This window comes from Talpa occidentalis, unplaced genomic scaffold, assembly GCF_014898055.3.
Source record: "Talpa occidentalis isolate TD23 unplaced genomic scaffold, MPIMG_talOcc4v2.1 talOcc4.12, whole genome shotgun sequence".
In the NCBI taxonomy this organism is placed as follows: Eukaryota; Metazoa; Chordata; class Mammalia; order Eulipotyphla; family Talpidae; genus Talpa; species Talpa occidentalis.
Genome location: NW_023601212.1, coordinates 6462947 through 6734941, shown reverse-complemented (window position 1 = coordinate 6734941; position 271995 = coordinate 6462947). Strand labels below are relative to the sequence as shown.

General features: G+C 57.6%; 15 protein-coding genes and 2 non-coding genes across 37 annotated transcripts; 8 read left to right on the top strand and 9 right to left on the bottom strand.

The window, feature by feature from the left end:
• Positions 1-28708: 28708 nt before the first annotated feature.
• TCF3 (transcription factor 3) lies at positions 28709-67101 on the top strand. Of its 10 annotated transcripts, none has more exons than XM_037504964.2 (19): positions 28709-28766; positions 30758-30889; positions 34207-34279; positions 49221-49294; positions 49510-49588; positions 52031-52098; positions 52917-53049; positions 53845-53894; positions 55612-55714; positions 55797-55960; positions 56042-56174; positions 56615-56673; positions 56778-56856; positions 57658-57731; positions 58150-58311; positions 58391-58514; positions 61867-61999; positions 62158-62393; positions 65025-67101. In XM_037504964.2, exons 2-19 carry the CDS (start codon positions 30818-30820, stop codon positions 65165-65167), a joined length of 1959 nt encoding a protein of 652 aa, XP_037360861.1. In that variant the 5' UTR covers positions 28709-28766; positions 30758-30817; the 3' UTR covers positions 65168-67101. The 10 variants fall into 10 exon arrangements, with proteins under 10 accessions (XP_037360861.1, XP_037360862.1, XP_037360867.1 ...); XM_037504965.2 differs by lacking the exon at positions 28709-28766 and adding an exon at positions 29460-30012; XM_037504970.2 differs by lacking the exon at positions 28709-28766 and having other exon boundaries at positions 29460-30889; positions 56042-56114.
• Positions 67102-68163: 1062 nt separating this feature from the next.
• LOC119240513 (cytochrome b-c1 complex subunit 10) lies at positions 68164-71906 on the top strand. The gene is made up of 3 exons (XM_037504963.2): positions 68164-68272; positions 70678-70826; positions 71708-71906. The coding sequence occupies exons 1-2, from the start codon at positions 68223-68225 to the stop codon at positions 70796-70798; spliced, it is 171 nt and encodes a 56-aa protein (XP_037360860.1). The 5' UTR covers positions 68164-68222; the 3' UTR covers positions 70799-70826; positions 71708-71906.
• A 6917-nt stretch (positions 71907-78823) lies between these two features.
• Positions 78824-91019, top strand: MBD3 (methyl-CpG binding domain protein 3). 4 transcript variants are annotated; one of them, XM_037504962.2, is made up of 6 exons: positions 78824-78901; positions 83652-83811; positions 84430-84567; positions 85363-85453; positions 85784-85961; positions 87501-91017. In XM_037504962.2, the coding sequence occupies exons 1-6, from the start codon at positions 78888-78890 to the stop codon at positions 87706-87708; spliced, it is 789 nt and encodes a 262-aa protein (XP_037360859.1). In that variant the 5' UTR covers positions 78824-78887; the 3' UTR covers positions 87709-91017. The 4 variants fall into 4 exon arrangements, with proteins under 4 accessions (XP_037360859.1, XP_037360858.1, XP_054549000.1 ...); XM_037504961.2 differs by having other exon boundaries at positions 78852-78997; positions 87501-91019; XM_054693025.1 differs by lacking the exon at positions 78824-78901 and adding an exon at positions 80634-82835.
• Positions 91020-97681: 6662 nt separating this feature from the next.
• Positions 97682-104740, top strand: MEX3D (mex-3 RNA binding family member D). Its single transcript, XM_054693023.1, is given in 4 exon segments — positions 97682-97739; positions 97742-98260; positions 102595-103194; positions 103197-104740. Coding segments are annotated over 4 exon segments (1941 nt in total). The 3' UTR covers positions 103961-104740.
• A 15224-nt stretch (positions 104741-119964) lies between these two features.
• Positions 119965-127728, bottom strand: PLK5 (polo like kinase 5 (inactive)). The gene is made up of 15 exons (XM_037504708.1): positions 127621-127728; positions 126875-126988; positions 126610-126726; positions 125887-126016; positions 125726-125813; positions 125524-125619; positions 124776-124974; positions 124553-124679; positions 124344-124420; positions 123781-123865; positions 123420-123497; positions 121868-122024; positions 121020-121149; positions 120836-120937; positions 119965-120150 (listed from the first exon to the last, which is right to left on the bottom strand). The coding sequence occupies exons 1-15, from the start codon at positions 127726-127728 to the stop codon at positions 119965-119967; spliced, it is 1794 nt and encodes a 597-aa protein (XP_037360605.1).
• Positions 127729-135020: 7292 nt separating this feature from the next.
• On the top strand, positions 135021-143185 carry ADAMTSL5 (ADAMTS like 5). The gene is made up of 15 exons (XM_054693022.1): positions 135021-135061; positions 135589-135645; positions 135837-135905; positions 136070-136125; positions 136426-136570; positions 136681-136772; positions 137011-137071; positions 137209-137317; positions 138485-138612; positions 139147-139258; positions 139565-139651; positions 139794-139957; positions 140153-140348; positions 140421-140492; positions 140814-143185. Exons 2-15 carry the CDS (start codon positions 135604-135606, stop codon positions 141113-141115), a joined length of 1635 nt encoding a protein of 544 aa, XP_054548997.1. The 5' UTR covers positions 135021-135061; positions 135589-135603; the 3' UTR covers positions 141116-143185.
• A 7182-nt stretch (positions 143186-150367) lies between these two features.
• REEP6 (receptor accessory protein 6) lies at positions 150368-154445 on the bottom strand. The gene is made up of 5 exons (XM_037504230.1): positions 154295-154445; positions 151599-151692; positions 151381-151519; positions 151065-151233; positions 150368-150440 (listed from the first exon to the last, which is right to left on the bottom strand). Exons 1-5 carry the CDS (start codon positions 154407-154409, stop codon positions 150403-150405), a joined length of 555 nt encoding a protein of 184 aa, XP_037360127.1. The 5' UTR covers positions 154410-154445; the 3' UTR covers positions 150368-150402.
• An 865-nt stretch (positions 154446-155310) lies between these two features.
• On the top strand, positions 155311-162129 carry PCSK4 (proprotein convertase subtilisin/kexin type 4). Of its 2 annotated transcripts, none has more exons than XM_037504957.2 (15): positions 155311-155566; positions 155851-155955; positions 157394-157486; positions 157558-157686; positions 157764-157840; positions 157930-158018; positions 158269-158441; positions 158516-158728; positions 159418-159518; positions 159592-159695; positions 159760-159877; positions 160175-160354; positions 160524-160648; positions 161060-161182; positions 161320-162129. In XM_037504957.2, exons 1-15 carry the CDS (start codon positions 155372-155374, stop codon positions 161682-161684), a joined length of 2190 nt encoding a protein of 729 aa, XP_037360854.1. In that variant the 5' UTR covers positions 155311-155371; the 3' UTR covers positions 161685-162129. The 2 variants fall into 2 exon arrangements, with proteins under 2 accessions (XP_037360854.1, XP_037360855.1); XM_037504958.2 differs by having other exon boundaries at positions 155357-155566; positions 161060-161133; positions 161320-161454.
• A 2522-nt stretch (positions 162130-164651) lies between these two features.
• Positions 164652-169778, top strand: CUNH19orf25 (chromosome unknown C19orf25 homolog). Its single transcript, XM_037504956.2, has 2 exons — positions 164652-164914; positions 165984-169778. The coding sequence occupies exons 1-2, from the start codon at positions 164785-164787 to the stop codon at positions 166205-166207; spliced, it is 354 nt and encodes a 117-aa protein (XP_037360853.1). The 5' UTR covers positions 164652-164784; the 3' UTR covers positions 166208-169778.
• APC2 (APC regulator of WNT signaling pathway 2) lies at positions 166917-189614 on the bottom strand. Of its 2 annotated transcripts, none has more exons than XM_037504954.2 (15): positions 189567-189614; positions 183518-183676; positions 183125-183215; positions 182856-183036; positions 181394-181502; positions 181198-181314; positions 180504-180581; positions 180209-180307; positions 179324-179714; positions 178695-178790; positions 177435-177574; positions 176910-176987; positions 176633-176749; positions 176125-176339; positions 166917-174787 (listed from the first exon to the last, which is right to left on the bottom strand). In XM_037504954.2, the coding sequence occupies exons 2-15, from the start codon at positions 183656-183658 to the stop codon at positions 169855-169857; spliced, it is 6786 nt and encodes a 2261-aa protein (XP_037360851.1). In that variant the 5' UTR covers positions 183659-183676; positions 189567-189614; the 3' UTR covers positions 166917-169854. The 2 variants fall into 2 exon arrangements, with proteins under 2 accessions (XP_037360851.1, XP_037360852.1); XM_037504955.2 differs by having other exon boundaries at positions 181198-181311.
• On the bottom strand, positions 175658-175764 carry LOC119242517 (U6 spliceosomal RNA). The gene has a single exon (XR_005124516.1). It is a non-coding gene; the product is annotated as a U6 spliceosomal RNA (small nuclear RNA).
• A 3294-nt stretch (positions 189615-192908) lies between the features above and the next one.
• On the bottom strand, positions 192909-194825 carry RPS15 (ribosomal protein S15). Its single transcript, XM_037504229.2, has 4 exons — positions 194769-194825; positions 194341-194426; positions 193141-193375; positions 192909-193049 (listed from the first exon to the last, which is right to left on the bottom strand). The coding sequence occupies exons 1-4, from the start codon at positions 194769-194771 to the stop codon at positions 192936-192938; spliced, it is 438 nt and encodes a 145-aa protein (XP_037360126.1). The 5' UTR covers positions 194772-194825; the 3' UTR covers positions 192909-192935.
• A 3431-nt stretch (positions 194826-198256) lies between these two features.
• DAZAP1 (DAZ associated protein 1) lies at positions 198257-225359 on the bottom strand. 5 transcript variants are annotated; one of them, XM_037504949.2, is made up of 12 exons: positions 225226-225359; positions 216763-216803; positions 215974-216140; positions 215630-215695; positions 213405-213515; positions 212140-212188; positions 208837-208919; positions 206065-206218; positions 204882-204911; positions 204621-204761; positions 201341-201517; positions 198257-199200 (listed from the first exon to the last, which is right to left on the bottom strand). In XM_037504949.2, exons 1-12 carry the CDS (start codon positions 225252-225254, stop codon positions 199025-199027), a joined length of 1224 nt encoding a protein of 407 aa, XP_037360846.1. In that variant the 5' UTR covers positions 225255-225359; the 3' UTR covers positions 198257-199024. The 5 variants fall into 5 exon arrangements, with proteins under 5 accessions (XP_037360846.1, XP_037360848.1, XP_037360849.1 ...); XM_037504951.2 differs by having other exon boundaries at positions 213405-213512; positions 225226-225350; XM_037504952.2 differs by having other exon boundaries at positions 198257-199197; positions 213405-213512; positions 225226-225350.
• Positions 225360-231361: 6002 nt separating this feature from the next.
• GAMT (guanidinoacetate N-methyltransferase) lies at positions 231362-234360 on the top strand. The gene is made up of 6 exons (XM_037504947.2): positions 231362-231609; positions 232559-232704; positions 232908-232971; positions 233284-233351; positions 233495-233605; positions 233967-234360. The coding sequence occupies exons 1-6, from the start codon at positions 231429-231431 to the stop codon at positions 234105-234107; spliced, it is 711 nt and encodes a 236-aa protein (XP_037360844.1). The 5' UTR covers positions 231362-231428; the 3' UTR covers positions 234108-234360.
• Positions 234361-234943: 583 nt separating this feature from the next.
• On the bottom strand, positions 234944-242549 carry NDUFS7 (NADH:ubiquinone oxidoreductase core subunit S7). Its single transcript, XM_037504948.2, has 8 exons — positions 242224-242549; positions 240104-240137; positions 239418-239486; positions 239025-239130; positions 238101-238280; positions 237967-238013; positions 237013-237101; positions 234944-235234 (listed from the first exon to the last, which is right to left on the bottom strand). Exons 1-8 carry the CDS (start codon positions 242237-242239, stop codon positions 235137-235139), a joined length of 639 nt encoding a protein of 212 aa, XP_037360845.1. The 5' UTR covers positions 242240-242549; the 3' UTR covers positions 234944-235136.
• On the bottom strand, positions 242495-242568 carry TRNAN-GUU (transfer RNA asparagine (anticodon GUU)). Its single transcript has one exon. It is a non-coding gene; the product is annotated as a tRNA-Asn (tRNA).
• A 2765-nt stretch (positions 242569-245333) lies between these two features.
• Positions 245334-265840, bottom strand: PWWP3A (PWWP domain containing 3A, DNA repair factor). Of its 3 annotated transcripts, none has more exons than XM_037504945.2 (14): positions 265801-265840; positions 264577-264705; positions 263933-264018; positions 262476-262546; positions 260065-260886; positions 258981-259082; positions 257268-257338; positions 255969-256045; positions 255234-255294; positions 253530-253605; positions 252706-252756; positions 251644-252080; positions 249272-249360; positions 245334-247260 (listed from the first exon to the last, which is right to left on the bottom strand). In XM_037504945.2, the coding sequence occupies exons 2-14, from the start codon at positions 264631-264633 to the stop codon at positions 247206-247208; spliced, it is 2055 nt and encodes a 684-aa protein (XP_037360842.1). In that variant the 5' UTR covers positions 264634-264705; positions 265801-265840; the 3' UTR covers positions 245334-247205. The 3 variants fall into 3 exon arrangements, with proteins under 3 accessions (XP_037360842.1, XP_037360841.1, XP_037360843.1); XM_037504944.2 differs by lacking the exon at positions 265801-265840 and adding an exon at positions 265705-265777; XM_037504946.2 differs by lacking the exon at positions 265801-265840 and adding an exon at positions 265558-265581.
• Positions 265841-271995: the final 6155 nt, after the last annotated feature.

Below are 271995 nucleotides of genomic sequence, written 5' to 3'. Positions count from 1 at the left end.
CATCCATCCTCCCACCCTCCAGTCTATCCACAAAGCCAGAGTTGCTCCTGTTTCTCCTTTCTGCGCTCTACCCCCGCTCTTTCTCTGCCTGTCTCTGTCTCTGTCTAGCTCTCAACCTTGTTTTTTTCCCCTCTCCATGTCTCTGTCTCTCTGCCCCCTGCCCCCCTTTCTCTGTCTCTCCGTGTGCCTCTGGACCCCACTCCCAAGTCTCTCTCACACTGGGTGTTTATTAAATGGCGTTGGAAGGGTGATGGTCAGGTCGCCCTGAGTCCCTGACGGGCTTGCCCCTTTCCTGTCCGGTGGAAAGTGGGGATGGACACCCCAAGACCACCAGGCTGGTGTCCACATGTGGGCATCACAGTTGGGGAGACTCAGCTGCTCTGCACCCTGGACCCCTTTGAACTGCACCCTGTGGGGCCTCCTGTCCTAGACCTCCCAGTTAATGATCCAGTTGGGTAATGGTCAGGCCACGGACTACAAAAGGGGAGGCCCCAGGATCCCCGAGGGTCAGCTGCAGGGACACATGCCCAGGCGTGCCGACACCTGACATGCACACACGTGCCCTCACACCTCAGCATAGGCCACACAGATGTCCACATGGGCACATGCTGACCAGAGGTCTCCACAGAACACAACCGCAGACACAGGTGCTGATGCCAGGCCTCTCACACACGTGTCCCTGCGCGGGACACCTGAAGACAGTCACATGGCATAGACACACGTGCACACCTGCATGGGCCACAGGCTGCACACCCCGGCCCACGCTCAGTCACCCACCACGTCCGCATTCCCTCCAGCCCCTCCTCTGCTCGCTTCGATCAGGCTGTGGCTCCTGCAAGCACAGCGGAGCCATCGATCCACAAGCTCCCGAGATTGGGGGAGGGATCCTGCGGCCTGCCGGGGCCGGTGTGGGGTTCTGTGACCTGGCAGCCGTCCTGCTGTCTGACCCCAGGCAGACTCCTGACCCTCCAAGGCCCTGACCCCATCCCCCACAACACCGGCATCCCCCAACCCCAGGCACACCCCAACTATCAGCCTACTTGTGGGAGTGTTAGTCCCACAGTAGGTACTTAGTCCTCTTCAGTGGAAGAGAAAGGATGTTTGGGGTGTCAGTCATAGCCTATGCGGTCACAGGGGTACCCACAGGCAGCAGGGGTGGGGGGAGCCTGCCTCTCCCTCCTGTTGCCAGCTAAAATCAGGCTAAGTTACATGCAAATTCAGCTAAGCAATATTTAGTATGAACGGGTCCCACCTCTGGGGGGCTCCTCCCATGGTGACAGTACCTGCAGGGGTCCAGGTTCCCATCCTGAGATGCCCCACCTGGCAGGAGGGGGAGCTAGAGGAGCCAAGGCCCTTGCTAGTCACCCTCCTGCGTAGAGAGCACAGACACGGTTGCACTAAGACAGGAGACACTCTTGTGCCGAGTCCTGCTGCTCATCTGGAATGCACATTTCACCTGCCTGTTGTGTTTCTTCTCTCCCTGGCCAAGGCACTGACTGAGAGCAACCCCTGTTCTGCTCTTCAGATGCTCTCCCTGAGCAGCAAGGTCCTTGAGAAACTCTTACATGTGGGGAAACTGAGGCTAGGGATTGTATTCCCCAGGTCACACCAGAGGCAAAGAGAAACAGAGCATATATGAATAGCATGTGGGCAATATGGGGGGACTTAGAGAACCCCAATCTAGAGAGCCAGGGTTGAATCTGTCCAGCCACATGCGGTCAGGGCCAGGGGGAGGGTTTGGATTTGATGAAGTTCAGGGGGTAGGAATCAAGAACGCTGCCTGGAGGAGGGGGCGTATTTATGGGAATGCAGAGAAGTTAGGGCTGACCAGAGATGGGTGGGTCCAAGGGCCTGATCAATCCAGCTGCAGAGCTTTGCTGCCCTTACCCAGGCTCCCCAGGACTCCTCCAGGAGGAAGGGACCACAGGGCACAGGTTGCTGACATCCTCCCTTGTCCCACCCCCAGATGTCACATGACCCAGGCAGAGCCAGTCAGAGCTGCTCCCCCCCAGGATGCAGATACTGGATGAAGAACAGCTATGTGTCCAAGCCGGTCTGGAGTGAACCTCAGGCCTTAAGCTGCTTAAAGGGACGTGTCTCCCTCCCTCTTTTCCTCTGTCTCAGTCTCTCTCTCCTGCTAGGCCTGAGTGGGGCGAGGCCAGGCTATGCTGCTGTCTTTGGACTTCCCAGCTATGTCCACTCCGTGCTTCCATTTTGGGCCAAGTTATTTTGTGTCACACACCCACGATCTTGTCTGCCGAGGGAGCCCCCACTCAGCCCAGGGAACTGAGTCTCTTCCTAAAATTCACCCCTGCTTTGTAGCTGAGAGCACTGAGGCTCCAGGGGTAGAGAACCAGTCGGTCCCACTCAGAGGAAGACTGGATCCCAAGGCGGGGCACAGCAGGGAGCCGCAGAGGATGCACCTCACAGATGGCCAGGGGGTCAAACAGACCATGCACAGGGAACCGGGCCTATGGTGGTAGGACTGGGGGCCTGGCACCCCATCAGAAACGTAGGCTGGGGAGGCTGTAGCAGCCCAGTGGCCAGAACTGGATTTTTGCACAGAAATCTCATGGCTTTGCAGAGCGGGGACTCCTTGCATCGGAACAAACACCGCACATGAGGGAAAGCTGGCCAGGCCGGGTGGGGGCCTGAGGTCAGGGGCAGGTGTCTCACTACCCCCACCTGGGCTGGGTGCTCCCCTCGGGGCTGCGCATGGGGCTCCTGGGCATGCGTTCTGGGAGAGATCTCAGTGCTTGTGTAGAGTCTGAAAGGGAGAAAGAAAGAGCCAGAGATGGAAACAGAGAGGCAGAAACGTACCCAGAGAAACAGGCCTATGGTGTAAGGTGAGCTAGAGAGGCGAAGACACAAAGAGAAACACAGGGACGTGGGGAGACCCCCAAACAAGAGGTGTCATAACGAGGTCAGACCCGACGTGGGGCCTGCAGATGTGCCTTGCTTTCTGCACATCTGGCCCAGGTCCAGCCTCTCCCCACCAGTGTTTGTTTCCCAATTAGAGGAGAGAAATCCTCTGTCAGGCTGCCTCGCCAGCTATTGATCTGCCTTTATGGCTGGGGCTGGGCGCAGCCAGCTCTGGGCAGCTGCCTGAACGCGGCCGCGCGCCTCCTTCCTGCGTCTGATTCATTTATATGGACCAGCCGCTGCGCGCCAGGACCCACCCCCAGGCCTGCGATGCCAGTGGGTGGGGGCCAGCGGGGTCCCGTGTCCTCTATCCCTTAGAAGAGGGGTGGGGGCCATGGTGGGCCTAGATCTGGGTCCCCCTGCCTGCACCCGCTGAGCTGCCTCCAGAGGTCATCTCAGCCCAAAAGGTGTGCATTGAGCCCCTCCTGTCCAGATTGCAGGACTGGGGGGTTAAGCCCCCGCAGGTGGCTTCTCTTTCTGGAATGAAAGGACTCATCCTGTGGGCCCCCAGGTGGCTCAGCAGCTCTGAGACCAGCAGTCAGATCCCAATCCTGGGTCACCACCTGGCCTGGGAGGGCCCCTTGTCCATGCCAGTGTGTGGGCAGCTCTCTGGCTGCACGGACGTAAGCCACCACCAGAACGGTGGAAGCTCCTGGAAGGCACCAGGGCCCAGGCCAGTTCCTGTGCCGGGGGCAGGTGCCCTGAGGAGGGTCCCGGGGCTGAGGGGAAGGCTACCATCAGCCCCTCTCAGTGCGCGAGGCTTCAGTCCCTGCCATCGGCCCCAAGCTGCCAGCTGCTTTCAAAACAGTGTGTGGTTTCGTCCTCTAGAGTACAGTGGGGGACGGGGGGGGGGGTGGGCAGTGAGCATGAGCAATCTGGTGACACATGAGCCTCTGAGGCTGGATCAGCATCCACGCTCCATGCCCTTCTTGTTTGTTCTCTGACCCCAAGACACTCAGCCCCCAGGCTCCAGGCCGCACAGGCTTAGGGGCCATTCACCACTGGGTTCTCTGGATTTTTCTTGTGCTTCTCAGCCTGTGACCCTTGGAGTGGCCGAGCTCCCGAGCTTGGGGGTGATCAGGCCCCCAGAGGCCTTTGGCATTTCCTGGCTATGGTGACAGTTCCACGCACCCCTCCACAGTGGCCCGATCCAGTGGAACTCGCCTTGGGTCCTGGCTCCTGGGAATTCTCCAACCACGACAGACACTTTGTATCCCTGGGCAGAGGGAGGTGCTGCATTAAAGCTTAAACCCGTGCCATGGAGGGACCGCGGGCACCAGCATGGGCAGGAAACGGGCCAGATCAGCCAGGAGGCAGCCAGACTATGCAGCCTGGGCCAACCCATGCGTGTGTGCGTATGTGTGTGTCCCATCAAGAGGATGGCCAACCAACCAGCCAGCCCAAGGAGCAGAGCAGGGCTGGGGCCTCCCTGGCAGAGGGGGAAGTGGGGTTCTCACCACCCAGTGTCTCCCGGGGTCACGGGACTCGGCTGCCAGCCACCCATAAAGGCTTCTTAAACAGTCTGTCTTGGCCAACTGTCATCCCCTTTAATGCGTAAAAATCATTAGGCGCTGGGCCGGAGACCTGGATCATAAACTCACAGGCCCCTGAGGCTTGCGCCCAGGCTGGTGAGTGACATCCATGGGAAGGCTCTCCTGGCAGCCCCCCAGCGCCCCCACCCCACCGGGGCCTCCACTCCTGGCCTCTTCCCCGATCGATTTTATGGAAGCAGCTAGAGGTTCGCCAATGTTTCCGCTGCCGCTTTATGCCCCTGTTTAAAAATTCTTAATTAAGCAGGTTTTTTCTGTTTACACTTGAACTAATTACACTTTTAAAACCAACAATAAAACATTAGACCCAGGCTATTAAAGGCTTTGGTGGAGGCCTGCGGTGCTGCCTATCGGAGCAATTCAGGAACTGGGCCCTTCCACGGCAGATAGCAGTGCCGCGTGGCGGCCTGGTGCCTGGCGTCCCTCAAGAGGGTCCCCGAGTCTTATCCACCTTCCACCAGGGTGGGGTGGGGGACAGCAGGCGGCCCGCCCCGACCTGGCTTCCGCCCACCGGGCAGTTGACGGAGCTATCGATCCGGCTGTCACGCCACAGCCCATCCTTCCGGGCATCCTCGGAACACCGGGTCTGTGCCGGGGAGGGCCCAGGGTGAGCTGGAGGGAGGCCCAAGGAAGCCCAGGCTCAGTGGGTGGCCGGTGCCCGGTCAGTGGGTGTCGTTGGAAAAAGTCCAGCAGGCCTGCCCTCGGGGTATTTTCAGGGCAGAGCGGGGCTGGATGGGGCATTTTGGGCAGGTCAAGAGTCCCCATAGTATAAAGAGCCATACCTCTAGGGTCCCCTGAAATTCTCCCCAAGGTGGACCCAAGTCTCGTGCCAGCCTGGCCCCCCATGCCCGCATACCCAATATGGGTCACAGACACTCCACGTACTCCCAGTGTGCAGTGAGCACACGGACACAGGATATCCCCCAGCACTGGATAAATGTGATAAATGAATAACCACAAATTCTGGCCTCCCAACCTCTCTCCCTACCACCTAATTTTTCTCCACAAGTCATCTTACCGTCTTGCATCTCTTATATTTGAAATATAAAGTTAGGCCTCTCTGGTAGAGCAAGGGGTTAAGTCTCAGCATTATGAAGCTGTCCGCAGCCACTGCAGCATGAGTTCGATCCCTGGCCAGGGAGCTGACCCACATGGCTCTCCTGGCTCCCTGCTGCTCCCCTCAGCAGTGTATTTCAGTAGATCCACGTGTTCTGCTCCCCACTCTGTCTCTGGTGAATCCTCTCACCCCCTGCACCTCTGGCCTACACCCCAACTCTTCATGCATAAACAAAATAAATATTTTAAAATATATATGTGTGTGTGTATATATATATATATTTATATATATATAAATATATATATATATGTTTATTTCTTGCCCGCCTCCCACACCAGACTGGCAGGTTCATGGAAGCAGAGATCTTTGTCTACCTGTTCTCAGCGTCTCCAGCCCCCAGATGACAGGATCTGCATAATTTGCAGAACTTGCTGCCAAATGAAAATGCTTGGGAAAGTGTTGTTCAAGGTATTAACATATAAATGTTTCCTTTCTTTTTTTTTTAAAGATTTATTTATTCATGCGTACAAGAACTGGGGTGCAGGCCAGATGTGCAGAAGGGTGAGAGGACTCACCAGAGACAGAGCGGGGAGCAGAACAGGCAGACTGATGAAATACACTGCTGAGGGGAGCAGCGGGCAAGTCAGGAGAGGTCTGCCGCGCCATGTGGGATTCTCACCAGCCGGCCGGGATTGAACCCGCGCTGCCAAGGCTGCAGACAGCTTCATAGCACGGCGCTCAACCGCCTGCACCACCAGGGAGGCCCAATGCTTCCTTTCTTTCACAGTGTCTCACTTTCCACCTACATGGTTTTCTCCCAATGCTAATCCATGTTATTCTAGTTTTTCCATGTTTTTCTAAACAAAGAAAAAAGAAAAATGTGAATGATCATTGTGAATGGTGCCAATTTTATGTTGTGCGGGGCCCATTTTAAGTGCAAATAAACAGAACAACACATCATTTGTGCGTGCGAGTGACCCAACGGTACTCTCACATTTTGTGGGGGGCACACATGTGTGCTTTGTTCTTACAGAACAACCGAGGCGCTACACAAAACTGACCTATTTTCATTTCATTCCCGACCTGCACATAGTCTGCTGGCACTGAGGAAGCTAAGGATGTGGATGAAACAGAATGGGCAGACGTGCCCCGTGAGTGCCCACTGGACTTCACTTAGGAGACACAAGTTCGAAGATCAATTTAGCAAGAATTTCAAGATGGCAATGGCTGAACCTCAGACCAAGCGTGGTACCCTGAACAACTAACTCCACAGTGGCATCTCACCTGGCTGGCCCTGACACAGATCTGGTACACAGCAGGTGCTCAATAAATGCTTGATGAGTATGTGAGGGATGGGAGCACACTGAAAATCATCTACTCCCCAATGCCAAGGGAGGGTGGCGCCCCCAAGGACTGCCCACCAAGTTGCCTGGGAAAGGGACCTGGGCTCAGCCCACTTCCTATGGAGGGGCCCAGAGATGTCGCTGCGTTCAGCAGGACCCTGGGCACTGGGGAGGACAGGCTGCAGGGCCCCTGTGTAGGGAGCCGGAGTCCAGGGAGCCAGCAGGCCAGAGCACCTCTCACACACTGACGCTGAGTAGGTGTGAACGGGGTGCCTGGGGCTGCCAATCCTAAGTGGTGCATTTTCCAGGGACCGGGAGATGGAGTGGAGGGCAGTGAGTGGGGGAGTCATTGGCTCTGGTGTAGAAGATGAGCCCACTTGAACATTGGGGAGCAGGGGGTGACAAGCCTTGGGCATGGAGGAGTGTGTGGGGACTAGGGGAGCAGGCAGGAGGCTGGAGACACTGGCCTGGGGTGGGGGCGGGGGAAGACAAGGTCAGGGGCAGGAGTCTGTGCTGGTCAGTTCCCTGCCAGCTGCCTCCAGCATGTCTTGCTCAGGCTTCTTACCTAGCCGTGGTGGGGAGTGTTTCTGAGCCGGGAAAGGAGTCCCTCAGGGTCTCAGAGTTTCTGAGAACTGTCTCCACCCCTTCTCAGAACTGCTTCCCCCAGACCCACCCCTGGGCCCCAGTCTGACAACATCAAACCTCTGCCCCCCCAGGCTCTGGGGAGGGGGTGTGCTCCCCATACCTGGGAGGGTGTGCAGCGAAAGGAGGTGAGTGGGGGAGACAGCTTCCTTGGAGGGTCTGTGCCAGGCCAGAAAGGGGTGTGCTTGGCGACAGTGGCAATTCAGGCTGGGGAAACTGAGGCGGAAGCCGGGAGACCTGGTGCCAGGCAACCTCTCGCCCCTGCACCCCTTCCTCCGGCTCCCTGTCCCAGCCAGATCCAGGGCCCAGCAGCCCACGCGGGAGGGGAGGTCTCACAGGAGGGCTGGGCAGCAGAAGGGGTGCTCATCTCCACGCTCACACCGCATCCGCTCATCCCAGCGCGCCACAGCTCAGCCTCATTTCACAAATCACCCCATTTTACAGGACGGAGGATGAGAGAGGAAGACTCCCGATTTCCCTCAACAGCAGCTTCTGGCCCCCACCCCCACCCCACGTGACCCCTCGGGCTGGGGAGTCTGTCAACCCCAGTCTGCACTGTCCCCACAACCGCCTGCTGGAAGCCCCCAGGGTTCCCCTGTGAGAAATCCAAATCCTCACCAGTGCACTCTCCCACCTGCTGCTTGAGACTCCCTCACGCCCCTTCCCTCTGCCTCCATCAAATAAGCCTCTTTGCTATTCCTGCCTCAGGGCCTTTGCACACGTGGCCTCCCTGTGTCTTCTGCTCACCTAGCCAGCTCCTTGTCTTTGGGGAACCCTCTCTGCTGCCCAGCAGAACCTCAAAAGCCCCTTAAGCTCTTTGTCTGGTCCACCCTCCTCAGGGAAAGCTGAGTCCCCACATACAGTCTATGTAAGTCACCTCCAAGTTCACACCCAGCTGAGCTCCAAGTGCCCCAGAGGAGGCTGTGCCATGTCCCATTTCCCTTCCTCCCCAATTCTGGAATGGGTCCAGGTTTGGGGCCTTTCTGAAGCCCTTCAGACCTGTCTCCCTCTCTGCCCCTTCGTGGTGGCATCCATTCACCCTCAGACCACCTCTCTTCCCCACCTGTACTCCTCCGGGGCTCCTCCAGGGCTCCCCCACTCCAGGAAGCCCCCCACCCCGTCCCCTCCATGTTTTCTCTCCTAGGTGGTCACAGCCCCATCCACAGCACCCAGAGGCGTTCACAATACCTTTGTGTGGACAAGTGGGTATGCGCAGTCTCAGCGTCCACTTGGAAGGCTGCTGGAAGCCCCTGTCTGACCCCCAACTCTTGGGAGGGCAGGAATCTGCCAGACTGGGCTTGTCCACAGGGGTGGCCTGCGAGGTACCCCTAACCCTTTGCCTCCTAGGAAGCCCCCAACCCTGTTCAAATGTACAGACTCATGGAGGCCTGGGGCACCCTCTTCCCTCAGCAGAGTTTGGGGAACAGGAATCTCAGCCCTCTCCAGGAACACCAGGACACAGGTCAGCAAGCAGAACCCCAGCTGGCGCCTCTGTGAAAGCATGGGAAGGACTGCAGGAGGCCTCGCAGGCCTGGGCGGGGGCGATTTAGGGGACTCGCATCTGACCCTCTGGGGTTTAGGGTTTTTTTAAATTATTATCATTATTATTATTACTATTATTATATTGTTATTATTATTATCTCCTCTTCCTCTCCAGGCTAAGCACCCACCTCACCTCATCTGAGCATTGCCCCATTTCACAGATGTGGCAACTGAGGCCCCCCCAAATGGGCCCACCCCCAGCCCACACCCCTGCGACCACTGGGCCTGTTGGGGAAGATAAAGCTGTGAGCCGCTATCAGCCGGGAGACATGACGGATGAAAGGGAGAATTCTTCTCTGTCTTCCAACTGCCCATCGATCGGGCATTCCAGCCTCCGTGGCCGGCCACGATTAATTTATGTGGAACTGGAGAACACTAATTAAGTCTGTTTAAGAGGAAGTTAACTTTAATGCCCTAGTATCTGCCTTCTATATGGTCAGAGCAGCGGAAAGATTCCCAGGTGCCAGGGAGACCCGGAAGTGGGGGCACTTCCCCATGGACTGCCTGGTGTCCGCTCTGGCCCACCTTGTACACCCGGTCAGCAAGCCCTGGCTCCGGGGTCCTTTGCACCTCGGTAATCTCCAGTCATGCAAAGAGTCCCTGGAGCCCCTCCCTTGCTGCCCCTGTGCCCACCATAGCAGGGTCCTGGGCTGGCCCGTGAGTGGGAGGCCGGCCATGCTGTGTGGGCAGGACCACCAAGAGCCACGGCCTCCCAGTTCTAGCCTCAGTGTGATGTCAGCTCTAAGGGGAAGACAAAGGCTGGCATACAGTAGGTGCTCAAGCAATGCTCGCAGCCGTCACAGATTTCCTGTCACAGGAACATCTTGCTCCCAGAGTGGAATTATAAATCCAGCAGACAAATAGGGGCTGGTCCCTCTTCTGCTTGAGACTCTCTGGCTCCCTCGCGCTCTCTCAAAAGAGTGCAGAGTCCTTAACAGACCCCAAGGTGTCAGGCTCAGTCCGATCCGGCCCAGCTCGCCTACAGAGCTGGGCAGAACTTCTAAGGATGCCTTTCCATGCCTCCGAGTCTTTGCACACACTGATCCCTCTGCTGGAAATTCCCTCCCCTCTTCCCTTAGAAGATACCCCCTTCCTCATCCTTGGAGGCCCTCCTCTCCACAGCCCCCCCCAGAATTAACCCTCAGTCCCTCTCTGATGCCCCTTCCTCACCTGGAATCTCTCTCTCTGACCCCAGGAGCCTGGGCATAGGTGTCTGTCTCTATCTCCACCCTGCCTGAAGGCCCAGCTGAAGCTCCAGGCCACCCAGTTGGCCCCAGGGCATAGAGAGGTGCCTGCACGTATAAGTCAACAAATGAACAGCTGACATAATTCTCATAAAGGCCCCATAGTGAGGTATTGCTGCAGTTGTTGCTGTCAGTGCCCACTGGGTCAGTCTGCTAACTTTACTGGGCCTCAGTTTCCCCACCTGTTAAATAGGCACTTTAGCTGGAAGCAGGCCCAAAGACAGGCTTGCAGCTGAGAGGCTCAAGAGAGCAGCTGACCAGCATCCTGTGCCCCTGGGACCTACCCACTGGGGCCCCTGGGACAGGCCCCAGATGAGGTTTTGCAAAGCCAAGACACCCAGTCCAGCATGGGAGAGGCTCATTCTTCGAAGAAGAAAGAGGTGAAGGGGTCTGTATCCCAGGACCCCACTGTGGTGGGCTCAGGAGGGTGTGGGATGACATGTGGGCTTGGCCCCGAGACACAACCCTAAGAGCAGTGGGGAGCCTTGGAAGGTTCTAGACCAGAAGAGAGCCATTGCTGGGTGAGTTAGAAATGGTCTGGTGGTGAGAGACAGAGACCAGGAACCCCAATTCCAGGCTGGAGCCCGTATCCTGGCTTTGACATGTGCTTACCAGGTGACCTCCCCAACAACTGTCTGAACCCCTCAGTGCCTCATTTCCCCTTCTGTAGAAAGGTGCGAATGGCGGTATTGATGACAGGCGGTGGCTGTGAGTACAAAGAGTGCGGTCACTTTGCACAGGTTCCTGAGGAGAAGTCCGCTGTGGTTACCATGAAGCCACACTCCTGGCATGCAGGTCGCTCTTGGCCAAGCAAGGTTCTGAGGAGGAGAGGAGGGCAGGACACCTACTCTGCCAGCAGGGAGCTGAAATTCCTCAGGGGAAAGGTGCCCGCCTCCCTCCACCATCCCTTTGATCTCTGCAGGACAATAAAGAAGCCAAATCCCCAAACCACAGAATCCTGGAATCCTGAGATCTAACCATCCCCCCACAAACCCCCCCATCCCAGAATTCTGAGATCCTGGAATTTCAGCCTTTGGGTGAGCAGCACCCACTAATGCCCAGGAGCTTGTACGCCCTTGCATGTGGCTCCTGCCTCACATCTGTGTCTGCCACCTTGGTACCGACTTCACCAGGCACCTTATTTTTCATTTCTTGTTATTAACGGCAAAATCTAGAGAAAAGATGTGGGACCCCCTCAAGATGTGCGTTTCCAGCACCTGGAGATGGGCCACTCCGATCTTGGTGGCTCAGTCTATGGGGGCCATCGCTGCCAAGGGTCAGCTCAGAGTGACCTCAGAAGCAGAGACTGGCTGTGGCTTTGAGCTCTCGGGGAGCAGCCAGCTACAGCTATGTCAGAATTACATACTCAGACCCCCAAGTGTCTGCTGGGGGGCGCGGTTTGCTGAGCGTCACCCATGCTCTGGGACATGGTCTCTCCCTCACCCAGGGGAGACAGACAGCAGCCAAACAAGTCACAAGACAAGGTCAGGAGTGGCAAGTCTTCAAGAAAGGAAAATCGGGGGCACTGGTAATGGAGATGCAACGAGGGCCCCTTGGATGGGGGGGGGGGGGGGCGCCAGGGAGGTCCATCAAGCCAGAGAATTTTGAATTTTTTCCCCAGGGGCTGGGAAGCCATGGGCAGGTCTGGAACAGAAGAGGGAGGGATGCCATCTGATTTCTGTACTTAAATGTTCCCCTGACAAACCCACCAGGCAGGCAGGGCAGCAGGAGGGGGCCAGGGAGTCCTGGCATCCAAAGGAGTCTCGGGCAGCCCCCCACTCCCACCCCATCAAGGTGGGCCTCCAGGCAGCTCGGCTCTGGCTCTGGCCTCTGTCTCCCCACCTGCCAAATGGATGTTGACATGACCCTGACCTGCTGGGACATTTCACCCAGACATTGGCTGCCATTGCCAGCGAGACCCCCAAGTCTGAACCCTCTCCCCACATTCCCGCCCACGCCACCCACCAGCCTTCCCTCTCAGGCAACATCTTCATTATGGAGCCGAGTTGTTTAAATAAATGAATTAATATTGACGAACCATCAGTGACCTAATAAATGATTAGTTAAGGCACACATACATCATGCCGCGGGGATGCCGGGAGCCCTTAATTACTGCTTCGGAGGGGCCAGTGGGGCCACAGCCATTGCCCTGAACCCCTTCGCAGACCCAGAACCCCCCTGGCTCTCAGGGGCTAGGCAGAAAGGCAAGGCTGGTCTGGTCTCTCCCTGTCTCTCCATCTCTGGCCTGGTTCAGTTCACCAGCTGCCCGCATGGCCTCCACTCCGCCGCACCCAGATTCCCAGCCTCCTCACCTGCCCCCAGTATCCCTCCCAGCAAGCAGAGTCTGGTTAAACACACGATTCCTTCCACACCTCCCCTCACTCTAAAACCTCCAGAGGCTCCCCAGTGCACTCTGGAAAAAGACCCAAGTCCTCACCAGGGACCACAAGACCCACAGGGGCCAGTATCAGAGGCTGTCCGGACAGTAGCCAGGCCGGCTCCTCCCTCCTCCACCACATTTGGCTTCCTGCTACAGGGCTTCTGCCCCTGCTGTGCCTTCTGCTGTGTCATGACCCTGTGTCCCCTAAGGACCCAGGCAAATCCTGCCTACCTCAGCCTGTTGCCGGATGTCCCCATCTCCAGGAAGCCCTCCCTGACTCCAAACCCTCCCTGACTCTGTCTTGTCTCGTTCCCTCTGGTTGTGTCTCGCTTTGTGATGTCCGTCGTGTTGCGTCTCTCTTTCAGCAAAAGCCAATGCAGACCTGGCAGTTCACTCCTGGTCCTCAGCACCTGTCTGTGAAGCCTGCACTTGGCTCTAGGTAACATCCCCTGCCTGTCCAGGTGGGCAGTGACCACGAGTGAACATGGCCCGCTCATCCTCTACACCCCCAGGATGGAGTGGGGGTAGGAATTGAAAGCTGGGCCCAAATACTCACGACCACACACTGGCTGGCCATACAGTCTGACCCCTCATTTCTACTTTTGTTTCTGGGTGCCCAGCCCAGTCTGCAGACTTAATGGGGCTGGGGTCTTGAGGGGGCACTTGAGGAGAGGCTGAGGGGAGACTTGTAGGGGGGGAAATGGGGAGGAGCCTGGGGGGAGCCAAGAGAGGAGAGACCTGAGGAGAGAGAACCTGGGGTAAAGCTTAAGAAGAAACCGGGGGGTCTGGGGTGATATATGGTCGGGATGCTCTAAGCCCAATCTCCTGCCCAAAGGCCTGAGGCGGGGTGGCACTTTCCGAGAGGGCAGGGACCCAGCCCAGGCCATGCAGCCTGGCAGCCATGGCTGCTGCTCCAGGAGGGGCTGGCGCGGGTGGGGGGCCGGGGGCTGTTCTCCCCCGGAGCTCTCTGGTCTCTGTGGCCCTGAGTGTGGGGCCAGCCTCTGGGTGAGGTGGATGGTGTTCTCTCCCCAGCGGGCTCCTCACACCTCGTGGACAAGGGCACCTGGGAGGCCCCTGGTAATGCTCCGGGAATTGGGGGGGGGGGCCTGAGCGGAGCTGGGCTGGGGGAGCTGTGGCAGAGCCAAGGACATGGGAGAAAAAGAGGATGTGGAGGGGAAAGACAGACACGGAGAGAGACAGAAACAGGAAGGCAGATGGGGGAAGACGGAGAGACACGGGGCAGATGGAGAGACCGAGACAGATGGAGCTGAGGAAGAGAGATGGACAGAGATGGAAACCAAGAGAAGGGAGAATGACAGTGTGGCATAAAGAAACGGAAGTGGAGAGACAGGTGGAAAGAGACAGAAGACAGGAGAGAGGCAAGGAGCTGTAGGAGGAGTCACACAGGTGAGACCCTTGGGGGCCCCCTTGGAGGTGCAGGGGAGATCTGGAGGAGGCAAAAGTGACCCCTGGTGAAGCAACTCAAGATCCCACTGTCTGGTGTGGCCTGAACTGGGCTGATCCCCACCTTCTGCCTGGAGCCACCTCCTAACTCCTGACTGCAGCTCTGTGAGACCACCAGGCTGCTCCACAGCTCCGTGACTCAGTTTCCCCACATTCAGAGCCTCAGAAATCCATGCCCAAGCTTCTCTGTCATGCCCAGATGGATGTGAGCTTAGAATCTTATCTCCTGGGCCCTGTCACCTCCCTCTCCCTGTACCTGTTTACACCTCTTGGACCAGTCATATTCCCTGCCTCAGAGGGCTGATGAGCAAATGAAGGGAGTAGCGAGGGCATACAGTTGGCACTGAATAATTGTTGGGAATGGTTGAATGATAGAGAATTATAAGGATGATAAGTCCAGGAGAGGAATCAAGAGCCAAAGTCCAGTCTAAGCAGTTCAGGTTTATTGCTATTAACACTATTGCTAGGGGCCTCCCCGGTGGCGCAGCGGTTGAGCGCTGGGTTGCGAAGCTGCCTGCAGCCTCTGCAGCGCCGGTTCGATCCCCGGCTGCTCCCCGGCCACTGAAGGAGGGTCCCACATGGCGCGCAGACCTCTCCTGCCGCCCGCTGCTCCCCTCAGCAGTGTATCTCGGTCCTTCTGCCTGCTCTGCTCCTCACTCTGGCTCTGGTGAATTCTCTCACCCTCCCGCGCTTCTGACTGTACCCAGTGCATGTATAAACAAAACAAAACAAACAAATAAATAAATGAAAAACATGCCTCTATTAAAAAAAAAAAAAAAAACAAAAAAACACTATTGCTAAGTCAATCAACAAACATTGCTGTAGGAGCATTTGGAACTAGGCTCTGAGGTCACATCAGTAGTGAGTGTGGTTGGCTGTGGTAATTGGCTATTGGGCACCCTGGATGGGTGCACTGGGAACGGAACACACAGTAGGTGCTCAAAGAATATTTCCTCTGGCAAGCCCCTCCCCCAGCAGTGCATCTGGGCAGAGTGGAAGGAGAGTTACTCCCGTTTGGTGCCTGCTGCCCCCCACCCAGGCTCTGGGTGAGCAGCTTCAGTCAGGAAGTGCCCCCCACCCCCATCCCATAAGTGTGTAAGATAGCACACCCTAAATCTCTTAAGTCAGGCGATGGGGGCAGAGCCAGGAGGAGGGTAAAGGACGAGCTCTGGCACGCTGGACACCTCCCCCTACTGCTCAGAGGCACATCTGCCCGCCTGTCCCCCAAGGCCAAGTGCACCCAGAGGCCTAAGTGGAACAGAAGGAGAGAGGGTTGGTGGAAGTGCTGAACCCCTCAAAGCAAGTCCTGTCCCTTCTCTCTTCAAGTGACCCCATTAGGGAGGGTCCCCCGGAATGAGATGGGAAGCCCGCATGCTCTTGCTCAGGCCCGGGGGATCACAGCCCTCCTGGCTTCGGGGCTTGGGGCCAGCAGGGGCCGTTCCCGCGCACGGGGACTATTTCTACGAAGGACAACAGCGACGTCCTACCGCGGGGCCACGACTCGCCCGCGCACCCGCGGCGCTCCCTGAAAGCAGCGGGGTAACTAGTCTTCCCGGCACGCCCGCCCGCGCCTCAGTTTCCAAGCCCACAAAATGGGGGCGCCAAATAGCCACCCCTAGTCCGGAGAGCACAGGCCCGCCTGCACCGGGGAAGGCTCCCAGGCACGAGCGCCCCGGGCCCCCGGCGCCCTTCGGGGAGTCGTTTACAAGAAGCGGCGCTCTTCCCCGCGGCCCCCGCCCGGCTGCGGTTCCCAGCCCGGATAATTTAATCGCGTTTCCAGGGCTGCGATCAATAAGCCCCAGGCGGAGCCAAAACGAGGCTCTTAAAGGGCCAGAGCCCCGCCCAGGACCCGCAGGAGGCGGAGGCCCGAAATCAGATTGCAGACTCCCCGCTCCCCGGCGCCTGCAGCAGGGGATGGCTGGTGGGGGGGTGGGTGACAGAGGTGGGGGGCAGCAAGCAGTGGCCAAAGTCGGACTTCCCAGCTCTCGGCTCTCCACCTCCAAGCTGTGTGGTCCTGGACCGGCAAGCTGACCTCTCTGAGCTGTGGGTGCTGGGTCTGGAAAACGAGGCACAGCAAACTCCCTCAGCATCCGCATCTCCCCCGTTGCCGGGGTCGGGAACTGAGGCTCACCCAGGGAAGAGTGCGGCTGAGCTAGCTTCTGTGCTGTGCTGCCCCCTCGCACACCCTCAGCATCCCCACTCGGCCTCAGCCCCACAAGACCCCCCAGGCTCCTGCCACCCTACCTCCCCTCCCGGGAGGCCCAGGCTACCTGTCCCAGGATCTATACAAACGCACTTAGTGATCGATGGACTAGAAGATCCCACTCATCGACCTGCGGGGGGAGGGTGCTGTGGGCCCCACCAGCCGCACTGCCCTACTGAGCTTTCCCCACAATGACTGAGAACAGGGCAGAAAAGTCGCTTACTCCTGGGGACATCCTCTCCCTGCTTCTTATTGGTCCTAATAGGAAAACACACAAAGGTCCCCAATGCTGCTTCCTGTCCTCCCTGAGCACTGGACTGGTGGACTCTTCCAGAAGCAGAAATGGTGGAACATTCTAGAAGCAGTAATGGTGGACTGCTCAGAGCTGGAATGGTGGAATCTTCCAGAAGTAGCAATGGTGGACTGCGCAGAATTGGAATGGGAGAATCTTTCAGAAGCAGCAATGGTGGACTTCTCAGTAGCAGTAATGGTGGAATCACCCAGAAGTTGTAATGAATCTTCCAGAAGCAATGTTGGCAGCTGCTCAGGAGCTGGAGTGTGGATTCGGTGCCTGGCATGAGGGTTTCCAGTGCCAGCCCTGACAAGTGCCTCTACACCCCACCCCACCCCACCTCACCCCACCCCACCCCACCCCGCCCCACCCCGCCCCACCAGCAAGTGCTCTGGAGAATGGGCCTGCATAGGGGCTTGTGCCTTGGGGAGAGGAGAAGCCCACAGAGGGTCACACTGTCAGTGTGTACAGAGGGCCTGCTTGACCTCTGACCCTGCTGACCGTACCCCTAGAGAGCTGCTTACCCATCCTGAGTCTTACCAACCATGTTCCAACTGAGGGGCACATGTCCTACCCCCTGAGGTGCCCCCCACCCCAGACTCCAGCACCAGGCCTAACTCTGCTTCCCCATCGCCAGGGTCAGGGCTGCAGGGGTGAGAGGAGATTGATTGAGCAGCTGACCTTGTGGCCACCGTTGCCAAGGAGATGGCCCATGGGGGCTGGGGGGGGGGCAAGGCCAGTGGGTGACAGGAACAGAGAGAGGGCAGAGGGAGGGAGGGAGGGAGGGAGGAAGACCACAGCAGAGGGGTAAAATCATATCAGAGCCCCCAACAGCTTGTCAACTATATTAGAGTCGCCAGGCATTCTCTGTTCACCGGGGCCACCTTTAAAGAACCACTTGCATAGGCTATTATCGGAAGGCTTGGTGGACTGGAGGCCCCCAAGGTCCCCCCGCAGGGCTGGGAGCTGTTGGCCCCTGGCCCATTCATGTGCAGGACACCAAGGAAGGCATCCTGGAAGAGGGGCCAACGACCCAGGGCCCCAAGGATGAATAATAGTGCAAGAGGGTGGAGAGGGAATGATGAGGAGAGAGGCAGCCCCTCACCTAGCCTTGGGTGTGAAAAGGAGGGGCAGGAGGGTGGATCCAGGGAGGGTGCCGGCTGTGGAACTTCCGCCCAGGGCTGACTGGGAGCCACGCGTGGATTTCCCATAATCATGGGGGCTGCTGCGCTTGTCCTTCAGCCAGTAGGGCCTCTGGACTGCTGATTGGATGCCCACAGGTGCTGGACATTGGGGTGCCTTCACAGAGCATAGCTCACTTTGGAGGGGCAGGCAGCAGCACCCCAGACCGTGATCAGGGCAACAAAGGAGAGAGACAGGGTGAGAGAGTGCTACCCAGGGGGATGCCGAACCAGGGCACGGACATGTGTAGACATGTGTGGACATGTATGAACATATGGAAATGGGTGTGTGCTGCGACATACATTGGTGGGTATGCAGGTCACACATGAAATCACACACGTAGTAAGCCCAGGGGCAGGGGAACAGGGCAAAGCACAAAAGAAAGGCAACCATGTGGGCATAAACTGGCCTCACAACGCAAACACAACGCTTGTGCATGTGCAGCCGCCAGGGCGTGTGCACGTGTGAGTGCACCTGAGCTCGGCTGCCTTGTGCACCCACAGGAACACGGGGAGCAACTGTGAATGTAAACACGTGTGCGCACGAACCTGCTGGAACACAGGGGAGCTTGCAGACGGCATGCACACGCCTGAGCACACGTTGGCAGACATGACCGGCCTGAGGGGCGCACCAGCCGCCTGGACACGCTGCGCCCGGCCGCGCCGCAGAGTTCGGCCCGCGCGCGGCGGCTTCCAGGTTTCTGGGCGCTTGGCGCCCTCTGGTGGACGCCGGGCGCGGCACGGGCCCCGCTGCGCCGGGAAGGGTCCCGGGGGCGGCCCCGAAGTCAGGGCCGGCGCCGCGTGGTCAGCTGAGGACGACAGCGGGTCAGAGGTAGGCGGGACTGGAGTTAGGACGGGGTCGGGACAGGGCGAGGGGGCGGTTCGGGGGGGCCCCCTTCATCACCGTTCAGCTCCCTCGTCCCTCCCGTCGGGCCCGCGCCCCGGCTCCGCGGAGCCGCGTCCGGCTTGTGTCTCCCCACCCTGGGGCTCCCCGGGCTCCCCAGGACACGCGTTAGCGAGCGCGCCGCCCCACACCTGCACCCCTGCGCGGGTGCTGAGCCCGAGCGCGGGCTGCGCTCCGTGGGGCGGCGGCTCCCACGCCCAGGGAGGACCCGCGGCCTCGCCCGGGCCCCACCAGGGGGCAGCACGCACCCAGGGGCGCCGCGGGGACCCCGGGACCTGGGACACAGTGGTGGGGAGGACTCGGTGGGACCCTGAGCCCGAGATGTCCTCGCTCTGAGTTTCATTTCCCCCAATTTGTTGATCGGGATGTGGAGGTGACAGGACTGGACAAAAGCAGGGTGCAGAGTGACCAGCTGCGCTCTGGAGAAGTGACGTGGAGGGGAACAAGGGCACTCGGAGCCGCAGGGGGGAGCCGAGTGTGCAAGGGCCCCGAGGTGGACGAGGGGGAGCTGAGTGAGTGCGTGGGGCCAGGCGGGGATGGGCGTTCGGGCTGCCGGCCGGGCTTTGAACCCAAACCAAGAGTGGGGGCAGCAGCTGGACCTGGTGGCAGAATCCAAAAGTTTTAGGAGTATCTGATCCTAATTTCTCAACTTTCCCACGCTGGGATGCTCAGAACGGAGCTACCCACAGAAAATCCCAGAGTCCCGGCTCCCCTGACTGAGACCAAGGTTGACGCCCCAATTTCAAGAGCAGACACCTTGACCCGGGGGAGGCAGGGGCCCCATGACCTGAAAGCCAGGGTGACACTGAGGGGCAGGGATCCTGCGGCGGGAGACTGGCCCTCACTGCTCCGCGGTTCCAAGGTTTCTGTGCCTTTAAAATAATGTGGCAAAATGACAGCTCTGCTCTCATTAATATGCAAAAATGCAAATCAGGTGATTAAGCTGAAGTCCCAGGAGGATAGTTCTGCCAGGTTGGGTTCTAATATTGCCAGGATGCTTGGTGGGGTTGAAGTGCTGGCAAGGGAAGGGGGATGTGGGTCTGAGAGGGTGGGGGGCTCTACGGGAAGGCTCCATCTTCCCGATCCCTCCAGCCTGTGTTCCCCAAGGCCTGGCTGCAGGGGCACTATTGAGAAGCAATGAGTGGGGTCAACTATGTTAAGGTGTCTGTGACCTGGGGTTAGGGACCCGGGGACTTGGCTGAGAATGGTTCTAGCCCCCGAGCTCTTGCTCTGCCTGTGCCCCAGCCTCCCGATGCCCTCCAGGGGGCCCTTTCTGACCACCCAGTTACAGCCCCCATAGCTTCAGTTGCTTGTAAAGCAGCTCCTTCAGGACAGTTTCCATCTTGGCTGGCTGCCAGCCCCGGGGGCGATGACCTCCAGTCTGTGGGCCCCACAAGTGGCCATGCTCAGCATGTCTACCATGTCCAGGCCCAGAGAGGGTGTCCAGGCCCAGAGAGGGTTTCCAGGCCCAGAGAGGGTGTCCATAAACCCTATGGATGCAAAACAGGCTTACTACAGCATTCTGGCTCAGGACCATCCAACTGGCGTGAGGTGGGTCCCAGGCCCCTATCTAGGTCAGAGAGAGACCTTAATGGGGGGCTTGGAGGCAAGGAGCGCCAGTTCATTCACTCACTCAAGGGGGTGAGTGGGGCTGGGGGTGGGTAAGGGGCCTGCATGTGGCAAGCATCCTCCGCCCCGAGATAGAGGAGGAAGCCCAAGGCAGAGAAGGAAGAGGGACAGGCAGACAGACAGAGACATAGAGACATGGAGACAGAGAGACAAAGAGAGAGACAGAGAGACAGAGAGGGGTGACCCTGGTCCTCCCGGCAGAGGCTCCTAGCTGGCCCTGGGCCAGCCGCCAGCTGCTGCCTCCCTCCCCTCACCTCCCTCCCACAGGGGAGCCCCAGCTGCCACTGCCACACATGCTTGACACCCCTTTGGCAGCCCCACCAGCTGCACCAGGACCCTGCAGCCCTGGGCCTGGAGGAAAATGCCTCCTTTCCCGGCCCTCCAGGTGCAGCTCTTTGGAAGTCAGGCCTCCCCTCGGGTCTGTCTCCTCCCCTGCGAGGCGGCCTCTCTTCCCACAAGTGCCTGCTGTGTGTCAGGCCAGGCTGGGCTCAGGACTGAAGCGCTGACCAGGTCAGTCTGGGGCAGCCCTCGCAGCGCTGGGAGTGGGGGCCCTGAGCTGGCAAACCAGACGGGGGTGGGGGTGGGGGGGAGTAACAAACAGCACGACAGCTGGAGGGGAAGGGAGAATTGGTGTCCTACTGGGAACCAAGGAGCCAGGGACCAGACAGCCCTCCCAAGTTCCAGCCCTTAGAATAAGCATCGAGGGGGAGCCAGTGTGGCTGGAGGGAGAGCAGGCCAAGGAGCACACAGTAGGTGCTTTGTGGTGCCTGGCCTGGCGGCTTGATCCTTTTTCCCTCTGGGCCTGCCTTGACCCCACATGGCTGGGCAGCATGTCTGTGCCCAGCTCTGTGTCCTCCCGGGCCCCTAATTGCCAAGTCAGGGGCAGGGAGGGAAGTGCAACCTGCTGGGTGAATTTCTTGTTCTTCATGCCTATCTGGGGGATGTTCTAAGTGAGGTACAGAGATATCACCGCAACTCTCAACTCAGAGTTCTGCCCTACACTCAGGCCAGCTGGGGGTAAGAGCAAACTGAGAAGCAGTGGGGGGGTCCAGACACCCCATCCAGACAACTAGGTGTTGGGGAGCCAGCCCAAGAAACCAAGAGCTGAAGGGGGTCAGAGGCAGGGCTTGGATGCCTCAGCAACCTGGATAGAAATGGGGAAAATGAGACCAGAGACCTTCTGAGGAGAATCCATGGGGTCACTTGACCCAGTTCCTCTCTGTCAGTGTGGGACTGTCCCGGCCCCCAGGAAGGGGCTGCCCCTCCTTGTTCCCCTGGCACCTGCCAGTGGATACTAGAGACCCAGCCTTGACCTCGGGGGGGGTGACACTGTTGTTGATTCCCTTCAACTGATGAGAACTTGGGAAGTGATCTCACTGGACTCTCTCTACAGTGCTCCTTTATTCTCATGATTGCCCTGGAAGGGGGCCTTCTCAGATCTTGGGAGTGGGACCCCCAGAGGACCCTGTGACAGCTGGAAGCCTGCCCCTTCCAGGCTCTCCCAGGGGGGATTCACCCCAGTCCTATGGCTCTGCAGGATCTGACAGCTTTAGCCAGGAGTTTAAATATTAAACTTTCTTTTAATTTAAAGAAATACCAAAGCATGCCACAGAGAAAATAAACCCCAACATCTCAGCTAATCCCACGTCTTAAATATAAATATAAAGAACTGAAAGTCCCCTCCACACCCAGAGTAACCGCTGAACCCGTGGGGCATTTCCTCCTGCACTTTTTCGATACACGATTTTTTTTCTTTTTCAAAAACTTTACTCCCCAAATGGTGCCATGAATCTCAAGCTTGCACTTTACTGCACAGGTCACCCCGGACATCTTTCTTGCTCAAAACACTGATCCAATGTATTCCTCACATGGCCGTGTTGGAATGTTCATACACATTCCCTTTTTGCTGGACATTTTTGTTTCCAAGTCCTCCAGTGATGCTCTGATGAACACCTTTGTCTGCACTATTATTTTAATTAGACTTATTAGAGTTTTGAGATGAGGATTGGAGGGGGAGGTAAAAGGGAGGTGGTCTCCTTATTGTAATAAACCCTTCCCAGTGACCCCTACATCTCCCTGCACCATCAGAGGATGTGACCTATCTTTCACTGTTTTGCCAACTACAAGGACAATTTGTTTGCATATTTGTTTGCATTTTTTTTTTATGAGTGACTCTAAGCTTTTTTTTTTTTTTTTCTCTCCAATTGCCCTTTGTATTTCCGCTTCTATGAACTAATAGCTCATTTCTTTGCCCCGTTTTCTATTTGGTTGTTTTCTATTGGTTTGTAGGAACTCTTTGTATATGAAGGACATGGAATCCTTCTGTTACGTTGTTGCAAATATTCCACCCTACATCCCACCCCCACTGTCACACCTCAGTTGTGGGTCTGTTACAATTCAGAAGGACTTCTTTTTTTCATGTAGTCAAGTTGGAAGATTTTTCTTCTTCTATATCTTTGTGCCTTTTCCAGTCCCAAAGAGGACAAGGAAGTGGGGGAGGGGTGAAAGCTGCTATCCTTTGTGGAGACTCTCCAATTCCCAGGGTACAGGGAGCTCAGCCAAGTTCAAGCACCTCCCACCCACTGATCCTGCCTCACACACCCTCCCTGCTGGTCAATTGAAAATTCCCAACGAACATGAGGACAAGTAGGGCGAAGTCTAGGCCCAGGTGCCTGCGACCCAGAGAGGGCCGGGCCCCGCCTCACCTCCAAGAGCAGGAATCAAGGCCTGCCTCCCTCCCTGTGCTGCCTGGACAACCTATTTGTGCAAATTATTTATTTTCTCTGCAAACATTCTAGCCAGGCCAACCAGCTCCAGCAAGGAGGGAGCAAATGTAGCTGATTCAGCCTCGCTGGGCCTCAGTTTCCCCATTGGCAAAAAAGGTGCCATAGGGTGCCTGCCTCACAGAAGCAGAGTGAGAGTTAGTGAGGTGTCGCACGCGGGGACAGCCCGAGGTAGGCCAGCTGGATTTTCAGAAGGAAAACCTGAAGCCCGAGAGGGGCAGTCCCCGCCTGGGGTCATACCACAAAAAACATGGTGAGCTGGGTTTGGACCTCGATCTGTTGGCCAACTGGGCCAAGAGGCTGGGAACAAGGCTCGCAACCTAGACACCCACCTCTCGGGTCTCAAGCCTGTCCCTCAGAACCAGGAGCCACCCCGCCTGTGACACCTTCCCTGCCACCCTGGCCCTCCCCTCCGGGCCCTATCAGGCATGCCCCTCAGAGTGCCTGGAAAGTGGCACCTGGGCTCCTGCCCTCAGGGCTCCTGAAGCTGGTTTGAGTGAGGGGATCACAAATAGTGAGAATTACAGAGGGCTGGTGGAGGGAGCCTGGCCTCTCTGGGGTTGGAGGGATCCCTGGGGGAGGCAGCATCTGAGCTGAGGGCTGAAGGATGAGGAGCATATAGCCAGGTACAAAGAGGGAGAGGGAGGGGGACCCCAGAGGTGGGCACAGCCAGGGGCAGGGGCTTAGAAACTCCCAGGAGGAACCCAAGGAGGGGCCATAAGGTAGGGGTTGGGTAGAGCTGGGGTCCAGGAGGACGCTGGGCAGGGTCCCAGCTCAGACAGGATGGCTAGAATTGGGCCAGTACCTCCAGTTGCTCAGTGTGTACCCACATAACACCCCCGCCCTGCGCCCCGGCTGTAGCCTCCGCCTGGCCAACCTGACCAGTCAAGACATCTCGGCATTTCAGGCTCAGTGCCTGGCCCCAGGGCCACCATGCCCTGCCCTGGCTTTCCCCAGTGCCCTGAGTAAGACCCACACTCCTTAGTGTGGCAAGTGATGCCGGCCTGGTGCTGCCCCCCACTTCTGGGGGCACGAGGGAACAGGTGAAGGAGCTCAGGTCTGGGAGCCCCGCTGGCCTCGGCACACCCCAAGTCTCAGCTTCCCGTTCTCAACAGTGGAGTGATTTGTGCTGCCTCCTGGGGAAGACTCAGAGGATGAGAGACCTCTGGAGAGAAGAGGGTGCCCCCAGAGTGACGGGGCGGACAGGGATGCCCCCCACCCCAGTGGGCAGAGGTCCAGCAGGGCTGCCCTGTGGGTGGATGCGTGGGTAGCAGGAATCCAGGAATCAGCCAGGCTTCCTGACCCCTGTCCTGCTCCCCAGGGGAACTGGGCCGACAATGCCTGTGGGGACTGTTGGGGAGGTGCCCTGTGTTTGCATAGGCCACCTCGGAATGTGGTGGGACAGGCCCTGGGGGCCCCTGAGTCAGGAGCTGTGGGGCTGTGGGCACTATGCCAGGAGGGGAAGGGCCGCCCTCAGCAGGTGGCATGGGTCTTGGGAGGGGGTGGGCACAGGGCGGGCGGAGAGGGGCGGGTGGGCCTAGGTGGAAAGAGAGGCTGGGCTCAGTCCAGGCCAGGGAGTCCAGCCTGTGTCCAGGGTTGGGTTCAAACCCAAGGGCTAGACTAGAATCGGGGCTCGGCTTGGGACCATGGCTTAGACCAGGCTTGGGGACTCAGGTGACATTCAGGCTTCAGCCTGCGTTAGGGGACTCGGTCCGGGTTCCAGATTTGGTCCAGTTCAGGGTTTTCAGCCTGTTTTTCTGGTTCAATCCAGGTTTGGTGCTCAGCCTAGGTCAAGGAGCGTTCATTCACTCACTTGCCCGGTGCCCCTGGCACGCAGCCACTCCTGGTCAGTCTGTGGCTCTGTCCAGTAGGGTTTGAGCATAACCATGGCCTTCCTGGGGCCCATTTATCCTGTCACTGGCCCAAGATGACCCTGCACGACCGCTAGTGCGCCTGGATACCCAGCCCCACACCTGCCACCCATGGGTGGCTGTCTCCTTATCCCCACACCACAGGGTTATCCTGCAAACCCATAGCAAATCCACCAGACACATCATATCCAGGGCCAGAACTATCTGAGTGCTCCCTGCTCCCCTCTAGAGACCACGCCTACATCACCCCACAGCAGACCACATCCTGGGCCTGTGTAGACCCTCACCGAGGCTCCCTAATGCCCTCACCCTTAAAGGCGGACTCCTCTCTCTACCCTTGGCTCCTCTCCCTTGTTCCTCTGGGCTCTGCCTCGACTGAATTCCTTAAATACATGCCCCACACTGTCCCACAGGCCAGCCTTTGCCAGGCAGGTCTCCCCAGCCTAGAGTATTCCCCACTCTGCCCAATTCACGCATCCTCTGGTCACCGTCCAAGTGTCACTGCCCTAGGGAACCCACAGGTCTGGGTCCCCCCTAAAACTTTCTCTGAGGCCCTTCATGCACCACAGCCAGGATCACCTCCCACTTCTTGGGGAGGGCAAAAAACCCCCATTCCATATCCCAGGAGACTTCAGCCCCAGACCACCTGTAGCAGGCCCCATAGAAAACTTCTTTGCAGGAAGAACAAATGAATGACCCCTGACCGCAGGCTTCCAAGAGGTAATGGTTGTGGTGATCCTGAACCTGTCGGGGTCAAAAGGCCCTTCCTGGGGGGTCTGCATGGATCAAGAAGCCCCCAGCTCAGAGTCACCTTTCATCAGAGTCAACTTTCAGGTTCTGGCTTGAGTGATAAGTGCTGCTTCCCTCCTGCCTGTGCTTCTGGAAAGCAAGGAGGAGCTGGATGTGGGGGGGGGGGGGGCGAGAATGGAGATCTGTTCTCACCCCAAGAGAAGGACCCACTTTGGAGGCAAATAAGAGCAGTAAAGAATGGCACTGGCCCCAAAGTTCCAAGTCCAACCACATTTCCTTTGCAAACAACAGGGTGTCTATTTTCCTGAAATTCCCATCATCCCCATATTCTGTACCCCATTCACGGTGAAACCTGTGCCTGGCATTTCTTTTCCAATCAGAAATGGGGTTATCTTTCTCACCATGGGGTCCCCGGCCTGGAGCCTGCTCAGCAGGTGTGGCCTGGGTGGCAGGAGGAAGCAAGTGGGGAGGCAGGTCCTTGGCTCCTGCTGCAGGGCCCCAGGCACCCAGAGGAGAACAAAGGCTGAAGTCAGCCAGGCAGGGGTGGGCAGGCTGTGGTCTGCCCTTGAGGGGCCCTAGCACCAGCGCTGGCTCCTGTCCCTATGCCAGTGCCCTGTAGGGCGTGCCTGGGCCCCAGGGCCGGGCAGAGGTGGTTGCATAGTGAGGGCCCCCACAGCCCTCTCCTCCCGATGACTCAGCCCCACAATGGACCTCCCCAGGGAAGACAATGGAGACTTGTGGGTGTCAGGAGAGCCTCCTAGCAGGTGTGAGCCCCGGGGTGGACTGGGCCCCAGAGAGGAACTCTCTGAGCCTCAGTTTCCTTGTCTGTATTATGGGCTCAGTCACTCAGGTATGAGGATTTTATGGCCAAACAGATGGCTGGAAAGAGCCTCGTTTCCATCCTAAACGGAGGTCTCTGATGTCCCATGGAGGCCAGGGACAGGACAGGTCATACCACCACCGTGTCCCAGTGCCCAACACCGTGCCTGGAAAACAGTCAGTGCTCAATAACCTGCCTATGGTGAACGGATCACTGCCCTCCTCTGTGGGTGTACTGAGGCCCACTGCGGGAATACGGGCCCAACTCTACAGTTTAAACCCTGAGCGTTGCCTGTGATGGTCCACGCCGAGTGAGGCTGGGACCCCTGAGAGGCCTTGGCCCTGGACTGATTCTGGAGAAACCTCCGGGCCAGGGGAAAGCCAGAGCAGCCCACCGACCTTTTGGGGTTGGGCCACCAGAAAACTTTAGGGGGTCCTCGCTGGAGCCCAGGCTCATCAGGGTGGAGATAAGGGCATTAGCTGTTGGTCCTGCTCCATGCCCATTGCTGTTTTCTTTTTCCTGATGGGTAAACTGAGGTCCAGAATTTGTCCAGGGTCAGTGTGGCCTGGAGGGATAAAGAAATGGAACCCACACCCTGAGACCCACACCCCTCCTCAGGTCTGTGGCATGTGGGGGCCCCTGGGCCAGAAGAGGTCAGAGGGAGCTCTGTCCAAGGAGGGTGTAGCAGGAGGTACTTAAGGATGTTTTAGGAGCCTGCTGAGCCCCTCTGCATCCCCCGGGGGGCCCCTACTCTTCCTCCTTCCTTCCAGCCCTGCTCCAGGGAGCACCACTGAATTGAGGTGACTGGGGGCTCCAGATGGGAGTAGAAGAAAATGTGACTGAGCGCATAGCAAGGGCAACAGCCCAGAGATGGGAATGAGCCTGGAAAGTTCCAGAACAATGAGGAAGCTCTGGTGGCTAGAGGCCAGTGGGCCGGAGGAACAGTGGCCCCTTTCCAGGTCTGAAAGGAGCGCAGCAGCCCCTCTGGGGACACAGGGAGCCACAAATGATTGTGTTATTTCCATTTAAAAGTATCACTACTCCGTGCTGTAGGGCCTGAGGTCTGCTGCAGCTGAGAAGCCCCTGGATGTGGGGGCGGCAAAGGGGCCTGAGGGCTAGACCTAAGCGAACACACAGACCCCTGAGAATTTCCTGGTTTGACCCTAGTCCTGTCCAAATTAAGGTCCAAATTCAATTTTACAAATGAGGAAACTCAGACTCAGGCAGGTCAAGGCAACCGGCCAGCAGAGCGCAGCCGGCTCCCGGCGCTCGCCGCCCCTGCCACACAGGGGCCTCGGTTGTTCCCGCCAGTAAAACGGGTCTGGCTCCCCGGGGGCTGGGAGGCCCGCTCGCAACACCTAGCACCGGGCCCGGCCCTGAGAACGCAGGTACAATCCGACCACTCGGGCGGTCATGCAAACCTGAGAATAAAACCCCAAGGCCCTCCCCTCCGCTTCTCGCGGCCTCTGGCTCGTGGAGTCCCGCCTCTTTCCTCGCTGGTCGCGCACAGGGGGCGGGGAGGGGGCGGGCCCTATCGCGAATGGCCGGCGGCCCCGCCAGTTAGATTTTTCACGCTACGCGATTGGCCGTGGCCTGTCGGTCTTATCTTTTCATCTCACGGCCTGTACCGCTTGCGTCACGGGGCCGAGTACAGCGAGCGTGCGCCTCCGCGATGGAATATAGTCCCCGCCTCGTGTGCCCGCGAACTCTCCGGGCCCCGCCGCCCCCACATCCCAGGCCCCGCGGGGCAGCGCCCGCCTCCTTCGGGCGCTCGGCGGGGCGAGGCGCGGGCAGCACGGGCGGCGGCGGAGGGATCCGCGGGGAGCCGGGCGGGGCGCAGAGCGGGGCGGAGCGGGGGCGGGCCCTCGAGGGGGCGGGCCCGAGCGCGGGGCGGGGGGCGGAACATGTCTCCCGCCGCAGGAAGATGAGGCAGCGGCGGCGGCCGCGGGCGTAGCGGGCCGGACCGAGCCGACCCGACGCGGGCGGCGGGAGCCGCGGACACTGCGCGCCGCCTCCGCCAGCTCTGCGGCCGCCCAGGACCCCGCGGGGCGGGCCACGCGGGAGGGGGCCGGGGCCACGCGCGCCGCCGCCCACGCACGACCCTCGGGGGCCCGGCGCGGCGCCCCTTTGTCCGGGGGGCCCGTTCATGCCGCCGCCCCCCGCGCTGCTGGCCGGGCCGCGCCGAGCAGGTAACGCGCCGCCACCCCCTGGGGCCGGGAGGCGGCGGGGGCCGCGCCCGCGCCCCCGCGGCTTTGTGCAAAGTTGACCCGCGTCCTCCCCGCGCCTCGGGGCCGGGGAAGTTGGGGCCGGGGCGTCGTCGGGGGCTGCACCCCCCGCCCCTTGCCGGGGGCCGGGCCGAGGGGCGGCGGCTCCCGGCCGGGAGTCATTGTTCTCCAACTTTGCGCGGCGATGGGGGGGCAGGCGACGTGGAGGGGCCGGCGCGCGCGAGGCCCGCGCCGCGCCCCCCCCCGCCGGGCCCGGCACTTCAGGAAACTTTGCGGAGCCCCGGGCGGGGTCTCGGGGGGCGCCGGAGGGGCCGCCCAACTTTGTGGCGGGCCCCCTGCCCGGCGCGGGGTCCTCGGGGCGCCCCGCGAGGACGCGGGTCCGGGCGCCGGAGTTCGGAGGGGAGCGAGGGAGGAGGGGGGAGAGCCCTTTTGTCTGCCGGCGAAGGTGCCGCCGCGCGGGCCGCGGGCTCGGGGTGAAGGGCCGGGCCGGGCTGGGACATCTGCTCCGCGTTACCGCGCGCGGCGGCCCCGGGCGAGAGCGGGCGGCGGGGCCCCGGCGGCGCCGCGGGCTTCAAAGGACTCCCGGGGCCGCGCGCCTGCACCGGCCGGGGCCGGGGGCAGGTTTCCCGGCCGCCTCCCGCCCCTCCCCCCGAGAGGGACGCTTCGTGCGCGAGCCCGTTTCGAGTCCCCCAGAAGTCCCGGTGCCATCCCAGAAGTCTCCCCACCCCCTATAAAAACCTGTTTCAGCCACCCCCCCCCCCCACGGCCTGTCTTAAAATCGGTTTCAACTACCCACAAAAAAGGAGCGGTTTCGTACTCCTCAAAAAAGTCAGTTTCACACGCTCTTCAAAAAAGAAAAACTTGGCGGGGGTGGGGTGGCAGCGCGCGGGGCATCCATTTCACACCTCGGCTCTGGTTGGCAAACAAAGGGGGGTTTCTCCGCTTCTGAAGTTGGGTCTTCCTCGACCTCGGAATCCCCCCGCTGCGGTTTCTCCTTGGTGGCCCCCGCCCCCACCCGGGGAACCCTGGGACTAGCTGGAGGGGCTTCGCCGTCCATCTGGGGGACGGAGACCTGCCTCTCCTGCTTCCTTTTCTTGGGGCGGGATGGGACCCGGCAGGTGGATCCCGCACCCCCATTTCAGAATGAAGCCCCTTGGGACGATGCGTGCGTGGAGGGGAAACCCTGATCTTTGGACCCTTCCCCCCAGGGGTAGGAGACAATGGGTGTTTTCAAAGTTGTTTTAAAATAATCGCCGGATACTTGGGAGTAGAACAACCTCGGGTTGCTTATTGGGGGAGGGGAGAAGTTAAAAGTGGAGGAGGCTTTGTGGGTATATCCCTGGGCGAGGTGCCGCCCCCCCCACCCCCCACCCCCGTCAGTCGTGAAGTGGGGGAGGGGTTTCGCCCTCTTGTGAATTTCCTTCGTTTTTAATTTGGGGGTAACTAGGCCTTCAACAGACTGTGACAACTGTTGGGGGGTGGCTTCACCAGTTTTTCCTAGGGGTGGGGCCTGGGTCGCCCCTCCCCCTCTCCGCGGGTGGGTGGGGGCAGTGAGGAAACCTGGGTGGTTAGAAATGGGAGGTCTGACTGGGAGACAGTGGGGGCTGCTGGCTCGAGGTGGAGGGACTGTTCCCACCCTTAATCCAGTTTATAATTTGCAACTTGAATCCTAGATCATCGCAGAGGATGTTTAGGGCATCTGTATTTGTGCAGCTCAACTCCACCCCCACCCCCAGTGTTCAAACTCCCCAAGGACTCTGGGGAGGGGTCTCCAGCCTCAAAACCCAGAATCCTGGCTGCCCCTCCCCCATACCCACAACTGCTGGAGGGGGGACTCAGGGCTGATGATGGGGCATTTTAAACAGCTCCTCCTCTCCCTGTCTGTCACTCAAACCTCTTTTCTTTCTCCCTGTCTGTGTGTTTCTGTTCTCCCTGCCTCCACTGGGCCACCACAGGTCTGTCTCTAGCCTGAGGTACCCCCTGCTCACTCTGGTGCCCACTGGTGCTGTGGGAGAATGAACCAGCCACAGAGGATGGCGCCCGTGGGCACAGACAAGGAGCTCAGCGACCTCCTGGACTTCAGTATGGTAAGCCAGGACTGCCTCTTCATGTTACCTCCACGCCCAGGGCTCCGGGGAAGCAGCATATGCAGCTATCACCTCCTCTGGCCTGGACTCCAGCTTGTTCAGTGGGCAGGGTGATATCCCCATGACAGTGTGCAGCATTGGGACTCACATCAGCTTCCAAAAGCATCTGCCACCCAGGTGTTTGCCCAGGCGGAGAATGGGTTCAGTCACGGATTTACAGTTGGAGAAACTGAGACCCAGGGGAGGAGGCTGCCAAGAGCCTGCAGCCCCTTCATGGGTCCGCTTGACCCTGGGCACACTATGACCAGAGCCTTCTTGTCTGTAAAGTGGGCTCGATCGGGGTTATTCACTCCCATGTAGATTCACATTAAAGAGAGGGTGCTGAGTGCCAAGAGGACCCTCACTAAATGATCAGAGGGCATAGAAAGTAGGAGTAATGCTCAACTGTGCAGTCCCACAGAGGCTGCTGGGTAGGTCTCCAGGAACCGGTGCATGGGTGTTAGGGAGAAGACTGGGAGGAGTCTTGGGAAGCCTGTGGGTAGCGCTGGCTTGGAGGAAGCGCTCAAATGTTGGGGGGAGGGTGGCATGTGAGAGTGGGTGCTTCCCTGAATTCATGGCAGATGGAGATTCAGGGAGGGTGCTGGCTTCTCCAGAGGTCACCCAGTTCACACAGGCCCAGTGAGGCCAACAATCTGGACTCCCATGGATGCCTGGAATAGGAGGGTACACAGAAAAACCAGGGCCTCCATTCCCCATCTGCAGTGGGCCGCCTGTCAGAGTGTCACGGGCTGTCGGTGTTTCCGGCAAACCCAGGGACGTAAGTGGATGATGGTTCTGTGAATCCTGCCCTGCCCTGCCCTCCCCCAGGATGCACCATTTGATTTCAAACAGGTTAGGGCAGCTCATACCGGGGCCTCGCGACTGAGTTCTGTTAAGTAACAGTCCCCAAACCAAGATGGTCTCAGCTACTGTGCGGAAAAACAGCCCACGGGACAGAGGGCCTCGGTTCCGGAAGGGCCATGCTGGTATTTTTAAGCCCCATTTTATTTTTGCCTCCCCGGATGAGTAACCAGGGCCGTAGCCCAAGCTTGTTTTTTTGTTAAACTGACAAGTCACAGACCATTAGACTGGAACCGACCAGCTTGGAGCTGGGGAGGGCGCGTGGACATAGGCTCTCGCCTGCTACCCCCACCTCAGCCATCCAGAGGGCCCTGAGCCACTTGCCACCTTTTTTGTCCACGGACCTTTCCTACCGTAGCTCAGAACGAGTGACCCATTTCGCAGACGGGGAAACTCGAGACTGAAAGGGGTGAGATACCTGGGTTCTTCCCTCAGAGAGACCCAGAGCTGCATTTTCACCTACCTCATTAGAACAAGGAGAGCGCTGGAGCCAGTCAAGGGGCACAGAGGGCCCCCTCTCCATTACAGGTCACACCCCTCCTTCCGGCCCTCCCACTCGCCCCCAGAGAAATTGAGTTCATTTGTTTCTTTTAAAACAGTTTGTTTTTAAACAGAGACAAAAGATTTTTAAAGGGAAGTAATTTAGGGTTTAAGTGAAGTGTGAGTGGAGACCACTGCTGGGCAGCCCGCAGAAGGCTCAGCCTGCTGGTCCTCCTGTCCCCCGGAGCCCGGGCCCAGAGGTGCCCTGCGGCCATGTAGGCTCCGAGCTGGGGTCCTCCCATGGGCCTGAGGCGGTCCTGGGCCTGCGCACCCGGCTTAGAGGCCAGGGGCAGGAGGAGTGTGACCTGCGGCCCAGCCAGACAACCAGTAGTGATGATGTCACACCCCTCCCAGCCACTCGCTGTGCCCAGGATGCCCGCGCACCTTGGGGTTCACAGTGTCCGGTGTGGTAGAGCCAGGGTCCATTTCGTATGCCAGAAAGCTGAGCCTCCGAGGGGCGCAGGGATTCTGGGCTGATTCTGGGGCCTCTGGAGGACATAGCTCAGTGTCCCCTGTGGTAAGTGACCCCTGGGGAGCAAAACAAAGGGAATGGAGCCCCTATCTCCTGTGAATTGGGATGTTGGCCCTCAGACCTGGGGTCAGGTTGGTTCCAGTCCTGGCTCAGGCTGGCCCCTCCACCACGCAGGCCTCGGTTTCCCCAGCGGGACAGCTGTCCATTGTGGCCACAGCGCTCCAGGAGCTGGGCCAGCTGAGTGAGAGTCACATCTCAGTGCGGTGGGGGGTAGTCCCTGAAAACCCGCCACCACCACCCTGAGCCCTGCAGGAGCACCTCTGCTTGTCACTCCTGGCAGGACCAGATGTGCGGTGACCTCAGTTTCCCTCATGTAGAAGGCAGGGGGGCAGGACCCACTTCCCTGGTCCCTGTTGGGGCTCATGGTGGCACCCCAGGAATCACTCCCATAAATATGCTGGAAGGCTTGGGCGTCTGTCCGCCTCGCTGCGACCAGCTGCATTTAGTCACTCAGGCCGCAAACAGGGTCGGTAAAACCCAACCCTTGGGGCAGGGCAGGGACGTGTTTTGTCTTTTCCCTGGCAAAAGGGTTTGTTGATGTTGGGTTTTCCGGTTAATGCTGCTAAGCTGTTAATCTTCAGGGATTTAACACCCTGGGTATGGGTGAGCCGGGAGGGAGGGACAGAGTGCCGGTCGCGCACCCCTGAGCCGGAAGAACCGCTAAATTGTGTTCGGTGCGAAGCTCGGCCTTTCTCTGGTCCCCCCAGCTTCCTGCCTCTGTCAGTCCCAGTGTCCCCTTTGAATGGGCACCTCACCTTCATCGGGTGCTGGGCGGCTGCTGAGCACAGAGGCTAGCGCGTGGGACACTGACCTGGGTCTCCTGTCCCCTGACCCTCCGGTCCTCCCCATGTTCCCGCCCCACGGGGCTGGGCACTCGCAGGAAGTGGGTGCACTTCCCAGGAAGGGTCATTACGCTGGGCCAGCAGTGGCCGGCAGAGCTTGAACTTCCGCCCCACTTGGTGTGCCCCCTTGAATGTGAATGGGGTTAGATTCTTGAAGTTGCAATTTAAAGGAAATTTCGTATCACTTTTAAGGACAGATAAATTGTATCAGGTGCTTACATTGGATTATCCATCCTACCCCCCCAACAAACAACCAGGTTCTGTTGTCAATCCTGGCTGTTGTCAATCCTGGCAGTTGTCAATCCCACACTGCACACCAGGGCCTGGAAGTCTTCTGGGCAGGTTGCCCCCAGGAGTGCCTATCTGGGGCACCGGGCCCCTTGTCTGCTTTTTTCCACTGGACCATGGGGACTCCGTGGTTGTCTGGAGTCCTCCCTGGGAGAGGGCCCACGGGCATAGCCGCGCCCCAGACTGTACCCCTCACCTGTTTCCCTTTCCTGCAGATGTTCCCGCTGCCGGTGGCCAATGGGAAGGGCCGACCCGCCTCCTTGGCCAGTGCCCAGTTTGGAAGCTCAGGTAGGATCCAGCTGTTGGGCTGTGCATCGGTGGTATCCAGTGACCTGGGACCATCCAGGATTGGGGCAGCGCCAGAACCTAAAGCGGGGGGCGGGGGTGATGGTGTCTGGATACAGGGTCCCAGAGGAGAGGGAGGTATGTTGAGGGTGGTGCCCAGGTGTGCTGGAAACAATGGGATGTTCCTGGGGTCTGGGTCTTCGAGTTCAAGCCTGGACATCTTGAGCAAAACAGATGGGTTGAGGAAGCTGTCCAGTCATGGGTACCAGTGACAAGGCAAGGGACAGCAGACAGGGGCCTGAAGGGACATTTGGTGTGGCCAGGCAGCAGAGCTCAGGAGGGAGCTACCGTGAGGCCAGGGCAGTGGGTCTCTGAGGAGGTTGTGTTTGAGCAGACATGTGAGGGAGGTGGAGAGAGCATTTCCAGCAGGGTCATAGCTTGCATAGAGGCTCTGGGCAGGACCAGCCTGGCGTTTTGGCGGAACAGTGAGGAGGCCTGTGTGGCTGGAGGAGAGCAAGGAAGGGTGAGTGGGGAGGAGGCACAGGCAGGAAGGGAATAGGGCAGGTCCTGCTGGACCTTGTTGACTGCCATGGGCAATCTTTGTTTCACAGGCAGACTGTGTGGACAGAGAAAGGTGCTATTTGTGGAGTCTGTTCTGTCCAGGAGATTTGGAGGGCTCCCCTCAGGGAAACTGGAGCAAAAGAGCCCCTCACCCTCTGGGCTTTAGTCTTTTCTTTTCCTGGGGTCTCAGGTCAGAGCCTAGTCCTTCAATATTGCTGGGATTCTGGATAGAAGGTTTTGTCCTGGAGTGGTCTCCAGATTCCTTTAAGGGATTCAGGGGCTCTGGCTGGAGTAGGAGTGGATTTTGAGGGGTGATTAGTGTTCATAACCCGCCCCCACAGAGAGGGGCACCATATTGCTGCCTCCACTACCCTGCGCTGTCTTCCCCTTGGCCTGAGGAAGTGGCTGCAGGGCTGGCCAGAGTCCTCCCAGGAGTGAGGAAATCCCCGTGGGCTACCCCCCACCCACTGAAAACAGCCCCCTAAAGCCTGGACTGCTGCCACTTCCCTGCCCTGGCTGGGGGTCAGTGCCCAGGGACTTCCTGGAGGAGGTGGCATAGACATGTTCTCATCTACATGTGGACCTCTCTTTTCAGTCTTCCCTTTATACAGTATCCACTTAAAAGACCGGCAATTCCAGTAGCCAAAGCCACGAACCTGTGCACCACTTGACCCCGCAGGGATGTACGACTTGGGACACTGAGCCGGAGCAGGACCCCTGTAAATGTTCTCAGACTGGTTTTGTTTTGTGGTTTCTGCAGTCCCTTCTGGCCCCTTTAAGCACTTTGAATAGGGGAGAGGGTCTTGCCTTGAGCCTACTCCCCCCACCCTCACATCAGGACTGAGTGTTCTTGCTCATGAGCGACATGATGTGATTGGTGTGGTGGGAACCCCCTATTCTGGAGTCACAGCTGGAGACCCCTCCCATTTGAGTTCAAGCAGTTTTTGCCAGCCTGAGCCCTGGGCATGGGGTGGGGGACAAGTCCGGTAGCCCTAAGACCTGAACTGAAGGACTCTCATTGCTGCCACTCACTCCCTCCAGGCACCAGGCAGGCTGAGCCTCAGTGTTCTTGTCTGTATGACTTGTCTGCCCATGGGCAGAGGAACAGGCAGGGCCACGGGAATGAGGGTGCTTGGTAAACTGAGATGTGGGGTTCATGGGGAAGGAGGGTCCTGGCCCAGACTCAAGAAGGGGGCAGTCTCCCAGCTCTGAGCTTCCCTCCACACCTCTTCCCCAGTGGAGCTGGAGACACCGGCTCTGAGGGGAGTTCGGTGGTCCGTCAAGGAGGTGACCCCGGGAACATCATTCTCTCCTAGAGCCTTGATGCTTTCATCAGTGTGGTGGCTGCTACCCACTCCCAGAGCTCAGTCTTGGGGGATACCACCACTGGCGAAGTTTCCAAATGCTAGAGGTACCACCAGCTACACGCTCCCCGTGTCTCCTCGTGTTCCTGATCCAGCACTTAGTGTTCCAGGCCCATCTCTGAGATACTGAGGGTTTTGATTCCAGAATACCACATAAGGAAATACCACAGTAAAGCAAGTAGCAAGGATTTGTTTGGTTCCCCAGTGCATCTGCAAGTTATGTGTACACGACACTGTAGTCTTTTAAGTGTGCAGTGTAGCGTTGTGCCTTCTTTTTTTTTTTTTTAAAGATTTATTTATTTTTATACAAGAACTGGGGTACAGGTCAGAGGCCCGGGAGGGTGAAAGGATTCACCAGAGACACAGCAGGGAGCAGAACAGGCAGACAGACGACTGCAGTACTTTGCTGAGGGGAGCAGCTGGTACAACAGGACAGGTCCACGGCACCATGTGGAATTCTCGCCAGCCTGCTGGGAACGAACCGGTGCTGCAGAGGCTGCGGACAGCTTCACAGCGCCGCACTCAACCTGCTGCGCCTACGCCTTAATTTTTATTTTTATTTTTATTTTTTTAAAGATTGATTTATTTATGCATACAAGAGCTGGGGCACAGGCCAGAGATGCCGCGCGCGTGTGCGTGCGTGTGTCCCCACCAGAGACAGAGTGGGGAAAAGAACAGGGAGATTGACTGAAATACACTGCTGAGGGGAGCTGCGGGAGAGCCAGGAGAGGTCTGCTGCACCATGTGGGGTGCTCCCTGGCCAGGGTCGAACTTGTGCTGCAGAGGCTGTGGATTGCTTCATAGTGTGGTGCGTTATAACCCCTTGTGCCACCAGGGAGACCCTGCCTTAGTTTTTAAATACATTATTGCCATCAAATGCTAGCCATCATCCAGTCTGTGGGAAAATGGCAACAGTAGGCTTGCTGGGCCCAGGACAGCCACAAACATGCAAATGGGGGGTGGGGAGTGGGCATGGTGTTTGCAAGGTATAGTAAAATGAGGTATGTCTGTATTTTGAAGTCGATGTGCTATCTTAAATTCAGTTTCTACCATAAAATCATCCAGGGCCAGAGAGAAAGGTGTTTCTGAGGGTAAATGAAATAGAAGCTGAGAGACAGGTCCGTTTACCTGGTCTGTGATTTACCTGGGCCATCTGTGTTTTTTGTAAAAGTGTCAGAGAGGTTTCCTGGGGTTATCTAAATTGGAAGATTTTTTTATTTTTAAAGATTTATTTATTTATGCATACAAGAGCTGGGGTGCAGGCCAGAGGTTATGGGGAGGTGAGAGGATTCACCAGAGATACAGTGGGGAACAGAACAGGTGGATCTACTGAAATACACTGTTGAGAGGAGCATCGCGTGAGAGAAAGGAGAGGTTTGCTGGCCATGTGGTTCGGCTCCCTGGCCTGTTGGGGATCAAACTCATGCTGCAGCTGCAGATAGCTTCACAGTGCTATGCTGCTGTGGATAGTTTCACAGTGCTATGCTTAACCCCTTGCGCCACCAGGGAGGCCCAGTTGGAAGATGTTTAAAAGATTGCTTTGCCATTCTCTCCCGCCCTCCCTGCTGGGAATGCCTCAGGCACACATCTCTAAGTGACAGTGTAGCCTCTGCCAGAAACACAGGGTCTGAGGTCAGAAAGCATCAGGATACACTGATGGACTGAGAGAAACAGCGCTCCTATTTTTAATTTCCCCACAGCTATTGGTTGAGTAATTGTGAAGTGCAGGCCTGGAGTGAAATCCTAACCCCTGGGCAGGACAGGGTCCACTTCCCGTCTTGCGTGGGACTCAGGGTTAGCGTGGACATCTGTTTCCTCAGGTAGGTTTCTGGAAGGCGACCTGCTGCCTGTTGTGGGCGGCATTCATGGGAAATGCCTCTCCATGTCCCTGCCCTTAGCCAGCACCCGTTGCATCTAAATCTCTTCCCTACCAGATTAGGTGGAAAGGACTTTGCCATTTCAGTGGGCACTGATTTGATTAATAACAGTTGATGGGTCATGAAGTTCTTGTTGATGAATTCCTATTACTATCTTGAGCTCCCTGCCCTGTTTTCCTGGAGTTGGATCATCTTTTAATTTTGGCCAACTTTAGGTTGAAAGCATTGTAGATTCATAGAAAGTTACAAAGGAATGTGGAGGGAGCCCCTCTATGCACCCCTCCCCTTGTGTGACATCCTCTGTGACTGTAGCAGAACAGCACATTGGTGTTGACTCTGGTGCAGTTTACCGTGAAGTCCCCAGTGTCCCAGGTTTCTACACCGTGTCGTCCATGCGTGGCATCCTGAAGCCCCCGCCACCACCTTTTTTTTTTTTTTTTTAAAGATTTATTTATTTATTTATTTATTTATACAAGCACTGGGTACAGTCAGAAGCGCGGGAGGGTGAGAGAATTCACCAGAGCCAGAGCAGGGAACAGAACAGGCAGAAGGACCGAAGTACACTGCTGAGGGAAGCAGCGGGCGGCAGGAGAGGTCTGCGCGCCATGTGGGACCCTCCTCCGGTGGCCGGGGAGCAGCCGGGGATCGAACAGGCGCTGCAGAGGCCGCAGGAAGCTTCGCAGCCCAGCGCTCAACCGCTGCGCCACCAGGGGAGGCCCCCCGCCACCACCTTGAGCTGCAGAGCTGTCCATGCCTGCACAACCTCCGTCCTGCTGCTGCCCCTTCATAATCACGCTCAGCCCTCACTTCTGACAACCACAAATCTAGTCTTCAACTCCACAGTATTGTTACTTGTATGGAGTCTTGCAGTATGTAATCTTCTGAGATTGGGGTTTTTTCCTCAGTATAATTCCTGGTGATCTAGCCACCTAATTAACTGTAACAGTGATTGTTACAGTTGCTACCTGGTATTTTTTTTTTTACAGCAACAATAATATGACTCACTAGCCACAATTTATGTTACCATTGTTGAGCACTTAAGTGCCAGGCACCAAACTCAGAAAATTTAGTAAGTTTATCATCTTCATAGGTTAATGAAATAGGTGGTGGTTAAACCTGTTTTACTTTGAGTTTAGTAATCATTCCAATTAACCACCTTTGCTCCTTTCTCGTAGTGGCCTATACCCCTACCCTATATTGGTCTTATTGAGTAACAAGAACTCTTTATGTAGGAAGGAAGGTAGTCTTTTGTCATTTGTATTGCAGGTTTTTTCCAAATTTTTCATTTACAAATTTTGTTACTTAAAGAGATTTATAGTTGTCTCAGTGATTTACAGGTTTAACTTTTTTTTAAAGATTTACTTATGCATACATGAACTGGGGTACAGGCCGGAGGTGTGGGGCGGGGAGGGGGGTGTGTGTTGAGAGGATTCACCAGAGATGGAATGGGGAACAGAACAGCCAGACTGACTGAAATATACTGCTGAGGGGAGCAGTGGGGAGACAGGAGAGGTCTGCTGTGCCATGTGGGTATCTCCCTGGCGGGGTTCGACCTCGTACCGCAGAGGCTGTGGCTAGCCTGCTCTCCTCAGAGATTTTGACACCAGGGAGGCCCTACAGGTTTAACTTTCATGTTGTCTTTTATTGTGACATAGTCTGTGTCATTTGTGGAAAATATTTAAGAATTAGATGACAGTTCATTCTGCAGCACAGATGTGACAATTGTGAGAGTCCCTGCTCCTTGTTGTGTCAGGTAGAGGGGTACAGAGAGATGCTGGAAGGGAGAAATGGGTGCTTTCCAGTCCTTGGCAGAGCAAAGAATGAACAGTAAGAGGGAGGTCAGAACCATAAAGTAAAGGGATTGAGCTACAGCCAATGAGGCCAGGTCCCAGCCAAAGGGTCACTTGTGGGGCTGTTCAGAACATACCTGCTAGAACCCTGGACCCAGAGGCACAAATGAAACTTGCAGCTGTTTGGAGGTACACCCCCAATTAGAGGCATTTATCTGTCAAATGTGTCCTTTAAAGGCCATGAAAGAAAAAGTATAAAACTTGCCCAAGGTCACAGGGAAGAACTTTTTTACTTCTAGAAAAGCAAAAATTTGTTCCTACTTTTAACATTACAAAAGTTTAAACCCCATGCCCTGTAAGTATTGACCATACTCCTTTCACAAAAATTAGTCACTTGTTTGTCACAAAGAAAATTTCTAACATTAAAACAAAGTATAAACATATTCTCTGCAAACAACATGGTAAAACTAGAAATAAAAGACCAGAAAGTAGAAACAAACAGAAAAAAACCTATCCACTTGGAAATATCAAAATTTCTTTTTAGCCACCTTTTGCATTGAAGAGGTAATTAAAACAATCAGATAGAAATCAGGCAGCCATGTCTATACATGGGGAAGAATTGTAGCCTTTGATGTTCTCTTCATTAGAACAGATAGAATGAAAAATGGATGAAGCATTTAAGTTAGGAGGTTATAGAACAACAGAATAAATTCAAGAAAACCTTTCTTGCTGGTTAAAAATGCCTCATAGCAATTCATAAATTGGCAGTTACTCATGAATTTCAACAGTATCATGTGAAGAACATTATAGACAGGGAGTCAAGCAGTATGTAATCTGATGGTAGACATGATTCTCTGGAGATTCATCCAAGTTACTAGCTAGCAGTGGTTACATTGGCTAGCTCAATACCATTCAGTTTTAGTTACTGTAGTTTTTTTTTTTTTTTTTAAAGATTTATTTTATTTATTTATGCATACAAGAGCTGGGATACAGGCCAGAGATATGGGAGGGTGAGAGGAGTCACCAGAGACAGAGCGGGGAACAGAACAGGCAGACTGACCAAAACACACTGCTGAGGGGAGCAGCGGGTGAGACAGGAGAGGTCTGCCACACCATGTGGGTTTCTCCCTGGCCGGCTGGGAATCGAACTCATGCTGCTGGGGCTGTGGACAGCCTCATAGTGCAGTGCTTAACCCCTGGCGCCACCAGGGAGGCCCTAGTTACTGTAGTTAGAGTGTTTTTATGGTCCTACCTCAGTTGTCCTTTCTTAGTGCCCCCAATATTTTCTTAGTGTCCTTTCTTAGTGCCCCCCCCCCCAATATTTTCAGACATACTGATTACTTCCCTGGGACTTTGGAGTAATTATATCCTGTCTCTCTACCCAGCTGTCCCCCCCCCCCCACAAACAAACAAACAGAAAACCCTATTGGGGTTTTTTTTTTTTTTTTTAAAGATTTGTTTATACAAGCACTGGGTACAGTCAGAAGTGCAGGAGGGTGAAAGAATTCACCAGAGCCAGAGGGGAGAGCAGAGCAGGCAGACTGATGAAGCACACTGCTGAGGGGAGAGCAGGCGGCAGGAGAGGTCTGTGTGCCATATGGGACCTTCACTCGGCGGCCGGGGATCAAACCTGCGCTGCAGAGGCTGCGGGCAGCTTCGCAACCCAGTGCTCAACCGCTGCGCCACCAGGGGAGGCCCCCTATTGGGATTTTGACATGGTATTCAATTCATTGATTAGTTTGGGGAGAACATTTGTCTTGTAAGAACCTGGCACCCTCCAATTGTTTTCATTTTTGGTCCTGTTAGTTTTGAAGTAAACTTGGAAAATTGAAGTATAAGACAGTCTTTTAGTAGGTTTTTTTTTAAGCCATGGACTTTCCGGTGAGGTGAATTTCTAGGTATTGTGGGATTTTCCATGCGTAATTCTGGATCTTTTCACCAGGCTTCCAACCCTGTTCCTCGTGACTCTTCATTGTTCTCACCTTTCTCTGAGTTGGTTTTTTTTTTTTTTTTTTTTTTTTTTTTTTAAAGATTTATTTATTTATTTATACATGCACTGGGTACAGTCAGAAGCGCGGGAGGGTGAGAGAATTCACCAGAGCCAGAGCGGGGAGCAGAGCAGGCAGAAGGACCGAAGTACACTGCTGAGGGGAGCAGCGGGCGGCAGGAGAGGTCTGCGCGCCATGTGGGACCCTCCTCCGGTGGCCGGGGATCGAACCGGCGCTGCAGAGGCTGCAGGCAGCTTCGCAACCCAGCGCTCAACCGCTGCGCCACCGGGGAGGCCCTCTCTGAGTTGGTTTTGCTGGTAAACCACCAAGCTGCCCTTGGACCTCTTGCCTCCCTCTCACATCAGTGATGTTTCCAGAACTACCCAGCACCTGCTCTTTGGCTTGTTGTCAGTAGGACCGACACTGGCTGTCCGTTCCAGAGGCTTAGCTTTCTCTGTGTGTGCGTCATGTGAACGTGTTTCCTTCCGGTCTGTGTGGGCTCCCCTCAGCATGTTGATTCCACCTCCAGGCTCCTTGAGTTTGGGGTATGATCCTGCATCCTTTAAAGACCAGTGTTTATATGTGATCCTGAGTCTTGTCAGTCTGCTGTTCCTTCTCTCTTCGCTGTGTTTCTGAATCATTTTCTCTGAAATCATCTTGAACGAGACGGACCCTGGTTCCCTGGCGCATGGAAACCATGGGGGTTTGCATCCTGACTTCTCTGGAGATTCCTGATTTCTTCTTGACCTGTTGAGATTTTGCCCGCTTGTCAATTCTAGCATTTTCTTAGGGAAAAAGGCATTCATTTCAGGTATATTTTTAAATTCCTAATGTTGTCAATAACCAAAGGCACCTCTCCCTCGTCCTGCTTGTCTTGTTGGGAGGTAGAGCTCACTTCTCCTCCTGAAATCTGTTTAGTTTCTCATTTTGTTCTTTTGCCCTTGGTTCTGCTGCCTCAGTCTTTTATCTGTGTTACTGGTTTTTCTTCTAAGAATTCTGGTTTATTGTTGAATCGATACTTACAGTTGACTGCTTTTTTCTACCTCTGAGTTCCTCCGTTTTCAAATTTGTTTTTTTAACGTTCAGCCAAAGTTCTATTCGTTTCTATTCTCTGTAGTAATCAAGGGTGTTGAGGATTATAAATTTTCCTCCAAGGACCACTGTTGCCATGTTCTGTTGATCTCAGTAACGTATATTTTTGTTAACCCTTTTACAGATATAATAATACATGTTGCATTTTTATACAAACATAGCGTTACATATATATTAGATGTAATAACTTAAAAAACTTTCCCCACTGAGTCAAGGTCTCACACAGATTTCTGATTTCCAGGTTGGGAGAGGAACATTTGTCCTTGAATGGCTTAATTTCTAGGTCACCAGTGTCTCCCTGAGATGTGGGCCTCTTTTGTCACTCCTCACGAGTGCTTGAGGGACAGTGGACATGGAGCTGTGAAGTCTTTGCCTCCCACCCACCACATTTAGGTTCTTCACCTGTTTTACAGTGAGGCCCCAGAGCCGTGCCGCGGCCCCCGCCGTCATGCGTCTTGGTCTTGCGTGACCTCGGGGCTGCTGTTTATCTGGCTGCCGGGCACGGGAAAACTCAGGTCAGTGGCCTAGTCTTCCCAAGACTTTTTGTTCCAGAAATGTTTCCTGTAGGTGCCGTGTTTTTGGAGTTCAAGAAATTAAGGCCACGTCTGCATTCTTCCATGCTAGGTTAAGGTTTTCCTATCTTGACGCTTCCTTCTTGAAAGCTGCGTCCATGTGGCAGCTGTTTCCCTGAATCGCGGCTGCACTGTAGCGGGCTCATGGTTTTAAACAAGAAACTTAAACCTCCCATTTCCTGCTCTCCCATCCCCAGAGGTGGAATCACATCTCCCTCTCCTCCAGGGAAATGGAGCAGTGAGCTCCTGTTCATCTCTTCCCCCACCCTGGTATGTGGTTTAAATAAATTGCCAATTTTAATTGTTAAAAATTTAATTGTAAATTTGCCGATTGTATGTTTGCATCCCTTGTGTAACACACATGTCATCTTTGTATCATCTGCTGCTTGTTAGGAAACATTTTGAGCAGGCATCTTGGGTTCCTCGTACCTCAGTTTCCCCATCTGTAAAATGGGAGCAATCGCAGCTCTGTTTCAGGATTTGGTAAACAGTAAGGCGCCTATGGGCGCCTGTCAGGACCCTGGCATCTCCGGCCCTCAGCCTCAGGCACCCACCACGTGCCTATTATAACTTCCCAATGTGTGCAGTTTGTTCTGATTCCTTTCCCAGGCCGGAGTGTTTTCTGCAGTGGTTGTCTTTCCAGTAAGGGCACATCAGCACCGTGAGGCTTGCACACTCCCGTCCCTGGGCATGACAGCCGGGGACTGAATTCCTGGGTCATCTCCTGTCCTTGCTCCGACTGTCCCCTGGTGCACCCTATCCATCCTCAGCATCCAGCCAATTCCCATACGTTTATCTTAACCTGCTCCGCCTTCTCATTCACATTTTCTGGACTGTCAGTGAGCTTTGTGGCTGGCTTATGGTGTCGTTCTCCCAAGGGGGAGTCCAGCTCTCCACCCTTGGGACTTCTATACTTCTCCGCATCCCATTTCTCAGATTCTGTCTCCTTCCTCCCAGCCTGGGGCATTTCCAGAACTCACCCTTCTAGATGATCATCCCTTCTGCATCTTCCATTCTGCTTCTGTGGCCTCTGACGCTGCTTTAAAACTTCCCATGATGTCGTCGTGTTAACTTCTTCCCTGTGTTTTCCCCACTTTCCCCCCCTTCTTATGAAATCTCATCTTCTGTCCCAAAGACCCCACATGTGCTGTAACTTCCTCAAGGGCTCTGCGTGCACATGCTCGTATCTGGAGCAGGCCCTGTGCTAGACCGTGGCCTTTGTCCTTGTTTCCTCAGGCCTGTTTCTTGCACATCCTAACGCGGCTTCTAAACTCCTATTTGAAGGCAGAAGGAGCAGCCAGCAGGGTGGGTCCCTACATTGGGGTAACACATGGGTCCCTGTGGAACCTGAAGGAGGAGGGAGCTTTCTGTTATAACTTTGGGGGTCTTTGTGTTACCACTTAGGTCACAGATCTGAAATTCTCCGGGGGGTGGGGGGCGCGGGCAGCTTCTGCAACGGGGTCCCCATTTCTCTGAGTTACTTAGGACCTTTCATCTGAAGACAGGCTCCAGCTACCAGGGAAGCCCCTGGGGCTGGGCTTGCTGCCCTGAGGCTTACAAGAGATGACTTGGAGTGAGCCAAATCTGAGGCCCTGCCCTTCACTTTTCTCTCTGCCCAGGGGTATGTCCTGCTGCTTTGGGGGCTTGGTGGTCCCATTAGGCTTAGAAAGGGTGGGGTGTGGCCTCTACTCATGTACTCCTTATCGGCAGATCCTCTGGCTCAGGGTCTTCTGGGTGCTCTTACATTCCCAGCCCCTCAATTTGGGGGCAGATACAAGGGCCCTGAGCCGCTCAGACCCTGCTGCTCATGCTGGGAGATCCATGCATCTGGTGTCCCCTGGGTGCCCTGAGCTGTCCCCTGTTGTGTCAGTGATGTGTGTCTGATTCTTTTCAGAACATGGTGGGGAGGCAGGCAGAGCCATTGACCACAGTGACCATGGAAAGCTTGATAAAATGTACAATTCCGCAGGTCAGAAAAAGGCACACAGGTCAGTAAATGTCCAGAGGGCAAATGAAAAATGGCAGCGCAGAAACTGCGAGTGTCTGGCATAGGGCATTCTCCTTGCAGCTGCTCTCTGAGTTTGAGATGATGGAAAGGTAAAAGGTTGCCCATAAAAAAGTCACAAGAAGAGAGGAACACCTCTCTCTGCCTCTCCCCTCCTTGAGGAAAGGCCACCCACTAAATTCAATCCTCCCCCCACCGTGAGACCAGAGGCAGGACTGCCCAGCGCTGGGCTATTGGGGATTAAAGTTGTAGCGAACGTTGAAGGGAGAAAGGGCAGCTTGCACGGCCCCCTGCTCTTGCTGGGCTGCAGGAGGACCACGCACAGCGCACCGGCCCAGTGGTTGCTCTTTTTTCAGACGTGACTGAGATTCTTAGTGGTTATTTTTATTGTTAATATTTCTTAGTCTTTCCCTTTTGGGGCCTCACTTTCCAATATAGCAGCCACTCGCCACAAACTGCTGTGTAAATTTACATTAATTAAAATCCCATAGAACTTGAAGGTCCTTAGGCAGGTGGCGCTGGCCACCTTGCAGGCGATTGGTCTCTGCATGGCTGCCGGTGAGGACAACCATGGACGGCAGGGTGGGTCCCCACATTGGGGTAACACATGGGTCCCTGTGGAGTCTGAAGGAGGAGGGAGCTTTCTGTTATAACTTTGGGGGTCTTTGTGTTACCACTTTGGTCACAGATCTGAAATTCTGGAGGGGGCAGCTTCTGCATGGGGGGTCCCCATTTCTCTGAGTTACTTAGGACCCCTCATCTGAGGACAGGCTCTAGCCACCAGGGAAGCTGTGATTGTCCTTTTGGAGACAGGTTAGGTGATTTGTGGTGCAACAAAGAAATAAAACACTTGTGGGGGCGCAACCCCATACCAGACAATACTGGGGACGTGGAGGGGGCTGGGTTGGGAAGGACAGGGGCGTTGAGGGTTGAGTCGGGGGAAGATCTAAGAAGAGATTGGTCTTTGTCCTGAGAGTGCTAGGGGGCTGTGGAGGGTGTTAGAGGAGAGCAGGGTTTGCTTCTACGAGCCCCATTAAGATTGCCGTGGTGGTGGGGTTTTGGCAAGGAAACACGGAAGTTGCTGCAGGGACTCCACCCAGGGCTGTCGCTGTGGGAACAGAGGGTCATGTCAGGTTGGCCTGAGGCCACTAGGAACAGGCTGTGGAGTGAAGGATCTAGTGTGTGCATGGGTAGGGGGTGCGTACAGAGCGGGACTTGAAGACGGATCCCCCAGCAGTCTGATGACCCCCCTGGTGTGGTGCCTCCTGGTTGAGGCTGGGACTCTGGACAGAGCTGTGCCCGGAGGCACGTGACCGTGTTGGCATTCACTGTCGTCCTCCACACCCCCAAACCGAAATCTGTTGATTGGGCCTCTTGGTACGGAGGAGCCAGCCCTGGACTCTTCATCTATACCCAGTGGCCGGCCAGTGTCTGTCATGCTGCTCTGCCTCTGCCAGTGAAGTCCGTGCCAGTATGACTCTATTTACAAAAGCAGGACTTGGGCCCCAGTTTGCTGACCCAGCATGGGATGTTGGCCACTCAGCCGCAGACAGTGTGACTGTGCCTGACAAAGCCCATTGCCCCGTTTCGGGGGGGCTTCAGGCAAGGGTACACCAAGGAGGTGACCCAGCAGGCCCCAGGCAGGAAGCCTCAGCATTTGTTGGATGCCAACTGTATCCCTAGACCTGCAACTTTCCTTGTCACCCCTGGCTGACGCAGACTGGGATGGCCGGTGCTCCAGGGCCTCTTGCAGCCAGGATTAAGCTGAATGGAGTCTGTCCCAGGCACCCACCCCACCAGCACTTCACCCCCAGCATTTAAAAAAATTATCCTGCAACAGCAGTGTCTTATCCTATTAGTACAATTTAACGTGAACAAGGAATGCATCATAAATATTCATGGAGGGCTATTAAAATGCATAATTAATTGGTGTGGGGATTTTAATAACTATTAGTGGTGTGTTGGGGGAGGGGTATTCCTGTTTTTGTAATTTCCACTGTAAGGAAGCCAGGGCTGGGTGAGGGGTTTTCCAGAAAGGGTGGAGCAAGACCCCGCTGTCTCTGCCAGGTGCTTGTGGTGCCCATATGAAGGCTCACCCCTGGGTGTGAGACCCCAGGAGTCCCTTCATCAATGCTGGACCTGGGGGGGGGATGCCCTGCTTGCTGAGCCAGGTGTCACTCAGAACACAGCGGACTTGGAAGGTGGCCTCACTGCTGTTTTGGGGGTGCTCAGTAGCTGCTCACTGAGGGGTGGGAGCTGTGGTTAGAGGGGGAGGGGACAACAGACAGGTGGACCTATAGGAAACAGGCTCAGAGCACTCACTGGTGCTTGGCCCAGGGTCATTCCCACCTTGCAGTTCACTCTAACTTGGAGCCCAGATGGGGTGCAGACACCCCAAGGTGGCAAATGCTGGCTGGATTCCCAGAGACCTTGGGACCCCCTTCCCCCTTGCATTGTAATCACAATGGAAATTTTTGATTAGAAAACAAAGTATAAATGAGATATATGAATATTCATTAGACCAGGAGCTTGGTATGCATAATCATGCAAATTACACAGCAATTAAACACCAATGGTGGGGGGGGGGTGATTAACACAAAGGCACCAAAATGGAAGGAGGTAGTTTGAAACAAGTTTCTGGTACAGATGGCCAAGAGGGTCGGAGGTGAGGGTAAAGGGTTTGGGCTGCAGTGCAAACAGCCCCTCCCCCCACTCTAGCCTGTGGGGGGAAGCTTATGTCCAGCACCCTCCTTCTACGCCTTTCTCCCAACCTAGCCTGACTTAGGGAGACTTCAGGTTCAGGATTGGATGTAGACATTCCCCGTCCTGCAAAGTAGGATCTGTTCAGAACTCCATTTACAGAAGAGGGAAACTGAGGCACGGGGAAGGACCGGGAGCGCCTCCCCTTCTACTTTTCCAGACTATGTGCTCTGTGACCCCATAGAAGGGGGGGTCAGAGCCTCCTGCCTCAGAAAGCTCCTAGTACCCACTGCCTGCAGAGTGGGGGAAATTCTGGAGCCCTGGGCGGGTGCCTGCCTTTCAAAGTGTTCTGAGAGATAAGCACCCCACACTGCCCCGCCCTGCCTCTCCAGACCAAGGTTCTGGTCCCCTGCTTTGTTAACCCCTGCCACACCTTGGGCCTCTGGCCTGTCAGTGAAATAGAGGCTCCTGTTTGTTTATGCTTCTATCTGAAGGAGTTTGGAGTGATGCCACCCAAGGGGCCACCAGGCACTGTAGGCAAAGGTAGCTCCTACGGTGATTTCAACAGAGGGATGGCCCTGCCTCCCAAACTGGCAGCGAGTGCCTTGCCTACTCCACAATGCCCTGGTGAGCTCTTTTCACATGGTCAGGAGAAGCTGATGCCTCAGCCTGGCATGGCCAGCCCTGGGGCTGTGGGGAGAGGAGGCTCCATGTGAGTAAAAGAGTCCTGCCTGAAGCGGGCATGGTGGCTGGGACTTTGACGGATGGGCAGATGGTGGTCAGCAGAGATAGCTGGTAGAAGTTTCTTGAGTGTGGACTTGTGTTGCACGGAGTGCAGGTGTCGGGAGGGTTTGCTGCTCCGCCGGGGTCAGTGTAGACACAGGGCTGGGCTGGCGAGACGCACAGCTGGCGAGGGGCGTGCCTCCCTGTGCGGCCCTGTGCTCTGTACGGGTGTCGGTGGGTTGTCACCCTGTCTCTCTCTTCCCACCCTGCAGGTCTGGAGGACCGGACCGGCTCGGGCTCCTGGGGCACTGGCGACCAAAACAGCTCCTCCTTTGATGCTAGCCGGGTGAGGAACTGCGGTGATGCCGAGACCCTTCGGTCTTCCTTCTCTGGGGTGGGGGTGTAGGAGGGAACTGAGGCTGTGCAACCTGGTCTCCAAGATGTGGTTCAGGTTCTGACTTGACTTAGGTGCTTGCAAGCATGCCTGCCCCCTAAACCTGTTCCCTAGCTATGAGATGGGGGTGTCCCCAGCAGTCCTTACCTCACCTCATTTCTTTGCAGACCTACAGCGAAGGCGCCCACTTTGGTGAGTCCCACCCCAGCCTTTCTTCGTCCACATTCCTGGGCCCCGTACTTGGAGGTGAGTGTCACACAGCGGGCCTGGAGTCGTGCTCGGGAGGCCGGTGCTTAGCCTGGGCCTGGGCTGCCCACTTGGTGCTGTGACTTGCACTCCCTCCCTGGGTGCTAGAGGCAGGAAGGCAGTTTTGGACTTGGGCTCCCCTGCTCCCGGGTGAGCAGTCAGGAGTCCTGCAGACTCGAGGAGTCAGAGCCTGCGGGACCCTTGAAGATGGCCTGGACAGTTGTGGTCTCTCCCACGGGGTGGTGGTCCCGGGCCCCATGCTCAGCCAGGCCCCTCTGCCTGTCTGAGGGGATGTTGGGAGTGACCACAAAGGTGGGAGCTCTGAGGAATCAGGGGTCTGCTGCTGTGGCTCAGCTCCCTCCTCGGAGCCGGGGCTGTGATTTGGGTGTTTTATTTATTTATTTATTTATTTATTTATTTATTTTAAATGCTCGCCATCTCTTTTTTTTTTTTTTCCTTTAATATTTATTTATTTATTTATACATGCACTGGGTACAGTCAGAAGCGCGGGAGGGTGAGAGAACTCACCAGAGCCAGAGCGGGGAGCAGAGCAGGCAGAAGGACCGAAGGACACTGCTGAGGGGAGCAGCGGGCCGCAGGAGAGGTCTGCGCGCCATGTGGGACCCTCCTCTGGTGGCCGGGGAGCAGCTGGGGATCGAACCGGCACTGCAGAGGCTGCGGGCAGCTTCGGAACCCAGCTCTCAACCGCTGCGCCACCGGGGAGGCCCTGATTTGGGTGTTTTAATTCCATCCCATGGTGATCCTGAGACGAGGCCATTCCAGTGACAAGCCCGTTCATGGGCGTCTCCGTCACCAGCAGTTTCCGAGCCCAGGGTGCATCATCGGGTCTGTGGCTGCTGTGGAGCCGGATGTGTGAATTATGGGTGGGGAAACTTGGGGGCCAGCCTTTGCCCTGGTCCCTGAGAGGAACGTGGGAAGGGGAAGGGGTGGCATCCCCTGCTGCAGTGGGTTTGTGCCCAACTCCCCACGAACGTGCAGAGCTCGGGTGGCCTCGGCACCTGCAGGGGTGCGGGTTCCCTCTGACTCCTCCCTCCTTCTGCTCTTCATCTGGGCAGTTCCCATGTCTGCGCCTGGCCACCTGATTCTGGAGCGCAGCTGTGTCCAGGCCCCCCACGCCCTCACTGTCTCAGAGACCAGGAGGGCAGTGTGACGTTCCGGCTGGTGGCTGGGGGCCAGCAGGGACACGGTGCAGTCTTGCTCCCTGGGCTTGTTTCTTCATCCGCTGAAGGAGACAGTGGGGCTGGTGGGGCGGCAGGGCCAAGCAGCCCAGGGCAGGGTCAAGATTTTGTGCACCTGTGACCCCCAGCCCAGGCTGGCTTCCCAGCAAGACCTTGGTAGTTTTGTTCCTTGCTTTTTGCCCTTGTCTTACTCTCTTGTGTGGGGCTAGTGCCTGCTGTATTCCTAAGGCACTCGTGGCGCCTACATGATCCCCTCCCAGAGCTCCGACTTCCTCTCCTCACTACTCATTCGTTCTGTTCAGGAGACCTTTGTTTGGCTCCTGCCACATGCAGAGCCTGGACCGTGGAAGCCCAAAGAAGTGATGCCCACATGTGCAGGGGCAGCCCCTTTCTTGGGCCAAGTGCAGCACTCTGACTAGACTTCAGCTTTGCTCCCCTTGCTCTGGGCAGAGGGAAGCAGTGTCACCCCCAGGCTGACCAGTGGCGGGGGTGAATCCCCTTTGGCCCTCAAGCCTGGATTTGTAGGGTCCTAAGTGGGCCTCATGTCCTCTGTACAGGAGGTCACTGGAGGTTGGACTGGCGGGTATGGCTCAGGGGGCACCCAGCTTGTCACTGACATTAAACAGTAAGACCCTTTTTTCCCACAAGCCCCAGCTTTTGTTCCAGAAGTTTCACTGAAATTGTCCTGCTTTCAAAATAAACTTGCAGTTTTCCCCCTACTTTGAGAATAGTTTAAGTCAGTCAAATATTGTAATTCCTCCATCGCAGCAAGCGGTCACTCCTCCCTGGTGTATCTAGGCTGGCGCTGGCCTAAGCCAGAAGCAGACTTTGTAGCTGAGGTATGAGTGATCCAGAGATGTTGCCTTCAGAGACCTGGATCCAGGCGTCTGTGGGGGGCTGGAGCTCGAGGACACTAGTACTCCTAGCTTGTCCTGGGCATCTAGCACCCTGGGGAGTCAGCACCTCAGGACCTTGAGTGGGGGAGTGCACTCTCCCTGGGGAGAGCAGGGAGGCACTGAACTTGGTGTTGAGTCACCTTGGGGCCAGGGGATCTGGAGGGGGCTCCTGGTGTGGCCAGGTGTCCGCTCACTCTTGTCACAAGGGCTGGTATCGGACCTCACCTCCGCGTGTCCAGGCGTTTGTGTCCCATCGTGCTTCTTTGCAATGTGCACTTAGTAGCGCCTGCTGTATGTAGGCGTGTTAGGTGCTGGGGTTGCCTCTGAGTCTTTCTCCTCCCCTCCAGGCAAGAGCAGTGAGCGGAGCACCTACACCACCTTTGCAAGAGACTCAGGTGTTGGTGGTTTGACTCAGGTGAGGACACGGCCCCATAGGCACCCAGAGGTAGGCAGGGTGGGTAGCACCCCACTTTCTAGACTGGAGGGGACAGCATATCTAGATGCGACCTTGTTGGGATGACCCCTCTCTCATGGGTTGTAACTTTAAGCAAATTAATCAGTTCGTCCCTTTGGTCTATAGGTAGATCCATGGCTGAACTGAGTTCTGGTCACTCTAGCAGCTAAGATAGGACCTTGCCCTGGGTCAGGCCAGGGGTAGAAAGGAGCAGAGGGGACCTAGGGAAGGTCTTGGCCCCCAATCCACGGCCCTTTCTCCCTGGGTACCCTGTGCACAGCCAGAGGGGCTGAGAGAAACACTCACCCACCCCCAGTGCCAGACAGGAAGCCCAAGCCTGGCTCCGCTCCTCCCTGGCTGACCCATGGTGCAGCCTCAGCACCTCTGCCCTGTGCCTTTCAGGGAACCCACCCTACGGGCCACCAAGTACGACAGAATTCTCACTCATGCCCACCTCAGCTACAGTGATCCCAGCATGGCCTCCAACCCTCGGGCCCTCTCCCATGTGCTTGTGGGCCTCATTTTTGTTCCCACTGTTGACTCTCCTGAACCGCAGTTATGAAGTAAATGGTGCCGCTGTTGGTCCCCAACACCTCAGGCCACAGAAACACAGCTCCCCATGGCCAGGGATGGTGCAGAGGGCACTTCTGAGGGTCACTGTCATCCCTCCTGATCCAAGTGGTGTGAGCCTTCACAGTTGTCCTCTCTCTTGACCAGAGTTGAGCTGGGGCCAGGCACCGGCATAGCTTCTACTGACATCTCCTTACGCCCTCCCCCAGGCTGGCTTCCTACCCAGCGAACTGACCCTCGGCAGCCCCGGGCCACTGTCCCCCTCAGGTGTCAAGGGTGGTTCCCAGTATTATTCCTCCTACCCTGGGCACCCTCGGCGGAGAGCTGCAGATGGCAACCTGGGTGAGTAGGGTGACCGGGAGGCTAGGAGGATAGCGGTGGGGGGGTGGGCACTCTCTGTGCTGTTGGGTGCTGGCTGGACGCTGGGAGGCACAGACAGCAAACCAGGAAAGAAGCAAACACGGCCGATTCTGTCACTCATAGAGGTCGTGTTCAGACCACAGGTTTCCCAAAACACCCGGTTAGCTCACAGAATGGGGGTTCGGGGTTGGGTGTCTGCCAGGACTCCGCCTGGTGCTGTGTTTCTGTCAGAAGACGCTCATCTAATACTCATGCATGGTGCCCTGTGCGCAGGACCTGCAGGTGGCTCTCCTGAGCTCTCCACGGGAGCACAGAAAATGGGACAGGCAGGACATTCAGTCGACCCCAAGAAGGACTCTCAGTCCAGTCTGGGTGGTTCCACCTCTACTGACACGAGCATGTCTTTCACGGCTCTGTGCAAATAACCACAGGCGTGCCGAGTCGCATGGCTCAGCAGTGGGTGGGTGAATTCGTGAATTTGAATCTGGCTCTGTGAAAGATAAGAATGGTCGGGGGGGGGGTGCGTGACGGCAGTAGTAGAGTCCTGGCCCCCACCCCAAATTCTCACATGTCTTTAGGCCTGTGCACGAGCCGAGGCTTGAAGTCGTTTTATGAAAAGGGATGCTCAGGAATCTCTTCTCTGAGGTGCAGAGTTGGGACTTTTCTCCTGACCCCCTCGCCAATGACCGTTGTCTTCCCGGGGGGCCACTCAGCCCCTCCTTTGCATCCCTACTGGATGGGGCCAGGTGAGGTGCTCACTCCTCTTATTCCTGATAGATGTGCAGCCCAAGAAGGTCCGGAAGGTTCCTCCAGGCCTCCCGTCCTCGGTGAGTCATGGACTGGGACAGGGACCCCCAAAGTCAGGTGCCTCTTGTACCTCTAAACTTGGGGCCTAGAGGCACAGAGGCACAAGGAAGGTCTGGGAACACCACTCCACTTAGGGTTCTGAGCTGAAATCCCACAGCTCTACTGAACTCGCTCAAGGTTTCCTCTTGGACCTTCAAGCGAGTTGGGAAGGTTCTGTCTTCTCTCTAGTCTCGATCCTTTTTTTTTTTTTAATTTTTTTTAATTATGGCTTTATTTTATTATTATTATTTTTAAGACTTACTTTATTTATTTATTTATACAAGCAGTGGGTACAGTCAGAAGTGCAGGAGGGTGAGAGAATTCACCAGAGCCAGAGCGGGGAGCAGCGCAGGCAGAAGGACTGAAGTACACTGCTGAGGGGAGCGCGGGCGGCAGGAGAGGTCTGCGCGCCATGTGGGACCCTCCTCCGGTGGCCGGGGAGCAGCCGGGGATCGAACGGGCGCTGCAGAGGCTTTGGGCAGCTTCGCAACCCAGCGCTCAACCGCTGCGCCACCGGGGAGGCCCCTCGATCCCTCTTGCTTTAGGAGAAGGTCACCTCCTGTGGCCCAGGTGCTATAGAAAGGTTATGAAGGGGGATCCTGGGAGCTGGATCAGGCTGGAGGCCCCTTAGGGACTGTTGGAGAGGGTCCTCCTCTCCCTTAGTGGCTGTTTCAGAGGGTCCCCCTCTCAGCCTTGCCTCGGGATCTTCCCGGAACCCCTGCCATCTCCCACCCCATCCACTGGGGTTCAAGCTGCCCAATGTCCCCTCTGCCTGGCTGTTGGCTGGGTGCCAGATCAGCAGATGGTGTCAGGCCGTCAGTGGCTTAGAGCACTGTGCTCCTGCAATTTAATTATGTTGGAAAGAAGTACAATTTGCTGGATTCCCCTACTTGGCTTCGCTCTCTCTGCCATGGCCTCCAGGAGCCACGGGCCCACCTGGCTCATACCAAGCTCCGTGCTCAGGGTTAACATCAGAGGTTGACGCCTAACTGAAGGTGTGCAGTTCAGATGGTTTCAGACTCAACTCACAATGTCATCAGTTCCATTTTCTCACCTGTTTCCTTGAACATCAGAGCTAAAGAGTCCCCTGGACCCACTTTGTCCTGCCCAGCATTTAAACCCCGCTTTCTACTCCATTGCTGGAGCAGACGTGACCAGTTGATTCAACACTTTGCTGCAGCCTCAGACTGCCAGACTGAATTCTGACTCGGCAGGATTGCTTCTGATTATAGAACTCCTTTGCTGTCTTACTGTTCTGGGGCAGTCAGGGTGGAACATTAATCCAGGGACCTGCCTCTGAGCCTCCCCCCACCCTGGGGTGGTGTTGATCAGACCTGAGGCCAAGGGAAGTTCCAGCACTGGGGGGCAGAGAAGAAGGAAGCTAGGCTTTGATGCATCAATAGGAGGGAAAAGACATTCTGGGCAGGGAGTCCTGCAAAGCCCTAAGTGTGAGAGGTGGGAACTGGGGCACAGGAGGTGGGGTGTGGAGGAAGAACAGCAGAAGTAGAATCTGGTACTGTCTAAGCTTCAAGTGAGGCATGGTTTCAGGGGAACGGTTAGGCCAGGGCAGAGAAACAGGTGGGCGGAGTCAATTGCTGTTAAGACAGGGCCAGGACTGGGGTCAGGGCCAGCTAGGGGTGAGGGAGCAACCAGTTCCCAACCCACCTCCTGCCTGACCACCCCCGCCACCCCCTGCAGGTGTATCCACCCAGCTCAGGTGATGACTATGGCAGGGACACGGCCACCTACCCATCCACCAAGACCCCCAGCAGTGCCTACCCTGCCCCCTTCTACATGCCAGGTATGTGGGGGCCTGCCTGGGAGGCCTGGGGCTGGGTCTGGAGTCACTCTGCTCACACACGTCACCATCCCCCTCTCCACAGACAGCAGCCTGCACCCCTCAGCTGAAATCTGGAGTTCTTCAGGCCAAGCTGGCTTCGGACCTATGCTGGGTGGGGGCTCCTCCCCCCTGTCCCTCCCGACTGGCGGCAGCAACTCTGTGGGAAGCAACAGTGGCAGCGGGTTTGGCAGCCTGCACGAGCGCATGGTAGGCCCTGCCAGGTGGAGTGGGTGTAGACGGTTGGCAGTCGCTCTCTCTGACCCCCTCTGACTCCATCCTTACCCACAGAGCTACCAGCTGCATGGAGCGGAGGCGAACGGCGGGCTCCCAGCTGTGTCCACCTTCTCCTCAGGTCCCGCAGGCGCGTACGGCAACGTCTCCGGCCACACAACCCCTGTCAGCGGGGCCGAGAGCCTCATGGGTACAGCCCCCACCCCATCGCCTCACCATCTCTGTGCTGTAAACCTGGGTGGGAGCGGAAGTGTTCTACTGGACCCCTCCCCGCTCCCAGAGCTGGGCCCTTGTTATAAAGGATGTCCCGTCTGTCCTGAGCCCACCCCTGGACTCCGGACGCCTGGACTCCTCGGTGGGGCCCTGCCAGAGTTTGCAGTTAGCTCTTTGAGGAATGGGTTTTCCATTTTATAGCTGGGGAAACAGGCTCACAAAGGGGAACTGCTCACCCAGGGCCCACTGGCCTCTGTGAGGACATGGAGATGTCAGACAAAAACTACACCAAGTTGGAGGCTGCTGAGTGCGGGACAGTTTACCAACAGAAACTCCCCATCACCTGGGGCGTCCAGGCTGGGGCACCATGTCCTGGCAAGCAGCCCTGGGGTTGAGCTTCATCTCTCTCCTCCACAGGCTCCCGTGGGACCACAGCTGGCAGCTCTGGGGATGCCCTTGGGAAGGCACTGGCCTCGGTGAGGCACAGGGTGTGGGGGTGGCAGGTGTGACCCAACTGGCAACCCCAAGAGCAGGCCCCTGACTGACCCCTGGTGGCCTGTGTCTCTCATCCCTGTCGCAGATCTACTCTCCGGATCACTCCAGCAATAACTTCTCCTCCAGCCCCTCAACCCCGGTGGGCTCCCCACAGGGCCTGGCAGGTCTGTACAAGGCTGTACAGGGAATGGGATGCTCCTGGTGCCCAAAGCCCTAGGTGGGTGGGTGGTGGGTGGAGAGTGGTCAGGGATGAGGGAGTGGACAGACCTCTCTGCCTTGTATCTAGCTCATGTTTTTGTGGGCATCCAAGAAGTCTTCCTGGTGAAGGTGACTTCTAAGCCAGTGCTCTTAGGTCAAAGCCTGGACAAAGACCAGGAGGCAAAACTTGTAGCTTTCACCGTGTGAGCACGGGGACCAGTGGAATCCAGCCAGGACTGAGAACAGGTCCAGCCCTAGCCTGGACTTGAAACATGCACATGTTGGTGTTTGGCCACCCACAGATAATAGTTAGGGACCAACTGTATGTGCTGTGCTTGGCTCCCCAAGGAGGCTAGGTCCTTCGTTTGTCCCCACAAGGACACGCCGGGGCAGTGTGAGAACCAGTGGTTTCTCGAGGGCGTGGATAGTTACGTTAAAAGACCTCACCTTGACCTGTCCTGCCCTATCCCTGCATCTGTAACCATTTCGCTGCTCTGGGAAGAGCCAGCTTCCAGAGCACCCACTGTGCCCCGCTAAGCCACCTTTCCTCTGGGGGGATAGAGGGTGGGCTGTGGGTTGTAAATGGTACAAATGGAACCCCAGTAACCCTGCCTGGCAATAGAACCCCCTTGAGCCCCTAAGAATGGCTGTGTAGGTGTGGGCGCCCCCATGTGGTCAGGACTCCACAGCACTTCTTTCTCTCCCTGGGCCCTTGGACACCTGTTTGCTTCATGTCCTCCGATTCATGGCTCCTCTCTCACTTCCAGGGACCTCTCAGTGGCCCCGAGCAGGAGCCCCTGGTGCCTTATCGCCCAACTACGATGGGGGTCTACACAACCTGGTGAGTGTCCTTCTGCAGCCTGGGGCAGGGGCCACAGGTAACTAGGGGAAGAGGGTAACTAGGGTGCCTGCATCCTTGTGTAAGGGTCCGGGGTGGAGGCGTGTGTGGGTGTGCTCAGGTCCTCTGTGGCCATGTCTCACGTGGTTGAAACCTGTCCGTAAGAAAGCTGTTTGATCTTGTGTGGCCGGCGGAATTATCAACAGGACAGATGCTCTCTAACGGAGACAAGTTTTTGAGTTAATTTGTTGGGAATAGTGGCTGAAACTATTGCTGCGGCCCGTAGCCAGTGAGGGTGCTTGTTCTGAGCTAGGCCCAATCTCAAGAAGACATAATTTTCAGCCACTTCTTGCCTGTGCCAAAGGGGTTCTGTGTGCTCTTGCTGGCCTAGGCTCTTGACCCCCTACCCCCCGCCCTGCAGCAGAACAAGATGGAGGACCACCTGGATGAAGCGATCCACGTGTTGCGCAGCCATGCTGTGGGTACAGCAGGCGATGTGCATGGGCTGCTGCCTGGCCATGGGGCACTGGCCTCAGGCTTTACCGGCCCTGTCATGTCATTGAGCGGGCGGCACGCCGGCCTGGTGAGTGCTGGGCTGTGCTGGGCAGATGGGTGGGCAGCGGGACCCTGGACAGTGTTGACGAACCTGCTGCCGTCTGCAGGTGGGAGGCAGCCACTCAGAGGATGGCCTTGCAGGCAGCAGCAACCTCATGCACAACCACGTGGCCCTTCCTAGCCAGCCCAGCGCTCTCCCTGACCTCCCTCGGCCACCTGACTCCTACAGCGGTAAGGAAGCCCTTTTTCAGATCTGCCACTGGACATCAATCCCCAGCCACATTCCTCTGGAAACAGGGATGCAGAGGGGCCTTACCACCCAGAGACCAGGCGCTACAGCGCTGGGCTGAAGGTGTTCTTTGCCAGGCACAGATCTGGGATGCCAATGGCACCTGCCAAAACCTTAAGCATCCCACAGACTTGGGACTGTCTGACACCCCCTCCCCAATTTCCATTTGAAGCACATGAGGCACAGTGGGAATGGGAGAGGGTGGGACTGGACAGGTGGGGTCACCATTGGAATTTGGCACCGTCACCCAGTTGCTCCTGTCGGAAGGCAGACAGGTCCAACAGACGCTGAGGTAGGGGGTGTGCAGGTGCTGCCCTGATCACAGCTCAGCTTTCCTGTTGACTCGTTTAGTGAGCTAAGGATTGTGCCCAGGCGGCGGCCATGCGCCTGCACTGCATAGCAGCAGTGGCACCCCCAGCACTCTTCCAGGCCCTGGGGAATCAACCCGGGAGTCCGGCAGAAAAAGCCCCTGGGCTAGGGGAGGGTATAATATACTCAGCGGTGGGGAGACTGACCATGAGCTAAAAACTAAAGACAGACACTGTGGAAAATATGTGGAGGGGCTGGCTTTGGTTGGGGGGCTGGGGGCAGGGGGGTGTGTGTGTGGTTCAAAGACGGTGGGAGCAGGGCCAGATTGTGATGTTTGAGCAGAGCTGGGGAGGAGCAGCGGCAGCAGACACTTGGGGGACGCTTATGCAAAGGCCCTGGGTCAGGACTATGTTGAAGGAACCATGAAGAGGCCATAGGGCCTGCAGGGCCCTGGGTGTAGGAGGACGTGGACTTTGACACCAAGGGACAGATGAGGGAGCCATGGAGGGCTGTGGGCAGAGCAGATGCACTAGACTCAGTGCTACAGGCCTCCCCTGGTGGCTTCCGACAGCATCGCAGGTGGTGCTAGGAGACCTGAGCAGAGGGAGTGGGGCTGCAGTGGTCCGGGCGGGATTAGGGGTAACTGGGGCACATGGTGGAGACAGGCCTGGCCATGGGCTGCAGAGGGCAAGCCAAAGACAGGTTCTGAAGGTGGAGCCCACAGGATTTGCAGGTGTGGAGAAGGCAGTGGGATTGGAGGCTGGCGTTCGACGCCAGGTCCTGGCAGCGTTGGCATGTCACAGAGTTAGAACCTGGGGCCTGAGTGGCGTCTCCAGAAGCGCATGGACTGAGCTGGGGTAGGCCATCGGGGCAGGTGAAGGAGGACAGACTGTGTCAGATGCCACAGGGACAGCCCAGGCTGGCCTGTGGGGCCTGGTCACAGGGTGGAGTTCGGGGGAGTCACCTGTCCAGAGCGGCCCACGCTCATGTCAGCAGCATTAAGTCTCTTTTCCTTGGATTCCCTTTTTCCTTCCTTCCTTCTGTGGTAGCCCAGGCCCTTCCCCATGGTCAGTACTACCAGTTAAATGTTAGTGTGGTTGAGACTTTGATGTAGCTGTGTATGCTTCAGTCATGTATTTTGTTTAAATGGCTGGACTTTGCCAGGTTGACGACCTGCCAGCACCATCTCCAGCCATGTTTGCTCCCTCACCCATTGGATGGGATGTTCTGACCCTGCCGTGGTGTTAGGGCGTCTCCACTCTGTGTTCATGCCAGGGGCTTTACAGATGTTCCCAGATAAATCTTCTGATGCATACATGCAAAGTCCTTGGGTGGGATTCCAAGTTATGAAATTTTGGGGTTCATGTGTCCCCTTTTCTCAGATGTTGCCAGTTGTTTTCGAAAGTGACCTTACTAATGCCTTCCCTTGAGCACTGTCAAGAATTTTCAGGCGTACCTATTTAGCTGGCAGAGGGGTACAAGCTTATTGTGGCTTGATTTGCATTTCCTGAACTTCCAGATGCAATGAAGTAAGTTTCTGTAAAACGCCTGTTCACGTGCTTTGCCTGTTTTCCTATTGAGCTATGTGTCCTTTGCTACTGATTTTTAGGCAGTGCCTATTTTGGAAACCAGTTCTTTTTTTTTTTCTTCACAGATTCATTTATTTATGCATACAAGAACTGGGGTACAGGCCAGAGGTATGGGGGGTGAGAGGACTCACCGGAGACAGAGTGGGGAACAGAACAGGTAGATCCACTGAAATATACCTCTGAGGGGAGCAGCGGGGAGACAGGAGAGGTCTGCTGCACCATGTGGGTCAGCTCCCTGGCTGGGGATGGAACTCGTGCTGCAGTGGCTGCCAACAGCTTCACAGCGCTCTGCTTAACCCCTTGTGCTACCAGGGAGGCCCTGGAAACCAGTTCTTTACTGGTTTACATTGGTTTTCTAGCTTGTGTTCTGTGTATTTATTTTGATGGTGTCTTCTCATGATTAGAAATGTATAATCTGAAATTTGACAAGTTGACTTTATTGACTTGTGTTTCTTTGGAGAACAGCTCCTGTAGTGTCTTTTTCTTTTTTTTTTTTTTTTTTAAATTTTCTAGAGGCATGTCTTATTTCTTTACTTATTTGTTTGTTTTGTTTTTGGTTTATACATGCACTGGGTACAGTCAGAAGCGCGGGAGGGTGAGAGAACTCACCAGAGCCAGAGCAGGGAGCAGAGCAGGCAGAGGGACTGAAGTACACTGCTGAGGGGAGCAGCGGGCGGCAGGAGAGGGCTGTGCACCATGTGGGACCCTCCTCCGGAGGCCGGGGAGCAGCCGGGAATCGAACCGGCGCCTCAGAGGTGGCGGGCAGCTTCGCAACCCAGCACTCAACCGCTGCGCCACTGGGGAGGCCCTCCTGTAGTGTCTTAAGAAATAGTTCCCTGGGCCTCCCTGGTGGTGCAAGGGCTTAAGACGCAACCTGTGAAGCTGTCTGCAGCCTCTCCAACATTAGTTCGATTCCCCGGCTGCCAGGGAGCAGTTGCCCACATGGCGCAGCAGACCTCTCCTGTCTTGCCCGCTGCTTCCCTCCGCAGTGTGCTTCGGTCAGTCTGCCTGTTCTGTTCCCCACTCTGTCTCTGGTGAATCCTCTCACCCCCCATACCTCTGGCCTAAACCCCAGCTCTTGTATGCATAAATAAATAAATCTTAAAAAAAAAAAAGGCAGTAGTTCCCTGCCCTTAACTCATGAAGGGGGTGTTCATGCACTTCCCACTGAAGGCTGTAAAGTTTGGCCTTCCCCATTTGGTCCTTAATCTTTTGGAATTGGTGTATGGCCTGGGTGTGGTGTGAGGTAGAGATTAGATTTTAGTTTGTTAGGGTTTTTTTAGTAAATGAAGGCCTGCATGTCCCAGGAGCGCTCAAGTTCGCCCTGGCGAGCCAAAAAGGATTTGTCAAGTAGCCCCAAAGTCTGCCCAGCAGCTGACTCCCAGGCCTGTTGCAGGACTCGGGTGCACGAGCACCTCAGGTGCTGGCGAGATCAAGCGGGAGGAGAAGGAGGATGAGGAGAACATGTCGGTGGCTGACAACTCTGAGGAGGAGAAGAAGGAGCTGAAACACCCCCGGACCCGGACCAGGTGCCAGCCCCTCCTTGGCCCCTCCCTGCCCTCCCCGTCAGGACTCACGCACACACGCACATGCACACAGTACCCACACTGCGAGGTTGTCGGCAGGCCCCTCGCCTGTCCCCCTGCCTCACTGTCTCCCTCTGGCCCCCTGGCCCCCTCCCCCGTAGCCCGGACGAGGACGAGGACGACCTTCTCCCCCCAGAGCACAAGGCTGAGCGGGAGAAGGAACGCCGGGTGGCCAATAACGCCCGGGAGCGGCTGCGGGTCCGAGACATCAATGAGGCTTTTAAGGAGCTGGGGCGCATGTGCCAGCTGCACCTCAACAGTGAGAAGCCCCAGACCAAACTGCTCATCCTGCACCAGGCCGTGTCGGTCATCCTGAACCTGGAGCAGCAGGTGCGAGGTCAGTGGGGGCGCTGCTCCCTCCCCTGCCGCTGCCTTGCTCTCCCCCCAGCCAGCCTCAGCCTGTCCCTGCCTGGATCACCCCCTGCAGTGACTGCCACCCTGCCACGACTGCCCCCCACAGTGACCACCTCTCCCTCCAGGACTGTCCCTATTCGAGATGGCACCCCTGCAGGCTGTCCCCCACAGCACCACCCCTGCAGGGACTGTCCCCGCAGACTGTCTCCCACAGTGACTGTCCCCTGCAGCAGCTTCCTCATATACACGGCAACCATCTCCACCCCCCCCCCCCCCACCATACACACAAGCACTGACTGAGCCCTCACCTGGCCTGGCCCCATGTCCACTCTGAGATGGAAGAATGAGTCTCTCTGAACCCTCTGCCCCGCAGACTTGGGCCCTTTGCCTCAGAACTGCATCCTGGGAACAGAGTCCCTGCCACCCCAGCCCTCCCTTCTCAGAGGCCCAGAGCCCCGCCAGCAGGGGCCTTGGCCAGGGTCAGTGCTGGTGCTGAGCACACCCATATCAGGGCCATGTGAGCTGGTCAGCCTCACACTCCCTTGTGCACGGGGGTTCATCTACACACTTCCCAGCACTGGGCATGGACAGGGGATCCCTGTGACCTGGCTCTTTCCCTCCCTCCTTCCTGCTGGCCAGCTGCTTCCTTAACCCCTCCCCTCCTGCGTGGCCGTTAACCCTTTCTCTCCTGCAGCGCTGTCGCTTGGACCGGAGCTGGGGCCCTGGCCTGCCCCGCCCGCTGTCCCCTCAGCTCTGAGGTTTCCACGTCTCCACGGTGGTATGGGCGTCAGCTGTTGTCCCCGTGCCGCCTCTCTGCTCTCTGCTCTCTCCCTCTCCCTCTCTCTACCCGGCTTGTCCGTCTCCTCACTTCCCACAGCAGCCCCTCCTCACCTCGCACTTGCTGCCCGAGCACCAGAAGGCCAGGTGCCCCTCAGACCTTTCCTCCCACAAAGTCCCCCTCAAATCCCCCAGGGGGCTTGAGGGAAGAAAAGACATGAGGCCTATGCCAGCCTCCAGTCTGACTGTCAGTTTGGTCTGCGTGCTTGTCCTGGGCTCCAGGCTGCTGCCACTGAAGGAGTCCATTCAGGCCCAGAGGAGAAAGGGTGAGCCAGTGGGCGAGAGCAGGTCCCAACCCCTCAGAGGACAGGGCAGGCATGTGAGCCAGCACAGTTCCCTGGCTCCCCCTTCTTAGGGACAGACAGTGCCGCATGTCACCACCACCAGGGTGGAGCTGTCCTCGCTGTCATTAGCCTTGTCCTGCCGAGGAGTCCACGGCACAGGCAGTCAAGTGTCTTGGCCACAGCCACGTCGCTGACAGCAGAGCCCAGAGATCCAGGTGCAGTGCTGCCTGCCCAGAGGGAGCCGGGGAGGGCTTGTAGCAGCAGGTGCCCGGCCCGGCCCCGCTTCCCGGGCGGCCAGAGCCCACCATGGAAGCACAAATTCCTCAGGCCCTCCAGAGGTGCAGGGAGGTGCGCTGGTTGCTCCTGTGGGGGTCGGGTACCCTCAGCCCTAGAGCGCTCCCACATGTCCATTCTGGGGCCAGGCCTTTGCCTGCAGAGCCACCACCTCTCTGCTTCTCCCACTGGTGCCAGTCAGGCTAGATTCAGCTGCCGCCCCACCAGCAAGTCCTCTGACAGGGAAGGTTATAGTCCCCGGAGGGCCTCCCACTGGGGTCCCTGCCTTCCTGAGCATGTGGGATGAACCAGGGTGAGGGACAGGTGAGGACATTGAGGCAACCCCACAAAATGCCCTGTAGTCAGGCCTGAGGGCCCCCCTGGATATGCCCACACACCGCCTCACCTAGAGCTGGCACTGAAGCACACACACTGGGCAGCCACCGCACATGCAGCAGGCACACCGCGAGCATCTGCTCCAGGGACTACGTCTCGGGCAGGCACACCTGCTTCTGTGGAAGCGCGCACACAGCACACGCACCACTCGGCTGTGCCCACCGACACAACGCGCACCCTCGCTGTGGCACCTGCCCACGCTGCTGCGCCACCGACACCAACCCAGGCAGCGGAACCCTCACCACCCCAGCCCCACCCCCGCCCTGGCCCATGACTAATGGAGCCCCCGGTGCTGTGACCCAGCAGTACGGAGGAGGTGCTGTCCCTGGAGGAGAAAGACCTGAGGGACCGGGAGAGGCGTATGGCCAATAACGCGCGGGAGCGGGTGCGTGTGCGGGACATTAACGAGGCCTTCCGGGAGCTGGGGCGCATGTGCCAGATGCACCTCAAGTCGGACAAAGCACAGACCAAACTGCTCATCCTGCAGCAGGCCGTGCAGGTCATCCTGGGCCTGGAGCAGCAGGTGCGAGGTAGGCGCCCAATCCAGGTCCCCAAGCCCCCTCCCTGCCCATGTGCAGCTGTTGGGGACCCTGTCCACATCTCTGGTGGGCTCAGGCTCTGCAGTGTCCCCAGAACACCAGCTCTGTTATCTGCAAACCCCTAAGTTTCCAGTCTTGGGGCTAAGTCAAGAAATAGCTACATGTGCAGGACCCTTGTTTCCACCTTGTAACTCTTCTCTGATGCCCTCCTGATACCCTGCCCCGCACCTCATGTTCTCCCTTTCTGGAGACCCTCTCCCATAGTGCTCTCTCCCCCCCCCCCAGAGCGTAACCTGAACCCCAAAGCGGCCTGCTTGAAGCGACGAGAAGAGGAGAAGGTGTCTGGTGTGGTCGGAGATCCCCAGATGGTGCTTTCGGCTGCCCACCCTGGCCTGAATGAGGCCCACAACCCCTCTGGGCACATGTGAAGTGCCCCATGGGACAAGCCGCCTGGCCCTGGACCCGCTCCCGGGGCAGGTCTCCATCCTCCCTGAGGCAGGACGGGCCTGCCTCACCCATGCCTGTGCTCAGCGTGGCACCAACACTGACCTGAGGACACTACGCGTGATGGGGTGATGAAGGGAACCCCAGCCCTCGCACTCCACCCCGGGTCTCAGCCTCCTTGGCGCTCTGGGCCCTGCCCAGTGGACCCTGAAGCTGCACCTCAGCCCTGCAGCCCAGGCTTGGACTGGAAGGACTTTTTTTTTTAACCAGAAAGCAAATAAGAAAGACCCACTTTGTCAGAGAAGAAATGCCTTAAATAATAAAGCGTGCAAGAGATAAACACGTCACTCGCAGAGGGAGATGCTGTGCAAACTGGCTTGTTCTTCAGAAGCCACCAGCAATTGTGCCTAAGCCGAATATTTTTTTTAAGGAAAATTTAAAAAAAGTTACTCATGAGATTTTTTTTTTTTATTATTATGTAGAGAAAAACTAGGAGACTACGTTTGGGCTTTTTTTTTTTCTTTTTTTTTTTTTTTTTTTTTTTAGCTTTTTTTGCATATGTTTTGTAAGCAACAGAATTTTTTGTATAAAACTCATGTCTTGCTATTACTGCTGTTTCTAGAATTAAGTGCTGGATTTCATGATCAACCAGATTATTAAAAATTGTGTTAAAAAGAGCCAATGTAAACCGAGGTTCCACCCGCACCCCATGCGTGGAAGCTTTGGGACACAGAACCTGGGGTAGAGTGGGGAGGGGAGGAGAAGTGTGTGTCTCCTGTTCGGCTTTTCAGGGGGTGGTTTTCTTGGTTTTGCTGAGTATCAAGTGGTGGGTGGGCCCTTCTTTATTGGGGGTCCTCTGTCCCCATTAGGGGGACACCCCGGACCCCTCCTGGTGAAATTACCAAGGACCCCGAAAGCAGCTTAGGTCCCCCAGGCATCCCCTGATAGCTTCTGAGGACCAAGCAGCCTGTCCTCTCAAGCCACAGACCTCTGAAACAGGGTTTTGTTGGGACCAGTATTCCTTGGCAGGAACCATGTAACTGGACCACGGTGCTGGGAATCCCCGCAGACCTTTCCTGTGACGGGATGGGATGAGGTCACAGAGAGACTCTTGCCACCCATGTAGTGTGGTGCAAGGCTGGAGCCAGGGCTGGTGCAAGGGAGCCGCCATGTGTGCCATGACTCATCCAGCCTGCCTGAGTCCCTTTCTCTGGTCTTGTGTGACACCAGGAGCTTTAAAACCAAACCCAGTCTTCCTGGAATCCTGTGGTCCCAGGGAGATCACACAGTTGTCACCCTGTGTCACCCACATGGGGTGACAGCTATGGGGTCTCAGCTTCTTTCCCTTTACCACCTGCAAAGGGGCCTTATGCACCCCAATGCTGGTCAGCATCTCAGGCATCCCCCCCATACCCTTATGCTGCCCTGGACTCACCCTGGGACTGGAATCCCTGAGGCTGCATAAGTGGATGCCAACCAGGAGCTTAAGGAAACCCCAAGGCCAATGCCAGGCACGATGGCCTCCTCACCCCTACTTCGATGAGCCAGTCCTTTGTGGGGACGACTTAGTGACTCCACTTGGTCTGTGTGTGTCTAATGAGAAGCCCATCTCCATTTTCCTCTACTTAGCTTCTGGGCTTGCTGATAGGTACAGAGGGGAGGGGTTGGGACCTCAGAGATTATTCCAACATGGGGGCAGGTAGCACTGGGAGAGGGAGACCATGGTTGTGTCCTGGGTACCGTGAGAAACTTTTCAAAAGTTTTTTTTAAAGAGTTTATACAAGTGTCAACATAGCTGGCTGGATTATTTGAATTTTTTAATGATCCTCTTTGAAGGTCAATTTGAAAATCTCTCCTGTATGTAACAGCACTGTAGCAATAAATGTGACATCATGAAATGTTCCGATCTTTCAGCTGCTGTGTGCTTAGAAGTGACAATTGGGGGTCAGAAAAGGGATGCCTTCAACTAGTGGCCCCTTGTGTCCACATCACAAGGAAATAGCTTAAATGACTTGAGGTGTCCCACTGAAGATGGCACTGGGCGGGGGGGCCTCCCTGGTAGTATAGGGGTTGAGTCTCAGCGCAATCACGACTGAGGCGTGAGTTCGATCCCCGGCCAGGGAGCTGACCCACATGGCGTAGCGCACACCTCCTGTTTCGCTTGCTGCTCCCCTCAGCAGTGGGAGCAGTAGATCCTCCTGTTCTGCTCCCACTCTGGTGAGTCCTCTCACCCCCCGCTCCTCTGGCTTACACCCCAGGTCTTGTATGAGTACATAAATAAAAATAAGTATTAAAAAAAAATAAAGACAGGGGCCTCCCTGGTGGTGCGAGGGGTTAAGTCTCAGCACTATGAAGCTGTCCGCAGCCGCTGCAGCACGAGTTTGATCCGCCACCAAGGAGCTGACCCACATGGCGCGCAGACCTCTCCTGCCTCAGCGCTGCTCCCCTCAGCAGTGGATTTCAGTAGATCCACTTGTTCTGCTCCCCGCTCTGTGATGAACCCTCCCTCCCTCCCTCCCTCTCTCTCTCTCTCTCTCTCTCACACACACACACACACACACCCCCCGCACCTCTGACCCGTACCCCAGTTCTTGTATGCATAAATCTTAAAAAAGAAAGGCAAGAAAAATAGGTTCAAATCTCACCCTGGGCACGTCCCTTCCCGGTTAGGTCTGCTTTCTTAACTGTAAAAACCGTTTTGGAACACAGTAAAAGCACAAAGTTGCACTCAACTATTATGTGCCCACGTCGGGGCGGCCACTCGGTGGCGGGTCACTGACCACAGACGCCGGGAGACACCCGCGGCCCGCGCCGGACACGCGCCCACGAGCCCCGCCCGGGGCCTCCCCTCGCTCCGCAACCTTCGAGGTTTCCCCGCCCCTCCCGGAAGTTCCTGGAGGAGTAACTACTTTTCGGGGCTGCGCGCGCAGCACGTGTGGGCGGAGCCTCTCCTCCGCATGCGCACTTCGGCGGCCGCGCCTGCGCCCCGCGGGCTTGTTGGAAGGGCCGGGGTCACCCTGAGCTGCCGCCGCTGCCAGGATGCTGACCAGGTTCCTGGGCCCGCGCTACCGCCAGCTGGCCAAGAACTGGTGAGGACGCGGCGCCCGCCCCTCCGCCCGCCCCTCCTGCCCTTGCCCGTGCCGCCACTGCCGCGACCCTCGCGGGTGCTGTCCCGAGGCTCGCAGAGGCGGAGCGTCTGCCCCAGGCCCACGCACAGGGGGCGGGGGGCCCGGCCTCCGGGCCGCGCGCCTCTGAACCCGCTTCCCCGGCGCTGCCGAGGGCCGGGTCCGGTGCCCGACGGGCGGACACACCTCGGCTCTTCAGGCCTGCAAACGGGATCTGTACGCGCCTGGCCTTTTTTGTAACTTATGACACTGAACAGGAGCGTGAAAGGGATGGCGATGCTTGCCTCTGCCTCCACGTGGAGGCCGGGGTGGGGGTCGAGGGGACGCCTGGTGGGAGGCTCAGGATTGGGGCGACCTGAGCCCGGGGTGTCCGCTCGCGTCTACATCACGCGCCGAGGAACAGTGGCTTATACTTGGCAGTCGTGTCCCTGATCCCGGGCAGGGAGTGCCCTGTGGGGCTGTTTCTGCACAGTGGAGCTGGTTACACTATAGGAGGCCCTACAGTTACACACTGGCTGTGGCGCTTTACAGCTGCGTGAGGTCTGGGGCCATCCCAGGTGTCAGCGTGAGAATCACGGGCATCCATGCAGCCCCTCCAGCCGTCAGCTCAGGACTCCCCAGGCAGGGGGCTTGGTTCCCATCTGTGCTTGGGTAGAGCACGTCCCCAAGGCTCCCGGTCACTTACCAAGCGCTACTGTGTGCTCGCTACTATGTGCTGGTCTCTAGTGCCCAGGAAGGCTGCTGAGGAAAAGAAAACAAATGAGGTTTATGAGTTAAGGCTAAGCTAAAATAGAAAAGGGGAGGGGGCGTGCGGGGAACTGCTGGCGGGCTTGCAGCGGAGTCCCACAGCCTCCGGCTTCTGGGAGACAGGTTTGTGTCTGAGATTCAAGACTTTGAATCTAGCCCCATGCCCCAAAGCCCTGGTGTCCTCTGAGAAAGGGGAGAAGAGGTGGGTGAGGGTGTGACAAGGAAATGCCTTGAGGGATATCAGTGTTTTAGTCTCAGCATCCCTCCTCGGTACCTGTGGGAGTTCACGTTCACAGTTGCTTCCCTCCTTATGCATGTCCACAGGGTACCCCGGGGGGTGACCAGGAAGATGGCCAGGCAGAGGCGCCGCTGGCCATCAGTAGTCCTCAGCACTGTTGAGCTGTAGGCGGGTCCTTCTCTGTTGGACACTTGACACTGCCTGGTGTGATATCAGCAGTCATCCCCAACCCCACCGAGGCACACCGTTGAGTCACGTGGGCCATGTGCAGAGAGTGGTTTGGTAGGCACCTTGGGGCAAGGTGGGGAGCAGCTGGTCATTTCCCTGTGGAAACAGGCCCTTCTACTACGCGCCCCAAGGAGCAGCCTCTCTGATATACCAGACAAGGGGGTTGTGATGATCCAGCAAGGAGGGGACCTGGGTTCAAATTTCGGCCCTTCTCAGCCTGTGGTGGGATCTGTCATGTCATCTCTCACTGTGGAGCAAATGACCCCCAGAGTTAGCAGCTTGACAAGCAGTCATTATCTCACAGTTTCTGAGGGGTAGGAATTAGGGCAAAACTTAGCTGGTCCCCTGCTCAGTCTCAGGAAGCTGCAGTCCCCCCTTTCCATGCTCACACCTGTATTGGAGGCCAGGGCCAGCTCACGGCATGGTGGCAGGGTCCCCACAAGGGGAGTAGTGCCCGTGATGGGAGCTGCTGTCTGTAACCCCACCTGGGAATGGACTCCTGTTACCTCTCTTACTCATTGCAATGGGTCCTGCTCACACTCCAGGGGCCGGGCCAGATGGGTGCTGGTGTGACCACCGGGAGGTGGGACTGTCCCGGCCATCCTGGACTCAGTTCATGCCACGTTTACCTCCTGAAGTGGGCAGGCGCTGGTGGGTACTGGGAGCCCCACCCAGGCTCTTTGCTTGCTGCCCGCATTCGCAGTGACTCAACTGCCCTGTTCTGCTGTGTAGACAGAATCTTGATGGTCGAACCCCTGTGGGGTCTATCTAACCTGTCTGTCGCGGGGTAGGCAGTTGCTATAAGCCTCATCAGTGGCGCCTGCGTGCCAATATTACCTGTTGTTGTGATACTTACAGACTTTTGTGTTTAGCAGCAGAATGTCTAAATAAAACTGTAGGCAGGTCCCAGCATGAAAGCAGATGCGTGTGGAGTCGCATAGACATAGGCAAGGTGGGGACCCAAGATCATCCTGCCCCCCTGCCCAGGCCCTCTGCTTGAGCAACCTCAGAGCCCTCTGCCTCGGGGATCATCAGAGGGATGTGTGCACACTCTGCGCAGGGGCCAGACTTACGGTGGGTGCTGGGGTGGTGAGGGACCAGCTGTGTGGCTGGAAGATGAGTCCCGAGCAGGGCCTGACCCCTTGTCCCCTCACAGGATTCCCACGGCGGGTATGTGGGGTGCCGTGGGCGCCGTGGGGTTGGTGTGGGCCACTGACTGGAGGCTGATTCTGGACTGGGTGCCCTACATCAATGGCAAATTTAAGAAGGACAGTTAATTAAAGCAATCCTCCAAGGACCCCTCTGGTAAGTTTTGGCGCTGTCGGTGGGTGAACCCCAGGGAGTGGGCTTGTACAAGGCAGTTGTTTCTGGGGCTGGGGCCTTGGGGGGGCTCACCTAGGCTGTTCACCCTGGAGAATCCTGCCTGAGTGTGGAGCTCTGGGTTGGGGTCCCCAGACGCTGAGCTGCAGGTGACTAGCCTCTCACCTTTAGGGGTGGCCTGCCCCATAGTGCTCCATCCTATAGGCTGACCCGACCCCACACCGCGCTGCAGCCTCAGGAGGCCAAGCCCTGGCTGGGATGGAGGGGCACCCTGTTTCATAGGTGAGGGCAGGGGAGGCTGGCCCACAGCTGCCGGCGCTTGGAACATTAATGACCCTTTGGACTGGTCCGTTTGTCTCTGCTGTGCCAGCCGCGTTGCCCGTGTTGCTACGTCTCTGTCCATGTGACTGTGCGCCTGCCCCTTCATCACCGTCACAGGTCACAGAGGGGGGCCTCAGGCCCCCAGCCACCAAACTACTAAGCGGCCACTTTATTTATTTAAAGATTATTTATTTATGCATACAAGAACTGGGGTGCAGGCCAGAGGTGTTGGGGGGCGGTGAGACCATTCACAGAGACAGAGTGGAGAGCACAACAGGGGGATCCACTGAAGTACACTGCTGAGGGGAGCAGCGGGGAGCCAGGAGAGGTCTGCCGCGCCATGTGGGTAGCTCCCTGGCCGGGGATGGAACTCGTGCTGCGGTGGCTGCCAATAGCTTCGTAGTGCTGGGACTAAACCCCTTGCGCCACCAGGGAGGCCCTAAGTGGCAACTTCAGTAACACATCAGGGAACCCCGCTGCAGCACCTGCGTTCCTTCTTGCCGCTTGGCTGGGAGCCCCCGCTCACCCTGCCCTGTTCCCCCCAGGTGTCTGCTGATGCTGGTTTCTTCCATTTGCGTCTGAAACAGCCTGAGCCCTCAGCATGGACTTTGAGGACATTCACAGCTCCTGAGGACTCTGTTTTTGAAAATGGCTTTGATGTTCGAAGGCACACAGCATTAAACCTCGCTCTGAAACCTGCCCTGCCTGGATGTGGTTGTGCTGGGACTTGGTTACCTTAATGCAGCCCCGGTGGGTTGGGGGCATGGGAGGGGTTTCCTTTCAGTGCCAAAATTATGCCCATCGAAGAGTTTCTGGTGACTGACCGACAGGGTTTGAGATGCTCTGTGATGTCACATGACAACAAAATTGCCTAAAGATGCATTTCTCAGAAAGTATCCTTGTCGTAAAGCAACAGGTGTGTTGGGTAACCATGTGCACAGGCACCAGCAGGTAGGCAGGCAGAGAGGGGGCCCGGGAGGCTGGCAGCAGCCGAGCCTCCAGCCCCCACCATCTCTGCATCTTCTCTCTAGCTTCTTTCTGGCATTCTCTTTCACACTGCCACTCATGATCTCTCCCGGGTGTCCGTACTTACAGGTACACTCGCCCTCCCACAGCAACACATCACCCTGTGTGGGCAAGGAAACCTGGGCGGAAAGCAAAGGTGCAGGCGGTGGCCATAGAGGCTAGTGGCGGGAAGGCAAAGAAAAGCCGGAGTCCATTTTCCCTACAATGTGACTGTCTATTCCAGCCTTAAATGGTCCACAATCAAGTAACAAACAGTTTCTGTGGCTCAGGAAATTGGAAGGAACTTAGCAGCGTGAGCCTGGCTTGGGGTGTCTCATCACAGCCAGGGTGGCCTCATCCAGAGGCGCCACCTCTGGCAGAGCAACTGCTTCTGCATCAGCGCCCTCATGTGGCTGTCTCGGGGAAGCGCAGCTCCCCTTCTCCGAGCACTGCTTGAACGTCCACGTGGTGGCCATCTTCCCCCAGAGTGAGCGGCAGAGCCCACTACACCTTTTATAACCTCCTCTCCGAAGGAGTAGAAATAGGGTCTGTGTCTTTTATTTTAAAGATTTATTTATGCATAGAAGAACTTGGGTGCAGGCCAGAGATGCAGGGGATGAGAGGATTCACCAGAGACCTAGTGGGGAGCAGAACAGACAGATCTATTGAAATACACTGCTGAGGGAAGCAGCGGGCGAGTCAGGAGAGGTCTGCTGTGCAATGTGGGTAGCTCCCTGGCCGAGGATTGAACTCAGGCCTCAGCGATGAGACTTAACCCGTAGGCCACCAAGGAGGCCCGGATCTATATTTTAAAAGGAGGAACATCGGAACTGTGGACATGATAGACCATCATAAGGGATACACTGCATAATTAGTTCCTGTTTCCCCTGCCTAGTTCTTGCCAACTCTTGCCAAGTTCTTGAAATTTTCAGGAACATTCTAAGTATCTTTGTGAAATAGCTTGTTCTATTAGGTAGCTCCAGCTGCCATGGCTAAATACCACTGACTAGGCAACTTAAATAGCAGAAATGAATTATCTCAAGTTTTGGAAGCTCTGAGTCCAAGGTCAAGGTTCCAGAATGGTTGGTTTCTGGTAAGGTTTCTTGGCTTGCAATGATCATCTTCTCTATGTGTCCTTAACGTGGGCTTTGCTGAATGCCATGGAAGGAGAGGAAGCAGGTGTTCTGGTGTCTCTTAGAAGGTACTTTGCCACACCCCCTTGACCTCATTAAACCTTCACTGCATCTTTAGAAGCCTAGCTCCAAATGCTGCCATGTGGGGTGTGTGTGTGTGTCTGTGTGTGTGTGTGTGTGTGTGTGTGTGTGTGTGTGTTTTGGCAGGGGGTGTCAGGGCTTCCCTTTTTTTTTTGAAGATTGATTTATTTATACAAGAACTGGAGTACAGGTCAGAGGCACGGGAGGGTGAGAGGATTCACCAGAGACAGGGCGGGGAGCAGAACAGGCAGATAGAGCAAAGACACTGCTGAGGGGAGCAGCGGGCGAGGCAGGAGAGGTCTGCTGCACCATGTGGGTTTCTCCCTGGCCAGCCAGGAATCGAACCCATGGTGCAGAGGCTGCAGACAGCTTCACAGCACGGCGCTCAATCACTGCGCCACTGGGGAGGTCCAGGGCTTCACTTTGTGCATTCTCTTTTCATCAAAGCTTATTTTGGGGAGTGTGGGGGTTTGCCATTGCCATTTAAAAACATAGCAATTTGAATTTTTAAGGGCTACCTGGTACTATATCACATGCACCATTTATTAACTAGTCTATTGGGGCATTTGTCTGCCATCACTTGCTATTACAATAATGTCTGTGATATTATATCTGGATATATCTGTCATATAACACGAGGGGTGCAATATGTGATAAACAAGTTACACTTATAATTTTTAAGCAATTTCTAACTCAGAGTAGACTGTGCTAAGCTGTATCATAAGCAAAAGGAGATGTGTGTGCTTATCCATAAACTTTTTATAATGATTGTTTTAATGAAAATATAGCTGAGTTTGGTCCCATGAAAGCAAACAAATTGTCCCCAGTAAAATTCTGGATGTAAATATTTTAGCAAACTATTATGTTAAAAAATGTTCCCATATGTTAATACTTTCTCAACCACTTTAATTCTGGGGGGAATGTTAACCATTAAAAATACATACAGGAAAAAAAAATACAGGGCATCGGGTGGCACAAGGGGTTAAGTTTTAGCACTATGAAGCTATGGTCAGACACTGCAGCAGGAGTTCAATCCCCAGCCAGGGAACTGACCCCCATGGTGCAGCAGACCTCTCCTGACTCACCCACTGCTCCCCTCAGCCCTCTCACCCCCTGCACCTCTGGCCTACACCTGCCCAGCTCTTGTGTGCATAAATAAAGTAAATCTTAAAAAAAAAAATACATATAAAAGGGTCTGTCTTCTTTATTTTGTCTTGGACTCCACATGGCTCAGCACGGTGCTGCTTGGTCCCATCTTGAACATTTTTTTTTTTTTTTTTTTATAGAGGCATGCTTTATTTATTTGTTTGCTGGTTTGTTTGTTTGTTTTGTTTATACATGCACTGGGTACAGTCAGAAGCGCGGGAGGGCGAGAGAATTCACCAGAGCCAGAGCAGGGAGCAGAACAGACAGAAGGACCAAAGTACACTGCTGAGGGGAGCAGCGGGCGGCAGGAGAGGTCTGCGCACCATGTGGGACCCTCCTCTGGTGGCCGGGGAGCAGCTGGGGATCGAACCGGCGCCGCAGAGGCCGCGCGCAGCTTCGCAACCCAGCGCTCAACCGCTGCGCCACCGGGGAGGCCCACCCCATCTTGAACATTTTGATATTTTGTGCATCATAATTTTTTTGCATTTGTTTTGAATTGTTAAGTTTGCACTAAATACCATGCATCTTGATGGAGGTTTTCAGGGCCCCTTCATACTTTGTGCCCCAGGCAAGTGTCTCCCTCTCCACACCTGGGGCCTAGCCCTCTGCAGAATTCTAAAGCAAATCCTAACACTGTGTTACTGCTGGCTCAGTGCCCCAGCATGCATCTCCAAATAAGGATTTTTATTATGTTTTTAAAGATTTAAAATTTTTTTAAGATTTATTTATTTGTGCATACAAGAGCCGGGATACAGGCCAGAGGTGGCGGGGGGGGCGGGGTGAGAGGATTCACCAGAGACAGTGGGGAACAGAACAGACAGACTGACCAAAGTACACTGCTGAGGAGAGCAACAGGCAAGACAGGAGAGGTCTGCTGTGCCATGTGGGTAGCTCCCTGGCCGGCCAGGAGCTCAAACTTGTGCTGCAGAGGCTGTGGACAACTTCACAGATAGTGTCTTAACCCCTTGCAGCACCAGGGAGGCCCAATTTATGTATGCATATAAGAACTGACGTACAGGCCAGAGGTGCCGGAGTTAAAAAGATTCACCAGAGACAGTGGGGAGCAGAACTGGCAGACTGACTGAAATATATTGCTGAGGGGAGCAGTGAGCAAGACAGGAGAGGTCTGCTGCACCACGTGGGTAGCTCCCTGGCTGGCCGGGGATTGAACTCATGCTACAGTGGCTGACCATAGCTTGGTAGCGCTGTCTTTAAACTCTGGGATAGGGCCTCCCCAGTGGCGCAGCGATTGAGCGCTGGGTTGCGAAGCTGCCCGCGGCCTCTGCGGCGCCAGTTCGATCCCCGGCTGCTCCCCGGCCACCGGGGGAGGGTCCCACATGATGCACAGACCTCTCCTGCCGCCCGCTGCTCCCCTCAGCAGTGTACTTCGGTCCCTCTGCCTGCTCTGCTCCCTGCTCTGGCTCTGGTGAATTCTCTCACCCTCCCGCGCTTCTGACTGTACCCAGTGCTTGTATAAACAAAACAAATAAATAAATAAATAAAATATGCCTCTATAAAAATAAACAAACTCTGGGATACCAGGGAGGCCCCTGTAGCTATATATTTTTTTCTTTTCTAGTAAAAGTGAAAATGTTTTGTTTTTTTTTTAAAGATTTATTTTTATACAAGAACTGGGTACAGATCAGATGTGCAGGAAGGTAAGAGGATTCACTGGAGACAGAGCGGGAACAGAACAGGCAGACTGACGAAATACACTGCTGAGGGGAGCAGCGAGACAGGAGAGGTCTGCTGTGCCATGTGGGATTCTCGCCAGCTGGTGGGGATCAAACCCATGCTGCAGAGGCTGTGGACAGCTTCACAGTGCAGCGCTCAACCACCCGCGCCACCAGGGAGGCCCTTTTTTTTTAAAGATTTATTTTATGCATACAAGAGCTGGGGTATAGGCCAGAGGTACAGGGGCAGGGGGGAGAGAATTCATCAGAGAGAGTGGGGAGCAGAAGGGGTAGATGTACTAAAATACACTGCTGAGTGGAGCCGCAGGCGAGACAGGAGAGGTCTGTTGCGCCATGTGGGTCAGCTCCGGGGATTGAACTTGTGATGCAGAGGCTGCAGATAGCTTCACCGTGCTGATGCTTAACCCCTGTGCCACCAGGGAGGCCCAAAAGTAAAAATATTTTAATTGCCAAGACTTTGAGAAGCAAAATTAATGCATGTCAGAACATACATTAACAAATTGAAGTCATTCTGTTACATAAATTAACCCATTTATTATAAGTTGGCAATGTTTCAAATTGTGGCACTTCCACTGCTCTTCCAATTCCTCAGTCTTGGGTTTCGCTGTGACAGCCGAAGCTGTGGTGTGGGTCCAGGTGCCGCCAGCTACCATGCAGGAACCACAGGCCCAGATCCCTACCGCTCACCTCCTTATCTTGGTTTTGCCACAAAAGGAGCAAGTGTACTGGTGCGTTGGCTGACTTCACCATTTTGTGAAGGGTCCCCTATTTATTGAAGATCCCCACGTCCTTGCTGCTTTTGGCCATGTGATTGCAAACTAGGTCAGCACCCAGAGAGGGTATAATTTTTAAATTAAGAAATGAAGTCCTATGCCCAGGAAGAAGACACACCCAGTTGTTAAGAGTGTTGTCCCTCAGGAAGGCCAGGGTTCTCAAGTCGGTTCAGGTCTGAACTGGGCAGATGTGAATCTAACTGCTCAACCAGCACTGTAACATGGTGACCACCTCTCTGGGTGCCTGCCTGGCCACTTTGCCCTTTATCTGTGAGAGGCAGCCCTGCTCACTGGAGCCTGCTGCCGTCTTTACAGCGAGCTCCTTGGGAATCCAGGAAGGAAGGGGGCTAATTTCGAGAAGTTGCCTTTACCCAAAAACTTTATTTAAAAAAAATATATTTTATGGGCCTCCCCGGTGGCGCAGCGGTTGAGCGCTGGGTTGCGAAGCTGCCCGCGGCCTCTGCGGCGCCGGTTTGATCCCCGGCTGCTCCCTGGCCAACAGAGGAGGGTCCCACATGGCGCGCAGACCTCTCCTGCCGCCCGCTGCTCCCCTCAGCAGTGCACTTCGGTCCTTCTGCCTGCTCTGCTCCCCGCTCTGGCTCTGGTGAATTCTCTCACCCTCCCGCGCTTCTGACTGTACCCAGTGCATGTATAAACAAACAAACAAACAAATAATAAAACATGCCTCTATAAAAAAAAAAAATATTTTATTTATTTATACAAGAGCTGGGGTACAGGCCAGAGGCGCAAGGGGTGAAAGGATTCACTAGAGACAGGGCGGGGAACAGAACAGGCAGACTGACTGAAATACACTGCTGAGGGGAGCAGGGGCCAGGCAGGGGAGGTCTGCCGCCCCATGTGGGTTTCTCCCTGGCAGGCCAGGAATTGAACCTGCGCTGCAGAGGCTGCGGACGGCTTCACAGCGCTGCGCTCAACCCACTGCGCCACCGGGGAGGGAGATGCTCAACCCAAAAACTTTAAAGAAAGAAGTGACACCTGCCTGCCTGGCCTTGGGCTGCAGGTCCTGGACTTGCCTTCAATTACAGAGCCTACGGGCTGGGAGACACGTCCGGGGGGAGAGCCAGGCATGCAGACCACCCCTCTTTTCCCCTCTGGGCAGCTAGGGTCTCCGTCCCAGCATCCTCCCGGCTCAGCCAGGGCCTGGCCAGGGCCGGGCGCTAGGGCAGGCGGGTCGCGGAGCCCAGCCTCCCGGCCTCGGCCCTGGCTCTGCCCACAGCTCCGCGATCCTTTCCTGAGCACCCGTCCTGGGCCCGTCAGGCTCTGCCACGCAAGAGCAGTGTGGGCCGGGGTGGCGGAGTGTCTGTGGGGGCGGGCGGTGCCCGGGGCGCGCGGAGCCGCCCGGCCCGCGGCCGGCAAGGGCAAGGGGTGGACGCGCCCTGGGAAGGTCACGGGTGCGCGGGCGAGATGGCGGCGGTGAAGGCGCGGGCCGGGAGGGGGCCGGCTCCTGGGCCCAGGGCCTGGAGAGCGCGTCGGGCGGGAGTGGGGCCCGCGCGGGCACGGCCAGGACACCCGCGGAGGCGCCCGCGGGCCGGAGCCCCGAGCCGGGCGGGGCGGGGGCGCCCCGAGACTCGGCCGGGCGCGGCCCCGCCCAGGAGGGCCGGCGGGGGCGGGGCCTGCGCGGCGCCTGCGCAGCACGGGGCCCCGCGCGCGGGCGGGTGGGCGGAGCGGGCCCCCGAGCGGGGGCTGGCGAGCGCGGGGAGGGGGCCGAGAGGGCGGCAAAGCCGGCGCGCGCCCGGCTGGGGGCGGAGGGCGGGGGCCCGCGGGCCGGAACAGCCGCGGCTAGTGGCGGCGGCGGCGGCGGCGGCGGCGAGACGGCGGCGGCGAGCGGGGGTCCGGGCGGCGCGGCGGCGGCGGGCCGAGGAGCCGGGCGCGATGGAGCGGAAGAGGTGGGAGTGCCCGGCGCTCCCGCAGGGCTGGGAGAGGGAAGAAGTGCCCAGAAGGTCGGGGCTGTCGGCCGGCCACAGGGATGTCTTTTACTATAGGTGAATGAGCGTGCTGGCCGGGCAGGGCCCCAACGGGCGCCTCCCAGCGGCCTCTGCGGCGGCCTGGCGCCCCTCACGGGCTGCGGCCTGGGTGCTGCGCGTGCGTCGTGCGTGAGTGCGTGCGTGCGAGCGTGCCGGCGCGCGGCGGGCCCCGGCCCAGTGCGCGTGCGCGCCCGGCGGCCCCACCCCCGGGGCACAACGTGCGGGCGCCCGCGCGCCCAGGGCCCGGGCCGGCCGGGGCGGGCGGCGGCCTTTGTCCGGCCGCCGCGGCCCGCCTGCCGCTGGGCGAGGGGCGCCCGGCGCGGGTCAGACGCTGCTGGGAGGCCGGGGTGGGGGCTGGGCTGTCCCTCCGATCCTCGCGGGGCGCTCCCGGGGGCGGCTGTGGAGCCGGGGCTCGGGAGCGGAGTTCTCGGCGCCGGGAAGCGCGCGCGGCGGTGCGGGTCGCCGGGCCCTTCGCGGCTGCCGGGGGCTGCGCGCTTTCGGCGGCTCCCACGCGCCTGCCCCACGTGGCCGTGACCTCGCCCGGCGGGGAGCCCGCGCGGGACCCCCGGGGCGCCGCGCACCGTAGCCGCTGTGGGCGCGGGGCTGGGGTCTTGGGCCCTCGGATCTTCCCTCCTCCAAAGTGGGAGGAGGGACCGCCCCGGCCTGTGAGGGCTGGGGCGCAGCCCCCTCGGTGGAATAGAGGAGAAGTGGGCGGCTGGCCGCTCAGCCCAGACTGCGGGCCACCTGCTGGGCGCCTGCCCCCTCCTTTTCTTCTGACTGGCGGACGATGCTTTTGTTTCCCTGGGGTTTTGACGGCCCCCTCCCCTTTGCTTGGGACCCTCATGAAAGGAGAGCTTGTGGGCACCTGCCACGTGTTGAATGCCAGCAGGGTGCTAGCCGGCCAGTGTGTGGCCAGTCCGTGCACCGAGATGGGGTGGGTGAGGATGAGGGGGTGCAGGAGTAGTGAAGCGGTCACCCTGCACTTGGGTCGCCTGTGGACCCCTGCCGTCCCGGGCTGTGAGCCGGGAAAAGATGATAGCTCCGGACAGCCTCGGCTTCTGGGTTCCAGGCAGCCTTGGGCAGCGAGGGGCAGCCGGGCGGGGTGTGCCCCTGTGTGTACTAATGTTGACCGGGACCTGTACCTCCAGGGCGTGTAGCAGTGGAACTGCAAGTAACATGTCTCTGGGGACACGCGTTTGCTGCCGCCATCTGTGGCATCATTCCTTGCTGGCTCTTTAGAGAATCCAAAGCCTTGTGGTCTCTCCTGGGTGGACAAGGGCGTACTCGGACGCCTTTCATTCCCAGTGTGCTCTTAGGCTTCTTTTCAGAGCCAAGGGCTTGCCTCTCTATTCCTTTGTTAATTTAGCAAACACCCCCACAGCACCTGCTGAGTGTCTGGCACTGCAGGGGAGAAGGGTTGGGGGGGTGAAGGAGGCGGGGTTAGCCCCAGGCTTGCCTTCCCTCGTGATAGCACATGCACCAGCCCTTTGCCATTATAGGTGGTGATGTCAGCCCAGGGTGCCTTACTGAGCGGGGTGGTTCCCAGGGCCTCAGAGGATTGACATATCCCTGACAGAGAAGTAAGGAGAAGTGGTCTGGGTAGGTGATTGACCTGTGCAGACACGGGGGGGGGGGGGGGGGGGGGGGGCAGGAGTTACCCCTGGACTATCCTGTCCCACCTGTCTAGGAGCGTCTCAGCCTTAACCGTGTGGGAGTCCATTCAGGCCCCAGCCCTGAGCGTGGGAAAAGCTCTAAACCGGAGTGGAGATTATAGTTAAGGTTTCCTGCAGCTCTACCGAGATGGGACAAAAGGGGTTTTTAGGTACAGGCTGGCCAGAGAGGGTGTCTGGCCACTGCCAGGCTTCTAGCCTAGTGCTCCGCTGTGCAGGTGGGTGTCACCCTCCTTCCCAGTGCTGGGAGGCTGGGGGTTGTAACGTGGCCTCTGCTGACCGGGCAGCAGGGGTACGTTTCCCGTGTTCCTCTGATCTAGAGAGAAGACAGACCTGGGCTGGTGTCCCAGCCTCTCCTGAAGGGATGTGCTGTCTGGTTTCCTCATTCTAGAGGGACTGATGTAGAGTGACCCCACAAACCATCACTTGGGGGGCACTCACACAACCTTCCCACCTGACATAGCCCCGAGCTTCTCCAGGGTCTGTGTGAGAGGTGAGAGGCCATATGGGAGTGTCTTTGTGAAAAGTCTCACCTTAGGACATGATCCAGGCAGGAAGTTGAGACTTACAGGGAGTTAGTGTCCTGACCAGGGGTGCCGAGCACAGGATGTTTCCAGAAGGTGTAACGGGAAGAGCAAGAGGTACTTAGTGTCCCCTTTCTCTGAAGAGCAGGCCAGGGGTGCCTGGAACCAGCTGCGCCAGTCAGCTTGGCCTTGCTGCCTGGCGGGTCATGGCCTTACGGTGAGCGAGGAGACGCTGCCTGCTGACCCTGTATGCACAGCGGCCCTTTGTGCCCACGAAAGATGGTGCCAGGGGAGGGGCCTCTGCTCCTTACTCTGGGCACCCGTCTCCACCATAGCCAGCCTGGGAGCTTCTGCCATCCCTGTGGTGTGGTGGACCCCCCAGCCCCGCCCCACCCCACCCCACCCGCAGGTCCTGCTCCCAGGCTCCCGCTGTGGGCCTGTGCCAGAGCCGAGCACTCGAGTCTCCTCTGCGTGCTGTATGAGAAGGGCTCTCTGGCCTCCGGGTCTGCAAAACCTTTTTTAAAGTGGAGCTGTGATTCCCAGTCCATATAGTTCACTCTTAACAGAAGACAATGCAGCGGGTTTTAGTACATTCACAAAGTTGTACAACCATTACTCCTGTAGTTCCAGAACATTTTTATCACCCCCAAAACAAAGCCTTGTGCCTGTTAATAGTCCCTCCTCATTCCTCACCCCAGCCCTACAAACCCACTTTTTGTGCATTTTGTCTTAAACTGCTTTATAGACGTGATTCACACCACACAATTTTTAAAAGCATAACTGGTCTTTAGTACGTTCTGGTACAGTTATTACCTCAATTTTATTTTTTACATGTTTATTTTTCCTTAGAAGAACCGGGGTGTAGGCCAGAGGTGTGGGAGTGGGGGTAGGGGATCAGCAGTGTAGGCTGTACCATGGTCAATTTTAGAGCATTTTTATTGCGCGCACCCCCCCAACTCCAGCCTCTGCCTATCACTGCCCTCTCCCCTGTCCCTCACAACTAACTGCTCATCTTCCTTTTGTGTCTCCCTGCTTTCTTCAAGTGCCAGGCAAGGCAGGTGTGCATGGGGTGACCTGGCACAGAAGTGCTGGCGCATGTCTCAGGTTCTCTGCCTCCCTCTCTGTGGCTTTGTGTTTGAAGTCTGGTCGGGATGTGGGTTTCTTTTGCTGCTGCACAAGTGGACTCAGTGTTAACATTAGCCAGCACGGAGTGTAACAGAAAAGTGACTCCAGAAGGTTCCACAGTAACCTGAGGCCCTGGGACAGTCAGGACCCCTGTCCTGGTGAAAATAGCACAAGTTCCTCCGGTGGCTTCACCCAGCAGGCCAGGTGCTCGCATGGGCTGCTGTGCCCCCAGACACACATCCTGGAAGAAACGGTTTCCTTCTGGCTGAGGGGTTCCCTTTTTCTGCCCTATGTGGGACATCTGGAGGGGCAGGCACGCGATCGCTCAAATTAGGGGCTTGTTCCAGAGGCTGTCAGGAGGTCAAAAATCCAATCCCCGGCCACTGTCAGACTGAGGAGCTGTTTGCCAGAGGGGACTGTTGATTGGCTTGTAGCCCCAGAAGGCTTGGGGCCTGCTACCCACGACGCCAGCGCTCAGCGGGGCCGCAGTCCACACGCCACAGCGTCCACCTGCCTCTGCGTGCACGTTGGTGCTTTGTAGGTTGGGTTCCCCTCCGCCGCGAGCGTCACCACAGCCCCTGGCTTCACAGATGCACACTCTGTCACTGGCTGGGCCTGTCCTGGACGTTTCTCGTCAGGGACTCACACCACGTGGCCTCATGTGTCCGGCTTCTCTCCCTGAGCGTCCCTGCTGTGTCTGAGTGGCTGAGTGAGTGTCCAGGTGTGGCTGTGTGTGTCCATCATGTGATGGACACGTGGGCTGTTCATTCTTCGTTCCAAATTGTGCTGCTGTGCGTGTTTGGGTGAAGTGTTTGCAAGGACGTGTGTTCGTTTCTCCCAGGTAGACACCTGGTGTGGAATTGCTGTTTACGGCTTGAGGAGCAGCTGGGCTGTTTTCCAGAGTGACTGCTCCAGCGTCCATCCCCAGCCAGTGGTTCTGTCCAGAGCGTGCTGGCTGAGTGGGGTCGGCTCCGTGAATGGCACGGCAACCTGTAGACTGACGTCGTGTGTGTGTGTAGCAGTATTGCAGGGCCTCCCCGCTAGTTCGTGTCCACCAGCTGTTTGGGGTCCTGGCCCCGAGTCTTAACATAAAATTTTCCATATTGGCCCCTAGGACACCCCAGTTCCTGGTACTTTTACCATAAGGACACTTCTCGTAGGGGTTGTCCCTCAAATACCTGCTATCTTTGAGTTCTTTTCTCAAGCGGACAGCCCAGTTCTGTTTGTGGAATGTTCTGGAAGTGTTAGTCTGGCTTCTCATAGGGCATTCATCCCTACTCTCAACCCCAGCGTGGGGTTGCTGGCTGGGGATCCAGTACGCCCCACCCACTGCTAACCCCCATCTCTGTGCAGCCCAAGTGGGAAGAAGTTCCGGAGCAAGCCGCAGCTGGCACGGTACCTGGGGGGCTCCATGGACCTGAGCACCTTTGACTTCCGCACCGGCAAGATGCTGATGAGCAAGGTGAACAAGAGCCGGCAGCGGGTGCGCTACGACTCCTCCAACCAGCTGAAGGTGAGCCCTGCCCACCCCGGGGTCACTGGCCGCAGAAAGCCCACTCTTGGTGCAAAGAGCAGTTTTCCTAGCCAGGTTCTCTTGTCCTGATACTAAAGCCATGACTGCTTGTTGAGGGACCCTTGGAGCTGCAGGTGGGAGGAACAAGCACGAGGCCCCCTGAGAGCAGGTCCCTGCTGCCGCTGCTGGGCCTATGGTGCGGCCCCCCTCACATGGCGTTTGTGGGGGCTGGGAGGTGGCATGTCTTGACAGCGGATGGGCCACCCTTGGGTGTAGATTTGCTCGTGGTCTCCTGGTCCTGGCACCCAGTGACATGGTGTGATCTGTGATGGACACATGTTCAGGGGGACCCTGGCCCTGCCCCTGCTGTAAGGAGAACTGGCCTGGGCACCACCAGGACCTAGAGGTGAGGGTGCCGCAGGCAGCCGTGCATCCAGAGCCTTGGGCAGGACCTGGCAGGCACCCTGGGTCTGTGGGTACCATGGTGTGTTGGTGATTAGGGGCCTCAGTCAGTTCCCCAGGGCCCAGAAGGGCACTTTCCTGCACTGGCTGGGAAAGCGTGCTGAGGACACTGCTGGGCGCATTTGGGACCTGAGACCAGCCTGTGTGTCTCCGCAGGGCAAGCCCGACCTCAACACGGCCCTCCCTGTAAGGCAGACGGCGTCCATCTTCAAGCAGCCAGTGACCAAGATCACCAATCACCCCAGCAATAAGGTGAAGAGTGACCCCCAGAAGGCTGTGGAGCAGCCTCGGCAGGTGAGCTCCCAGGCCTACGTGGGCGCTGCACCACGGGAGGGGGCCCCGGCTAGTCGCAGAGGAGACTCCTATGCTTGGTCCACACTGCTGGGCGATAGCCAGGAGCAGCCGCCCCGGGTCACGGGTCCTGGGGGAACTGGCCTCGCCGCAGCAGCCTGCTGTGTTCTCGCTCTGGCCCTGCGGGTGTGGGTGCCGTTCAACAGGCGTGACCTTTGGCGTCTCTGCAGCCGCAGAGGGCCTTCCGTCAGCTCCCACTTACTCACAGACTCAAGTGGGGTGTGCAGGAGACGCTCGGGGTCCCCAAGGGCGAGCAGGGCTCTCCTGGGTTGTGGCCGCACTGTCACTGCTGCAGGCGGCATCAGTAGTCTGTGTCTGCCTGGCTCCCGCACTTGTGGTCGTGCCTTTTGGGGTGCAAACTTGTGTGGCTCTCGGGGGGTGATGGAGGTAGTTTCCCCTTGTCCCTCAGTGGGCCCTGTGACCTCACCCTCGGTTGAAGTTGGGCCTCGGAACCCCCAAATCCAGGGCAGAGGGGACCTTTCCCTTGGTGGGGCCCAGGAAGCCCTCGTGGCAGTGACAGTCTTTGGGGAGCCATGAGCCATCCACGCGCACAGTGAGGCTGCCCCAAGTGGGGAGCGGGTCTGGCTGTGAAATCCCCTCGTGCCCTCCGGACCAGCCCCCTCACTGCCCAAGCTTGGCAGCTGTGGGGTCAGAGGTCATGCAGAGGCTGTCATGAGTACTAGGTGGGCTTGGCTGTCTGTCAGCCTCACATTCGTCCGTCTGTCCGCCCGGTGACAGCTCTTCTGGGAGAAGAAGCTCAGCGGCCTGAATGCCTTTGACATCGCGGAGGAGCTGGTGAAGACCATGGACCTCCCCAAGGGCCTGCAAGGTAACGGGTGGCAGAGACAACCACAAGGGGCTGCTCCACAGCCCAGGAGGTGGAGTTGAGGCCACCTTGGGGGAGAGAGAAGGAGATGTCTGGCAGAGGTCACAGAGCAGTCCCCTGCTCCTTGTCAGCATTGGCATCCTAACTAGGCCATGGCACAGCTCGGGGGCGGGGGCACCCTCGGAGGCCTGAGATGTTTGGTTTTGCTCCTGCACCCTAAAACCCACCCTTACTGGAAAGGCAGAGTGAGTCTGTTTTACATAAGCGGCTGCGTGCTCACAACGGGAGGTCTGGCTGCCCCCCCCCCCACCTAATGGTGCTCCTCCCCCACAGGGGTGGGCCCCGGCTGCACAGACGAGACGCTGCTGTCCGCCATCGCCAGCGCCCTGCACACCAGCACCATGCCCATCACTGGGCAGCTGTCGGCGGCCGTGGAGAAGAACCCCGGGGTGTGGCTCAACACCACTCAGCCGCTCTGCAAGGCCTTCATGGTGACTGACGAGGACATCAGGTAGCCCCCCGACCCTGTCCCGGTCCTCTCTGGTCCATGGCCAGTGTCCGAGCGCATGTGAGTGTCCTCTGTCCTGGGACAGGCACGTGTGTTGTTGAAGCGTCAGCAAGGACGCTGCCTCTTCAGCGAGCAGTTGTCAGTGCAGGGCAGGTGTGGCGTGGCCTGCTGCGGGGGCACAAGGCCTTGCTCTAAGGAAACGTTTTTGAGATGAGAAGTGGGTTCTTGTCCTGCTCTGATGTGCTCGTGGTGTGTCCTGCCTTCCCTCAGGGGCGAGCGGTTCACCAGCCTGCCTGTTGGGGGGCCGCAGAGGGGTGAAAGTTCCAGAGGGTGGCAGGGAGTGTGGCATGCGACAGGAAGGGGTGTGGCTGGGGGGTGAAAGGTACAGTTGGGGGCCCCTGAGGCTGGGCCTGAGTGAGCAGATCCTTGGGTGATGAGTAGGTCGGTGGGGGGGCGGTCACTGCCATTATCCAGGTGCAGATAAACTCAGGGCATCTGTTTGCTGGAATGACCTAGTAAAGACGTCCTTGAACTGGCATTGGTACAGGAAATATCTAGAAATGCTGGAGGGATGAAACATTCTTTTAAACTGCAAAGCACGAGTACGGACTTGATGCTAGACTCCCCCGAGAGCCCGTGCAGGGAGGGGGCTAGGGACTGGCAGTGCCAGCTGTAGGGTGCAGACCCGTGGGGTTTTGTCTGGGGACCAGGGGTTTAAAAGCCATGTGGGTGGGGCAGGAGCGCCGTACCCTGCGCATGGCAAAGGCTTGACCTGAGGCTGCACCCCCCACTTCCTCCTTAAGATCCAGTCCTGAGGGAGAGGGTGGCAGGGAGTGTGGCATGCGACAGGAAGGGGTGTGGCTGGGGGGTGAAAGGTACAGTTGGGGGCCCCTGAGGCTGGGCCTGAGTGAGCAGATCCTTGGGTGATGAGTAGGTCGGTGGGGGGGCGGTCGCCCCTGAGGGAAGGCAGGACACACCACGAGCGCATCAGAGCAGGACAAGAACCCACTTCTCATCTCAACCTCATCTCAACCCTCCTTCTTCCTGAAGGAGGAAGACCCCTAGAACTTCTAGAACTGAAAGGGGTGTTCAGACCAAAATTGAATGGGTGGCGTGTGGACTTGATCCCACCTGGAACGCAGATGAGCGACTGACAGAGACTGGGGCGACTTGCCCGGGACATGGGGTGACCTCACCCGGCCTGTGGGACCCGGGGCGTGTCCACTCTCCATCGCAAGCACCGGTCACCGTGAGGTGCGGGACGCTTGGTTAGACTCGTGGACCCACACCACGGTCTCCTTGCCGCAGGGGTGGTGAAAGCACACGCGCGTGAGTGTGCACATGTGTGCGCTGGAGCAGAAAGGAGCAGGCGGGTGACGGGTCTGCAGACCTGACTGACGCTGGGGGGCTTTGCCCCCGAGGCCGGGCAGGCTCGGCACCAGGCGAGCGTGGCAGGAGGGCTGCCCCAGGTGGGGAAGGTGGCAGCAGGCGGGTTGACTCTCGGTCAGAGCCACTGACTGCCGCGCATCTGTGTGTCCCCAGGAAGCAGGAGGAGCTGGTGCAACAGGTCCGCAAACGACTGGAGGAGGCGCTGATGGCTGACATGCTGGCTCACGTGGAGGAGCTGGCTCGGGATGGCGAGGCGCCCCTGGACAAGGCAGGCGTGGAGGAGGAAGAGGAGGAAGAGGAGGAGGAGGAAGAGGAGGAGGAGGAGGAGCCAGACCAGGACCAGGAGATGGAGCATGTCTAGAGCAGGTGCCGCCACGGCTGGTGCCAGGTGCTGACCACCAGGTGTGACCTCAAGTCCTCGGCTCTGCTCCCTGGCGGCACCCCCTGAGGGCCTCCTGCCTCCCTGGATGGGCCTGGGGACAGCCACCCAGCACTAATTGTTCCCCCACTGTCTTTCCAGAGGCCCTGCCCCCCAGCGTGGCCTCTGTAGACTTGGCCCTTGCCTCGCTCAGGACCAGGTTCAGGGCTGGGCCAGCTGGGAGGAAGGATCCTCCTGGCCCTTCCCAGGTGTGCTCCCTCCTCGGCCCCGGAGCACGACTGGAGGACGGCCTCCACCCGGCGGGCCCCGTGCTTACTCTCCACTCAAGGGCTGGGTTTCTGAAGTGCCATGGTTCCTCGGCTGCGCCTGCAGGAAGCCCACCTCAGGCAGATGCGCCACGCTGGACTCGGGCCCCTGAGCTTGAGCCTCGCCTCGGCCTGTGGCCAACAGCTGCCTCCTGAACTCAGACAGGAGCGCCACCTGCCAGGCTCCCTGCCAGGCTGGAGACATAGGTTTGAAACAGTGTTGCCTCCTGGTCTGGGCAGCCTGAGAGAATCTTCTGGGGCCAGCACCTCAGCCCTCTAGAGGGGGCACAGCCCCTGTGCCAGCCTGGCTGGGCAGGCCGAGACAGCCTGAAGACAGCCCGAAGCGCTGAAAACCAGTGGCACAGCCCAGACTTTTCAAACTTCAATAAACCTGTGGTACAAACGGGGCTGGACGTTGGCATCACTGCGGAGCCCTTGTGTTTGATGCACGTGGATGTGAACTCTGGCCTTTGCTTCCAAACGCCTCAGCCCGAGGGTCAGACTCTGGGACAGAGGAGGAATGGCCACAGCCGAGGCGCAGGGTTCCAGACTCACCGGGTGCCTATCCACTGCCAGGCTGGGCTCCGAGGCAGCTCCAGCTGCAGCCAACCTCTGTGCCTCGGTTTCCCCATGTGACTGAGACATCGACGTTCAGCTCCCAGGCTGTGCATCTCTGGCTGAGCTCTCCCAGGAGCTGGAAGAGGGAGTCGGGGACATGTTGCCTAATCCTCCTGCAGCCCCGAGTGCCTTGGCCTAGAGGAGCTCCCACCGCCCTGTGGACAGGGGCCGCGCCCTCCCCCACCTCGGATGGCCTGTTTCTCCTGCTCACTCCTTAAGCCCCGTCAGCCTGGAGACACCACCATGGACCAGCAAAGCCCAGCGAGTGCCAGCCTCTCTGCCCTCACCAGCGGCCATGACTGAGGGAACGTTCTGAATCCTGGCCTGGGCTTTAGGTGGGGGTTCTGGGGCAGGGTTGATGGTGGGGAGCCCCAAGGAGCTGTGGGGGGCATCACCCACCCCCTCCAAGGACATTTGCCTGATGGCAGGCGGCCACTTCCTTCCCAAGTCAAATCGAAGCACAAATCTTCCAGAACACGGAGGCCGCCGCATGCAAGGGCCCTGGGGCTGGGGCTGGGGCTAGGGCTGAGTGGCCTCCCAGGCGAAGAGCCCCACTCTGTTCGCGCCAAGGTGCTGTGGAAACACAAGGGGCTGTGGGTGGCCCGCGCTGGCCTGAGGTCATGTTCTGGGAGTCCTGCAGCGGAGGGGTGTGGGCTCTGGAGTGAATAAAGCCATCTGGGTGGTGTGCTTGTCATCGCTGTGAAGGCCTGAGCTCCTGTATCGGTGCAGAAGCCCCACCATCCCCAGATTCAAGTGCCCTGGCCTCGTGTGCCAAGTTGTGCATCACCACGGAAAGGGAGGCGGTAGGATGGGCTGCACATGCCCCAGTGTGGCCCTGGGAAGGGGCAGGAAGCCGAGGTGCAGCCCAGCTGAGGGTGTCTGGAAGACTTGTGCTCCCAGGCATCGGCAGCACCTCAGCCCTGGGTCCTGCCCCCTGTCGAGCGGGCACCAGTAGACTTGATGTCAGATGTGCCCCCAGTCATCCCCAAGAGAAGTGAGCCAGCACACCCCAGTTCTCTGGTGCAGGGGCTGTGCCAGGAGCGGCCCTACTGGTGTCCTGGGCTCTTCGGGCCTGGCACACAGCTGGCCCTGCTGCCCCTGGGGGGCTCCTGAGGGCCCTGTCTCCTTCAGACCCTGTGCCACCAGGGCCATCACCCATGATGCCCCCTCTCCCACTGGCTATGCTGACCTTGGCAAGCTTCTCCCAACCTGGAGGCTGGGAGGTGCTTCACCTGCAGCTGCCTGTTCATGGCCTGCCCTGTGTGTGTGGGCTCCAGAGGATTTGCCCAAGGCCCCATCCCACAGCTGGTCGGGGCCCTTGCCTGGACCCCTCTACTACATGGTCTCTCCCTTTCTCTTTCTTGTTCTCTCATCCCTCGTGACGTTTTTCAAGGAGCCCTACCTGTGCAGAATTGGCCCCAGCCCGCAGAGGGGAAATTGAAGTGGAGTTATTGCCCAGCCCGCTACACCAACTGGAATGGGGTGGTCAGGCCTGGCTGACTCAGCTTGTGCAGCTGTCTTCCAGCCAGAGGCCCTGAGCAGCCATTGACCTCAAGTTTGGACTCCTGGGTTCTGGCCCCTCCACGGTCTGCCCTAAGGGTGAAGTGCCCCAACTCACCATCACCCTCTGCCCTCCCCGAAACCCATCTGACTGGGCTGGTGCCACTTACAGGGTGGAGGAGTTCTCCCAGCAAGACCCCGCTGGCAAAGACTGTGCCACTCAGTTGCGGGTGCAGGGAGTTCTGGGGTCTGCAGCCCGCCTGTAGGGGTAGGGTTTCTAAACTGTCGGCTCAGGGGCATCTACCATGTGTCCCCACTGAGTGTCTGGCTGCCCCCAGCCCGTGGCAGGCAAAAGAGCTTCCAGAATCACCTGCACCTCCTGGGGTGTCGGGGCTGCTGTGATAGGGTCACTACACTACTCAGACTGAAGTTCAGGTGTCCAATGTGGTCTCGGGGGCTAAACCTGGGTGGGGCAGGCTGCTCCTCCAAGGCTTTAGGGGGCCTGTTTTCTGCCTGTTGCAGCTTCTAGAGGCTCTACATCCCCCTCCCCAATCCTGGGCTCAGGCACTTCATTCTCACAGCCAGTGTGTTCTCCCTCCACCCCTCCAAGGACTCTCCTGATGACTCCCCGCTGCCCAGGAATCCAAGATTCTCTCCCTTCTTAGTCAATCCTACCTGCAAGGTCCTTTAGCACGTGGGGTGACAGGTCCAGGGATTAGGATTTAGGCCTCAAGGGGGGACATTAATCATCCAACCATGTTATGCTGGAGCTGGGAGTTGCCTCCTATTAAGATAGCTCCTTCCGGGCCTCCCCGGTGGCGCAGCGGTTGAGCGCTGGGTTGCGAAGCTGCCCGCGGCCTCTGTGGCGCCGGTTCAATTCCCCGGCTGCTCCCCGGCCACTGGAGGAGGGTCCCACATGGCGCGCAGACCTCTCCTGCCATCCGCTGCTCCCCTCAGCAGTGTACTTCGGTCCTTCTGCCTGCTCTGCTCCCCGCTCTGGCTCTGGTGAATTCTCTCACCCTCCCGCGCTTCTGACTGTACCCAGTGCATGTATAAATAAATAAATAAATAAAATCTTAAAAAAAAAAAATATTACTATAGTTTAAAAAAAAAAAAAAAAGATAGCTCCTTCCCCGCACGCCTGGCCCTGCAGCCTCAGTGCAACCATCTCAACCCCAAGTTTTGCCAGCCCCTGCCCTCTGTCGCCTCACGAGGTGCAGGGGGTGAGAGGATTCACCGAGACAGTGGGGAGCAGAACAGGCAGATCTACTGAAATCCACTGCTGAGGGGAGCAGCAGGGAGGCAGGAGAGGTCTGCTGCGCCATGTGGGTAGCTCCCTGGCCGGGGATTGATCTTGTGCTGCAGTGGCTGCGGATAGCTTCATAGTGCTGAGACTTAACCCCTTGATCCACCAGGGAGGCCCAACATACTACAATTCTTATGTAACTACAAAAGACCCAGAATTGCTAAAGCCATTTTGAGAAAAAAAGAAAAATGGAGGCTTCATGTTACCCAGTTTTAAATTATAAAGCAGCTCTGGTATTGAGGGCCTCCCTGGTGGCGCAAGGGGTTAAGCACAGCACTGTGAAGCTCTCCGTAGCCTCTGCAGCAGGAGTTCTAGCCCTGGCCAGGGAGTAAACCCACATGGCGCAGCAGCCCTCTCCTGACTCGCCCGCTGCTCCCTCAGCAGTGTCTTTCAGTCAGTCTGCCTGTTCTGCTCCCCACTCTGTCTCCAGTGAATCCTCTCACCCTCCCACCCCCACCCCAACACCTCTAGGCTGTGCCCCAGTTCTTGTGTGCATAAATAAATCTTTTTCAAAAAGACAAAAACAACCTAATTAATGTTTATCATCTCTCTTATTAAGGAAATACAAACCAAAACCACTATGAGATACAATCTCACACCTGTGAGCACGCCTTCCATCAGAAAGACTGTTAACATGTGTTGGTGAGGCTGTGGAGAAAGGGGAGCCCGAACGTGACTTGGCGCCGCCATTTTGGAAAGTGCTTTGGGAGCCCTCAGAGAAAAATAGACCTACCATGTGACCCAGCAATCCAGTTGATGTGAAATCATCCATGTGAGGAGTTATATGCACCACAGTGTTTACTGCAGCATCATTTACAATAGCTAAGCTGTGGGAGCAAATAGCTAAGAAGTAGAAAGTACCCACTGACAGATGAGTGAATAAAGATGTGCTCCAGCAATACAACGGAATACTATTCAGTCCTAAGGAAAGTGAAATTTTGCCATTTACAGCAAAATGGAAGGAACTTGAGATTATATGAAGCAAAATTAAAAAGATAAAGACATATTGAATGATTTTGCCACTGTGTGCAATAATAAGGACACTCAAGCAGATAAAGAGCCAAAAGAAAATAAAGTAGCGGAGACTAAAGACTGAAATGAGGTTAAAAGAAGTAAAGAGGGTGGGAGTAAGGATGGAGGGAGGTGAATGTTTTTTCTAACAACAAAAAGTCTTGCAAGGCCAAAAAATTTTCTTATAATTGACATACACTATTTTCGTTTGAGGTGTGCAACATTTGTATACTTTGAAAAAGCATCATCACAGTAAGTCTATTTGCCATCTTTTCTTAGCAACTTCCTGATTCACAATACCATATTGTTAATTCTAATCCCTGTTATTTATTGCGTCTCCTTGATTTATTTACTTTGCGACCAGAGTTTCTACATTGTGATCCCTTTCACCCATTTTAATCCCTACCCCAATCCTCTACTTCTGGTAACTACCAATCTATTTTCTGTCTCTATAATTTTAATCGTCTGTTTTCCTTTAGATTCCACATGTGAGATCATACAGTATTTGTCTTTCTCTGACTTATTTTGCTTAGTATTACACTCTCAAGTTTCATTCATATTGTTGCTTGCAAGAATGCCTTCTTTTTCATGGCTAAATAATATTCCACTGTGTGTACATACCACATTTTGTTTATTCACTCATCCATTTGTGGATATATAGGCTGTTTCTTTTGAAAATAACGCTGCAATGACTAGATATCTTTTTGAATTCATGTTTTCCTAGTCCTCAGATAAAAACCCAGAAGTGGAAATGTTGGATCATATATTAGTTCTATTTTTTAATTTTTTGAGGAAACTTCATACTATTTTCCATAGCAACTGCACAAATTTACATTCCCAACAGTGCACAAGGATTCCCTTTTTTCCACATCCTCACCAATGCTTTTGTCTTTTAAAAAACAAAGATTTTTATTTATGCATGCATGCATACAAGAACTGGGGTGTAGGCCAGAAGTGCAGGGGGTGAGAGGACTCACCAGAGACAGAGTGGGGAGCAGAACAGGCAGATCTACTGAAATACACTGCTGAGGGGAGCAGCAGGCGAAGCAGGAGAGGTCTGCTGTGCCATGTGGGTCAGCTCCCTGGCTGGGCATGTAACTCATACCATAGTGGCTTGCTCTAGCTTGATAGTGCTGAGACTTTAACCCTTGTGCCACCACAGAGGACCCCTCCCCCCCAAGAACATTTTTTAAAACTTAAAAAAAATCATGGAAATTTCTGAACACACGTCAGACAGACAGATGATATATCCATGTCCATGACCCAATCTGTCAACCTGAAAATATGGCCTTATTTGGAAATAGTCTTTGCAGGTATAAACCAGTTAAGTTGAGGTGGTACTGGAGCAGTGTGGCCTGCTGTCTTTTTAAGAGGAGAGAAATTTGGACACAGATACACAAGGAACTGACTGTGACAATGGAGACAGACTGGAGTGATGTGGCAACAGTCAGCCAAGGCGCAAGGATTGGTGACTACCATCAGAGCTGGAAAACGCAGGGAGGACCCCCAGAACCTCCAGAGAATGAGGTCCTCAGACTTCTTTTTTTAAAAAAAAATTTATTTATTTATGCATACCAGAGATGGGGTGCAGGGCAGAGGCACAGCGGGTCAGGGATGGGGAGGATTCACCAGAGACAGAGTGGGGAGCCAAACAGGCAGACTGACTGAAATACACTGCTGAGGGGAGCAGTGGGGAGACAGGAGAGGTCTGCTGCGCCATGCTGCCTGGTCAGAGATATAACTCCCACTATAGTAGCTGCGGATAGCTTCGTAGTACTGATGCTTACCCACTTGCGCCACCAGGGAGGCCCCTGAGGTCCTCAGACCTCTAGACTCCAGAACTGGCAGAGAATAAATTCACACTTTTTTAAGCCACTAGTTTGTGGTCTTTTGTCAAGACCACAGAAAACCAAGATGGGGTGGGATAGGATAGGTGACTCCTGGCATTGAGTGGGTGGAGCCATTCTAGGCTGCCCCCATTCCTGCCCCCAAAAAAGAATGAGCTGGCCCCGAATGAAAATAGTGCTGGGAGAAGGGAGAACCTCTGTTCTGAGGGCTGCCACTGACATTGACTCCTGGCTTCAGCCATGACTCTCCATGTCTCCACCTTCTGTCCATTCCTCCTTCCATCTTATTTCTGGTGCTCTCAAAGCACACTGCAGACATAGCCTTCTACCTTCGAAACACTTCACGCAGAGAGGTTAGTGGCTTGTCACTCTAAAGGGCTTTTAAAGGGCATCACCACAGGGCCGCTGTGGACAAACATGCACAAACACGCACCAGCTCTGCGCAGCTCTCCTGCCTGCCTGACTGTGCAGGTGCCTCGCTTTTTCTCCTTTTCCTAATAAATCTGTCCTTCTCAAATGTAAAAAACAAAAACATGTAAGAGCTCTGTGTTTCCACACTCTGACTAACGGGACATTAGGCCCCTTGAGTCCCCTCTACCCTTTCCTCTCTGTGCTCTTAACCCATTTGTTCGCAAACAGCTTCTGCTTAAAATCTGCATTTGTCTTTGCTCTTGATGGCTACTTATCCCCACACCCCTCAGGGCTCTTCACCACAGTCAAAATCCTTGGATGATCCCCAGTCCCACTTTCTGGAGCCCCTCCATGCTCTGCTTTGGCATCACCCTCACGTCCCCCTCCCCTTTCCTTTCCTTTCCTTTTCACAGTTGTTCATTTCTTCACTCCTTTGTTTTGCTGGAGCACACCCTGCAGTATACTGAGCTAATCTGTAAAGACTTTGCTGTCCAGGAACCATTTGATTCTTCCTCCCCACTGGATGTAGATCTCAGGGTCTTTCATCACTTGCCCCAGGTACTAAGCCTTCTCCTTCCTAATCCTTTGGAATGTGACCTGGAAGCATTTAGGGGTCCCAGGACTCCAGACACATACTCCCAGAAGCTCTGAGGTCCAGAGCCATAGTCTCTCCCTGTATTTTCCTGTTCTCTCTGGGATTCTTGGGTTGTTTTTCTATTTTCTGTTTCCTCTTCTGGTTTCCTTCTCTCCTCTTTGGACCTAATTCCTGGGGGAGTTCTCTGACTGGGCTCTTCCCACCCCCTGCTTAAGTTTTAGTTCTAGCTACTGTGTTATTAACTCCCAAATTCTCTTTCTTCTCTCTCATCCCTGAGTAATTAACAGAGTCTATTACTCTTGCCATTGGAAATACTCAGGGAGAGGGAGATGTAAGGGGGACCTGGAAACAGAAAGGCAGGCAGGAAGGTCATCCTAGGCGGGCAGCGCCTGAGTTTAGGACATAAGCCACCCAGCCCCCTGCCTGTCTGAAGACCTCTCCGTGGGGCCAGATGGAGACCATGTGTGTGTATGCAGGACCATGCAGAGGTACACCCCTGGCCTGTTCCAATGCCCAAATCCCTACCCATCTCATTCCTGCTTCCTCCTCCCATCCTGACTCCCTTTCTTAGAACTTAGGCCCCTGCACCTTTTGCTCCTTCTTCCTCCACAGGTCACAGGTCAGCCACAGGTCAGCAACCTGATTCCACCCTGGCTGGGGCCTAGGAAGGAGGACCAGCTTGTGTTCAGGACTGGCCTTGAGAAAGGGCAGCCATGATGCGTGCTCCCAAGGTGGGTATGGAGGACCTGGGGCTGGCTGGGTGGGCCTGGACATCAGTGAGTCAATAGATTACCAGTGGGGAGAAAGAGATGAACTCTGGCTGGAAGATGGAAGTGGGAGAGGAAGGAATGGCAGTGATCACACAGAGTGCTTCCTGGGATGGCAGATCTGGCAGGGGGCTACATATAAGTTGTTGGGGGATTAGGGGCATGGACCCCTTGCAGTTGAATATTCCTATACTACTTATAGTAGGTGCTCCTTGAGGATCCAGGGGTTCAGAAGCAGCAGATTCAGCTACCTGACTTCCCAAGGACCTACCCAGCTCAGCCGCTGTTGGTAACTGTCATGAACATTCCACGTATTCAACTGCAGGAAAGACCAAGTCTGGCACCTGGAGAAAGGCGCTTGATCTCCATGTGGCCTGGGGGTGAGGAAAGACATTTTAGGGTGGGGAGGGGTTCTAGGCACAGTGACCAAGAAAGGGAGCCGTGAGGCTTTAACGGTGTGAGGGGGCACCTTCCCCCAGTGTGGACAGAAGCGACTGGAGGTGAGGCGGGGCTAGCTGTGCACAGCTGTGACCGAGGGACTAGGGGTGTGGGGCGGCAAGACTGTGAGGCTGGAGGTGAACACAGGAGGACAGTGCGGGGCAAAGGGGCAAGCCACCCCCACTTCCACCTGGAGAGCCCACACGATCGGCTTGAGGTTCCGCGGTCGGCCAGGGCCCGCTCGGAGGCTCAGGAGGCTGACCTGGGTGGGGTCCAGCCCGCTCCCGGCTGAGCCGCCCTGAGAGTTCCCGTAAGGGAGAAACCCGAGGGCTCCTCCCCCCGGGGGAGAAAAGCAGCCCCGCGAGGTAACGCGAGGAGGGCCTCGGGGAGCAGGGCTCTGCAGGCGGGCGCGCCGCGCTGCCCCGAGTCTGCCGTCGGGGCGACGGGCCCCTCGTCCGAAGGGCGCCTCCCGAGCCCAGGGCTCCGGCGGGCGGAGCGGTCTCGGCCGGGAGGCAGCACCCACGTGGCGCGGGCTCGCCCGGGCTGGGGGTGTGGGCGCCGCGGCCCGCCGGGGGCCCTGGCAGGCCCGGCGCGCGCGGGCACGCGCGGAGGCCGCGCCCCGGGCCAGAGGCGCGGCGCGGGGCCGCGGGCGGGGCCGGGGGCGCCGCCGGCCCGCGGGCACCCACCTGCGCCCCGCCCGCCGCGCGCACGCTCCGGCCCGCCCGCCGCGCGGGGCCGCCCGTCACGTGACCGCGCCCCGCCCCGCGCGTGCGCCCTGCGCGGCGCCCCATTGTTGGCCGCGGGCGCGTCACGGGGGCGGGGCCGGGGCGGGGCCGGGGCGGGCCGGAGGGAGGCGGCGGCGGGAGGGAAGCCGCGTCCGCGCCGCCGAGCCCCGCCGCGCCCCGCCGCCGAGCCCCGCCGCGCCCCGCGCCCCGCGCCCGGGAGCAGCAGAGTCGCGCCGCCGCCGCCGCCGGCCGCGGCCCCGAGCACCCCGCGCCGCCCGCCCCGCCCGCCGCGCCGCCCCCGCCCCGCCGCTGGATGCCGGCGGCCGGCGGCCGAGCTCTCAGAGGCGGAGGGCGGCGGCGCGGGCGGCGGCGGCGGCGCGGGCGGCCGGCGGCCGAGAGGCAGCAGCGCGGGCCCGAGCGCTAGCGCCCGCCATGCCCGGCTCCGTGGGCCAGCCCGACGGCGACGGGGGCGGCCCGGGAGGGGGCGGCCCCGGGGGGCGGCCGCGGGGGACCCCAGCCCGGGGACCCCGCCGCCGCCCCCGCCCGAGGGCGCCGAGGAGGCCGCCCCGGCGCCCCGGCCGCCGCCGGAGCCCGACGACGCGGCCGCCGCGCTGCGCCTGGCGCTGGACCAGCTCTCCGTGCTGGGGCTGGGGGGCGCGGGCGGCGCGCGGGAGGCGGCGGCGGGCGGCGGGGACGGCGCGGCGGCGGGGGGCGCGGACGGCGGGGCGGCGGAGCCCGCGCCCCCCGACGGGCCCGAGGCGGGCGCCCCCGGGGCCGCGGCCGCGCTGTCGCTGCTGGAGCCCGCCGCGAGCCCCCCGCCCCCGCCGCCGCCCCGGCCGTCGCCGCCCGACGTGTTCGCGGGCTTCGCGCCCCACCCGGCGGCCCTGGGCCCCCCGACGCTGCTGGCCGAGCAGATGAGCGTGATCGGCAGCCGCAAGAAGAGCGTGAACATGACCGAGTGCGTGCCGGTGCCCAGCTCGGAGCACGTCGCCGAGATCGTGGGGCGCCAGGGTGAGTGGCTGCCCTGGGGTGCCGCCCCGGGGACCCCGCGCCGCGCGCCGCCGGGAAGGGCAGCCGCAGCCCGGCCCCGCGCGGGGCGCCGGCCCCCCGCCCGCCCGCCCGCCCGCCCCGCGTGGGCTCCGGCCCCGCGGCCGCCCGTGCGCCTTTGTCCTGCCGCGGGCCGCGCGGCCGCGGGAGAAAGTTGGGCGCAGCCCGCGCTCCTCCCCTCGCGCCCGGGCCTGCCGCTGCCTTTGTCTGAGCCGCCACCAGCCCGGAAAGGCCCCGGGCGCCGCCTCTGCTTAGGCCCCTGGCCACCCGCGTGGGCTCCGCGGCGAGGGCGCCGGCACCGGGGGACCGGGCGGCGGGCGCTCCACGCCCAGACCCAGCTTGGGGTGGGGCATGCCCGGGCTTGGGGGTGCCAGGGGGCACCCGGGCGGCCTCAGGAGATAAGTTTGGTGGCACAAAGAGGGTACGTCTCTTCTTGCCAGTCTGGGAGCGCTGGGGGCGCAGCGCTGAATGAGCGGATCCTTGTTTCCACTCTCAGTCCCGAGTCAGGGATTTTGGGTACTGTGGAAGGACCAGCTGTAAAAGCTGATTCTGGGGCTCAATCCCATGACTCCCTCCTGGCAGGCGGCAGCCCCAGGGTACAGGGGTCCCAGCAACAGCATTGTCGGAGTGTCCCTGTGGCCGCCCCATTGTTCTCTTTGTTAGAGAGCCAGGCTGAGATTTGCAGGGTGACATCAGGCTGGCCGCAGCTCATTGGCCCTGGAGCTGCGTGGCGGGCGGGTGGGCGGGCGGGCGGTGGGCAGTGCCTGGCCCAGCACACACCCACCCACCCTGCTAAGCCACCTGCCTGCCCACCTGGCCTCAACTTTCTCCTGCCTCCCTCCTGCCTGCTCCTCACTTCCAGCTCCCTGCTCCCTTCAGTCCACCAGTTTCTAGAACTTGGGGTGGGGTTTGGGTGGGGCTTGAGGGGTTGGGGGTCCCAGCTCTGAGTCCTCAGTGACTGGAGTGAGAAGGGCAGCTTGGGGGGCTTGAATTGCAAGGTCACTTGTCACTCTTGCTGTGGCCAGAGGACCACAGGGATGCCCTGATGCTGCCCCCTGTGAGTTCTGAGTGGGTGGGGTGACTTTGGTGCAGGTGCATTTGCTCCTGCATTTGTCTGCCCCTTGTGTCTGCAGGGAGAGTCCGGTGCGGTGTGGGTGGTGGGACCCCTGTTGGGAGGGGAGTCCGGCCGAGGGAGCCTTGTCTCTCTCAGCCCTGCAGCAGGCTCCCCAGCACGGGGACCCCTGAGGGGAGACTCTCCCCCCGCTCCATCCAGCAGTTACCTTGGCATTTCATTTCCCCTTCCCGGGCCCTGTCCCTCGTACCTTCCCCGGGATGTGGAACGCGTTGCTGTGTGCTGAGTGTGCAGATGCTTCTGGGGACATCTGTGTAAACCAAGACCGGGGGGCTGGTGCCCATCCCGCTGGGTGTCAGCCAGAGGGCACTGAGCCTGGGGCCTTGGCTAGGATAGTCTTGGGTTGTGGGAAGCGAGCCTGGGGCATCAGGCACAACCTGGCCCCTCTTCCCCAGGTGCCATCCAGGTTCTTACTGGTCAAGGCAGATTTGGGGGGTATGGTGGGCCCTGAGAACCTTGCCCTGCAGGCTGGGCGGCGCTGTGACCCAGGGCAAATGGGAGTTTCCTATGTGGGGTTGTAGCAGAATTTTCCAGCCAGATGTGTGTTCTAAGCCCAACTCCAGGCCGGTGCACACGGCCACCCTGTGAGTGGGGTACAGGGTCCTGGGGAGGGGGACTTGAATGCTCTGAGAGCTTTGGCAGCCTATGTATCTTCCCCACTCGAGTCCTCTGTGGCTCCCGCCTTCTCCCGCCTGATTCTCCCAGGAACAGGCCAATACCCTTTGCGTCCTGGCCCCACCCCCTCTCCCCAGCCTGGGGCCTTGGGACCCAAACGCTGTCTCCTCTTCCTACTTGGTTCTCCCAGTGCAGGGGGCACCGCCTGCCCCACAACTCCTCATCCTCTTCTGTCAAACCCAAGGCCCAGGGCTGCCTCCTTCAACAGAGGGCCAAATGGACCCACCTGCCGGGTTTCTGCCCTAGATACTCAGGCTGGGGGCAGCCCCTCCCCTGGCCCCTACTCACTGTTTTTGAGCCTGGGTTTTCACAGTCCTAGAATAGGTCCTTCTGGCATCGGGAGGTGTTTACAAACCCCTGAGACTGAGAGACCCAGAAAGTCCCCTAGATGGAGCTTTGACCTGCCCTGGGGTAGCCCCAGAAAGATCATGTCGCCTTTGGCTACACTCAGGGAAGGAGAAGTAGACAGGGCAGGGGACAAGCAGCTTAGGCCAGGAGAGAACACCCCTCCTCCAGACCCCTGTCACCACCCAAATTTGCCTTGTTGTGTCACCCACTGAGCAGGGGGTGCGACCGGGGTCACTCCTGCAGTCTGCTTTCCCCGACTGGGCAATCCCCGCCCTCCACAAGTTATGCTGCCTCTTGGGGTCTTGGTGTGGGGAGGTGGGGACCAATGTGTCTGCAGCTAAAATTCAGCTGGTGACTTGGGCTTCCTCTCTGCCCTGAGGGAGCTGCCCAAGGCCACCTTCTGGGCCTAGATGGGATGGGGGCAGGCGAGGGGGAGCTGCAGGGTCCCACCCTGACCTGCTCGCTCTCAGTTGAAATTCACGGTCTAGCCTCCCACATGGTCCCTTAGATGCTGCCCTTACCCAGACCCCACCCTGCTCCCTGCCGGCTCTGTATGTGACACCCTCTAAGCCCCCATCACACTGAGGAGCCAGACCGCCTGTCTGTGGGTAGGGGTCAGAGTGTCGAGGTCACAGGGTGGACCTGAGTGGGGAACAGCTGACCAGTCCCAGCCGGCTCCATGTGTTTCGGAACGAGGCCGCCTCCCTGCCTGCGCCGAGGGCCGGCGGGGCCTCCCTTCCCTGCACTGGGTCTCCTCGGCCAGCTTCTGCGGCCCCCGCCCTCTCTTCTGGGCCTTGTTAGGCTGCGCAAGGGCCCGCGGGAAGCAGACATTGCTGGGGCTGGGGTGGGGGTGCTCTTCCCACCAGCCCTTGTTGCCCGTGGGGCAGGGCACCTGCCTGGGGCCAGGTGAGGAGAACGGAACGCTTGAGAAGCGGGTGCTGGGGTCCTGGCCTGGGGAAGTCAGGGTGGGTGTCCCAGATGCGGGACGGGACGCGCTTGCCCTGCCGAGGAAGGGGAGGGAGAGGGGTAAATTTGAAAGTCCTTTGAGATTTGCTGAGTGGGAGGGGCTATGCCCACTTGACAACTTGGTGGGGGGGGCTTTGGGGGGTACCAGTGAGGAGCAGGCGGAGACGGGAAGAAAAGGCCCCTTGCCAGGGAGGCTTCTGGCTCAAGGTGACGCTGTCCCCAGGCACCCCCGCCACCACATGGCGCTCCCCCATCCTGAGCCTCCCTCCCCCAGCCCAGGTCAGGCACTATCTCTGCTTCCCGCATCAGAGTTTGTGTCTTTGCCAGTAGGCGAGTTAGCAACACTGTTATTCCTCTCAATGGCGCCCTCTGTGTATGGAAACTAGATCTCTGTGTCTCCCTAAGACTCCCGTCCCGGTGCGTGGGTGGGTGGGCTGGCGGGCCTGCGTGTCCGGAACTTGGGCAGGCACCCCCTCAAAGGCCCTGTGTGACTGGCCTCCTCCACAGACACTCCTGTCCCCTTCATGAGGGGCCCCCCAGCCAGCTGCCAGGGCGCCATGTCCCTGAGCACCCACCCCTGGAGGCTGCCGCCCGGGTGCTCTGGGAGGTGTTCTGAGTCAGGGCTAGGAGACACGTTGTCCAGCTGAGACCAGCTCCCCTTGGGGGGGCGTCACTCGGTCAGAGGAAATCGTGGCAGTTTCCAAAGTCTGAGGAGGAAGGGTGTCCTGGGACTGACAGGACAATGGGTAGCCGGAGTGGATAAAACTCACTGGCTCCCAGCTCTGCAGGGGGGGACTCTGGAGCCCAGGTGCCACAGGACCGAGCTGTCCCCACCCCAGGCTCCGGGGACGGGCCCTCCGGCAGCCAGGGCCCCCCCACCCCTCCAGATTCCCCTCATAAAGAATAGCACCGGGGGCCGCCCTACTCCCGTGTGAGAGCGTCCTAGCCGCTACACCTGCAAAACCCGATTTCCAAATAAAGCCTCATTCTGCCATTCCAGGCGGACATGAATTGCGGGGGGGACACCATTCACCCCGCAACAGGGTGCTCCTGGCCTTGATTTTTTGCCAACACCCTCCCCTGAGTCCCCCAGGGCCGGAGGGGTGGAGAGGGATGGGTCGGGCTGGATGGAGCGGCGGCGAGGCGGGCCCCGCCCTCACTGCGCCCTCCCCCGCAGGCTGCAAGATCAAGGCTCTGCGGGCCAAGACGAACACGTACATCAAGACGCCGGTGCGCGGGGAGGAGCCGGTCTTCATCGTGACGGGCCGCAAGGAGGACGTGGAGATGGCCAAGCGCGAGATCCTGTCGGCCGCCGAGCACTTCTCCGTGATCCGCGCCACGCGCAGCAAGGCCGGGGGCCTGCCCGGCTCGGCCCAGGGCCCGCCCAACCTGCCGGGCCAGACCACCATCCAGGTGCGCGTGCCCTACCGCGTGGTGGGGCTGGTGGTGGGGCCCAAGGGTGCTACTATCAAGCGCATCCAGCAGCGGACGCACACGTACATCGTGACCCCCGGGCGCGACAAGGAGCCGGTGTTCGCGGTCACCGGCATGCCCGAGAACGTGGACCGCGCCCGCGAGGAGATCGAGGCGCACATCACGCTGCGCACCGGCGCCTTCACCGACGCGGGCCCCGACAGCGACTTCCACGCCAACGGCACGGACGTGTGCCTGGACCTGCTGGGGGCGGCGGCCAGCCTCTGGGCCAAGGCCCCCAACCCGGGCCGGCGGCCCCCCGCCGCCGCGGCCGGCCTCCGAGGGGACAGCGCTCTGGGGGCCCCGGGGGCCCCGAGGCCTTCTACGCGGGCAGCCGCGCGGGACCGCCGGTGCCGGACGCGGGGCCGGCCAGCCCCTACGGCGGCGCGGGGAACGGGGGCTTCACCTTCAGCGGGGACGGCCCGGGCACGCCGGCGGGGCCGCCCGCCCCCGAGGACTGCGACTTCGGCTTCGACTTCCTGGCCCTGGACCTGACGGTGCCGGCCGCGGCCACCATCTGGGCGCCCTTCGAGCGCGCCGCGCCCCTGCCCGCCTTCAGCGGCTGCTCGGCCGTCAACGGCGCCCCCGCGCCCCCGGCGCCCGGAGCGCGGCGCAACAGCGGGGCCGGCACCCCGCGCCACTCGCCCACGCTGCCCGAGCCCGGCGCGCTGGGCCTGGAGCTCCCGCTGGCGCGCCGCGGCGCCCCGGACCTGGGGGGCGCCCTGCCCTGGCGCCCCGCGCAGGGCGCCCTGGCCGCCTTCTCCAGCGGCGCCGGCTTCTCCGCGGCCACCTCGCTGCCCAGCGGCTCCGCGGCCTCCCCGTGCTCGCCCCTGGACTCGAGCGCCCCCGACGGCGGCCGGAAGCCCGCGGCCCCCGCGGCCCCGGCCCCCGCCCCGGCCCTGGCGCGCGAGTGCGTGGTGTGCGCGGAGGGCGAGGTGATGGCCGCGCTGGTGCCCTGCGGGCACAACCTCTTCTGCATGGACTGCGCCGTGCGCATCTGCGGCAAGAGCGAGCCCGAGTGCCCGGCCTGCCGCACGCCCGCCACGCAGGCCATTCATATCTTTTCCTAGCGCGGCCGGGCGGGGGGCGGGGGGCCGGGGGCCGGGCCGCGGGTGTGGGGGGCCGGTGCTTACAGACGCTGAGCTTTAACTCCGTCCCAGGCGTGGAAACGGCGGCCCCGCGACCCAGCTGCGCCTCGGTCATTAACAAATAACAGTATTGAGCGACAGGTTAAAATAAACCAGAGAGAAAAGGTCTGCTTGCACTTTTTATTTAAGACACCCCTCCAGGGTGATCTTTTTAAGAAAAATAACACAATTTTTACAACTCTCTGTTGTCCTTTTTTTGTACGTAGCCGATTTCTGATTTGACAGTGTTTTCACGGTGGTTTCAGCCTCTAAAGAAACGTCCACGGAAGGATGGCGGCATTTTTACTCCCTTTTTGGGGCGAACCAGTTACCTTTTGTATGTCAGCCAGGCACAGGGAGGAGGGGCGGGCCCGGGGCGAGGGGCATCCCAACCAGAAATTTCTAACTTTTTTGGTTTAATTATTAATCCCCTTCTGCTGTGATTTTTGTTGTCAGTTTTTTAATTTTTTAATTGTTTTTTTAAACTTTTACTTTTTACCTCGTGTATATGTAGGGAATTTATAGGGAAATATGTACTTTATGGAATAAATTTTAAGAACTAAAATATATTTTATTTTAAATAAAGTAACGGACCTTTAATCTTACACAACTAAAGTACTGATTATATATTTGCTGAGTGACTTAGGGTTAAGAAAATTGTATCAAGAGTTTTATTTTTTGACTTCAAATCCTTCTTAATAAAGTCTTTTTACTACACGTGAGCCCTTGAAGTGGTGTGGGGCTGGGGGGTGCGGGGAGGGGGCGTTCAGGTCCCGCTCCTGCCCTCCACCCATATTCCAGGTAGAGGATTAGGGCTCAGGATATCCTGGGTCAGGCTCTTACTCAAGCCAGGCGCTCTTTTTCCAGATGGGGCATGGGGCCTGTGGGGGCAGGGTCCAGCAAGGCCCGGCTTTATTCAGACTCGGGCCCCCCACGCCCTGGGGCTTGGCCAAACCGGAAGGTTCTAGCTGCTGTGGCCAGTGTAGGGCTGTCCAGTCCCAGGCGCCTGCCCAGCTCTGTGGTGCAGGGCCCCTGTCCACACCATTGTGCAGATGGGGAGATGGGGAAGTGGAGGGAGGCCCCTATACTCCCCACCCTGGAGGACATCTGTGTGACGAGCTTCGTCTCCCACAACACCTAGATGGAGCGGGTATCGAGATCTGTTGACCCACGGCTCACCTGGCCCTCTTCAGCAGCTGGCAGGCGTCGCCAAAGTTCCAAAGGAGAGAAGGAAGTTCTGGCGAGCGTGCAGTGGGGCATGTGACAGGGAGGAGCCCAGCCCTGCTCTAGGGACAAACCTGGGGACCAAGCTGCCAGTTCTCGTGGGTAGCAAGAAAGAGTCTGGAGGCAAAGCCTGCCAAGAAAGCTAGGACGTCAAGATGGAAAAGCCTGGAGGGCTTCCAGGAGAAGGTGAGGGGCTTGGGATGATTGAAGCTCCTAAGTGTCAGATGCAAGAGCAGGCAGATGGCTGGGACACCTCATGAGCAGCTTCCCCAGGGAGAAGTCACATCAGACCCTCCAACCAAGAGTGGCAGTGCCCGGACAGCCAAACCCCACCCAGGCTTCAGGGTCAGTGTGTGTCCCAAGAAGAGCCACCGCATCTGGGGGTCCAGCCCAACCCTGCCTGGAATTTCCCCTTCCATAAACAGGGACACTCCTGGCTCTGGTGAGGCTCAGCAGGGTGGAGTGGGTTAAATCCAGGTGTACCCCAAACGTGTCCCCAGATCTTGTGAATGGGGCCTTACTTGGATAGAGGATCTTTGCAGATGTAATTACGGGCCTTGAGATGATCCTGAATTAGGGCAGCCCTAAATCTAATAAGTATCCTTATGGAGACACCCAGAGGGAGAATGAAAGCTCAGACACGTAGGGAGAGGTCGCGTGAGGATGAAGGCGGACAAGGCACACGGTCACAGCCTGGGGACGCTGGAGAACTGACTGGACGGTTCCTGGCACCCTAAGCTGCCCTCTGGTAATCTGTACAGTGGTCTCAGAAGGCCAGTGCTGGTGTGTGGGCGATGTTTCACCCAGGGCCTGGCCCACTGGCAGTAGGAGTGAACATGGCTGCAGTGGCGTCTGGTAAGGTCAGGCTGCAGGAGGCTGTGGAGGCAGCAGGGAGAGTGTGAACACCCCCCTTGCGGTGTGGCCACACTGGGGAAGGGCTGTGTGGCTGGTCTTGAAGGGTCAAGGGGAGACAGGACGAGGGGGGCGGGAGAGAGGAGGTCGGGCTGGTCCCCCCAGGAGCAGGCACAGTTTGGGGGCCTCAGATCCAGGATCTGCAGAGTTGAGGGCCCTCTTGGGGCGGCTTTCCCTCTGGGGAGCCTCCAGTAAATGACTTGTCAGTTTGCTTGGAGGAGGCTGGCAGGAGGGGGTGAGACGGGGAGCAAGGTGCCAAGGTCTTGGGGGTTAGAGGGGTGCTGGCTGGAGACTGGCCGAGGATGGAGAGGGATGAAGTGGCTGGAAGATTGGCCAGGGAAGGGTCAAGCCAAGGACTTGGGCCCAGATCCAGCGGCCCAGAGCCCTCTTGGGAGGGTCTGAAAAATGCAGCAGCACAATCCCACGACAGGCCTATTAGCAGTGATTTCCCAGGACTTTCCAGAAATGTCTGGGCCGGGGGTGGGGGGGGGCTGCTTACTCTGCTATGAGGTTTTGAGGCTCATAAGTGGGAGGCCAATGTTTCTGTAGCCCTCAGGGAGAGCTGAGAGCTGGCCAGGGTGGATTCTAGAGCTCGTCGTTTGATGTCTGAGATGCAGCCACGCCTAAAGGTGGACCCTCACGACTTGTTATGAGAATTGATAAGTTTCCTGCCCTTTGGGGACCGCCTTCCTGGTCAGGGATCTGGGGGGTGTTTCCGGGGTCTGGTAGCTGGCAAAAATGAGCAAGTGTCCTGTGCACCCAGCTTCTTCCAGGCATATCCAGGGAGCCAAGAGCTGAGCCTGGCCAGTCCTGGATACAAGGCCTCATCCCCTTGCCATTTCTTTCTTTTCTTTTTAAAAAATATTTATTTATTTTATGCATACAAGAACTGGGGTACCGGTCAGAGGTGTGGGAGATGAGAAGATTCACAAGAGACAGAGCGGGGAGCAGAACGGGCAAATTCATTGAAATACACTGCTGAGGGTGAGCAGCCGGTTGAGACAGGAGAGGTCTGCTGCGCCATGTGGGTTGCTCCCTGGCCGGCGGGGAATCGAACTCATGCTGCAGAGGCTGCGGATTGCTTCATAGTGCGATGCTTAACCCCTTGCACCACCAGGGAGGCCCTTGTCACTTATTTCTGTTAGCTCAGGGACCCAAAAGTCAGGTGACCTGAATCAGAGTGTGGATTCTTCCTGGAGCTGTGTGTGGGGGGAAGCTAAATAATGGATGAGAAGCGGGGACCGCAGCCACCAGAGAGACTGGTGAGGGCGATGGCAACCAAGTTAAAGGTGAACTGGGCACAGCCTGGGACTCCTTTAGTCTCATCCATCCCTGTGAGCCCTTTGATAAGGGTCCCCATTTTTGCTGCAGCCTGTCTTACTCCTGGCCCCTCTATGTTGTGAGGAGAAAGCCATGTCAGCCAAAAGAATTTAAATCAACATGGAGGGCCTTCCTGGTGATGCAAGGGGTTAAGATGCAACCTATGAAGCTATCCATAGCCACTGCAGCACCAGTTAGATGCCCAGCCAGGGAGCAACTCACATGGCGCAGCAGACCTCTCTTGTCTCACCCGCTGCTCCCCTCAGCAGTGTATTTCAGTCAGTCTGCCTGTTCTGTTCCCCGCTCTGTCTCTGGTGAATCCTCTCACCATCCCCACCCCCTGGTACCTCTGGTCTATACCCCAGTTCTTGTATGCATAAATAAAAAAATCTTTACAAAAAGAAAAAGAAATCCATGTCAGCCAAAAGAATTTAAATCAACATGGAGGGCCTCCCTGGTGGTGCAGGGGTTAAGATGCAACCTATGAAGCTATCGGCAGCCACTGCAGCAGGAGTTCCATCCCCGGTCAGAGAGTTGACCCACATGGCGCAGCAGACCTCTCCTGACTCGCCCACTGCCCCCCTCAGCAGTGTATTTCAGTGGACCCACATATTTTCTGTTCCCCACTCTGTCTCTGGAGAGTCCTCTCACCCCCCATACCTCTGGCCTACACCCCAGTTTTTGTATGCATACATAAATAAAAATAAAAATAAATATAAACAAATCAACATGGAAATAACCACATGTAGCTGGTCACTCCTGCGTTGGACAGACTCTCTAGACTGTTCCAGTCCAGCACTGTAATAGGACTTTTTACCATGATGGCAATGTTCTAGATCCACACTGAACCTACAGAGGAGCCACCAGCCGTATGGAGCAGCTGGGCACCTGTGCTGTCACTTGTGCAATTCAGAAGGTGCATTTTAAAATTATTTAGCTTTAATTTCAATGTAAATAGCCACACTGAAAGAGACAAGGCATCTAGGGAAGATATTTTTGTTAGGCAAGATATTTTTGCTGGGCAGCCTTCAAAGTACTTTTATTTAGGGCCTCCCTGGTGGCGCAAGGGGTTAAGCACAGCGCTATGAAGCAATCTGCAGCCTCTGCAGCACGAGTTTGATCCCTGGCCAGGGAGCAACCCCCATGGCGCTGCAGACCTCTCCTGTCTCCCCGCTGCTCCCCTCGGCAGTGGATTTCAGTAGATCTGCCTGTTCTGTTCCCCATTCTGTCCCTGGTGAAACCTCTCACCCCCTGCATCTCTGGCCTGTACTCAAGCTCTTGTGTGTATAAATAAATATTTTTTTAAAAAGCACTTTTATTTTACTTATTTATTTATTTTTACTTATGCATACAAGAACTGGGGTATAGGCCAGAGGTGTATGTGTGGGAGGATTCACCAGACACAGAGTGGGGAGCAGAACAGGCAGATCCACTGAAATACACTGCTGAGGGGAGCAGCGGCTGAGTCAGGAGAAGCCTCTGCGCCAGGTGGGTCAGCTCCCTGGCCGGAGATCATGCAGTGGCTGGTGACAGCTTCGTAGAGCTGAGACTTATCACCTTGCGCCACCAGGGAGACCCTGAAGTACTTTGAAAGCCAGGGAAGCAGCAGGGCCAAGGTGCCCAAAATTAGTATGAGAGAGAGAGTGGACATGTCCACCAGAGTGTCCCCGGAGCAACAAAGATCACAGAGAGACGTGTCACCTCACATGGTAAAGGGACTTTGTGGGTGGTGTTGAGTTGAGGCCCCTGAGACGGGAGCTTCCTGGATTCCCAGGGACAGTGACCTCATGAGGGTCCTTATAGCGGGAGGAGGAGGGTCTGAGGCAGGGCCGGGAAGAGGCTGCTGGCTGTGAGGACAGAGGAAGGGCTTGAGCCTGGATGTGGCGCCTCTAGAAGTTAGAACAGGCAGGAGACGGGCCCTGGATCACCGGAGGAGCGACCTGCCCCATCGGGTTTTGGGGCTTCCACCATCCAGAGCCATGAGAAAATACATTCATGTTATTTTAAGCCACCAAACTGGTGGTGGTTTGTACAGCAGTTAGAAACTCACACCACTGTATTAAGGGTTGTCCCAGCTCCCTGAAGAACTGACATCTGTGGTGCCAGAAAGTAAGGCTCCCAGGCCCCGGGAGCCTCAGAAGGGGCCAGAGATGTTGGCCTGTGAAAGCACATTTGATTATTTTCCCATGTGTAATAAAGTTGAGATTTGTCCGAGGAGAATGGAGAAATATCTCACAAATGGGTTAAGTGAGAGTTAATAAAACAATTTTCCACTAACTCAGGTAGGTGATGAAGGTCCACACCGGTGCTGATAAATCATGCTGACAGCAGGGACCTGCACTTCAGCGCTGGCATACACTGGGCACTTCCTAAATGTTTGTTGATTGAAGACTTGACAGTATCACAAAGAACGGAGTTCTCCCTTTATCTGGAGCACAGCTTGCTTCAGCCACTGTTGGTGCTTATAACCCCCACACAAGTGCCCGAATGACTTGGGGGCACAGGGAACACCAATTGAAAGAGCCCCCGTAGCCAGAGCTGAATCAGTTCAGCCCGGAAGCTACGTGACACCAATTCACGCGAGGTTTAGAAACACGAGGAATCATTTCCTTAGTAGAGTCTCCAGCATGACACAGGCCTCCTTCTAAACAGTGATTTGTCGTGTAGCTGAAACTTAGATTTCAGGGGTATCTTGTGTTTTTCTTTAAATCTGGTAATTTAGGAGTGGAGGGCAAGAGAGAGCAATCCCTTGGCTCGCAGGGAGGGCATAACCCCGAACCCCATCGGGGGCCCCCTAATTCTGCCTCACAGGTGAGGTGAGACAAAGCCAATGTAACATGGGCGGGGCTGGAGGCCAGGGCAGGAGGATCAGAATTACTGGACAGATATTTGTGGGTATGTAAGAGAGCCTGGATCCTCGCCAAAGCCAGGAGTGGGTTTGCTCTGGACCAGTAGCTGGGATGGAGCCCAAAGCCCCAAAGCTCTCCTGCTGGGACAGCCAGGCCCACCCCAGCCCGTTACAGCTGCAGGAACAGCCGGCACAGCCTGTCCTCTGTCGCCACCGTGTGTCCAGCGCTGCACATGACACTGTCCTCAGGACCGCGGAGACAACAGCTGGGGAGCTCTGTACCTGTGTAAGGTGGAGACTCATGGTCACTGGGCTTTGGGCTCCCCGCCCCCCTACAGACAGGCTCACCTTTCCCACCTTTCACTGCTGATGCTCCCTTGACCCGCACCAACAGTGGCTGAAGCAAGCTGTGCTCCAGATAAAGGGAGAACTCCGTTCTTTGTGATACTGTCAAGTCTTCAATCAACAAATATTTAGGAAGTGCCCAGTGTATGCCAGCGCTGAAGTGCAGGTCCCTGCTGTCAGCATGATTTATCAGCACCGGTGTGGACCTTCATCACCTACCTGAGTTAGTGGAAAATTGTTTTATTAACTCTCACTTAACCCATTTGTGAGATATTTCTCCATTCTCCTCGGACAAATCTCAACTTTTATTCACACATGGGAAAATAATCAAACGTGCTTTCACAGGCCAACATCTCTGGCCCCTTCCGAGGCTCCCGGGGCTTGGCCCTGTGTTCCTCTGCTGGTCTCCTCTCCCCAAGGCATGGCCTGCCTTCCCCGTGCCCGCCCTCCGGGGTATTTAAGATGTCCTCCTCCGTGTGAGAGGAAAGTGCTGGTTAATCAGATCCAGTTAATGAGCTGGAGTCCTGTCTGCTCTGGGGGACAGTGGGAAGATTCTCATAGAAGGGCCGCTGCTGGTGCATCACGACTGCTTGCGGCCTGGGTATTTGTGGGCAACTCTCAAATCACACACAAAGAGCTTCGTCACGCCTGTGTCCAGACCAGGAAAATATCCCCTGTGGTGGGCTTTCTGGGACTGGAAATTTTTGCCTTATTAGTTAGGGAAAAGACTGGCAGAAGAGGTCTAGGAAAAGAGGGCAAGGGTGAGGGCCTCCCCTGGTGGTGCAGCGGTTGAGCGCTGGGTTGCGAAGCTGCCCGCAGCCTCTGCAGCGCTGGTTCGATCCCCGGCTGCTCCCCGGCCACAGGAGGAGGGCTCCCGCGCTTCTGACTGTACCCAGTACTTGTATTAATAAATAAATCTTAAAAAAAAAAAAAGAGGGCAAGGGTGAAGAGGGGGAGTCCCCCCTGCTTTCCAAGGAAATGTATTCATATGTGAGGAAAAGAATTTGCCTAACTGTGGGGTGCTGCTGGGTGACTCCATCGGTGAAGGCAAACACGGGAAGCCAGTCCTCTCTGCTTCCTGGTGGGCAGCAGGTGTCCCTGGGGGTGCTGGAGAGGGTGTCCTCTGGTTGCTGGCTGCAGGGATACCTTCGTGGCCCCCACCACTATAAAAATATATATATTAAAGATTTGGACCCCCCCTGGTGGTGCAAGGGGTTAAATCTCAGCACTCTGAAGCTGTCCACAGCCTCTGCAGCACGAGTTCGATCCCCGGCCAGGGAGCTGACCACATGGCTGCTCCCCTCAGCAGTGTATTTCAGTAGATCCTCCTGTTCTGCTCCCCACTCTGTCTCCCGTGAATCCTCTCACCCCCGCATCTCTGGCCTGCACCCCTGTTCTTGTATGCATAAATAAATAAATCTTTTTTAAAAATTCTATCCTATGACTGCTATGAAATCCATTTTGGATTATATTCATTTTTCTTTTGCTCTTAAAAGAAATTAAGCACTGTTCAACTAGGTTAAAGGAATAGCTGCTTCATTCATATGGGGCCTGGAGGAGCCCCAGCCCTACAGATAGGACGTTGGTGTGGGTGCCAAGGGCTGGTGGAGGGGGTGAGGGTGCGTGTTTAGTTGGATCAGATATCAATTTGGGAAAATGAGAAAGTTCTGGAGATGGAGGGTGAGGGCGGCTGCATAACAAATAATAACCATGCTTTAAAATTGAATTAAAATTTTTTAAAGATTGATTTATTTGTTTATGCATACAAGAACTGAGGTACAGGCCAGAGGTGTGGGGACTGAGCGGATTCACCAGAGACAGAGTGGGGAGCAGAACAGTGGATCTACTGAAATCCACTGCTGAGGGGAGCAGCGGGGAGACAGGAGAGGTCTGCTGTGCCATGTGGGTAGCTCCCTAGCTGGGGATCAAACTCGTGCTGCAGAGGCTGCGGACAGCTTCACAGTGCTGTGCTTAACCCTTTATGCACCAGGGAGGCCCGAATTTTAAAAATTAAGACCTTGCTTGGTCTTTCTTACAAGACCACCTGTGCTTGTAAGCCCTGAGAGCGCCCACATATCCTGCGCCCAGTATCCCCCACCGGTGGCGGCCTGCAGAACGGTGGTCAGTGTCCCAACCAGGACTGTCGTGGTGGGTACAGCATCTGCCTTATTGCATCTCCCATTTCTTCACCGGCACTTGTATTTATTTGTCTACAATGGTCTCAGCTGGTTAGTTCATGTACCCGCCACCCCGGGGATCCCCTGAATGCCACCCTCTCAGCCACCCCCATCCGGTACCACCGCAACCACTGTGGGCTCCACTTCTAAAGCGTTGCCATTTACAAATGTTACCCAGAGAGAACCTTCAGCACGTCCGTCGCCTTTGGACACTGATTTATTTTGCTCAGCATAATTCCCTGAAGTCATCAGGATTTAAAATCTCCCCCCTTTTTTTCAAACCTCCCTTTTTAAGGAAAGGTTGAGCTAACTAGGGCCACCTCCCTTTTCTCCCAGCAGTTTACAGTTTGAGGAAACCTCAGTTTCCTCGCCTGGAAGGAGAGAGGAAAGCCGCCAGCGAGCGAGCGAGCTGCGAGGATTCGAGCAGAGCAAGGAGATGCCCCAGCCTCGACCGGGGCCCGAACGAGCCCGGCGCCCGCACCCACGGTTGCCATGGCAGCAGCCCGCGGGGATGCAGCCGCCCCGCCCACCTTGCTTGCTGGTGATTGGAGGAGGCGTCGTGTCACGTGCGCCCGGGGGCCAATGACGGGTGGTCCAGAGGCCGGGCCGGGTCAGCCTCAGATTGTGGAGAAAAAAGGGAGAATGGAGCAAAACTAAGTTTTCCCTCATCCTTCCAGGTTACAGACGCCGTCGGTGATTTCCTCAAAAAAAACATGCTGAATGTTCTGACCAGGTCTGGATTCATTGTCGTCTTGAAGCGCCACCCCGTGGAAGCACCCCCAAAAGTGAGACTAGTAATTTAATTTCTGGGGTCCCCCGGTCTCCTCGCTGAGGAAGAGCCCAGAAGCTTCCAGCGCGGGCGGTGTGGGCGCTCTCCGCCTCGTGGAGTTCTTAGACCTAGAAATAAGAATCGGCCTGGGAGGTTACAAAATTAATGTATTCTGTGCTTGGTTATTTTTAATAAACCACCGTTGTGGGCTCAGGCGTGGGCGCTGCTCACAGATTGTTGCTGCTCTGACGCCCACAAGAAGATGGAAATAAACACTCTAGGTAGGTCGTTCTGCACGATACACAGTTAAACAGACTGAGCATGTTTTGTCTTTTTCTCCCCAGAAACAATGTTCTAGGCAGAAATAAGGCTGGGCCCTTGGAACGTTCGGACGCGTGCATGAGTTAGCTTTTGCTGGGTAACAAATCACCTCCAAACTCGGGCCTCCCTGGTGGCGCAAGGGGTTAAATCTCAGCACTATCAATCTTTCTCCAGCCACGGCAGCGTTTGTTCGAACCCCGCCCAGGGAGCTACCCACATGGCGCAGCGGACCTCGCCTGTCTCCCCGCTGCTCCCCTCAGCAGCGTATTTCAGTACATCTGCCTGTTCTGCTCCCCACTCTGTCTCTGGTGAATCCTCTCACCCCCCCACCTCTGACCTGCACCCCAGTTCTTGTATGTATAAATAAATAAAATAAATCTTTTTTAAAAATCACCCCCAAACTGGGCCTCCCCTGGTGGCGCAGCAGTTGAGCGCTGGGTTGCGAGGCTTCCCGCAGCCTTGCAGCACCAGTTCAATACCCAGCCACCGGCGAGGGTCCCACAAAAAAAATCACCCCCAAACTTAAGACAGCAATAAACATTTATTTTATCACAGGTCTTATGAATCAGGAATTCACAATTTGACTTGGGGTCTCTCATGAGGTCATGGCTAAGATGCCAGTGGGGTTGGCATCATCTAAAGGCCGGATCAGACAGGAGGAGTCAATTCCAAGCCGAGGGAGGTGGAAACCCTGCATTTTATAGGACGCAGAAGTCATAGGCTGTCACTGCTGTTGGCTACGCGGGCAGCAGAGAGGGTCTGCGCCAGGTTGGCCACCAGGAGATGGGGCTGTTGCCCACCACAATAACTTTACACAAAAACATCCTGTTTTCATGGGAAACCTACTCCAGCCCAGATGCCGGTGGGCTGTCAGCACCATTCCTCCATTTTCTGGACCACCATACCCCCCTCTAACCGGGAAACTGGGGGAGATCATGTGACCCAGGATGGCTCCATGTTCTTCACCCCAGGACTTGTGCTGGACTAGCGGGAGTCACTCCCTGCTGTTTTCCCCTGCGCTTGCTGGGCTGGTAGCACATCAGCCTGAGCCAGGGGACACTTTTGTCACCAGGCCCCAAGAGCTGCTGAAGATGACTGCTGAAGCATAGGCGAGAGGGCAAGGAAGAGGGAGGGGGGAGGGAGAAGCAAGGAGTCGGGCGCCCTCATCCTTCATGTGGCCGCTCGAGCCAGCCTTGCCCGCAGCCTCCTCCTCTTCGAACATTTCAGCATCAGAAGCCAACCCTGTATTTCACTTGTAAGAGTTGGGGGGCCTCTGTCATCCGTAGCACATGCCACAGCGCGCGCACCCACCCACGGGACCCTCACTGGGCTTTCAAAGGAGAGGGCGAAGCCCTGACACTCAAGACCAGGGGAGGGGCCTGGACACGGGACGCTCAGGGAGAGCAGCAGACACAGGAGGCCACGCGGTGGGAGGCCACTGACGAGAGCCGTCCAGACCGGCCCAGAGTGTGCGCGGTGCCGGGGGCTGGGGAAGGGATGAGCGTGGCTGATGGGGAAGTTCTGGAACTCAACAGAGGTGCTTCCGGGCCACGTGCTCCGGGCCTTTTTTAAAGAGTGACTTTTTTAAAAAAAATATTTTATTTTATATAATTCTTACATCATTTTTCATCTTTGCCCAATGTATGCATTTTTACTCTGGTTATATTCCCCAGACAATTGCACCCCCCTTATTTTGACTCTAGTTCTTCCTCTTCCCTCCCCTCCCCCCCCCCAGTGTGTCTCTGGTTCATAGTTGCTTGTTGACTGTGATTTATTACTTTGTATTGATTAGTCTTTTTCCTGGTCTCTTATTTAGGTTTTCTAGATTCCTGCTATGAGTGAGACCCTCTGGTATTTTTCTTTTTCTTTCTGGCTTATTTCGCCGAGCATGATCCCTTCCAGCGCCATCCATGGTGCTGCAAATTGCATGAGCTTGTCTTTTTTGAAGGCTGAGTAATATTCCACGGCGCACGTGGACCACATCTTCCTGATCCAGGCGTCTATGTCTGGGCGTTTGGGCGGCTTCCACAGCTCAGCTCTGGTGAACGGCGCTGCTGTGAGCACAGGGGTGCAGGGGCCCTTTGGGGTTACTGTTTCTGTGTCAAGAGTGACTTTTTTGTAATAACAAAAAGGATGACAGGCCGCGGCGTTTCCCTTCTCCTCGGGCCTCCTCCCCGCGCGCACCCCAGTCCCGGGGGAACCTTCCATGCTGCTCCCCTCTTGCCCAGAAGCGTCTCCCCGTGTGCGGCCACCACGGCTGTGTGCGGAGACGGTCTCGGCGCCCGCGGTCTCCCTGGCCCTGAGGGCGGTGCTCCCCAGGCCCGGGGTGAAAGCGGCAGGCGGAGCTGCGACAAGGGTGCGGGCACCCAGCCGGCTGGCCGCGGAGGGGCGGCGGGGGCACTGCGGGGCCGCGTCTCCCGGTGGCGCGAGGGGCGTGTAAATGAATAGAAAAAGGGGCCGAGGGACAGAGAAAGCCCGCGGCCTCCCTAGAAGGGAAGGGGCTGGAGGCCGCAGGTGGTGGCCCCGGGGAACCTGGTTTTATTTGTCAGACTGACACAGATTCGGCGTCCAACTTCTGGGACCAACCGTAAGTAGTTTGTGAAGAACGAGGAGGCCCTGAGGGTGCCCTGGAGCTGGGATCTGGGCCCGACCTCCGACTGCTGGGTGGACCTGACGCTGGCATGGCACAGCCCTTGGGGCACTGCCCGGTGCCGCCTGTGGCTGGGCCCCCGGGACAGGGTTGTCAGCAGGGCTGGCGCAGGCTCCTGAGCAGGTGTCTGCCCCGTCCCTGGGGTCCCGGTGGGTGCCTCCGCGCCTCGGCCAAGGGACGTCCACAGGGATACCTATGGCTCATGCGTGCAGGGTGCCGTGGGCACAGACGCACCCCCTCTCCCCGGAGTGTCATTTTTGTCTTGCTAGCTTTTCTCCCCTAATTACAAAGGAACTATGCCTTTAGAATTGATGCAATGCGGAGCCTCCCTGGTGGTGCAACGGGTGAAACCTCAGCACTATGAAGCTATCTGCAGCCTCTGTAGCACGAGTTCAATCCTGGCCAGGGAGCAACCCACATGGCGCAGCAGACCTCTCCTGCCTCGCCCGCTGCTCCCCATAGCAGTGCATAAAATAAATAAAATAAATCTTTTTAAGGGCCTCCCCGGTGGCGCAGCGGTTGAGCGCTGGGTTGCAAAGCTGCCCGAACCTCCGCGGCACCGGTTCGATCCCCGGCTGCTCCCCGGCCACCAGAGGATGGTCCCACATGGCGCGCAGACCTCTCCTGCCGCCCGCTGCTCCCCTCAGCAGTGTACTTCGGTCCTTCTGCCTGCTCTGCTCCCCGCTCTGGCTCTGGTGAATTCTCTCACCCTCCCGCGCTTCTGACTGTACCCAGTGCTTGTATAAATAATAAATCTTTAAAGAAAAATAAATCTTTTTAAAAAGATTTATGTATTTATGCATACAAGAACTGGGGTACAGGCCAGAGGTGTGGGGGTGAGAGGATTCACCAGAGACAGAGTGGGGAGCAGAACAGGCAGATCTACTGAAACACACTGCTGAGGGGAGCAGCGGGGAGTCAGGAGAGGTCTGCTGCACCATGTGGGTCAGCTCCCTGGCCGGGGATCGAACTCATGCTGCAGTGGCTCCTGATAGCTTCATATGAAGGTTGTGTCTTAACCCCTTGTGCCACCAGGGAGGCCCTAAAATAAATATTTTTTTAAAAGAATTTAAGCATTATGTCTGTAAATATTTCTTTTTTTTAAAATTTATTTATTTATGCATACAAGAGCTGGGATACAGGCCAGAGATGCGGGAGGTGAGAGGATTCACCAGAGACAGAGCGGGGAACAGAACAGGCAGACTGACTGAAGTACACTGCTGAGGGGAGCAGCGGGTGGGTCAGGAGAGGTCTGCTGTGCCATGTGGGTTGCTCGCTGGCCGGTCGGGGATCAAACTCATGCTGCCGAGGCTGCGGATTGCTTCATAGTGCGGTGCTTTTAACCCCTTGAGCCACCAGGGACGCCATATGTCTGTAAATATTTCAGTTCCTATCTCTAAAGCAGAATATCTCCCCACACCCCTCCAAGGCACTGCTGACATTGGGACTTGGTCATCTCTGGGGGTGCTGTCCTGGGCACCTTATGGGGTGAGCAGCATTCCTGGCTTATCCACCAGATGCCAGGAGCACCCCCCAATGTGACAACCACAGATGTCCCTGACATGGCCCAGGGTGCCTGGGGACACGAGTCCATTTTAGACTAACAGGACGAGTCCATTTTAAAAACAAAATGGTGATAATGATACACGTTTAAAATTAATAATTATTGGGCCTCCCTGGTGGCACAAGGGGTTAAGCACCGCACTATGAAGCTGTCCGCAGCCTCTGCGGCACGAGATAGATCCCCAGCCAGGGAGCTACCCACATGGCACAGCAGACCTCTCCTGTTTCCCCGCTGCTCCCCTCAGCAGTGTGTTTCAGTCAATCTGCCTGCTCTGTTCCCCACTCTGTCTCTGGTGAATCCTCTCACCCCCCACATCTCTGGCCTGTACCCCAGCTCTTGTGTGCATCAATAAATAATTCTTTTAAAAAATAAATAAAATTAATAATTATTTAATATGAACAAATATTTGTGCACATTTCCATGAGTCTGTCTTGTCTATATTTATAAGACATATATATTTGGGGAGCATTTTTAAAGACACCCCCACATCTTAAGCCACATTCATAGCAGTTGCCCAGGGGACACAAAAGCGATCCTCACACGGCATCACGCGGCTGGCACGGGTCCCTCCATCCAGAGCCCGACCCCGGGAAGTGGCCATGAGTGGCAGAGCCCGAGGCCTCCCTGCCTCCCCTCAAGCACAGCCCAGGAGCCCCGCACTGAGAATTAACACGCTATTGGGGGGGTGTGAGTAGCGATGGCTTCCTATGAGCCCGGCCCTCGGCTTCCCCTTCTGTCCCGCTGCCAGCCATCCCGCCCACCGCCGAGAGGAGCGGCCAGACCGTTCTACTTAACGACCCCCTGCATTGGACACCGAGGCTGGGCGCGATTCCTTCAGTTTCACAAATGATGTCGCCCCGAATTCCTTCATTCTGTCCTCATTCCGGTTCACACGCGCACACCCACTCGCCCGCCCACAGCAGCGCAGCCTCTCTCCGCCTCTCGGTTTCTTTGTCACCTGCTGACAACCGCTCCCCCATCTGGTGGGCCCCCATCTCCCACACATCAGGCTTCGGGGGTCAGGGGCACTTCTGGTTTCTACCGGGGACCCCAGAGGACCCGTGACCCCTTCCCAGGCAAAGAAGTCCCGAGACAGGACGGTCCTGCGTCTCCCATCCGGGGGCAGCCAGGCTCAGGGCCGCCAACATCGGACGTGGGCTGCTCACCTGCCCCCCACCAGGACGCCGCCCCCCACCCCGGCACAGGCGCGCGTGGCCTCAGCTCTCCGGCCTCCGGCGCCGGGAGGAATGGCCTTTTGCAATCCTGCGAGACTCAGAGTTGTGACTTCTCTGATTTCTGTTGTTTCCTCAGTTCATCTTTTTCTTCCGGTTCCTGGCATATAACCCCAGCTGCTCGGCACCCCGGACTGCTGGTTCTTCAGGCCGAACCCCACCCCAAGTTCCCGCAGGTCTAACACAGGCCCCCGTCTCCCCAGCTCCCGGCCCTCCGCTGTGAAGTCAGTGCTGTCCATTTTAGAAACTTGGTCCTGCCAGAGCCACGCTGATTTCCGCGACCTCCCTGTCAGCCGTAAGGAGCAGCCTCCAGATGCACCCCCGCTTGGAACGCCCCCCCGCTAAGCTCCCCGGCCCCCCCAAAGAGAGGCAGATGGCAGGCTACAGTCGAGTTGCCTTTAATGAAAAAGCACAAAGCCAAATAGAATCTGGGTTGAACAGTCGCTCCGGGAGGCAGGCCCCTCCAGCCGCATGGCCGCCGCGCACCCCCGGCCCGGGGGAAGGCCCCTGGGAGGCGCCTGGGCAGCAGAAGCAGAGCCTGGGCCCTGGCATCATGGTGCAGAGCCCACGCCGACCTCCGGGGCGCTAGGCGCTCTGCAGCATGTGCAGTGCGTGGAGAAGGTGCTGGCGGGTGGCCGCAGCCAGGCTGTGGCCTTGCAAGATGCCCAGTGGGTGGGAGGTGCCAGGCTGGCCCCCTTCCCAGAAGGTGAGCCGCAAGGCTTGGCCGACCCCGCTCAGCACCAGTTGAGCCCGGTCTGCGCTGAAGCTGACCTGCCAAGGGAGGAGAGGCTGGGGTCCGGGGGGAGCCCCACGCCTGCCCCTGCCCGGGACAAGGACACGCACTCGAGCCCCTGACCCAGGCCCACGCACAGGCCCCAGGGAGCTGGGCCCCGACACTCTGCTGTGCAGATGGGGAAACTCGTGCCTCCTCCCTGAGCCGCCGCCCACGCTGCCCGCGCAGGCCTCCCCCTGAGTGCGGGCTCCCCAGCCGCCAGGCAGAGCTGCTTGGAGCCTGTGCCCTGGGGCAGACGCGCTTGGGCCAGGGTCAGCCGTGGCGGACACCCACACTCTGGCTTGAACACAGAGGCGCTGTCACTGTCGCATTTAAAGAAGAGCAACAAATGCGAAGCGCACTAATGAAAGTGGATGCACCTGCTTTGGAGCCCATTTCAGGTCAGGCCACGCCGGGACCGCCCGGGAAAGCCTCCCCTGGAGACGCCGGCCCCGCGCGACGGCGCGTGCACGTTCCTGGAGGGATCCCCCGGCGGACCCAGCGGAGTCTATTTCACGTCATTTGAACGTGTTTTATTTCTGGTTTTATAGTTTTGTCCTAAGGAGTCACTAGTCGCCCCTGCCCAGGAGTCGAGAGTTGCCCAGGTTCCCCCAAGCATGCCTAGAGCAGCCGGCGGGCAGAGGGAGACACGCAGCCCCCCGCCCCCCGCCCGGGCCGGCTCACCTGCACCGTGCCGTCGCTGAAGAGCAGCAGCAGGGCCTGCTCGGACACCAGGTAGCGCAGCAGGCAGAGGCTGGGGCCCGCTGGCAGGGCGGGCGGGCCGGGCTCCCCTCCTGTGGGCAGAGCGGTCAGCGGCCGCGGGGCCAGGACGTCCCGGCCTGCTTGGCCCGGCCACCTGTCAGCTCACCTCTCGCAGACGCTGCTGCATGTAGCTGGCAAAGAGCCGCAGGACCGCCAGCTTGGTGCCCAGTGGGCCAGGCACATCCCTCAGGGCAAATGTTTGCAGTCTCCCCCGGTCAGGTGCGTAGCAGACTTGGCTGAAGGCGGGCACAGGGCGGTGGGGCCTCGGGGCTCTGTCCTGCGCCTCCCCACTCAGCCCCCCCTCCTTGGACTGTGGTTTTGAACCACCTGTGTGCTGACTACTCCCTTATATCCATCCCCAGTCCTTCCCCTGAACCCCAGAACCATGAACAGTCCGCTTGGCATGTCTACAGCGACATCTGGCCCAGCTCTCAAATCCCCTCTGGCCACATCCCCCGCTTTCCCCCCTTGTATAAACTCAGCCCCTCTGTATCCTCCATGGCCACCACCCCAGGTCACCACCATCACCCACCCAACTACTTCAGTCATTCCCCACCCCCACCGCTGGCCCCCTATATCACTCCTATTCCTCCTTCATGCCCCAACCCCAATTCCACATTCTCCCTGTGTCTTCAAACCCACTACCTCAGAGACTTTGCACATGCTGATCCCTATACACCAAATGCTGTTCCCTATGGGCTCCTTCCAGTCATTCACGTCTCACCTGAACGTAACTTCTTTATAAGGTCCCTCCACAATCATGCTCCTCAGAGTTTCCCTCCACCCTGCTCCATCTCTCATCACACCTGGTTCATTTTCCTGAAGTCAACTTAGTCATTCATTTGCTTGGCAACATTTTCCCCCACCAGGCAGTAAGCGCCTAGGTGTGCAGAGTAGGTGCTAAGTAAATATCTGAAGCGTGAATGTGTGAGGGACAGGAGCCTCAGGACTTACCTCTCTGGGGGGCGCAGGGCCATGTGGGTGCCATCCCGAAGGAGGACACCGCTGCCCCCGTCTGACAGCTGGTAGCCAAAGCCATACTTGCTGGAATAATCCACCCACTTAGGGGCCCAGAGAATGGGCCGCTGCTCTTCCCTGGGATCCTGCGTGACTGGGCACAAAGATGAGATGAAATGAGCAGGGGGCCCAGGGGCTCCAGGGAGGAGGAGCAAGGAAGGATGTGTGGAGAAAAGTCAGAGGGACAAAAAAAACCAAGTCTTGCCTTTTGGGGGGAGTCAGGGGCAGTGGGATCACGTGCTGCCCCTGGAGATATTCTGAGTCACTTAACTCCCCAGAGTCAAGCCTAATGAAATATGGCTTTGCTTTATTTCATTAAAAAAGTTTTATAGGGGGCCTCCCTGGTGGCATGAGGGGTTAAGATGCAGTCTACGAAGCTGTCCGCAGCCACTGCAGCACAAGTTCCATGCCCGGCCAGGGAGCTGCCCACATGGCGCAGCAGACCTCTCCTGTCTCCCCGCTGCCCCCCTCAGCAGTGGATTTCTGTCGTCTGCCTGTTCTGCTCCCCACTCTGGTAAATCCTCTCACCCCCCCACCTCTAGCCTACACCCCAGTTCTTATATGTATAGATAAATAAAAATAAATCTTTAAAAAAGTTTTATACTGAAAAATAAAAATTGCTGCATGCCACGTGGAATTGTGGACCAGCTCCTGACTGAGAAAAAGAGGGCATGTGTAGAAAAACTGGGGTGGAAATTTGCAACTTAGCAAATCACAAATGATCTTTACAGCGTATTACAAATATTTAGATGAAAATTGGCTCCTAGGGCCTCCCCGGTGGTGCAGCGGTTGAGCGCTGGGTTGCGAAGCTGCCCGCAGCCTCTGCAGTGCCGGTTCGATCCCCGGCTGCTCCCCGGCCACTGGAGGAGGGTCCCACATGGCGCGCAGACCTCTCCTGCCGCCCGCTGCTCCCCTCAGCAGTGTCCTCGGTCTCTCTGCCTGCTCTGCTCCCCGCTCTGGTTCTGGTGAATTCTCTCACCCTCCCGCGCTTCTGACTGTACCCAGTGCTTGTATAAATAAATAAATAAATCTTTTAAAAAAAGAAAAAGAAAATTAGCTCCTGCTGATTCAAGACAGTCTTTTTCTTTTTTTAAGATTTATTTATTTATGCATACAAGATCTGGGGTGTAGGCCAGAGGTGCGGGGGGTGAGAGGACTCACCAGAGACAGAGTGGGGAGCAGAACAGGCGGATCTACTGAAAGCCACTGCTGAGGGGAGCAGCGGGGAGACAGGGGAGGTCTGCTGGCCATGTGGGTCAGCCCCCTGGCCAGGGATGCGGGTCCTTCTCAGGCTACATAGTTGGGGGAAGGCTGTGATGAGAATGAAAGAGACGTGAAATGGACCCCATGGAAATCGTCCCCAGGGCGGCCTCCAGCCAGGGCTGGGCTCCCTACAGACAGGTTGAGTCGGGGCTGGCGGAGGCCAGGGCAGGGCACCTGTCCCGGACGTGGAGAGGAAGCTGGACCTTGGGCTGCCTCGGGCGCCTACCTGGGGGGCGAGGGCTCAGGCACAGCTGCAGGTTTCTAATGGCTGCTTCCACCTCCTGCCTCGAGCTTCCCTCAGGCCCTGGGAGACAGATCTATGTGGGAGGTGGAGGAGGCGAGACAGACAGGCCCTGGCTCCCACACACACCCCAGGGCATCTCCAGCCGCCCCGCCGCACCCCCACTCCCGCATCTGGGGAAATCCTATTTCTAAACCCAGGATTCCGGACCTCGTTTCCGTTTTACAGACAGGAAAGTTAAGGCCAGGAGCTGGATCACGATTCTGGGAAGGCACCAGCTCTGTCCCCCACTTCTAGACCCTCCCCCTCCCCCCACAGCCCCAGCCTAGGGGGAGGATCTGCTCACCCAGCAGGCCGCTCCTGAGGGTCCCTTGGGAGAGCAGGTGGACAGGGACCTCGGGGTTCGGGGCCCCTCTCTCTGATGGGGAGGCCTGGGAGAGAGCAGCAGAGGTGGGGTCGTGGCCCCAGCACCCGCGGGAGGCCTGAGGTAGTTGAGGGGCTCAGGCCTCCCCCTCTGAAGACCCTGACTTCTCCCCCTACCCAGCCGTGTGTGCGCAGCACACAAAGGACTGGTTTTCTATTAGACCGCAGCCTTGGAGCATCTCAAAAGCATACAGCAGGCACTCAATAAATACAACAGGGTGAACAAATGGTGGGAAGGAGGGTCACCTGGCCTGAGGGCAAGCCCTAGGGGACCACAGGGTGGGAGCAGCACTGGACACAGGTGTCCCCGTCGGGACACACAGCCCCGACGGTTCAGGGTGCCAGAGAGAAGGGTCCAGCCCGGGAGTCCCGGGTGGGGGGAGGCTTCTTCCAGGGCGTCAAGGAGGCTTGTGTGCTGGAGAGTTTGGAGGGGACCTAGGGCTGCCCTCCATGTGTCCCCCCGTTTTCCCCACCCCAAATTCTCACCTCGCCACTCAATTCCATGGAGTCAGAGTCGGGACCATCTTCTCCCGGACCCGAGGCCTCGTTTGGGGTGAAGGGGCCTGAGGAGGCACAAGGGCTTTGGCGGGTCAGAGCCCAGCCCCTGGCAGGTGGGGACGAAGAGCGGAGCAGGCGGGAAGCACGGCAGGAGCCGGGCAGGCGGGCGCAGGCGGGCGCAGGCGGGTGGTACTCACAGGGGGGCCGGCACTGGCTCAGCAGCAGCTGGCCCGCCTTCCGGAAGAGCCTGCCCAGGGACGGGGGGACGGCGAAGATGGGGGGGCTGTGGCAGGAGTGGGGCGGCAGCCGGTCTGGAGTGAAGCCCTTCGGAATGGGGCGTTGGGTTCAGTGCCTGCTCAGGGGGCGGGGCTCCCGTGTAGGGTCCCTGCCTGGGCTGGCCACACCTGCCGCCCCACACACCTGCGTGAAGAAGTCGTCCTGCAGCAGGTGGTCCAGGCTGGGCCGCGCGGCCGGGTCGGGAGCCAGCAGGCGGGCGATGAGGCGGCGCGCGTTGGGCGACAGGTGGGCAGGCTCAGGGTAGCGGCCTTCGCGGATGTTTTGGTACATCTCGGACAGGGGGGCCGCCACGAAGGGAGGGGCACCGGTCAGCACCATGTACCTAGGCGGGTGGTACCTGCTTACACCCTCGGAGTCCAGGGTTGGCTCGCAGCGACCTGCGTACATCTGGCCAGAGCTGCCCACACACCCCTACGCTGAACTCCCCCATCCCTCCTTGGCCAACATCTGTTCTGCCGACCCATTCCTGCCTGCGCAGCAGACACAGCATCCTGGGTGATACCTGGACACACCTGCACACGTGGACCCCATTCTATGTTATGACTATTCATGCCTGTTCCACTCATGCTCTGACCTGCCTGCGCACTTTCCACCTGGATACACCCGTCCACACCTGCCCTCCCTCACACTAACACCCCCACACGTGCCTTCGCCATACCTGGAAGCTCAAACAATGGCAGGTGCGTGTTCCCACCTGCTCCACACCTGCACACTCCTGTTCATATTAGTTATGTACATGCTCACGCCTGCCTAGTCCCTGTTCAGTCTCCCCCCATACACACTTACACCTGTCCCTACCTACCGGGTCCCACCTGCCAGTACCTGGCCCCACCTGGGAAGTCCTGCCCAGGATCTTTGGGGTCCCACTCACATGATGCAGCCCAGAGCCCAGATGTCAGACTGGCAGGAGTGCCCGTTCCTGGAGACCACCTCTGGAGCCAGGAAGTTTGGGGTACCGCAGAGCACTCTGGGAGGGGGGATAGTGGGGATTCAGGAAGGCTGGGCTCCTTGACAGACCAGGCCAACCTGTGCCCCCAAGCCCGGAGAGACTGCCCACCAGCTGCGGGTCCCACCTGTGGCAGTGGCCCCCAGGTCCCACTCTGGCAGCCAGCCCCAAGTCTCCAATCTTCACCTCCATGTTCTTGCTCAGGAAGAAGTTACCTGCCAGGGAGGGGCGCTGGTGTGGGGGCAGCAGCGAGGAGCTCCCGCCTCCCCCCCCTTCCCTGGCACTCACTGAGCTTCAGGTCCCTGTGCACGATCCGCCGCTGGTGCAGGTAGCGCAGGCCACTGACCACGCCCCGAAGGTAGTAGCGGACCTCGGGCTCCGTCAGGGTCCGCCGCGCCTCCAGCACGTGGGCCAGCGACTGCAGGTGGCCGGCAGGCAGACAAACAGGCGAGCTCAGTTCAGGGGGCACAGGGAATACATGGGGCCCGGGACAACACAGGTAATTTCAGTTGGGCTAAGGTGAGCGTGGCTGATGGTGAGATGGGCCGGGTGGCCACAGGTGAGTTTGAGAAGGGGTGGACGGGCTGGTGCAGACGTGAATACAAAGTGGGTACACGCCTGGCCCAGGGGAGCTCAGATGTTCTGAAGTGGGCAAAGTGACTTCAAGGGGTGAATAAAGGCACAGCTAAGTTCAAGCGGGCCGAGGTAAGGCATGGCTGAGCGCAGAAGGGCCCACGGGAGCACTGGTGGGCACAGGTGAGCCCAAGTAGAAACAAGTGAGTCCAGGTGACCGCAGATGAGGATGAGATGGGCCTGATGGCCCACTAGGCTGGGCACAGGTGCACACAGGTGAGTCAGGAGAGCCTAAGTGGGCACAGGTACATGCGGGATGAGAGCAAATGGGCAGCGGTGGGCACAGGAGGAGACAGGGAAACAGAGGCTCACAGGAGTGGGCCCAGAGGAACACAGCGGTGAAGCGGCTGCCCTTCCCTGCGCCCAGGCCCCGGGTACCTGGCGGCTGCAGTACTCCAGCACCATGTACACGTGGTCGCGGTCGGCGAAGTGTCCGTGCAGGGCCACAATGTTGCGGTGGCGGAGGCAGCTGTGCAGGGCGATCTCGCGCTCCACCTGCGCGCAGGGCCCCATGGACACACCCCTCGGGGCACTCACCCCGCAGCGCTGTGCACACCAGCGTACCCCCACTCCCAAGGGCAGGCACATCTCCGGGGACCTCGGAGGGAGGGGGCCTGGGCACTGATGGGAGGGGGCGCTGTACCTTGCCGCGCAGGCGCAGTCGCCCTGCCCCGCCACCGCCACGAGGCACCACCTTGAGCGCAAACACGGCGCTGGTGGACATGTCGGTCAGCTTGTAGCAGCGGCTGAAGGCTCCCTGGGGGCGGGGGGGGTCCCTGCTCAGCCAACAGGTGTGCACAGGCGTATGGACAGGTGTCCCGGCCTCCATGCACACGCACCTGAGCAGTGTGGACACACACATCACACCCTCACACCTGCACACGCGGGGCAACGTATGCGCACAGGCGAGAGCCCGGGGCCACGGGCTCACAGACGCATCCCGACGTGGGCGCGCACGGCCCAGGGAGCACAGCCCGGAATCTGGAAACACGTATCCAGACACAGAGAGCGCAGAGGTGTGCAACACGTTCACACGCACGCGCGCGCGCACACACACACACACACACACACACACGGCGGCAACAGTCGCACAAAGACACCAGCACAGCAACACACTCGCGCGCACACCCCCGACACGCAACCCACTGCCACACGGCAACGCGGCCAGTCCCGGTTCCCGCCACGCGCCACGCAGCGTTCCCCGCACACTTGGGCGCCCGACCCCCCCCCAGCCGGCGCGGGACCCCGAACTCGCGCCGACACAGACACACGCAGGCAGCAGCCGGGGCGCACCTCGCCCTTTGCACTCACGATCGCGCGCTCACACCCGCCCTGCTCCGCCGGGGCCCTCGGCCGGGGCCCCCCACTATGAGGACTTGGGGTGCCCACCTTGCCGATCAGCTTCCCACGCCTGTAGACGCGCCCGGAGCGCGGATCGCGCAGGAAGGCGGAGACCAACGGGCGGCAACTGCGCCGCCGCCGCAGCCCGGGTTCCATCCCGTGGGGGGACCGGGCGGGCTCGGGGCGCAGGACCCGCGCCGGCTCCCGCCCTGACCGCCGCGCTGCTCCGCGCTCTGGGGGCCGCGCGCCGCCGGGGCGCCTCTTATTGGCTGGGGGGGGGAAGGGGCGGAGTCCGGAGGCGCCCGGTTGGCCGGCGAGGGCGCGGGTGGGTAGGCCGAGGCGAGGGGGGTGTGGGCCCGCGGGGATGCCCGGGGGAGTCAGCCGCCCGCGGACTTGCTGTCCAGGCCTCGCCTCCCGCCAAGCTGCCCAGTGTCCGCGAGCCCATTGCACCGAGCAGGAGACTGAGGCCCGCGGAGTGCATTCCCAGTCTCGAGGCCTCGGGAAAAGGTATGTGAGCAGGAGGAAGGGAGGGGGTGCTGGGCTCTCCCCCAGTGCACGGGCGGCTGAGCGCGGTGGCGCTGAGAGCTGCGAGTGTAGCTCCCCAGCAGGTGCGCCCTTGGGGTCCGCGGGACACCGTGGGGCTTGAACGTGGGGCACTGGGGAGCCAAGGCGGGGTTCAGACGGGACAGAAACACAATATCTTCATCTGTGGGCCGATGGGGAAGGGAGTAGGGACAGGACAAGGGGCGAAAGAGGGGGCCACTGGGGATGTCATGTATGAGGGACACGGGACAGCGAGAGGAAACAGAACTTGGGGGCCAATGGGCAGGCCCTGGAGTCTGTGACCCCAGCACCGGCCGCAGGGGGAGGCAGTCAGGTGAGAGGTGGGGCGGGCTTGGGTCCAGGAGGGAGCCTTGGGGGCAGCTCTGAGCCACCCCAGACTCAGTTCCAAGTTCTTGCCTTGAATTCTCTCAGTTCAGCCTTATATTCACTTCAACTAGCCTAGTCCCCATTTTACAGGCGAACACCCTGAGGCTGGGAGGGTAAGTTGTTCACCCAGCCCGGAGGGGACGGCAGGATTTGAATCCAGGCAGCTGCTGCCAGTATTAATCCCCACGTGTTACATAACACAATGAATGGGGAGGGGTTAGCAGGGCTCCCTGTGGCTAGAATCAGGCCTTGGAATTTTCCAGACCAGATTTCAGAATCCACCGAGCCATGCCACCAGGAACGGGAACCCCCTTCCGAGCTGGCACATGTCTGCCTGGCATGTCAGATGCCAGGAGCATCCAGGGTGTGGAGCCCCCCACCGGGAGCTCCACTGTGCTGAAGAGAGCAAGTGCCAGGCACCTTTGTAGAGACTGGCCTCGGCACCAGGGCCGTCTGGAGCGACTGGGAGCCTGAGGCCCCACTGATGAGAGAGGTGGGGGCCGTGAGACAGAAGCTGGAGGGCCACAGGTGTGAACCCCCACGGCCGGCGGGGGGCACTGAGAACCGGCTCCTCCCCAGCGCCCGCGTGTTCACTTAGCATTTATTTAGTGCGCAGATCCCGTGCTGAGGCCCACCCGGCCCTCGGAAGACGACAGCCAGAGGTCAGACAGGCTCCACTGAGGCACTGTTAGGGCAAGGCGAGGGCCCAGCCCCCTCTGGGCAGTAAGGGAGGCGCTATCCTTAGCCCCACGTTGCACGTGAGGAAACTGAGGCTCAGGAAGGCACGAAGCCCAGGCTTGAGAAACTGTGGCTGAGTCCCGCCTGGAGTGCAGGTCGGGGGCGCCCGGACCCCTGTCCCCCACAGGACCCCCCCAGGGAGTGCAGGTGGGCCTTCATGTTAGGGCAGACGACTGAGTCCACTGAGCTCCCAGAAGCTTCCCAGGGGAACGAAATCCCAAATTCTTGGCCAAGGTCTGTAGACCAAGCCCACGGCCTGCCTGTCCACTCCCTGCCTCAGAGATCAGCCCCCCAGCCCCCCAGCCCTCACTGCGCTCTCCTGGCCCAGCCTCCACCACGGGACTGGGGGGCCTCCACTGCCAGCAGCCCCTGAGTAGAGACCCCTCCCCAGCACTCCAGAATGAAAAAACTATGATCAAACACAAAGCCCCCCTGTTCACAGCAGCGCGACTCACACCAGCCAGAAGGCGGAAGTAAGCCGTGTCCTTGGACAGACGAGCAGAGTCACAGGCAGGAGGGGCCCGGATCACGCCGCTCAGGGAGAGAAGCCGACGCACAAGGCCACACGGTGTGAGGCCACTGACGAGAGACGTCCAGGACAGGCCCAGCCACAGAGAGTGGGTTTGTGGTGCCAGGGATTGCGGGTGAGTGTGATGGGGACAGAGTTCCAGTTGGGAAACTTGAGAAAGTTCTGGAGCTGGAGGGCGCAGACGACTGCTCGGCGGTGTGAGTGTGCTTGATGCCCCTGAGCTTACGTGACTGCGATGGCAAATTTATGTTCATGTATTTCACCACAATCAAAAAAATGAAAAACACTTTAGACTCCCCATCCCCCCAAAACACAGCCTTACCCACGCAGGGGGCTGACTAATACCCCCACTTACAGATGAGCAGAGGGAACAGTTGGGGCGCGAGCTCAGGACAGCGTTTCTGCAGAGGGGCTGCCCGACTCTCCAGGCTGGAGCCCCAGCCAGGCGGCCCCCCCTGAGCCCCCGGCTCCAGGCCCCAGGCCCCAGGCTTGGCTTCCTCCAGTCTGCTCCTCGCTGCCCTCAGATAACTCCCCAGAGTCAGCAGATTTCCTCGGAGAAGTGCCGGGAGGCTTTACTCAAAATACCTGCTCAGGTGGATCAGTGCTGAGGCAGCACTGACGAGGGGCGCCCCGAGGCCTGGGGCGGGGTGCTCTTGGGGCCGGGCGCGCGGTCAGCAGAGGCCGGGCCCCAGCCCCGCTGTCCTCGCTGACGGTGCTGGGCGGAGCGCACGGGCGGCCTGGCTCAGCCTGGCTGCCGGGTCCCTCTCCGGCCTCCTGGCCTGTGAAGTGGCCTGGGCTCCCTGGGCCGGTGCCCACGACTCCTCCACCGTCCACACAGGCCCCCGGGGACAAGGCCCATGGGCAGAGTGGGAAGGTCCCCTGCACTGACCTCCAGGAACCCCATGACCGTGGAGGGTGGCGCGGGAGGAAGTGGGGGGCGGGCTCCCGGGACACACCTCTCCTCGCTTCTCAGTCTCGGGGCTTGTCGTCGGCTCCTCGGAGCTTTGTCCCCTCGCCACCCAGCACACCCCCCTGCGGAGTCCCCCGCCCCACTTTTCTTGCCAGACCTCCCCAGCTGTCCTTGCCTCTTCCTCCTCCTGGCATCGGGGCTCAGCGTGAGGCGGCGGCTCCTCTGCTGCAGACCGTGTTGACGAGCTGATGGCCACGGGGCCCGCCGTGTCCCCGCGGGGGCCGAGGCCGCGCTGCTGTGGCTGGGGGCTGCTCCGGGCACAGGCCGAGGGGGTTGCTGGGCTGTGCGGCGGCCTGTCCCGTTTGGAGGATGGCGAGGCCACCTGCCCGCTCGCCCCGCGGTCAGCAAGGACGATGTGACACATCTCCTTCCAGCTCCCCGCGCCACCAGCCCGCCTGACGACCAGGTGAAACGCAGTCGCCGGGCTGGTGCCAAAGGCTGTGGAGTGGCTGAGGGCGGGGACTTTGGGGGCTGCGGCTCCTGTGCTGAGTGTTCAGAGGGGGAACCGAGGGCCTGGAGGGCTTCCCCGGAACTGAGTCTCGCCTGACCCTTCCCCACCCCCGCCGCAGGCACAGGGCGTAGTCCCGCTAGCCGCCAGCCCTCAGCGCCTAGAAGTCATTCAGAGGTGGGGGTGAAGCTGTCCAGGACCCCCAAGTCTGGGCTCGGTGTCCTGATCCTCCAGGGGGGCAGATACAGGAGTGGCCCAAGCAGTGGGGACTCCCAGGAGACAAAGGTCCCTGGTCACTGGGTCACGACTGCACGATGGTGGCGTGCAAAATGCAAACTGCCCAGGAGCGAGGGTGCTGGAAGGGACACGGCTCCCAGCAGGGGGCCCCTCGTGATTAGACGCCACAGACACCCAAATTGCTAACACGAAAAAAAGTGACGCGCAGAGGACTTGGGTGCGGCCCCATTACAGACTCAAGCGGCAGATAAGGAACCTGGTCCTTTCAACGTCCTGCTGCTCTGGCGGCACCTACCTGGAGCAGCCCTTCGGGTGGCAGAGACGGCAACAGCCTCCCCAGCTCCCACGGGGACCCTGGCCATGCTGTGTCCCTGTTCCTGCTCTGCTGCCCCGGCCAAGGGTTCCCAGGGCTCCAGGGCACAGGAGGCAGGATCCCTTCACCCAATCCACTCAGTAATGTCTTGGGGACCATGTGGCTAGGCCTGAGGGATCATAGAAGCCCACAGGAGACAGGGGGGCACAGAGAGCTGGGGGAACACAGGGAGACCACGGGATGTGCTTACGGGCGTTTCCGAAGCCGCACGTCCCCGAGACCGCAGAAGGAGCAGGAGCTCGCTTAACCCACATCCGCCGAGATCCGCACTCACCTGGCCAGGGCAGATTCTGGCTCTGCCTCAGGGAGTGGGCCTGGTCTGGAGCTTCAGTGTAGGGGTGCTACACTGAACCCTGGGCCCCAGGGCCAGGTCTGGGCACAGGGATGGAGGCTGAGTTACACCTGGAGCCTCTGAACCTGATGCCCAGCCTCCACCTATACCAAGTCTGCTGAGCTACACTCCTGGCCTTCTCTGGGATCTGCGGAGTCCAGAGGCTGGAAGTGGAGTCCTGAGGCTGGAGGGCTCAGGATGCCCCGTCTTCACACCATCCGGTGATTCCACCAGGGCTATGGCTCGATGCATGGCACAGTGCCTACTGTATGCACTCCCATGCAAGATGCAATTCCTGCTGTATACACTCCCTGCAGGACCCAGCGCCTTCTGTATTCACCCACTGCATGCCTGCTGCATGCATTCCCAGAAAGGCACAGTGCCTTCTGTACACACTTCTGTAGGGCACAGAGCCTTCTGTGTACCCTATTTGCAGGATATAGTGTCTTCTGTATACGCTCTACAAGATGCAGTGACTGTTGTATGCACTCGTGTAAAGTTCAGTATCTACTATATGCACTCCCTGCAGGGTTCACCGCCCTCTGCACATACTCCCTGCAGGGCACAGTGCCTGCTGTATGCACGTCTATAGGGTGAAGAGCCTGCTGCATACATTCCCCACAGAGCTAGTGCCTTCTGCACCCGCCTCTTGCAGGGTTCAGCTCTGTCCCCGCCCTCTGCAGAGCACAACGCCTGCTGTACGCGCAGCACTGGGCTTGGGATGGTGGGAGGGGCCCGTCCACTCGGTGGGACCCCTAGGCCAAGCCTGATTATTTCTGATGTCCCTCAGGCTCCAGTTCATAGCTTAGCACAACTCTGCGGAGGGTTCCGGCCCTTGTCTCTGGAGCTCTGCCCCCAGGCTTACCCGACTACCCCCACAGACGCTGCCGCTGGCCCGTTCTCCCTCGCAGGTCGCCCCTCTTCCGCTCTCAACCTCTGAGACCCCACGCCCTGCCATTCTCCTCCGCGCTCCTGGGCTCTGACATGCAGACTGGCCTCTAGTCTGCCCACGTTCCTGCTCCATGCCCTCCCGCAGTGCCGAGGACGCCATGCGCCCCTTCCGCCAGGCTCCCCTTCCGCCAGGCTCGGCCCCTCGACTGTCTCTCCATGTCTCAAGGTGTCCCAACCTAGACTTGTCGAGAAGTGACCTCCGGACTTGCCCTCCCCGCGCACCCACTTCTTTCTGCCCCTCGGTACATGGGGCTCCTCCCTCCCCCACCCTGTGACCTGACCGAGCTCCGCCCTGGCCTCTCCTCACATCTGCCCCTCGGGAGGCATCACACATTCCTGCACCCCACCTACACCCCGGAGCAGGCCCTGCCCCCATGACCCTCTCTGCTGCCTCCTCACTGCTTTCCCGGCCTCCTGCTCCTGCCCCCACAGCAGCCAGGGGTGGCTTTTCTAAAACTAGAACATCCACTCCCACCTCTCTTGGCCCCTCTGTGAACTCCCCCCCCCCCCCCCCGCCCAGGCTACACCCCAACCTCCCGACTGGCACTGGCACCGGCTCTTATTCCAGCCTCGGGCTTCCGAGGCCACTCCCTCGGCGGGCGCTGCCCTTCTCCCCTCCTGGGCAGCCCTTTCAGCAGCGGTGGCCTTCCTGGCTCCCCACTGCGCAGCGGGCATGAGCTATCTCCTCTGGGTGTCCTGGCCAAGTGCGATGATGTCCCCCCGGGGCTGCCTCACCCCTCGAGTCTGGCGGGCTGGGTGGGCCACAGCAGCAGGACACACAGTGGGTCTTCAACAAATGTTGACTGAGTGGGTGGGTGGCGTTGGCGGCCCTGCCCCGAGCTGCTCCAGGCTGGAGCACAGAGCTGAACTGGCACCCCTACCCCCTGGTGGTCAGGGCTGGAGACCCAGGGAGGCTTGCAGGAGAAGAGGGCTCCAGTGGTCTTGGCCGCGGAGGCAGAGGGCACTACAGCCCTCGCCCGCCGGCGCCCCCATCTCCTCAACCCGCCGGCCAGGGAGCACCTCGGGAGCACAGCGAGCAGCTGGGGTGGGGGGAGCGGCGGTGCAGATGGTGGCCCAGGCCGGGTGAGGTGGCGGGACCCCGAGGGACACTGTCCTCCCCAGGCCGGGGAAGAGCTCAAGTCCCGCTGGGAGCGTGGCGCGGAGGACGGAGGGCGCGCTGGCCCCGCGGGGACCGGGGCGGGAAACACACCAGAGGGGTCGGCCACGGCCAGGCGGGAGGGGGAGCTTCTGGGCCCAGCTCTGGCCCCAAAGTCACACCGGGGCGCAGGCGGGGAGGAGGGGAAGCGGGTGGGGCTCGTGCCCAGCTGACAGCAGCGCCCGGGAATGCGCCGGGTCAGGAGGGGGCTCCCCGCCCTGCACACCCGGCCCCTGGGACTGAGCTTCACCCCGGGGCGCCGGGGCCCTGCGCTGGGGGTACCCAGGACCTAGGGTGGGATCCCCATAATCAGAACCCGGGTGAGCGGCTCCGGAGTAGGGTGACCCCGGGCCGGGGAGACCCCGGGGCTGGAGCAGGGACCCGCAGAGGGATCCTCCCGGGGCGCGCGCTGGGCGTGGGGGGAGAACAGGCGCCCGGGACAAACCCCGGTTGGCGCCCATTGCGGCCCGAGCGCGGCGCCCGGAATAGCAACCCCGGGGTGGGGTTAGCCGGGTCAGTGCCCGCGCGGCTCTCCCGCCCCGGCCTACCCAAAGGTCAGCGGGCCGCCGCCGCGCGGAGGGCGAGCCGCAGGCCGGGAGCCCCGGGGCGGGCCGTCCCCGCCGCAGCCCCGCTCCTTGGCGCGCAACGGCCGCGCGGGGGCGCACGGAGCCTCAGCCCCCGCGGACCCCGGCCGGGGCGCGCCCGGGGAGGCCGGGTGGGAGGGGCCGCCCTCGGCTCCCCCCGCCCCTCCCGCGGGCCCCGCTGCTTCCGCTCGCCCTGGTGCCGCCGGGGAGCCGGGACTGGCCTCCTGGGCGCCTTGTAGTCGGTAAGTCCCTCTTCCTATCCCCCCACTATCACGGCCGGCGCTTCCTCCCCTCCCCTGCACCCGACCCGGTTGGGGGGTGGCCAGGCAGCAATCCTAGGGTGGGGGGAGCTTATTCCCACGTCCTCCTGGGGAAACTGAGGCCCAGAGCCTTGTCCCGCCCCAGATCACAGGGCCAGTCACCAGCCCGGAGTTTGTGTGTTTTGCTCCCCCGGAGGGGGCGTTGGGGAGTGAGTGGGAAAGTGATTCTTCCAACTCCTGGCCTCCCCAGGCCCTCAGCACTGGCAGCACCATGTCCCTGGCGCCAGGCCCGAATGTCAGAGCCAGGAGGGCCTGAAAACCAGGGAGACTAAGGCTCCAGAAGGGCCATGGGTGCCGCGGGCCCAGCCTTCTCCACCTGGTGCCCAGGACCTCCACATGTCTTGGTCGCCCTTCAGCCACTGCTGACCTCCAGGCTCTCTGGCCCTGGCCGGGGGGACAGATGGGCAGCCCCAGCCTGCCCCTCACGATGCCTGTTTCACCACAAGCAGGATCCAGATGAGTGGATGCCATTGGCTCGTGGAGTGGCCCAAGAAAGGACCCAGAAGGTGCCTCCTCCCTCCCACCTTCCTGCCAAGGCCCCGTTCCTTGGGGGTGTGGATGGCAAGTGACATCATCCTTCCCCTGACAGATGGGAGACTGAGGCCTGGGTTGGCAGAATCTTCTACCCCAGCCACCCACCCCCTAGTCGCCCACTGTCTCCCGCATCCCCTCATCAGTAGTCCCTTTGCCTCTGCAGGCTGCCCCGGTGCTCCATGCCCCACCATCTGCATGTGAGGCCATGAAGTGCCAACTGGACCAGGTCCAGGTCATCCGTCCCCACCCCTCCCCCAATCCACGGGCTCCCTGCTGGTGCTGGTCTGGGAGCTGAGGAGGTCCTGCGGGCCAGGCCCTTGACTCAGTCCCCGCCGGCTGTACCTTCTGCAAGGTCTCAGAGGCCTGGACTGAGCCCTGCTGGTTCCCACTGCACAGATGGGGAAACTGAGGCCTGTGGAGTCAGAGTGGCTGGGCCCCAGCCACATAAGAAGGTAGAAGCAATGATGATGGGGACAGCATTAAGGGGGTCCTGGTCCTGGAATACCTCCTTCCATTATAAGCTCTGATTAAGCCCCGCCGTGTGCAGTGTAAGACTGACCAACTGATACAAGCAGCGGGTCATTATCTGAGCTCTCCCTCCCCATGCCAGGCTCTGCTCCTCCTTGTTTTCCTTCCCGGATCCTATCAGCCCTCAAAACTTTCCTGTAATGAGGGCTCTATCATCACCCATTTTCAGAGTTGAGAAGTGAGGCTCAGAAAGGTTAAGTTACTGACCCAAATCACACACCCAGTCCTAGCAGATCTGGGGTTCAGCCCCTGGCCACCTGGCAGCCCTGCTGCACTGAGCCCTTCTGCTCTCCCAGACCCCAACCCTTCTGGACCTTCCCGCTTCTGCTGTGGACACTCCTGAACTGTGGTTTGCGGGGCAGTGCTCAGGTAAGGGGGGGCATGAACGCAGGGGGCAGGTGGGCAGAGAGACCCAGCCTACGGTGTGGGAGGCACCAGCCCGCCCTGCAGACTCACTGTGCCTGTTTCTCTCCAAGTAGGGTCCGGCTGAGTGGACTCTGTGGGGTTCCTGGAGTGGCTGCTCTAGCACCTGTGGGCGGGGCGTCTCCGTGCGCAGCCGGCACTGCATCCGGTGAGCAGCATTAGGGTTCAGCCGAGTGGGATGGGACTGGGTCCCTGTCCCTCCTCTCCTGACGGCCTGGCCCAGCCCCTGGCCACACCCTCTTCCTGCCCACACTTGCTGTGCCTTTCAATCCCAAGAGCCATCTGGAATGTGGGTGGGGTTGGCAGGGGCAGAAGGTCGGCAGGCAGGCCCTCTGGAGGGAGTCCTGGGGGTCCTGACCATACTGTGGCCACTGTGATCCCTGTAGGTTTTCGGAGGAAGAGTCATGCTGGGGGGACACCCACGAATACCGTCTCTGCCAGTTGTTGGTAAATTCTGTCCATCTCCCAGGTCCTGAGTTTGCCCTGAAGCCCTTCTACTTTCCCACTCATATCCCCCAAATACTCGTCTGGTTCTCTGGGCTCCCTGAGGATTGTCCTAGCTTCTGACTCACCTACATCCCCAGGACTGTCCCCCAGGAGCTGTGCCCTTCCGAGACCTCCAGTGTGCCCTCTACAATCGCCACCCTCTCCAGGGCACACAGAAGACCTACCAATGGATACCCTTTTACGGTGGTGAGTAGCCTGCCCATCTGCTGCTTCAGAGGAAACAACTCAGATCCAGTAGAGAGAAGTGGCTGCTAAGAAGGAAGGGATATCTGGAGGGTAGGAAAGAGAAGGGGGCATTAGCACTGAGGCTTTGGAGGATAGGTAGGAGTTGGTGAAGTGAACAGGAAATAGCATGTGTGGGGTGTGCAGCAGGGGCAAAGGAAGGCAGGGTATATTCTGCACAGGGTTGAATACCAGGCCAAGGATTTACTTGGAGCTGTTTCTGGAGGCTAACAGTTCTCAAACTTATTCCAGTAGCAGGATATTTTGCTGCACTGAGCTGAAAATAGCGAGTTATATAACTGTGTGCCCCGGGCAGTGCACCTCCAGATTTAAGGGAGACAGGCAGCTCAGACACCACGGTGGGGGCAGACACAGATAAGAAAAGCCTAGAATGGAGAAAGTTCCATTCATCAACCTCATAACTTTTTTAAAATTTTTCTTTGCTCTAAGAATTGGAGGAAACATGCATGAGCCATGATCATACCCCCTCCGAGGGCCGCCAGGGCCAGCTTGGGCTCTGTTCCAGGCAGAATCTGCCAGCCAGGCTCAGGGAGGTGGGAGCCAGAGGGAGCTTCTGTGGAAGGAGCAGGGACCAGGACTGTGGGTCAGAGGGTGTGATCACACTGCCTGTTATGCCTTGCTGTCAGCAGAGGCGGAAACTCTCGGGGAGGGCAGCCACACAGGCTACTTGGGGCTCAGCACCAGACAAACACTTTTTTGTTGGGCACCTGCTGGGTGCAGAACTCAAGGTGCTAAGTTAGTTCAGCCTATGGCTGCAGTCCAGAGCCAGAACAATATCTGGAAAATAGGTTTCAAAAAGTGTTTGGGGAATGAAAGAATGAATGAAGAATGGGTAGCAAATATGTTAATAATGGATAGTAGGTAACGTTGCCAAACACTAGGATTTAACTTGAATAAGTGCACGAATGAGTGACTGAATGAATCTAATCCCAGAACACTTACCTGGGAGGGCCCCAGCGAGCTGGTGGCAAAGGTCCTGGTTCTGCTTCTGCTTCCTTGTGTGACTTGGGCTCAATCTCTCGGCTTCATCTGCAAGGGCGCCTGGCTGGAAGGGAGCTGGGAATCGGATAGAGGTCCCCTGGCTAGCCCAACTGCTACTCCCATCCCCAGCACCCAACCAGTGTGACCTCAACTGCCTGGCCGAGGGGCACGCCTTCTACCACAGCTTCGGCCGCGTGCTGGACGGCACCCCCTGCGGCCCAGATGCCCAGAGACTCTGCGTGGCCGGTCGCTGTCTTGTAAGGAGGCGCCTGGCCCCGCCCACCTCCCCCAGCAAGGCCCCGCCCCCCACCTGGGCCCCGCCCCTCTCACCCAGGCCCCGCCCCAGCGCCCCGCCCATCACGTCCCCACGCTCCGCCTCGGCCTCTTCCCTCCGGAGGCCGCCCCCGGGGCCATTGCCTTTTACTTTGCGTTCTCGCCCTTTCCCACAAGCTCCGCCACTTAACAGGCGCCTCTTCTTATTCCGCTTCCCTCCTCTAAGGCCCGCCCTTTTACTCCCGGGTTTAATTTCTTTTATTTCAGGCCTCACCTCCGCCTCGGCCCCGCCTCCCGCCAGGCCCCGCCCCGCCAGGCCCCGCCCACCAATGCCCCGCCTCCCGCCGGACCCCCACCAGGCCCCGCCCCACCAGGCCCCGCCCCACCAGGCCCCGCCCCACCAGGCCCCGCCTCCCACCAGGCCCCGCCCACCAATGCCCCGCCTCCCGCCGGGCCCCGCCCCCACGGCGCCGGTAGCGGGCCGCGGGGTAACTGCGCGCGTCTCCCCATCCCTTCAGGGCGCCGGGTGCGACGGCTTCCTGGGCTCGGACGCCCGCGAGGACCGCTGCGGCCGCTGCGGCGGCGCCAATGACTCGTGCCTCCTCGTGCAGCGCGTGTTCCGCGACGCCGGTGACCGCCCGCCCCGCGCTGGCCCGCCCTCCGCCGGCCCCCCGCGGCCGCGGGCCGGAGGCCGAGCTCGGGGCCCTGCTCGCTCCGGCTCCTCCTCCTGATCCGGCCCTGCCGCGTCCCGCCCTTGCCGGCGAGATTGGGCTTCACTGTCCCCCAGACCCACTTAAGCCGGAGTAATGAATCCGAACGGTGACAGGGAGCTCTCGGGGTCCCCGCCGAGCCTCCTTCCCCGCAGCATCCCGCGTAATCCTTGAGTCCCTCGATGCACCCCCACCGCCCCCAACAGCCTCGCTCCCTCACACCCAGGTGCCTTCGCGGGGTACTGGAACGTGACCCTGATCCCTGAGGGCGCCAGACACCTCCGCGTCACGCAGCGGAGCCGCAACCACTTGGGTATCTCCGGGTCCCAGGGGGGAGGCGCCCTGCGGGCCCCCAGGACAGGACCGTCCCGTCTGCAGCCCAGGAGACTGAGGCCCGGGAGGGGGAGACTGGAGAGGCCTGTCCCGGAGAGCCCCTGCTGACCCTTCTCTTGCAGCCCTGATGGGGGGCGACGGGAGCTACGTGCTGAACGGGAACTGGGCCATCAGCCCTCCCGGGACCTACGAGGCGGCGGGCACCCACGTGGTCTACACTCGAGACCAGTCCTCGCAGGAGACCCTGAGCGCAGTGGGTCCCACGTCCCAGCGCCTGTTCCTGCAGGTGCTCGGGCCACTGAAGGGCAGCTGGGGCCTGGAAGGAAGGTTGGGGTTAGAGGATCAAAGTGGAGGCCGGGGACAGGGGGGAGGCTGAGAATAGAGGGTTCGTGGGTGGAGGTGGGGGGAGAGGGGGAGGTAGGGAGGGGGAGCTGAACCATCAGGTTCAAGTCCACCTCCCTAGTGTGTGACATCCCTGCAGGTCCTCCTGCGGGAGCCCAACCCGGGCATCCAGTTCGAGTTCTGGCTCCCTCGGGAGCTCTACGGCCCCTTCCAGGCACAGACACAGGCTCTGGGGTCCCTTCGGCAGCAACGGCTTCAAGAGGTAGAGCCTCAACCCCTTGTGACCCCCACAGTCCCTGCTGCCATCCCCTCACGGACCACGATCCCTGCCCCAGGTGAGGTGGAGACGGCTGGGGTGGGGTTCAGCAGGGAGGTGAGGTCATGCCCCTGACTGCACCACCCTGCAGACCCCTGCCCACCCTGCCCCGACACCCGCGGCCGTGCCCACAGGCTGATCCACTATTGCAGCAGTGACTTTGGTGAGAGCCTGACTCCAGCCCTTGCCTGGGCCCTAATTGACCTCAACCCGGTCCCTGCCCTGCTGAATTCTGACCTGATCCAACTTTATCTTTGACTCCTTGACCTAACTGTCACTCCAACTTGACCCCTTCTGACCTAAATTGACTCTTTCACCTTATTTTTTGCCTTAATCTGACCCCTGACCCCTGGCCTGACTCTGACCCAGTCCCTTCCCCAAGGTCCCCAGGGCCCCCCAGTCAGTTCCCTTTTCTGGCTTTGGGTGCATGAATGGGTACCCAGACTGAAGCATCCAGCTGGCCTCAGCACCGCCCTGCCCACAGTGTTCCGCGCCCAGGTGCTGGGCCTCCTCCGCCAGCCCCATGAGACCCGCTATGAAGTGCGTGTGCAGCTTGTCTACAAGAACCGCTCCCCACTGCGGGCCCGCGAGTACTTGTGGGCCCCAGGTCGCTGCCCCTGTCCACAGCTGGCCCTCCATCGTGAGTACCTGCTGGCTGCCCAGCGCATCGTCAGCCCCGACGGAACTCAGGATCGGCTGCTGCTTCCCCACTCTGGCTATGGTCGGCCCTGGAGCCCCGCTGAGGACAGCCGGATACGACTGGTCGCCCGGCACTGCCCTGTTTGAACCCCCAGATGAAGCCCCATTGCCACACAAGGAAAATGTGCCTGACCCGACTCAAACTCAACATATACCCCTTTTTGCCCTGGCTTCCCGGGAACTCAGAAATATCTCCCATTTGCAGCTATCTGATTCCCAGCCACAAGTAGACACCCCTGCACACAGTCAGCCTCACTGTCGTGAACAGATACTGGCCCACAAGTGAGAACACACTGAATAGGCTTTAATTTCCCCTCTCACCCCGGCTACCCAGAAACTCACAGTTATTTTACACTCAGAAACTGTATGTTTGCTTGTATTCCCTTCACACTCACTTGTTTAGAGATACTGTCACAAACAAGCATGGCCTAGAGGAAGATGTGTCTAACAAGACATTGTAATATATCAGTTTCCCTTTTTGCCCTGGCTATCAGGCAGCTTGTCACTGTTTAATTCCATGATACACTGTTCTGTTTCTCATTGCCTCTTACACACACCTTCACATATTCTTAGGTATTGTTACAAAGAGATGTGTACCCACTCCCATGTCAGAAGACATGTCTGACCAGGCACTATAAAATACAAATTTCCCTTTTTGCCCTGGCTACCAGGAAGCTCGTATGTCATCTCAATAGCCTCAGCAATTCTGGCGTGTCAGCTGGAGCCAACACTGGGTTTCCGCCAATCAACATTTCTGTTCACCCCTTAATTCCTATTTTTTATAAGCATTTGTTTTTATCAAGGCATCCCGGTTACACATACTCAGCTGCAGAGACTTTTGGAGGTACGGGTAGTCCGATCCACAGTGGCGCTCTCACAGAAATGTGGTTGCGCACACTCCATTTCCTCCTGCTCCCGCCCTCCTTCCCCTCGGGATAGCTGACCCTGTGTGGGAGTGAGTGTAGAGAATTTTTGATGATGGGGTATAGGTGGGGAGATACATGCCAAGTCCCAAGTCCCCTCCCCATGCCCCTTTGGGGGCCACACATTCCTCTCAGGCTACCCAATAGGACTACCCCACAGAGGATGCTGGCCAGCATCCTGTGTTCATGTCTCCTGGATGTCATATATTCTTCTAAAGGCAAGAATTGGGGTGTCTGTGTGTTGTCACATGGTCACTCAGCAAACCCTCCCTTGGGGGACACTCTGAGGGGCCACCATTCTGCCTCTCCTGTCTGGATGGGGTGACTCACACCGGGACAACCTGTTCTCTGTACTATTGTGGTTTTTCTCTGGGGCACTGGATGGTGGAAATCAACGTGAGGGTCTTGATGGACTCAGCTCCTGACCTTGTAAGTGACCTCAGGCCAGACTCTGGGCCTTAGTTTTACCCACTGCAAGTACCCCTTAGTTTTACCCCTTTCAGCTCCTCCCCACTCTGACCAGGGAGATGGCACTCTTCCGGGTTCCTCGCTTGGCTCCTCCATTCATGCATTTCTCCAATGCGTATTTATTGAGTGCCTTGTATCTGCCAGGGACCCAGCATTGCCCGGGCCTTCCCAGGCTCGGCCTTGTCATCTGTGACCAGTGCTAAAGGTGGAGCCCCCCAGAGCGCCCATGTCCAGCAGTCAAACGGGAGCAACTCTGGAGAGGACGCGGCGAGGGGCGCGCCCCCTGGTGGCTGGACGAGGGAGGACAGGATTAAAGGCATCCCGTCTTGCTGGCCTCCACCATTCTCGCCTACTGGCCCCCTGGTGCCCACTTCTCTCATCACCGCGTGCCTTCCTCTGCTGGTCTCCACACATCAGCATGGCCCTTCTTGGTGCCAGCCCAACTGCCATTACCATTTCTCCCAGCATCAACCTGAGTTGGTCCCCTCTGCCTCACTGTGGTGTGGGGTTAGATCCAGGAATGGGGGACTCCAGCCATCTTGGCCTTGGAGCTCTGTGGGGCAGCCCTGCCACTGGCCCCAGAACCACCTGGGTGGGCTGGCCGTGGCCAGGTGCCTACTTGGGAGTGGACACTGGGAGAGGGCAGCACAGGCAGGCTGGTCGGTGGCAACGTCAGCAGTGAATTCCTGGTTACTTTTTAGCTCTCTCTGTACAGAAAAATCGTCTCTGGTACTAATCATGTAACAATGGGCAATAAACATGTTGAATTCCACTTTGCTTTGTAGCTTTAAAACAATAGAACATTTGGGCCTCCCCGGTGGCGCAGCGGTTGAGCGCTGGGTTGCGAAGCTGCCCGCGGCCTCTGCGGCGCCGGTTCGATCCCCGGCTGCTCCCCGGCCACCGGAGGAGGGTCCCACATGGCGCGCAGACCTCTCCTGCCGCCCGCTGCTCCCCTCAGCAGTGTACTTCGGTCCTTCTGCCTGCTCTGCTCCCCGCTCTGGCTCTGGTGAATTCTCTCACCCTCCCGCGCTTCTGACTGTACCCAGTGCTTGTATAAACAAAACGAACGAACAGGTAAATAAATAAAAACATGCCTCTAATTAAAAAAAAAAAAAAAAAAAAACAATAGAACATTTTATGGAGAGAATAAAACATTGCAATTCTAAAGATGCCCAAATTCAGCAAAATGTTTCACAACAGAACTAACGTTTGCTCGTGCGAAATACCTTATCCCTCGTTTCTCTGTTTTACATTTAAACACTAATAAAAAACAAAATACTCCAGGCGGTTGGTTACTTAGTAGGACAGAAATAGAATGGCTTCAGTTCTCTTTGTTGGTCCTCACAATCAGACTCTCGTTTTTATTATTGGCTGGGTCCCAAGGGAAGACTCTGGTTTGGGTTAGCGAGTCCCACATCGCCCAGTGACTGACAATGACCTCAGACAGGAACGCCTTGAGCTAAGCCCACCTGCTGGGTCCTCACAGGAAAGTCTCTGAACTGACTTCCAGCGGGAGGCTGTATTCATTAAAGAATAAAGAATTAAAACCTGTAAGTTTGAACCTTGCATCCATGCCCGTAAAACTTAGCCCCACAAAGATTTTTTCCAATAACCTTGCGGAATGCTGGGGGTTGGGATGCTTGGCTACTGTTTTTAAATCTCTGCAGACAGCACTTCCTACGGTGCGCCAGTCACCTGCCTTCTCCCTGACCCTGAACAAATGCACAGGTTAAAAGGAGAAAACATTACACCCATTGCACAACTTTAAAGATATACAGGTTTCGGGCCTCCCCGGTGGCGCAGCGGTTGAGCGCTGGGTTGCGAAGCTGCCCGCAGCCTCTGCAGCGCCGGTTCGATCCCCGGCTGCTCCCCGGCCACGGGAGGAGGGTCCCACATGGCGCGCAGACCTCTCCTGCCGCCCGCTGCTCCCCTCAGCAGTGTGCTTCGGTCCTTCTGCCTGCTCTGCTTCCCGCTCTGGCTCTGGTGAATTCTCTCACCCTCCCGCGCCTCTGACTGTACCCAGTGCTTGGATAAATAAATAAATACATCTTAAAAAAAAAGGAGAAATTAAAAAAAAAAAGATACACAGGTTTCGAGCTAAACCATTAAATTCCAAATTCGTTTTCATTGAGCACAGTTTATCGCAGATCACGCCTTCTAGAAGCACTTGTGCCAGTTCCCAGTATATGTTTCTAATCTCATAATTTCTATGCGTTCTGCCTCTACCAGTTTAGATCCTCCGGAGGCCAGGACAATCAGACACTAAGGGGAAGACGCACAGACACACGACATATGGACACAGGCGGCTCCCTCGCTTTCTCACTGAACCCACGTGGAGGCTCTTATGCAACTGCAGTTGTACTCATGTTTGCAGTGACACAGCCTCCTCTTTGCTTCCTTATGAGGGCCAACGCTAGTTCCCTGAGACTAGATTCCTCTCGCCACTGCCTGATGGAAAGGCAGTTCACTCACACTGAAGTGGCAGGCTTGCGTGTTCACCGGAACCACACGCCACCTGCCAGAGGAGTCTGCAGAGATAAAAGGGAAAAATCAAACAAGGGCCCTTCTTAAAAAAATTTTTTTTCACAAAACACAAAATTGTAAAAAGCCAAAATTAGGGCCTCCCCGGTGGCGCAGCGGTTGAGCGCTGGGTTGCGAAGCTGCCCGCTGCCTCTGCGGCGCTGGTTCAATCCCCGGCTGCTTCCCAGCCACCGGAGGAGGGTCCCGCATGGCGCGCAGACCTCTCCTGCCGCCCGCTGCTCCCCTCAGCAGTGTACTTCGGTCCTTCTGCCTGCTCTGCTCCCCGCTCTGGCTCTGGTGAATCCTCTCACCCTCCCGCGCTTCTGACTGTACCCAGTGCTTGTATAAACAAAACAAACAAACAAAGAAAACATGCCTGTATAAAAAAAAAAAAAAAAGCCAAAATTAAAAACCAAAATCAAAACTAAGGGTTTTTTCCCTGCCATGGACCCAAAATCAAAATCCCAAAGCTGGGGAGTGATGACAGCAGAGGGCATGTGGGTTCAGCTGCCATCCTATATGCCTTAGACTTTGGAAGGAGAAAAATAGCTTAGTTAGAGCAATCACCAAGAAAGACTCTTAGCCTTATTCATCATCTCAGGATTTCCAGTGCTCACCAGGATGTTAAGTCTGGGATATCCTGAAAAGAAAAAAAAAAAAACCTGGAAGAAAAAGATATTTAAATTTTGTGTAGTTACAGCTAAAACTTCTTGAATATGTTTTACATAGTTTGATCCTACATCCCTGCCCTCTGTCCTGTAAAGTATTCCAAACTGAAGCTTGAAATGGTCTTCAAAAGACAACTGCAGGACCTCGCTGGCCGCACAAGGATTATGTCTCAGCATTATCTGCAGCCTCTGCAGCACGAGTTCGATCCCCAGCCAGGGAGCTACCCACATGGCGCAGCAGACCTCTCCTGTCTAACCCGCTGCTCCCCTCAGCAGTGGATTTCAGAGGATCCACCTGTTCTGCTCCCCACGCTGTCTCTGGTGAGTCCTTTCACCCTCCCTCCCCTGCACCTCTGACCTGCACCCCAGTTCTTGTATGCATAAATAAATAGATCTTAAAAAGAAAAAAAAGACAAAAGACAGTTGCAGAAGGGTTAGGCAAAGCCCCTCCTAAAGGACCTTCTCATCTGAAGGCGGGCACTGGACAGCACAGGAGCCCAGTGCAGATGGTTTCTTGGCAGTTTCACCAAGGTCTTTAGCAAATGGTTCCCCCCCCACCCAGTGAATTCCCTGGGGCTCCAAGGGGATCAACATAACAATATTTTTCAATTCGAATGGATCCCCCAGGCCCCCCATCTTCATCTGAGCCCCTTTTCACCATCAGCCCCACCCAAGAGGTGGAGATTGACAAGCCCCACCTAACACCATCAGTGGCTGTGAGCGCCACCCAATGGCTCAGAGGCCTCTCGCCGCTGTTCCTCTTAAACTATTCTTCCAGGAAAGGGTCTTCAGTTTTGCAACTCTGGGTCCTGGTTCCTGTTTTGTTTTGTTTTGGTTTTTTTCTTAAGCAAATATAGGCTTGGTGATTTCCTGAGATGTTCTGGGAAGAAAAGGCATCTGTTAGAAATTCTGTCAAGCAGTGAGTCTGATTATTATCTCTTTCCCTAGAGCAAGTCTTGAGAATTTCTAGAAAACATGTTGTATTTTATAATTAATCTCTATAATTGTTTTATTGTCCTCGTGAAAAAGTTACTCTTGGGGGTGCTGAATTACTTAGGAGGGTAGAGCCGTTGTTGCCATGGCAACAGTAAGACACATGCAGAGGAAAGCAAAGATGCAGAGAGAAAATGGAGACAAAGATTAAAGGGATGCAGGGGCCGCCCTGGTGGCGCAAGGGGTTAAGTCTCAGCACTATGAAGCTATCTGCAGTCACTGCAGCATGAGTTCCATCCCTGGGCAGGGAGCCACCCACATGGCGCAGCAGACCTCTCCTGACTCGCCTGCTGCTCCCTCAGCAGTGGATTTCAGTAGATCCGCCTGTTCTGCTCCCCACTGTCTCTGGTGAATCCCCTAAGCCCCCGCCACCCCAGAGATCTCTGCATCTCTGGCCTTCACCCCAGCTCTTGTATGCATAAGTAAATAAATCTTTTTTTTTAAAAAGGGAAGATTAAAGGGATGCCTGGAACCCCCAGAAGCTGGAAGAGGCAGAAGGACCCTCCCCTGGAGCCTCTGGAGGGAACAGAGCCCTGAGACACCTTGATCTCAGGTGTCGTCTGACCTCCAGAATGTGAGAGAACAAATTTACATTGTCTGAAGCTGCCAGTTTGGGGTCATTTCTTCTGGCTGCCCCAGAGGATTTCCATGCTCACCTGTTACCTGTGACTCTTGACAGGCATGTACACAAAAGAAACAAGAGCTCCGCCCACCAGAGGTCTAGAATAGCTCCAATGCCCGTCAAGAGTAGAATGGGGTAAATAAGTTGTGGCCCAGCAGCACTCATCCCTGCAGCGGTGGACTAACACCCGTGCTAGCGAGGGGTGATCCCAGAAACAAAATGAGCCCGACACCCCCATCCCCTCCTCTGGACCACGGCTACACGAATTTCTTCCAGCAGCTGGGTTGGGCCTCCATAAGCAGATTCCGGATCTCTGCCTCCATGTTGGAGTCGTGTGTCCTCAGCAGGGTGCGGAGTTCATTAATGATTACCCTCGATCCTCCCCCTCCCAAGCCCTGCAGCCTGAGTAAAAGCCGAAGTTCTTGCTTCATCTCCTTGTACCTGCTCCACTCCTCAGGTTCACCTCCGCTCCCTCGGGTCCAGCCACGTCAGCTCTTGGCTAACCCGCTAGACTTTGTCTGCCTCAGGGCCTTTGCAGGTGGCTCTTTCCTCTGCTTGGATCAGTTCTGCCCCTGCAGTTCAGAAGACTCACACCCTCTTTCCTGTCTTTACAAATAGTTTCTTAAGAGAGACTTGGGGGGTGGGGTGGGGGATGCTTCCTGGTGGTTCCGGGGTTAAAGTCTCAGCACGATCAAGCTATCACCAACCACCACAGCACGAGTTTGATCTCCGGCCAGGGAGCTGACCCACAGGGTGCAGCAGACCTCTCCTGTCTCCTCGCTTCTCCCCTCGGCAGTGTGTTTAGTGGATCCACCTGTTCTGCTCCCCACTGTCTCTGGTGAGTCTTCTCACCCCCGCACCTCTGGCCTGCACCCCAGTTCTTGTATGCATAAATAAATAAAAATAAATCCTTAAAGGCCTCCCTGGTGGTGCAAGGGGTTAAGCACCACACTATGAAGCAATCCGCAGCCTATGCAGCATGAGTTCAATCCCCGGCCAGGGAGCAACCCAGATGGCGCAGCAGACCTCTCCTGCCTCACCCACTGCTCCCCTCAGCAGTGTATTTCAGTCCATCTGCCTGTTCTGTTCCCCGCTCTGTCTCTGGTGAATCCTCTCACCCCTCTGCATCTCTGGCCTGTACCCCAGCTCTTGTATGCATAAATAAATAAATCTTAAAAAAAAAAATCCTTAAAAAAAAGACTTTCTCTGACCTTCCCTGACATTGCAGCCCCTAACCCAAGCCCGTATCCTTCCTCCGTTGCTCCCTTTGACATCCTTCATGTCCCTCTGAAGGACGCAGAATGTTTATAATACCAGATATCTCAAAATATCCTTGAGACAAAAATCTAACCCCCTCCCCACCCCCGCGGCAACGGAGACCCTCTGGCTACTGCCTCGGGGCCTCCGCGCATCAGGGTTGGGCTCTGTCCTGCTAGCGCCGTCAACACCAGATGTGTGTCAAATCCTGGAGCAGCAGTGCCTGGCAGAGGGACATCCTGGGGGGGACACTGTGGCCCCCCAGCTATTACTTTAAAAGCCTCGCTGCGTGGAGCTGCCTGGCGCGAGGCTACCTAGAGCTCCGACTTCCTCCCTCGGGCAGGCTGATGCCAATGACCGGCAGCGGTTCAGGGCAGTCTGGAGCCCGGGGCCCGGCCCTCAGCTGGCTGCTTTCTCTCCCCCTTCCCGGCTCCAGCTCTGCTTCCGGGGACCCAGCGTTAGCCCGGGAAGCTCTGTGTTGTCTGCACCGCGGGGCTGTTCGGTTTTGCTCTGACTCTTTGGCATCCGTACCCACGGAACAGGCCCCTCGCCTCCACTTGTCCTGTGCCCGCCTGGCCATGATCAGTCACGGTGCCTCAGAAAGGAAACCAAGTGCAGGCTGCCAGCCCCCCCCCAGTGTCCTGAGTGTCCGCCGCCCACGCTGCCCGGGCTGAGTGGTCACTGCTCCCCATTGACCAACGGGGTGGTGGATAAGCCCCACTCCCGAGCAGCTGGGTGCGCCTTCCACCTGCAGCCAGAGCCCCCCCAAATGCCACTCACCCCGGGCCCCCTTCCCTTCCACTGCGCGCTCCTGCTGGAGCTCCCTGGACAGGAATTCTTGTCTCTCGTCCGCTTCTGGGACAACCCGAGCAGGAGGTGCCGAGTCCACTCTCTATTTTCTGGGAGTTTCGCAAGGAGAGGGCTGCGGCGAGGAAGCACAGGGGATGAGGCCAGCGCAGGCCTGGCTCCAGGCCTCCTTAGCCATGGGGGGAGCCCTCAGGCAGGTGCGTTGACCTCCCTGGCCTCAGTTTCCTCATCTGTAACATGGGACCAAATCCTGATGAAAGCCGCTGTCACCCCCACACACCCACCCAGAAGGACCCAGGACAGACGGGGACGCGGGGTTCATCCAATGAGCTTTATTGAGTCCCCCCTAGCAGGCCAGGTGTTTGAGGCGCCAGCACTGCTGCAGGTAGTGGAGTCCATGTCTGTGGTGGGGCCAGCTGCAGGTGACCTCCGTGGTGGACTCTGACGTGTACTCCACAGAGGACTCGGATTGGCAGGACACGGGCAGCTTGGGCACCGAGGAGCTGCTGAGAGCCCGGCTGGGGGACTGCTTGCGGGGCTTCGTGCCAGACTTGGTCTTGGGAGCCTCAGGAGTTCTGGGGGCCTTGGCCCCTGACTTGTTGGAGGTGTTGCTGGAGGGCTTCATGGAGGTGGAACTGTTGGGGGGTGGCATGGAGGCAGGTTCCTGGCTGGAGTTGGGTCTGGGATGCTGCACAGAGCCTGCAGACTTGGGGGTGGGCTGGGCGGGGTCCATGAATGTCGAGGAGGGCCCAGAGAGCTGCTGGCTGGGGGTCTGTGGCTGGCTGGGGGTCTGCGGCTGGCTGGAGGTCTGCGGCTGGCTGGAGGTCTGCGGCTGGCTGGAGGTCTGCGGCTGGCTGACAGAGCCGCCCCTCGGCCGAGACCCACCCTGGGACTTGCCGGGCAGCTGGTAGCTGCTGGCAGTGCCAGAGGATGGGGAGCTAGACTGGGACTGGCCCAAGGAGTCGGTCTGGGAGGAGCTCTTGGGGCCCGACTTGCCCGGGGACAAGGGGCTGGTGGTGGGCTCTGCTGGGGACTCCGTAGAGGACTCTGTGGAGGGTTTGGGGCGTGAGGTGTCCTTGCCAGTTTGCAGGTTGGCGCTGGAGTTGGGCAGTGCCTTCACTTGTCCTTCTGGAGCTGGGTCGTGCTTGTTTTGGCTGCAGAGAAGAGACAGAGGGACAGTCAGTTGGGACTGAGGCCTTCAGCTGCTGAAGAGCAGAGTGGAGGCTGCTGGGGGTCAGCAGGGCCAGCCCACGGGTCTACTGGTCATCCTTGGCAGGGGCAGAGTCATGCACCCATGTCTACATGTGTACACACCTATCCATGCATGTGCATCAAGTGTGTGCACAGAAGCACGCATCTGGATGCATGCAAACACATACACACTCAGGCATGCATAGCGCGTGCACACATACACCCACACGTGTGCAACAACCGTCACACACGCGACATGCACGCATACACACAGAGTCCCTACCTCCCAGGGGTGGAACTACGTATGGTCGGTTGGCTCCAAGGGCAGCTGGGCGCCCACCACCGCGGCTGCTGGGGTGACAAGAGCCCGGCTGCCGGCCAGGGTTTGCAGGACTGGTCCCCGAGAGCGTGGGAAAGAGAGTGGACAGTGAGAGGGGCAGGAGTGCAGGACGGGCAGTCAGGACACCAGGCGAAGGCCAGTCAGAGGCAGGAGGAGGCGACAGGGAGCAGGTGAACAGGCAGGGGTGTGCTGGCAGGCAGGCAGACAGACGGGGATGGACAGACCGCCCACGCCCGGGGGCACACACCGTCCCTGGTTACTCCGGCCGCCAGATCCAGCGCTTGCCCGCAGAGCTCGCTCGCGACGCTGTCCACCGCCCCGTGATGCTTTAGGAAGAGCGGCCGGACGACGCGCTGGTACAGCACGTGGGCCCCGTTCCACTGCCCGGGGATCATGCAGAACAACAGGAAGGCGCACTGCGGGCACAAGGGGGGGTCAAGCGTGGCCCCCCCCAGCAGACACCTCTCCCCTAGCGAGGCCAGTTCCCACAGAGGAGGGGCCGAATCTCCCCCTCGCATCCAGGGGCTCCGAGCCTCCCCCGCGCGCGCCCTGGGCGCACCCACCTTGCCCGCGTAGTAGAAAGGGAACCAGGACAGGAGTAGATCGCTGAAGAACTCGGCCAGGCCGAACAGGCCGTACACCACCCAGTAGGTGAGCCACACAGTGTCGTCCTCTTTGTCGGGGCTCTCGATGGCTTTGATTCTGGCGGGAGGAGCGCGGTCAGGGCGCCCCGGCTCCTGGCGCCCCCGCCCCGCCCCGCCCCCCCCCAGCGGGCACTCACGAAGCATATGCGGGGTATACAAAGCCGATGACATTGCACAGCAGAGACGCCCCGTAGCCGAACAGAAGATACAGGCTTACCAGAGTGACGGCTCCTGCAGGAAACAGGGGTGTGGGTGGGGGTCCCGCACACTCTGCCACCATCCCGGCTCCCAGAGGCCGGGCAACCCTCCTGGATACTTTGGTTGCCCCAGAGAGCCCAGGCGCCCCGCACCCGGGCCCTGAACCCTGTGTCCTGTGTCTGTCATCGGCTTACACGCCCATCTCCCCGGGGGCTGTGAGCTCCCCAAAAGCAGGTGAGATCCCAGCCGCGGTGGGTTCAGTGTGGCTGCGCGATAAACATTTGCCGAATGAGTAAGTGATTGTAATTATAGGCCCCACAGTAGGCGGGCGCGGCGGGAGAGGCGGCGTGTGGATGGAAGTAATGGGAGAAAACTCTAAAAGCGGGACCGGGGTGGACACCCGAGTGCGCACAGCGAGGACCCCACGTCTTTAACTGCTGCGTGGGGCGGCCGTTCTCTACAGCAGCCTGTCCTGGCCCCTGCAAGGGGTTGGGGCAGCCTCTCTGGCTCTACCCACTAGATGCCAGGAGCACCCCAGTCGTAAAATGTCCTCTGGGGGGCTCTGGGGGGCTCAAGTGGGCTCAAGTGAAACACCATGTCTTAATGGGAGGCAGCACTGCAGTGTCCAGAGCCCCCCCATACCCAGCGAAGCCCCTGCTCTCCCACCCACTCACCATGCGGCACTAAGTCTGCTTGGAGCCTCAGTTTCCCCACATGTAAATGGGGTCGGGACAGCCCTGCCTCCGGGGGTCCCTAGGGCTGGCTACGACAGAGGAGTCCTCCTGCCCATCACTCGGTGGGCACCTCTGGTTTGTGAGCTACAAGCCTCCCGGCAAGGGTTCCAAGGACGGGGGAAGGAGCCTGACCATCAGCCCCTCCGAAGACAGAGACAACGTGTTTATGGAGGGCTGCCTGGTGCCGGCCCTGAGCCCCGCTCTCTCTCTCAGATGCAGAAACAGAGTAAGCAGCTACAGCCTCTAACTGCCTCCCTTGAGCGCTTATCTGCAGAGAGAGACGGAGGCCACTCCAGACCAAAGGGCAGGGCACCCCGCCCTCCCCTCCACCTGCTGGTCTTTATCCTCTAGGGATGGAGGTGAGGGGACGCTCCTGCTGGCCCCAGGGCTAGTCATTGCTCCCTCTGGACTTCCTCTGGACTACCGACCTCTAGGGGGGGAGGTAATTTGACCTTTTGGGGAAGGCATGGCCCAAGGATCCCCACATCTGGACAAGGGGGTGGGGGGCTGTCCCCCCTTCTCTGGGAATCACTAGTTAGGGAGCAGCGGCTCTCTCCTCAATCCCTTTTTCTGCAGCCTCAGCAACAGAAGGATTTCCGTGGGCATGGGGGGAGGAGCCCCCGCGATCGGCAGCAGAGGTGACCCGGGGAGTGGGCAGGGCTGCATGCCCCAGACAGGTCAGACAGCGGGGCGGCCTCGCACTCAGCGCCAGCCCCTCTGGCCCTCAGTTTCTTCCCTGCGACCCCTAGCCTCCCCGAAGGCCACTCCCAGCAGGCCTCCCCAGTACTCTATGACCTACATCTCCCGCCTGCTGGCACCAGGGATGTGGAAAGTCAGGTGGGAGGTCAAGGGCCTGCTCCCGGGGCAGGTCTCTGGCTGAGTCAACGTGGGTTGGTTTCTGGGACTCGGGCCGGGGGGCCGGGGGTGCAGGGGACAGATTTGGACCTTCCGTGACAGGCTTGGCATGGGAATCCCCCAGCTGGCACAAAAACGGGAGGAGGGAGGAAAGTGGGCTCCGGGATCTGCACACAGGAGGTCCTCAAAACACGGGTATTGCTCTCAAACCAGCGTCCCCTGGCCTCCAGACCTCGTGTCTCCATGATTCACTCCAGGGGGGCGTCCTGCTGAGACTGCAGAGCAGGTGGGCCTCGGAGGGGCCTGGGAGGCGTTTAAGAGGGGCTCACTGCACAATTTTGAGAGGGGCAGGGGCCACCGGAGGTTACCCAGAAGGGAAGGGGGCTGAAATAGAAGTTACAATCCGGGGTGGCTGGGGTCCCCCTCTCAGAGGAGCCCCACCCAGCCTTTCTCCAGCTCCATCGCCACTGTCAAGCAGCCCATCTCCACCTCCACAACTATGAGGGTGTCATTGGTGGGGTGGGGAGGGCAAGCCGAGGGGAGTTTCGAGGGTTCACAATGGGGGGCGGAGAGGCGCGATGACCCTTCCTCTGCCGACCCCAGCCGCCCTCGCCCTCGGGGAGACAGGACGATCTCCACACTTGCTTCCGCGCCAGGGTCCAAGCAGCAAGGGGGCTGGCCAGTTCCCAGGCGGCGGCTGCCCGCCTCTTCCCCCAGGCCCGCAGAGCAACTGGTCTAACCGGACTTCGGCCTGGAGGGCGCCCAGCGCCTGGAGGCTCAGTGCGGCCTCCGGCCCGAGCTGGCGCGGGCGGTGTGCAGGAGCCGGCCACGGGCGGGCCCTGGCCGGAGGTCCCACCGCGGGGGCCAAGGCGGGGCTGCTGCAGCCCGACGTCGCGGCCCACGACCCTCCCCCGAAGCCCGGTCTCCGCGCGGCCCGTGGGCGTGCCCGGCCGTCCACGCCGCCGGGTCTCCGCCGCGGCCGGCCGGGCGGGAGGCAGGTCTGCGGCCGGGCCGTCTGTACAGGGAGGCGCGCCCGCGGGGCTCACCCGCGGCCAGGAACCGCTTGTCGACACCGATCTTGGCTTCGAGCGCTCTGAGCGCCTCGGTGACCACGTTCTTCTGTTCCAGAAGCTGCTCGCAGCGCCGGCACAGACCGTCCATGGCCCCGACGGGTCTTAGACTGGGAGCCGGGACTGGACCGCGGCCCGGCGCACCGGCCCCGCCGCGCGCGCACCGCCTTCCTTGGCCGCGAGCCGCCCGGTTCAACCCCCGGGCCGGCCTCGGCTCCGGGGCCGGCGCTCCGGCCAATGGGAGGGCAGGGCGGACAAAGGAGGTGGGGCCTGCCCCGTCTCCCCCGCCGCATGGCCCTCTGGCGGGCCGCGGCAGCGGGAGCCGCCACGGGGGGGGCAGGGGGCGGGGCACGGAAGCCGCGGATGTTTATTGGCTTAGCGGGAGCAGGACGTAGCTGATTGGAGGGGCGGGGCCACGGTCGGGGATTATTGGCTGAGCCGTTACGGGGGTGGGGCTGGGGGCGGAGAGAAGCGTGCAGAGAGGGAGGAGTCGGTGGGACGGGCCGGAGACTGGTCAGCGCTGATTGGAGGAACAGGAAGGGTTCCGAGGCGAGAACAGAGGAGGGGCGGGGCTTATCACAAAGGAGGCGGAGCGAAACCTGAAGGGCGGGGATAAGGCGGGGCTAAATTGAGGAGGCGGGACTTACTAGAAAGACCAATTCTGGTTGGACCGAGAAGAGGCAGGGTTAATTCTAGGGGGAGGGGTGTGTAGGAATTGGGCGGGGCCAAGTCAAGTTGTGGGGCCAATTATAAAACCAGTGAACCCGACCCTATGATCAGATTTGGGTCATTGCGCAAATGGGAGACTGAGGGCCCAGAGAGTTTGGGTCTACGGAACATCAAGGAGGCAGGGTGTGCTCCCCTCATCCACTGTTGGATCTTGGCGCCCCTCAAGGGGCGGGCGTGGGGGGAAAGCCGCAAGGACCCCTGGGAGTTGAAACCTTTCAGGGGTTGCTATGGCGCCGGGGGCGGGGCTGGCGCCTGGGCCCACTCGGCGGTTTGGACGGGGGGAGGGGCTTTCTGTGGCCCCGCCCAGGCCCCGCCCCCGCCTCCATGCGGCCCCCCCAGACTGAGCTCTGGCTGCACCTGACCTTGGCCCTGGGCTTGGCCCTCCTTGGCCCCCCGGCTGTGGGGTGGGCCTCGGCACGGGCCCCCATCTATGTCAGCAGCTGGGCCGTGCGGGTGTCCCAGGGTTACCAGGAGGCCGAGCGCCTGGCGCGCAAATTCGGCTACGTCAACCTGGGGCAGGTGGGCAGACCCAGGCGGACCGGAAGGGGTGGGGGGCTGGAGGACCCCAGACTGGGACAGACAGAAGGGTCCTCCCAGGTCCCCTAAATATCAAGAATACACAGCCCAGCTCTGCCTCAGCCAACTTTAGGTTCTGGGGACCCCCTGAGGGTTCCTGGAGTCCCCATCTGGGCACCTGGTTAGGGGTGGATGTAAGCAAGGGGGGAGCCCTCTCTGTGCCGGCCTCCATCAGGGCAGCCAGGTCCCAGCAACGTAGCTCCCCCCCTTCCCGCCCACTTTCCCAGATCTTCCCTGACAGCCAGTACTTCCATCTTCGGCACCGGGGGGTGGTCCAGCGGTCCCTGACCCCGCACTGGGGCCACTGCCTGCGCCTGAAGAAAGACCCCAAGGTGAGCCTGGCCTGGAGGCTGCCTCCAAGGGGCCTCAGCACCTCCTGTTATCCTTGTGATTGTTATGAATGGTTGTGTGACATTCAGCAAGTTATCTGGTCTCTATCTCAGTTTAAACTTGGCCCCCGTCCTATATAATAGGGACCCAGATGGGGAGATCAATGAAGAGCCACCGGTCTCCTCAGGGCCTGGCACGCCATTGCATTTCTTGTTGTTTCCCCATTCCCTCCTCCAGCTCACCCTGAAAGATTGAGGTGCCTGGGTACCCAAGTCAAGGGGCAGATAATATTCCTCCCCATCCTCTAGCTCCTGGGATGGATGGAAGGGAAGTGACCCCTCTCATGGAAGAAGAAATGTAGCAAAGAGTGGGACCCTTGCTTGTGTCACTGGTGAAGCCCTGGCTGAGCTGGGACAATATTCCAGTCTCTAGACACTCAGGTGACTGGACCAGATTGGGGAAAGGCCCGAGGTGTCAAGCCTAGGAGCTCGGGCAGAGTCTGGCAAGCCCCTGGGAGCCACAACAGGAGATGGATGGTGGGGGGAGGGGATCACTGATGGGCAGGGAGGCAGAGGCGGCACAGCTGGAAACCTGCTGTGAGCATTGGTGACAGATGTTGTTGGATTCAGATCAGATCGGGCCTGCAGGAGAGAGACCATGACTTGTTGATGGATTAAATGTGTGGGAGAAAGAGAAATCAGGGCCAGCTCCCAAAAGTAGGGCTCAGGGCAGAAGACACTCGGATTGCTAACATGGGAGGGAGTAGGAGATTGACAAGGAAGAGGAAGAGCAAAGGTCTGAGAAGCTGCCTAAGGGAGGCAGAGGGCTGGTGTAAGGCCTGAGGGGAGACCACCACAGTGCTGCAGGGGAGGGGCTGTGGGGGGCGAGGGGCCCTGGAGAGGACCCTGGAGAGATCTCGGCAGAATGGGTGGGCAGCAGAGGCAGTGGGTCAGCTGGACGCCAGGAGGAGGCTGGTGTGCACATGCGGGGCGCCCTGCCCCGGGGAGTGGAAAGTGAAGTGCCCCCATGGGCAGAAGGCTCAGAATAAGTATAGAAAAAGGGGCAGAGTTGGGGACCCCACAACCCTAGATAACTCTCCGACCTCCCTCCCCATCCCAGCCCACGTCACCAGGGCCCGGGGCAAGCACTGCACAGTCCCCACACACATCCGCTCCCTCCAGCCTCATTCCCGCACACTTGCCCCTCGGCGGGGTGACTGGGAAGAGGCGGTGCAGACCCTGGAAGTGGACTGGGGCCCTCTGACAGGGAAAGGGTGGGGCAGGCTCAGAGGGACGGTCCCCCTGGCCAGGGGGGCAGGCTGTCCAAAGCGGAAGGGTGAGCGCAGGAGGGCTGGCAGGGGCTGGCTGGCTGCAGGGGCCCTGCAGGCCAGCAGGCGGGGAGCGTGGGGTCCTGCGCCCTCCCACAGCATGCCCCCTGCAGGTGCAGTGGTTCGAGCAGCAGACACTGCGGCGGCGGGTGAAGCGCTCCTTGGTGGTGCCCACGGACCCCTGGTTTTCCAAGCAGTGGTACATGGTGAGTGGTCTGGGCCGGGGTGGGCCAGGCAGCAAGGTGGAGCCCGCTGACCCCGGCCCTGCCCCTCACAGAACAGCGAGGCGCAGCCAGACCTGAACATCCTGCAGGTTTGGAGCCAGGGGCTGACGGGTCAGGGCATCGTGGTCTCCATCCTGGATGATGGCATCGAGAAAGATCACCCGGACCTCTGGGCCAACTACGTGAGCTTGCGGGCGCCGGCGTGGGGTGCCAGGGCCCACGCTGGCTCCAGCCCCTCTCATCCCCACCCTGTCCTCAGGACCCCCTGGCCAGCTACGACTTCAATGACTATGACCCGGACCCCCAGCCCCGCTACACGCCCAGCGACGAGAACCGGTGAGCCCAGGGTCCCACTTGGCAGGGGGGTAGTCCCGGGGCGCTGGGAACGGGGGCTGTGATGGCTCATCCTGTCTGCCCCGCGCCAGGCACGGGACCCGCTGTGCCGGGGAGGTGGCAGCGATAGCGAACAATGGGTTCTGTGGTGCAGGTGTTGCCTACAATGCCCGAATTGGAGGTACCCAGGGTCCCCCAGGGGCACTGTTCTCAGCCCCAGGCTCCTTCCTGCTGCTCTTGGCACCCCGGGTGGCGGGGGGTGGCAGGGAATGCTGAGGGGAGCAGAGGAAGCTGACAGGCCGGGAAGGAGAGCGGGGTGCCCGAGCCTTCCCATCAGGGCGGGGGCCCAGCGTGGGGAGGGATGGCCTAGGCCCGGGGAGCCCAGAGCGGGGTCGGCGGGCGGGCCGTGGCCTAGGATGGCTGCCGCGCAGGTGTGCGCATGCTGGACGGCACCATCACCGACGTCATTGAGGCCCAGTCGCTGAGCCTGCAGCCCCAGCACATCCACATCTACAGCGCCAGCTGGGGCCCCGAGGACGACGGGCGCACGGTGGACGGCCCGGGCATCCTCACCCGAGAGGCCTTCCGGCGCGGCGTGACCAAGGTGAGCCGCGCCGCAGGCTGGCGGACAGGTGGACCACGCCCGCGTGCCGCGCACCCACGCCTGCCCGTCTCCAGGGCCGCGGAGGACGGGGCACGCTGTTCGTCTGGGCGTCGGGCAACGGCGGGCTGCACTACGACAACTGCAACTGCGACGGCTACACCAACAGCGTCCACACGCTGTCCGTGGGCAGCACCACCCGGCGGGGCCGCGTGCCCTGGTACAGCGAGGCCTGCGCCTCCACGCTCACCACCACCTACAGCAGCGGCGTCGTCACCGACCCCCAGATCGTAAGCGGAGGCGCACCCCACACCACCGGGCCCCGCGTCTCCTGACCTGACCGCTGCAGCCACCCAACCCTAACTCAAGGGCCTCTGACCTGGCGCGCCCCCTCGCCCAGCCCAGCCCCAGCAGCACGCCTGCCCCACCGAAACTCCCGGTCCCCCACCTTCCCTCTTGCCCCCCACCTTCCCTCCTCCCGGGCTGCCTTTGGCCGCTGGAGCCCTCTCCTCTCAAGCTCTGAGCACTGCCCATGACGCCCCTATCTTGCCCCCCGGCTCTGCTCAGAGCCCTGCATCAGAGGGGCCTCCTGATATGTAGTTTTTTAAATATTTATTTTTATTTATGCATGCATCCAAGAGCCGGGGCGGGGTGTAGCCCTGAGGCGGGGGGAGAGGATTCACCAGAGACAGAGTGGGGAGCAGAACAGGCGGATACACTGAAATCCACTGCTGAGGGGAGCAGTGGGGAGACAGGAGAGGTCTGCCGCGCCATGTGGGTAGCTCCCTGGCCCAGGCCTCGCTGTACCAGATGGAACTCAGGCCGCAGTGGTTGGCAATAGCTTGATAGCACCGAGACTGAACCCCTGCACCACCAGGAAGGCCCCAACTTCCTGACAGCTTGTAAACCTAGTCCGTGGATTTCTGCCCAAGTGCCAGGCTTTCACGTGCCAGGCCCTCCGTCCCCTCTCTGCCCCCAGGTCACCACGGACCTGCACCACCAGTGCACAGACAAACATACGGGCACCTCGGCGTCAGCCCCTCTGGCTGCAGGCATGATTGCCCTGGCTCTGCAGGCCAAGTAGGTGACTGTGGGGGCCCTGCCTCCTGCCCCACCCCCCTAGGGCCCCCGCTCACCCACCTGCCGCCCCCAGCCCCTTGCTGACGTGGAGGGACATGCAGCACCTGGTTGTCCGGGCATCCAGGCCGGCGCAGCTCCAGGCCGAGGACTGGGCGATCAACGGCGTGGGGCGCCAAGGTGAGTGGGGACTGGGTCGATGGGGGCACCACACGCACAGGGCGGTAACGAAGCCCCCCTGCAGTGAGCCACCACTACGGCTACGGGCTGCTGGACGCGGCGCTGCTGGTGAGCACAGCGCGGGAATGGCTGCCCACACTGCCCCAGCAGAAGTGCACCCTCCGGGTCCTGCACACCCCCAGGTGAGCGCCTCCGGGGCTTCTGCCGGCCCAGCATCCCCCACCTGTCCCTTCTCCCGGCCCCCGCACCTGTCACCCCCACCCTTCCGGGATCCGCAGGCCTCCACCGCCCAGACCCCCGCCTCTCACCTCCCTCCACCCCATCTGCCTTCGGGGTAAACGTGGGAGGCAGCCCCGAGGCCTCAGGTTCCCCCTCTGTAAAACAAGAGGGTTGGCCCCATGCTCGGCGCAGACCCCACCTCTGGCTGCTCATGCCTGCTGGCTGGCAAGAAGCACCCTCACCCCACATGCCACCTCCAGACCCATCCTCCCCGTGATGCGCGTGAAGAGGAACGTGTCCGCCTGCGCCGGCCGCCCCAACCACATCCGCTCCCTGGAGCACGTGCAGGTGCAGCTGTCCCTGGCCTACAGCCGCCGGGGGGACCTGGAGATCTCCCTCACCAGCCCCATGGGCACCCGCTCCACGCTCGTGGCCGTCAGGTGCGCGCGGGGACCGTGGCGTGGGGAAGGGGCTGCGTCACAGAGAGGCGCCCAGCTGGACCCCGCCCCTGCCCCGTGGGGCGTCACACCAGACACTCCCTTCTCGGCGTGGACCTTCCCAGCTGTGGTTTTGAAGCCCCTCTCCTCCCCCCCCCCCCCCCCACCCCAGGCCCTTCGATGTCAGCGGCCAAGGCTACAACAACTGGATCTTCATGTCCACCCACTTCTGGGATGAGGACCCGCGGGGCACGTGGACCCTGGGCCTGGAAAACAAGGGCTACTATTTCAACACGGGTGAGCGCCGGGCACTGGCTGGGGACTCAACCCCCGGCCTCTCCACAGGTTCTGGAGCGGGCCTCACACTCCACTTCACAGGGGCGCCCCTGGTCTCCTTGGGGAGACTGAGCACAGCAGGTGTCATTGCCAGGGCACAGTGGGTATGCTGCTCGCCAGGGAGAACTAGGTTCCAGACACCAGCACACAGTAGGCGTTCACTTCCCAGCACACAGTAGGTGTGTTGCCACCAGGAAGAATAGCATGTTCAGTTATCAGCAGGCTGTGGGAGTTCAATGGCAAGGGCGCCACTGGGGCGTGGGTGGCCAGGGTAGGGTGGGGGCCACTGGGGAGAGGGACACCAGAATGGCAGGAACAGGCCACCAACAGCCTCTCCCCGTCCTCCCTGTGCCCACCGCGACCCCTGCCCAGGGACACTGTACCGCTACACGCTGCTGCTCTACGGGACGGCTGAGGACATGACAGCGCGGCCCAAGGGCCCCCAGGTGACCAGCAGCGCGTGTGTGCAGCGGGACACAGAGGGGCTGTGCCAGGGTGAGTGCCCGGCGCGGCATGGCCCACTTGATGGGAGGTGACACCAGTGGGCAGTGTGCGTGTGCGCCCTGGGGTGGGAGGGTGGACCAGGGCAGTGGCCACCATCTGAAACCTCTGTGTCCATGTCCCCCGTACAGAATGCCACAGCCCAGCCTACATCCTGGGCCACCTCTGCCTCTTCTACTGCCCGCCGCGGCGCTTCAGAAACCGGCAGGCCATGAGCACTGTGCCTAGGTGCCCCGCTGCCTCCGCCCTACAGGTGTGTGCCAGCTGGCACTCTTCTTGCGACACCTGCTGCGGCAGCTCCCCGCTCAACTGCACCGCTCGCCCCCCGTCCTACATGCTGGATGGGTTTCAGGGCTCCTGCTCAGGACCTGCCACCTCCAAGAGCCCCGCACAGTCCATTATAACCGCGACCACCTCCCTCTGCCACCACCATGGCCTGGCACAGACCATGCTGCTGGCCCTGCTGGCCCTGCCCTTCTGGAGCTCCCTCCGCTGAGGCTGTCTCTTCTCTGCAGGCTGCCTACCTCCATGCGGGGCCTTCCTAGTGCTGGGGATCCCCCCAGGCCCAGCGTGGGCTGGAACCCAGAGATGTCTGGTTAGGAAAGTGAGTGTGCACCTCGCAGGTGCCCGGGGTGGGGGCTGAGGGGTGAAGAACCTACCTCCGTAAGGTCCTTGCCGACCACCAAGGCCCTCAGGCCAGGAGTGGCCCTGGGGGAGTCCTGCAAGCTGGACTTGGCAGGTTCTGATGAAAAAAAGAGAAGTCTATTTACACGGTTTGGGGGTTTGGGGAGGGGGGCAGGGGTAGAGGTGAGGCCTTGACCACCATCCCTCTCTGCCCCAAATCTGGGGAAAGGTGGAGGGAGTGAAGACAACACCATCCAGTCTCAGGCACAATACCCAAGCTCGGCATTTGCAAATAAAGGTTGAATAGGAGGTACACGTCTGTGGGCTCCTTTGGGGCAGGTGCCCAGCCCTGTGGCACCAGCTTGGGGCTTCCTCTGTGCCCTGTTTGGAATCTGCCTACCCCAGGGCATCAGCTGCCTAAGGACCTAGCAGCCCACAAAGGAAAAGGGGTCAACATGGACCCAGGAATCCCAGACATCGGTGTGGGGTGGGGGGTGGTGGGGCCTGAGTATCCCCATATGCCCTACGGGTATGTGCCAGCTGCCACTCTTCTTGCTACACCTGCTGCGGCAGCTCCCCACTCAACTGCTCCGCTCGCCCCCCATCCTACATGCTGGATGGGTCTCAGGGCTCCTGCTCAGGACCTGCCACTTCCAAGAGCCCCGCACAGTCCATTATAACCGTGACCACCTCCCCCTGCCACCGCCATGGCCTGGCACAGACCATGCTGCTGGCCCTGCAGGGTCCTCCCAAGCTTTCCACGTGCCTTCTCCCCTCCTGTTGGGCGAGTTGCTCTTGCCCAACCAGCCAGAAAGTGGTTCCATCTATTCCCATTTCCCTGCGGGTCACTGGGAAGCCGAGGGGAGGGGGTGGGGGGAGGTGACTCCACAGGACTGGGAAACAGAGACAGACGCGGGACCTGGCCCAGACCCCCGGGGGAAGCTAAATGCACATCCAGCTGCGCCCACCTGAAGCAGGAACTTCTAAGCTGCCCTCAACCTTCTAAACCACCCCCGGACCATCTACCCGGTAGCCCACCCGGCTCAGCCCTAGCTTGAGAGTGAGCCTGAGGCCAGGCACGCCCCCGCAGGCCCAGGCTGTGTGTCCACGAGCTGCTAGCCCCGCTCAGAGCCTGGCGGCCTCCCCTGTGCAACGGCACTACGTCCAGCCCCGGCCCACTACACTCAGGACTCCGAAGAGGTGGTTTCTCCCTGGGCAGTGAGCGGTCAGCACCCAGCAGCCCGGGGCAGGCAGGTCAGGAAATGGGCAGCCAGAGATGACTGAACACGGCGCTACCAGCTGACCCGGCAGCTCCCCTCTGAGGCCAGCGCCGGAAGGGCTGCAAGCGTGCATCCCACAGAAGCTGCACACGCGTGTCCGGCGGCACACCTCCGCCTGCTCGGGGAAGCGATACATGCGTGTCCGTCCACACGCTGGGGCGTCGGTCAGCCCTGAAGGACCGAAGCTCTGGCACATGCGGTGAGACCGGGCCTTGGGGAGCAAGTCAGACACGAAGAGCGAGCGCGATTCCGCCCATGTGGAACGTTCAGCACAGGCAGGGCGCAGAGGCCTCCGGGTCAAGGGTGTCTCTGGCTGGGGAAACGGGAATGGGGGGTCACGGCTCATGGCAGCAGAGCGGTGTTTGGAGTGAGGAAATGTCCTGCAGACACATGCATGCCCAAGCCACTGAACTACACACTTTAAACAGGTGGACGCCACGCCTCTAAGTTACACTCCATAAAGCTGTTAAAAACCAAGAGATCCTGGGCCTCCCTGGCAGCGCAAGGGGTTAAGCGCAGCACCATGAAGCTGTCCGCAGCCGCTGCTGCGCGAGTTCCATCCCCGGCCAGGGAGCTACCCACAGGGCGCGGCAGACCTCTCCTGTCTCCCCGCAGCTCCCCGCAGCAGTGGGTTTCAGTGGATCCGCCTGTTCTGCTCCCCACTCTGTCTCTGGTGAGTCCTCTCACCCCCACACACCCCACCTCTGGCCTGTACCCCAGCTCTTGTATGCATAAATAAATAAATCTTTAAAAAAATAAAAAATAAAAGCCAAGAGATCCTCCCTCTGCTCGGAGCCGAGCCTGGCCATCCTGGCGGGGGCGGGGGCACGGGCACAGGGAGAGGACGGTCCCTTGCCCCCGGCCGCGGGGAGGGGCTTCAGAGATCCCGAAAGACTCGACTGGGTTCCGGCAGGCGCGGTGCTGACTGGCCCCCTGCGCCCCGGGCCCCTGCCTTCGCTCAGCGGGGGTGGCGGGGGGTGGCGGGGGGTGGCGGGGGTGGCGGGGGGTGGCGGGGGGTAGGGGGTGGCGGTGATGGGGGGTGGCGGGGAGTGGGGGGGTGGCGAGGGTGGGGGGGTGGCGGTGATGGGGGGGTGGCGGGGGGTGGGGGTGGCGAGGGTGGGGGGGTGGCGGGGATGGGGGGGTGGCGGGGGTGGCGGGGTGGGTGCGCGCGCCCTGGCGCGGTCAGAAACTTCGTCCCTGAGACAGCCGCGCGGGCCGGGGGCCCGTCCCCCTCTTGCAGAAAGCCGGGCGGCGGCCGCCCCATAACGCAAGCCCGCGCGCGCACCCCCGGGGCTGCCGCGCCCCGCGCCGCGGAGCGTCCGGGCCCGGCCGGAGCCCCCCCCGCCGGCGCGCCCCCGACGACGCGGCGCGGGACCGGGCGCGGCGGGAGCGCGGGCGGCAGGACGCGAGCGGCGCGCGCCGGGCGGGGCCCGCCGGGCCGGAAGCGGAAGCGGAAGCGGCTGCTCGGCGGCGCGGGGGGGCGACCGGGGCGTCCGGGCTCGGCGGCGAGGCCGGCTGGCGCCCGCGGCTGCTCTCGCCGGAGGCTGCGGGCCCGGGTGTGCTGCGGCGCGGCGAGGTCGGGGCGGGGGCTTCCCCGGAGGCGGGCGCTGGCCGATGTGTGGGGGTTCCTCGGGCTGAACCCCAAGGCTGAGACGCGGAGGCCCCAGTCAGCGCGCCCTTCTGCCTCCAGTGATGGGCTCCAAAACCAAGAAGCGTGTGGTGCTGCCCACCCGGCCGGCGCCCCCCACGGTGGAGCAGATCCTGGAGGACGTGCGGGGGGCGCCCGCCAGCGACCCTGTCTTCACCGCCCTGGGCTCGGAAGGTATGGGGAGCAGGGGAGCGGCGGCCCCAGGGCCCCGGCCAAGGGGCAGAGGAAGCACATCCCCACCTCCTGCACCCCCCAGCCGGGTTAGCAGGACTTGTGAAATTCAGGGCACTCGGTACGATCCTGATACTCCCTGAGCCCCCACTTTCTCTGTAAAGCGAGGCGCCACTTCAGAGGAACTTCTGAGAACAGAAGTTGGCACACTGGGGTCCTCAGCCTTCTGCCTGGTTTTGTAAGGCCAGAGAACTAAGTCAGTTTGATGTTTTTCAAATTTGGGAAGCGGGTATTTTGTGAGAAGTGAAATTCAGATTCCCGTGTCCTTGGGTGAAGTTGTATTGGGAACCAGCCACACCCTTTACCCCGGTCTTGACTGCTTCGGGGTGTACTGGCATGATTAAGTAGGCTGGACACACAGGCTTTGCAAAACCAGAAATATTTACTCTCTGGACTTTGTCCACTTAGTTCATCCCTTGTTTGGAGGAAGCAGACCACTGGGCAGCAAGCCTTCAGCCAGCTTGCACCGGGTGTGTTCTAAGCCAGGAGGGTAGAAGGGCAGAAGCAAACAAAAAGGACAAAAATGCCAGGCGTCGGGGCCATGCATTAAACAAGTCTTGTGGGGCCTCCCTGGTAGCCTCAGGCTTGGGTCTCAGCACTTCACTGCTGCAGCCTGAGTTTGCTCCCTGGCCAGGGAGCTGACCCATGTAGACCTCTCCTGTGTCACCCGCTGCTCCCCTCAGCAGTGCATTTCGGTAGATCCACTGGCATTTTGAGGGTGGGGACAGGCAAAGGCGAGAAGGAGGCGCTTCCCCGACAGCCTGGGATTGGTTTCTGGAGGCGGAAGTTTACATCTCCAACCTGGAGGGGGGACAAGGACCATCCTATTCTGTCATTCCATTTGGGGTGATTGCCGGTGCCCTTCGTCCCAATCATCCTGGCAGGGCCATGCCCAGCCCACGTCAGGCCTGTTCTGCGACCTGCTCCCTCACTCACATCCTTTGCTGGGGGGATAAACTGAGTCCTCCCCGCCCCTACCGGTGGTCAGTGACGTTGCCATGTCCTGTCCCAGACATCGCAGGCCCCTCCTGGCAGGCTGAGGACGCCGGGGCCCAGGAGGAACAGTTCTACCAGCAGAGCCGGACCTACGTGGCCATCAACCAGCAGCTGCAGCAGGCAGGTGACAGGTTGAAGCAGAAGTGCAAGAACCTGCGGGAAGCCGGCGAGGAGCTGGAGCGCGCCATCAGCCAGGTGAAGCAGGTGGCGCTGCCAGGCGCAGAGGCCACCTCAGGCTGATCTGGCCAGCTGCGCGCCTGAACACACGGTAGGATCTGTGCCTCCCCATGACTCCTGACCTGGCCCACCCCACGCAGGGGCCCCTGGACCCAGAAGCAGGCTGCAGGCTGTTTGTTCCACGGCTTGGACTCACCTGGTACCTGGAGACCCAGGGCCAGAGCCCGCCTGCAAGGTGGCAGCAGGGAAATGTGGGCTATGACCAAGATGACCCCGCCTGCCTCTGCGGGGGTGCTGCTCGCCCCCAGGATTTCTCTCCAGGACCTGATCACATTCGAGTGCAGACTGGACTCTGTGCAAGGCCCCCAGAACCCAGGACCCTGCCTCTCGCCACCTGTTTGGCTGTGTTGCCCCCTTCAGCTGACACAACCCGCCCTGCCGGCCCCATACGTCTTTGAACTGCAGCCACGGCAGTTCTGGAACATGATGGGGTTCTTTCCCCCACTCCCCACCCTCACCCCCATGGCCCTACGAGGAGTGGTCACTCAGCACGCCGGAGCTGATGTGGGCACTCAGGTGGGTGCTGCCCTCGGGCATCGAACTCCCTGACCTGAGGCCTGGGCTCTCCTCCAGGCCTCCAGTCTGGGTTCCGTCAGCCCCACGCTGTGTCTGACTTGATTGAGAGAAAAGACTGATCAGTCACTGCCCCAAGCCCGACTGCCCTTGTCCTGGCAGGCCTCGCCCCATTCTCTCTTGAGTGGAGTGGGGCAGGTGAGGCTCTTGAAAAGGGCCTAAAAACATCCCAGGGAAGCCATCGGCCAGCGAGAAGTGACCCAGGGGCCCGGCCCATTGTGGGTCCCCCCTGGGTACCCCGTGCCCTTACCCAGTTTCACCCTCTGCCACTGCCCGTCCTGGCAGCTACTCGGTGCGTCCCTGCTTGACCCGGGCCCAGGTGGGGGGCACGAGAAGCCCTTTCCTGTCCACCCCAGCCCAGCCTTGACCACTTGGAGGTGGCGCCGCAGGCACAGTGGGCAGCAGTTCGATAGCCCCATTTATTAAAGGTGCACGTGACACGTCGGGTCCACGCTTCCTTCTGCCAACAGACGGCTTGATGAGTCATGGGGTGGCTATTTACACACGTCCTGTAACGCTGCAGACACCCGAAGGTGCGGGAGTGGAGGGAGACCGAGATGACCAGGCTGAGCTGTGGGCTGCTGTAGCCACCGATGGGACAAACGGGGGTAGGTAGGGGCGAGGTAAACCTGCGCGGAGGGCACGTCGCCCTGAATTCAGCACCCAGCTGATGGTGGTGTCCATCTACCCCTGGGCTAAGGCCAATGGTTTGGGGTGCCAGGCATGTCCTCAGCTGGCCCCTAGAGCACTCAGAGGCAGATGGTGTCTCAGTGGCTCCGGCGGCCTGTGTCCCCTCGGGGTGGCCAAGGAGACTGGTCGTCCTGAGGAGACTGGGCTTCCAGGGGCAAGTCTTGTGAGTCCATAAACTTGAGCGCTCTTGCTTCGCCTTCAAGTTGATTGTTCAGTGACAGCTGATCTCCTCGGGGAAACAGCTTTTCTTCCCGGGGCCCCAAGGTCCCCCCCCACCCCTCCGCCCTCCTCCAGGCTGGATGATGAGGTGTGCTGTGGCCGAGGCGTCAGGGGGATGGAGAAGGCAACGGTGGCCGCTGGACGTGGGATGTGGTGCGGGCTCCCAACTGTCTCTGCAGATAAGAGGCAATTGGAGGGGCACCCCCATCCAGCCTCTCCCCCGGTCACGGGGCTGCTCTGCCTGCCTGAGAGGTAGCTCTGGGGCTTCCCCCCATAGCCCACACGTGGAAACTGAGGCACAAAGTGGCAAGAGCACTGCCCAGGGTCTCCCAGTACATGGTGGCCCCTCCACTCTGAACCCCTTGACTGTGCGGGGCCGGGTCTCTGCTCCCCACCCCCATCACTTCCAGATGTGGCTGGCCCATGGCTGTCCTGAGTCAGTCGGCGTCCGGCAGCCCCCAGATCTGAAGAGGAGCTCGGGAGACCGCCTGTTCCCGGCCTTCAAGCTACAGATGGGACGTGGGGGCAGTGGGGGTTCTGAGATGCGTCTTAGATCCTCGTGCTGTGTCCACTGGCAAGGCCCTGTCCAGTCACCCGGGAGCTCCTCAGCCACTGGTTGCAGCTGTGCTCGCAGGAGTGTTGAGCACGCCAGCTCCTCTCTGCACACTTCTGTGTGCTAGTCGGGGTGTCTCGGGGAGTGGGGTGCAAGGCGATACATGTTTGAGAAGCAGCAGCGTGTGTCTGGGGGTAGATCAGACCAGTGGGGCCCACAGTGTCCGTTGGTCAAGAATGGTCCTGCCAGAGGAGACACTTCCCGCCCTGGGTGATCTCTGGCCCGCAGGGGCCCGTGGCAGGGGAGAGCCCGAGGACAGCTTCACCCAACTCTCAACCCACCTCTCCTCCTCCCAGGGCGGGGATTCGCAGTCTGTGATCGCGAGGAGCACCCATACCCAGCCCTGCAGCACAGCTGGGAAGGCAGATCCTTCCAGAGCCAGGATTCGACAGGAAGGGAGGCCCTTGGCTCTGCTGAGGAAGGCACACCCCGCGCAGAGGCTGACCAGGCTCACCCCAGGGTCCCTGAAGTAGGGACAAGATGCAGGGGAGACAGGCGCCCTTTGGAGCAGCTTCCTGGGCTCACTGTGGCCCCCTCTGGCACGGTTCCTCCCCAGCTGGCATCTGCCTCAGCACGTCCAGCTGATGATGCTTTGTCCCTCGGGCCCAGCACTTCCTCCAAGGGCCAGCAGCCTCGTCTGCCCCCACAGCAGTGCTGTCCAGGAAAGGAGGTGCGTGGCATGGAGCCCGCGTGCCAGGATAGCCCTCAAGTGCCTTTCCCCATGGAGTCTGCCTCGCCTGTGCCCTAGACCCTCAGGGGTCCCTAGAGGGTCACTTCCAAGACATGATCTCCCCCTGCACCATGCCCACCATCTCTGGACCTGATCCCAGGGTCTCGCCAGCTGGGAATGTGGGGGTGGCCCACATGAGCAGCAAGGCCCTCCCATCCACGAGCCTACCTCTTCTGGTTCTTTCCAAGAGAGAGGGAGGAGCCTTGGTATCGCTCCAGCCTCCTCCCTCTGTCCACTAGCCAAGGGTGCCTTAGGCGCCCTAAATGTCACTGGGGGCAGGGCTGTCTTTCTGCGGGGCTTAGTCACGCCCCTCCCCCTGCACCCCCCAGCTGGGGCTGAGAAGACAAACAAACTGGTAAAGTCATTATTAACCAATTACCCTGCCTTGGTAATTACAGACATTGTCCCTGTGCCAGTGCGTGCCATGGCCCCAGCTGGCGGCAGGCTGTGCCACCCTGTCTAGACTGTCTTCCCCTGTAGCAGGTGCAATCACCTCCCTGCAACTCTGAAATGGAGAGAAGGGTCATGCCTGAGGCCTGGCTCTCGCTGCTGGGGGCAGCCCTGACCCGGAGGGTGGCCCTGAGCCTGCAAGGCTGCAACCAGGCGCCCTCCTTCATGCTCCCTAGCCAGGACTGGAGGCTCAGGCTGGAGCCCCGTCTCCTCCCACAGCCCCCAGCACAGAAGCAAGCGTCTACGAGTGAGATGTGAGGCCAGTGCCAGCTGCGGTGGGGCTCCCAGAGCAGGGGCTGGGGGGCGGCAGGCCCTGGGCCCACTCTCCGGCGGCCGGGTGGCCTGTGAGAGGCTATAGCTGTGCCAGGGCAGCTGCTATTCCAGGAGGCTGGCAGGGGCGGGGGCTTTCTCCACACCTGGATCAGGGGTGGCGACCACCATGGGGCTGGGCACGTAGTTGAAAGGTGGGACGCGGGCCGAGCGGCTGGGAGAGCCATGCCGACTGGTGGGGAAGCCCCCCACAGCCACCCCCAGGCCCTCGTGGGCGAAGGGGACAGAGGTGGGCGCCTTGGCTAGGCTGGGCCCATCCACGTCGCTGCCAAGAAGGGAGGTAGGGCCGCTGGCCGGGGCCAGGGGGGGCCCCCTGCTCTCCAGGCTCGGGGACGTGCTGGAGTTGGTCTTAGAGGCGGCGAAGTCCTCTGTCTGGACCACTGCGTCGCTGGTCTTGCGCTGCAGGGCGGCCCCTGGGCCCTCTTCGGGCGCGGCGCCCCTCAGCGGCAGGGCCGTGGCGGGCAGCGTGCTCCGCAGGATGTGAGGCACGTCCTCGTCCCGGATGCGCCGCCACGTGGTGCCCGGCGAGGCCACGCGGGGCAGCGGCCGCGCCTCCCCGTCGCTGCAGCGGCGGGCGGCGTCCGCCGGGCCGGGGGCGCCGCCGTCGGGCCTGAGGCCCACGCTGATGTGCGGCAGCGAGGCGTAGCGCTTGACCGCCTCGGGCTGGGCGCCCCGCGCGCGGACGGGCAGGCGGGACGGGCTCTCGGAGCTGGTGCGCCGGGGCTGCCTCTCGCCGGCGCGGGCCCAGGCGGTGGGGGGCCGCTGCGGGGCGGGGGCCGGCCGGGGCGCCGCGCGGAGCTCATCGCAGCGCGAGGAGCAGAGGAAGACGGCGGGCAGCGCGGGCCGGCCGCGGCGGGGCGAGGGGCCCGGGGGCGCGGGGGCCGCGCGCTCGCCGGCGGGCACTTCCGAGCGGAGGCGCCGCGGCGGGTCCGGGGACTCCTTGATGAAGGTCAGCTGGCGCCGGAAGCCCGAGTGGCCGGAGGACTCGCTGCCGCTGGAGCGCGCGGAGGCCACACGCACCAGGCCCAGGCGGGCCCCCCGGGCGCCCGGGCTCCCCTCGACCCCGGCCCGGCCCGCGAGGCTCGGCTTCACAGCCGCCCGGGCCGGGGGCGGCGGCGCCCTCCGGGCCGGCCTCTGCATGAAGGGGATCCGCACGGGCGACTTCTGCGTCTTGTGCTGCTTGGCCAGCAGCGCCCGCGCGGGGGTTTTGGGCACCGGTGAGTCCCGGGGGCCAGGCAGGGGCCCCGGAGCCTGGGCGGCCGGGGCCGACCGCCTGGGCAGGGGCTGCGAGGCCGGGGAGGTCTGGGAGGAGCTGGAGGACGGGGTCTTGGCCAGGCGGGCGGGCGGCGTGGTGCTCCTCTGCGGCGGGCTCAGGGCCGCCAGCTCCGAGATCTTGCCGGGCCGGTGCAGGCTCCGAGACCGCTGCTGCGCGGGGCCCGCGGCCTTGGCGGCCGGCGCTGGCTGCCTGGGACTCGGGGGCCCCGCCTTCCTGGGCGCGCCGCGGGCGCCGGGGCCGTCTCCGGGCTGGGTGCGGGCGGCGGGGCTGGGCACGTAGATCACAGTGCGGCCCCGGAGCACGGCCGGCGCCCCGGGCGCGGCCCTCGGGGCGCCACAGGCCTTCTCGGGGACACGCGCCGAGCGAGGGCCGCCGCGGCGCGGGGCCGGGGCCGCGCCCCTTCTCTCTGGCTGCGCCAAGCCCGCCAGGGCTTCCCCCCGCGGCCCGCGCGCGCTGCGGTGCGGGGAGGGTTTCGGGGTGGAGCCCACGGAGAGCCCCGAGGCGAAGGACAGGATGGAGTCGGACTCAGAGGAGGCCTCGGGGGTGGCCACGGCCGCCGCCTGATGCAGCCACGTGACGATGGAGTTGGCGCCCTCCTGGATGGCGCGCCAGTCCACGCTGTCCAGGTCCGAGGCCTGGTCGGAGCCGGCCGCGTCCTCCGCGCGCTCCGGGGGCGCCTCCGCGGGCCAGGCGTCCGGCCGGGCCGCGCGGGCCTTGAGCCGTCGTGGGCCCGACGCCAGCGGCCGGCGCCGGGGCAGGGACGAGCCCGCGCAGCGGCGCGGGCGCTCGGCCTCCGCGCGGGGGCCGGGGGAGCCCGGGGAGCCGGCGCCCTGGTCTCCCGGGGCCGGGCCCTGGGCGCCGGCCGGCCGAGGCGCGCGGGGCCCGCCGCCGGGCTCGGGCTCGCTCAGGGAGCTGGCGGAGGAGCTGAGGGAGTAGCAGGGCGGGGTCTCGTCCGCGATGAGGCTGGGTTGGGCCCGCGCGGGCGCCTTGGCCCCCGGCGCCGCCTGCGCCTCCTTCCCCGCGGCCGCGCGCTCCCTCGGCGCCGCCGGGAGGGCGGCGGGGGCCCGCCGGGGGGGCGGCGCCGGGGCGGCGGGCTCCTCCTCGGAGTCGTTGTCGCAGAAGCAGTACACGGCCTCCTCGGTGGGCGTGGTGAGGCAGAGCGACTGCAGCCCCCGCTCCCCGGCCCCCTGGCCCGCTCGGGGGTCCGTGCAGGCGCTCGGGGGCCGGCGCAGGGGGAGCTCCAGCCCCGCCCGCCTTCTGCCTGCCCCCCGGTTCTGCTCCGAGCTCCGGCCCAGGCCCCCGGCTTTGTGCCGGTACCCCGAAGCCTGCCTGGCGCCGGCCGAGCGCAGGGCTGGCTTCTTCCTGTCCGCACGCCGGCCGGGCGCCTCCCGGGGGGCTCCCTGCAGAGTCTCGTCGCTGAGCGAGGCGGCACTGGAGAGGTTGACGGGCGTGCCCTCGGCCGAGTCGGTGCCCGAGTCCTCCTCCCGCGTGGGCGCGGGCAGCAGCATGTAGACCGGCACGGGGCGCGCGCGGCGGCCGGGCACCAGGGCCGAGGCCACCTTGCGCAGCTGGGCTGGCACCGCCACGCCCAGGCTCTCCCGCAGCAGCTCCAGCTCCTGGTCCGTGGCTGGCGGCCCCTCCAGGCGACCGCAGGCTTCGTCCCGCCGGTGGTGCCCCGCGAAGTGCAGGCCCGGGCCAGGGCCTCCGCCGCCTCGCTCGGGGCAGCCTGGGGGCAGCAGCCGCAGCTCCACGTCCTTCTGCACGTAGTGCTCGTGCAGGGCCAGCGCGCTGAGGCTGGAGGCGCAGGAGAAGTTCTCGTCAGGCTTCTCCACCGTGAAGCGCACGCTGCCGGCGTCCAGCTCGGAGGGCAGCCGGCACCGCTCTCGGCAGTCGGCGATGTCCAGGAAGCGCTTCACGTAGCTCTCCCACTGCAGGCTGAACTGGGTGGTCTCGCGCTCCCCGGGGGCCACGGGGGCCAGCGGCGGTGTCTTGCTGCGACTGGGCGGCATGGTCTGCCCGGGGCTGTCCGGCAGCTCGCTGGGGCTGACTGTGCCGCTGCCCAGCCCGCTGCAGGGGTCACTGGGGATGGAGCTGGCAATGGACGGACTCTCGAAGCTGCCCAGTGAGCTCACTGAGCTACAGCGGCTCAGCACCAGCGGCGTCTCCTGCACACAGTTCTCTGAGGAGCTCGATGGGGTGGCGTCCTCCACCCCGAGGCCACGACCGCGCCTGGGAACCGGGATGGCCATGGGCAGGGAGGCGGGCCCCTGCCCACTCCAGCCCCCATCCAGCTCCACCTCGCTGGGGCCTACCTCCTCTAGCCCCTCCAGGGACGAATCACTGTCCAGGTCCCCCGCCTCGCTGGGCCCCGGGCGGCTGGCCGAGGAGAGAGAGGACAGGGAGCTGCAGCGGGACAGGCACAGCGGCGCAGCCTCCACCACCCGCTTCTCTGGCACCTTGCCCAGGTCCTCCCCTGGCTGCCAGGCCTGCTTCCCGGCCCCGGCGTTCAGGAGCCCTGAGCTCGCCCTGGCCACACCCTCCAGCAGCGGCACGTGCTGGTAGGTGGGCGACAGCTTGATGGTGCGCACTCGGGCGTCCACAAGAGCAGCGTCCCGGGCTGCCCGCTCTGCCTGGTTGCCCAGTGGGTTCAGGTCAAGCCGACTGGGCCGTGCCTGGCCGCAGGGCGGCCCCTCGCGGCGCTCGGCGAGCACAGCCAGTGGGCAGGGCCGCGCGTGCTCTCGGGCACAGTGCCCGTCGCTGCCGCTGCCGCTGTTGAGGCTGTCGTTGGAGAGGCTCACGTGGGCCGCCTTGAGCCGAAGCAGGGGGTGAGCTCGGCTGCCGCCCTCCCGCCGCCCACCCTTGGGCCCCCGGCAAGGAGAGCAGGACTGAGCGCGGCCCTCCCTTGGGGCCTCCTGCCCGGGGTCCCCGGAACTGAGGCTGAAGCTGTCGTCTGAGGAGGTGTGCAGAGCCGAGATGTCCTCCACCAGCCGGTCAATCCTTGCCACGGCCAGCGCCAGCTTGGCCTTGGCCCTAGCCGCCACGGCGGTCTCCCCACCGGCCTCCTTCTCTGCCTCTGGGACGCCACCGCAGCAGCCAGGCGGGGCGCGGGCTAGCGCCTGCCCCTGCAGGAAGGGGCTGCCCAAGAAGAGGGGCAGCACAGCGGGGCTGGCAGGTTCGGCGGCGGCAGCGGCCAGAGACGGGGCGTCGTCGTCATCAAAGCAGCCCGAGTCCGAGGCGTAGTCCTGGACGAGCCCGTCCAGGTGGCGCAGGGGCGGCAGCGGCTTCTTGGAAGCGCTCTCAGCCTTGGTCTCGGGCAGATCCTGCTTCTCCAGGTGGTTGAGAGCCTGTGCCAGGTGCCGCGCATCCAGCTCGGCCTCTAGCGCCCGCTGCTTCCGCACATACAGGCTGGGGGCGCAGGCGCCAGGGGAGATGGCGGTGGTGGCTGCCTGGTACTTGGCTGGCCGGTGGGCCAGCAGGTTCCGGAGGGCGGCCGCACTACCCATGGCGATCATCTTGTGCTTGGAGTGCACCAGGTTGCGCAGCATGCCCACTGCGCCCAGGTCCCACAGCAGCTCCTGGTCGTGAGCGCTGCGCGCCGACAGGTTCCAGAGTGTGCCGCAGGCGTTACTCACGATGGTCAGGCTGTGCGAGGTCAGATGCTGCAGCAGTGTCTGCAGGCAGTTATGGTCCCGCAGCACCTGCCTGTGGGAAGGAGGGGCACCTCAGCCAGGCCGCCCACCGGCCACCCAGACCTGCCCTTCCTCCTCCCCGGAGGGGATCGGATTTGGCAAATAAAAATAGAAGTGACTGCGTGAGCTTGAATTTCAGAACAAGGAATAAATCTTTAGTGTAAGTATATCCCAGTTATTGCATAAGATATACTTGTGCTAAAATATCTATTAAAATAAACAAGATACTTTTTGAAGAATACACTAAATTAATAATATTCATCTTTTAAAATAAAGTGTACTTCTAGTATCTCATTTGAGCACAAGTGTACCATAGTTTTAGAGATATACTGAAGATAACTTGCTTTTTTAAAATACTATGCAGGGCCTCCCTGGTGGCACAAGAGGTTAAGCACCGCACAACAGGTGGATCTACTGAAACACACTGCTGAGGGGAGCAGCGGGCGAGACAGGAGAGGTCTGCTGCGCCATGTGGGTTGCTCCCTGGCCAGCTGGGGATCGAACTCATGCTGCAATGGCTGGCAATAGCTTGTGATAGCACTGTCTTTAACCCCTGTGCCACCAGGGAGGCCCTATATGTTTTTTTTTAAGATTTATCTTATTTATTTATTCATACAAGAGCTGGGGTACAGGCCAGAGATGCAGGGGATGAGAGGATTCACCAGAGACAGAGCGGGGAGCAGAACAGGCAGATCCACTGAAATACACTGCTGAGGGGAGCAGCGGGGAGCCAGGAGAGGTCTGCTGTGCCATCTGGGTAGCTCCCTGGCCAGGGATCGAACTCATACTGCAGTGGCTGGTGATAGCTTAATAGCGCTGAGACTTAACCCCTTGTGTGGCCAGGGAGGCCCAGCAATTTTTTTTTTTTCACTATTTAAGGTATAAAAATATGGGACAGTTCACAAATTTTCACATCATCCTTGTGCAGGGGCCACACTAATTTTCTGGGTATCATCCCAATTTTAGAATATGTGCTACCGAAGTGAGCACAAGCATTATTCGACATCACCTAGTAAAGATACATATTTTATTAATTTTAATAAAAACAATGTATTTTTATTATTGAGTATTAATATTTATCAGTATTAAGCTTATTAATAACATTTGCTATTATTTACTAAATATTTTAATAAGCAAATGTTATTGATATTTAACAAATAGTATTTTTATTTTAATAAATCAATTTAAATTTTAGCTTAACTGTCCCGTACGATATTTGGGGCATATTTTAGTATCCATCCACAGGAGGACAAACCAAGGCCGCAGTTGCCAGCGGAGGGAAAGCTGTCCGGCCCACCCCGGCTCCGCCCCGGCCCCTGCCCGCCATGTCTGACCCGCGGGGGAAGTGACCTGTAGTCCTCGCGAGTGGCAATGAGGCTGGACACGTTGCGCAGGATGCCGCCTCCGCTCTCGATAATGGCCAGCGAGTTGCTCTGGCACTTGTAGGTGAGTGTGCTCACCAGGAAGCCCAGTGCCCCCTCCACCTGGCAGATGGCGGCCTTGTTCTCTGTGCTGTGCGCCGAGAGGTTCCACAGGGCGCTCAGCACGCTCTTCAAGGTGGACTCCTGGGCACCGGCAGGAGGGAGGGAGGGAGGGCAGGGTCAGTGGCCTGGGGGCGGGTCCTCAATACACGTTCAAAGAAAAGTGAAAGTAGGCACTTGGGCGGTGCAGGATCTTGGCCTTAAGGGCCTGAAGGCCCGGCCTGGCCCACCTACCTGGTAGGTTGTTTGGTTTCACTTTCCCTCAAGACGGAACTTATACCTGTACCCATCTCTCCCTGACTGGGGCTCATGCTCAACCACCGTGGAGGCTCCCACTCTCTGGGCAGGCCTGGCCTGCTCCCCCACTGGGTGCCCACCTTGGAGGCTCGCAGGACACACTGCATCAGGGCGGTCATGCTGCCAACCTTCCGCAGCACCTTCTTGCTGTTGATATCAGCCCGCCAGGACAGGTTACGCAGGATGCTGGATACCACCTGGGTGGGAGGTGCACACAGCGAGCAAAGTGGACCCAGCGCAGGGTGCCCCACACCCTCCACCCGGCATGGAGTGGGGCTACCATGAGCCCCAAGAAGCCCCTGTCACACTTGTGGGCAGGGGCTGGTGGGGCAGCAGCCACCCAGCCCCTCCCGGTACCTGGTGGAGTTCCTCGCTCTCAGAGGACAGCTGAGCCACAATGGCCTCCATGCAGCCCCGGCGTGCACACAGTGTGGCCTGTGGGGAGAGAGGAAAGTCACACCTTGGTGGGTGAGAGGGGGTCATGAAGGAAACTGACCCCTTCTTCCAGCTCCCTCCCATCTGAACCAGCATCTACTAGCAGTTGGCTCTTGAGCCCTGGGCCTCCCATCCTGGCCACCCTTGGGGAAGGGAGAGCAGTTACCCCCTCTCTCAGATGAGGACACCGAGGCTCAGCATCTTGCCTTCCAGGCTCCCTGAGCTCAGAAGCCCCCTCCCTGCAGGGGTCAGTGGCAGAGGGGCCAAGAGGATGGTGGCCTGGCCAACAGAGTCCGGCTGCAGCCCCTACCCTCCCAGGGTCTCTCTGGCCTCCATCTACCCACATGTAAATTGGGAACAACTGCCCCCACCTCTCAGGGCTGTATCAAGGCTAGGATAAGGCCTGAGGAGGCTCAGGCTTGAGGGGGTTGCTGATCCCGCCTGCACCTTGTTGGCAACGTCCCCAAAGGTGAGGTTGGTGAGGGTCATGCCGGCATAGCGGCGCAGGGCCAGGTTGAGGGGGTCTCGGGTCATCTTGTGCATCTCATAGTCGACCTGCAGTAACTCTGCCACGGCCTGCAGCCCGCCTGTGGGGACAGGGAGAGATGATCTGGCTAGGGACAGGCGGGGTGCCCCGAATGACCCCACCCGCCTCACCTTGAGCTCCTGCCTAGCCAGTTACCCTACTTAGATGCCCACCTTCCACCCCACCTCCTGATTTGCTCTCTACGAGTCCAGCGTGAAACCCCAACCCTGAGGACACCTCCTCTGGCTGCCCCGCCACCTGCATGTGGGCAGCCCTCAGCACCAGCCGTGACCTCCTCCTGCAAGGCTAGTGCCCGTGCTGGTACTCAGGCCTGGAGTACTCTCCCCCCTTTTACCCAGGTCCCTCTCCTCCTAGTTCAAGTCAATCTCTCAGGGAAGCCCCCGGCTCCCCAACAGAGGACCCCCCCAAAATCATCTTGAGCACTGAGGGCAGGGCTGGTGGGCTGTGCCCTATTTTGACGGAGGGCAGGGCTGGGTGCCTCCTGCTCAGTAGCTACTGGCAGACGACTGTCACACAATTCTTTATTCACTAGGAAAATTAGATTTTCAGGGCCTCCCTGGTGGCCAGGAGTTAAGTCTCAGTACTGCCACCACCTCATTTTGGCCTGAGTTCAACCCCCCGCCCAGGGAGCTGACCCACATGGCACAGCAGACCTCTCCTGGCTCCCCGCTGCTCCCCTCAGCAGTGTGTTTCAGTAGATCCACCTTTCTGCTCCCCGCTCTTTCTCTGGTGAATCCTCTCACCTCCCCACCTCTGGCCTACACCCCAGCTCTTGTATGCATATGTAAGTAAATAAAATGTCAGTGCTGGGCCATCTGCTTCATAAGAATAGTCCTTCACATCTTAATAATCCTATTAAAATGGAGCCTGTTGATGCAGTTTGGGGCCTTTGGTGCCATGTCCTGGTTGCTCCCACATGAAATGACATGAGACGGAGGCTCTGGAAGGCTCTGGAAGCTAGGCTTCAGAGGCCAGCCCTCACCCAACCACGCCGTGCTCTGCATGTTCAGTCCGAAGTTCACCTTCGCTCGTGGCTTCTCACACTCTCCTGTCCTTTGAACCCCAGGGGACCAGTAGGGCTGAGAGCCTGCCCTGGGCTAAATGAGGCCTTGCGGGCTCAGGCCAAGGCGGGGTGCAGCCCAGGGGTAGGGGGCACTCACCCAGCTCATTCATGGCTCGCCGGTACTCCTCGTCGAAGGACAGCTTCATCACGGCGCAGGTGGCCTGGCAGATCTGCGGCTCCATGGGGACCGGGGCTGTGGCCGGGGGTAGATGCAGAGCCCTCTCAGTCCAGGAACGCCCCGAGTCCCTGCCCACCCTGCCCTCTCCATCCCGCAGGCCTGCAAGGACCCCAGTATTCTGCAAACTGCTGCATGATGAGGGGTGGCTGTGGGCCTCCTTTTCAGAACCTCCCCACAGTAAGGGGGTCGTGCCTCACTCAGCATGCGGAGGAAGACAAGGTCTGTCTGCTGCTCCCTCCTTTCACGCGTGCTTTGGTCGTGCATTCACTTTGCAATCAGCGGCAAGATTTAGGAACCTAAAAGTTTGCACCCATGTTGTCGGGGTTACCCTCCATCCATTCATGAATTCAATTATCCTTCCTTGAGAACCTGCGCCAGGCACTAGCAGGCGTCAGCTGCTGGTGGCTATCTTTCTGCAGTTGTCACGACAAGGTCCTCAGGAGGTCTCAGCTGGCACGTGGTCCAGGCCAGAGACTACTGCCACTACTACCAATTTGCCCACCCTGCCTGCCCCCTCGGACTGGGTGTCCTGCAAACCCTGTACTCACCACCGCCTGATCCTCCACCCTCCGGCCCACTGTCCTGAGCCTGCAGCCAGTCCCAGCAGGTCTCGCAGTAGGCACGGATTTGCTCCAACACATGCAGAACACGCATCTCTTTGCGGGCCAGGCCCTGGTCTGGCTGCGAGAAGACGATGTTGTGCAAAGCCGCGTTGGCACGCATGCGTGCATCCTTGGCTCCTGCTGCCCCAGAATTCCCGCTGCAATCCCCAGACCCCGCCTCCGCGCCATGCAGGATCTGCAGCAGCAGCGGCAGACAACCCGAGCGGCGCATGGCCACGCAGCTCTCAGGGGAGCTGGACATGGCCAGCAGCGTGCGAGCAGTGTCCTCCTGGTCACGTGTTGCCAGCATGGACAGCAGCCAGAAGACCACCTCCACCTGCGAGGGGCGGGGATGGAGTCAGGGTGAGGACATGCACTCTGTTCAACTGACTGATCCCAGACAGTCTGCCTTCCCTCCCTAGCCAGGGGTGCAGTGACCCCAACTCCTGGTGAGTCACCTTAAATATGGTAGAACTCCAGCCTAGGAGATTGCTTGCTCACCCCTACTATCCCACACCCGGGGGGCGTCACACACACACACCCCTGGGGAGATGGATGGTGGGTGTAAGTCACTGAGGTGACGCCCTCAACCATGAAAGTCAAAGTCCCACCATCAGCCTCACCAGGCCTCCCAGGTGTTGCCGCCCAAACATGCAAGACAGAGATCGCTGCCCCTCTGGCCCAGTGTGGCCCCATTAGTCTTGAACTCCCTCTTAAGATGGCCCTCCACACCTGAGGACACCTGAAGGAGGCACGGGCAGAGGCGGGCCCCACTCACTGTGCATCCCTACCCTCAGCACCCTACCTCTTAGCACCTGGCCTTCCCCTCACCTTGCTGTTGCCGGGCTGAGGGGCACCATCTTCAGGGTGCGTGGGGACCTCAGTCTCAGGGTCTTCATCCACCCGCATTGGCTTTACGGCTAGTAGGGCCTGTAGGGACAACGCAGGCCTAGGGGTTCCGTCGGGGAGGACCCCACAAAGTGCCCAGGCAGCTGTTGCCAGCCATATCCCCAGAGTGACCTGGACCTGGGGAAGCTGCAAACCAGTTCCTGCACCTGAGCAGGGCCCTGGGGCCGTCTTGGGTCATCACCATCTCCTAGGGCCTTGGCTCTGCCTCTCTTCGTACCTGGGGCTCTGTCTGCTGCACCAGGTCCTGCGCCGACAGCAGTTCCTTGTCGATCTGCTCCAGGCGTGAAGCACGGATCTGTCCAGGAGGGACAAGTTGGCTCGGGCCATGCTTGGCTGGGAATGACACTGCCCCCCACTCCCCCCTCTGCTTCCTCCGCGGAATGGGCCCGCCCTCTGTCCAAACCCCACCTCCGCTCTGACGCCACCTACACCCTGATCTACTAAATGGAGCCCTCGACCTCCTACCTGCTCGCCCCCACTCCCGGATACAGGTCTCCCCTCACTGTCCCAACCCCACCCTTGACTGACACCTTTCAGCCCACCCACTCCCAACCCCACCGGTTACCCGACTCACCCACTGCGCGGCCCCGCCCAGCGCGCAAACCCCACCGCCTGCTCCGGCGCCCCTACACCGTCATTTGGCCCTTCCACCTATTTAGATGGTGCCCCAACCTTGCAGACGCAAGCCCCGATCGAGCCCCGCACCCTGAAGAAGTTAACGCTCAGAGCGTGTTCAAATTCGTGTTCAAATCGGGGCCGCCTACTGGCCACATCGTCTCGGGGCTCCCTCTGGCTGCACCCACAAACCTCTTCAGCTCTGGCTGTGCCCCTGGTGCCGCCCCGCCCACAAGAGTCCCCGCCACCCCCAGCCCCTCCCACGGCGACGACGCCAGGCTGCCCGGGCCCCCCACCTGCGCCCGCTGCACCATCTCGTCCGAGGTCCCGAAGCGCTCCTCCATCAGCGAGCGGATGTGCTGGGCCTCGAACTCCAGCTGCTGGCGGATCAGGTCCATCTGCATGGAGAACTGCTGGGAGGGGCGGGGGGGCCGCGGTAAGAGGCGCCCCAGCTGGACACCCCCCCCACCCCCGCGCTCCCCAAGTGCTCACCGTCTCCACGTGCGGCAGCTCATCCAGGCGCTTGGACAAGCCCTGCAGCTGCGAGTAATACCAGAGCTTCTCCTTCTCCTCCTTCTCAATCTCACTCAACAGGAAGCACCTGGGGGAGGGCAAGCGGTGGGCTCGGGGCCGCAGAGGGCAGCCAGAGTGTGTGCGCGGCCGGGCGCTTACGGTAACTGGCAGTGGCAGTGTTTGAACAGGGAAGGCCATGCCTACAACAAAAATAAAGGGCCAACTCTACCCAGGGCCCCGGGAAACACTTGCCAGAGCCGATACAGCCAGGGGAGAGCCAAGAAACGCCCAGAGGGGCGAAGGCAGTGCCCCCCAGCCTGCACATGGGAGAGCCTGAGGAGAGCAAGAAGGCACACCGGGGGCAAGGCGGACACCCCCCACCTGCTGCCTGCACTGATAACACTACCCCAGGAGCACAGAAAGGGGGGTGACTTGGAAACTGCTCCCTGGGTTGATAAACCAACACCCCGGGGCGTCTACACAGTACACCCCAGGAAGGGACTAGTGACCAGCCTCCCGCACTCCATTTAAGCCAGGAGTCCCCTGCCTTTTCCTGCAGCGGCTCTCCCTGGGCTCTGACCGGCCTCTCCTGGGCGTGCTTTCGTCTGTCTCTAAATGTTGCGTTTGCTTCGGCTCGGGACTTGCTTTAAATGCTTTCATAGCCATAGTCAAGGACCAAGGAACCCAGAAGCATCTAGGAACCCCAAAATCCAGAAAGAGCAAGGTCTTGCCTGGCACTCCCAGTACTTGAGGGCTGGGGAGAGGAGTTGGGATTTACTGGGTGGGGTGCAGAAAATTAATTGGGAAAAAGTCATTCCTTTGTTAATTATGGTCCTGGGAGAAAGACTCTGAGGTGCACGGACTCTCCACCACTTGCTAACCTCCCTCTGACCTACACAGCATGAGTTTCAGGCTCGGATAGCTCCAGCTACAACAGAATCCCCTTAACACGCTGTGGGGAGCCAGCTGGTGCTATTCGCATTTGACACAGCCGAAGTCTGCAGACCAGGATTTGCGTGAGGCCGCACAGCAGAGCAGGAACGAAACTAGTCCGCTCCAACACTGCCTGAGCTGAGCTGGGCTCCAGGCCCCACCCTCCCTCTGGTGGCTCCAGGCCCAGGCTTCTTGGGCCGCAGCCCTGTCTCCATAAAGGCTGCCTTGAGCCCCTTCTGGCTCCCGGCCTGACCCGTCCTGGCACTGGAGACAGTGAGCCCCTGATGACGCCTGCAAGTTAGGAACCCCTGGAGGCATCTCCTAGGTACCCTCCCCTCTGCCAGGAGCGAACCCCACCATCCCCCCTTCCCTAAGCGAGATCAGCCAGGCCAGGAGAGGGAGCCCAGGGGTCACAGCTGGGGTGGGGTTGGCACACAAGGTGGGTGGGGCTGATGAGGAGGCGGAGCACGCGCTGGCAGGCCAGTCTTGGTGGGTTACTGGGTCTCACCTCTCCCGATCCAGTTCCTCCAGCAGCCGGATGGTGGCTCGACTCAGCTCCCCGAAGCCGTCCTTGGAAGGCACGGAGCCATGCACTGGGCTTTTCTCAGGAGTCTGGGCAGCAGGCTCAGGGCCCAGCGCTGGGGGCTGGAACTTGAGGTTGTACAGGCTGGTGATGTCCATCTGCAGGGCTGGATGGGAGGGAATGGGTGAAGGTCAGCACCCCTCCCTGCCCCTCCTTCCAGTTTCCGCTGGGAATGGACCGGGCTGGTCCCTCACCTTTCAGTTGCTCCAACACCTCAGTCTGCCCCGAGGACACCAGCACCCGGGCCTCCTGCTCCAGCTTGCCCTGTAAATGCTTCAGGACCTCCTGGTGGGGGCAAAAAAGAGCCGTGGGCACTGGTTCACGGCCCTGGGCTGCCCCGGCTCACCCCTCTCCCTCTGACATGCCCAGGCCTGCCCACACGCCCATCAATGAGGTGTAGTGCCCCGATGTTTTTTTTTTTTAATTTTATTTTTATATTCCCCATACAACTGCAACCCCCTTATTTTGACCCCAATCCCTCCTTTCTCCGCCCCCCACCCCATAGTGTGTCTCTGGTTCATAGTTGTTTGTTTGCCCCGATGTTTGTGCACGTGGTCCCAGCCCACGTCCGGCCTGCACGGTCCCACCTTCATGCCAGATGTCTCCGTCTCCAGCTTAGACAGGTGGCTTGAGTTGTCCCGCAGCTCCTGCCTCAGGTGACTGTTCTCGGCCTTCAAGGCCTCCACCTGCCGGACCAGCTGCTCATAGGGAGCCACAGAGCTCGTCATCTTCAGCTCCTGCAGCGCCTGAGGCCAAGGGTGAGAGGGCTCACCACCCGGAGCCTGGGGAGGGGCGGCCCTTGACCACTGGGCGGCGGGCAGGAACACGGGGGACAGGTGGTGTGGCATGTGGCGGGAAAGACGTATGCAAGGACAATGGGAGGCAGAAAGGCCAGTGGACGAGTGTCAGACACACAGTCAAATGCCCAAGTGACAGACGTTCTCCTCACTGCCGCGCCCCCGGACGCGCCCACTGACGACCGGTCAGACAGAAGGTGGAGACCCTGATTGTCCAAACCAGCACAGGACCCGGCCAGCTCCGTACCACCAGGCTCACAGACACTCTCAGCTGGAGACAGCGAGAGACAGACAGCTGGACAGCCAAGGCCCTCCCCTGGAAGAAGCACAGCTGCCCAGAGACAGACCACTGACGGGTCCAGCCGATGGACAGTAAAAAGTGATGGCCAGGCTGAGGGTGGACCCCTGCGGGACAGGCAGAACCAAGCTCACCCTGGAGGCTCAGAACCTGAATGCCCTGTGGCCCCCACAGCCCCTCCATCATCGGGTGAATCCCGAGTAGCTCTCTGTGAGTCTGGCACCCCCTGGGTCAGCCCTCCCTTAGACCCTGGGGGCCCTAGTGCCCCATCCCCCGGGCTCGCCCCCCCCACTGCCTGCTTCTTTGTGTGTCAGCGTCCTTCCCCACTCGGGCCCAGCCTCCCCCTCTGTCCATTTGGCCTGGACCTCCTCACATGGCTCGGCCCGCCCCCCACTGCTGTCAGGCAGGCCTCCTTTCGCTCTTTGTTCCTTCCCATCGGGCTCACCCCTCCCTCCGTCTTTGTCTGAGGAGCGCCAATGGCAGCCTATCCGTTCTGCCACCTCCTTCCTGGGAGCCGCCTCCTCCACCTGCCTGAGCCTCCTCCCCAAATAAGCCAGCGGTCCCCTGCCCCAGGTTCAGGGGCATCTGACACTCCCCTCCCTTCCTGGCCGCGCTCATTCGTTCACTGCTCACTCACTCTCCTCCTCCCGGAACCTTCCCAAAAGGGCACTGGAGTAGAGGTAGCAAGCGGCTCACCTCCAGTGGGGGGCGAGGTCAGGCCGTCCTAACCTGCTCAAAGGACCCACCAAATGCTTGGTCCTGTCCTCTGAGCTTCCTGTCACAGGTCTGAGTGTCAGGGACAACCACCAAGCCATTCTTAGAGGGAGAAACTGAGGCTAGGGGGACAGACTCTTCCAGAGGTCAATTGGGAGATGCACAGACATGACCTGCCCCAGACACTGCCCCAGAGGTGCCCGGGCCAGGCAGTTCTGGGGGCACGAAGACCCACACCCTCCGTGTCCCTGGTTCGCGTGCTGAGGAGTGGGAAGGAGTTGGTTTGACAGCCCCATCCTCTAGGCTAGACAGAGGGAACCAAAAGTCACAGGGCAGATTGGATGGTCAGAAAAGGAGACAGTGTGACAGATGGGGGGGCTGGCCATCTGTGGACTGCAGGCTTGCGTCCAACCTGGGTACTGATCAGGGGCCCCAGCTGGGGGTCCAGTCCCCGGTTATAGCAACATCCCTGGGGTCTGAGTGGAGCCTTTTGTCCTGACTGATGCCACCATGCCATGTCCAGCCAGGGGGACACAAGTGAAACATGCCCCTCCCCACAATTCCCACCACTCCCCAAACCCAAACCCAGACCAGACACCTCCTGGAGCCCCCACTAGAGCTGGCCATGCCCCTCCCCACCAGCTCTTCTTAAATGGCCCAGGCCCAGCCTCCAACACATGCACTTCCTCACATGCAGTGGCCACTCCTGCATCCCATTAGGCAGCAGACCCAGCACCAAGCTCCCCCTCATTCCAGCCTGGCATCCTCAACTCCCACCAGCCCCTCAAACTCTGCCCAGCCGAACCCTCCCTCCCCTGGCGCCTCAACACCACTCTAATCAGGGCATGGTCGCCTGCTAGCCTCTTCCCAGCCTCCCACAATCCACTCCTCATACACAGCCAGAGGGGCTTTGACAGTCACTAAGCTGGATTCCATTCCCTGCCCTGCTCCTAAACATGCCATGGCTCCCCAGTGCCCTCTAGCTAAGATCTAATTCCTCCACGCACATCCCACCTCACCAGCATCTCCAGAGCCTTTGCACAGGTAGCTCAGCCTGGAGCACTTTCCTGTCTCCTGCCATCCTTCACAGGGCAGCTTCCTCCAGGAAGTCCTCCTGCCTGCCCCTCACCCCAAGGTTGTGTACGGGGCCTCCCTGAGCGATCATCATCACAGAAGGAAAAGCACCAGTATCTGGGGGTTCATCTGCTGGAGCAGTGAGTGGCTACATTTCAGGGGAGGGCGGCACAAGTTGTGCCCAAAGGACTCCTCTTTCCTTTAATCCAAACCTCCACTTTAGTGAGAGAGAAACGGATGCCCAGAGAGGTGCAGCATCGCCCCGCGGGCAGGCAGCAGGCCCGCCTGCAGACTCTGGGAGGCCCAGGTGCCGGCGCCCGCGAATGGGAGTGTGCAGGGGGCTGGCTGCGGACGCTGACCACCCCCGCCCCAGGACGCTCCTCAGGCTCCACCCTGGGTCACCCGACGCTCCAGTGTGTGCCGTGAGCGGGACAGAGAGAGGGGCCGGACACCCCCGCAGGGGTCGCGCCTCCTACCCCGGGCGCACCCACCCGCTTACTTGAGCTCCCGGGGGCTGGGCTGGCGGGGGCGCCGCGGGGCCTGGGTCCTCTTCCCTTGGCGCAGCTCCGCGGGCCCCGCCCGAGATCCCGGCCCTCCTGGGCCAGGGCGGCCGCGGGGCGCGGGCTCCGAGATTCCGGGGTCCCCGCGGCGCGGGCAGAGGGCTCCGGGGAGGACAAAGCCGGATCTGGGCCGGACCGGGCGGCGCGGCCGCTCCCCGCGCTGGGCGCAACCACCGCGGGCGGGAGGCGGCGGGTGCGGGATGCGCGCGCGGCGGCCAATGGCGCGCGGGAAGACGAGCTGGTGCCATGGCAACAGCCAATGGCTGCCCGGGGCGGGACCTGGCTGTGGCCTCGGGGCGTCGGACCTTCGCGCGGGTTCTGGGGATGGGTGTCTGGGGGGGAACCCCCTAAGGGAGGGGGGCCGACGACCAGGACCCCGAGTTCCCCACGGCCACTCTGGGGTAAAATCGCCTCTTTGGAACCTGGCGCTGCTGGCGGCCCCGAATTCGAGAGCAGAACAGCAGCGCTGGGTGTTGCATCAGCGCCCCGGTTGGGGGAGGGAAGCGCTCGGGAAGGGCTGGGGGCCAGGCCAGCCCCCTCCCTGGGCATCCCGGCCGGCCTTGTGTGGGTGGGACAGGGCAGGGCGCGGCACAGGAACCAGGCCGCACCTCCCTGGCGTTGGGGGGTGGGCGACCATACGGGGGGGACGCTCGGGACCCTGCATTTCTTCCTTCCTCCCCGGCAGAGCTTCAGCTCCTGCACGGACATTTGCCATGACTGTGTCCCTTCCCAAGCCCTTTTGCCCCTGGGTCTTCCTCTTTCAACCTTTCTCTCCCTGTGTTTGTCCCTCACTCACCCCTAATTCACCAACACAGAAGGGAAAACAGGGTGGCGGGGCGGGGGGTCCCGTGGGTGCACATCCCCAGCAGTCTCAGATCCTCCATGCTCCCCGGAGTCCACCTGACCCTCGGTTTCCCACTCTGTAAAATGGGGAGGTGGCGTTGGTCCTTGCAGAGTCGGCTTGGGGACCCGCCCTGGACCAGAAACACTGGGGGCCTCTGAGAAGACTCGAGCCTGCCCTATGGCTTGGGTCTAGGGCACTATGGCTCCACAACCACCTCCAGGCTGGGAGCACAGGGCGGGCGTTCAAAGGGCAGAGGAGCTTTTTCTGGAGGCTGGGAGACTGCACGGAGAAGGGAATCTGGGGCTGGGCCTCTTCAGGATGCATGTGTTGGCCACATGACCAAGGAAGGGAACAGTATCCAAGTCAAGGGCACAGCATGTGCACAGCCTGGACCCCAAGAAATCAGCCTCCTGCAGGGGCTCTGGTGGGGCCATTGAGCACAGCAGAGAGCGGGCTGGACGGAAAGGGCCATGGAGGTTTGAGACAGAGGCCGCCCCTCTGCGGGGCTCGCAGGGCTGAGGTCACAGGGGAGCCGGGGACCCTGGCAAGGCGGCAGGGGGGAGAACAGAACACAGGGCTCTGGCTTCAGCCCTCTCTGGATTTGTGTGACCTTGGACAAGTCTCTCTTGGCTCGGTTTCCCATTTGATTCGTTGGGAGATAGTTTGCTTGGATGATCCCTGCTCCACCTTCCCACGGCACTTTCCCCTGGCCCGCTCAGCCTCAGACGTAGCTGTTCCCGGGTACTTCTTGGCCAGACCCATGGTGCCCAAAGGGACGTGGGGAATCCAATCTTCATCCTGTCCTCTTCCATGACACTGAGGCTCGGGTCAGAGAGCACACTGGGTTCACACAGGAGCCCCACCAGGCCCTGGAGTGACCCGTCCCCCCACCTCTCTGGTGTGGTTGAGATCTGAAGGCTGAGGGCACATGGGAACTGAGACCCCGTGGCAAGACGTCTTTGTACTTATCTTGAAAGATCAAGTCCCTGACATCCACTCCCCCCGAAATCCTTCACCCTGTAAATCCCTGATCCACAGGCAGTCTCAGGCATCATTGGAATTCCAGAACAGGAGCTTCAGAGCTCCCATTGCCCCCCAATACCCCAGGCCCAGACTCAGGGGCCTGAGAAAGTCTCCCACTGCAGGGTGCCCAGTACTGGGGGAAGGCGCTACCCAGGTTCCTTCCCTGGCATACTCCTTGCCCCCAACCACCGCTGAATTCTCCAGGGAGAAAGCTGAATCCCCGGGGTTCACGTCTCCCCTTCCCCCTCCCCCGTCCTGATTCTCCCAGCCCCAGCACAGGCAACCTGGCTCGTGGCAGCCTTGGTCCTTCTGAATTTAACCTTGGGTGTCTACACCCATGACGCCCCACCTTTCTCTATCGAGCCTCTGCTTACCAGGGGCTCGGAGGAGAGCCAGGAGAGCCCCCCCACAGAGTTGGGTGGGAGTGGAGGGTGACAAAGTCACCTGGTCATGGCTCCCCCACAGAGGTGGACTGCGGGCTGTGACTGGCAGGGCCCCGACAGGTAAGGAAGGAGAGTCACTGGAGATGGGGGTGGGGCGGGGTCGCCCCTGAAATCTGACCCAGGATGGGTCACCAGATCAGGGTTCTGAACCTGCTTCCCGGGTGGGGAAGGCGGGCGTCTCAGAGCCGTCCCGCGCCAGGTGCCGTCAGCACCGCGGACAGCTCTCCAGGCCGCGTCCACTCAGGCCTCTCCAGCCAGGCTCGGGGTCCGCTCAGGCTCGGATTCAGCTCCAGGAGTGACCTTGGGCTCCCCGCGGCACCCCAAACCTAAGTTTGCTCTTAGGTACGAGGTGTCACAGTTCCAATATTCAGACGACCACGAAGGCCTGCAAAGCGCTCAGGCCCCGGGGATGGAGGTTGCCAAGAACACCAGACTAGACAAGCATCGGAATCCGCCCCACGCTTGGTGTCCAGGAGGTAAACTGAGGCGTGGAGAAATGCAGGGCGTGGCCTGACCCCCGGCCAGCCTGTCCTGGGGGGAGCCTCGGCACAGTGCGCCGCGGCCCGCCCGTCTCTGCGTTCACACTTTGTGGAGGGGTTCGAGACCCACGGCTGGGCCCCCAGCGGCTGCACATTATGCGGACCCGGTGCAGGGGGAGTCCGCTGCAGCGAGGGGAGGGCCTCCCCGCCCTGCCAGCATCCTGAGGTCTCCCTAACAACGGCCTCCAGACTCCTGTGGCGACACCCCAGGCCCGGGAGCCCCCGTGCGCGCGCCGGTGCCTCCCAAGCCACCGCGACCACCGCGCGCGCGGCGCACGCCCATCCCCGGCTGGGATCCTCTGCCCCAGCCACGCCCAGGGCCGGCGCCGATCCCCAAGCCCTACCTGGTCCCCGAAGAAGGCCGAGTGCAGCAGGCTCAGGAGCCCCAGGAGCCCCATGGAGCCGCGGCCGTCTCGGACCTGCCCGCTCCCCGCCCCTCGTCCGCGGGGTGGGGGGAGGCGCCGGGGCCGCCCTGCGCCTGCGCGGAGGGGGCGGGCGCCGGGCACACTGCGGCCGGCGCGGGCGACCCCCCGGGAAGGCGCGAACGGGGGGGCCGGGGCCGCGGCGGGCCCGAGAGGGAGTCTCGCGAGACTGAGAACTCGGGCGGGCCGGCGGGAGGGTCCCCGAAAGGAGACGGGGCGGGAGCCGCGTGACCAGAGGAAGGCGGGGGAGGGGCGGGGGCTTGACGGTCGGGGAGCCCCGGAAGCGGGGACGGGGTCCGGGTTCCGAGGGGAGGCGCGGGAGCTGGGGCAGGGCGGGGGGGCCCCGGGAGGCGCGGGCTCCGCGGAGAGAGGGGCGCTCGGGGGGATCGGGGGAGGCGCCCCCTGCGGCTGCGCTAGAGGCTCGGCCGCCGCCGAGGCCGCGGGGCTGACGGGCGCTTGCGGCCTCCCGTCCTCCGCCGGCCCCGGACGCGCGGGAACGCGGACGTCAAAGCCCCCGCTGTGGGAGGGGGGCGGGGGGCGCCAGAGGACAGTTTGCCGGCTGGACGAGCGCCGAGCCGCCGGCAGGGCGGGGGCAGGAGGTGCGGGGGGCCGCGTGCGCGGCGTCTCCACGGGAGCCAGCGCAAGGCGAGGGCAGGTCTGCGGGTCCCCCCGGGCCTGGCAGCGGTGAGCGGCTGTGGGCAGAGCAGGACCCGCCCGCCTCGCTGCTCACAGCCGCCCCCTGGCGGCCACGGCGAGGCAGCCCGTGAGTGCCCCGCGACGAGGGCGAGGCGCCGCCGCCACCGTCCAGGCGGGACGGGGAGGATGGCCCGGCGCGGGCTGCGCAGGGGAAAGGGCCCAATTTAGGCCGGGACGCGGAGGCTGGGCTCTGCATCAAAAGGAGCCATCAGTGCGGGAAGCGCAGGGAGGAGGGCACAGCCCACTGCAAGGACTGGAGGGGAGAGCAGCCAGCAGTCCGCAGAGCAGAGCGGGGGCAGGCGTGGGGAAGGGGCGGGGTGGGAAGCGCGCTGCCATAGGGAAAGCTGCTGTTACACATGCAAAAATGGACCAAAGGGGCCTTAACTTGTGGGCTGGCCCCCAGGGGAGGGCATCCCTGGTGGCGCAAGGGGCTAAGTCTCAGCACTATGAAGCACGAGTTCCATCAACGCCCAGAGCAGACACACATGGCCCGGCAGACCTCTCCTGTCGCGGCTGCTCCCCTCAGCAGTGTGTCAATGTGCCTGTTCTGCTCCTCACCCTTGTGATTGGTGAATCCTCTCACCCGCCACACCTCTGGCCTACACCCCAGCTCTTGTATATTGTAAAAAAATTAAAAAAAAAGCTAGAACTCAGGAATGTGGCCAATAGGCCTTAAGGCAGAACCTGGGCCGTAGAAGGTCCAGAGGGTGAGGTTATCAGGGTCACAAAGCCTCACACTCTCCCCCTGAGGGTGCTGCTCTGGAGCCATTAACACTTAGTGGCTGAAGCCTGCACCGTTGTCTGAAGAGGGCACAGTATTTTGCTCATTTAACACTAATAAGCATATTCTCCCAACCTTAAGTTATAAAAAATTGAAAAGCTTGATCATGAGCAGCCCACCCGGGTGACCTGTGGGTCAGGCTGGAATGCTCCCTGTGAAAGACAGGGCTGTCTGATGGAGGGTCAGCTGCTGTTCAGGAGGAAATTTCAGCGTTGGGAGAGTACCAAGGATACGGAAATGAACATGTCTATTCAAACTCCTGAAAACTGGGCCTCCCTCTTTAACGGGTTGAAGTCAGTGCTTTCCAGCTCTCTGGCAGGAGTTCGATCCTTTGCCAGGGAGCTGACCCATATGGTGCAGCAGACCACTCCTGTCTCCCAGCTGCTCCCCTCGGCAGTGTATTTCAGTAGATCCGCCTGTTCTGCTCCCCACTCTCTCTGGTGAATCCTCTCACCCCCTGCCCCCAACCTCTGCCCTATACAACCAGTTCTTGTATGCATAAATAAATCAATCTTTAAAAAAAAAAAAAGTAAAACTCCTAAAAACAGATCACAGGCCAGACTTGAAGGATTCTAGTTTGACTGCCTCCAACAAAGGGGGGCTCGGAAACACCCATCTGATCTGCACTCTACTCCTGCCAGTGGGCCTGGTAACCTAAGAGCTATTTTTTTTAATATTGAGTTTTGTTTTACATAGAAGAACTGGGGTGTAGGGGTGAGATGATTTCAGGGATAGAATGGGGACCCTAACAGGCAGATCCACTGAAATACACTGCTGAGGGGAGCAGCGAGCAAGACAGCAGAGGGAGAAAGGTCTGCTGCGCCTTAGGTGGGTCAGCATCCTGGTCAGGGATCAAACTCAGGCCTTAGCAGGGACAGCACTGAGACTTAATCCCTGGGCCACCAAGGAAGTTTTTAAAACACCACAAAGCAGCTGAGGATCTGACTATCACCCAACATTCGCTCTCCCTGAGATGGACTGAACTGGTCTTATTTGAAGCTCATGGGGCCCAGGGGCCATCCCAGGAGAACCCAGTCGTCTCCATTTACTATCACATGCACACCAGCCCCTAGCACACCTCCTTGAGACTTACTCCCCCCCATTCTCTTTCTGCAAGGTGCCTTTTGGAAGGGCTTCAAATCCTGAGGGGAGATGCTATTCTGCTTTCTTCCTGCTAGTATACTAAACCCTAATTCTTCTAAGACTCCCCAGTTTTCTTTTGCTTTGCTCCTCTGTCACTCACCAGGCCTCCTGTCTCGCAAGATGCAGAATCAATGACCACCTTGGCCAGCACCAAACATTCAACAGACAGTAACTCCCATTCCGCCTGCTCAGGCCTACAGGGATAGCTCAGAGCCTCACCACCGCCTGGACAGTTCCTGCAACATCTGTTGGGCACCTGCCAACTTACCCTCCTTGGTTTGCCAAGCATCTCAAAGTACCTGTATGTATCTAGTCAAGGATACCTCAGGCGGCCATGTTTAGGACCTCTGGCTGCATCTTCAGGTTTGAGGTTACAGGCTGCGGGACCCTGGACCAACCCGGGATTTGCCACAGGGCCCAAATCACTTGGACCTCCCAGCACACCCACTTCTCGGCCACTGAGTTGGTCTCAGTGTGCAAATAGACTGAGCTGAATGTCTGGCACTTTGTCTGCACAGCAAGAAACCCAGGGCCACACTGCACAAAAGTCATGTCCAACCTGTGCCTCCCTTCAGGTGTCGAGACCAGGCATAGCCCCCCAGAGCCCAGATACTGGAAGGACGGGTCAGAATCAGGATTAGAGAAGTCTGTGCCTTTACTGGTCATGCAGTCTATTTGAGGGGGATGAAGCGGGAGGAGTGGGTGGCCCCAATGCCTGGCCGGCCGTGTTTGACAGGCTTGTAGGTGATGGAGAACTCGCCCAGGTAGTGGCCAATCATCTCAGGCTGCAAGAGGCAAAGAGCAGGAACATTAAGTGACCTTCCTTGGGTAACAGACCACCCTCCACCGCCCAGGCGCAGGGCAATCACAACACACCTTAATCTCCACCTGATTGAAGGTCTTGCCATTGTAGACGCCCACCATGCTGCCCACCATCTCAGGCAGGATGATCATGTCTCGCAAGTGTGTCTTCACCACCTCTGGCTTCTCCATGGGTGGCGCCTCCTTCTTGGCCTTGCGCAAGCGCTTCAGCAGCGAATGCTGCTTCCTACGCAAGCCCCGGTTCAGACGCCGCCGCTGCCGGGAGCTGTACAGCTGCATCAGCTGCTCGCTGGGGACAAACAGCATATTTGTGTCCCGCGGCCCAGAACCACCTGTACCTTTCACCTCACTAATATCGCTGCTCCTATGTGTCCCCAAAGGCTGCTGGCTATAAAGGGACCACAGGGAACTCTATGCCAAATACTCAATATGAACCCTTCAAGCTCAAGAACCAAGCACCGATGTCCACAGTTAACAGACTAGGGGGCCGGGTGAGGTGGCCAAGCAGATAGAACCCTGGGGAACACCACGCTGTGGTCCTAAGACTCAAAAATCCAAAACAGAAGCTCCCAGCCAGTGGGGAGACTATCCTGTTCCCCTCTGCAATCTAGGAACACCCTGAGACGGTGGTGTGAGGTGTGCCCTAGCAAGTCCACCTCCCCATCCTGGGGACAGGACCACCGCCCTGCCCGGGAACTGTAAATTTCACCTCCCACCAAACCTCAGACCTAAGATTGGCAACTCTGATGGACGTGCAAAATCCTGGGCTGCTGCGGTTTTTAAGGCCCATGAGCTAAACATAGATTTTACTTTCCTAAGTGTAGGGTAAACGGTTTTCAGGCTTTTCTGCCCTCTGCCATTAGGACTGCCCTGCCTGATGGGGCACCTGCAGTTGTTACATGGTTGTAAGCTGTGTTGTTTACTTCTGCGCGCCACGGCTCAGTATTGAGCGATCTGCCAAGAGGAGGAGGAGGAGAAGACGCAGCAGAGAAGGGGAGAAAGAAGCCCGAGTGAAGACTTGCGGGGGGCTTGAAGGCCTCCCGGCCCCCCTGCCTGCAGTGCCTGGTTGCTGCACCACCCCTAAAAGCGCAATGAAAGCCTGAGGACGCCACCGCGGGCCCCAGGACTCTCCCCCGCCCGTCTGGCCTGCTCGAATCATGAAGAACCAGCTCTGCGCACACTAGGCCACCACACTCGCGCTCCGAACGTCTCCCCGGCCAGCCCCGCCCCGGCGCGGGCCCGAGCCCCTCTTACTAGGACATGTCCAGCAGCTGGTCGAGGTCCACGCCGCGGTAGGTGAACTTGCGGAAGGTCCGCTTCTTCTTCTGCTCCACTTCCGCCTGCGCGGGCCGGGGGTGAGCACGAGCCTACGACCCTCCTCCCCCGCGAGTGGCCGCGGCGGGGGCACCGGCCAGAGGACCCCGCCGCCAGCCACGCGGCGCTCCTGGGCAGGAGAGCGGCGGGGACGCGCTCCCGCCGCCCGGGGCTTCGGCCAGGCCCACGCGAGCCCTCCCGGGCCGGATCGCTCCGACCCCCAACCCGCAACCCCCATATCTGGCGTTCCCGGAGGCTCGGTGGAGGCCCCCGCAGTGGCTCAGCCTGACCCCGCGATCCCCCGTGCGGCCAGAGCGCGGATGCCGCCGGATAGGCTCCGCAAAGACACAAGCAAGCGCCCTACTCACCATCCCGTCGCCTCTTCAGAAAGGCCCGCCTTCCCTGCGCCGGTGCAGTTATCGCGAGGCTAGCCACGGGCCCCGCCCCTCTGCGCACGCACTTCCTTTCCCCTCCAGAGGACGCGCGCCCTCTGCTGTCCGGAGGCCGGAGCGCAGGCTGCGAGGTCGAAAAAGGTGGCCACCACCTAGGGACTTGGATCCTAGGGTCCTAGTGTTTGGGGGCCATTTCCTCTAGGGGGGGGGGGGGGTCAAAGATAAAGTCCCCTCCCCCGTTTTTAAAAAAGATTTATTTATTTATTTATACAAGCACTGGGTACAGTCAGAAGCGCGGCATGGTGAGAGAATTCACCAGAGCCAGAGCGGGGAGCAGAGCAGGCAGAAGGACCGAAGGACACTGCTGAGGGGAGCAGGGGCGGCAGGAGAGGTCTGCGCGCCATGTGGGACCCTCGCCCGGCGGCCGGGGATCCAACCGGCACTGCAAAAGCTGCGGGCAGCTTCGCAACCCAGCGCTCAACCACTGTGCCACCAGGGGAGGCCCCCCCTTTTTTAAAAAAATATTTATTTTTATTTATTTATACAAGATCGGGGTGTAGGCCAACGGTGCAGGGGGTGAGAGGCCTCACTAGAGACAGAGTGGGGAGCAGAACAGGCATACTGACTGAAACACTGCTAAGGGGAGCAGCGGGGAGACAGGAGAGGTCTGCTGAGCCATGTGGGTTGCTCCCTGGCTGGCCGGGGATAGAACTCGTGCTGCAGAGGCTCCAATAACTTCGTAGTGTTGATTAATCCCTTGCGCCACCAGAAAGGCCCTATTTTTTTTTTTTTTTGGTCTATGAATTTGCTATTTACTTCTCTTGGCCTGTCTGATGTACCTATAAAACATATTCAACAATAAGCAGGAATTTACAAAACCAAACAAACATGTATATGGTAAGTTCTGAAGATTTTCTAAGAAAATCACTCAAAATATAGAATGAAAAAATCATTAGGTTAAAATGCTACCCTAGAAAATTCTTATTTAAAACAAAAAAAAGAAAAGGGGGGGAGGGGGCCTCCCTGGTCGCCTAGGGGCTATGACTCAGCATTATCACTGTTACAGCCTGAGTTCGATCCTCAGCCAGGGAGCTGACCCATATGGCGCAGCATAAGTCTCCTGTCCTGCCTGCTGTTCCCCTCAGCAGTGTATTTCAGTGGGTCCGCCTGTCAAGCTCCCCACTCTGTCTCTGGTGAATCATCTCACCCCCCACAACTCTGGCCTATACCCCGGTTCTTGTATGCATAAATAAATAAATAAATCTTTAAACAAAAAAATATGAATGGCTGAGGCTGCTCTTGTCTTAAGGCTGCCCACCTGTGTGTATGCGGGAATCTCTTCACAAACCTGTGCCTTTCAGAAGCAGCTCTCCTACTCATTTGTGTCTGTGAAAGCATCCTTTCCTTTCCTTTTTTTATATAATAATTCTGCCCTCTTGGATATGAAAACAAACAAACGAATGGATGGAGAAGGCAGTCAATCCAGCTGAGAGGGACATTTCTAGGATGCGGCAAAGTGTGCAAAAGCTCTGGGGTAGAGATGAGTTGGGTGTTGCCAAAATAAATAAAAAGGTCAGTGTGCCAACCCACTTTACACCACTGCGCCTTCAGTTTCCCTGAAGGGTGGGCAAGACAGAGCATCCAAGCTGGGCCCGGCTCATTGAGGGGGCTGTGGCCTAGGCTAGTGGCTTTGTGGGAAACTGGAGTTGGCCTATAGGGAAGGGCAAGTCTCCAAAGCTGAGCCCTCCATAGCCACTTCCACATTCCCAGAAGAGCCAATTAAACTCCAAGCCAAAGAGGTATCTCTCCCAGTCCCAGGGAGTGACCTGCAGCATTGGAGCAAACTCAGTTCTGTACACTCAAGCTGACTGGAAACCCCCTTAACTGTTTGCACAATGCTTTTTTGTAGGGGACCTTAATTTTTTTAAATATTTATTTATTTATTTATTTATTTATGCATACAAGAACCAGAGTGTAGGCCAGAGGTACTGTGTGTGTATGTGTGTGTGTGTGTGTGTAAGAGGTTTCACCAGAGACAGAATGGGGAGCAGAACAGGTGGATCTACTGAAATACACCACTGAGGGGAGTAGCAGGGAGACAGGAGAGGTTTGCTGCACCATGTGGGTTGCTCCCTGACCGGGGATCGAACTCAGGTCATAGAGGTAATAACGCTGAGACTTAACCTCTAGGCCCCCGAAATGACCTGCTAACCAGCACCCTGGCCTGGGCCCAGCACCCCTCAGAAGTAACTGCTGTTGCCTGACCCACTACATTGCCTGCTAACCCGGGCCACTGGCCTGTGCCCAAGCCACCTCTAGAGCTCTCCTGTTGGTGTTGCCTCCAGCGCTGCCCAGCCCAGTCTCTGCACTGCTGCTGTCTTAGCAGAGCCATCTGTGATAACCTCCAGTTGCCACAGTGAGCTGCTGGATCCTGGTACTACCAGCTCCAGTGATACCATCATGCAGAAGCTTTTGGTTTGGACTACTGGACACTGCAGACATCTGGGGTAGGACAGTTGGCCATTTGTGGCCGTAGAGTCTCTTTCCTCCCCATTTCCCCCCTTGCAAGTAGACCCTGTTGTTACACTCGAGCCTGAGTAGTGTCTCACAATTTTAAGCAAACAGGTGAGGACCCACAAACCCTGACATTCCCCAGGCTTGCATGATTTCAGGAGAGTCAGAGTCAGAGACCAGAGGCTGCTATGAGGATGGAGGAAGACCCTGAGCCCTGGATGTGCTGCCTCCAGAAGCTGGAGAAGGCATAAGAGTTTCCCCTTGCAGCCTGAGGAACAGTCCGGCCCACCAAGTCTAGCCCCTACTACACTCCATGACTGCAGATGAGATGAAAAACCTGCGTGGTTGGAAGCACCAGCCTCTGCAGGAAAGCAATCACACACAACAGGGGTCTCGCCATTTTGTTCACAGCCCGTTCCTGGACCAGACCCCAGCTCCTCCCCACCTTGCCGAAGTGGATCTCCCGGGTGCAAGGAGGTTCTGGGCCCCCTTCTCAGGGCTGCAGTATTGAACAGCAAACACCCTTGTACCTGGGCTGGGGGCAAAGAGCAGACAGAAACCGAGTCACCAAACACCAAACACCCAGGACTAGAAAGGTCCTGCAGGAGGGGTGGCTGCTGTGTGATGTCTGAGCTTGCCCTCCTCGGCCCCTCTGACCCCGTACTCCTCCATCCTCATCCTGCCATTCCAAGTGTCAAATGCCTGCCCCACTCCCACTTACTTCTGGGATCCACCCTCCTTTGAGTGAGCCAGAAGACCTGGGTCCAGCTGCTCCCCTACTCTAGGTGCCTCAGAGGTGCCATCAAAGCTCCCTGGCAGTGAGCCCCACAGGCCCCTCACTTCCGATCTGAGCTCTGACTAGGTGCCCAGCCCCCACCCACCCAGGCTCCAGAAGTGCTGAGGCAGGGGCCCCTCAAGCAGGCCTCCTATGACGTGGCTGAGACCAGGGGAATAAATGGACACAACGTGGGTTTCTAATCCAAACGTACTTCTTTTTATTCAAACCAGGGTCAACTGGTCAGTGGGAAACGCCCTGAAGCCTCGTGCCTGGAGATCGGCCTCCAGCCCCTGGTGCCATGGGGTGTGATGGATGGGAGGCTGGGCTGTGACCCCCACAGCACCTGTGGACATCCCAGGCAGTTCAGTCGACAAAAGCAAGGAATAAACAAAAAACAAAACACTCAGTAGACTTCTTTAAGCTTCCAGAGTTTCTGGACCAAAGAGTCCCAACCCTCAAAGCCAGGAGTGAGGAGACTCAATCGCTCCCTCACTGCCACCAGTGCCGGAAACCCTGTTTTAAATTAAAAAATAAGCCAGTATACATTGTAGAAAATTTCTCTTAAAAATCTCACAATTTGTAAATGTATATTTTTTCTTTAACATAAAAGTTTACAATATATGGTAAAACAAAAGGCTCAGGAAAATAATTTCAAAAAAAAAAAAGGAAAGAAACCTGAAGTTTTGAATTAAAGCTGAAGACTTTTTTAAACCCTGTTGTTGAACCAGTGACTTTTCTTTTATTGTGCTGATGGGTTAGAGAAAGAAATATATTTAAAAACTTCAGTCCAGACACCCACAGCCACCTCCAAAAGCCTCTCACCCTCCCCCCCGCCCCCCAGGTTGAGTCGCTATTGTCCACCAAGTTTGTGATTGTCACGAGTTCACAAGTTTCAAATCCTGGGTCCCAGCCGTCCTGCAGTCCGTGTGGTGCCGGCTGGCTAGCGTCTATAGGGATGGAATCCTTGCACGTTGTGGTTCTGCCCTCGTCCAAAGCCACTTCCGCCAGCGGGGGGGCCCCCCGACCCTGGCACCGAGGGGCCCCCGTAGGAGGGGGGCTGCTGACTGGGGTCTGAGAAGCCCTGTCCAAAGCCAGCCAAGTCCTGTCCATAACCTGCTGGGGAGAGAGTCCAGTGAGCCCTGGCAGGAGCACCTCTGCCAGATCGCCTCTGGCACCCGGCACCTGCTTCACCGGGCATCCTGCTGGCCAGGGCCCACGCCAGAGGACAGGGGCAGGTTGTGGGGAAAGTTAGGAACCAACGTTTCCCCGGAAGCCCACCCTGAACTCCCACAGCAGGACCCTGCGCAGGGTTGTCCACAGAAAGAAAAGTGCTCTAAGGCCCGTGGGCCCAGCCCTCAAGCTGCCAGCTCCAGGCCCCCATTCCCACCCTGGGGCTCTGCGGGCTGGGCCCTTGCAGCAGGTCTGGGTGGCGGAGGAGGGCTTGGAGCTTGGAGCCACAGGCTCTTTGACCTGCCTCCCAGGGTGACGTCTAGGTTTGCTCCCAAGTGAACTGCAGGGTGGGCACAGTACTGCTTTCAAGGATAAGAAAATATGAAAGCGAGCGCCTCAGTCATGCGGGGTTTACCCCCACGTCTGCAGGAGGCAGACATGTCAAATTCTTTAAAAAGTTAAACTTTTTCTTTTTCTTACAAAAAAAGAAAAAAACGAAAAAAGAAAAAAAATTCAATGCCCCTTCCTCCAGGACGCCCCCCAGATGTCCTCACTGCGGAGGTCAAACAAGCAGGTGACAGGCACAGGTCCAGGAAGAGACTGTACCACGAGCAGGTTTCAGTGCTCCTGCTGGATATGTTCCCAGAGCCTGTTCAAACAGGTCCCAGACCTGGCGCACGACCTCAGAGGGCGAAGAAGTGCTTCTGGAAAAGGTGACCGCACCATCCTGGCCCATGCCCCCCTGGAATGCACTTCGGATGAAGGCTCAGCCCTGGGCCCTCCTGGATTCCCAACGGGGGCTAGGAGGCACGGGGTCTGCACAAGCCTGCAGCGGCAGGGCTCTAGGGCCTGTCAAGAGGCTGGCCCCAGCAAGGGCCCCGTCCCACGGGCACCCCTGGGTCCACCCCCGCCCAGCATGGCAGAGAAAGCCATATCCATTGCCTGGGTGCAGGCAGAAGGGGGACCATGGATTTGGAAGTGCCACCTACCTAGGCCACATCACTGCTCAGCCTGACCATAAGAGTGTAAACAAAGTATGGACCCGAAGTTCGACGGGTCTGGAGAATAGGAACCCAGGCCTGGCAAGAGACGAGACCAGGGTGACTACCCCGGGGTGGCCTTGGCAGAAGAGTAGGGTAGGTGGGGACACACTCTTGCTCATGCACACCCTCACCTTGGGGACTTACACTGTGCCTACCACCAAAGCCTGTGTGTTCCAGGGTAGGGTCAGGAACCCAGGCACTGGGTGGCAGCAGTCTGGCGATAGCCCATGGGGAACAAGAAGCGTGATGCAGGAGTGTGAGGGGCACACGGCTGGGAATGGCATTCAAGGGTAAGAGCAGTTTTGCTGCGCAGACACGGCAGTGTTGAGCAAGCCAGTCTAGGCAAGGAAGTAGGAACAGTGGAGCTCCCAGTGGGGAATTCAGCAATGAAACTGCAGGTTCCGCAGCCCCAGCTGTCCTTGGGACCTGGGCTCAGGCCCCTGGTATGGGTGCATTCCCAGTGCTGGGAGACTGGCAAGCTGTGAACCCTGTCTGATGCAGCCCACCAGCCAGACGCTGCCCTCACAGAGCTCCGCCTCCTGGCACACGCAAGGCTTGCAAGGATGCACTCAACCACCAGCCTGCCGAGTGCAACACAAAGCCCACATCTAAGGCAGAGCCTGCCACAGACGAGAACCACCAGCCCACAGTCCCAGCAGTGCCTTAGGAACTGGAAACCCGAGAGCCACCGGGAAAGGGCCTGCTGGGTGTCCCTAGACCCAACAGAGACTGCAGCCTCAGACCATTCTCCAGGGAGTCCAGGACAGATGTCAAACCCACAGGACACCTGCTGTGCAGCCAATGTCTTTCTCAGACTAGCACCCTGGCAGAAACCTAAGAAACCAAATCCAGCTTCATGGTTGCTTGGCCCTAGGTCACTTGAGCTCTCTCCAACACCCCCCACACCACAGGCCATCCCCTGGCTTCACTAAAACCTGGCGGTAAACGGGTCTGCAAGGGAGGAAGCTGGAGACTGCAGGGCAAGGGCTGGGGCCCAGGCGGCACTGCAGGTCTGAGCAGGGATAGAGATGGCAGTGACTCACCATACTGGCTGTAAGGGAAGTCTGGCTGTGCCGTCGGGGGTTTGCTCATGTCTGGGGCGGCCTGAGATGGAGGCGGTGGGAAGGCCAGAGGTGCTGCCCCTGGAGTAGCAGGTGGAGGGGGGACCCCCGGAGGGGCAAACTGATCCGGAGGTGGAGGTGGAGGCCCATAGCCAAAACCTGTGAACAAACAGGAAAGAAAGACACAGACACGAATACACCCATGACCCTGTCCATTCGAACACCAGTGAGAGGCTAGTCCTTGAGGGCCTCACACGGTGAACCTGGGCTCTGCTTAAGGGATTGACCTGCTCCAGAAAAACTGACAGGTACACTTTCCAGTGTTGGCAGAGCTCACCCAGCTGCCAGTGCTATAGCCAACCATGAGTATTAGGTAGCAGCTTAGAGGAGGAGGAGGAACTGCCTGGAAAATACTTTTAAAAAAAGATTCCTGGGCCTCCCTGGTGGCGCAAGGGGTTAAGACACAACCTATGAAGCTAACCGCAGCCTCTGCAGCATGAGTTTGATCCCTGGCCAGGGAGCTACCCACATGGCGCAGCAGACCTCTCCTGCTGCTCCCCTCAGCAGTGTATTTCAGTCAGTCTGCCTGTTCTGCTCCCTGCTCTGTCTCTGGTGAATCCTCTCACCGCCCTTCCCCGACACCCCGCATCTCTGGCCTGTCGTCAGCTCTTGTATGCATAAAAGTAAATCTTTAAAAAAAAAAATTAAGAGAGATTCCCTTACACATAGAAGAACTGGGGTATAGGCCAGAGGTGTGGGGCCAGGGTGGGGAGAGGGAGGAGGAGAGGGTTCACCAGAGACAGAGTGGAGAACAGAACAGGCAGATAGACTGAAATACACTGTTGGGGGGAGCAGCGAGCGAGACAGGAGAGGTCTACTGCGCCATGTGGGTCAGCTCCCTGGCTGGGGACTGAACTCAGGCTGTAGTGGTGGTAATGCTGAGAACTAAACCCTAGGCTACCAGGGAGACCTCTGCTTGGGAAATACTTTTTTTTTTTTTTAAAAGATTTTTATTTATGTATTTATACAAGCACTGGGTACAGTCAGAAGCGCGGGAGGGTGTGAGAATTCACCAGAGCCAGAGCAGGGAGCAGAACAGGCAGACTGATGAAATACACTGCTGAGGGGAGCAGTGGGCAGCAGGAGAGGTCTGCGCACCATGTGGGACCCTCACCAGTGGCCAGGGATTGAACTGGCGCTGCAGAGGCTGCAGGCAGCTTCGCAGCCCAGTGCTCAACCACTGTGCCACCAGGGGAGGCCCTGCTTGGGAAATACTTTTAAGAACAAAGTCAGGGGGGGCCTCCCCGGTGGCGCAGCGGTTGAGCGCTGGGTTGCGAAGCTGCCCGCAGCCTCTGTCTGCAGCACCAGTTCGATCCCCGGCTGCTCCCCAGCGACCAGAGGAGGGTCCCACATGGCGCGCAGACCTCTCCTGCCGCCCGCTGCTCCCCTCAGCAGTGTACTTCGGTCCTTCTGCCTGCTCTGCTCCCCGCTCTGGCTCTGGTGAATTCTCTCACCCTCCCGCGCTTCTGACTGTACCCAGTGCTTGTATAAACAAAACAAACAAATGAATAAATAAAACAAAACAAAACAAAACAAAAAAAGAACAAAGTCAGGGGCCTCCCTGGTGGCGCAAGAGGTTAAGTCACAGTACTATGAAGGTATCTACAGCCACTGGAGCATGAGTCTGATCCCCGGCCAAGGAGATGACCCATATGGCACAGCAGACCTCTCCTATCTGGCCCGCTGCTCCCCTTAGCAGTGTTTTGGTGTATCTGCCTATTCTGCTCCCCACTCTGTCTCTGGTGGGTCCTCTTACCACCCCGCACCTCTAGCCTACACCCCAGCTCTTATATGCATAAATCAATCATTTTTTTTTGTTAAGATTTATTTATTTTATTTATACAAGCACTGGGTACAGTCAGAAGCGCGGGAGGGTGAGAGAATTCACCAGAGCCAGAGCGGGGAGCAGAGCAGGCAGAAGGACCAAAGTACACTGCTGAGGGGAGCAGCGGGCAGCAGGGGAGGTCTGCACGCCATGTGGGACCCTCCTCTGGTGGCAGGGGAGCAGCCGGGGATCAAACTGGCGGTGCCGAGGCTGCGGGCAGCTTCGCAACCCAGCGCTCAACCGCTGCGCCACCGGGGAGGCCCGCATAAATCAATCTTTAAAAAAATAAAAAAGAACCACGTCAACCACATACACAGCACCATCCCTGTGCATGGGAAGACAGAGAACCCTAGGAAGTCAGCCGTGCAGGGGCCGCACTCACCCAATGTGCTCAGACACCCTCCAGTTCTTATCTACCTTTTGACTAATTAGAAATCAAATCGAAGGGCCTCCCTGGTGGCGCAGGGTTAAGGACAGCTCTATCAAGCTACTGCCAGCCACTACAGCACAAGTTCAACGTGGGCTGGGGAGGAGGAGCACATCTTTTACTTGGTGGTGGCTTAGTCCATGGCCCTGGTCCCAGGTGACCGAGCCCCCGTGAGAACTATCCAAATTGCGGCACACCTTGAGAGGCAAACACATGAGACTCAGAGGACTCAGCAAGAAAAGAAAGGGGTATTGGCCCTCCCGGTGGCGCAGTGGGTTGAGCACAGCACTGAGAAGCTGTCCACAGCTTATGCAGTGTGGGTTCGATTTCTGGCCGGGCAGGATGAGATTCCACATGGCGTGGCAGATCTCTCCTGTTGCTCCCGCTGCTCCCCTCAGCAGTGTTTGGTCCGTCTGCCTGTTCTGCTCCCCGCTCTGTCTCTGGTGAATTCTCTCACCCAACCGTGCCTCTGACTGTACCCAGTGCTTGTATAAATAAATAAAATAAATCTTTAAAAAAAAAAAAAAAGAAAAAAAGAAAAGAAAGGGATGTTTCCTGCCAGCTGAATAACAAGCGGAGGTGACCCTGCCACATTTGGGTAAGGTGTTGCTCTGCTCTGCACTGCTCGTGGTTGTTTCCTACTGAGGGCAGGAGGGGAACTAAGGAGAGCCTCTAGGCCTGTTGGCTGTTAGAACCCAGATCTCAATTACAAAGCAAAGCCCAGAGGCAAGAGAATCTAGACCCAAGGTGTTCAAATCCTCAAGTCCTCTGTTTCAAATTAAAACTACGAGGTCCAGACACTCTCCTGAGAAGCTGACGTGAGGTGAAACTGGCCACACTGCAGGGATGTGTGGCAGATGCAGTGGCCAGGGTTGCCCTGGCTGTGGGGCAATGGCCCTTCAAATCAAAGTCTCCCTCAGGGCTCCCCCCTCGGGGCTCCCACGACTTACTGAACTGTGGGGGGGCGCCGTAACCCTGTGGGAAGCCCTGAGGAGGGGGGAACCCTCCAGGAGGGGTGGACACGATGTAAGAGGTGAATGGCGGAGGTGGCGGTGGGGCTCCTCTTCCCGCAGGGGGTGGTCCATAGCCACCTGGAACACAGGATGCAGGGTGAGCAAGGCAGACAGACAGACCCCACCCACCACCCCAGGCCTGTTTGGCCAGAGTCTGCAATAATGCGCTTTCCCTGTTTTCTACAAATAGGGACTTACCAATTGCCTGTCCTGCTGGCACCCACATTCCTAAGAAAACAAAAAGGGGGGGTGTATAGTGTCAGTTCAATGTCAGTGACAGCAGGCGACACTCTACCCTTCTGCTCTGTAGCATGTCATAGGAAGTTTCCCCTGCTATGTGGACACACTGGAGGAGGCCTGTGACTTCTCAAGAACAAAAGGCAGAGGGGCCCTTGCTTCTACAGGGAAGATCCCCACAGAGGCCCGGGTCAAGTGGCACAAGCACAACAGAGCACAGGAGGGATGGAGACTAGGAACTGAGATGCAGACACAGGTGGAGCTTTAAGCTGGGAAGTAGATCCCAGGACTGGGCAGGTGGCCAAGGCGAGTTTGTTTCCTGCAGCTGGATTCTGCTTTGCAACAACATGCCTGTTTTAAAGACAGTTCTGCAGGCTCTTGGATTTAGATCAGTCGTACCTGGTCTCTTTGCCTACCCCTAAAAGTTGGGGACGGTGTGCTTTCTGAAGGTGGAGGCTGCTACAGCACCCTGAACCTCCCACCACGCTGGTTGAGCCTGCTCTGCCCACCCCACACCCCACAGAAGACCAGAGTATTCCACAGGTTAGCCTGCAGCCCGGGGAGCAGGAAGAACACAGGGCAAGAGGCAGAATTGGGAGCCGCCTCCAGGCTGGGTGCAATCCCAACCCTACCAGCAGCATGTTCTGAGCCCTGAACCAGTCAGGCCTCCATCCACCCATTACTCATGCCACCTCACTGTGGACATGCCTGGTGCTCCCCCCTGAACTGCCCCAGGCACTGCCCTGACACTCCCCCAGACCAGGGGCAGTGAAGGGAAAGAGCTTTATGTAACAATGTGGCAACATCAGGCATATAATGCTGGCTGAGGACAGGATGGGTACCAGCCACACACCAGAAGAACCAGTGATTACAAGGAGCCCAGGCTCCCTGACTCCCATCTTCATCTTGAAACTGACGCAACATTGCCCACTCTAGGGTGTAAGGAAGGGTTTAAGCGCTTAAGTGCCCAGCATGGGACTGAAAGGTCAACATCTGTGTGTCGGGGGCCTAAACCAACCTGTCAACTAGGCAGGCCAGGTGGGCGTGTGCCCCACCTCTGCGGTGCGTAAAGGGATGCACGAAGCTGCTGGACCCAGCCTCAAAGGCTGTCCCAGGGCATGACAGTTGGCACATGGAATCTTACCTTGAGGTCCATATCCTTGCTGCCATGTGGGCGGGGGCTGGCCTGCCCAGCCATTGGCAGCACTGGGCATGACCCGGCTCCCCCACTGGCTGGCACCTGGCTGTCCTGGAGCTTGGCTTTTGCTGTCCCGAGGCTCGGCCCGTTTAACCTCCACCTGGATAAACAAAGCTCTGGTTTAGGCTGGGGCCGCGGGTCTAGGAGCCCCTTCCCTTCAGACACACCCTCAGGTAACTTACAACTACACTTAGCATCTTAATAAGACTTAAGACTAAATACTTAACTATAAACCTTACTTAGGCCAGTAGCTTTTTTTCTTTAAAATTTCTTTTGTAGTTTATTTTTTTGTTGTTGTTATTTAAAAAATGTTTCTCAGGTACAACAAATCAACTCTAAGACATGTGAGCCCTGTCCGCTGCAGAGCAGGGAGTAGGGCCAAGACCCTCAGGAGTTTGGAGCTTGCAGTTAAGTTAAAATGGCAGCATCCTCGTTCAGCAGCCTATGAGCCTCAAGGACAGAGGCCAGGATCATCCCAGCCTCCTAGGACCCCTATGAGGCAGGAGGTTGAGAGCACCCCTCGGGGAGAAGCCCAGAACCTCTCCAGAGCCCACCCACCCTACCTGCACTCAGAGATCATACCTGAGAAACACAGGTGTTTGACTTAGGCTTTTATTTAAAACATCTAATGGAAGATAAGGACTTACCTTCCCCAGGCTAACGCTTAAAGCATCTCAATTAACTCAAAATAATGTCAGAGGGAATGGATGTGATAAAGAGAATCTTACATTACATCTAACAAAAAAGTAAACAAACATGCAATAAAATGGACATTGGAATCAGTAAGCAATCTTCATACTGTGTGTGGTCAGCACCCGGAGCCCTTCCTTTCTGGGACTTGGTGACAGGAAACCTGCACTGGGCAGCGTTCAGAAACAACGGGCAGGGACTAGCCTGACCTACTTAAGCTGAGGCCCCGCAGCAGCACAGCTCCCTCCTCCTCCAGCGCTTTGAACTCTGGACAGAGGAACAAATTTCCCAACTTGAGGGCTGCTTCAGCAGAGGAGCTTGAATTTCTTATTTTTATGATAAATTTTAATGAGAGGAAAGAAACAATGAAACCACTTGGAGTCATCCTTGGGGGTCCGACTAGCTGAATGTTATGTATTCAGAATTCCATCAGTTCTGCCTTAAAACCCTCTCCTGGTAGAGAACAAACAGGAAGTGGGATGAGGCACAAAGACCCGCCTTCCTGTGCCCTAAGGACACTGCAGAGATGGGCATGTGACAGCAGAACCAAGGGACCTGGTTCAAAGAACTCTAATTAATGAGTCCTCACACACTCTCCTCTTAAGGGAATTCAGTTCCTGCTTACAAAGTAGAGCAGCCCTTGTAATTTAAAAACAAAATCTTTTACCCTTTTCCTATCAAAACACAGATGTAGCCACTCAGCATTCTGGTTTTAATACCTAGTGGGACCTGAGCCATTTATGAACAGAAGTCCCCACTGGGGGAGCCAGGGGATACTGCCCACCAGTGACGCAACGGTGACTGTGTGTTTTACTTTGGACATTGGGGGAAGTCACTCAGAGCCTCTAGGTACCTCACGCACACCGCTGCATCCTGTGACAGTGGGGCTAGGACAGCTGCCAGGGACTGGGGCCAATCAGCGCACCCAGCACACCTTGCTATCCCTCAGGCAGGACCATGCTGCTGACCAATCTTACATGTCACAGTCTGATACGAAGAACTGAATTCGGCCTCCTCTGAACTGTACTCATAATTCCTACGTGTCCTTGAAACCTGCATGCTCATTTTACACCAAGCGCTCAATGCACCCCACAGCAGGATTTAAATGCTGTCTCCTGCTCATTCAGGTCAAATGGAATGAATTAAAAGCATGTAACAAAATCTAAGGACCTACGTATGAAATCAGCTATATATGCTACGACTGTGAACTTTGAGGAGGGTCCATGTTCCCCCACAGCATCCTGAGAGAGGGACAGGGCCTCTTCAGAAGAGGGGGGCACGCTGAACCAGGGCAGGAAACCCGACTGCACAGCACCAGTGCTTCCTGCCACAGGGCTACGCCAAGCATTTAAAAAAGGACCTAGACAGGAATCCTCCAACAACTGGGACCCCCAAGTCTTTGGTAACTGTAAGAAATTCTGCACTGCAAAACTTCTACCAGTTATTCACTTTTGAGTTGATGGCTTCGTTCCATGACAAGTTGGGGCCACTTGTGGGAGACACAGTATGAAGATGGAACAACTGAGGTCACTTGACTGCATGGAGTTAAGTTCTATCGAGAGCATGTGGTTGGGACCGAGTTTCACAGTAAGTGACCCAATTTACAAAAACCAATCCTTCATGATGTTTATATTTCTCTTAGTTTTAAAGGGAACCTCAGTTCTCAAAGGTTCACTTCTCACATTGTGGGTCGGCATCAAACAATAGATACAAGCAGACATCTGAAGGAGTGGTCTCTGAAACCAAGCCTGAGGCAACCCGGCCATCTCACTGGAGGCCAGCCCACTGGACCCTCTGACCCGCTAGGCCCTGGCCTGCCCGCCCGAGGTGATTTAGAGCACAACTCTGGGAGCAGAGCTGGTCAAGATGGCGCCTGCTTCTTCAGAACCAGGGCCAACCCAACACAGCAAAGGACCAGGACTCACCCCACCCATTTTCCTGTTAAGGAATTTTTCATTTCCAGTGAAATCCCTAAGTTGCCTAAGACTTGGTTTGGTCTTAAGGTAAAATAAAACTACAACTACACACTTTTTTGCCCATGATGTCGTGAAAATGCATGTTGACAGCCTGGTCCACTGATTGTTCGTCCTCGAAAGTAATAAATCCAAAACCTAGCCAACGACGAAGAGTGAATCAAGGTAGCAGGGTGTTGTGACACAAAACAGGATGATGAACAGTATTAGGGACGGGCCGAGGGATCGACCAAGGGTTTCAGCAAAGCTGCAGTGTGTGAGGCCATGGGGTCAGGCCCCCAGCTCTGGCCATTGAGGCAGTAAAGAAGTCTCCATACGGACGCCTGGGGGCAGAGGCCAAGGACAGCTCTGGAACAACCAGGGGCGTATCTGAGAAAGCAGCAGGCAGACAGCGGAAGGGTGAGGGCCTGGCTTGTGAGCAGCCCCAAACGCTGATGTGGACAAATAAAACACCAGAGTCTGCTAGAACACTCTGTGGGAGGTAACTGCAGGGGATTCCTGCAGGCAGGGAGCCAGGACCAGAGCTCTGCCTCAGTCGGCTGTGAATGTGCTTCTGCTTTTCTGAAACCCAGGTTCTCCCCCTTGGCTTGCAATTTGCTTTGCAGCTAGTGCTGACAGCAGCCATATATTGTTCTAGCGCGTTAAAAAGAAGTACGTCTCTACACAGTTAGTGCCTCGCTAAGCTTATCCAACACTGTTGGGTAAGCCCAAGGAGTCCTGTCAGAGTAACATACGTATGGATACCGTATCTATCTGTACATATCTACATCAGTAAGATACACAAAGATACAGGCCACAACGGGTTCCAGCAGGTCAAACTCTGCTGTCAGCAGCAAGAGCAAGAGGCACCATGTCATCAAAAGAAGAATTTTACAGAGAAAAAAATTTAGCATTTCCCAAACACAAGAAAGTGGCAGTATAAACGAAGTTTGGTTGATCTGGGTGAATTCGACCACCCAGCTAACGTGGCGTGTCTGGTTCTAGTCTCTGTGCACTAGCTCTGCCTAGGGCCCATCTGCTCTGTACTAAAAGACCAGAGAACAGAAGTCGGGCGTGCGGGGAGGGCCAGTGTTGAAGACGGTGTGGGAAGAGAGGTGCAGGGGACAGTGCATCACGAGGCAGAGGCAGAGGTGGGGACAGGCCCATGCCAGAGGGGCAGGAGAGCAGGTAGATGTGCATCCAAAGACCAGGGTCAGAGCAGAAGGGGAAGGACTCTGGGAGGGAGCAGCTATCCTAAGACCTCTTAAGTTGATGAGAGAGGGATGGGGGGCTGTAGGTGCTGGAACTACACAGGAAGATGACAGGCTGAACTGTGGAGGGACAATGATGGAAATGGGGAAAAGACAGTTTAGAAACCCGTGGTGAGAGACTGGCAGGGAAGGCACCTGGGACTCGGGAGCCTCCTGGCATACATGAGTCTCTCTATGCAAGTGCAGCCGGGCCTGACCACACACAAACATGTACAAGAGGCCTGCACATGATGCAGAGAAGGCACTGAGCATTTAGAAGTTTGAGGGCAAAACAGACAAAAGGAGACACAGCTGGAAAGGAGGGACAGGGGAGGAAGGCACAAGGCAGACAGGAGTCCGAGGGCAGGAGCAGGGCCCAGCACAAATGGGGAAGAACCCCGAGGATGGGGCCTTAAACCCACAGCGGGAGGGACGGGGAGGCAGAGCGTCTGTCGAGAGATTCAGGAAGGGCAGGACACCAGGAGCATGCTCTCCAGGCAGTCCCCTGACCAACTACTGCTCTCGGGGAAGTGCCCGTCCCCTGCCTGCTTAGCATTCAGGACTCTCAGAGTTTCGATGGCAGAGGATGTTCTAAGCCAGCTCTACCGCCCATGGCCAGCCTGGGTGCTCCCAGGTCCAGGGCAAGGAAAAGAGGCAGTTCTGCCTGGCCTGAGAGGTCCGACCCAGGGATCTAAAAGCGCCTTCAGTAATCCCATCCCGAGGTTCCGTAAGACTGGAGGCAAGATGTGGAACACGAAATGGGTGATGAACAGCGTTATATAAAAGTTGACAATTTCTCAAGCTGCAGGAATGCCTGAAACCATGGGGCTCGAGTGGTCCATTAGCGCAAGAGGCCGTGAGTCCTGGGAAAGAGCCCCGGGACGGGGCGTCTACAGTACGTCTGTCTGTCAAGAGGCGACATCACCACTGAGGAAGCGGAACAGAAACACACTGAAACTTCGTTTACACCCCACTGGAGCAAAGCCCGTTCCCTCCTCTGACCGCGGGCCTGGCCTGTACCTGTGTGATATAATTTAGCACCTGGAGAAGAGAAATCTAAAGAGATATCGTTAATCACAAACAATTCACAGGGAGAAAAGGAAAAACAACTTACTTAACATTACTGTACTTTACTATGAAACACTTAATTATGTCACTAAGCATGTATGTCTAAATTAAATTAAGACTAAGACTTAACAGCTTAATCAACATGAAGTGAAGAATGCGTTACTTAAATCACGGAGTAGAGGATGGGATTCAAATGGCAAACTATTCTCCAGCATGGCGGGCATGCTGCGGGCCCTGCTCAGTGTTCTACTGAGGCCTCCAGGGGCGGGCAGGTGCGCGGGGGACTCAGCTGCTGCAGAGCCCAGCCAGGGATCAGCCGGTCCAAAAGCAGTTGATGAACCAAAAACATATGGGTGGGGACAAACAGCAGTAGCAGCAGGCAGACACACACACACACACACACACACGCACGCACGCACGCACGCGCGCACACACACACACACACACACACATACACACGGGACACGAAAATTGGGTGCCCGCCGCCCCAGTTCCACAAACCAATTTAGACGTGCAAGTTTAGAAGCTCAGGGACTCTGGAGGGGATGCCGAGGCCACGCTACTCTTCCTCCTACCTGTCCCCGCTGACTTAAGGGGGGGAAAAAAAAAACAACAAGAAAAAAGCATGGGATGTAGAAAGTAAACTCCACATTCAAGCAGAGCGGGGCGGATCTAGCCTGACGACATGACATGGACTGACTATGCTGCTGTGGACATAAAACAGGAGACAGTCGTCAGTAGGTAAGTTCGTGATTTTAAAGAACCACAAATCTTTCAGGACACATTTGAAAAACAGAAACCATGTTGATATTCATGTCAACTTGTGAAAATTTCAAAAGAACAAGCAAAAAAAAAAGAAAAAAAGAAAAAGAAAAAAAAAGGGTAACGTCTGACCTTGGGAAGCAGACAGGCTGGGGAGCTGCACAGGAAGAGCCTATGTTTTTATCATTTGTCTCCAAATCATCCTTTGCTGAGGCAATGTTGCTACAACCACCACCTAATTTGTGAAATAGTTTGCCATCTGAGGGGAGGAAGGTCAGGACAAACTCCATCTCCTTTACCTCGAGGCCTCTGCTTCTCTGCATCGTAGATCATGACAACTTCCGTGACCTGGAAGAGAGACAGGGTGAGCCAATCCGGCGCCATGGGCACTGCCAACACGCTACCACATTGAAACTCCTGAGCCTGACAACTTTGGGGCCAGTCTCCACTGAATTGGGAAGCCCTGAGGCAGAGGCTGACCCGGTCCAGGCTCCAGATTGACAAGCAGAAGCAGGCAAAAAGGGAAGCACATGCCCCCTCCACCCACTCAGCACTCACAGGGCAGGTGTCAGGACCCTGAGACCCAGGTCACACCAGACTTGGGTTCTGAGTGGAGCTACCTGCTCTAGCAGGGAGTAAGAGCCGGGAGGCCTGCAGGACTCCTCCGGGCACAGAGAGCTGAAGCCAGGACCGGTGCTCGGATGCTCGCTCCAGGCATCCCCACTGCCACCAGCACCCATACAACCACAGAGCCCTCTAGGCCCCATCTGGCCTCACTCACTCCAGCTTTCTAGTCGTGGGCTGGCAACCCCAACCCCCGCCCCTACCCCCAGCACACTCAGGCTCCACTGATAACACAGCTGCTGGCAGGGACATCCCCATAAACCCACTCACCCTTCTCTCACCTACCACACTCTCCCCCTCCCACTTCTTGTTCCACCTGCCCCTCTAGAGCCTAGTTCCCTATGTAACCCGGATGAACTTATGAGTCTAGACTCCAAAAAAATGTCCAGAGGATTTTAGACTTCTAAAGAAAACAACATCCCCCCACAAGAAAGTCTGCCCGCGCCGAGGAAGCACCAAGCAGGAAATGGGCCATAACATCTTGCTTTATATCGCCTGGTGGGGCTGGAGGACAGTGCTGACTCACGACGGTGGGGTCTGGGCCGTCGGTCCAAGGATCCAAGGAAGGTACTGGCTTTTTAGCCTGTCCCAAGCCCACTTTCTGCTGCAGGCCACAGCTACCTCTGGTGGGCGCCTCCTGTGTTAGGTCCTCAGGGGAGGCCCCAAGATCCCACGTGGGACTGGGTTTCTTATGGACTTGGTCTAGAACATTTCCTCCTGTGATGAGGGACAGCAGACCAGTATCATGGCCAAGATGAACCCTGTTCCAAACTACCTAATGCTCACAATCAGAGAGGCCTTCCAGGAGGTCAGTCGGCAAATTTACATCTGCCCGGAAAAGTCACAAAAATGATCCCTTAGGGTACAAATGGCCAGAGAGGACAAGGATGTGGACTGGGATAGAGACTGAGAGGCCAAATCCCTGGTACAGAGAACTCACCACTCCAAATTTCTTGAAGTATTCCCTGAGCTCTGTCTCACCACAGTTGTGAGGAATCCCACCGACAAAGATCTTATTTGATTTACTGTTATCGCTCCGGGGTCCTTTCTGCTATTTCAAGAAGGAAAAGATGATTAGTTCATAGTTACGGGGTTGGGGGGAGCAGGGCACGACACACAGCAACCCTCAAAATACCCTTCATGGATTGGGTATGATGAAGTCTCTGCACTGACTAACAGCTAAAGTTAGACCAAAATATCCCAAAATCCAGTAAGTCCTAAGAGAACCAAAAAAATCAAGCTATAACAATTCTCATTTCCCAGACACCTAAGGACACAGGGACTCAGCCCAGGGTGGTGCTGCACTCCAGGGCAACTACACACTCACAGAGGCCCTGTGTGCAATTATTCTCAATGATAACGACTACAGAATTTACAACCTCTACAATGTGGAATAAAGAATTTTAGGAGGGAAAGGAAGAAAAAATAAGGCAGCCTCAAAGATTATAACTGGTGACAGAGGGGCCTCCCTGGCAGCACAAGGGGTTAAGCACCGCACTATGAAGCAATCCGCAGCCTCTGCAGCACGAGTTCGATCCCCGGCCGGCCAGGGAGCAACCCACATGGCACAGCAGACCTCTCCTGTCTCACCTGCTGCTCCCCTCAGCAGTGTGCTTCCGTTACTCTGCCTATTCTGTTCCCCACTCTGTCTCTGGTGAGTCCTCTCACCCCGCCCTCCCCACCCCACCCCACCCCCGCATCTATGGCCTGTACCCAGCTCTTGTATGCATAAATAAATCTTAAAAAAAAAAAAAAAAAAAAAAACAACTGGTGATAGAAGATGACCCATATCATTTGTCTCATCTTTCCCACTCCTGACCCCACCCTGCTCTCTGCAGGAAGCCTCACTCCTCAGAGGGTGACCCTTGCTGAGGCTGCTCTCTCGGGAGGCAGAGGAGGAAGGGGACACGCCCACCCAGGCCACGGGGGCTGCTCTAATCTGAGCTCCTGCTCCTGCAATGCTACCTACCTTCTGCAACCCCTCCACCCCTTTTTCTTTCTACCCAAGGAGTTCATAGGTTAAGCTGCACTGGATTAACCACCATGGTGTGCAGGTTACTAAATGGGCCTATTCTGTTTCTAAGGGACTACAGAGACATTAATGACCAGATGAAGACGAGCCCTGGATGGATTCCAGCCTGAAGAGCAGGGCCATGACACAGCCCTGTGCGGCAGTCCCCGGACTCATGAGCATGCCTGTGGAGATGTAGGTGCTACCAGGGAGCCCACAGGCCTTTCAGGTGTGCTGATGGGCTGCATGGGGGGAGGATACACTTTTAGGAGACGCACACTCCAATATTTAGGAAAGGTTCATGCAGACCGAGAGCCTCATAAATATAAATAAAGCACTTCGGCAAAATGTTACGACTAATGAATCTAGCTGGTGTATCTGGATGTGTACTGCAATAGTCTCTAACTTCTCTGTAGCTGAGTAGCTTACTAATAGAAAGTTGAAAAAACAAAAACTGTTCCAAGAGTCTGAGGCCCCTGTCTACCAGCAGCGGCTGGGATACTTATATAGATGCAGGTTCTTGGACTCCAACCCAGACCTGCTGGTCAGTCCTGTGCGGTAGGTCTCCAGTCTAGCTCTGCCCAGCAGGACTTTCTGTAAGAACCCGACTGCTCTGGACTGCCGAGTGGTAGAAGCGGCAGGGCAGGATATGGACGACTCTGCTCCAGATGGCCAAGCATCAAATGCCATACACAGATCATAGAGAAACCCCACACTGAGGATTGTGAAAGTGGTTACTTGAGCCACCCACAACCAGGTCTCACACTGACCCTCGCCTGTGAGCCACAGTGCCAGGACAGGAGCAGCTACCAGCTTAGCTTTGAAGACAACTGTGTCACCAGCAGGGATGAAGGGAGTGCCCACTAGGGCCAGCTGGGAGCAGTCGATGAAGATAAAATGGCTCCTAATGACAAATGGATCTATGCTATTAGTTTTTTGTGTTGTTTTTTTTTTTTTTTTAAAGGCAAACTAATAAGAATCTTCTCAGATATAAAATAAAAAATTTCCAGTGTTGGATAAACTGAACAATTCTCAGTTGCTCAAATGATGAGCAAAAAGTCCCTCTGCTGCTCTCAGTCTTGATGAACACCACCATCAGATCAAAGGCTTTCAAATGTGACTGTGAATGCACGAGTTGCTGCCCAGCCCCTTACCCATCCTTCCTTCGGCCGGGTCCTCTCTGGCTGCATCCCCCGAGGTGTACATGGCTTTGGGTCTATCTGTAGAAAGGTTCAAACCAGTCAGTTGTAAATATGGGGCTATTTTCTCTAGAAAAGAAGGAGTTAGTGACAGTTGCCAGTAGCCCAGTAAACTAGCACACTCCCCCACTCCCCCAGGTGAATTCTTCCCATCAGTGCTAACATCCAATCTAAGCCTAATCCTTCTAAAGCAACCCATAGGAAAACTCTAATATAAATATCCACTGACGCTTAAGTGACGCGACCCAGAATCCGGGGCAAAGGAGCAGGAGAAGGGGCATGTTCAAGAAGACACTCACGTTGCGGCCGTCCAGGGTGTGTGGTCTGCTGGCCAGCACAGTCCCCACGCAGTTTGGGTCTTTAAACTTGACAAACCCAAAACCTCGAGACTGGTTGGTGGTTTTGTCTTTCATGATCACACAGTCTACCACTTCTCCATACTGGGAAAAGTAGCTGCGCAGAGTCTCTGCTCAGAGATTGGGACAGAACACAAACATACACGCCAGGACACTAAGCACAGTGTCACAGCAGGTGTGCGGCACACACGCACACTCCTGCTCTACTAGCTCAGCCTGACCTGGAAAGCAAGGAACTAGCAACTTTTGCACTATTAATCAACTAACCTGAGGGGCCGGGCAGAGAGAATGGAGATACTTGGGGAGGAAGGGGACTCTGTGTGACCAGACATCTCTATAAATACAGGGTAGCCAAAGGCCTCCAAGAAAGCCAACTTTAAGAGAATCCTAATATGAGAAACTTGAGAGTCAATTTTGTTATGAAACCACACACCCCCACCCCCCTGCTCTCAGAACCTGCCTCGACCTCAAGTTAGGAACCTGCCATCACAGTTCTTCCCGAACTGTAGGCGACACATCAGGACAAACAGTTTCAATGCCAATAATCAGTTTCTCTCCATCCCCAGTCAACTCCCAATCATATACCCCCCAGTCACCCCCCGCCCCCAGAAACCAAGACAATAAATCAAGACTTGAAAAATCCCAAGGTAGCAGCAAGAGATGGATTTACACAACTTGAAGACCAAAGCATGAGCCTTGCAGCAGCGCCTGCCATAGCCCATCCACACCTACCTTGTGTGGTACTCCAGTCAAGACCGCCCACAAACAGCTTCCTGCAATTCAACAAGACATTCAGGGTCAAGATGGTACTTGTGCTAAAAATGCTACCCAGCTGATCCATCCTAAAGTGGCGACTCACCCGTGGGGGAATCTGATGCTAACTTGGGTTACAGCCATAGCAATGGTGTTTCACCTACTACCATCTCCTACTTAGCGTTACAGACTTGCCACCTCAAGGGGGACATGAGGGTTGTCATGTCACACCTAGAATTGCTCCAGGGTGGGGTTATGACAGGCTTCCCTACTACTCTCAAAATAGTGTGGAATTGAAAAGTCAGGATCCGAGACTGTCCACAACTGACCAGAGACAGGGGTTACAGGAGAAGCCTCAGATGTCTTCCACTACATGGTCGCAAGTCAGGATCCACACATCACTGGGTTAGGCCATGCCCCCAGCCCAGAGCCTGGCCTGTCACTTCAATCACACCCACCAGCCCTGCAGTTTACCCCGTCAGTATCCCCTCAAATCAGTCCTGATCCCACAAGGTCACTCCTGTCCCTGAGCAGCTTCTACCTCTCCTGGGAGGGGCCAGGGGTGCCAGAGTACTCCCCAAGACAGGTCATGTGATGTGCTGTTGGTGCTCCTGAAGGTGACCATGCTTACTTGTGTTACTCGAATACCCCTCAGCACTGCAGAGATACCTGTGCATGGGGCATTCCTCCTCCAAGTCTCCCCAGCCCCAGGGGCTAGAGAAGCAGGGGCGACAGCTCTCCCTCCTGCCCTTTTGCTTTCCCCAGGAAAAGAGGATACAAGCACCATCACCCTGGGAGCTGGACCCAGGTGCTAACAGGCAAGTCTTCTGAGGTACTGGATGGTGGTTCCTTGCACAGGTCAAAAGCACTACTGCCTGCCTCTCCCCCCTCTCCAAGGCCAGACTCCAGCCAGGTCAAGTCGCATCCCCTGATGTGCCCCTCCCCACCCACACTACCACCCCAGTGAGGTATGTACTAGGCCCTCTAACATAAATATCCATTGAAGCTTAAGTGACAGAGACACAGAATCAGGGACAAAGGAGAGGGAGGAGGCAAAAAGCCTGTGACAACAGAACTGGCAGGGGCTAGTTCTTTCTTTGGCTTTCTCCTAAGAAAGGGCAATTTAAATTTGTTATTATGAAAAACAGCTTCCCTGGCACCAGAGAGGTGCCCAATACATTTTTTTTTTTTTTTTTTGCACCGAAGAGCTGCATGTAGACTAGAGTTGTGGGTGTGTGTGTGGATTCACCAAAGACAGAGTGGGGAACAGAACAGGAGGACCCACTGAAATCCACTGCTGAGGGGAGCAGCGGGGAGACAGGAGAGGTCTGCTGCGCCATGTGGGTAGCTCCCTGGCCAGGGATGGAACTCAGGCTGTTGTGCTGAGACTTAACCCCTAGGCCACCAGGGAGGCCCCCAATGCATTCTTTAAAATGTCAACAAACCACGAGCCCCAGCCCAGTTCACAGCAGAGGCAGGCTGAAGAGTCAGGACAGCGTGTCTGGCTTCCGCCTCCCTTAGAAGGGAGATCTGAGGACAAGTTTCAGAGAAACCTGCTGATCCAACAGCAGTGGGAAGCTGAGACAGAGGCACTGTTAAACACCCTGCAGAACCAAACCCAGGCTCCTCCTCCCTCCCCACAATCTCCAAGGCAAGGTCTGTGTTCCACTCTCCGAAGGGCAAGGCATGACTCATGACCAATTCTGGGCTGTCCCCAGCCTGGCACCCAGCAGGGGGCGCAGGACAAATGAAGACTGAAAGGCCCTCAAGGCTGGCAGGCATGGTGGAGAAAGTGCCTACTGGCCCAGTAGGACACAGGCACGGACACAGGGGTTTGCCGTGGAAAAGCTGCTTTATGCAGGAGAGACTGAGCATCCTTAAAAACAAAAACAAAACCCGACTCACTCAGAGAACCCCCAGCCTCTGCTCAGTAGTGTATCTAGTCAAAGCAGGAAGGTGTCCCTCCCACAGCCCAGGTCTCTGTCCTCCCACCAGCAGAAAGAAGGAACTAGTCTGACCAGACCAGGCTCCAGTCCTCATTTAAATTTCAAGGGGAGGGTTCCCTGGGGGTGCAAGGGGTTAAGCACAACACTATGGGGCTAGCTGCAGCCTCTGTAGCAAGAGTTCCATGCCCCCCCCACAGCTACCCACATGGCGCAGCAGACTCCCCAGTTTCTCCGGCTGCTCCCCTCAGCAGTGTATTTCAGTCAGTCTGCCTGTTCTGTTCCCCACTCTGTCTCTAGCGAGTCCTCTCACCCCCCACACCTCTGGCCTGAACCCCAGCTCTTGTACACATAAATAAATAAATCCTTAAAAAAAAAGTTCCGGGGCCTCTCTGGTGGCGCAGTGGTTGAGAGCTGGGCTGCGAAGCTGCCCACAGCCTCTGCAGCGCTGGTTCGATCCCCGGCCACCAGCCAGGGTCCCACATGGTGCACAAACCTCTTCTGCCGCGCACACTGCTCCCCTCAGCAGTGTACTTCATCAGTCTGCCTGTTCTGTTCCCTGCTCTGGCCCTGGTGAATTCTCTCACCCTCCCACGCTTCTGACTGTACCCAGTGCTTGTATAAATAAATATATAAATACATACATACATACATACCTAAATCTTTAAAAAATAGTTCCAGGGGAGATGATTAAAAATGCCACTATCTGTGCAAATTTTGAAACCAGAAGATGTAGAGTGCAAGCACTGGGTTTCCCAATTTTATCACTGTACCGTGTTCATTTAAGAGAATGTTTTCTTCTCTGAAAACAATTCACACTGAAGTGCCAACAAAAAGTCTCCAGGCTCCAGTTTACTCAGATCATCGCAAAAGACACACACAGTGGGGTAAGGGAGAGCAAACTGCAGCCAAGACAAGTCTGACTGGGTAGAGCATATGGGGATTTTTGTTACTATTTCTGTGATTTTTCTGTAAGTCTGAGGTTATATAAGATCATGTCATGAAAACTTTTCATTACAGAGGAAATGACGTTTCTTTTGCAACAGCCTCCTCAAGAAGGCTACGTGATGGGCCTCCCCGGTGGCGCAGCGGTTGAGCGCTGGGTTGCGAAGCTGCCCGCAGCCTCTGCAGCGCCTGTTCGATCCCCGGCTGCTCCCCGGCCACCGGAGGAGGGTCCCACATGGCGTGCAGACCTCCCCTGCCGCCCGCTGCTCCCCTCAGCGGTGTACTTTGGTCCTTCTGCCTGCTCTGCTCCCCGCTCTGGCTCTGGTGAATTCTCTCACCCTCCCGCGCTTCTGACTGTACCCAGCGCATGTATAAATAAAAATAAATAAATCTAAAAAAAAAAAAAAAAAAAAAAAAAAAGATGGCTACGCGAGACGATATCAAGGACACCTTCCTTGGATGCTTGTTTACTTAGATGAGAACTCAGACCCTCCATGCTGCACTATGCAAGGTGCTTTGTGTTTCCGTTTCCTTCCCTCCTGTCCAGAGGAACACTCCCCCAGCCTACAGAGGTTCGCCAGGTCCCAAATGGGTAAACTGACATGTGATGGCAGGGGTGTCTCAGAACCCCAGCACAAAGCCACAACCGCTGAGCCTTAGGCTTTTAATTCATAAAGTAAGAAGGCTGTCCACCTCACCAGTAATGAGTGAGAAGCGAGGGGGTGGCACCCCACTGCCTGTGTAGCAAAGTCTGTTCTGGTCAACAAGAGTAGAGGTTCTGCCTTCTCTGGGCCATCTACATACTCACTCTGCATGTGCGTCTAGGGCTCCAGGGGCATTTAAACGGGGTCCAGGCAAATCAAAGGATTAACAAAGTGGGGGGTCATTCACCTTTTAGCCCTTCCCTCCCAATGCTCAGCTGGAGTTAGAAATCTGTCCTCCCACCCCCAATCCTGTACCCCACAAACCCTCTGGCTTTATTAGGCCCTCCCAGGTGATCCAGAGTCAAGGCCCTACTCAGGCAGTCAGTGACAGGCAGACCCTATCCAGTTCCCAAGGCTTACGAACCGCCCTTCATGTGTCTAAAGCCTGCACCCCAAAAGCAGGTACCAGTGACCTCTTCCTGGATGGTTCTGCAGAAGTGACTCGTGGACATGACGCTCCATTACTATTCACCTTCTTCTGTCTGCTGAAATCGAAACCTGGCTTTGGATGACTACCTCCTTTCGCTGTGTGCTTTAGGGCAACCACATGGTATTTACGCCAAAGTCATTCTTCAATGGCTTCCCCTGAACACCGGCAGGCTTCAGAAAGGCAGCAGCTGAGCTACCTGGTCCTCTGGGGAGGAAGCAGAGTGTCCAGGGCCAACCCTGGCTACTTGTCAATAGTCCCAGCACCTACAAGTGCACATTCCTGTTTATCCCCTGAGGACACACTGGGACCCCTAACTCCTAAGAATGTTCTTGTCTTCCTGCAAGGAGGGAGGCAGTCCTGGGAGGAGGCACATGCAACTCTGGCTAAAGTGCCAGGGGAACCACCCACTTCTGGGCACTTCAGCTGCAACAATGAAGGGCTGAAGGCAGTTGGGGGAACCCATGGCTCATCCCAAACCCATCCCACCCCACCCTGTGATCTGTGAATTGTCCTGCCAGCCTCTGTCCACTGCAGTTCAGGCTTCCTTTTTGTCAGCAAGGTACACTACTCCTCCCACATGACACGCGAGTCAACCCCCCACCCTGAATCCAAGCCCTGGCTCGTCCACTCCGGGGTGACCTTTCCAGCCTCAGTCTGTGCTGCAAAGGGAAGGATGAGAGTTGGGACTCACTGCAGTGGAGGCAAGGAACCCATCAAGGGGTTCAGCCTGCTGCAACTGAGACACCAGAGGAAGTCATCTGAAGCACCAATTCTCCAGGGGTCAGGAAGCAAACCCCAAGCCACAGGAGCAAATGGCCAGGACACACTGGCAACCAGGCACAGAGCGCCAAAGTGCCCAAACAAGATCTCATTCAGGGCAATTCTGTCTCCTTGGGGGATACTTGGTGACACGTGGGAACATCTGTGGTTTTGAGGACTTGGGGTTCTCCTGTCACTGAAGGGATAAGAGTCAGGGATGCTGCTCGGCAGTCCACAGTGGCCAGGATGGCGCCATTAGGAAAACCAAACCCTACTGTCAGCATTATCAAAGGGGAGAGACCCTATCCCAGAAAAGCTCCCAAATGCAACTGAAGAGCCCCAGAGAGGACTGGCTCTATCTCTCAACCCCAACAAGTTCCTATTATCCCCTGTACTTCGCAAGAAACAGTCTCCATGACACCTCTACACCAAACAAGGACACCCCCCCACCACCACCACACACACACCCCCTAATCTGGCTGGGCACTTAGCACACGCATTTGACAGGTACATCGCCCTGTCTCTGGTGCCCACACTTCCAGGCCAGGGTTCCACTCAGGGGTGTCTGCTTCCAAAGCTTCTCCAATAAGCCATTCCATAAAGAACTCTAACCACAAAGGACCTGAGTGCTCTGCCTTCCGATCACTCCATCTTTTGGAGGGTGCCTGGAACCTTGTCATCACTCCCGCCGAGGTCATTACTTTCACTGTCTGTGGCTTCAGCAGGCTTGGGCTCACTCCACATGCCCAAGGCTTTCTAAGAGACTCAAATGCTGCTTTCTCTTTCCTTCCTGCGCCCTTCCTAGGGGATGCCCTGGCTCTCAACAATGTCCAGATATCCCTGTCTACCATTCCCAGGTGACACAAATAGAACTGAGCATGCCAGATAAAAATCTTCCATGAATTTCTCTCCAGTTCCATGACACCATCAGCTGCTCCAGAGGTGGCCAGAACAGTCTCTGGACGTCTGGAAATGAGTAACAAGAAGCCAGGTGCCCCAAAGGCTCATGAGACTCCAGAAGTCTTGTAAGCTTCTGAAATCTGTATCAATTGACCTAGCTTGAAGCTGATTCTTCCAAGGTCAAGGTAGGGGTAAAAGGCTCAGATCTTTCCACTCAGCAGTTTCCCGGGATTCCCTGGGCCTGGCTCGGAAGAGACATCTGCCTGCCACACATCTGCGCACAGGGCCACCCAGGACACCACAGCTCCACTGGCCTTCTGCCCTCAAGCTCCAGCCCTAGCTCTACCTGGCGGACACTGACAACGTGACCTAAATGCAGTGGTCTCCCCAACATCTTGTCTTCCTTCAGATTTCACGGTCGTTGAGTCAAGCCCTGGGAAGCTCTCCCTTAAGGGAGACTTATTCCCATCACAGATGACATGGTGCCCCAAATACCCACACCCATGTCCCTGTGAGGGAGGGAGGAGCACTCCCAAAGAGTCACTCTGGCGGAACGGACCAGACACCAAAGCAAAAGAGATGGGAGTTGAGGGGCCTGTGTCACCAGAAATCAACTGAATCCTCACTCCTGCACAATACCCACCCCAAATTCAGCCACTGTGGTCTCCATGCAGCAGTCTCAAGGGGACTGGTCGTGAAGCTCACAGCATGGTTCTGAATCAGCTACATGGAGTTGTGCAGGAGGTCAAAGTGGCCTCCCACATAAGATGGAAACAAGGTCCCTACATCAACTAGAAACTAGTCAGTACTTTCTGGAAACCGATTTTCACCTTCACAATAATAAAAGTTTGTGGTACCTGTAATTCAGGACTTTATACCCAGGCAATCTGGGTGGACTTGCTGAAGAGGGATGGAAGAGTAAACTGGTCCTGGTCCCTACCCCCAAACTAGGTTCTACTCCTTGGCTTTCCCAAGCAGCCTGGATCTGTAGTGCTGAGGGGTGGGATCCCCAGAACCAGCCTGGGGTCCTGGCTCTGCCACTCCTGAGAGTTGGGCCAGGCTGCAGGGTGAAGTGCCAGGTTTGTCTCTCTGGCAGTCACACCAGAGGGTAGGCGCCTGCCAAGCCAAGTCTTCCCCTTCTCTAGTTGGAAAGAGGGGCAGCCGAAGCCCGCAGCGCCTGCCTGCGGCAGTAGAAGGCTGCTCACATGCCAGGAGGGCAGACCTGTTAAAGCAGAGTCCCTCACCCCTTCCATTCACCCCACACAGAGCTCAAAAAGCCTTCAAGTACCTGAATACATTTCATAGAACAAAGGCGGCTAGGAACCAAGAGTTTCCCTCCTGGTCCTCTAAGTGCTGTGGGGTGGTGGTGGTGTGTTTTTAGGGGAGAGATGGGGGGGTGCCCACAAAATGCGCTCTCAGTCCACAGAAATAATCTGCAGCTGAAGGGATAAGTGAAGTCAGCCACACACCACCAGCAAAGTGCCAAGTACCAAATCAAGCAGTTATGAACACACACCCTAAGCACACCCGGTAAGGTACCGGAGCCAGGTTCTTCAGGTGAGAATGCAGCCAGAAACTTAGCTGGATTCTGTAGGAGTTGGTCTCTGCAAGGAAAGTCGTTCCTTGACTACTGTAGAACTGGGTTTTCTACCTTCTTTATTATCACTTCTCTGGGTCCTTCCCTCCTTTAGCATTAGGCAAGGCTATAAACACTAGGCTGTAATCAAAGGGGAAACTTAGTTACAGCAAACCTCTTCTAATAGCTGTGCCCAGGAAAATACACCTAGAAAAAATTTTGCTGCCCTTGGCAGGAGTTTCCCTTTTCCTTTATTTAAAATACAACTTGCGGGGTGGGGGTGTGTGTGTGTGTGTGTGTGTGTGCTGAACCGGTAAGAGGCATTAAGCAAAATAAAAACAAGCGCCCCATGAGGTGGCGCGGCCAGAACCAGGACCGCGGATACCGGCGCGGGCAGCGGGCACGGACCCCGGACTGGCACCCAGTGATCTTGGCCCGTGGTTTGCTGATTTTCCCGGGGGTGATGCGGAGGGGGAGAAGGGGTCGCTAGGAGAAGCCGAGCGGCGGTAGAATCAGAACCTCCGGGCCCAGCCTGCCACGTGCGCCCGATCAGCAGAGTTCGTGTGCGGACCAGGGGCGCCCCGGAACCCCCTGACTTCCGTTCCGGGTTCCTCAGCCGGAAACTCGAGCCTAGCAGCAGCGGCTGGGGCGCCCCGGGCTCCCCTATGCTCCCATTTGGAGCCACCCCCCGACCAGGAAGCAGCGAGGGCGCCCGGTAGAAACGCGGCCACGGGGCCGCTGGGGCACCTCCGAACCTCCAAGTTGCCGTTCGGGGATCCCCGAGCGGACATGTAGGCGCTGGAGCCAGCAGGGAGTCCTAGACCTCGCAGGTTCCCGCTTTGCAAGTCCCCCCCAGACTCCGCGCAAGATCCCGCCTGAGGAACCCCAAACTCTGCTCCTGCATCACCAGGCCCCGCTCGGGCACCCCAAGCCCCCAGGCCTCGCTCGGCTCCCCCCAAAAAGTCCCCCAGACCCCGCTCGGGCTGCCCCAGGGCCCCCGAGGCCCCCTTCGGGCACCTTCCAGGCCCACTTCGGGTGCCCCCAAAGTCTCCAGGCCCCGCCTGGGTGCCCCCGGCCGGAAGGCGGCGGGACTCCCGGACAGCCGACCCCGGCGCGGCCCGCGGCGTGACCTTGACGGGCGGAAGCGGGGCGGGGGCGAGGCGAGGCGGGGCGGCGCGTCCTTACCCGATCTCGTCGGCGCCCGAGTTGTTCATGGCGGCGGCGGCGACGGCGGCGCTCGGCGTCTCCGGGCCCCCTGGCTCGCTCCCGCCTCCGGAAGGTCACTGGCCCCGGCGCCCTCTCCACAGCCGCGCCCGGATCTGCGCAACGGCGGCGGCCGCGCTGCCTCCTCCCCTCAGCGCCAACGGTCACCGCGCGTCCCCGTGCCCCGCGCCGCCGCCCTGCGCACGCCCGGGCGCGCTCCCGCACGGGGCCTCCGGGGCGGGGCCAGGGGCACGCCCTGCGTGCTGCGTGCGTGCGCGCGCGCGGGGACGTGCTGCGGAATCCGCGCCGCGGGCCGCGCTTCGGCCTTCCCAGTCGGCGGAGGCCGGCGTCGCCGTGGGGCACGCTGGGAAATGGAGTCCCGCGGGCTGGGCCCGCCTCGCGGGGCGAAGGGGCGCACCGGGGCCCAGCCCCGGGCCGGCGCGCGCTGTCGGGCGCTCCGGGCTAGGCACGCAGGGCGCATGCGTGGCTGCAGGCTCCCGGCTTCACCCTTGAATCCCAAGCGGCGGCGGCACGTGGGTCAGCCGTGGGTGGAGGCCAAGCCCGTCCCCGAGGAGGGTCACAAGGCATCGGCGCCAGCCTGGGCTGTCCTTGGTCCGAGAAGATACAGACGGTCTGAGAGGCTCAGTCATCTGCCCAAGGTCACCCACGAAGAACTGAATTCTAGCCCAACAGTTGGTTGTAAATGCAGTAATCCTGAAAGCCTGCGTCCCTATGAATGGCCTATGTGGTTCTGCCCCCAAATGTCAGCCCTGCGGCTGCGTTGGACGGTTTGGGTGATCACCCCTGGGGGCGGGATGATCATGGCATCTACAGAATGGAGGTCAGGGATGCTGCTGCAATGTACAGGGCTCTTCCCACCCCCAAACACAATAATCCGCCCTTGTCAACGCAGAAGGTGGACAGGTGTGCAATGATGATAATAAATAGCTGACTCGTATCGTTTTTTGTCAGTTGGTGATCCAAGCTTCTTAGTGGCTTCCACCCTCAGCCTCTTGATACTGTAATTTATTCATCATCATAAATTAATGTAAAAATGGAACTAGGTCACAAAGCACAAAATCAAACATTTAAAATATACTTCACGAGTGGCCTCCCTGGTGGCGCAAGGGGTTAAGCATCAGTATTATGAAGCAATCCAAAGCCACTGCAGCATGAGCTCAATCCCCAGCCAGGGAGGTGACCCACATGGCGCAGCAGACCTCTCCTGTCTCCCCGCTGCTCCCCTCAGCAGTGGATTTCAGTAGATCCACATTTTCTGCTCCCCACTCTGTCTCTGGTGAATCCTCTCATCTCCCGCATCTCTGGTCTGCGCCCCAGTTCTTGTAGGCATAAATAAATACATCTTTAAAGAAAAAAAAAAGGTCAGACAAACCACATGTCCATCCATGGTGACTGGCAGGTAAACCATGATGGCTGCACAGGAAACACAGGATGTGGTCAAATGTAGGAAGCAGACACAAACTGCTTAAACTAATTTATTTTTTAAATATAGACACCAGGCCTCCCTGGTGGTGCAGGGGTTAAAAACACAGTGCTGTCAAGCTATTGCCAGCCACTGCAGCACCAAGTTTGATCCCAGGCAGCCAGGGAGCTGACCCACATGGCACAGCAGACCTCTCCTGACTCACCTACTGTTCCCCTCAGCAGTGTGTTTCAGTCAGTCTGCCCATTCTGTTCCCCACTCTGTCTCTGGTGAATCCTCTCACCCCCCACACACACCTCTGACCTGTACCCTAGTTCTTGTATACGTAAATAAATACGTCTTTAACAAAATAAAATACAGACACCTATAAAACAACAGGGATAAAATAACAAGCAGTGATGTACCTGCCAGGGAAACAACCACATTTTAGCATCTTTTCATGTTCACTTATGATCTCTTTCCAATGATAACTGGATAGTTATTCCCCACACACACACACTTTCTTTCTCTCTCCCAGCCCAGGTGACAAGGTGACTAAAATGGGCTTGCGCACACATTTCTGAATTTACTCTTAACATGAATACCTGCATACCCAAAAACAAAATATTGTCCTCTCCCCCAGTTTTTTTGTTTGTTATGTGGTAAAAAAAAAAAAATCACTGTTTTAGCCATTTTTAAGTGCACAAGTCAGTGGCATTAAGTACACCCACATTGTTGTGCAATTGTCACCCTCATCTATCTCCAGAACCTCATCTTCCTAAACTGGAAGGCTGATCCCATTAAACACTAACTTCCCACCCCAGCCTCTTGACACCCCTCATCTCATTTCTGGCTTTATGGATGTGACTCCTCCTGGGACCTCCTGCATGGGGAATCAGGCAGTATCTGTCCTTCTGGCTTGTTTTACTTGGCATCATGTCCTCAAACTCCATACACGTTGTAGTAGATATCCTGTCTCTTTTCATTTATGTTCAAGGTCCTTTTTTATTTGTTTATTTTTAAAGATTTATTTATTTATGCATACAAGAGCTGGGGTACAGGCCAGAGGTACAGGGAGGTAAGAGGGTTCACCAGAGACAGAGTGGGGAGCAGAACAGGAGGATCTACTGAAATACACTGCTGAGGGGAGCAGTGGGGAGTCGGGAGAGGTCTGCTGTGCCATGTGGATAGCTCCCTGGCCGGGGACCAAGCTCAGCTGTTGTCAAGGTGATAGTGCTGAGATGTAACCCCCTATACCACCAGGGAGGTCCTCAAGGTCCCTTTTTATTAAAAAATTATAACCAGGGATAATACCATGCACATAGGAAAAAATACAGCGGCATGGACATTGCCTGGGAAAGCAGGGCATGAGGGGCTCTTGGGTACTTTGTTCTGTCATAGCTGCCACACAATTTGTAATGGTATCATTCACTTATTACTTTTTCCTGTCCATTCCTCCCCACCCCCCAATGGATTGAGAACTCCAAGAGAGCATGAGGCTGGGACCCCAGAGTAAGGGGGTTATAGATACATAGATGAATTTCACTTCTATGACCTATTGCCCTGTAATAAGGGCTGGCAAGCTCTGTAAAGGGCCAGACAATAAATATTTTTGGCTTTGGGGGTTTCTGTGGCACTGTGGCCTGTGGTGTTGTAACAGAAAACCACAAATCCATCAGTCAACAAATGGGTGCCAGTAAAACTTTATTTACTGGCAAGCAAATATAAATACCATTTAATTTCACGTATCTCAAAATACAGTTTTTTTTTTCTTTTTTTAAAAGATTTATTTATGCATACAAGAGCTGGGGTACAGGCCAGCGGTATGGGGGGGTGAGAGGATTCACCAGAGACAGAGCGGGGAACAGAACAGGCAGACTGACCAAAGTACACTGCTGAGGGGAGCAGCAGGGAGTCAGGAGGTCTGTTGTGCCATGTGGGTTGCTCCCTAACCGGCCAGGGAATCAAACTCATGCTGCTGATTGCTTCATAGGTTGTATCTTAACCCCTTGCGCCACTGGGGAGGCCCTAGTTTTGTTTTTCTCTTTCTCCCAACCAATAAAAATGTAAAAACCATCCTCAGCCCACAGGCTTTACCAAAGCAACAGCAGGGGGACATAACTCACAGACACTCTCTTCTGTCACCTGGGGCACTGAGGCCGCAGTGAAGGCCGCCACATGGCTGCCCCTTCTGGCTTCCTCTTAGGTCTGTGTGGTCAGAGAGAGGGGCCCAGGAGCCTTACTTCCCGGTATTCATGGTCTTGTTCAATCCCTACCCTGTGTGCTTGGCTGTCCTCCTAGAATATGGCCAGGGAAAGAGAGCGACACATCTGTGATTGAATTGCAAACAAGTTGGACTCTCTAGCTGGCTTTGATAAAGCAAGTTATCACTTGGGAAAGCAAGGAATGAAGATCCTTGGCCAACAGTCCAAAGGCTGGCAGAGCCCAGGGAGAGAGCTCAGAAATGTACCCTTCTTGGGTCTCCCTGGTGGTGCAGGGGGTTGAGCACAGCGCTGTGAAGCTGTCCACAGCTTCTGCAGTGCAAGTGTGATCCCCTACCAGAGGGTAAACCACATAGTGCAGCAGACCTCTCTTGTCTCACCTGCTGCTCCCCTCAGCGGTATATTTCGGTCTGCCTGTTCTGTTCCCCACTCTGTCTCTGGTGGATCCTCTTACCCCCCGCGACTCTGGCCTGTACCCCAGTTCTTGTATGTATAAATAAATAAATCTTAAAAAAAAAAAAAAAAAGAATGTACCCTTCCCTGGCTCAGCCTTCAGATGAGATCTCAGCACTGGTGGCACCTTGGCAGCAGTCTTGCCAGAGTCTGTGCAGCTGAGCACCAGCTGAGCTATGCCTAGAGGCTAAGTTTGCATTGTCTTAAGTAACTCTATCCTGCAGTAATGTTTTACACAACCATAATTGACCAATAATCCTCCCTCCTCCTGAGGGTCTCATTAGACCCCAACATGTGCTCAGAATTTGCCAGGCACCTTCTACGTGCCAGACCCTTCAGAGGAGCAACAGAAACCATAGTAAAAAGACCTTCAGTTAAATGCTAAGGAGAGGTGGTGAGAGGTAAAACCGCTTCTCGTGGGGCCACACCCAGCGCAGGGTAGAGGGGGTGTCAGAATGAGAAAGCAACATCCAGGAGAGAAGCCTTGGAGGCAGAGGGAGAAGCATGTGGAAAGGTCCCAGGAACAGAAAGGACAGGAGCCCTGTAGGAGGTGGCCAGATGCCGTGGGGAGGAGTCTGGAGCCTGGTTGGTCAAAGCTGTAAGCAGCCAATCAGAGACAGATATAGAGGTGCAAGGAAGGAACCCAGCTTGAGAGCTGCTAGGAGGCTGGTTGGGTTCAAACCCAGCTGCAGTTTCCACCTGTGTTCAGTGGGATGGAAAGCGCTTGGCAGGGATGGCGAGTTCATTATGGTCCCATGGCGGATGGGAAGAGGGCTAGCGTCAGAGCTTGGAGCCGGCCCAGCTGGCTAGGGTGGAGGTCCCGGGATCACAGAGGCTGTAGCTGACCCCAGCCTGCTGGCCTTGGTGGGGGCGAGGACAGTAGGGTGAGCCCCTCATCCCTGCGGTGCTGCCCTGCCCCACTTCCCGGGTTGAGGGCCAGGAGACCTCCAGTCAGCATGCAGGTGCCCGGACATGAAGGTGTAACCAGAGAACGGGCGCTTGGGCCACCTGTCACCATGGGATGCGGACAGAGACAGGAACTGAATCTTTAAGGTGCACTTTAATCAAGAAGCCTGCGATCTGGAAGACTGGGGGGTTAACACCTTAAAGAAGCCGCTTTCACTTTTCATTTCCAGCTGGTATTTTATAGTGAGTTGAACAAAGACGGTTCAGCAGTAAGTGCGCCCTCACTGAGGCTAGGAGCTAGCGGTGTCCAGCCCCGGAGTTCCTTGTCACCCCCCAGGACACCTGGCCTCCCCCTGGCCCGGGCCTGAGCCTGGTCTTCTGCCGGCGCTGGCTCCCGCGCGGCTGCAGACGTGCCCCTGGGCTGGGAAATTAGCTCGGAGCAGACAGGCCAGAGCGGTGTGTGTGCAGAGTTCCTACCGTCCCCTGCGCGGTCTTACCCCAGCTCCTCCCTCTCCCTCGCCCCTACCACAGGCTCTGTGCACTGAGCCCTCCATCCAGATCTTGGGGTGTCAGGTGATCCCCAGCTTTGGGGGATGGGAACGAGGAGAGGCGCTCAGCCTCCAGGTCTGTGAGTGCTGTCAGGGATCTAACTCTGCCCCCCTCGCGTAGGCGAGATTGCTGGCTTGGCTTGGGGAGCCTCAGGTCCCCCATCTATGCGAGGAGGATAGTAACAGACCCTCTCGCGGCATCTCTGAGGATGACATGATTTCAAGTCCTTAAAGCACCGCCAGCAGCGCCCGGGGGACCGGGGGACCCGCACCGGAGAGGCGCGGGCCCGGGCGGGAACGAGGGACGGGGGAGCCAGCCAGCGCGGGACTCCGAGGGGGCTGGAAGGCAGGCCCGGGGCCTGGGGGCGGCCGCCCTGGGCTCCCGGCCGCCGTCGCCCCGTCGCGGCCCGGGCGGGGGGACTCCGCGAGGAGGGGCGCGGGCGGGACGCGGGCCCGGCTCCGGGCTGTGGATTGCGCCGCGGCCGCTAGAGGTTGCTCCCGCCGCCCCGCCGCCGCTCGCGGGTCCACCCCCTGCGGGACCCGCCCCCCGCCCGCCCCCGGCCCACAAGGCCCTGCAGGGACGCGGCGGGTGCGTCGCGAGCCGAGGCCGGGGTGCGCCGTCCCGCCGGCAGCATGAGCGCCCCTGCCGCGAGCCCCCTCTTCGCGCCGGGCGAGAACTGCAGCCCCGCGTGGCGCGCGGCGCCAGCGGCCTACGATGCATCCGATACGCACCTGCAGATCCTGGGCAAGCCGGTGATGGAGCGCTGGGAGACCCCCTACATGCACGCGCTGGCGGCCGCCGCCACCTCCAAAGGTAGCCCCGGCCTGGCTCGCGGGGGTCAGCCGAGGCGGGGGGCGCTCAGGCCGCACCCCGCCGCTGCACCGCTTTCCTCCTCGGGAAAATGGGGCTGCTAGCGGGGAGCCGAAGCGGGGCACGGGGCGAGGCCGGGGAGGAAAGTGGGTGTTGCGGACACGGGGCTTGCACACCGTAGGTTCCCCCTAAGTGATGGAAACGTCCTGTGGGAATGAGGCTCTGGCCTGGCCGGGGGTGGGGGTGGGGGTGGGCGCTCAGGCTAAGTCGGGGAATGGGTCTTCAGATCCAGGCTGTAGCTGGAACTCAGATCCGGGCGCTGGACGGTGGTGGTGGGAGGTGTCGGCTGCGGTCGCTGAGGCGCTGCCTGGGCTAAAAAAAGCACTGGGAAGGCCAAAGCTGGGAAACAGCTGTCAGGGTGGCCCGGAGCCTCAGGATGTCAGAGCCCGAGGGTGCTGGGGCCCCCAAGGGGCCAGGTGCGTGCCTCCGGGCTCTCCTGTTGTGTTGCCGCCTGGCAGTGGACACAGCAGTCCCTGCAGGGTTGTGGCTTTTCTCTGTGCCTCCAACTGTGGTGCAGTTGGGACCAACTCCTCCCCTCCCAGATCATTCCAGACCCTGGCTTGAATCCTAGTCCTCCCTTAGCCTTGTCTGAGAACTTCATTGTGGGGAGGGTGGGAGGAGGAAAGTAACCAAATTGAGATAAGCTACTCCCTTGCAAAAAACAAGGGCTAGTGTCAAAGTCCAAGGTCGTCCCCCCCCCCCCCCCCCCCCGGCCAGAAGCCAGGGCCCACAGTGACCTCTCAAGGCTGCTGTGTTCCCTCCCACTGCCCACCTCTGCCTGTGGCCTACTGTGCCCTCCCCAGCCTTGTAGCAAATGTTTCTCTGCCAAGGCCCCAGGCCTGCACCCCCCTCCTCCAGGCAGTCTCCCTAGTTTCACCCTTTGCCTGCCCAGGGGGCCGGGTGCTGGAGGTGGGCTTCGGCATGGCCATTGCAGCCTCCAAAGTGCAGGAGGCCCCCATCGAGGAGCACTGGATCATCGAGTGCAATGACGGCGTCTTCCAGAGGCTCCAGGACTGGGCCCAAGATCAGCCACACAAGGTGCCTGCCTGTCTCTGCTTGCAGCCCCCCTCCCCATCCCCACTCCTTGGTTAAAAGCCTTGCCCCGAAGGTTGCATGGGGCAACTGCAGAGATATGGGAGGGGGCTTCCTCCCTTGGGATTGTCTGTCTCCTCCCTTGCAACAGGTGGGGAAATCCTGAGGACCCCTCTGACGCTTAGCTGTCTTTTTTCTCCTGTCCCAAGGTGGTTCCCTTGAAGGGCCTGTGGGAAGAGGTGGCACCCACCCTGCCAGATGGTCACTTTGATGGTGAGAGGATGATGGGAGCTGGGAAAGGGGAGCTTCTGCCTTGTGGAGGGACTTTCTAAAGAACACAGGGCTGCGACGTGTCGCTTGGGTGACAGCGTCTCAGGGGAGGACACACACAGGGCCCGGAGCTCAGTAGGTGTACAGTGCACCCCGAAGGACTGCATTCATTGCACATGATCCTGGGGCAGGTGGCAGCACAGGAAATGCAAAGGGCAGCCTGTGGGATTCTTGGGGTTCCCTCTGTCCCCACCTGCAGCTAGCGTCTAGAGTGGCTGCGAGCCCTGCCTGTGTGGCTTCTGTCCTCCTGTGCAGGGATCCTGTACGACACGTACCCACTCTCTGAGGAGACCTGGCACACACACCAGTTCAACTTCATCAAGGTAGGAGCAGGCAAGGTGGAGCTGGGGTCCACCCAAGCCGGGTGTCTACCTCCCACACTAGGCATCTTTCCTTCTACTTCTTTCTCTGACCTGGTCGCAGGAGGCCTATCTCGACCTTCCCCCTGACTGCTCTCCCCTCCCAGGGCCACGCCTTCCGTCTGCTGAAGCCAGGGGGCATCCTCACCTACTGCAACCTTACCTCCTGGGGGGAGCTGATGAAGTCCAAGTACTCTGACATCACCACCATGTTTGAGGTATGGCAACTGGAGGGGCCATCTAAGTGAGAGCTCCATGGGGCCGTCAGGGCAGCCTCCTTCTGACATATGAATTCCCAGCCACGTTTTTTTCTGCCCTGATTCCGTGCTGGCCACGCTGGCAAGAAGGTATGGGTTTGATGCCCCACCTTGGTGCTGCTGAATGACAGGCGGGAAGGTGCTGGAACTCTTGAGATTCCCATCCAAACTCGGGCCTCCATACTCTCAGTGGGCAGCTGGACCTGGGGTCGGGGGCTGGTGCAGGTCCTGCCTACTCCAGGGTCCTGGCACATGTGAGTGCTATCTGGGAAGGAGGGTGCCAGGGGTGGGTCCTGGAGGTGACAGGTGGTTCCCTCCCCAGGAGACACAGGTGCCCGCCCTGCTGGAGGCAGGCTTTAGGCGGGAGCACATCAGCAAGCAGGTGATGGAGCTGGTCCCACCCGCTGACTGCCGCTACTACTCCTGCCCGTGGATGGTCACACCCCTGATCACCAAGCACTGAGCCCCTGCCCTCCAGCTCAGTGCCAGCAGCTCCCTGAGGTCTCAAGCTTCAGGACCCTCCATCCCCCCACTTAGTGCCTTTGTGGCCAGAGCAAGCCTCTGGCTGCCCATAGCCCCATGTTCAAGCTGGGCCCCACCAGCTGCGTGGCCAAAGTTCTCTAATCTCTGCAGTTCCCTTCTAGGATGCTAGAGGATGAAATAAACACTAACACTGGGCTTGGTGGCCAACTGAAAGGTTGGAAACGTGCATTTATTTACTCTTCCTGGCCTTCTAAAATCAAGAAAAAAGACATGCCAAGTGGCCCTCCATAGTCTGCTCTGATGTTGCTGGGCCTGCCTGTGGCCCTTCATTGCGGCAGTCCGTCACCAGCTGCCTCCTGCCAGGCAGCCAGGACCAGTCCGTTAGCCCATGAAAACTATCTGCCCCCAGTCCCTCTTGGTCAGGACCACACAGAGGTGGGACCCCAAGGCCCAGATCCTCAGGACACTGGTGGTGGGGGAGTCTCTGGGCTCACCCAGCAGGCAGAACCACAAAATCAAGCAAAACCTTTCAATCTGGCGTCCCTCTCTTTAGGAACCTGGCCCTGCCCCAGGCCCCTCTCCCCAGCCCCTGGAAGTGTTAGGGCCACGCTCCCATTTCCAGTATCTGCCTTCCTCTGACCCAGCACCCTCCACTAGGCCCAGGGCAGCAGCAACCTCACCCCACCCACCCCAGAGAACGCCTGCTTCCATCTGCCCCAGGTCGCCCCCGCTTTGCCCTCTGCTAGCACACAGATCCGTCTGCTCCCCTCATTGATGGTGGAACCTGGGCCCACATTATGCTGGCTGCCCATCTGGGGTCTGCAGCTCCATGCACAAGGGTAAGGCGTGACCCTGGCTGACTCAGTCCACGCCCACTCAAGATGGGCACCCCTTCCCCCGGGGGCCCCTCCCCACATACAAGGCGGTGGGCCGCGCCTAGCTGAGTTTACCAGGTTTATTGACAATCTGAAAATGACGAGAGGTGCGGCAGGGCGGCTGGCTGAAGGCACTACCTGCGGTACCAGATCTTGAGCCTCTTCTCCCGCTTGATCTTCTTCTGTAGCTGCAGAATGCCGTATAGCAGGGCCTCAGCTGTGGGTGGGCAGCCTGTGGGGTGGGGGTGGGGAGGTCTTACCTCAGTTTCCAGGCCCACGGGGAGTGAGTCCATAGCCTTGGGACTCTTAGGCAAAATGTGGGCAGTGGGGAGGCCCAGGCTGCCCCATTTGGTCTGAGCTGCTTTGTCTACTGCCCCCCAACCCCCACAGTGACCTGGCTTAGAAAATACTGGGAGGAGAAGCTTAGGCTGATTACTGACCCTAGAGGCAACACTGGCCTATGAGTGAGCCCTTGGAAAGGAGGGAGATAGGGCCTTCCCAGTGGCACAAGGGGTTAAGACGCAACCTATGAAACTTCTGCAGCCTCTGTAGCATTAGTTCGATCCCCTGGCCAGCCAGGGAGCAACCCACATGGCGCGGCAGACCTCTCCTGACTCACCCGCTGCTCCCTCAGCAGTGTATTTCAGTCAGTCTGCCTGTTCTGCTCCCCACTCTATCTCTGGTGACTCCTCTCAGCCCCCCCACCCCCGCACCTCTGGTATGCATAAATAAATAAATCTTTAAAAAAAAAAAAGGAAAGGAGGAGACAAGAGGAAACAGAATGGCCAGGGTGAACGTGGAAACTGAGAAGGAAACCCCCCCAGGAGGAAAGCTCCCCCTACAGCCCCTGTTCCCAATACCCCAGCTTAGAAAAGCAAAGAGACATGTCACCACCTGGAGGAACTGAGTTGCTTAGGACCTCACATGCCTGAAAGTGCTGCTATGGTAGCTGGATAAACAAGGTGAACTCCTATGCATCTCTCAAAGCCCCACCACCAGGCAGGAAGGGGCCTGCCTGTGTCAAGGGCTATCTCCCCACTCCTGTGACACTGCCCCCCAAATATGACTCATCCCTCAGGCCTGTCTGGGGCCCAGTACTGCCCAAGACAGGTCTGGCCTACAAAAGGTACATAACAGATATTTGCAGAATGCGAAAAATCATTTTCAACCTTCTCTAATCCAAAGTCAAAACCTGTTTTTCCACCTTTTGACAGATGCCAGAGCAGTTTTTTGGACACCTTAGAATCATGACCTGGGATGTTCTCTCTGGGACACAGGATTATGCTTTCTGTACTTGCACTAAGAGAGCAGTACCAGGCAGCCAAGAACTGGGTGCCTTGTCCCCAGGGTAGCACTTCTGCCTCACCCCAAACTGGGTGATGCCCTGGGTGGCCACTGTTGCTGATAAGCTGTGCACCCGGTGGGGGGGGGGGGTTGTCATATAGGGTGGCCAGATAAAAAATGCCCCGTCGAATGTGAACTTCAGACACACAACCAGTACTTTTTCAGCATGAGCATATCTAAATGGCACATAGAACACATTTATACAAAAAATACATATATTGTTCACAAACTAACATTTAACTGGATACCTTGCCTACTCATTTGCTAAATCTGGTTACCCTGGCAAAGCCAGGACTGAGAGACTCTCACCCATCAGCTTTGAGGCTGAGAAGTTAAGGACAATGTTCTGGGTTCCCAGGAACCTTTTTCTGCTTCTATTTCACATTTTTGGGCTTTCTATGGAGTCACATGAAGCCATAGTTTAAGAATGACCAAACCAGTGGTTCTGTAGCGTTCAGCCTAATGTCTTTGGCGGAAGACTGTCCCCACATCTAGGTGAAACTGAGGACTTCAATTGGGGAAGCCCTGGGAGTCACTCTTCTCCTTGGGCTCATCTATAACCTAGAGAACCCACCTTCTTGAGGGGGAGCATGGGGCTTCCATGATGGAAGGGAGGAGTAAGAGGGGTGAGGCCCAGCCTGTTTGTGCCCAGTCTGGGGCCCTTACCTGGGACGTAGATGTCCACCGGCACGATTCGGTCACAGCCCCGCACAACCGAGTAGGAGTAGTGGTAGTAACCGCCCCCATTGGCACAGCTGGAAGGAGCAGTACGTGAGGGCAGCCCTGGTCACCCCATCCCTCTTCCCGACTGGGGCCCACCCCTAACTTGCAGCAGCCATCAACTGTAAACACATGCCAGGCTGTGAGAAAGGGGCAAAAGTCTTGACTCAAGAGCCTCTGTCAGTCCAGGTGGAACACAAGCAACATGAACCCTGAAAGCATATTGCTTGGGGAGAGAAGCCAGACGCGCAAGGCCACAACAGTGAGCCCACTGCTGGGAAGTAGTAGAACAGGCTGATCCATAGACAGAGTGTGTTCATGGTGCCAGGGGCTGGAGAAGGGGGAAGAGGTAACTGCTGACGGGGTGATGGAATGTTCTAGAATTAGAAGTGAATGATGTTTTTTTCATCTCATTTGCGAGTGCACTAAAACCCATGGAATCACACACTTTAAAAGAGTGAAATCCACGGTATGTGAATTTCATCTGAAAAAAATTCAGTGACTAAACAGCTTTTAGCTACGTGTGGTAATGACTGTAAGTTAATGGCCAGTTAGAAAGATGAAAGCACAGACTGTCTACAGGGTAAGACATGTCAACATGTTCATAAAGCAGAGAAACAGAGTGAACTAAATGCGCTACTATGTGTGTGAGGGGTAACGACCATGACCAGGCAGGAGGGGGCATCCTGGGGAGAGGGCCATGGACACAGACACATCAGAGTATTAATGACCTGCTCCTTGAATATGTGCAATTTTACTGAGCGTGTAAATTATTCCTTGATCAAACTGATCAGAGAGAAGCAAAGGAAAAAGGACTGCGGGGACCCGTGCCAGTGTGTAGCAGGCGTACCCAACTCTGGAGACAGTTGGAAACCACCCGACCCCTCACCTGGCACTCACCTCCCCATGGACACGACATAGCGAGGCTCTGGCATTTGGTCATAGACCTAGAAGAGATGGTGGGGTCTGTGTGCAGCCCGAGCCCGGGCACCGGGGGTGGGCAGGCGGGTGGGGGTCTGTGGAATCAGGCCTACCTTGCGGAGCGCGGGAGCCATCTTATTGGTGAGCGTCCCCGCCACAATCATCACGTCTGACTGTCGTGGGCTGGCACGGAAGACCACACCGAAGCGGTCCATGTCGTAGCGGGGCGCCGCCATGTGCATCATCTCCACGGCACAGCAGGCCAGGCCAAAGGTCATGGGCCACATGGAGCTCTGTGGGGAGCACGCAGGGCAGTCAGCAGGGCTGGGAAGGAAGGGGAAGGCCCCTGGGAGTGGGGGGCCCTTCTGTCAAACGCAGCCCAAGAATGGATGACTAAGCCTATTCTGTTTGAAGAAACGGGGTGATTTAACAGAAAAATCTAGATTTCTAGTCTCATGAAAAACAACACATTATACGCCCCACCCCCTGCCCTGCCCCACAGCGACCATGTGCTCTCCAGGCCTGGCAGACCATCCCTGGACACCTGTAACCAGCCTGAATTTGCTGCCGTGGCCCAGAGCTGACCGACAGGGATGTAAAATAAGCTGTGGGCCAACACGCCCCCGCAACCGTGCTACCGAAAAAGAAAAAAATGAAATAAAACCAGGAGCGAAGAGCCGCTGCGTGAGGAAACAGGACACACTTCCAGTGGGAGGTGGACATGCAAGAGCTTTCAAGGAAGGAGCACGGAAAGTGAACTGTTCTGTGGCTGACCCTGGAGGCGGGGAGGGTGATGGCATTTTTGCTGGGATGCAGCTACTGTTTTCTGCATCATTTTTCTACTTACAAACATGATTTTGACATTGAAAGGGAAGAATGAGGAGTGAGCAGAAAACAGGCAGAACTAAAGGAAAGCAGCGTGTCTCTGCTGAGAACTGAAGAGGAGGAGTCGGGGACCAGAGCTGCGCAGGGTGGGGCTCGTGAGCGGGTGTGTCCGTGTGCAGGGGCCTGAAGGAGGAGGGAGGGCACGGACTCACCCTGCGGGCCCAGTTGACGAGATCGTCCAGCTTGGCCACCACATACTCGCCCCGGCTGCTGGGAAGTGTGGTGGATTTGGTTCCAGTCTTGGGCAGAGCTGGCTGGCTGCCGGACACAGGACACATCACAGGGAGGCGTTAGCTAGGCGGGCAGCCTGGGAAGCGGGGGGATGCCACCCAGGGCTCAGTCTCCCCGTTGCTCTCTAGGGAGGGCCCTGCTGGTTGAGAGGTGTGTAGCCATGGGCCTGGACATGTATGAGGGGACCGGGCGGGGTTCCTGGCAGGGACCACACTGCACTGCTCCACGGGGGATGGGAGGGGACTGGAGTCACATCACGGATGTGCCAAGGTGGGGTTTGGGGATGTGTGGACTCCCCGGCAGGCTGGTCTCACCTGCTTGGGCTGTCAGCAGTGGCACTCAGATGGACACTACGCACTGGTACCGCTGCACACATGCCAGAGCTGCAAGGAGGGAACACACATGAAGACGAGTCCAGTTACCCCAAGGTGTCAAGACAGGGGCCACCCTAGAGCAGGGCTGGGAAACTGAGTCCAGGGGCCATATCCAGTCTGCTGCCTGTTTCATAAACTTTTGCTGGCTTGGCGCCATGCCCATCATCTCCCCACCCGTGTGGCCGCCTCACACCACAGGCACAAGGTCAAGTCATCGCAACTGACTCCTGCCTGCAAAGCCAAACACACACACCATGTGGCCCTTCATAGGAAAAGTGTGAGTCCCTGGCCTAGAAGGTGCTCTGTTGTCATGTCATACCACTCTCATGGCCCCCACTTCCCTGTTTTACAGTGAATGTGTATTTACTCCTAGTAAAAAGTCATCAAAATAGAGCAAAAGTCAGCCCAAACCCAAGCCATCTTCAAAGTTCACAGACTCCCCTCCACTAGGAAGACATGAGATGCCATGTCCATGTCAGCACGGTACTGGGGGTTCCATTTCTGGATTCTCCTTACTGAGGGGCAATACACCACCTGCTGCACTGCAGCTCCCATGCCCCACCCTGCACTGCTGCTCAAGGACCCTCCCAGCTTGTAAGCTGAATCTCCCAGAGGCAGGCACTCACCGCAGAGCCAGGATCGGACGGAGCAGGCCTGGAGCTGTAGAGAGAACCACAGGGGTCCACTGAGTTGCAGGCATCAGGAGAAGCCCAGATTCCTGGACTGGCTTGCAGGGTCCACTCCCTAAGTGTTTGTCCACCAGGGTCCCCACCTGGCATGGCCTCCCTCTTACCTTCGGTCTATTTCAAATTCTACTTAATAAACATTTGGCAAAGAGGGGTCTTTCTGAATACGAACCAATGTCACTGCCCTGCTTAAAACCCCATGACTGGGCCTCTCTGGTGGCGTAGCGTGTTGAGCGCAACGCTGTGAAGGTATCCGCAGCCTCTGCAGCGCGGGTTGGATTCCCGGCCAGCCAGGGCAATACCCACATGGCACGGCAGACCTCTCCTGCCTCGCCTGCTGCTCCCCTCAGCAGTGTATTTCAGTCAGTCTGCCTGTTCTGCTCCCAGCTCTGTCTCTGGTGATTCCTCTCACCCTCCGGTGCCTCTGGCCTGTACCCAGGTTCTTATATAAATTAAAAAAAAATAATAATAAAAAAATAAAACCCCATGACCCCTGGAAAAAAAGCTGGACCACACACCAGGGCCACCTTCCCTCTCCTCATACTCCTGCCTCAAAGTCCTCTGCCTGGAATACCCTGCTCCCCCACTTGCAGACCTGGTTTACCTGGTCTGCACTAGTCTCTATAACACTAAGGCCTTCCTGGATTTCCCACTGTCCATCTTGGTCTTGGCCAAGCCTGACAAGTGTGTACCAAGTAAACAAACCCAAAGACACCAGCAAGGCTCCAAGCACTGAGCTGGAAGATCCTGGGTTTCAGACACAGCCAAGCACAATCTGTCTTTGAGGACTCTGTGGTCTGGCAGAAAAGGCACTGTCCACAAAATCCCACATAGCAAAGCACCTCAGAAAGGGACCCACAGGAGACATAAGGCTTTGAGAGGCATCCCTGGAGATCCTTTCCCAGAGAGGAATCATAAGTAGGGCACTGCAAGGCAAAGGGGTGTTGGGGGTGGAGAAAAGGTCTGGAGGTATGGTGTAAAAGGGGGAAACAGGATATAACCGGAGCATGCTAGGGGCTGAATTTGGTCCCCCAAAGCCCTAACCATAGGACTTCAGAATGTGACTGCATTTGGAGAGAAAGCCTTGTCCCTGCTGGAGCCTGTCTCCTGCGGCCTCATCCATTGCACCTGATCTTGATGCCTGCTTTTTGGCATGTTCCAGGCTGGGCACACAAGAGAGCCTCAGGCTCCTGTCTGAGCTGTCCCTCTCTCAGCCTGATTCCCCACCTGAAAATTTAGGTCTTTGGATAAACTCACAGCAGAATAAACGCCCCTCACCTCTGAGGTGAGAGGATTCAAAGGCCTCAGGTTCATGCATTCTTAACCACAGGCTGCAGGTGAGAATTAGGAGTCTGGTGAACTTGCATGGGAAAGAAAGCTGCTCTCTCTCTGTTGTGAGCAACAGTTAATTTTACTGAAAATTCATTTTTCCTTCAATTCTGAGTGGAGCCCATAAGCTCTAGCAGTTTTAACCGGGTCGGTGGCTTCTTACCAACAGGAACCACGATGTCTCCTAACCAAGTTAGAAGCTGCAGACATTTCCAAGGAAAGCAAAGTGTCCACTCCTCGTTAATTCGAAATTACAGTAGTAATTGGAACTGGGCATATCGCGCGTCAATATAATGCAGCACTCGGATGACTAGCGCACCAACCCGACTTTGAAACAACACTTTGAAAGCTGTCTCTCGATATAATCAATTTTCTTTACAATCTCTGGACTGCAAGAGTTTTAAATCACTTAATCCAAGCAGGAAACGTCCTCGGGGCAGGCCAGGCTGGGACGCCTGCCCTGCGAGGGGCGTCCTCCTCCTGGGGTGGCGAGAGGCCGCGGAGTCTCGGCCGGAGGGCGACCCTCGTCGGGACCCGCTTCTCGCCCGCGCCGCCTCTCCCGGCTGCATTAGAGGCAGCATCCCGGGCCGTGCCTCTGGCCTCGCCCAGGGCCCCTGCCTGGCGCTCGCCCTGCCGGGCCCCCACATCTCCGACGGCAGCCTGGCGCGGAACCCGACCGCCGCAGCCCGGCCAGAGCCCGAGGAGAGACCCCAGGGGTCCCCAACGCTCACCCGCCAGCGCCGCCATCTTGGCCTCGGCCTTCAGACAACCTCTGAGGTCCGTCGCGTTAGCGCTGTGTTCCCAGGGCCGTCGCCCAAAGCGGCTCGGCTGGGGCGCAGAAACCGCTAGTCAGGACGTTCCGCCTCTGTGAATGTCCTCCAGGCGCGTCCCCTCTCCGGCGCCGCCGCCCCGCGCGGTAAGGAAGGCCTCGGGGACGCGTGGGAAGCGAATCAGCAAAAGCAGAAGCATTGTTGCCTTTTCCCCGGGAATAAAAGTAGCCCGCGTCCCTGGGTGGGCTCGAACCACCAACCTTTCGGTTAACAGCCGAACGCGCTAACCGATTGCGCCACAGAGACGACGCTGTGATCTCACGGCCAAGCGCAGACCTACATACGCGGCCGCGCCCGCGGAGCGGCCCACACGCCCCCGCCCCCCCCCGCCCCCCACCAGCGGACCCGCAGATACGCCGGGCGCGCCGGGCGGGGCGCCCCGGCCGACGGCCCCAAATAGCTCAGCGAGCAGAGCCTCGCCCCGGGGATCGCGAGGCTCCGCGTTTGATCCCCGGTTTCCGCACGTCGGCCCGGCGCAGGCTCGTCGCCTCCCCCACAGCGCGCGGCTCCTCCAGGCTCACCCCGGGGCCCCCCGCGGAGGCCCCGGCCGAGCGCGCCGCGTCCCCGGCCCCGCAGGCGAGCGGGGACGCCGGCCAGACGCGCCCTTCCCGTGCGGCGCGCGCTGCGTCTGGTTTCTTTTCCGGCAGCGCGGCGAGAACCGGCGCTGACGGCCGCCCAGACCAGCCGGAGTTCGCGAAAGTGCTTTCCGCTGCGGGCTTCACTCTGGACAACCGCCCCGGGCCTCTGTTTTGCCCATTTTTCTCCTGGGGAAACTGAGGCAGCGTCGGGCTGGCCCGGGGGCCACTTCAACCATCCAGTCTTCGCCAAGGCTGGTGCCTGAGGAGCCCGGGGTTTTGGGGCACCCGCAGGAGAGCAGGGGAGCCTTCCGGCGTGTTTGACAGCATCGGAAAGGGCCCGGCTCCACAACGGGAGTTTTCTTTTTAATTTAAATAAACTTTGCAATTTAGAGTAGTTGTGCAGAAAAGCTGCAAACAGTAAAGAGGAGGAGGAAGGCGGAGGAGAAGCGAGGAGGAGGGGCGGTGGGGAGCAGAGGCGGTGGGGAGCAGGAGAGGGGAGCTGGGAAGGGTGGGGGTAGAACAGGAAGCCAGGGACTGTGGAATTTAGGAATTTGGGGGGCGCTAGAACCTTCACGTGGGGTTTTGTGCTCCTCTGTGGGGTGAAATTCTTAACCTGCACTTGTATTCTTTTTTTCTAAATCAACTTTTAAGGTAAATGATGGACTTGAAGAGGTGCCAAAGTGCATGCACTGAAACCCCACTTCCAGGAAGTGGTTCTGCCGACAGGTTCTGCTTCAGTGAGCGGGGTTTGATTGTTCTTGGAGCCAGAGGGCTCAGACTAGGAGAAACACCCCTGAGGACAGGGGATGAGTGGGGAGAGGATCAGCGAGGGGTGGACTCTGGGCAGCAGAGAGGCTGCTGCGGTGCCGCCTCCCGCGGCAGAACTCAAGTGATTGCCATCTAGTCCTTGATGTTCCGCACGGTCAAGGTACCGAGCACGCGGGAGGAACACCCCGAACCCCGAGAAGATTACTGCGGATGACACACCGGACCCTGAGAAGATTGCTGCTGCTCGTCATGCTTATCCTATGCTTAATTTTTCTGCCCAGTAAAATAAGTAACCCATTGTCTGTCGATCTCCTGCCTCTCAGGAATGTATCTGGTGACGGTACTGTAACTGAGCTGTTTTCTGTTTACCTCTCAGGTCATGAGTTATAGTCTATTTGAATAGTTTTAAATCTTGTAGTTTCATAATGATATAGATTGATAAATTTAGACATAACAATTCTTTGGTTAATCATAAAGAATATAATTACAGAATATGGCTGGAAAAACTTCCTCCAACAGTCAAGACCTCACTTAGAGTTGTTTTTGGCAACCACCTCTAAAGGTGGTCATAAAAGGAATGTAGTTAAATATATAATCTCAAATACCATTAATGAGCTTATGTCATTTACAGAAATTAAACTAAATAATCAACAACAAAAGAAGTGGAATTAAGCAGACTTTTAGGTTAGAATCATGAAATCAAAAACGTTATGAGATTTATATTCATTACATAGTAAAGATAATCAAAAATAGGTTTACTAGAATGTTTAGAATTCAAACATACAGGAATAAGTCATCTAAAAACATTAAAGCACTTAAGTTAGAACTAGCAGAACTGGTTTTAGAGAACAATGATGTTCGTATGTCCTGATTAACTACATATGCCTAGCAACTTGTAATCATTAACTAAAAAATTGTATTTAATACCTTGATTTGCAACACTGCTCACATCTTTTATGAAGAATAAGACAATATATCTTTTGTGTCAACAGTAATTTTTGCTGAGAAAAATAGATTTTATGTAATCCAATACTGCTTGAGAATGTATAAAAATGCATGATAATTTAAGCACATTACAGTCAGATATTCACTCCCGAAGTGTGTCTGTCATTTATGCGCCGAATCCTTGACCATCCTGCACAGTTTCTCATCCCTGAGTCGGCCTGGCTAGTCTACCACTGCGCTGGTCTGCGGCAGGCTGCCAGAGGGTGCCAGCTGGAACTAAGCCCATGGGTGGGGCAGAGGGGAACCTTGCTGATGGGGAGGTAAAAGCTGCTCTTTCTAAACTGGAGGCCCTGTATCTAGGGAATGGGCCCAGGAATGCTACTCAGTGCCCACAGAGCCCAGTGCGCTCCCCAGATAACCAGATGTCCATGTCCATGTTAGCAGTGCTGAGGAGGTCCCTTGTATAAAGGACACAGGGTCAGTAGCCAGGGGGTAGGATGGATCAAGGGCAGCCTTCTCTATGGAGAGTGCCCAGGCTACCCCACAGGTGCTGCATGAAATCTGGCTTAGCAAGAAGCCAGCTGCTTCTCCAAGGGGCTTGGACTCCTCCCAGGCACTTGTAGGTAACCCCTTATTAGGCAGGCCAGCCAGGCTCTGACTATAACCTACAGGCCAGCTGACATCTTGGAGTGTCAATAGACCACCCTCCCTCCCCACCCAACTACCTGCCCCAGTGGCCTCAGTTCCGGGTTTTAAGACAAACACCTTCAAAATCCACAAAAAACATCACATAGCAAGTTTAGCACATAGCAGGGTGCCAGACAGGATGTGGAGTAGGAACCACACAGCTGACAGATGTCTGTTCTGCACTGGCTGATGTAGAAACACCTCCTTAAACAGGAACCCAGGGACAGGTCATCCTGTGAAGGGCATGTTGCCCTTGAGTGGGGCAGGTGGGGGTTCAGAAAGCACAGCTAGAGCTCTAAAACAACATTTAATTTCAGTCTGAATAGTTCAATTCCACAGTCAAAGCTTGAGAACACGGGAAAGATCAGCAAAGAAACAGATATAGAAAAATATTTCATTCACATTAACGGAATCATTCCCACATAGGCCAAGGGGCTTCACAAATCTCATCACTCAAGTAACACCCTGTATATTCATGCTCGCTCAAATGAAGTTGCTCTCAGTAGGAACCAACTTCCGAGAGGATCGCTGATGGCAGGCCTGGTCCTGTGGGATGAGGGCCTCTCTGTCCAGGGGAGAATGACCCTCACAGGCCAGCTCCTCCATCAGACATGGCACCACTGCCCTTCTGAAGTCTCACTGTTGCTCTAGGCACAGCAGGCAGGGCCCAGGGAGAGGGTGTCCACTGTAGCAATTGCACCTTCTCTCCTGGAGCCCAACCCAGACAGGACGCCTGGAAAGGACGACAGCAGAGCAAGGTAAAACAGCTGGGCCAGGCAGGGTTGAATTACCTATTCCTAGATATCAGCAAAGTCAACTGAAACACAGGGAGCAGCAGGGCTCTGGGTACCCTGTGTCAGCACAGCCTCCTGGCCTAGCCTCCTTACTATTCATCTCATTATTCCATGATAATCTTCCAGCCTCTCTCTGTGGAAGCCACAGTTAGGTGAGGGGACATGAAAAAGGCTTGTTCCCCTGAAACAGTGGTCCAGTCATTATGGTGGGGGTGCTAGCCCCATCCAAATGTAGTAATGCAGTCACAGCAGAAATGATGGAGTAGTGTCTTAAGATTAATTTCAGCATATACTTCCACAGAGAGTATATTTCCACATCAGTTAGACTAAATAATTAATTGGAGCGTGGCTTTGACTTGTAACAGAATTTCCATGACCATGTTCTGAGAACTGGCCCGGTGACGCTGAGTCACATGCCGTCACGCAGCTCTCTCTGCAGGCTCTCTAACCCAGGGTGGATCCTGGGCCAAAATTCAGCCCAGCTTCCAGACAAAGGCCTGTTGCAACAGGTGCCCTGAAGGCTGGGGTGAGTGGGCATCTAGCGGAGACTCACCAGCCACACAGAAACTGAGCAGCAGCCACGGGGAGGACGTGTGTGCCCATCCTCCTGCACAAGAAACCACAGCCGTGCTAAAGAGCGAGGAAGCAGCTTGTCTTCAGTTTGCTTTTTTGGATTAGATTTCCTCAAAGTGTCAAAGAGGGAGCAGCATGGCACACCTGGAAGTTATCTCAGGAGGAAACCACACAAACAGGGGACCAGAAACACCCCAACATTCCTATCTTGTTCTTTTCCAAACTCCTGTTTAATAATGTGTACAATGCTTTTCAACATTAAAAAAAAGTACTTTGTAATAACCCATACAGTACAGTTACAAGTAGTGATACAAAAATATGAAATAAAACAAATGCCTTTTTGTCCTTTTAAAAACCTTCCAGGACCTACACCTTCCCAAAACAAGAGGAAAAGGGTGTTGAGGAAACATGCTCTTCGGAGCCCAGCAAACAGGAACTGAAGAACTGAAGATGCGAAGAACAAAGATAATGCAAAAACAGACATGAGGGCCGCGGCGTCCCCGGGCCTCAGTCCCGACTGCGGCTTTCGGGACAGCCCTCAGCATCTCCGGCTCCTCTCCTCCAGGAGCTGGTTGTCGAAAATCTCCTTTTCCCTTCAGGAAACAAAAGGGGAAAGTGCCATATTAGTAATCATTCGTGTTTTCAAGAGCGTGAAACAGAGTGGTGGTTGACAGAGACACAGTTCCAGCAGGGGACGATGAAAAAGTTCTGGAGCTGGAGGTCGGGGACAGCTGTACAACGTTAATGCCACTGAGCCCAGCTTTTAACCATGGTTAAGACGGTACATTTTATAACGCATATATTTTACCACATTAAAAAAGTGTCTTTAATAAAGAGACTATGAAGAAGCAAAAAGTCCTTAAGTGACCTCCCAGTGCAGAGCAATTGCATTAACATTAATGCAATTAATCACAATTAATCACTGTGCTGGCCGCCCTCCCTGGACAGGCAGCAGGCATGGGTTCCGCAGATGGCCCAGCCAGGCACATCAACCAGAGCCTGCAATTCAAGCGGGAATGTGCAGTGCGCGCATCTTCAGCATCGTCGATGAGCCTGTAAGTGCAGCTGTAAGGAAAACGATGTATAATGAAAGCAGGTTCTCAAATAATTTTTTGTTCATTGTGGGCCAGAATTCTTTTTTGTCATTGACATCAACTATTATTCAAAAATCTGTGGTGGGGCCTCCCTTGGTGGCGCAGGCGGTTGAGCGCCGTGCTATGAAGTTATCCGCAGCCTCTGCAGCACCAGTTCAATCCCCGCCAGCCAGCGAGGATCCCACATGGCACATAGACCTCTCCTGTCTCACCTGCTGCTCCCCTCAGCAGCGTATTTCAGTGGGTCCTCCTGTTCTGCTCCCCACTCTGTCTCTGGTGAGTCCTCTTACACACACCCCATGCCTCTGGTCTATACCTAGTTCTTCTATGCAAACAACAACAACAAAAAAGGGTGCCAGACTAGACCGCTAAGATCCAGTGACAAAAATACCATGTTTCTGTTTCCGAAGGCCCTTCCAGTTCTGTTAATTCAGCTGAGTCAACACTCCTGCGCACAGAGCCACGGTGGCCCTTCTATGGGCAGCTATGGACTTCCTGTCCACCAAGCCTGGCACGTACCCAAATGCCCCAGGAATGACTTGGCCCCTTATGCTGTGACAGTACACCCAGTCAGCCCTAAACGGAGACCCTGGCCTGTGACTTTTGTTGAATCTTTAATTCTGTCATTACTATGTGGGCCAGCCTGCTCCTGGTGAGGCCTGGCAGCATGCCCAGAGACAGAATTAAGGCCTTTGGGGGCCAAAGATGCAAGGGCAGCAAAATGCTCGAGTGAAAATGACATCTTGATCACAGTCTTTCTCTGACCAGCAAGGAGCTGTGCAGGTGGTACCGTCTCTTAATCTTGCTACAGTTTCTCAAACAGCCTGGGGATTGAGCAAGGGGGAACAAAGACCGAATTTTAAACATCAGCTCCTGGGCCTCCCCGGTGGCGCAGCGGTTGAGCGCTGGGTTGCGAAGCTGCCCCAGCCTCTGCAGCACCAGTTCAATCCCCGGCTGCTCCCCGGCTACCAGAGGAGGGTCCCACATGGCGCACAGACCTCTCCTGCCGCCCGCTGCTCCCCTCAGCAGTGTACTTCGGTCCTTCTGCCTGCTCTGCTCCCCGCTCTGGCTCTGGTGAATTCTCTCACCCTCCCGCGCTTCTGACTGTACCCAGTGCTTGTATAAATAAATAAATAAAACAAACAAATAAATAAATAAATCTTTAAAAAAAATAAATAAATAAACATCAGCTCCTACAACAGGAGAGGAGGCCTGGCAGGCCTAGCACACAGCAGAGGCCAGCCCTAGTGGAGGTCGATGGCCAGCCCTCTGGCCCTGGGTCCCACTCTGCCCACATGTGGGAGTACGGGAGCCACCACAGGCTCACTGGTCCATCCGACAACGCCTCAGTCAAGTGCTAGCCCATGCATTCAGGCCTATGCAGTTCTCTGATCAAGGGTCTAATATTAAGGGAGAGGCCATGGACAGCTCAGTCAAAACTACCAGTGTGTATGCAAATAACTGCCTTTGAGGACAAACACAACATATAGCATGGAGCTGAGAGGCATACCGGTAACTGAGGGACGGCCCCTTTATGTACTTCTCTTCAGCTGTCTTGTAGTCCACCGCATCCACAGCAGAAATCGCACAGATGATGGCCTGCAAGAGAGCAGAGAGTGCAATGGTGGGCACAGCTTGACCAACACAGCACGTTCATCCACAAATGGCTCCGTGTCAGCTCCAAACACTGCCCAGTTTATGGTCCAAAAAATATGTTCATAATCTCAAAACCTCTGCTTATAATGAAGTTTCTTTAAAAAAAAAATGTATTGGCCTCCCCGGTGGCGCAGCGGTTGAGCGCCATAGACCTCTGGGTTGCGAAGCTGCCCGCAGCCTCTGCAGCACCGCTTCAATCCCCGGCTGCTCCCCGGCCACCGGAGGAGGGTCCCACATGGCGCGCAGACCTCTCCTGCCGCCCGCTGCTCCCCTCAGCAGTGTACTTTGGTCCTTCTGCCTGTTCTGCTCCCTGCTCTGTCTCTGGTGAATCCTCTCACCCCCCACACCTCTGGCCTGTACCCCAGTTCTTGTATGCATAAATACATTTTTTTTTAAAGATTTATTTATTTATACAAGCTTTGGGTACAGTCAGAAGCACAGGAGGGTGAGAGAATTCACCAGAGCCAGAGCAGGGAGCAGAGAAGGCAGAAGGACCGAAGGATTCACCAGAGACAGAGTGGGGAACAGAACAGGCAGACTGACTGAAGTACACTGCTGAGGGGGGCAGCGGGAAAGTCAGGAGAGGTCTGCTGCACCATGTAGATCACCTCCCTGGCTGGGGATCAAACTCAAGCTGCAGTGGCTGCGGGTAACTTCATAGTGCTGCATCTTAACTCCTTGCGCCACCAGGGAGGCCCCTGTAATGAAGTTTCTTAATTAAATCAGTAATGTTATCTTTTGGACTCAAGTTGAGAATTTGCATCCCTAAAAGCTGAAAGAAAATGAGAAGGACCCAAACCAACAAGTGCATTTTTAAAAACATATTAAGTTTGCAGTGAAAAAAATTAAAGATACAGTAGAGGTCACCTGAATATACAACAGATGTCTGATATCACCTTAATTTTTTTAGGTGAAGTACTAATATCATGGTTTTGTTAAAAAAAATTTTTTTTAAAGAATCTTAATGAAGGGCCTCCTCGGTGGCGCAGTGGTTGAGCGCTGGGTTGCGAAGCTGCCCGCGGCCTCTGCAGCGCCAGTTCGATCCCTGGCTGCTCCCCGGCCACGGGAGGAGGGTCCCGCATGGCTCGCAGACCTCTCCTGCCGCCCGCTGCTCCCCTCAGCAGTGTACTTCGGTCCTTCTGCCTTCTCTGCTCCCCGCTCTGGCTCTGGTGAATTCTCTCACCCTCCCGCGCTTCTGACTGTACCCAGTGCATGTATAAATAAATCTTAAAAAAAAAAAAAAAAAAGAATCTTAATGAAGCCTCCCTGATAGCACAAGGGGTTAAGTCAACACAATCAAGCTATCACCAGCGACTGCAACATGAGTTTGATCCCCAGCCAGGGAGCTGACCCACATGGCGCAGCAGACCTCTCCTGTCTCCCCGCTGCTCCCCTCAGCAGTAGATTTCGTCAATCTGCCTGTTCTGTTCCCCACTCTGTCTCTGGTGAATCCTCTCACCCCCTGCACCTCTGGCCTGCACTCTGGTTCTTGTATGCATAAATAAATAAGAACTCTTTTTAAAAAAAATCTTAATGGTTTGGCTTGGGGATCCTCCGAACCCCAGTGCTGCAGACATTGGGGTAGACCATTCTCGGGGGGGGTCATCTAGGACACTATGTAGCTAAGTAGCACCCCTAGCCTCCCCACACTTGACACCAGGAATATTCCCACTGTGACAGCCAGATAAGGCCAGATGTCACCTAGTGTCCCCTGGAGGCATAATCATCCCTGTTTGAGACAGAAACACAAATGTATTTATGGATTAAAAATGTTTGGGTTTCCTCCTGGAGGGGCCAGGAGGAATGTGGAGTGTGATTACGGTTCCAGTTGGGAAAGAGGCACAAAGGGATTCACTACGCTATTTTAATTTTGCATACAGCTAAAATTTCCCACAATATAAAGTTCAAAAATTTTGAGTTTGATCATGTTCTTTCTCCACACGTGCACAACCCAGCAGTGAGCCCTCTCTGAACTTCAAAATAATTTCGAGTTGCGATGTTTGATCCCCGTCTATTCCAAGAGCCACGGAACAGTACCGAGAAAAGGTAAAACTCCCCCTTTCCAACGCTCTCCCGTCCAGAAGAGCTGCACAGTGAAGCAGGTAGCGCTCACCACGTGTGCTGACGATTCCAACCCCAAGGCCTGGCCCCCCACCCGCGGTCCAGGGCTCTCACCAACCCAAACCATGGGTCCTCCGCCGTGCAGAGCCTCTGCTGGCCACTCACCTCAGGCAGAAGGACGTCCAGGATGAAGCGGATCCCGTCGCCGTTGATGCGTGTCAGCAGCCTGCTGCCCATCTCCCGGTAGATCCCTTGCAGGTACTTGACCACCAGGTCTAGCTGTTCCTCATCCTCCAGGTAGGTCTCCACGCAGGTCACATACTGACCCGAGTTCAGATAGGTCTTCAGCCACCGGGATGGCTTCCTATTCTTCAGAATGGCACACAGATGGCTCTCGGCTCCCCTGTTCTTCACAATGTACTCCACAAGCTTCTGGTTGGCCCGGTCTCGTGCAGCTCGAGATCGATCAGGCAGGACTTTTCGGCAGGGCTGCCGCCTGCCCCAGGGGCTCCCCTCCACAGGCTCCTCTGGGTCCTCTGTGCTCAACTGTGGGAACCTGGTCCCCAAGACATCGCGCTGGATGGACTTGCGGACGGGATTACCTGCCGCAGGAAAATGCATGCATGGGGTGCTACTCTGGTCAGGGGTCCCTGCTGCCTCCCTCCCTTCTACATCGATGGCCCTTGACAATCTCGAGGATCCTGGGGTGTGGCGGAGTGGTTCCAAGTGCCTGGGGCGTGAGGATAAACCTGAGATCCCACGAGTGAACACTGCCATGTTCCTAAAGGGCTGCTGCCTAGACAGGACCCATTTCTCCCCCCAGCACTGCCCTCCAGCCAGGTTTAATCTGAAAATGCCAAGTTCCTAGTCCCACTGAAGAGTGACTTCATTTCCACTCTCTGATGACCAGGAGGAAAGGCTATCGCATGACCATCAGTAACATGAAGCACCAAGTGATGACACACTGTGTGGACCTTTCAGTGCTCAAGCAACTGTCTGACAGATGGCACTGGCAGGCATCTGTGGACGTGGCTCTATCACCAGGCCCATGACAAGAGAAGAGGCCTGCAGTGCCTAACAGAAGCCCAGGGCAATGCACAGCTGGGTCTGCGGTGGCAACCCAACATGGACTAGGGACACTGGTATCACCTTTACCAAGACACAAATGTCACTGCCTTCTAAAGGATTGAATTTAGGTCACCTTTTGAGAGGTGCTGGCAGACTTACTGATATCAGCAGCATAGTATTCCAGGAAAGAGCCAGAGAAGGAACCACAACCTATAGAGGAGGAAAGTCAAATTTACACAGAGGGGGCACATGGAAACGCCACAGGGTGACAGGATAGAGATGCCCGGACAGTCCCCACAGACCCCCCTCCCGTGGCAGGGCAATGGGACATGTATGGGCAGCCCATCAGCATGGCGATGTTGATACTGGGGGCACCTGAAAGTCCAGGGCTTTTAAAAAAAAAAAAAAAAGATTGATTTATTTATTTATGCATACAAGAACTGGGGTATGGGCCAGAGGTGTGGGGGGACCGGGTGAGAGGATTCACCAGAGACAGAGTGGGGAGTAGAACAGGCAGACTGACTGAAATACACTGCTGAGGGGAGCAGCAGGGGAGTCAGGAGAGGTCTGCTGCGCCATGTGGGTAGCTCCCTGGCTGGGGAGCAAACTTGTGCCGCAGTGGCTGCGGACAGCTTCATAGGTTGTATCTTAACCCCTTGAGCCACCAAGGAGGCCCAAGTCCAGGACATTATTACTAACAATGCCACAGCTTAAAGACTCCCAAGGGCCAGAATTGGGATGGATGGTATACTAAGTCGACTCAAAGGAAACCCATCTGCTGTTCATACCCAGTGTCCGGGCTCTACCTAGGAGCCTAACCACCTGCCCTTGCCGGAGAGGTTTTTATGGGGGCAGGTCAGACCACCACCCAAAGGTTTCCGCTGTCCCTGCCCAATCCTTTTGTCTGTTCCACATATGGCACGGGGCCCAGATGCGACACAGACACCAGGCCGCCTGCTACAGGCAGCAGAGGCTCCACATACCTAGCCGGACCCTGTAGTCAGTGATGAGGGAGATGCACCAGCCGATGGCCTGGTCGAAGGCTTCCTTGGCTTCATTCTATGAAATCCAGGCATTGGGAGTTAGCAGGGTCTATAGGGGGCTCCTACAACATTCCTTCCTCAGCCTGTTTCCTTGTTCATAAAGGGAACCCCCAAGGTTAGATGGGAAACACACGGAGGCCCAGGACAGAGTTAGGTTGCTCAGAAAACAGTCACTGTTTATTCTGTGGGCTCCCAACAGGGAAGCAGGAAATACCCTAGAGTGTAAAACATGCCATCTTATGGAGATGACCCCTAACACAGTCTGTGCCGACTACTCAGCACAGGACAGAGTGAGTACAGAGGGCACCTGGCCACCAGGGCAGGACCACTCAGGCCTTACAGTCCTCACCAGCAAACTATAAGCACTGGGAAGTCCCTCAAGCCGGAACGAATTCTAGGAATGTGCTCACAGGCACAGGAGTCAACATGGACCGCTGTTCTTTTCTTGCCAAGCCTGCCCGCCCCCGCTCAGCCTGGGTCCACATGATGGGAATGGAGCAGGTAGTGTCTGCATAGGAGACCCTGCTGTCAGCCTCTCAGGAAAGGGCACACTGAAGGCCACACAGGCACACAAAATGCAACCATCACAAAGGGGCCTCAGCTGAGCCATCCACCACCAAGAACAGGTGCTACACCAGCCCCTCACTGCCACCTGTGTTCCATTCCACAGGCAGGCTCAAGGGCAGATGATGCCACAGTGCCCTCAGGCACCTGGGTGGTGTGAGACCTGTGTGGCCTCTTCTCATAACCCAGACTTGTGTTGAATCACTGTCCTTATGTTCCTGCTCTACACGCCCCCCGCCCCCCTCCCATGTTGGGAAGCCATCCAGACCCCTGAGAGCAAGTGTCTGCACACTCAGCTCCACGGGCTGTGGAGCTGCACTTCAGGTCTATGGAGGCCTGGTGAGGACAATGTGAGAACAAGGTCCTGCTGGTCAGTCTTAGAGCCTGAGCGCCTGGCATGGCTATGGGTTGGCAGTTGCAGGGAATAAATTCAAACAGACAAAGAACAAAGCTCAGTGAGGGAATCTGATCAATGAGTAAAGGCAAGTTCTGTGCTGAGTATCAACCTTCCAGAGAGTTCAACATTAAAAAGTTAAAAACCCGCTCCAATCCAAAGTCTACTCTCTGTCTTAGAAAAGCTGCAGTCCCCAGCAGCTTCTGGGCCTGCATCCCAACCGCAATCTGGACACAGACAGCGTCAATGGGATGGCCACACCTGAGCCAATGCCACGATGGTGACCTTTGAATACCCTCACCCACCTTGTATGGGTATGTTTCTTAATGCTGGAACAACAAAAAGGAGTATTTCTTAGTCTTGAATGGACCAGCTCCTGTGGCTCAAGGACATGGCATATAAAGGGGAGGGGGGGGTATAGTCTCAGGGATGGTGACAATGAACAGCCCAGGATTCCTGCTGACGCTGTCAGGGTCATCCCACACACCTGGGGCTTACTATGCTCACGTGCTAGGCCCTCACTGCCACCTCACACACAGCCCTGGTCTCAGTTTCCTCACCCACACAACAGGGAAATGGCCCCAGAGTGGAATGAGAATTCAGTGCAGGGGCTCACTGCCACCATTGCTCACACTCAAACCGGGGTTCCAGACATTTAGAGAAGCACAGAAAGGGGATTCACCTACCAGAAGTGCTTGTTTCTCTTTACAGTCAAAGTGCTTTAATCTTCTCAGATTCACGGTGATGCTGAAGTAGAGACAAAGGTTAACACTAATGAACTTCACACTCAGGACATAAAAAGGTTTCCCCCTTCTAATACAACTGGTGGGGCCCGGTCTATTTATGGGGGCTGCTGCTTGGTCCAGCTGCCTGAGGAAGCTCCCCGCGCCAGGCCCTGGGAACTCTGGCCCTAGCCTCCACCTCACCCACCCCTCCCAAGCCCAGCCACCAGTTGGAGGGGTGGCAGTGTAGCTGTGGGGAACAGCCGCCACCTCTGTACCTTGCAATACAGTTGTGTGAAAAGCCCGCTCTGAACAGGCTGGTACACTGCACATCTTCACCCCACAACTCAAGACTAAAAACCAGGCAACTAACCCACCAAAGGCCAAACTTGTACTGTGGCAGGACTGCTGCCTTCATGGGCCCACAGGGACTACTCTGTTGTTGTTTGCAGGGAAACAGGAAGGGGAAGACAATACCCCGCGAGTGCTGGGCTGGGCTGCCTTTTGAAGCCACAAGTTTTGAAAGTGACCTGTCTGATGAGTTCCTTAGTCTTTGACCATCTTCTAGGGAATCACATCACAGGACGCCATCAGACCCCATAGGGCCTGTGCTCCTGCCCCTCACCCACAATTCTGCCACCCCAGAGCCGTCAAGCCTTCATATGAACTATTCATGAAAAGCAAACAACAGTGTTTTACCCTCTCCCTTTCGGATTCATGTTCCCTTCGATAAAAAGCACACTCGCTTTCTTATCTCTTCGCCTGATGCTTTTAACCTGTTGGCAAATCCAGGAAAAGAACACATCAGGAACCAAGGCAAGGTCGAGGGTTTTAAATACTCAGTTGACATCATCTCACTGAGGGGAAGGTGGACAATTGCAGCATGACCAAGGCAAGGTTGGCAGCAACCATGCGCCCAGGATGCCACCAACTCTGGCTCTGGGCTTCACTCTACGGAGGAATTCGGTAGGCTTCTGTCTAGTTTGGTGTTTAGAAAGAGCAACTACACCTGCTGTTGCAGTTACCTCCATGTACTGATTGTGGCTGGTTCCCCTGATGGTTCATTTTTTTGGATGACCCAAGTGAACTGAGAAAGGTGTGGGTCTAACTCAACCCCCGCCCCCAAGGTGGGCCTCAGAGCCCTAGGCCCGGAAAATGACCAGGACTCCTTCTCTGCAGTGCCTTGTGTGGTGGCAAACCAAGAGCTGGCTGGTAAGGTCAGCTCAGATTCTTCCACCCCCAGAACCTGTCAAGTGGTTACAGCAGGGCCCACACTGTGCCCAGAGCGGCAATGAAGCCCGCAGCCCCTTGTCTGCCAGCCCTTGCTACATATCTCCATGCAGTGCTAACAGGAGGCCAAGCAGACTCTGATGGGAGTAGGTGCAAGATAAAAGTTCTTGCCTCTTCAGAATACCTTCTGGGTTTAAACATCATTGTCTCTTAATAAAAATTAAAGAGCTACAGTTGGAAGTGTCAGCATCCTGTCTGTGCCTGAGGGAAATAAGGGGGTCAGAGAAACAGAGAAGGGGCTGGGATGGCTGCTTTGCTCACAAGGTGCCACTTACCGGCAAACAGGAAACAGAATTGAGCTGCATTTAGACTCATCCTCCATAGTGGGGCTTGGGCAGGATTTCAAATACCTGTTTTTGTATGTACAATTGTTCTCTACCATAAAATGTAAAAAATTAAAAAGCTCCGATGGGGAAAAAGTTTGAAATACACAATATTTAAAACGAGCAGAGAACTTAATTTCAGGTGGCTTTTTCTAAGCCTTTGTAATAAAAATGTGACCTATAAACTTCATATTCAATTGTGCCCAAATGACTGAACTCCTTTTATTTAGGTAAATGTGTCTCCAGAAATCTTGCTTATAAATATTGTCACTTTTCCCGGTAATCAGAAACAGTGAAAACATGTGCCCAGGTCAGTGTGCTGAGGCCTGAGGAGTAAAACCCGTGGTGGGACTAACTGCTCTCAGAAGACGAGGGTCACTCTTACCACCGCTGGCCAGAAGGGGTATTTTTGGTATTTAAGCCAGACTAGCATTCCTACTTCAAACGAACGTGGTTCTAGAATTAAAAAAGAAAGAAAAAAAAGAAAAACAAAAAGATAGAACAGACAAGTCAGATCCACATGAAGCACCAACCCACAGCCTGAAACATACATTACTGTGATACTGTTTAAACTGGGGATAACACAGTCCACTTTTTAAAAAGCTCAGGAGAATTCAGAAGTGGATTAATCACCCCTCACTGGAATCCAAGTGCCATTACCAGCATGTTGGGAGGGGTCAAGGGCAGGCATAGGCTGGTTTCTTACTTCTGACCCTGTGCCAGTGTTCCATAGGGGTGTCAAAGGGGAGCTGGTGGGCAGGGACTCTGCCACCTTTGCAAGTTCTCTGTAAATCTCAGATTATTAAAAAATGAAACATTTTAAAAAATAGTATGGTACAAAAAGAGGAGATAGTGGCACACAATGGTCCAAGCACGAGAACTTCTTACTAAAAATCTGACCCGTGAGAGAAAATGGTCTCTTAAAAGGAAGAGAATTAGAATCTACAAAATAGCTTCTGCGCAAAAACTGCATCTTCAACCAAAACTTAAATCTTAAAAAAATCAGGTAGCAAAACCCACAGGACATGGGGCCTGTCCCTAGCCATAAAGACCCTCTCCGCAGAGGAAGGGGCGCCATGGCGCCTGTGCTGACAGGTCAGGTCCAGAGTGAAAGCGAGGCCAGGGAGAGGTGGGCACAGAGAAGCCAGAGCAGTCTTGAGGGGCCCTCTCCACAGGGAGCAGAGTCCCCTTTCAGGAGGCCCATGAGGACAAACAGGGCCTGAGTGCAGACGGACAACTCAGGGACTAACCGAACATACCTAGAAAGACCCACAGCCTGACAGATGAAAATAAAACCAAATGGAAGCAGAACCAGAGAAAAGAGCAATGCCCGGCTTTCTGGGGCAGTGGTGGCCTGAGCCCCAGCTGGCAGTGACGGGGACAAACAAATGTGCTCTTCTGGAGGAAGGCAGAGTCTCCCCTCTGTGCCAGGGGCGCCCCGCTGTGGGGAGCCGATCTACAGGAGCTACTCCCGGAGGCTCACAGCCTGCAGGAGAGCAGTCCCGGCCGGGGAACACTTCCCATCTGCAAGGGGCAGAGGAGGGCCGGTCAGTGATCAGTCCTCACGCCTAGTCGATAGTGACTGGATGCCACAAGCAACGCTCAGTAGGCCAGGCAGGAATGGAATAAACATCTGAGTTACCACTGAGCGAAAGGGAGAAAATGCAAGCCTGAAGGAACGGACAGCATGGCAGGAAAGCACCCTGACTCCGGGGGGCTTTCAAAGTGGAAATGGTTCTAACTAGTTCTTGGGCAAACCAACCTCCCGCTGGCTGCCGGCGGGACTCCCTGGTCTCTCGCCCCACCACGCACGCCGGCGGCTCTGCTCTGGAACCACCTCCAGGAGCGGCGCTGCGAAGCCGGCCTCTCGGGTCAGGCGAGTGAACGCTGCTGACCAAAAGCAGCACGGCCTGGCCTGAGGCGGGGAGGCCACACCCTAACTACAGCAACAGACCCACCTAGTCACGGTCCTGTTATCTCTGGCAAGAGTCCTTCAGCCCAGGAGGCAGACATGGGCATGGGCGCGGCCCCTCACCAACGTACTTCCTGGGGGTCACTCAACTGCAAGCAAGCTCTCCCATTCCTTCGTGTTTCTTACCACGATAGAAAAGGATTGGTTTCGGCTCCTCATCGTCCTCATCTTCCTCCAGGAGAGAATGAATGGAATTTAACTCCGCAGACTCTCCAGAAGACTGACGGTCTGCCAAGAACAATGTGAGAGTAGACTTTCACAGCCACTGTCAAGATTGGCTCATCCCAGGAGAACATCTCAGGATACACCCCGATCCAGAAAAAAGGCTAGATCCCAGGCTACACAGACTCCCGCTGCCGAAGTCAAACAGCACACTTCAACTGCAGCACGGCTTAAAGAAAAACGGGTGCTGGGGGGAGCGGGGGGAAGGCCCTACACACAGCACAGCAGCGCAATCTGACTGCTGGACGCTGAATGGACTCTGGATCGAGGCCTCTTGGTGTGGTCGCTGCCTGTCCAGTCTGCACCACACGGTGGATGCACAGGGAGAGGGGACAGACAGGAGACAGCAAGGACGTGGTCGCTCACTTCAGAAAATGGCCAGGGGTCTGCCTTAGAAGGCTATGCCAAGGAGTGGGCCTCGAGGAGGAAGTGATGGGTAAGGGCGCAGGTTTCAAGATCTCTAAGGATGCAGAGATTAAGATTTTTGAATTAGCATTTCAAAAATAAGTGGGGTGTTACAGTGTTAAAATGGAAAAAATCAGAGCGCATGACTGCACTCTATCTACGCAGGGATTCTGAAAGTCAGGAACCTTTTCAGACAATTAGTCACTTTTCCGATTACTGCCAAACGCATCAGAGCGCATTAAGGCCTCTTCCACAGCGAAGACGCGCACGCGAACCCTCAGGAGCAGATGCAGCGTCTCAGTGCTGACACCGCCTGCCCGCATCGGCGCAGCCGCCCGCTCAGCCACAGGCTCCTGCTCCACAACCTCCAGTTCAAAACAAAAACACAAATATGTGTGAGCAAGGGAAAGAATTATAGCCCAGTGAGAGACAGACGGGGCGGAAGGAGGAAATCCCCACTCTACATCTATTTCGGGAGCGTTCCCATGAAGATCTGGGGAGAAACACACCAGTGGGGGCCAAGACTCCAGCCGGGAGCCGCCAACGCCCTCTCCGCTCTCCCAGCATGAGCCAGACTTCTTACCTTCTTCCACCTTCTTGGGGTCCAGGAGGCTAAGATTTCTTGTTTCATCTGCAGGGGTGTGGTGAGGAGACGTATATCCCGTAGGCCCCTGCGTGGGGGATGATGCTGCCCTTGGTGTAAGTGGCCTCTGCCTGCCAGCCAGGCACAGCCGCTTGGCAGGGTGGCGTCTGGCCTCTGGGCAGGCCAGGAGCATAGTGGGGCCGCCTGAAGGCAAACCCAGGCCAAAGCCTTCAACTTTGGTTTCCAAAGTCTCCTCCCCCACCTCAGCCCTGGAAGGCGAGCACGGGACTCCCGACATGCCTGCCTTCTCTCGCTCTGCCTTGCAACCTCCCTCTGGAAGTGGAGGTCCGTTCTGACACAAGCTGGGCTCTTGCACGGAAGTTCGTCCCCTTTTACTTGGGGTTGTCCCATTTTTTCGGTGTGTTCTTGACCCACCACCATCCTGAGGACCATCTTCAGCTGAAGAGACAGGCGGGGCTCTGGGGCTTTCACCTTTCCCAAGTCCCTTCTTCTGCTCTGTTCTGTACATGGGGTCCTTGCCACCCGCGGACGACCCCGAAGGTCGTGGGTGTGCACGTTCTCTGCGCTCCAGCCCCAGACTGCCCACGCCGTCTCTGTGGGGGGAAGCTGGAGAGTTTGATTCACAAGGCAAGGTGGGCAGCTCTGTGGGCTTCTCACGTGGAGACGGAGCAGATCTTTCTACCCTGGGAGAACTTTCCTGACGTGAACAGGTTCTCTCATTCAAAACATCCAGAGCCACCCGAAGTGACCGTCTGTAGGTCAGCTCCTCCACAGGCGCAGCAGGAATCTCATTCTGTGAGGCTGCAGAGGGAGAATGCAAACAAAGCCGACAGCTCAGACCGGAGCAACGCCTGCAAGGCTTGGCTGGCTGATTCTCAGTGCTGGTTTTTGTACAAAAGGGCCAACTAACATTTCTCACCTACATCTTCCCAAATGGAGACAAAGTACAAAACAACAGCTGTTCACTCAGGGCTGCCAGGCCTCATTTAAAAGGAAACAAAACACAAATTTACTGACCTTAACCTGATTAGGTTACAAAGATAAATTCTTCCAGCAGAATGTATTTGGATTTTCTGCAAATCCTCTCCAAGCGTTACACTTTCAAATTTAATCAGGGTCACGAAAAACCCACGCCAACTAGATAAAGAACTCGTCAACAATGTATGTTGGGTGGGGTAAGGGCGAGGGAGAGCCGACTAAAAAGATTCATTGTGGCTGGTAAGTTGTCCATACTTCTTTGCAAGGGTATTTCAAAGCCAGAAAAGAGCATCATGGGCACTGAGATTCCAGCCTGACCGCCCCACTGCTACTTTCCTCTTTATTCACTCTGACAGAGACAGCTCTTTATTCCAACAAGGTGACGGAGGCAATATTGCAGCTCAGCAGGCATAATACCTCAATCAACCAGTACTAGCCTCGTTTAATATTAAAGACACTACAATAACCGGCCTCTCACGTAACCTGAGCCACAGAGATGAGGTGTGTTGTGGAGGGCGATGGTGAACATGCCTCAGGTGGGCCCCTGAGCATCCACCCTCAGGAACAGGATACGCTGTTCCTATGTTTTTGGAGGAACAGCTTTTGTCAGGTGGATGCTGCTCTGACAAAAGCTGTTCCTCCAACAACGCAGGAAACTGGGTCTACTCAGTAAACATCATGAGAAGGACCTGAGGTCACCCTTTTCAGACTGTGCTTTGCACATGGAATAAGCACTCCCACTTGGAGGAGAGATAAACACCATTACGTCTGGGTTTGTGGAACTGCGACCAGCTGTGTACACAGCCCAATTCTCCCAGGGGTGTCCTCAGTCCCCAGACTGGGGGGCCCAGGCAGTCCTCACACCCTCCTCAAGCCCAGTGGTAGGTGCTGAACTGATGGCCCTGAAGGCTCTACTCCCCCGGCAGACAATGGCTACAAGCTGTGCTAACGCTCCCCGACCGCCTTTCCCCTCTGTGCTCACGGCCCAGCCAGCTGCTTCTCAATCCCCAGGCAGAGAACAGACCAGCCACAGGACCATTTCACAGTCTTACTGTACGTGCAAAATAAGCCAAAACAAATTTTTAAAAGGACAAGTCTCTCTCCCTGCCTTCAGGGAAGCGAAGTGATTCAGCGTCTGGGGTGGCGCGGGAGTGAGAGCAGGTCTGGACACTCACTGCAGACCACCCTGTGAGTCAAAACTAGGATCAGCTCGAGGGGCAAATTCTAGAAAGGCTCACAAAAGTAGATAATTTTTTCCTTCTCCTTAGATTCAGGGAATTTGCATTCCCCTTGCATGAAGAGAAAAAAGGGTAACCAGGGTTAGTTTTTTTGTGGCGAGACAAGTCTTTACATTCTCCCAAATTATGTCTCACTTAATTCAAACCTAGTGGTTACTTAGAATATGCTCTTACCTAATGAAGAGGCAATGTCTTCAATTTGAGACTTCTCCAGGATCTTGACTTCTGTGCTCTTCACCTCAATTCTGCAGGGACAGAAACAACCCTTATGAGCTACCAACCGATGCTACCAAGACGTTTCAAACATGTTTTTCTTCAAATGACAAAATAATTAAATTCATTGTCTTCCTTCTCAGCCTTCCATTTAAACCAAAAGTCACAGTCACCCAGGAATTCACATGCCTGAGGTTAGAGGCAGCAAGGACCCTGGTGGATGTGAGGTTTTTTTTCTTTTCCTTTTAGGACAGAAAAGGATTTGAGATTTGAGAGTAAAAATGAATACAAATTGTGACTTTTATGAGGTAAATCCTACTTTCAATTGCACAAATAACTCCTTTGTTAGATTTTCCGAGAAGATGATAATGTCACTAAAAGCTGTTTACAGCCCAGCAGGTATGTTTTAGTTTAAAAGGATGCCTTCCCTTTCAAACTGGAGTATTCAATTACTTCGGCAGCCAGGCAGCCTCAAGGGAAGTGTGAGCAGAGTGTGAGCCAGCGTCTAAGCCAGCTTAGGAGGCGGCTCTGAAGAAAGAGGTTGGGGACCCAGGAAATTGTAACTGGACCTGACTGACTTTTATTCTCTATTTAGAATTGGGAATTCTTCCATTAGACAGGCCCAGAGCACAGGCAGGCAAGAGCTGGGCGTTTTCGTATGTCCTTCCATGATTAGATAAGTGAGAACAGAACAGGAATGCCCTACCCAGGCCACTTATTTGTTTTATGAATCCTGAATAAATTTCTTATTAGAGGGACAGGCGCAACTCAAATATGTCACAACGGGTGAGCCTGTCACAGTTTCCAAAAAGAAGACATAAATCTTGCAAAGGGAATATCCCTATCTGAATCTCAGAGAGCTTACCTCTGTATAATTCATATTTATTTAATTTTGGGGAGTGATCTCTCTGGGGATCACACAAAATGCCTTATATATGGTTCTTCAATTTCCAAACCGACATAAAATTTGCCTGTTTTCATCTCAAGCACTAGTTAAATTAACTAAAGTGTTATCAGTAAGTCCTTAAGAACCGACTTGAGGGCCTCCCCAGTGGCGCAGTGGTTGAGCGCTGGGTTGCGAAGCTGCCCGCAGCCTCTGCAGCGCCGGTTCGATCCCCGGCTGCTCCCCGGCCACCGGAGGAGGGTCCTGCCGCCCGCTGCTCCCCTCAGCAGTGTTCTTCGGTCCTTCTGCCTGCTCTGCTCCCCGCTCTGGTGAATTCTCTCACCCTCCCGCGCTTCTAACTGTACCCAGTGCATGTACAAACAAACAAACAAACAAATAGATAAATAAATATACATGCCTCTTTAAAAAAAAAGAACCGACTTGACTTTTTTTCGAGTGGGGGGAGAAGTGGGTGAAAAGAGAAGCTTATCAGAAATCCCAGAGAGAAAAAAAATAAAAGAACACAACACTTAACTTTTCGTCTAAGGAGAATATCTGAACACTTAGAAAAAATTCCTTTTTTCTCTTATTTTTTGTTGTTGTCTCAGTTATGGTCAAAACCTATATTAGGATAAAAAAAGAAATCCTTGTTAAGTCATAATAGTGAATGCAAAGAAGCAGTAGCAACAAAGAAACACGAAAAGGAGCAGAAAATTCTTAAGTACACAACCAAGGGACTTCCTAAATATTCCATCTAATACCCAAGATTTTACAGATGAGGAAGAGAGGCCAGTGGGAGACCCAGATAAGGAACTGGGGGTCTCTGCCTCCAAGTAAAGCAATCTCCTCACTGCGCTATTGGAGTCTCCCTGCGATATTGCCATTATTTACTATCTCCAGGGCTCCGTGCCAGATATTTCTAGTTACAGTCTTACATGCCTTTTTATAGCTCTGTAAGTTTTTTTCACTATGAAAGACACTTCCAGAAGTGTAACCTTGTAAGCAATCAACCAAAACCCCATTAAATGGGGATAGGAACCAGTGCCAACAAATCCAAGTGCCAACTGTTCAAGCTCAATTATTTCACTGGAGCAACTCCGAGGTATCTCCTGATAAAGATTTTACTTGTCACCAGAAAGTCATTTCTAATTCCTTAAATTATAGAATAATGGCTGTCACCTTTGCAGGCCATAATCGCTTTTTCCATCTGCAGAGGACATACTCGGCATCCATCATTATTTAGAATCATGTGGCAAGTGGTAATGATTTGGCACAAAGTGCTTGAAGGTCTGACGTCGCGGATGTGCCCTGCAACAAAATTTGCACTGTAGTTTATAAAACCCACTTGCTGCCATTGTACACACACAAGCCTCTGGGGCAAAGGTGAGCTGGGCTCAGCCTCAGGATGGGTCTATTGGGCGATGTAGTATAGAGCTCAAAGCTAGAAAGAAATGACTGCCCAAGCCTAGGGAGGCACCTGTATTACGTTCATAAACACAGCCAGAGTCCCTCCCAGAGGTTCTGTCCAGACAGATTATTTTTAAAAGGCTCCTGAATAAATCATCTCCGTGAAGGCCGGCCTCTGACCTCAACAGGAGAGGCGTTTTAAACAAGGCTCACAAGCCCTCCCCACTTGGGAAGTTAACAGTTGACCACAGCACAAAAAATAAAACAGGAAAGCAAGTGCCTTTTTGGCTGCCAAGTCCCCGAAAGGACAGGGACAGCTGCAGACCATTCATTACACCAATGGGCAAAACTGATTTGGCTGTTGACAGAGACAAAAAAGGAGGTGGGGGGGGTCGTTTGTGCAATGGGGGATTTCACTGCAGCAGCGAAGAGGGGTTCAGGTAGCAGAGAAGGGGGGGTTCACACGGCACAGGCGGTTTCTGAAGCAGAGAGGGGAACCGTGGAGGGAGCAGCGCGGTCAAGGGCCAGCAGAGAGGGCTTCATGCAGCGGGGGAGGGCTCAGGCAGCAGGGGGGAGGGAATTCGGGAAGCAGAGGAGGGGTTCTGGCGGCGGGGGTGGGGGAATCACGCAGAAGAGGGGGTTTAGGCAGTACAGGGGGTTAGTACACGGAGGGGGTTCAGTGGGCAGGGGATTCAGCGCAGAGGGAGGCGCTGCGGCAGCAGAGGGGAGTTCAGGCAGCAGAGGGGGGCTCACGCAGCAGGGGCGGGGGTCCACACCGCAGGGCGGTCAACGCCCCTGGGGAGCTTCCTTCGAGGCTTGCCCCTCCCCCTAGGCCCGGGCCCGGCCCGCCGCCTCGGCCCCCGGCCCGGCCTCCCGGAGGGCGCAGCCCGCCGGGCTCACCGGGCGCCCGGCTTCCCGGCGCGGTGTCCTGAGCCCCGCCCAGAGGGCAGGAGGCCGGGGCGGCCAACGGCTGCTGCACCGCGCGCCCGCGCTCACCGCCTCCGACGCCGCCGCAGCTCCCCGCGGGCCGGGGCGGGACGGCAGGGCGTCGCGAGGCCCCGCCCCCCGGACGGGCCAATGGGCGCGCGCGCCCGCGCGGGGCCCGCCCCTTCCGCCCGGGCGGGCGCAGACTGACGGGCGCGGGGCGCGGGGCGAGAGGGCAGGGGGGCGGGCGCGCGGGCGTGGCGGCCGCCTCCATCTTCGCGCGACTCGGTGGCGCTCGGGTCCGTGGGGGGCTTCAGCCAGGCCCCCTTTATGCGCCTGCCGCGCTCCTCCCGCTCCAGTCGGCCCCGCGCGGCCTGTCGCCGCGGAGCATTCTGCAAACGAAGGCGGGACCCCTTGTGAGAACCTTCTAGAACCTTCCGTTCCTGAGGCGCCAGGATGCGGAGGCCGTTCTAAGGCCAGAGCAAGTGCTCACTCACATGGTCACGTGCACCTGCATAAAGTGGTCGTGCCCCAATTTGTAAATAACCCGCCTTGTCAGTAACGCGGAGAGCGGTGCAGTGGAACGGGCCCCTCCTGCCTCGCTGGAAAGCCATGTCCCCTCCAGGCTGCAACCGCAGCAAAGCTGGGAACGGTTTAGTCACTCGCTACCTGCAAAGCCTCTAAGCGTTTTTCCTCTGAGGTTGGCTGCTGGAAGCCTCTCCACGTCTTTCGAAAGCCCTGCACAGCCTTCTGGAAGATGGGCGTGGTGGGGACAGGAACAGCTGACCCCGAAATCAATCGAAATCGCTGACTCCTGCAAATCGCTGAACCCCAGGGGCTGCTTTTGCTGCCCCTTACGTTACCTATCAAAGTCTCCACCCGCGCTGAGGGTGTCTGTATTTTGCCCGGGGCTATTCATCCTCATGGGCGCCCCCCTCCAGGGGGCGCCACCTGTAACCGCCTTTGGCTTCCCAGTTAGAGCAGATTTCTAGTCACAAAAATATAACCAAGTTCTAAATAAAGACCCAAGCTCTTCCAATATTCAAAAATCGTTTGGGCTCACTTATTTCCTAAACAGCTTATTCCAGTTCAGTGTCTCAGGATTGAAGCCTGACAACTAGGGACCTCGCCCTGGGTAGGACACCCTACCACTGCACAGCCCCTCACAATACAACCCCAAGTTCACTTCAGCTGGGAGAACGGACATGTGGCAATGATCCTCAGGAGCACATCTTTGCCATAGGAGGCCCACGCAGACGTGGGGAGAACACGCAAGTGCCTCACAGATGGGATCGAGTGTTTTTCCTCATCAAGGTCTAACAAAATGACTTTGAAAGCAGTGATGCTGTTTGAAGACCTGCTACACAGTTTTTCACTCACCTCGTGATCTGGCTTAATCCTGCATGAACAAGAACTCTTTGTGGAAGTGTCATTTTGGGGAATGGGAGGCTATGTTTGGGGAGCATGACGATAATGACTTTGAAGAGGGTCAGGACTGGCAGGACAGTCCCTCATTAGCCCAGGTCCCACTTTGGGGAAATGAAACCCTGGTTTGGTTGACGCAGTTTCAATACACTCACACAAAAGAAATAGAGGCACACAATTTATTACAGGTTCCTGAAACATTGGGGGAGGGAGTAACCTGGAAGGGCAGCCCAGGTCACCACGGTGCAGGACAGCAAGGTCCTATTACTTGTAAGGTAGTGAGGACAGAGGTCACTCCAAGCAATTATTTTAGAAGGGGCTCTGGGAAAAGCAAAGGTGCAATTTTCTTTCTTTCTTTTTTTTTATAATTTTTTTAAAGATTTCTTTATTTATTTATACAAGCACTGGGTACAGTCAGAAGCGCGGGAGGGTAAGAGAATTCACCAGAGCCAGAGCAGGGAACAGAACAGGCAGACTGATGAAATACACTGCTAGGGGAGCAGCGGGCGGCAGAGAGGTCTGCGCGCCATGTGGAACCCTCGCCGGTGGCCGGGGATCGAACCGGCACTGCAGAGGCTGCGGGCAGCTTCGCAGCCCAGCGCTCAACCGCTGTGCCACCAGGGGAGGCCCCAAAGGTGGAATTTTCAATGGGAGCCTTAAACTCAAATGCTTATGAGAAAGGACCACACTCAGTGGGAGCAGGGCTGTCAGGGAAAGCAGCAGCCCAGAAAAACAAAGTTGTTCTGCTCAAAAGTTGTTTTTCTCAGGCCTCCCTGGTGCCACAAGGGGGTCTCAGCGTTATGAAGCTATCCGCGGCCACCGCACCCACTTGCACAGCAGACTTCTGTCTCACCTGCTGCTCCCCTCAGCAGTGTAATTCAGTAGATCCTCCTGTTCTGCTCCCCCCTCTCTCTGGTGAATCCTCTCACCCCCTGCACCTCTGGCTACACCCCAGCTCTTATATGCATAAAAAAATAAAATCTTTTTTTAAAAAGTTGTTTTTCTCATCACAGGTTGGTTTAGGCTTTGTGCGGGCCCACATGCGGCCCCAGGACTGACAGAGGTGTGGTGGGGAAGGCCAGAAGCCCGTGTGTGCCTGGCTCCTGGGGAGGCCTTCCTTCTGGTCTTCCTCTTGTTTTGGGAATTTCCTGTGCCAAACCATATTGGCTGGGGGAGGAGGGCACTTGTAATTGGACACCTGTAAAACCCCTCTCAGGGATGGGGTTGACAGTTGGGTCCTGTTCATGTTGGCGGCTGCAGACCTTGTTAACAAGGTCAAGGTTTCCGGTGTAGTCCCCTTATGGCCTAATTAGGATTGGAATGGATTGAAACAGGTTGAGTCTCAGTTCAGAGGCTATTTTGATGTTACCAGTTCAATCATTTGAGAAGCGATAGATTTTATCCTGGCTCAGCCTGGCTCACTAGGCAAGTGTATATGTGTATGTTTTAATCTTTGATTTCGTTCATGGTTCAGTAACAAACTTAATACATTTTTCACCCATCATCAAATTAACAGAGATGAACCAAATAATCACTCTTGGCCCTAACACAGAGTGTTAGACAGGCAACCGTGAGATGGGACTGCTAGAAAATGTGAATTGGTACCTTTCTGAAAAGCAACATGACGTGATCTGTCAAATGCCTTAAAAAATGTTCAGACCCTCCAACCCTGCAATTTCCACTTGCTGGGATTTATCGTAAGGATGTAATCAGATGTGCAAAGAGGTATATGTGTTGCCACGTTTTCTGATGCTTTATTCATATCATGTTACAAATCAGGAGTCATTTAAATGTCCAACAACAAAAAATAAATAACCCAATCAAAAAATGGACAGAAGACATAAATAGATACTTTTTCAAAGAAGACATTCAGATGGTCCACAGGCACATGACAAAATGCTCAGCGTAGCTTTGTAGAAGGGCAATGCAAATCAAAACCCCAATGAGACACCACCTCACCCCAGTGGGGGCGCCTGTATATATAAAAAAGACTGGAAACAACAAATGTTGGTGAGGATGTGGAGAGAAAGGAACGCTTCTCCACTGTGTGTGGGACTGCAACCGGGTACTGCCTCTATGGAAAATGTTATGGGGATTCCTTTAAAAAATGAAAACACCCTATGATCCATCAATTCCACTGTTAGGTACTTACCCAAAGAATATGAAAATAGGGCCTCCCTGGTGGCACAAGGGGTTAAGCACCGCACTGTGAAGCAATCCGCAGCCTCTGCAGCACGAGTTCGATCCCCGGCCGGCCAGAGAGAAACCCATATGGCACAGCAGACCTCTCCTGTCTCGCCCGCTGCTCCCCTCAGCAGTGTATTTCAGTCAATCTGCCTGTTCTGCTCCCCACTTTGTCTCTGGTGAATCCTCTCACCTGCCCGCCCCCTGCATCTCTGGCCTGTGCCCCAGCTCTTGTGTCCATAAATAAATAAATCTTAAAAAAAAAAGAATATGAAAATACTAATGTGAAAAGATTTATGTACCCCTATGTTAACATCCAGGACTCCATGTGGGTCTCTCACCCACATCTGTTTCAGCCAGTCCAGGACCAAGAAGCGAGCACAGCTTCTTCACCTGTCTCTGCTCCACGTGCCTCCTCCAGGTCTCCCTGTTGCTCTCTATCCTTCTCCCTTTTCCAGCCTCCTCTCTAGCTTCTTCTCTTCCTGCTCAGCTCCACCCTTCCTTGGGTGGCGCAGGGACACTGGAACCTCCCCTTTTCCTGGGGACCACCCTGTTACAAAGGGGAAATTTTTTTTTTTTTTTTTTTTTTTTTTTGCGAGTCAGGGTCTCGCTATGTTGCCCAGGCTGGAGTGCAGTGGCTATTCACAGGCGCGATCCCACTACTGATCAGCACGGGAGTTTTGACCTGCTCCGTTTCCGACCTGGGCCGGTTCACCCCTCCTTAGGCAACCTGGTGGTCCCCCGCTCCCGGGAGGTCACCATATTGATGCCGAACTTAGTGCGGACACCCGATCGGCATAGCGCACTGCAGCCCAGAACTCCTGGACTCAAGCGATCCTCCTGCCTCTGCCTCCCGAGTAGCTGGGACTACAGGCGCGCGCCACCACGCCCGGCCAAAGGGGAAATTTTTTAATTGAAGTTGTAACTGATCTCCAAGAAGGACAAATCTAGTTACAGGATGATCTCTCAGCGCCTCTGCCAGTGTGGCTTCAGAAGAGACCTTCAGAGCAGCAGGGAATTGTGCTGATTTAGGATATGCATTTATTCTTTCAAATGATATTTGAGTGACTTGGTGACAGAGACTCACACAATGGTGAGGAAAATAGCACCCAAGGATCTGGAGTCCTCCTGGAGAAGATTTAGTAAAGTGATAACTGCTCGGGCCTCCCCGGTGGCGCAGCGGCTGAGCGCTGGGCTGCGAAGCTGCCCGCAGCCTCTGCAGTGCAGGTTCGATCCCTGGCCACGGTAGAGGGTCCCACATGGCGCTCAGACCTCTCCTGCCGCCCGCTGCTCCCCTCAGCAGTATCAGTCTGCCTGCTCTGCTCCCTGCTCTGGCTCTGGTGAATTCTCTCACCCTTCTGTGCTTCTGACTACCCAGTGCTTGTATAAATAAAATAAAAATAAATCTAAAAAAAAAAAGTGATAACTGCTCTATACCTGGTCCACGCACTTTACAATTGTTCATTAATTTAATGCAAGAACACTGACAGGGCGGGGTAATAACTGACTCCATTGTTTGGTTGTTCTGGTTGACTCTGCACCAACGCTAATTTTATCAGCTCACAGTTGTCGGGTCTGGTGGGTTCAGCTGCCTGCTTCTGCTGTGGTCACCTGTGCTTGCATCCAGCTGGTGGGTCATCTGGAGCCTGGGGCAGTAGGGCTTTGTCTCTTGGTGCCCCCACCCTGCCTGGGGCCTTGCCCTCTCCAAGCGACCCTTCCACAGGAGGGCTCCATTCTTCAGGGTATCCGTAAGCAGTTGCTCAGAGCTCCTGGGGGCTTATACTAGGAAGCGACACAGGCTCCCTCCCCCTGGCTTCTCTTAGTAAAATGAGTCACAGGGCCCACTCCGATATAGGAGAGAGGTATGCTTCATTGGGGACCACCACACCCATTTACAGACCAGGAAACCCTGACGGAGCAGTTTAAGTCACTTCAAGGCAGAGCCAGAATGTGAAATGGCTAGTCTGGCCCCAGAGCCCACACTGTTGAACTTGCTCCAAGAAATAACGACAGGTTCTGACAAAATGACTGCAGGAGACATGCAGGAGGCTGTGAATGAATTGACAGCCTTGTTTGAAAGCAGGACTCCAGAAGCTGACTTTTAACTGTGACCCTGATAGCTGAGTGGGGCGGAGCTGGGAGCAAGCTTTCAGAGCTTAGGTCTCTGCCCCAAGGCCCTGAGGTGGTGCAGGAGCCAACTGATAGAAGAAGTGAAGTCCAGGTAGTGCAATGGGTTAAGCACCGCACTCTGAGGCTATCCGCAGCCTCTGCAGCATGAGTTCGATCCCCAGCTGGCCAGGGAGCAACCCACATGGCGCAACAGACCTCTCCTTTCTCACCCACTGCTCCCCTCAGCAGTGTATTTCAGTAGATCCGCCTGTTCTGCTCTCCACTCTGTCTCTGGTGAGTCCTCTCACCCCCACACCTCGGGTCTACACCCCAGCTCTTGTGTGCATAAACAAACGAAAATAAATCTTTAAAAAAAAATGTACCATGGGGCCTCCCCGGTGGTGCAGCGGTTGAGCGCTGGGCTGCGAAGCTACCTGCAGCCTCTGCAGCACAGGTTTGATCCCTGGCCGCCGGGTGAGGGCCCCACATAGCACGCAGACCTCTCCTGCCACCCGGTGCTCCCCTCAGCAGTGTTCTTGGGTCCTTCTG

What these genes read in the sequence shown, in the direction of transcription:
- TCF3 (XM_037504964.2), top strand. Translation starts at nt 30,818, where the DNA reads ATGAACCAGCCACAGAGGATGGCGCCCGTGGGCACAGACAAGGAGCTC. An exon ending in TTGGGAAGGCACTGGCCTCG is followed by an intron (nt 56,674 to 56,777) that starts GTGAGGCACAGG and finishes TCCCTGTCGCAG; the next exon opens with ATCTACTCTCCGGATCACTC. An exon ending in ATGGGGGTCTACACAACCTG is followed by an intron (nt 57,732 to 58,149) that starts GTGAGTGTCCTT and finishes CCCGCCCTGCAG; the next exon opens with CAGAACAAGATGGAGGACCA.
- LOC119240513 (XM_037504963.2), top strand. Translation starts at nt 68,223, where the DNA reads ATGCTGACCAGGTTCCTGGGCCCGCGCTACCGCCAGCTGGCCAAGAAC. An exon ending in CGCCAGCTGGCCAAGAACTG is followed by an intron (nt 68,273 to 70,677) that starts GTGAGGACGCGG and finishes GTCCCCTCACAG; the next exon opens with GATTCCCACGGCGGGTATGT.
- MBD3 (XM_037504961.2), top strand. Translation starts at nt 78,888, where the DNA reads ATGGAGCGGAAGAGGTGGGAGTGCCCGGCGCTCCCGCAGGGCTGGGAG. An exon ending in CTGTGGAGCAGCCTCGGCAG is followed by an intron (nt 84,568 to 85,362) that starts GTGAGCTCCCAG and finishes GCCCGGTGACAG; the next exon opens with CTCTTCTGGGAGAAGAAGCT. An exon ending in GTGACTGACGAGGACATCAG is followed by an intron (nt 85,962 to 87,500) that starts GTAGCCCCCCGA and finishes GTGTGTCCCCAG; the next exon opens with GAAGCAGGAGGAGCTGGTGC.
- PLK5 (XM_037504708.1), bottom strand. Translation starts at nt 127,728, where the DNA reads ATGGAACCCGGGCTGCGGCGGCGGCGCAGTTGCCGCCCGTTGGTCTCC. An exon ending in GTGGGAAGCTGATCGGCAAG is followed by an intron (nt 126,989 to 127,620) that starts GTGGGCACCCCA and finishes CCCCGCCCCCAG; the next exon opens with GGAGCCTTCAGCCGCTGCTA. An exon ending in TGCAGCAGCGTCTGCGAGAG is followed by an intron (nt 120,938 to 121,019) that starts GTGAGCTGACAG and finishes ACAGGAGGGGAG; the next exon opens with CCCGGCCCGCCCGCCCTGCC.
- ADAMTSL5 (XM_054693022.1), top strand. Translation starts at nt 135,604, where the DNA reads ATGCCATTGGCTCGTGGAGTGGCCCAAGAAAGGACCCAGAAG. An exon ending in GCGTGGCCGGTCGCTGTCTT is followed by an intron (nt 138,613 to 139,146) that starts GTAAGGAGGCGC and finishes CCATCCCTTCAG; the next exon opens with GGCGCCGGGTGCGACGGCTT. An exon ending in GCGCGTGTTCCGCGACGCCG is followed by an intron (nt 139,259 to 139,564) that starts GTGACCGCCCGC and finishes CCTCACACCCAG; the next exon opens with GTGCCTTCGCGGGGTACTGG.
- REEP6 (XM_037504230.1), bottom strand. Translation starts at nt 154,409, where the DNA reads ATGGACGGTCTGTGCCGGCGCTGCGAGCAGCTTCTGGAACAGAAGAAC. An exon ending in CAAGCGGTTCCTGGCCGCGG is followed by an intron (nt 151,693 to 154,294) that starts GTGAGCCCCGCG and finishes TGTTTCCTGCAG; the next exon opens with GAGCCGTCACTCTGGTAAGC. An exon ending in GGCCGGAGTAACCAGGGACG is followed by an intron (nt 150,441 to 151,064) that starts GTGTGTGCCCCC and finishes TCTTCTCTGCAG; the next exon opens with CCAAAACAAGCACGACCCAG.
- PCSK4 (XM_037504957.2), top strand. Translation starts at nt 155,372, where the DNA reads ATGCGGCCCCCCCAGACTGAGCTCTGGCTGCACCTGACCTTGGCCCTG. An exon ending in GCCTGAAGAAAGACCCCAAG is followed by an intron (nt 155,956 to 157,393) that starts GTGAGCCTGGCC and finishes TGCCCCCTGCAG; the next exon opens with GTGCAGTGGTTCGAGCAGCA. An exon ending in CACAGAGGGGCTGTGCCAGG is followed by an intron (nt 161,183 to 161,319) that starts GTGAGTGCCCGG and finishes TCCCCCGTACAG; the next exon opens with AATGCCACAGCCCAGCCTAC.
- CUNH19orf25 (XM_037504956.2), top strand. Translation starts at nt 164,785, where the DNA reads ATGGGCTCCAAAACCAAGAAGCGTGTGGTGCTGCCCACCCGGCCGGCG. An exon ending in CACCGCCCTGGGCTCGGAAG is followed by an intron (nt 164,915 to 165,983) that starts GTATGGGGAGCA and finishes GTCCTGTCCCAG; the next exon opens with ACATCGCAGGCCCCTCCTGG.
- APC2 (XM_037504954.2), bottom strand. Translation starts at nt 183,658, where the DNA reads ATGACGAGCTCTGTGGCTCCCTATGAGCAGCTGGTCCGGCAGGTGGAG. An exon ending in GGTGTTGGAGCAACTGAAAG is followed by an intron (nt 183,037 to 183,124) that starts GTGAGGGACCAG and finishes CCTCCCATCCAG; the next exon opens with CCCTGCAGATGGACATCACC. An exon ending in GTGTCCTGCGAGCCTCCAAG is followed by an intron (nt 176,340 to 176,632) that starts GTGGGCACCCAG and finishes GCCGGTGCCCAG; the next exon opens with GAGTCCACCTTGAAGAGCGT.
- RPS15 (XM_037504229.2), bottom strand. An exon ending in CAGCTGCTGGACATGTCCTA is followed by an intron (nt 193,376 to 194,340) that starts GTAAGAGGGGCT and finishes GTTTGTCCCCAG; the next exon opens with CGAGCAGCTGATGCAGCTGT. An exon ending in TCAATCAGGTGGAGATTAAG is followed by an intron (nt 193,050 to 193,140) that starts GTGTGTTGTGAT and finishes TGCCTCTTGCAG; the next exon opens with CCTGAGATGATTGGCCACTA.
- DAZAP1 (XM_037504949.2), bottom strand. Translation starts at nt 225,254, where the DNA reads ATGAACAACTCGGGCGCCGACGAGATCGG. An exon ending in TCGGGCGCCGACGAGATCGG is followed by an intron (nt 216,804 to 225,225) that starts GTAAGGACGCGC and finishes GTTGAATTGCAG; the next exon opens with GAAGCTGTTTGTGGGCGGTC. An exon ending in ACTTCAAGAAATTTGGAGTG is followed by an intron (nt 212,189 to 213,404) that starts GTGAGTTCTCTG and finishes TCTCTCTTCCAG; the next exon opens with GTCACGGAAGTTGTCATGAT.
- GAMT (XM_037504947.2), top strand. Translation starts at nt 231,429, where the DNA reads ATGAGCGCCCCTGCCGCGAGCCCCCTCTTCGCGCCGGGCGAGAACTGC. An exon ending in ACCAGTTCAACTTCATCAAG is followed by an intron (nt 233,352 to 233,494) that starts GTAGGAGCAGGC and finishes CTCCCCTCCCAG; the next exon opens with GGCCACGCCTTCCGTCTGCT. An exon ending in ACATCACCACCATGTTTGAG is followed by an intron (nt 233,606 to 233,966) that starts GTATGGCAACTG and finishes TTCCCTCCCCAG; the next exon opens with GAGACACAGGTGCCCGCCCT.
- NDUFS7 (XM_037504948.2), bottom strand. An exon ending in TCGTCAACTGGGCCCGCAGG is followed by an intron (nt 238,281 to 239,024) that starts GTGAGTCCGTGC and finishes TGCTCCCCACAG; the next exon opens with AGCTCCATGTGGCCCATGAC. An exon ending in GGTGGACATCTACGTCCCAG is followed by an intron (nt 235,235 to 237,012) that starts GTAAGGGCCCCA and finishes CCCACCCCACAG; the next exon opens with GCTGCCCACCCACAGCTGAG.
- PWWP3A (XM_037504945.2), bottom strand. Translation starts at nt 264,633, where the DNA reads ATGATGGATGCCGAGTATGTCCTCTGCAGATGGAAAAAGCGATTATGG. An exon ending in ACCAATCCTTTTCTATCGTG is followed by an intron (nt 257,339 to 258,980) that starts GTAAGAAACACG and finishes TTTTAATTCTAG; the next exon opens with AACCACGTTCGTTTGAAGTA. An exon ending in TGGACGTCCTTCTGCCTGAG is followed by an intron (nt 249,361 to 251,643) that starts GTGAGTGGCCAG and finishes GCTCTCTTGCAG; the next exon opens with GCCATCATCTGTGCGATTTC.